This window comes from Vulpes lagopus, chromosome 5, assembly GCF_018345385.1.
Source record: "Vulpes lagopus strain Blue_001 chromosome 5, ASM1834538v1, whole genome shotgun sequence".
Taxonomy (NCBI): domain Eukaryota; kingdom Metazoa; phylum Chordata; class Mammalia; order Carnivora; family Canidae; genus Vulpes; species Vulpes lagopus.
The window spans coordinates 45,906,075-46,194,432 of NC_054828.1; the positions used below are offsets into that span (position 1 = coordinate 45,906,075).

Here is a 288,358-nt window from a genome sequence, read left to right on the forward strand (position 1 = left end):
CATAGCATCTGCAAAAGCACGAACGCAGTAGGATTCCATGCCACTCAATGTTCGTGAATATTCAGTTAACCGCAGGGCCAATTCTATCTCTGGAGCACCACCTCCTGCAATAAGAGCTCTGAAATTCACGAATACATTTTTAGTTTATTTTATCTAACAGGAAGCTATGTCTAATAACTTACTACTTCTACCTTAAAAATAGTCAAAATATAGAAACGTCAATATTCAAAATGGTAATCGGTAACTTTTATTACCTCTTCTTCACTAAACAGCGAATAACACATAGGGCATCATGAATAGAGCGCTCAGCTTCTTCAATCACCAATTTGTTAGATCCACGAACAACAATTGTAACTGTTTTTCCGGGGCTTGTACAGCCTGTAATCTTTAGTAAACAAATTCCAAATTAGGTATTTAAAATGAGGGTTAAAACAAACAAAACCCCCAAGTAAATAAAAGCTTTATTACAAACTTTACCTTAAGCAGTTTGCCAGAACCATTTAAATTGACCTCCTCAGCTAACTCAGCTGATCCCAGCATATCAGCAGTGAATTGGTCAATATGAGCAACTGGCTTGGTTCCAATTGTCTGGGAAAAATATCAAACCCACAGATTAATATAAGAATTGATTATTGGATATTCTCAAACAGGTGCTAGGAATATTTTACCTTACAAATGAATTCAATGTCTTCTCTTTCAATATCCTTAACTACCATAATCTTCATCTTATTCAGGAAATGTAATGCAAGATCACTAAGAGCATCTCTAAAATACAAAAATCGGTGATTAATGTCATTGCTAAATTAAAAAAAACTGCTATTCAACTGCTTTTTAAGCCTTCTGTCATATTACTGTTTAAATGAATAATAACTCAAAGTATTTGTGAAGGAATATGCTTTATATGTTGGTTTACCAAGTTTATATGCTCTAAACTTTGAACGTTTCCAATGGATAATATTCAAATGGACCCCGGCAACACTATTTGTAAAAGACACAAAAATTGTCAGTTTTTTTTTTTTTTTAAGGATTTTATTTATTTATTCATGAGAAACACAGAGAGAGAGACAGAGACAGGCAGAGACAGAAGCAGGCTCCATGTAGGGAGCCCGATGTGGGACTCGATCCCAGGTCTCCAGGATCATGCCCTGGGCTGCAGGTGGTGCTAAATCGCTGAGCCACCCAGGCTGCCCAAATTGTCATAGTTTTTAATACTAAACTAGTATATCTTTAATAGTTAAAACTTTATCCATACTTCATGAATTTAGAAGTATGATTAATTCAAAACACTACAAATTTATGCTTTCTCACAAATTATCTGGAACAAACCTCTGGAAAACCTGTGACATTGGAGGGGGTGAATATTACGATCTCTGTTTTATAGATAAGCTACCTAAAATTTGAGAACAGCTACTTAAGGTCACTACCTATGCTATGACTTGGTAGAACCAGGTAATCTAACCCTTCATCAAGGCGTCCTGTTTGTCAAGGTTTCTTTTTTTTGGTCAAGGTTTCTATATAAAATGATCACCCATAGTACTTTCTGGCATAACACTATTAATAAAGCACAAGGGAGGGATCCCTGGGTGGCGCAGCGGTTTGGCGCCTGCCTTTGGCCCAGGGCGCGATCCTGGAGACCCGGGATCGAATCCCACGTCGGGCTCCCTGTGTATGGAGCCTGCTTCTCCCTCTGCCTGTGTCTCTGCCTCTCTCTCTCTCTCTGTGTGTGACTATCATAAAAAAAATAATAATAATAAAGCACAAGGGAATGTGTCTACTTACTTGAAGAAAACAAAGAAAAAAAAAAGATCAATTCTCAATTCAAACTTCGGGAAATTCAATCTATGAATGATTTACATTCCCTTCAAAGAACTTCTAAATTTCAAGGCAAGCAATTTCATGGGTGTTTAAATAAAAGCCTCTCTCAGGTAGTTAAATTCTAGACCAAACTAACCTTTTAAAAAACAAAGCATTCCATTTGCTCGATATTTAGGATCTTGGTCTAGAAAGAATATACTGTTGACCCTGGAACAACATGTAGGGGGATCACCTCCCTCTCTCCAGTCAAAAATATGCATACATTTTGACTTCCCCAAAACTAATAACCTGTTGACCGAAGTCTTACTGATAACACAGTTAACCAATATTTTGTATGTTGTGTGTATTATATGCTCTATTTTATAATAAAACTAAAGAAAGGAAAACATTAAGAAAACCACGAGGAGAGGCGCCTGCCTGGCTGGCTGAGTTGGAAGAATAAATCGACTCTTGATCTCAGGGTCATGAGTTCCAGCCCAATGTTGGATATAAAGATTACTTAAATAAATAAAACTTAAACCACGAGGAAAATACATTTATAGTACTGTTGAAAATATCCACATAAAGTGGACCCACACAGTTCAAACCTGAGTTGCTCAAAGGTCAACTGTATATCCCACACATTTAAATTATCACAATGGGAAGAGAACTCACTTTAAGAGGATTCATCAGAATACAGAATACAGTCTCAAAATGTAGATTCATTCTATATTTCTAGTGATTTACCCACTCCAAATGTTTCCTAAGAAACTGCTAGAGGATCCAAAATAAATGGTCATTAAAAGGTGAACAAAATAGGGGATCCCTGGGTGGCGCAGCGGTTTGGCGCCTGCCTTTGGCCCAGGGCGTGATCCTGGAGACCCGGGATCGAATCCCACATCAGGCTCCTGGTGCATGGAGCCTGCTTCTCCCTCTGCCTGTGTCTCTGCCTCTCTCTCTGTATGACTATCATAAAAAATTAAAAAAAAAAAAAACCCTTTAAAAGGTGAACAAAATAAATAGCCCCTTACCTCAGGATAGACTTCTGTATGAGGAGGACATTACATCCTGTTTTTTTAATTTGCTTCACTAAATTGAGGATATAGGCTCTCTCCTCCCGAAGCACTCGATCCATCTGGACATAGTCAGAAACTACAATTTGATTATCCATCTGTTGAAAAAAAAAAGATATTAATAAATTGCATTGTAAGAGTTTTTAAGTGAAAAGGACATTTAAAGAAAATATTACGTATCACGTAAATCCAACCAAAATACCTAATAATAAACTATACAGACATACACAGAAAAGATCTAAGAGGATGAACACACACCAACCTTAGCTCGGGTCTTTAACATTCATCTATACACCCTGTTGTCTTGATTATATTTTTTGCAATTACATTTTTGGTAATTGTAAAATGATTATCCTATTTCCTGACTATGTCAATTTTCTTCATACAATTATACGCATCACTGAAGTAATTTCAGTTGCACCCTTTTAACTCTATGGCTTGTTATAAAAACTGGTATGCCGAAAGGAGGTACCAGGGAAAAATTAATCAAAGGTGTATAAAAGAACATTAATTTTTCAAATGGTTGAACTTTTGGGAAACATGAATCAACAGGAAACCTGTTTCCCAAAATGACGTAAGAAAAGAGCAATTCTTAGTGAAGTGACAAGATAAGCCACTCCCTTTTGGAAATAGCATTTATGATTAAAAGATAAGAAAATACCTTTAAAAACATTTCTTTAAAGTATAAATAGTAAGCTGTTTTCAAGTTTCATTTGTGCAAAAGTAAGATTAGAGATCTGCCTGCTGCTATAGGATGGGTGGAGATTTTTCAGAAACCTACAAAGAATCTGGAAATCCACTTACACTCTTACAGAGTTTTTTATTTTTTCATACACAGTACCCCTATTGTTATTTGCCTTCACCTATGATGTCAATGCTCAATTTCAACAATAGCCAATTGAAGGTATACATCCCTCCTGTCTGGTATCCAACAATTTCTATTTTTGCCTCAATCTTACTATTTCCTTTTGAAATCTATGGTTTTTATCACTATTAACAGTATTTTATTTTTATAATAATAAACAAAGGTCTGAGCTATTAGAACATCACACACATTACAAGGAACCAGTTTCATTTGGTTTTACTTACATCTGTTTTGGGAGCAGATAAGCAAAACTGAATAAGCCCAATCTTAGCCTTTTCAACTCTAGTTATGCCAGAATTTGCCACCTTCTGAGTAAGTACCAGCCCTTCTACCAGCTCACAGTCATCAATTGTCCCACTAAGAAAAAAGGAAACAAGCAGTAGACAGTTAAGAGGGTAGAAATCTGAGATTAAGAGATTGCCAACAGATTAAAAATCACCAGTCCGATAAAAATGTGAGCCTCCCATGTATTATTTCCCCAATTCCTGAACTTGTTTGATCATACTTGAAGATGGCCTTGCCATCATAATGAAATAAACAAATTCCTGAGATTTTTACGTTAATACCAGTTCTTAAATTAATTTTTATTAAAATTATAATTAGAAATGCTTACCCAAGTTTCTTAACTATTTTAATGTCTCTAAGATCTACACTAGTAGCCGTGGCTGGGTCAATAACTTTCATCACTGCATTTACACTCATTGGAGAAAGCAGACTTGAATACTGAGACACAACCTAGAATTAAAAATAATAAAATCAGCCTCACAACAGAAAAAGTCCTAGTTCTTTAACGACAAACATCTTCAAGAAGTAATCACTTTTTTTGGGTGGCAGGGGGAGAGTGGGACAACACGAGACAACATTCCCTATGAACTGTCTTTTCCACTCTAAGTCATCAGTCACCAAGGGCACAAAATATGGAGGTTTGTTTTCCTATTTTATTAACATACTAGATGGACCTACCTAGATTACTCATAATTCCATAGTAAATACAAAAATCAAATCATACATAGATGTTTCTTATCTAAAATGAATTTGTGACCAAATGCTATAGATGTCCACCCTTAATACTGAGGGGCTAATAAAAATAACTACTGGCTAATACTTACTAAGCTCTTAGTGTGGTCTTAGCTCTTTACGTTTATATACTCCTTCAATCTTTAAGATTTCATTAATTCATGAGAGACACAGAGAGGCAGAGACACAGGCCGAGGGAGAAGCAGGCTCCTCGCAGGGAGCCTGATGTGGGACCCGATCCCAGGACCCCAGGATCACACCCTAAGCCAAAGGCAGACGCTCAACCTAGGCGTCCCCTCCTTCAATCTTGATGAAGAAATTCAAAGAGTCACAAGTTTAGTCAAGTGATGAACCTAGCACTAAACCCAAGCAGTCTAGGCTCTATGACCAATGCTTGTTAACCTCACTATTCTGTCTATATAAGATCTGGGGAAATTAAAAACATGTATGTCACTAACACTATCTAGCTCTCCACCTAACACTGGAAGAACATGAATGTTCAATACAATACTGATGAGAAAAATGGGAGGGGGGGGGACACAGGACATGATAGAAAACAAAAAACATGAAGTATGCAAGAAATTTAAAAAAAAAATCAATGCTTTAAATTTGAAAACAAAGAAAACAGCATTATTACTTAGGACGGACCGTGGGCAAACCTGTTCTGGGTTCCAATCTTTGCTTATCCCTTACTGACAGATCTTGGATCATTCATTCATTTATTTTTTAAGATTTTATTTATTTATTTATTCATCGAGTCAGAGAGAGAGAGAGGCAGAGACACAGGCAGAGGGAGAAGCAGGCATCATACAGAGAGCCTGATGTGAGACTCGATCCAGGGTCTCCAGGATCACGCCCTGGGCTGCAGGCGGCGCTAAACCACTGCGCCACCGGGGCTGCCCTTGGATTAGTTATTTAATTTCACTAGATCTATTTTCCCATCTATAAAATGATGATAGTTTATTTGAAAGCCTTGAAAGAGCAAATCTGACCTGAACTAATTCAATTATATAAATAACTCCAGTAACGTAGACACTCCAGACCTAACCTTTATAAACTATAGTAAGGCAGCCCCGGTGGTTCAGTGGTTTGGCGCCGCCTTTAGCCCAGGGTGGGATCCTGGAGACCCGGGATTGAGTCCCATGTCGGGCTCCCTGCATGGAGCCTGTTTCTCTGCCTCGCCTGCTTCTCCCTCTGCCTGTGTCTCTGCCCCCCTCTCTCTCATGAATGGATGAATAAAATCTTAAAAAACAAACAAACAAACAAACAAAACTGTATAGTATCAAAAAAATCACAACTGAAGAGTTACAAATCTTAACAAACTTTAAAAAGTAACTATACAATGATCCCTTAAGCACTGGTCTCACCTTTGAGTTCAAGGAAGTGGTAGCACTATTTAATAAAGTTTCTCTGTCACTCAGTTCCACAGGTCGAGACATGTCAGTCAAGATTTCTATACCCTTTTCTAAAGCCTTCTGGAATGACTCAGAAATGATGGTTGGATGAATCCCTGTTGTTAAAAGTTGGTTATTATAACAGATAAACTTCACTTATTATTATATTTCTTAAAATGTGTTGTTCATTATAATTTAAGAGTATTAATTTTTAAATGATCTAAATTAACTTATGCTTCCGTTATAAATATAACAATCTTAACAACCTTCGCTGCATCATGGCTAATATTTTATTTCCATTAATTTGGAATAATCAATTCTTCACTCGTGGTATTAAGGTGAAAACAATTTTTTTTTACTTTTTCAAAACACGACAAATCTAGGTAAGAAATAAAATAAGTGACTAGAGAGTCTCTACTATGATTAAGCATTATTTACCGGAAGAACCCATACTACCTCTTCCAAATCACCCATCTCATCTAGAGCCGAAGATTAGTACCACCACCACAATTTATTTTAGAAAAGCAAAATTCTATTAAGTTCCATTTAAAATGAAGCCTGGTTAAAAAAAAAAAAATCTTACTCCTATGATAAACACAGCAAAATGCAACCTAAAAATTCCTAATAAAATTAGAAAATTAGTTATTCCAAATTAAGTATCAAATCTATTACTTAATAGTTTTTTTTGCCTTTATTTGTAATAAAACATATCATGTCTCCTACCTACCTTTCTGAAGAAGCTTGGTACAAGAATCTAAGAGAGAGCCAGCAATGATGACCACTGATGTGGTGCCATCTCCTGCTTCTATATCTTGTGCCTTAGACAGCTCGACCAGCTAAGTCAACAGAACATGCTAAGTTACTCAATGAGAGATGTGAAGACCCAATAACATCTAACTGAAATATAGAATGACCTTCGTATGAGTGTCAAAAACAATTTGATTATCAACCCTGTATGATTTAATTCTTGATTTCTCAGGTTTATTTCTGAGTTTTATTTTAAAATGATGATTAATATATTTGTGACACACAAAATTCTGCTCATATACTCCCTATAAGAATCTATGATATGATTTCAAGTTCAGACTATGGGTTTTAAATCTTTTCTTCCCAAGTACCAGAAGTTCCTCTCAGAAAGTGTATATGTTATACCATAGGTACCCTGTAGACTTAGAAGCTAAATAATGGGGCATTCTAGGAGACAAGTGTCAGTTTGGAGTCCTTTGGAAGTTTATCGGAATTGACCCTGTATAAGCATAATCTGATTCATTTCAAAAATCATCTTGACATAATCAAACATAACTTTTCAATAGAAATTTCTTTTTGCAGATATGGTGACTTCTCACTTGACCCTAGGGTCATCATTACACTTAGTTGAATTGGTTAATTGTTTTTTTGTTGTTGTTGTTTTTAATAAATCTTACTGTTTATGTTTGACACATGATTTGTTTTTTGCACACAATTAAGACTACATTGCTCTTTTCCAATACCCCTGAACTAATAACTTTTGCCATTTCATGTTTTTTCTCCAACTATATATATATATATCACATTCCTATGGACAAGGAAATTCATGTATTACAACCTCGCTCTGAATAACATAATGTTAGACACACAATGTATCCTATAAACATTCCTGTTTAACATAGAAAAAAAGAATTTACAATGATTAAATTATAGAATGTGATCAAATAAAACAAATTTATTTACAAATATTAAACCAATAATACTTAAAAAAGAAAAAACCTTATCTAAAATTGTACTTACCATTCTGGCTGCTGGATGTAACACTTGCATTTGTTTAAGAATGGTAGCACCATCATTTGTAATGGTCACATCGCCTTTTCCATCTTGAATCTGCAAAATTTCGTTTTTTTAAAAAAAGCTGCATTTCAAAAATTTTATTTTCTTTACCCAGTACTATGACACCCTAAAAGTTCTACTAACTTTAAAGCTTCTTAGTAGAGATGTTAATTTATGTTTGCATAGCTTACAGTTGTGCTTCATTTCCAATTCTCTTCCCTTACATTAGTATAGTGACGTAAGAACACACAGCAACAGTCTAATTTTACAACTGAAAATACTTGGCTTTACTCTATTTTTTTATTGTTTGAAAGTGAAAGAAATCTAGACATATACAACATAGAGCAGAAATAATACTATGAAGAATTACTAGTACTCCTGGGTTCAGATCCATAAGAAATGATTACCATGGATCTCCAAAAAAGAGTGCACCATGAACGTAGTGAATACAAATCTTACAAACACAGTAATCTGTGTCTTAGTATTTTCAACAAAGGCTATACAGCATTACTAGCAAGGATGGATTTTAAAATATCCAGAGGGAATAATGATCTGTATATCATCCAGACAATCTTTCATATTGTTTATCTCTCCTTTTGGATGTTAATTAGCACTGAATTTGAGGGTATATTTATCAAGTGACTGGAATGCTCTGGAATGTTTTATGTTGCCAGTCAACCACACTAGAAGAACAAGTCAAATTCTACAGACCAATGTAGGGTCACAGTTATTTCAATAAGGAACAATTAACTCAAGCGCTTAGAGCTATAGCCTTACTCTATTTTCCATGTAATACAACAGGTAACTACTTTTGTGAATGTAATTCGTATAAAAAGCATTAAACAAAATACAAATTATACTGGAGTCCTGCTCACCCCAAAGCAATCTATTCTTCCAAACTCTCAAAGTACCTTTCTAACACTTTTTAAGCAGCACATCTTAACCCTTATTGAGATTCTGCAGTGTGGACAATAGGATTTTAATACATAATTATAATTCAGCTTTTTACCATTTTATCCATTCCTTTTGGTCCAAGGCTTGTTCTAATAGCATCAGCAACAGCTGTAAACAGAGGGAAAAAAATCAAGATGCTTAAAGCAAAGTGTTTCTCTTCTCAAATGATCATTTGTCCTTAACAGGATATGATATACAAACATTTACTGTGTCCATTAAAAAAAAAATTCATTATTTATTAAGAATATACTGGAAACAATGATTTATTCTTTTTTGATTGTAGGACACTTCACCTTTTGTTGTTAAAGTCACTAAACACTGGCGCCCTGCCTACCGCAGAATCATTTTTGAGGATTTACCTAACCCTCCTCTAGTATCAAAATAAGATGACCTCTGGATGAAGGCTGTATTTTTCTCCATTCCTTAAAAGAACATAAGCAGCAACAGGGGAGGCAAGACTTCCTAATATACTATGTATAATTCCACTTATTTGTCTATTCTGTCTCCCCTAATTATAGATTGAATCTTTGAAGGCAAAGTTTTTTGTCCACCAATGTGAAGCTCGTATAAAGATGGCCCACAGTAAAACATCCTTTGCCATCTTCTACCTTGCCACCAAATAAGCCCAAACAAAAACCCCAAACCAAAATCTAGGTTTTAATAATCATCATTACATTATAAAACACCTCCGGATACACAGTCTACCCTTCCAATGTTACATGTTCTTATTAATGCTTCCTAAGAGTGTTTATTAGTCCACTTAAGGGAAATTAGATTTGATGAACACTCAAGTCAAATCCCCTTTTGAGAAGCCCAGGACAAATAATTAGGCCTTCCCCTTCCTAAGATACCACCTCACTCAATATACACAGGGCTGAGATTGTGCCCTAATCACTGTAGACTCCACAACCAGCATCATACTCCCCCTCCCTTTATTGTGTGAATAATAAAGATCTTAAGAAAATGAAAGTATTTGCTATAATTAAAAATTATTTTCCACTTAATTATTTCATAATTTTGGGCTTCTATTCCTAATTAACCAGGCAATATTATGCTTTCAGGCGATTTTAGTGGACTCACACGGCCCAGGTTCTACAAGCAGACCAACTCACTTTAAGATTGCCCTCACATTTGTCTACATGAAGTTAGGACAACGCACCCTAACCAAAAAATAGAAAAGGATTTTAGACTGATTACATCACCAAAGGTGTCTGATTGTGTATCATTCTGTGTGGCACACAGTAGGGTCTGTTACAGGACCCATGCCGAACAGTACCAGAACTAGCATTTTCTGTGTGTCTATACGGTTTTTACATGATCAACCAATTTGGGGAGATGAGGGGGGGGGGAAGCACCATTTTGAGGTAACATTTAAATAAAAAACTGGCTCCCTGAATTAAACCAAAACTACACCTAAACGAAAGCAACTTTTCTTGACCAAGTTGGCTAGGTTTTGTCTGATTTGGAAAAGATTAGTTGTGCCCCTGAGTTCTCACTGAAAAGGTCATGTTCACAGATCATTCACCCGACCTCCTCTCACCAGGCCCTTCCGAAGCATTTCGCCCCATCCTGCCCTCCCCATCTCACTTCTCGCATCTTCATGCGCTTTATTCTCTAACTGTAATGAAACTGGATTATAAGGCTCAATAAGCATCAGGTAAGATCTCTAGGCCTTTGTTCTCATTTTTCCTTCCAGACTCTTCTGTCTCAAATCAACTATACTTAATTCTCACAACTCTAAAAAAAAAAAAAAAAAAAAAGGTCAGCCCAGGTGGCTCAGCAGTTTAGCACCGCCTTCCGCCCAGGGCGTGACCCCGGGGTCCCGGGATGGAGTCCCACTTCGTGCTCCCTGCATGGGGCCTGCTTCTCCCTCTGCCTGTGTCTCTGCCTCTCTCTCTCGATCCCTCATAAAATAAAAATCTTAAAAAAAAAAAAAAAAGCGAGAGAACACCTTCCCCAGTTTTAGGGGTGAGGAAACGTTAGCCAGAGGTCGAAGGTCACAGAGCCACGAAGCAACGGTCACAGAGAACGGTAGCTCGGGTCTTCATCTCCATCATACTCCGACCTAGTCTGCAGAACAACGAAGCGCCAACGCGCCGCCAACACTTCCAGGCCGGCGGGGGCCCGGCTGCACACGCACCCTGGGCGGAAAAGCACAGGTGGCTTCCCGGGAGCTCCAGCCGGCAGCGAGGCCTCCCCCACAGCCCAGGACAAAGGGCGCCGCCCAACCGAGGCGCCAGCCCCCTTTTCATTAGTCGAGCCGGGAGCTTCTTTACGTGGTATCCTTGTAAGAACACCTGAAACCTAAACTGCATTTTGCAAAAGACGTTCTCGCAGGGGAACTAACGACAGCGCTGCCGCGGCAGGTGCCCAGGCCCGCCGTCTCCGGCAGCCCGAGGAACCGCCGAGGGCGAAAGGCTGCGGGCGTCAGGGCCCGGGCCCGGACCGGGCGGCGCCGGCGACCCCGACAGAGCGCAGCAAAGCTCGCTGCGGACCATCCCGGCAAACAAGAGGCGCGTTGGCAACCCAAGTCCGGGGCCGCAGCGCAGAGCTCGGCCCGCACGGCCTCGGGCCAGACGCCGCGAGCGGTACCTTTGGCCGCGGAGATGTTGCTGAAGCGGATCTGCGCCGGCTTGTCGCGGTCCTGGTAGGCGGTTTTGCTGCGGCCGCCGGCGCCTGCGGCGGGCGCCCCGCTCCGCGGAGCCGCGTTCTCGGGCATGGCCAACTCGGCGGGGTCTGCGCGGGCCTGGGAGGGACGGATGGACCCGGATTCCTGCCGGCCGCCGACGGACGGAACGCGCCCGCCGCCTTCACGAAGCTTCCAGAAAGCGGCGCGGGCGCCGGGAGGAGGCGGAGGCGGGGAGGGGGCCTGCCGGGCGGCGTCGCGCCGACGTGACGTATCGGGCTGCCCGCCGCGCGCCGGGGCACGGGGACGGGGCCGGAGCCGGGGCGGTGGCTTTGTGTCCCGGGAGTGCTGGCCGCGGGCCCGGGGGTGCAGGCGCGATGGGGAAGGGGAGGCGGGGGGCCCCTGCGAGGCAGGCCGGACACCCCGCGATTTTACAGGCGGGCGTTGGGCACCCACCTCGCGCGCTGCCCGGGCCTCCGCGGGCCGCGAGGTCCTTCGGTTAACGCGACGCGCCCGAGCCACGCACGGGGAGCCCAAGCCTTTCGGGCCAGTTACGATCATTTAGTTGTTCTGTGCCAGGGGCATGGCTAAAACCTTGGGACTCTGTATCTCCTTTAACCTTCACGATAAGTCCATGAAGTGGGCGCCCTCTCCCCCCCCCCCCCCAGATCTGATAACGAAACACCAAGCCCCGGGTCAGCCTGGAAGTAGATTGAAACCGTATATTCCATGGAGAGCAACGGCTTCCCAGGTCATGAGTTAAACCGCCGGGCTCCCGTTAACGCTGTTTTTATCAGGGAAGTTCCTAAAGCAGGGATGCCTGGGATATATGGTCAAGGACGGTTGTTGCAAAGCCCTTAACCCTGTGAGCGCTAGGGGCTTTGACACACCTTGAGGAGATTAGCCCTAGAAGGTGAACCTTCCCAAGTGCTCTCTGGTCCACATGCCTTTGATGCTGGCTGTTTTTATTTTTTATGTTTTTGTTTTTACCTGGGTGGCTCATTGGTTGAGCGTCCGCCTTTGGCTCAGGTCCTGATGCTTCGGTCCTGGGATCCAGTCCTGCATTGGGCTCCCCGTGGGGAGCCTGCTTCTCCCTCTGCCTGTGTCTCTGCCTCTCTGTGTCTCTCATGAATAAATAAATACAATAAAATAAATAATAAAAAAAATAAAAAGCTTTATTTATTTTAGAGAGAGGCTGTCTGTGAGAGCGAGCAGAGGGAAGGTCAGAGGGAGAGGGAGAGAATCTCTAGCAGAGGCCCTGCTGAGTGCAGAGCCCGTAGGAGGCTGCGTCTTATGACCTGTGAGCTCATGACCCAAGTGGAAACCAAGCTGATTTCGCTTTTAGAAAGAACCAGACTTCTATGATGTAGCTCATAAGTACCCTATAATTACTTGTTAAGACAACTGATGTGCAACAATGAATATAGCATTTATCTGGGGTGCAAAATCCTGGCTTGAATTCTATTTTGCTACTTGTTAACTATGTGATTTTGGGCAAGTCATTTAAGTTCTCTGGGTCTCCTTTTCCTCACCTATATAATAATATTAAATTTCATGATCTCTAAAGGCTAGACTCTCCTAATTTTTTTTTAAAGATTTATTTATTCATGAGACACACAGAGAGGGAGAGACACAGGCAGAGGGAGAAGCAGGCTCCCTGCAGGGAGCCGGATGTGGGATCATGCCCTGAGCCAAAGGCAAGATGCTCAACTGCTGAGACACCCAGGTGTCCCCTGACTCTCCTAATTTTTAAGGAGTAGATCTATGAGCCGTAAAGGACAGAGCAGAATTTGGAAGATGCCATTACTGGGTTTTTGGGACAGTTCCCATGGGTAAGACAATTGCTTTAATTATCTTAAAGGTTTCAAGTTATATATTGTATTGTTCTGCAACAGATCAGAATTACTTTTTAACCTCCCTGGACTTACCCAATAAATAAGTGCTGAAAATTTGTTTGCTTAACAGTGTTGATATACAGTAATTGCCTACAGAATGGGATTACATTATTAAACTGTGCAGACTTTTGTATGCTATGCAAAGCACTGTTGCTAGTGAAGGATGGAGATATTGAAAAAATCCTGTCAGGGATCTCTGGGTGGCGCAGCGGTTTGGCGCCTGCCTTTGGCCCGGGGCGTGATCTTGGAGACCCAGGATCGAATCCCACGTCGGGCTTTCTGCATGGAGCCTGCTTCTCCCTCTGTCTTTGTCTCTGCCTCTCTCTCTCTGTAACTATCATGAATAAATAAATAAAATTTAAAAAAAAAAAAAAGAAAAGAAAAAATCCTGTCAGAGCCAAGGAGACACAAAGCGTATATGAGAATGTTGGCAATAGCAATAGCCTTATAGAATTTCTTTAATGATTTGTAAAGTAGAGTTTATAAAACTAGTATTTGGCCATCTGTCCAGGTAAGTGTTATCTTCCCTAGGATGGATGCTGAGCCACTTGCTAAACCCCTATGACTGAGCTAGGTCTGGTTGGGATTGGAAAAGGAGAGAGGGATGTATTATTTTCTCACTTAAGTTTTCACACCAAAGACAATAGTTTTTATTGTTATGTATAATCTATTCCTTTGCATTAGTTGATGACATTGAGAACAGGTAGATGCTTAACTGACTGAACCACCCAGGTGCCTCAGTAAACCAGATTTTCTATCTAAAAATAGGAATGAACTAATACTAATTATTGCAAATTTGTAGGCAAGATAAATGATTGTTCTCTTGGGGGTCAAGATGTGAAGCACAACATGGAAAGAGGCAAGCAGATGTTAGATACTTCCCAATGGAAGAAAAAAAGAATTGAACCTGAATCTAATCAAGTTCCTAGATCTAATTTCTTTTTTTTTTTTTCAATTTTTTTTTTTAAAATTTATTTATGATAGTCACAGAGAGAGAGAGAGGCACAGAGACACAGGCAGAGGGAGAAGCAGGCTCCATGCACTGGGAGCCCGACGTGGGATTCGATCCCGGGTCTCCAGGATCACACCCTGGGCCAAAGGCAGGCGCCAAACCGCTGCACCACCCAGGGATCCCCTAGATCTAATTTCTAATTTACAGGTTTACAGGACCTACAAGTATAGAATATGTTTTATTAAAATGGTACCCCACGAGGATACAATCAATAAAATATAGAATGTGAGAAACTCTTTAGGATAAATGACCTGCAACTAAATTGCAAGAAAAGCAAAGCAAAAACAAGATGGAAGGGGAACCTATAGATTGAAAGAGACTTCAGATTAACAAAAAGGCTTTCCTTTTTTTTTTAATTTTTTTTTTTTTTATTTATGATAGTCACAGAGAGAGAGAGAGAGAGGCAGAGACACAGGCAGAGGGAGAAGCAGGCTCCATGCACCGGGAGCCCGATGTGGGATTCGATCCCGGGTCTCCAGGATCGCGCCCTGGGCCAAAGACAGGCGCCAAACCGCTGCGCCACCCAGGGATCCCCAGATTAACAAAAAGGAATGAAGGTGTGTGGCTGGCTTAATAGGGGGAGTGACTATTGATCTCAGGGTTGTGAGTCTGAGCCCCATATTAGGTGTAGAGATTACTTAAGTAAATAAACTTAAAAAATTAAAAGAATGATGCAAGCAATATAGCTTAGTAAAATGGTGCTTAATGGTGGTCTCAGTAACAACTCTGCAAGGGAGAAGAAAACTAATTGTCTCTTGCTAGTAATCAACTACTTAAATATTCAGACTTAAAAAATATGAAGTTTGGGGCACCTGGGTGGCTCAGTGGCTGAGCATCTGCCTTTGGCTCAGGTCATGATCCTGGGGTCCTGGGATCAAGTCCTGCATTGGGCTCCCCATGGGGAGCCTGCTTCTCCTTCTGCCTATGTCTCTGCCTCTCTCTGTGTGTCTTTCATGAATAGATAAAAAATTTTTTAAAATGAAGTTTGAGGGAACTCCTTTGGGTCCCCTCTGTCTTTGGGAGCTTTGTACTGTATCACTCAATAAACCTTGCTTTGCTGCCTCTTCCCACAAAAATGAAGTTTGTGAGACAGAATTTTGAGTATGGATTTATATTTAGTAATTATTAAGAAAGCTATATGTTATGTGGAATAGTTATGTTTTTTTTAAAGTATCTATCTTATAGAGAAACATAATGAAGTATTTACCAATAAAGAGTTCTATCTGGGATTTTTCAAAACAGTAAGGGGGAAGTGACTGGGAATAGAGTTGGAACAAGATAGACAATGTTTCAGTACTTGTTGAAGCTGGTGATGGGAGCATAGAGGCTCATTACACTATTCTTTTTACTTTGTGGTTGAAATTTTCCCTAAGAAAAAGTTGAAAAAAAAAATGCTTTGATAAAAAAAAAAATGCTTTGATACACAGAAAACAAGACTAGACTTCTCCAGATATTTTCCATCGTTCCAAAGTCCACCCCATTTTCTAAATCTTTGAGTCTGAGTTAATATTTTAAAATGCAGAATGAGAGTTTTTTAAAACATATTTTTATTTATTTGACAGAAAGAGAGAAAGCATAAGCAGGGTGAGTGGCAGGCTCCCTGCCGAGCAGAGAATGCTAAATGAGGCTGGATCCCAGGACCACCTGAGCTGAAGGTAGCTGCTTAACCAACCGAACCACCCAGGCGCCCTCAGAATGAGAGTTTATTCCAGCTGCTTGCTGTGAGAGTTATTTTGATTCACACAGCTCATTGAAGGATTCAAGGACACATAAGATAGGTGGAGGGTTAGCACACAAATAAACTGACCTGGGGATCCCTGGGTGGCTCGGCGGTTTAGATCCTGGGGTCCCGGGATTGAGTCCCACGAGGGACTCCCTGCATCGATCCTGCTTCTCCCTCAGCCTGTGTCTCTGCCCCTTTCTCTCTCTGTCTCTCATGAATAAATAAAATCTTAAAAAAAAAAGTAAATTGACTTCCTATATGTCACCTCAACCAGAAATTGGGAATCATCCCTTTCATTTTTTTCCTTTCTTCCCTCATCCAAAGCCTGCAAATCTCCTTGTTTTTAACAAGAACCTGTCTTAGGAATGCCTGGGTGGCTCAGTGGTTGAGTTTCTGCCTTTGGCTAAGGTCATGATCTCAGGGTCCTGGGGTCGAGTCCCGCATTGGGCTACCTGTGGGGAGCCTGCTTCTCCCTCTGCCTGTGTCTCTGCCTCACTCTATGTGTCTCTCATGAATAAATAAAATCTTAAAAAAAAAAAAAAAAAAGAATAAGAACCTGCCTTATATTCTCCATCCTAAGTGCCATTGCGTTAGGTCAGACCCACGTCATCATCTGTTTGCTTACAGTGATCCACTAGCCTTGGCCTGCCCTTCAGTTTATTTGCCACGCCGCCGCCTAGAGGAATCTTTTAAAAATGCAAATCTGATGGGATGCCTGGGTGGGTCAGCCAGTTAAGGTTCTGACTCTTGGTTTCAGCTCAAGTCATGATCTCAGGGTCATGTCTTATATCCTTCCCTCTGCCCCCCCCCCAACTTGTGTGTACCTGTGTGCGAGTGCTCTTTTTCTCTCTCAAATTAATCTTTTTAAAGACCCGAAAATCTGATCTTGTTATTACTCCCCTGCTTACAACTGTTCAGTTACTCCTCAACAGCCAAGTATAAAAGTCAGCATTATGTGTAAACTCTCCATCTCTTTGACACAGAGTCTGTCTCTTTCTAGATTTATTACCCTACTCCTGATATTGTAGGGGAGGAAAAATATCTTTTTCCTTCTGCCCTTCTAGCTTCTTGGCTGGGGTTCTATAATGAAAGACAGATTAACAAGAGAAAAGCATACAAATCTATTTAATGTAAGTTTCATGTGACATGAGAGGCTTGACAAGAACAAGAAGACCTGAAGAAGTGGTTAAACCTGACTATTTTTATGCTAGATTTAATGAAGAGTGGAAGTTGTGGGGGGAAAATGTGATAGGATAAAAAGATAAGAGCTAAGCATTGTAAAACTGGGAAAACTCAGCAAGGTCTGTTTGCTCAGATTCCTCTTGGCATCCGTCCATCCTTGGAGATAACAATGCTCTTGGTACAGGGAGGGCAACTCTCACATGAGAGTCTTCTGACCTACTTCAGAAGAGAAGGGGGAGATTGGAGAGTTCTTCCTATACCTGTTATTTTTCAAGTTTTGTTTCTCAGGTTTCTACAAATATTCACTGTGCCAGGATTCCACTTTTTGGTGTAGTATGTCCTGTGGTTACACTCTGGGGTTCATAATGTACCTCAGCCTACCACTGTATTTCGTGCCTCCATACACAGGAACATGCTGTTTCCCCTGCATCATGTCTGGTTATTTGTTGGTTTGCAACCTTCAGAGCTTCCTGGGTGAAACCTGAAACCAGGCCAGAGAGATTGGAGAAAGAGGCAGACCACTCAAAACTGGCAGGTTTAACAAGCAAGGGGATTTACCTATGAGGCTTGCCTTGGGTGCCTGCAACATGAGTAGATCTCTGCACCTGTCGTCTTAAAGTTTATATAGAGGCCGAAACTGGGCTCGGCCACATATACCATCCAGATGGTCTCAACAGCACCTTACTCTCTGCAGACGATGTTCTTGGAATAGCTCCTACTGTGGGAATTAGGCAGAAGGTACATTCCAAGGATGAGATGGGGTGAGGAGCCTCTGATTGCCCAGATCCAGCCCCTGGGTTAACTAGTGTCCTGTCCCGATTACCCCCTTCAACACGACTCACCGTTAAGCTACTCTGACCTATACAGTTTTTTTCTTCTACCAAATCTGATAGTTACTTCTAGGTATGTAGTAGTAATCTTAAGTTCATGGTATTTTAATAATCTGTTTAAGTAGAGGAGGCAAAAATAATTTGCCTCTGTTTTTGTAAGTTCTTGGCTGGGACCCCTCTAACAAAAGACAGATTAATGAGAAAAACAGAATTTTATTAACGTGTACCTCACATATCATGAGATACCCAGGAAAGAATGAATACTTCAATGGCTTAGAACACGAGTTTATATGCCATCTTCAGCAAAAGACAGAAGAAAGAAAGGTCAGGGAGGCCAGTTATGGGGCGATAACCAGGAAAAGCCTAGTAAAAAAGAGTAAAGTCTGTTACAGTTTAATTCCATGCCTTCTTCATTGGTAAGAGTCTAAAGGTTGTCTCCTGGGATTAACTTTTGTCTTTCTTGGTAGACAGAGGAAGGATGCTTTTGAAAATTTATGTCCTGCTTTCAAGCAAATAGGAGGGCCAAAAGCTTTTCTTATATCTGCTTCTTCTCATTGCCTTTAACTCAAAATAATCCGTATGGCAAAGTGGCATATTTTAAGGTGGCTTATTCTGTTGTCCTTCATTTACGTATCCTTTTCCCTTTCCAGGATGTAAGATTTTAGGACAGAGACTGTTTTGTTTATTTCTGTATTCCCTGGAGCCTAGCAGAATGGCACAAAGCTCTCCACACTAATAGCTGCTGAGTGGCTGGCTGAGTGGAGTCAATGGTAATCAGAATTTGAAAAGGTAAGAGTGGAGACAGGGAGCAGGGACAGTTTATTGCAAAACTTTGGGCTCTTGTGTTTGCACATTATTTCAGTACACATTTCTTATTTTAACATTTTCAGAAATGGAAAATCTTTACAAAAACACCCATTTCTGGCTTAGGATCAAACAGCCTGTGAGCCATAGAAGGTGTGGTTTAAGAGAAGTGACCAATTGCTTAATGGAACTTAGAATGGAGACGGGAAGGCTGTTTGGGTACTTGTACTTTCCATTTGAGCCAAGGCTTCAGGGTCTTTTCTTTGCTCTTGCTTTGCCTTAGGCAGTCCTTCTAATGGGACTGTGCCCTGGTTATCTGCAACACAGGTTGTGTTCTGAAATTTAATAAAATAAAGCTTTGTGGCTTTGATACTTTTGTTTGAAAGGTATTCCAGCAATGCAGCTGTCAATCAACCTGGAACAGGTGCACTGGCAATGGCAAAAGCAGCTCCTGGTGGCACAGGATAATTTTCTTTTATTGATTACATTAGTGTTTTAGAACTTGCTGTAGGCTCAAGCAGGCAGTTGTATGTCCAGGTATTGCATACAATGAGTTAAGAGCTAAACAGTAGTAGTGATGTATAGTAGTTTCCTCTGCCTTTTTTTTTTTTTTTTAAGATTTTATTTATTTATTCATGAGAGACTCAGAGAGAGAGAGAGAGGGGCAGAGACACAGGCAGAGGGAGAAGCAGGCTCCATGCAGAGAGCCTGATGTGGGACTTGATCCCAGGTCTCCAGGATCAGGCCCTGGGCTGAAGGCAGCGCTAAACCACTGAGCCACCTGGGCTGCCCGTTTCCTCTGCTTCTAAAAGAGTTATCTATTTCTTGTGAGTTTTAATTAGACCTGGGAGTACTGAGAGGGAGTTCATAGGGCCAGTAAAAACAGATTTATAGAAAGACTTCAGAGGGATAAATTGACCCCTATATATTGTAGGCTACACTTGGTGTGTAAATATTTGGGGGGGGGGAGTATCTGAGGCTTCTATTGGATTCTGAGAGGATCTTAATATATCAAAACATTCAAGAAACACTATGTAGGGTGCATAGCTTTGTCAGTCATTCAGAACACCTATGTTCTTTAAAGCTTTTTATTAAAAGGATTTTGATTTTAGAACATATTGCTTATTTTATATTTTCATTATCTAACTTTATTGCAACAGTATTGCATGTACACTGTAGACATTTAGAAAAATCAGGTAAGCAGAAAGAAGCAAATAAAAACCATTCTCAGGGTACTGGGTGGCTCAGACGGTTACATGTCTGACTCTTGATTTCAGCTCAGCCATGATCTCAGGGTTGTGAGATCTGCGCTGGGCATGGAGACTTCTTGGGATTCTCTTCCTCTCCCTCTGACTCTTCCCACCTTTTTCCCTCTCTAAAACAAAAACAGGGCAGCCCAGGTGGCTCAGTGGTTTAGTGCTGCCTTCAGCCCAGGGCCTGATCCTGGAGACCCGGGATCGAGTCCCATGTCGGGCTCCCTGCATGGAGCCTGCTTCTCCCTCTGCCTGTGTCTCTGCCTCTCTCTCTCTCTCTCTCTCTCTCTCTCTCTCATGAATAAATAAATAAAATCTTAAAAAAGTAATAATTGTTTAAAAAAATAAAATAAAAACAAAAAATCATTCTCAATTATTCAGAGGTACACTCCATAACATGTTGGTGAATAACCTTCCAGACTTTTTCTATGCAGGTTGGCAGTTCTAACCATCTAAATCTGAGGAAAATATCTCAATATAGGTGGAAAACATTGATATTCCCCTTGGATAAGAGCTCTTAGAAATCACTGAAGCGGCAGAAACTCTATAGAGAATTGCCAGGAAAGTGGGAAGAAATACCAGTAGTCAATAAATATATATAAAAAAGCATTCATTGGGACGCCTGCGTGGCTCAGCGGTTGAGCCTTTGGCTCAGAGCGTGATCCTGGAGACCCAGGATCGAGTCCCACGTCGGGCTCCCTGCATGGAGCCCGCTTCTCCCTCTGCCTGTGTGTCTAGCTCTCTCTCTCTCTGTGCCTTTCATGAATAAATAAATGCAATTTTTAAAAAAAGTTTTCATTCTCAAAATTGAAGAAATACAAATGAAAACAATAATATTTCTCATCTAACATATGGCAAAGATTATATAGAGTAATATCAGTCAGTGTTAGTAAGGTTTCATGGAAATAAATGGTACAGACTTTCTGGTGGGTAATTTGAAAATCATGTGCTTACAAGTGCTGTTTCTACTCAACCACACTTCTTCCCCCTTATGTTGGCCATTCTCTGCAATTCTTATAGGATACTTAACACAGTGTATAATTTATCTCTAAGTTTGGTCTTCTTGGAGCTGTAATAGCATCTCTGAATTTGCCTTTCAGAAAATTAATTCCTTTAGGAAAAGATAAATATCTTTTCTATTATAAAGAATGCCTCTTGACTTCAGGCAAATTCATTAAAACGGTCTAGATCAGTGATTCTCAACACAGCAACAAGGTAGCACTACCTTGAGAGGGGATGTTAGTTGTCACAACAATGGAGGGGTGGGATGGCCCAGGCTGGACAGGGGCCAGGTGTATAAGACATCCTGCCATATAGGGGGACATTCATTTAGGTGAAAAACTTACGTGTTTTTATTGTCTGAGCCCCCAATTGAACTCAGTTATACCATTGTGTTTATGTTCTTGCCATAGCTTTAATATACACAGAACATTCCTGGTTACTGGGTAAAGTGAGGAAAAAAGTTTTTTGTTCTGAACATTACCAACCTTTGTTTACATTTCAGAAGATCAGGTTACCAGTAGCAACTGCTCTCTCTTTTTCTCTCTGGAATCACCAATACAGGACACCTGTGTCAATAATTTGCATTTGTAGAAGTCACAGGAGGTTCAACATAAAGCTGCAGGCATTTGGCTACCCCATGTCTCCTAGTCACCTAGTATAGTTGTGCCCCAACACTTACATATTGAAATACATTTTTATAAATTAATTTCCTTCTATTTTTATTCTAAATTATAATTAGGTCATTATTGATTTTTATTGAAAATTTATTTGATAAATCAATAATCATTGATTTTTAAATTGAAATAACATTCATTTACTATGAAATTCATTTTTTTAAAGATTTTATGTATTTATTCATGAGAGACACAGAGAGGCAGAGACATAGGCAGAGGGAGAAGCAGGCTCCCTGTGAGAAGCCTGATGCAGAACAACCCTAGGACCCCGGGATCATGTCCTGAGCTGAAGGCAGATGCTCAAACACTGAGCCACCCAGGCATCCCTGAAATTCATCTTTTATTTTATTTTTTATTTATTCGTGAGAGAGAGAGAGAGAGGAGAGGCAGGCTCCATGCAGGAGCCTGATGCGGAACTCGATCCCGGGACTCCAGGATTATGCCCTGGGCAGAAGGCAGGGCTAAACCACCGAGCCACCCAGGGATCCCCCTGAACTTCATCTTTTAAAGTGTATAATTTGGTGGGTTTAGTATATTCACAAAGTTGTGTAACCATAACCACTATCTAAAACATTTTTATCACCCCTGAAAGAACTCTGGTACCCACTGATCCATTCCCCCTTCCTCTAGGTCCCTGACAACCATTAAATCTTTCTGTCTCCATGGATTTGTCTATTCTGGACCTCATGCACATAGGATCATACACCATCTCACCTTTTGTGTCTGTCTTCTTTCACTTAGTATGTTTTAAAGATTCATCCATGCTGTAGCATGTATCAGTTAGTACTTCAATTCTTTCCATGGGTGAATAATATATTGATTTTTTTTTGAAAACTATATGGGTAGAAAGTTACATAATCTGTGCATTTCATTTCAGGATTGTAAAGAAAGTGTTAGCCAAATGTTTGTTCTAGAAAGGAGCATTGGATCAAAGCCATTAATCTAGCCAGAAAGACATGACACATAAATATAAAAAAGGCAACTAACAATCCTAGCAAACACATTATATATTATCAGGGGATAGTTAAATTTTCTGGGATAAAAGGTGGGCAGGTAATGATTCGGCAGAGATTAGATATGAGTGATAGACCCTATTCAGTTAGTGGGTTGGCAAGGCCTCGAAGGAGATGCAGCCATCCGAAAGTCAGATTGCCACTTTCATAGGCTAGCTCCCCATCACCAGTGATCTCCGCCAAGTGATTTTTTTTCCTTTCAGTAGGCCCTGGCGTGATGAAGGGAATCCGCATAAATAAAGTGATTCTTCTGGAACTGGATGCCTAGCTCCGCGGTGCAACCTAGACAGGGGTGGGTTTAGCTGCGTCCGCCCGCGCGCCTTCGCCCAAGGCCTTTGGGCCCCTCCCGGCTGCCGTAGCGGGGCCGCGCTGGGCTGTGGGGGGCGGGGCTGCCGGCCAGCATGGCGGCCGATCTCGAGGGCTCCAAGGCGCTGGGCGGGCTGCTGAGCGGCCTGGCCCAGGAAGCTTTCCACGGACACCAGGGCATCACGGAGGAGCTGCTGCGGAGCCAGCTCTATCCGGAGGTGTCCCTCGAGGAGTTCCGCCCCTTTCTGGCGAAGATGAGGGGCATCCTTAAGGTACCGGTCCTCCCTTGCCGCTGCGGCCGCAGAGTCCCCACCCCTTCCCCTCCGCCCTCGGCTTGGTCGCCCCCGAAGCAGAAAAGGCTTTGCTCCCGACACCTGCCCCCGCGGCTGTCCGTCTCGCTCCCTCAGACCCGGGGCGCTCGCCGGGGCGCCTCCGCCCGCTGTCTGCGCCGGCTCGCAGCCCCGCGGCAGGGCTGGCCGACAGGCACCGGAGAGGACTGTCTCTGCCTCTGCCTCTGCCTCTGCGTGTGTGTTTGTGTTTTCCCGCCACCTTTTCTCGCTTTGCGTGGACCGCAATTTCGAGTTGCCTCGGCGAATCTGTGCGTTCCAGCTTAAAATTAAAAACCAAAGAGCCATGAGGTCGTAGAGTTCCCTGGTTGTGCAAACGGGAGCGTGAGAGTGAGCGACTGGCCCGAGGGAAGCCCTGTCCAGGGTGCGGGGCGCGGGCCGGAGGGCACGTCTACCAGCCCCAAGTCAGTGTGAGTCAGCCTGTCCCGTAGAAGTGTAACGAGAGCTAAACGTACAACTTTTTTTCAAAGGTTTTATTTATTTATTCATGAGACACACACACAGAGGCAGAGGGAGAAGCAGGTTCCGTGCAGGGAGCCCGACGTGGGACTAGATCCCGGGTCTCCAGGATCACGCCCAGGGCTTGCAGGCAGGTGTTCAGCCGCTAAACATAGAATTTAAACTTTTCTGAAAGCCACAGTAAAAAAGTAAGAAGCAGGGACGCCTGGGTGGCTCAGCAGTTGAGCGTCTGTCTTCGGCCCAGAGCGTGACCCTGGAGACCCTGGAGACCCAGAGTCCTGCGTCGAGCCCCCTGCATGGAGCCTGCTTCTCCCTCTGCATGTGTCTCTGCCCCCCTCTCTCTCTCTGTGTCTCTCTTGAATAAATAACTACAATCTTTAAAGAAATGATTTTCAATTTTTATGGGCTTTCCTGTGTGTTAGGAACTGTACTAGGTGGACACCCATTTTAAAGAATAGGAAACAGGCTCAGGGAGTCTAAGTCTAGTTTTCTAAAATCACAGGTTGATTAAAGGCAGTGTTGAAATTTCATATGCTATTTGCTTCAAAACCGCAAGACTTTAAAAAGGCAGTTCCTTTTACAGGATTTGAATCCAGAAAAAAAAAAAAAAAAAAGCAAAGCCATCATTTCACGAAAAGTAAATGGACCGTCTCGTGGAAATATTAGAGGTATTATCTCAGGTCTGATCCTAGACATTTTGTGTAATTTTATTTTAAAGATTTTATCTTTACGTAATCTCTACACCCAAGGTGGGGCTTGAACTCACAACCCCAAGATCAAAAATTAAATGTTCTACTGACTAAGCCAGCCAGGTGCCCCTATTCTGTTTTTTTTTTTTTTTTAAGATTTTATTTATTTATTCATGAGAGACACAGAGAGAGGCGCAGAGACACTGGCAGAGGGAGCCTGATGTGGGACTGGATCTCAGGTCTCCAGGATCAGGCCCTGGGCTGAAGGCAGTGCTGAACCCCTGGGCCACCCAGGTGTCCCAGGTGCCCCTATTCTAATTTTAACTGATACCATATACACTACTGAATGCCTTCTGTTTCTATCAAATCTAAATGATTTTCTCCAAGTGGTCAAAAAAAGTTTCCTAGAGAATTTGACTTCTTCCTGACGTGGGACTCGATCCCAAGACCCCAGGATCACGCCCTGGGCAGAAGGCAGGCACCAAACCGCTGAGCCACCCAGGCATCCCCGTCTTACCTCGGTTTTTGAGGTGTTTGCTAAGCCTACAAGGGGGATAAGGATGAGGGACTGCCAGCCAAGAAGTAAGAACAGCACGTGTGTAGGCAGTGTCTTAGGAACTCCATACAATGGGGACTACTGCTCCCCATTTTGTTTGGTTATGAGGTAGAAATTGCAGGACAATATTTTGATGATTTTGTTTGGTTATGAGGTAGAAATTGCAGGCTACCCAAAGGAGACATTGCTTGGAAACTCTGTTACTTACTTTTAAATATATTGCTGAATAATATCCAAGTATTGCTCTCTATCCAAGTATTGCTCTCTCTGCTTTCAGTCCTCTGCCTGAGGATGGAATACTTCAGTTTTCTAAGTAATTTTGGGTTGAAAAGCTGGCATGGCTCACTTGGTGTGAGCCAAGTTGGGAACAGAACAGAAGATTTGCCTGTGCTTCTATATAGCCCATTGAGGTACCAAGGGAAAAAGCCTTTGATTGTTTGATTTAGGGCTGAAACAATGGGTTCTAGATGACATCTAGTTCCAATCTTCATTTACCTTTTAAGCAACACTGAGATATGAACATCTTTCTAATTTTTAAGAAAACACAAACAAGATTTTTATACGGAAGCTTTGAGCATGTCCTCTTTTCTTCTTCTTCTTCTCCTTATCCTCCTCCTCCTCCTTCTCCTTCTTCTTTTTTTAAGATTTTATTTATCTATGAGAGAGAGAGAGAGAGGCAGAGGGAGAAGCAGGCTCCATGCAGGAAGCCCGATGCGGGACTCGATCCGGGACTCCAGGACCACGGCCTGGGCCGAAGGCAGATGCTAAACCACCGAGCCACCTGGGGATCCCTGAGCACGTCCTCCTGCAGTAAAAGAGCACACACACACAAGCAGTCATGGTGCAAGGATGCTGTAGTATTTGGAAATAGAGGTCTGAGTAAGCTACTGCAGACAGAAAGAGACGTTAGCTCTTTTGGGCAGGTTCTTGGAGATGCCATTTTTGCTGCTCTTGAAGAAAGTGGAATGTTTTGTTTTATTTTTTATTTATTTATTTTTTTTTAAAGATTCTTTTTTATTCATTTATGATAGTCACAGAGAAAGAGAGAGAGAGAGGCAGAGACATAGGCAGAGGGAGAAGCAGGCTCCATGCACCGGAAGCCCGACGTGGGATTCGATCCCGGATCTCCGGGATCGCGCCCTGGGCCAAAGGCAGGTGCCAAACCGCTGCGCCACCCAGGGATCCCGAAAGTGGAATGTTTTAGACTAAAATGAGGGGCAGCCATATAAGGCATTCCAGGTTAAGAAAACAGCAGGAGTGAGGCAGGAAAATGTAGAACAGGTTCACAGGAAATGGTAAATAGTCCAATTTGACCATAGCATGGTGGTACCTAATACGTATTGGCAGAGGAGCCAAGAAAAAAATAACACAACATTTTATTTCTGCTTACTATAATTCCTGCTCTTGAGCAGGGCATACTTTTTTTTTTTTTTTTTTTTTAATTGTGGCAAAATACTTAACGTAAAATTTGTCATTGGAGGTGCTTGGGTAACACAGTCTCTTAAGCATCCATCTCTTGGTTTCGGCTAGAGTCTTGATCTCAGGGTTGTGGGATCGAGCCCCGCATTGGGCTCCAGCCCCATTGTGGGCTCCCTGCTCAGTGGGGAGTCTGCTTGGGAGTATCTCTCTCCCCCTCTCTCTCTGTCCCCCCTTCACACATGCTCTTTCTAAAATAAATGAATACATCTTTAAAAAAAAGAAAAAAATTTATTGTCTTAACCATTTTATTATTATTTTAAAATTTATTTTTTGAAGACTTTATTATTTGACAGAGAGCAGAGTCATGGGGAGCTGTAGAGGGAGAGGGAGAAGCAGGTTCCCCACTGAGCAGCAAGCCTGATACAGGGCTCTATCCCCAGAACCCCAGGATCATGACTTGAGCTGAAGGCAGACACTTAACTGACTGAGCCATCCAGGCGCCCCTCATCTTAACCATTTTAAAGTGTACAGTATTAAATACATTTATAATGTTGTACATCCCTTGCCATCATCCATAACTCTTTTCATCTTGTGAAACTGAAATTCTATACCTATTAATAACTCCCCATAATGACCTCACCCCCACTTGGAAGCCTCGGGCAACCACCATTCTACTGTTTCTATGATTTTGACTATGTATCTCATGTAAGTGAACACTATTTGTCTTTTTTTGTGGCTGACTTCCTTTGCTTAGCATAATATCACCAAGGTTCATGTTGCATATGTCAGAATTTCCTTTTAAAGGCTGAATAATCCATTGTATGTATATACGACACTTGCTTTATCCATTCATGTCATTGGACACTTGGGTTGATTCCAGTTATTGTGAATGATGCTGCTGTGAACACAGGGGTGCAGCTAATCTCTTTGAGACCCTGCTTTCAGTTCTTTGGGATATATATCCAGAGATGGAATTGTTGGGTCATATGGTAATTCTATTTTTAATATTTTGAGGAACTGCCAAATTGTTTTCCACAGCGGCTGTTCCATCTTAGTTTCCACCAACAGTATGTAAGAGTTCTGATTTCTTCACACTCTTGCCAACACTTGATTTTTTTTTTTTTTTTTTGGATACTAGCCATCCTAATAAGTATAACATAGTATACATTTTTACATGTATACAGCAGAAGTCCAAACATTTTTTCTTTTGTCTTTATAGGGTCTCAGCTATTTAAATTCAACACGCAGGCTAGAAGAGCAGAGAGGAAAATATTTTAAAAATGCAGGAATCTGAGCAAGGGAAACAAATCGAGGATAAAAGTGGAGTAGTACCCTATCTCATTTGGTGGCCATACTTCCAATCATCTGTAGAGAAGTTCTGTGAAGAAAGTGAGAGCAAGAGGGACAATAGGGATAGGAGGAAAGATGTGTAACTCCTGGCAGGGAACAGGCAATGGATATATATGTTAGGCTCCTTATTGCCAACAGCCAGTGTTCATTCATAGACTGTGGGTTTCAGATATCCCAAGCTGCAGTCTTTCCCTCTAACCTTCACATTGTGTGCCAGCTGTAATGTGCTGATTGTTCTACTAGCCTGTTTCCCACTTGGAGGTTTTCCTACCCTACTTGGCTGAGACATTGATCCTTTCTAGCTTTACCTGTTGCTCACAAAAAGCATACCTTTCATCTGTTTGTAGATACATGAAGTTGCCCATTCCTTTGCTCTATTTTTGGAAGCTCCTGAGAAGCAGTGAAACCAGTAAATTGAGACTGATGGGTTTTGTTAGAGAGATGACATTGTATATAAATATTCTGCCATTTTAACCTATCTTTTTGATTTATATTTATAATTTTAGGTTCTTCTAGGTAAGTATTTGCATCTTCTCTATTTCTTGCCTCAGCTATCAACTTTGCAAGGGACTCTCCTTGTTCTAGTTTACTGGAATTCTAGAGAAAGATCTTACTTGAGCTAGATCATCTTTTGTATACCTATATTCTGTATTCACTACTGCCCTCTGTTGGTGGTGATTTTGTGTTCCCTCACTGAAATTTCATATTAAAATTTTTTAATTAATTTTTTATTTTACTTATTTATTATTTATTTTTTAAAGATTTTATTTATTTATTCATGAGACACACAGAGAGAGGCAGAGACACAGGCAGAGGGAGAAACGGGCTCCCCACAGGGAGCCCGATGTCAGACTCCATCCTTGGACCTTGGGATCACTCCCTTAGCTGAAGGCAGATGTTCAGCCGCTGAGCCACCCAGGCATCCCATAAGTTTTTATTTTAATTCCAGTATAGTTAACATGCAGTGTTGCATATTAGTTTCAGATGTGCAATATAGTGATTAAACAGTTCCTCATATCACCTAGTGCCCATCACAACAAGTGCACTCCTTAATCCCTATTACCTATTTACCCCTCCATCAGTTTGTTCTCCATAGTTAAGGGTCTGTTTCTGTTTTTTTCTTCACTCATCTGTTTTGTTTCTTAAATTTCATATGTGAGTGAAATCATATGGTGTTTGTTTTTCTCTGACTTATTTTGCTTAGCATTATACTCTAGCTCCATCCAAAACAAAAATTTTTAATGAAAATTCTGTTGGATCTTATTTTGTTTATTGTTGATATATTCCTATACTACAGAAGTCAAAATTTACAGCCAAAAATTAATTTACTCATTTCTCTTTTCCTTTATGATTTGAATTTAGGAATATGTTTAGATCCTATTTTTATTTTTATTTTATTTTTATTTATTTATGATAGTCACAGAGAGAGAGAGAGAGAGAGAGAGGCAGAGACAGGCAGAGGGAGAAGCAGGCTCCACGCACTGGGAGCCCGACATGGGATTCGATCCCCGGTCTCCAGGATCGCGCCCTGGGCCAAAGGCAGGCTCTAAACCACTGCGCCACCTAGGGATCCCTAAAAAAGATTTTTATTTTTAAGTAATCTCTGCCCAATGTGGAGCTCAAACCACAACCTGGAGGTCAAGAGTCACATGCTCCACCAACCAAACCAGCCAGGTGCCCCCTGCTGCCATTTTTATAAATAAAGTTTTAATGGAGCATGATCAGATGCTTATTCATTTACTTTTTGCCTGTAGCAGTTTTTATTATTACAATAACAGAGTTGAGTGATTGTGACAAGAGATCTTGTGGCCTTTAAAACCTAAAATATAGATAAGAAATGAGCTTTAATGTTTCTGTGGTACTAAGTGTATGTTCTTCATAAGTCATAGAATTTGAATTTGGATTTTTTTCATATTCAGAGTACGTGAAGTTCATGTGCTTGTTAACATAATTTAAGGTAGGGGTCCCTGGGTGGCGCAGCAGTTTGGCGCCTGCCTTTGGCCCAGGGTGCGATCCTGGAGACCCGGGATCGAATCCCATGTCGGGCTCCCGGTGCATGGAGCCTGCTTCTCCCTCTGCCTGTCTCTGCCTCTCTCTCTCTGTGTGTGTGTGTGTGACTATCATAAATAAATTTAAAAAAATTAAAAAAAACATAATTTAAGGTAATATATAATGTTGTGAGCGTGAAAGTCAAGTAAAAACAGTCAACACAAAAATTGGTTTAAATTTACATAAGAGAATAACTTATCAATAATATAATAAGATTTAGGGGCACCTGGGTGACTCATTCAGTTCAGTGTCTGACTCTTGGTTTCAGCTCACATCTTGATCTCAGGGTCATGGGATTGTGCACCCGGTGAGCTACACACTCAGTGGGAAGTCTGCCTGAGATTGTCTCCCTCTCCTCTGCCCTCCTCCCCCAAATAAATACGTCTTAAAAAGATATAAGGGGTTCCTGTTGGCTGGTTCAGTTGGTAGAGCATGTGACTTGATCCCAGTTTTGTTTTTTGTTTTTCGTTTTTTTTAAAGGATTTTATTTATTTATTCATGAGAATACACAGAGAGGAGAGAGAGGCAGAGACACAGGCAGAGGGAGAAGCAGGCTCCATGCAGGGAGCCTGACGTGGGACTTGATCCCAGGTCTCCATGATCACGCCCTGGGCTGAAGGTGGCGCTAAACTGCTGAGCCACCCGGCCTGCCCTGATCCCAGTTCTGTAAGTTTGAGCCCCATGTTGACTGTAGTGGTTAACTTAAAAAAATAAAAGCTCTGAGGGCTACCTGGCTGGCTCAGTTGGAAGAGGATGATTCCTGGTCTTGGGGTCATGAGTTTGAGCCCCATGTTGGGTGTAGAGAGTACTAAAAATAAATAAGTAAATTTAAGAAAAAATTTATAATAGTAAAAAACTATAAAAATATTTCTATTTTAAAGATTTTATTTGTTTTAGAAAGAGAGAAAGAAAAAGTGCTTTTGCATGAGCAGGGGGGAGGGGCAGAAGGAAAGGGAGAGAGAATCCTAAGTCGACTCTGCTCAGTACGGAGCTCCACACAGGGCTTGATCTCCCAACCCTGAGATCCTGACCTGAACTGAAATCAAGAGGCGGATGCTTAACTGACTGAGCCACCCAGGTGCCCCCAAAGTATTTCTATTTTAAGTACCTGGTTCTATTTCACTTTTTAAAGCCGTGAAAATTTGTAACTTGTTTGAGAATTAGATTGATGAGAAAGAAAGGACCTGTGTTAATATGGTCTTGTAATTCAGTATTCATCTGAAAAATGCAGGATTTAATTTTTTTTCTTTTACAAATATCGAGTGTTATTTATTATAAGCATTATTTAGCCTCATTAAAGAAGGTTTAGAAATGTGAGATGTGGGGATGCTTGGGTGCTCAGCGGTTTGGCGCCTACCTTCGGCCCAGGGCGTGATCCTGGAGACCCGGGATCAAGTCCCACGTCGGGCTCCCTGCATGGAGCCTGCTTCTCTTTCTGCCTCTCTCTGCCTATGTCTCTGTCTCTCTCTGTATCTCTCATGAATAAATAAATAAAAGCTTAAAAAAAAAAGGTGAGATGTGTAAGAACACATAATACCACATGCTGACATAACCGGCATTAATGTTTTTGTGTATTATTTATACCACAAATATTATTAGGTATCTTAATACATGCCATGCCCTGTGCTTGGGATGCAGCAGTAAACATCACGGCGATCGTCCCTGCCTTTGAGGAATATATAGTTCCTGAAGAATATAGATATTAAGTCTGTGGTTACCTTTTTTTTTTTTTTTAATTTTTATTTATTTATGATAGTCACAGAGAGAGAGAGAGAGAGGCAGAGACATAGGCAGAGGGAGAAGTAGACTCCATGCACTAGGAGCCCGACATGGGACTCGATCCCGGGTCTCCAGGATTGTGCCCTGGGCCAAAGGCAGGCGCCAAACCGCTGCGCCACCCAGGGATCCCTGTGGTTACCTTTTGAAAAGGCAGCCAGAGTGTGCCAACTTACGCAGATTATAGGCAGTTGAGAGTGGTTCCTAGCCCACTCTATGACAAAGAAAAGCAATGAGAGGCCTACTTGTTAGGTACAATGAACTGCAAAGAAAGGACAGAGACAGCACAAAAATAATTTGCCTGCCTTTAGTTGTCTCCCTCTAGACCCTGCGTAGGGGTTCCTCAGGAATATGGTTGATTACAGTCACGATGATGTTTTTCCTGGTTGGGGATTTGACTGTTTTGGGACCTTCTTTTATGTTTCTTGACTTGGTCTTTAGGGCCAGAATGGCTGTCAGAGCATCACCTGAACATCCAAGATGTACGCTTAGAGTAGCGCTATCTTCTCACTGGTCTTTGCTTACTCTGAGTCTCTTCTCAGAGCCTGAAGCATGTTTTCAAGTAGCTACTAAGAAAGGGTATGGGAGAGGTCACTTTTTTCTTTTTAAGTCTTGAAAAAGTGTCTTTATTCTAGTTCACACTTAATTGCTAGTTTGGTTGAGAATGTATCTCTAGGTTGTGAAATTGACTCAGTTTTGAAGGCATTGTTTCATCGAATGTGGCTTTTTTCTCTGTGAACTTTTAGTATTTTCTTTTATTTTCTTGAGTATCCTTGGTGTGTAATTTTTATTTCATTATATTTGGGCCACTGTGGACCCTTTGAATCTGGAGACTTATGATCTTTAGTTCTGCGAAAAGTCATATTCCTGCTTTGATGATTTTTTTCCCCTCTAGTCTCTTTCTAGCATTCTGATTTCAAATGTTAGACCTTCTAGACTAAATCCTTAGTTTTTCTTTTCTTTTTCTTTATTTTCCATTTCTTTGTTTTTTTTTTCTTTTTCATAGGTTTCCTCAACTTTATGTTCTAGAATTTATTTTTTAAGATTTTATTTATTTATTCACGAGAGACACAGAGAGAGAAGCAGAAACATAGGTAGAGGGAGAAGCAGGCTCCATGCAGGGGACCGAGGTGCCCCATATCTTCTAGCATTGTAATTGAATTTTTCATTTGGTCATGTTTTTAATTTCCAGGAATTTTCTTTTGACATGGACAATATGCTATGTTTAGTCAGTGTAAGGGAAGAAAAGGTTTTTCCTTGATCCTCTAGGGTTCCTGGCCATGTCTGAAAATTATTTATTTATTTATTTTTTTATTATTTATTTATGATAGTCATACAGAGAGAGAGAGAGAGGCAGAGACACAGGCAGAGGGAGAAGCAGGCTCCATGCACCGGGAACCTGATGTGGGATTCGATCCCGGGTCTCCAGGATCGCGCCCTGGGCCAAAGGCAGGCGCCAAACCGCTGCGCCACCCAGGGATCCCCATGTCTGAAAATTAAACTGACAAAGACAGATTAACAGGAGAAAAGCATACAGATTCATTTCATACAAGTTTTGCATGAGACGGGAGCTTTCATAAAGAAATGAAGACCCAAAGAAACAGACCTGAATATTTTATTTTGAATTTGATGGAGAGTTAATTGTAGTAAACAGAGGAAAACATAGCTAGGCCTGTTTGTAGGGTTCTCCTTGGTGTCTCTGTCTTTGGAGACGAGGATGCTTTTTTCTTTTGGGTGTAGGGAGGGCACCTCTCACTTTTGGGTTTTATGACCTGTTTCATGGAGAAGGGGTGGGAGAGAAGAGCAGAGTGACTGCCTTTTCTCCAAAGATCAGTCTGCCTTTTCTCCAACTACGTTAGTTTTCAAGAAGCTGTATGCGAAGATGCTATATTTTGGGTTAGCATGTTCTGAACCCCATCACCAACTATCTCTCTCTCTCTCTCTCTCTCTTTTTAAGCTTTTTTATTTATTTATTCATAGAGACAGAGAGAGAGAGAGAGGCAGAGACACAGGCAGAGGGAGAAGCAGGCATCATACAGAGAGCCTGACAATGGGACTCGATCCAGGGTCTCCAGGATCACGCCCTGGGCTGCAGGTGGTGCTAAACCACTGCGCCACCGGGGCTTGCCCTCTCTCTCTTTTTTTTAAACACAAAGAGGGACATCTGGGTGGCTCAGTCGGTTAGATATGTGCCTTTGGCTCAGATCATGATCTCAGGGTCTCGGGATTGAGCCTCTTGTCTGCACTCCCTGCTTGGTGTGGGGAGTCTGCTTCTCCCTCTACCTACCCCCCACTTGTGCTCTCTTCCTCTCTCTTTCTTTAAAATAAAATAAAGTTTAAAATTTATTTAAAAAAAAACACGACGAGGGGGCATATAGTACATAATTTCCTGCATTTGGCTTTTAAAAAATTGATCTTGAGTGATTTTTGAGTACTATTTTTCAGTATTAGGAATTTGGTATACTTGTATTTAGCCCTTGTGAAAGCTTTTTTCAGAGGCTTTTAATGAACATTATGTTACTGAGATGTTTTTTGGGTATGATGTAAGTAGACGTTAAATTCTTGCAGAGGAATACCCTACTTAATCTTTTATAGTATTCTAATAGTTTAATGTTTTGGAACTGTGGTGTGTGTTTTTGCTTTTTAATTATTTGTTTGTATTATTTTAAGAGCACAGTTTGGGCACTTGGATGGCTCACTGGTTGAATGTCTGCCTTCAGCTCAGGTCCCTGGGGTCCTGCGATTGAGTCCCACTTCGGGCTCCCTGCATGGAGCCTGCTTCTCTCGCTGCCTATGTCTCTACCTTTCTATGTCTCTCATGAATAAATAAATAAATAAAATCTTAAAAAAAATAAAAGCACAATTTGATCCTAGTTTCTGAATAACCTGGAAAATTTTGTGGAAAGTATTTATAATAAAAGCAGAAGCTTAAAAGTACATTTACTATTAAGTTTATAAAGTGACTTCAGTTGACTGTCCGTTGGTAATAATTTTTTATTGTCAAAGAATGGCATTTCCTGCTTCTGTTTGAAATTTACCTATTGGAGTGTATTCTAGTAACTCATTCTTTTGAAAAAGCCAGAAAACTTTTAAGTTTTATTTATTTTGATTTTTTTCAGAATGCTTTTTAATTTTGAGCTTTCTTGTATATGCAGTAGGGTTTCTGCGTTTATTATGTAACATAGAAAGATCTTGCTCTGTAACATACTTTTTAGTATATTATTGGTCATTCTTTACAATGAAAAATAAAAAGCAGTATCTTTTTGACCAGTGTTAGAGCTTAACTCTTAAACATTTCAGACAGCAAATATTAAATAATAAGAAATTAACCTGAGTATAAAAAAATAATGTGAAAAAATATCTGGTCTTGAAATGTGTAGGTTATGAGATATGAATAGAAGACACTGAAAACATTGATTTATTCCAATGTCCAGGATTCATTTGTCTTTTTTCATTATTGTCCTAACTATAAGCAGTAGTAGTTCTGTTTTACTACACTAGGTGGCAATAGAATATTGGCTTCCTAACACACACTGCTGGAAGCAACTACTGTTTAAAATGTTCTTTTGAAAGTTTTAATTCAGAAAACAAAGTTGGCTACTCAACAATAAGAAATTTCTTATCCAAAAAGAAGTTCTAAATACTTGGTTTGATATTTTGAATTTAGAAACACCATTTTCTGGAAAATTTAAAGCTCTATAGAGAGATTTCCTTTTGCTATAGTTCTCTAGTTTTTGAGTAACTAAATTTTATAAAATTCATTGAAAAATTTTGAGAATTTAGATGATAATTCATGAGATATATTTCTGCTTCTCTGAAGGACTGGCAAGCAACTGTTTGGTAAGATGTTACTTTTTTTATGTCACGGGACATCACATGATAAAGTAGCAATTGAGTTTACCAGCTGGAGTTTATTTAAATGGGCTCAGATGACCTGTATGAGGGGTGCCTGGCTGGCTTAGACAGTAGACCATGAGACTCTTGATCTTGGGTTCGTAAGTTCAGGCCCCACTTTGGGCATTGAGCCTACTTAAAAAAAAGAGAGAAACCAAATGAGCAGTATGAGGTGTTCTAAAAGTTTGGCTGGCTAGGTTGGAAGAACATGCAACTCTTGATCTCAGGGTTGTAAGTTCGAGTCTCACACTGGGTGTAGGGATTTCTTAAATAAATAAATAAAAACTTAAAAAAAACCCATATTAATTGAAGATATATTTTTGGTTCTCTTCTCAATGTGTTCTGGATCTGCAGATTTAGATTGAAAGAGTTCCTGGGTAGAGAGATTTAAAAAAAAGAGTTTACTTATTTATTTGAGAGACAGTAAGAGAGAGAGTATCAACAGGGAGCCCCACACAGGGCTTGATTCCAGGACCCTGAGATTATGACCCAAGTCAAATGTACATATGCTTATGAAATTCAGCATTGTTGTATATAGTTGTAGATCATTCATATTGTTGTGGAGCAGCAGTAGGCAAAGTATGACCCACAGGCTAAATCCGGCCCCTGCCTATTTGTTTGTTTGGAGGGGGGGAAAGAGAGGTGGAGGGAGAGGGAGAGGGAGAGGGAGAGGGAGATATTCTTAAGCAGACAACACACCCAGTGTGGAGCCCGAAGTGGGGCTCAATCTCACAACCCTGAAGTCATGACCTGAGTGGAAATCAAGTCAGTCGCTTAACTGAGTGAGCCACCCAGGTGCCCCATGGCCCCTGGCTATTTGTGTACAGCCAGTGAGCTATGTTTTACATTTTTAAAAAGTTAAAAATAATTTTTTATGACCTGTGAAACTTAAATTCAAATTTCACTGTCTATAATAAAGTATATTATTGCTTCTGCTCTATAAGGGCAGAGTTAAATAGTTGCATCCGAGATTAGTTGGCTGGCAAAACTTAAAATAATTATTATCTGGCCCTTTATAGAAAAAATTTGCCATACCTGTTGAGTATATCAGTATTTGAATATATTACAATATGCTTATCCATTTTACTGTTGATGGAGATTTGAAAGGTTTGCAATTTTTGTTTTATTATGCATAGAGGATACTACTTCTTTAAAATGTAACCACCATTATTTTCTCATTAGGTACCTTGTATTGAGGAGAGAATTATTTTTTTTTAAGATTTTATTTTAATTTTTAAAAAAGATTTTATTTATTTATTCTTGAGAAACACAGAAAGAGAGAGAGGCAGAGACATAGACAGAGGGAGAAGCAGGCTCCCTGCATGGAGCCTGATGTGGGACTTGATTCCTGGACCGGGATCATGCCCTGAGCTGAAGGCAGACACTCAACCATTGAGCCACCCAGGCATCCCTTTTAGATTTTATTTTATTATTTTATTATTTTATTTTTTATTTTTAGATTTTATTTTTAAGTAGTCTTTACACCCAGTGTGGAGCTCAAACTTACGACCCTGAGGTGCTTGTTCCACCAATTGAGCCAGCTAGCCACCCCAAATTTCCTTTTTTTTTTTAAAAGTCTGAGTAAGGGGTACCTGGGTAGCTCAGTCAGTTAAGCATCTAACTTGTGATTTTGCCTCAGGTCATGGTCTCATGGGTATGGGATTAAGCCCCGCATTGGGCTCTGTGCAGAGTGGGGAGTCTGAAATTCTCTGCCCCCCGTCCCTCCCCAAATTTGAGTTCTCTTTCTCTCTCAAATAAATAAATCTTTAAAAAAATAAAGGTTGAATAATACTCCATTGTATGAGAACTGTTTTTAATCTACTCAGAGGTTGATTTGACAAGTTTTTATGTAATTTTTTGGGCTGTTTTGTTCTCACAAATAGACTGGTGGTAGGAACTTTCCCCGGAGTTTTATTTCTTTTGAACTCCTTTATATGTGAGACATATTCTTCTTTGAGCCTGCAAATAATGAAATAATTCTTCTTCTCCGGTAAGTTTTATGCCTTTACTCTCCTGTTATACATTTTATAGCCAGCCCAATAGTTTGTGTTTTTTTTTTTTTTTTTTAAGATGTTATTTGTTTATTCATGAGAGACACACACAGGGAGGCAGAGATACAGGCAGAGGGAGGAGCAGGCTCCCTGCAGGGAACCTGATATGGGACTCTATCCCAGGACCCTGGTCTCATGACAAAAGCCGAAGGCAGATACTTAACCACTGAGCCACCCAGGCATCCCAGCCCAATAGTTCTTCTTTTTTTTTTTTTTTTTTTAAGATTTTATTTATTTATTCATGAGACACAGAGCTAGAGAGAGGCAGAGACACAGGTAGAGGGAGAAGCAGGCTCCAAGCAAGGAGCTTGATGTGGGACTCGCCCCCGGGACTCCAGGATCACGCCCTGGGCGGAAGGCAGGCGCTAAACAGCTGAGCCACTCAGGGATCCCCCCAATAGTTCTTTTAATGGTCTTTATTAACTAGTACAGCTACTGTGGCATTTTTCTTTGTGTTTTCTCTCATTCTTATTTTTCTTTATTATTGTTGTTTAAGTTTCCACAGGATCAGGACTTCTCCTATTGCAGACTTAGGAATTTAAGCTGGTGATGACCTCTAAGTAATTCTGTTTCTCAAATAGTATTTATTTTATTTATTTTAAATGACTGTTAATTTATGGACTTGAGTTGGATGCTACATTAATCATATGCTCTTCCCCAAGATAGTTTTATGGCCTGTCAGTAGGAAAGCAGAGGAAGGGGAATAAGGGATATTTTTTTACTTTGTAATTGCTTCCGGAGACTTTCCCACACTTACATCTTTGAACTGGCCACAAAACGTTCTTTGAGAAAAAGCTAAATTCTTTTTCCATTAAGTTAAAGGCTAATGTGTTGCTTGGAGTGTTCAGTAGAAGTAAACATTCAGTGTGCTGGATTTTTTTTTTTTCTCTTGCTGACTGAGATAGGAGTCCTACCCAAAATTACAAGAACACAGATGATGAGTGAGTTACTGGGTAAAAGTAATTTGATAGAATGAAAACTAGTAACAGTGAGCTTCTACTACTAAAGAGTGTAATTTGGAAATATCTTAAATATCATTGCTCCTCTTGTGGCATAAATAGCTGCTTAACAGATCCAAATCATTTTGATTTTCCAGTGATAGAGGGAATTCTAAGCCTAACTAGAGAAAATCTTAGGTTTACTTAAAAATATATTTTATTTCTTCTGTTATATTCCTGTAAGGTAAAGATTTGTAATTTAAAACGTGTTAAATTCTTGAGTTTAGTCATTTACAGAAATCCTGAAGTGGCATGTAAATACATCCTGTCATTGTTTCTGAGAATTAGTCCAACCAACAAGTATTATTTTGTGGTCGAAAGGGTGATTGATTAATTTGCTTTGCCTTTCTTAACCTATATGTTTTGCATGAATTTTTTCATTTTGGTTTCTAAGAAACAGTCCAAAGTTGGCAGTGCTGTTTATTTCCCTTATAAATTTACTGTTTTCTTAATTACATAGGTACAAACTGAAAATTTAGTTTTTTGAACCCTTATTTATTTATTTTAAAGATTTTATTTATTTTAGATAGAGATAGCATGAGCGGGGGAGGGGACTCTGCTGAGCAAGGAACCAGATGTAGGACCCCAGAACCCTGAGATCATTAATAATCATTAATTTTCTTGTCTGGGTGGGCAAACTGAATTATAACTGATGGAGAGTTATTCATTTTAATCAGGTGATGAAATAAGTATACATTCTTTCATTCATTCCTGTATTCATTAAACTGTGTGCAAACTATTGTGCCCAGTATTCAGGGGAATATAAAATGAGTAAGATGGTATGTATTTCACAAGGAGCCTGTAGTTTACTGGGGTAAGTGAACATTTATGTAAATGATAAGAATTAAAAGCAAAATATAAAGCCTAGTCAATGAGTTGTAATTAATTTTAGTTATTAGGATGTAACAGTATTTCAGTTTGGTCTAGAAAGTAGTATTTCCACAAGCAGAATAAGGGGTTCTATGTAGAGAACAACATTAAGACATGTAAATACTGCAATGTATATGGAGTTTAGAGACTGGCAAGGTCACTCTCAGACACGTGAGATGTAGTATGGTAAAGGGGACCTGATGTCAAGAATGCTCTGCTAGTGCATTTGGATTTTATTCTGTGGGTAATAGCAAGGAGCCAGTGAAAGGTTTTGATTGGGTATGTGACATAAAATCTGATTTATATTTGGAAAGAAAACTAGCTATCTGTCTGTCTGTCTGTTATTTAGAGAGCACGTCTATATGCACCCCCAGTGGGGAGAGGCAGAGGGAGAGAAAGAGAGAATCTTAAGAGAGAATCTTAAGAGAGAAAGAGGCAGAGGGAGAGAAAGAGAGAATCTTAAGAGAGAATCTTAAGAGAAAGAGAGAATCTTAACCCCATGCCCTGCACAGAGCCTGATATGGGGTTCAATTACATGACCCTGATATCGTGACTTGAGTCGAAAATGAGTTGGATGATTAATCAACTGAGCCACCCAGGTACTCCCAGAAAGGAAACTACTTCTTTATTCTTTCTCTAAATGTGAAGCTTTTTTTTTTTTTTTTAAAGGAAACATCTTAAGTAATCTGAAGCATGAACTACTTCAGTGTAGCTGCCAAATGATGTAGCTGTACAGTGTTTCGGGTAGATATACTTACAGGGGAGTAGATCATATCACCCACCTTTCCATATTCATTTTAAGATTAGATTAAATTCCTGATTTACTTAGCCAAGGATACAAAATCTCTTTTTGTAGGAAAGTGGTCATGTAACGCAGGAGAAAAATGCAAACACCTTTCACCTTGGCTTCTTTCGGTCACTACAACTTAATTCTTGGTACAGATCTGCTCTTTTATACTGACTCCCTTCACCATTCCAGATTTAAAAATGTTTAAAACACCTGACTTACCATGCTTGCGTCCATAAGGCTTCATTTTCATTATTCAGGTTGCTTAGGAGGATCAAAATTAATTAGTTTACGTTTTGCCACATCTTCTTGCTACTTACTCAGTTCAGATTTTCAGTAAACAACAAAATGGGCACATGAGTGCAACAGAAGGAAGCAAAGCAACTGATAGGAGATGGGAGATTGATCCTGGATTGTGAAGCTATTGTTTCTTTTCTTTTCTTCCTTTATTTTTTTTTAAAGGTTTTACTTATTCATGAGAGAGAAAGAGAGAGGCAGAGACATAGGCCGAGGGAGAAGCAGGCTCCCTGAGGGGACTCTGATGTGGGACTTGATCCTAGGACCCTGAGATCACAACTTGAACCAAAGGCAGACACCCAATCACTCAGCCAACCAGGTGCCCCTGAAGTTGCTGTTTCTACAGTACAAAAGCCACCCAGGTGCCTCTGAATTTGCTGTTTCTGCAGTACAAAATATTGAAGTTTTTGATTACCTTAGTATATTAACTTTTACTTTTATTTCATGTTGTATTGTGAATTTGTATCCATTGTATAAGAAATTCACTTAAAAAATTAGTATAAATCTGAAAGTCATGGGCCTGAAGAGTCCATCATTTAGACTAGGTTGTAATTGGGACAAGAATTGCTTTTAGTTTCCTTTACATCTTAGTCTCTTTGAGATACCATAACAAAATTCCATAGACTTGGATGCTTAAACAACAGAAATATATTTCTCATGGTTCTGGAGGCTGGGAAGTTTAAGATCAAGGTGCTGGTAAGATAGGTTTTTTTGGCTTGCAGGCATCTGCCATCTGACTGTGCATACATAGCCTCTTCTTTGTGCACACACACACAGAAGAGAGGGCAAACTCTCTGATGTGCCTTTTTTTCCCCTTTTATTTATTTCTTTTTTTAAAAAAATATTTATTTATTTATTTTTATTTATGATAGAAAGAGGAGGAGGGAGAAGCGGGCTCCATGCCGGGAGCCCGAAGTGGGACTCGATCCCGGGACTCCAGGATCGCGCCCTGGGCCAAAGGCAGGTGCCAAACTGCTGAGCCACCCAGGGATCCCCTTTTGTTTCCTTTTAAAGCTTTATTTGTTTATTTGGGAGAGAGAACAAACAGGGGGAGGAGCAGAGGGAGAAGGAGAGAATCTTTTTTTTTTTTTTTTTTTTTTATTTATTTTATTTATTTTTTTTTTATTTATTTTTTTTATTTTTTTTTTTTTTAGAAGGAGAGAATCTTAAGCAGACTCCTCACTGAGCACAGAGCCCAACTTGGGGCTCCATCTCATGACTGCAAGATCGTGACTTGAACCTCAATCAAGAGTTGGATGATTAACTGACTGAGCCACCCAGGTGCCCCATGGTGTCTAATCTTATAAAGGCACTAATACCATAATGAGAGTCCCATTCTTGTGGCCTTGTCTAACCCGATTATCTCACAGAAGCCCTGTCTTCAAATACCATCACATTGGAGCTTAGGGCTTCAACATATGAATTTGGGGGAGGATACACACATTTAGTTCATAATATACTGCAGACATTTTGCTTCTATAATAATAGATTGTTTTGATACCATAGGTTAGAAGAGAAACTATTTATTTATTTATTTTTGTTTTTGTTTTTTTGTTTTGTTTTTGAGAAACTCTTTATGTTGACTTTTTAGTTTGTATATAAGTTTTCTCCCTGGGAAGTTAGTAGCCATCAAAATCTTTTAGCTAATGAGCTTGACATTTTTCAGATTCACATAGTCAAGACCTGTGGGATGCTGTCATTCTGAAATCTACTAAGTTTAAATTGTTTTATAGCACAGAGAGAACAAGCAGTAAACAGAACAAGAACTAGATATGTGTTAAGCTGGCTTGTTCTTGTCTTTTGCTAGAGGTAGGTATTAATATCAGTTCCTGGGAATAAAGTCAATCTCCTGCTCCCTTTAAAAAATAAAACCACAGAAAATTTCCTTTTGACCATATATGTTTTCTGATATGAAAACATGCTTATAATTTTTTCATGGTATCTGAGATCATTGAAACAGATTACTGTTACTTTAAAAAAATGTAACTAAATTTTTATTTTATTTATTTTTTTGATGGGCAGCAAAGCTTATTGAGTGATAGTACAAAGCTCTCCAAGAGGGAGGGACCTGAGAGGGTTGCCCTAGACTTAATTTTTTGAATAGTTTTATGTTCACAACAAAATCAAGTAGAAAGTACAGGGTTCGGGATCCCTGGGTGGCGCAGCGGTTTGGCGCCTGCCTTTGGTCCAGGGCGCGATCCTGGAGACCCAGGATCAAATCCCACGTCGGGCTCCCGCTGCATGGAGCCTGCCTCCCTCTGCCTGTGTCTCTGCCTCTCCCTTGTTCTCTCTCTGTGTGACTATCATAAATAAATAAAAATTAAAAAATAAATAAATTAAAAAAAAAAAAAAGAAAGTACAGGGTTCTCATGTATTCCCTGCTCCCACACATTCCTCCATTCTCAATATCCCATCTCTGAGTGGTACATTAATTTCAATAGATAAACCTATATTGAAACATCATAATCACCCAGAGACCATCGTTTATATTAGAGTTCATTCTTGATATTGTACATTCCATTATGGGTTTTGTTTCTGTTTTTGTTTTTATTTTTTTTTTTTATTTTTTTTTTTTATTTAAAATTTTTTTTTTTTTTATTTATTTATGATAGTCACAGAGAGAGAGAGAGAGGCAGACACACAGGCGGAGGGAGAAGCAGGCTCCATGCACCGGGAGCCCGACGTGGGATCCGATCCCGGGTCTCCAGGATCGCGCCCTGGGCCAAAGGCAGGCGCCAAACCGCTGCGCCACCCAGGGATCCCTGTTTTTGTTTTTAAAGTAAGCTCTGTGCCCAGTATGGGGTTTGAACTCACAACTTCAAGATTAAGAGTCTCATGCTCTACCAGGTGCCCCTTCCTTGCTGTTGATTTATGACAAATGTATAATGATGTGTATCTAACATTATAGTGTCATACAGAATGGATTCACTGCACATTTACCTCTGTTTCATCTATTCATCTTTCCCTCCCCTTTTTCCCTTGGCAACCACTGATCTTTTTATTGCCTCCACAGTTTGGCCTTTTCCAGAAAGTGTATAATTGAAATCTTAGAGTATGTAGCCTTTCTCATTAGCTTCTTTCACTTAGTGATATGCATTTAAGGTTCCTCCGTGTCTTTTTGGGGCTTGATAGCTGGGTTTTTGGTTTTGTTTTGGTTTTATTTATTTATTCTGCCTGTGAGTGGTGGGAGAGACCAAAGGAGAGAGAGATAATCCTAAACCCCAATGTGGGCCTCAATCTCATGACCCTGTGATCTTGACCTGACCTGAAACCAGGAGTTGAATGCTTAACTAACCAAGCCACCCAGGTTCCCCCGTGTTTTTTTTTTTTTTGTAAGAGGAAAAGGACTTTTTTTTTTTTTTAAGTACTGAATAATATTCCATTGTCTGGTTATGCTAGCTTGTTTATTCATTCACCTACTGAAGGATTTCTCCGTTGCTTCCAAGTTTTGGCAGTTATGAATAAAGATACTATTGTTGTATGCCAGTTTTTGTGTGGATGCAAGTTTTCATCTAATTTGGGTTAAATACCAAGGAGTCTAATTGCTGAATCGTATGGGAAGAGTATGTTTAGTTTTAGGAAACCACCTAATTGTCTTCCAAAGAGACTGTACCATTTTATATTCCCACTAGCAATGAATGAGAGTTTGTGTTGTTTTGCCAGCATTTGGATTTTGTCCATTCTGATAGGTGCACTGCTGTTAACTTTTTGATTGGCAACTTACTTCTAAAAGTCCTGGAGACTGCTTGATTGTGTGAAAGTGTTGTTAATAACTTTCATGATATAGACAAGTATATTTACCAGAGTAAAATCTCTAATTGCAATTGCCAAGTAGTCTGGAGTTGTGTCTAAATGTTTATATGCTTTAAAGTATATCTATGCTATGATTATGTTATATTAGACAAGAACTAGAAGGGAACTTAAAAAAGTAAGTTGTTGGCCTACCTTCTGTTTTCATTAGAGTTCTAATGTTTATAAAAGAAAGTAAAGTAAAACTTGAATAGTTTACCTTTTAGGATATGTTTTAAATATTTGGTATTTGAATTGATTTTAGTTATAATCTGGGCCATTTGTGAAGTCTTTGTGACATTTGTTTTTGTTAGTTACACATTTGCAAACTCTTTTGTAAAACTTCGTCATTTTTTACTGAATGTTTGATTATATTCCAGAAATAGAGCAACTTGAAAGAAAATGGAATATGGGCCATGGATTCTAATGACTTTGTACATTTAAAATATTAGCAATGCCTAAAATACCTAAAATACCATACCCATTGGTATAATTCAGGTTGTTAATGATTTCTCACCTTAAAATTCTTAATCCACTTTTACATGTATTTTTAGGTTCCTTTGAAATTTGACAGATGTTCTCCTGGATTGTGTTTTTCTTCAAACAAAGCAAGAATAAGACTTGAAAATGAGTTATGTCAGCAGTGCACTAAGTCTTGTTGCAAGAGAAGACCACAGATTCACAATTTAAAAGATTTTGCTATTATGAGAACTGCATTGCGGGAAGGAAGGAGGAGAGTTAAAGATTACCACCCCAGGGATCCCTGGGTGGCGCAGCGGTTTGGCGCCTGCCTTTGGCCCAGGGCGCAATCCTGGAGACCCGGGATCGAATCCCATGTCGGGCTCCTGGTGCATGGAGCCTGCTTCTCCCTCTGCCTTTATCTCTGCCTTGTCTCTGCCTCTCTCTCTATATATATGGCTATCATAAATAAATAATAAAAAAAAATAAATAAAATAAAGATTACCACCCCATTTCCTTAGTACTCAGATATCCTCATGTGTGTGTGAGGGCATGCAGAGTGAATTGATTTCCTACCTGAACCCTCAGATAGGAAAGAGGAGACTTGAATTTCAGATAGAGGACATGAGATCTTATAATGCTCAGCCTTGGAAAAGGGATAGAGAGTGAGGAGTCTTAGGTTAGCACACTTGAAAAACACTATTTGTTAAGCAGACTGATAACAGACATTTGAAAAAGTACATTGTGTTTGTCCAGTAAAACATTACAGATTTACCTTCTATTTAATTAATTAATTCTTTCTTTCTTTCTTTCTTTCTTTCTTTCTTTCTTTCTTCTTTCTTCCTTTCCTTTCCTTTCCTTTCCTTTCCTTTCCTTTCCTTTCCTTTCCTTTCCTTTCCTTTTCTTTTCTTTCCTTTTCTTTTCTTTTCTTTTCTTTTCTTTTCTTTTCTTTTCTTTTCTTTTCTTTTCTTTTCTTTCTCTAAGATTTTATTTATTTATTTATGAGAGACACAGAGAGAGGGGCAGAGACATAGGCAGAAGGAGAAGCAGGCTCCCCTTAGGGAGCCTGATGTGAAACTTTATCCCAGGTTCCTGGGATCACAATCTGAGCCAAAGGCAGACAGTCAACCACTGAGCCACTCAAGTGTCCCTCCTTTTCTTTCTTTAACCATTGAAATTTTACTGCTTTATAATGGAAGGACTCAATTTTTTTCATGTAATTCTGGCAGTATCAAATTTTTCACAGAATATAGACCTCCAGGTTCCTTTTTTTAAAAGTTATTTTTTTGGAAAATGAAAAAGCATTCAATGATCATCATTAGAATATACTATATTTCCTTCAGGCCCAAATTTGGATTAGAATCCTAGCTATGCCATTTGTAGTTTGTGATATTGAGCAAGTCGCATAATCTGTGTTTCAGTTTTTTAAAGGTAGAAACAAAAATTTTTGAGTTATAAAAATCTGTTTAAATTCAACTGAATAAACTTAAAGATCTAATTAGCTTTATTCAACCAATCATTAATTGGACAGTATTTCATCTAACAAATAGAAAGTGACTCTGAGAAGTTGTGCAAAAATGGAAGGTTTTTATAGGCAGAAGGGGGTGGTAAAGGGAAATTTTTATTTTTAGCAAAGATTGTTTCAGATAAGGTTACTTTCCTATAGGGGATGGAAGGGATCTGTTGAGTGGATTAGCTCACTGGTGTTATCCAGGTAATACCAGATTGACCAGTTAAAAGTCACATTTGTGGGAGAGGCTGAAACTGTAGTTAGGTTAGTATAAAGTCCTGATTTTCTGATGTGGGGCTTAGCACAAGTGACTCCATTTTGTCTGTTTCTTTCTTTCTTTCTTTCTTTTTTTTTTTTTTAACAGTTCAGACATAAGAAAAACAGATAGTATGCCTTTCACCTAATTTAACAACTGTTAACATTTTTTTACATTTTATTTTCCTTTTTTTTACTGGAGTATTTTAAAGTATATATTTCACTTCAACTTTAGTGTATGTCTCTGAAAACTACATAACTGCAATATAACGAACACAATAATTCCTTAATATTCAGCATACCCCTAATTGCCTAAGATATTTGGAAATATCTTTTATTGCTGGTTTATTCAAAACAGTATCCAACCACCCCCTAACAAAAAACCCAATATCTGATCACAGACCACACATTGCATTTGGTTATTATGTCTGGAAAGAAATTTAGAAGTAGAGATGAGGGTGAGGGAGCAATTTTTGGACTTGATTTTATTTTATTTTTATATTTTTATTTATTTATTTTATTATTGTTATTTTAAAAGGTTTTATTTATTTATTCATGAGAGACACAAAGAGAAAGGCAGAGACATAGAGGGAGAAGCAGGCTTCATGCAGGACTCGAGGATCATGCCCTGAGCCGAAGGCAGATGCTCAACTGGTGAGCCACTCAGGCATCCCTATATTTTTATTTAGCCAGCACATGTGTGCACATGGGTTGGGGGGACAGGGAGAGAGAAAATCTTGAGCAGACTTCATGTTGAGTGTGGAACCTGTTTTAGGGCTTGATCTCATGATCTTGAGATCATGGCCTGAGCTGAGACCAAGGGTCAGACATCCAACTAATTGAGCCACCCAGATGCCCCAGCCATTTTGGATTTTAGTGATGAAATAGCACCTGAACTTCCCTGCAGAGATCGAAGAGTAGGAAGGAGGATTTGGAGTCAGGAGAGACTGGAAAAGATTTAGAATATAGTTAGAGATGGAGAAATTGGTAGTAGGTAGCTTTGGTGGACAAGAAAGCCTAGAGACAGAAGCACTGAGAGTCAATAATGGACATGACCTTATTCAGATGATCAAATTCAGCATCCTCAAGTGATATCTCTGCTTCTTTCTGCTCAAAAAAATGTATAAACTGACTCTAATGAGGAAAAATCCTTGCAAAGCAGCCAACGTACACTAAGAGAAGATAGGATCATCGAGAGTAATCTTGGAGGCTGGCTACTGTTAAGGAGGAACAAGTTTTCTAAGTAAAGGAAACCATTTATTTTGGGATATTTCAAGTGAAGATTCTAGTGGGCTTACATATAAGGAATATGGAGTTTAGGAAAGATCAAGATTGGAAGTCATCATTATAACGATGATAGTGATGTGGGAAACAAAGGCAAAAGGAAAAAAAGAAATTTCCTTACTGCCTATAGCCCATTGACAAGTCTTCCAAACAGGCAGAGTGGCATTCCTCTAGGAACTCACCTGCTTCAATGTTAATACTTTGCTGGGGGCAAATGGCAACCTTAGCCCAACCCCCCAGGATCCTATGAGTCTACTTGGACATATAAAAATTCCTTTGGAAACTTCCTTTATCTCTACCCCCCAAAATAGATGTTAGCAATCATCCTCCAAGCATATGGCCCACTGATACATATCTGAAGGGTCTCGTGATTGAGGTTTTACTAGACTGTAATAAAGGATCTTTTCCTAACAATAGCTAGCCCCCTCTAGGTCCTGGAAACCTTGCTTCCAAAATTCCTTAGAGACTTAAACTATCCCTAACCCCCTCCCCCTCTTTTATAGATTATATCTATAAGAGATATAATCAGTTGCTCCTCACAATCCCAGTACAGCTCTTTCTGTCCATGGGTCCTGTCCTTGTGCTTTAATAAGACCACCTTTTGTACTGAAGACTTCGCAAAAATTCTTTCTTGACTGCTCCAAACCCCAACATTTCCATGTCACTTAAACTTAGTGCCAGCCTTGGCAATGTCTGTGGTGAACTAAGAACTGAAAAGAGGGAACAGAGACCATAGAGCCAATAGGTCTTTAATTCACCTGTCTTTTGAGCTCCATGTATGAAATACAGCTGTTTTATTATTAAGGGGGTCTGTAAAACATGATGGTATTTGAATCTCTTAACAATTCAGAAAACTAAAATAACAACAAGCAAATGTCAGGAATGAATGTACAGAAATTTTACAGAAATTCACTTGTGGCTTTCCTGTATGTTTTATCCAAAGAACTTTGCAGACTTAGACATTACTGTCAGGTAAGAATTAAGGATGCCAGCAGAAAAGGAAAAAAAAAAAGAAAAAAGATGTACAGCGAAGGAGACAAGCTCTCTCAAACTGTCAGGGTTTGCAGAGGTGGTGGTTTTCATTCCCATCAATGTTAAATTCCCAAAGTGAAATAGTAAGAGAAAGACACAAGCTTAGTCTCTGCAATGCTAATTGGAGTTTCTATGTATATAATGGATAAAAGGAAATCTTAAATCATAATAAACAAATGGGGAAAGAGAATGCTTTCTGTTAAAAGAATATATTGTCTTATATATAATCTGCTAAATTTTAACTTGAGAATAACTATACAAAGAGGATTGTTCACACTGAAATCTAGGGCCTTATTCCAGGAAAATGGAGAAGCTGGTTTTGGAGACCTGGAGACAAATAGTCTGCCTCTGGAACGACACAAATACATCCCAAGATATTGACATGGAACAAAAACAAATGGAAGACAAAGAGAGGGTTATCTGAACCAATGAAGACCCTGAAGCTATGAGTATTTCATTAACTACTACAAATTAAAATGTTTAAGGGCACCTGGGTAGCTCAGTCAGTTACGCAGCCAACTCTTGATTTTGGCTCAGGTCACGATCTCAGGGTCCTGGGATCGAGCCCCATATTGGGCTCCCTGCTAGGCAGGGAGTCTGCTTCAGAATTCTCTATCCCTCTGCTCCTCCTCTGCTTGAGCACATGCATGTGCTCTCTCTCTCTCTCTTTTTCATACTCTCTCTCAGTAAATAAATTTTTTTTTAAAGATTTTATTTATTTATTTGAGATAGAGCAAGGCTCTATCCCAGAACCCAGAGATCACGACCTGAGCCAAAGGCAGGTGCTTAACCGACTGAGCCACTCAGGTACCCCAGTAAATAAATCTATAAAAGATCAAATAAAATGTTTATTCATTTATCAAATGCTTGAGTACTCCTGTCGTTCAAGGCACTGAGCTTGATAAAGACCATCGATTGCTTCAAGGATCTTAAAAACACACAATCAGGATAGAAATCTTCTAGTACCTAACTTCATTCTCAAATACCAAGTTCGTTTAGCACATATCTTCTCAAGATTTTAATTCCCCAAGCTGCCTTTACTAACTGAGGCTTTTCACTAACTGACACTTTTTATCAAGCCTTCTGGAACTTTATCCAGTTTTCAACCACGTCTCCTAGATCTTCATACTGCAGAACCCCAAAAGCCCACACTGCCTCAACTCCCTCTGTTTTTTTTTTTTTTTTTTTTTATAAATTTATTTTTTTTTATTTTTATTTTTTTATTTTTATTTATTTATGATAGTCACAGAGAGAGAGAGAGAGAGGGAGAAACAGGCTCCATGCACCGGGAGCCCGACGTGGGATTCGATCCCAGGTCTCCAGGATCGCGCCCTGGGTCAAAGGCAGGCGCCAAACCGCTGCGCCACCCAGGGATCCCTTAACTCCCTCTGTTGCAGTGCAAGCAGCCGTCCAATTATTATCTTAACCTTCCATATAACATGTTGCAAGAAAGACGTGTCTCAAATGATGGACACAAGTATTTTAGTTAATGAACAGGGGAGCTCAACCATAAGGTGCCAAAAATGCCTCTGGCTGATCTAGGGGTCTCTTGAAATCTACTTAAATCATCCTCTGAGAAACTGACTCGTTTTGGATGTCAGGACAAATGAGAAAAATTTGTAGAACATTAAGGCTGAATCTTGATGATTCTTCAAGTTCTGCCCTGCAAAGATGACTGTCCTGGAAGTCATCTAGCTTCTGTTTGTTGGGTAATTCCCACTTTTCATGAACTGCGATAATAGTCACTTGGAATTTTAATAACGTGGTCATGATTATATAGGCAAGGTGATACTCCCGAAAAAGCCAATAATACATGACAAATGCCTTCTCCAAAACTGAAAAATTTAGTTAGCTCTTTAGGATATTGAAAAGAGATATTTAAAAGCCCCTGTGTATTAACCTCTAACAGAGCTTTACCATTGTGTCTAAAACTGTATTCCACTGTAGATAGACATGGTTCTCAAAGACAAATAACTAAAATCTAACTATATAATGAGGAAAGTCTTACTTGTACATTTATGCAAATGCTTATGTTTTATTTTAAAAACATTACTTTATAACTGCCCTCTTCTTTTGGCTGTCGAAGAGCCTTGTAATAAGTATTCAGTGGATCTAAATGCAGATCTCTAAAGTAAATGACTTTCCTAAAGGAGTAAAGAGAATTAACACTTTACCATGTTGAATTTTATTTTATTTTATTTTTTTACCACACAATTTAAATACAGTAATAGATGCAGTTATTAAATATAAAGCATATGCCAAGGGTACCTGGGTGGCTTAGTTGGTTAAGCGTCTACCTTCAGCTCAGGTTGTGATCCTGGAGTTCTGGAATGAGCCCCACATCAGGGTCCCTGCTCAGCAGGGAATCTGCTTCTCCCTCTGCCCTCTTCTCCCCCAAATGAAATCGTAAAAAAAAAAAAATAAATCATATGCCAAATACTATTTAGGAAGTGTGTATATATATATATATACATATACCTTAGTTAAGAATATATATGTATTACCCTATATTATATATATAACATACATTATATATATTATATATAAAATTATATATAATACCTTGGTTAAGAATATATATATGTATATTACTAATTGCAGCTGAATCATAAATCATTTTTCTTATTCTGCATTTGAAGAAACTGAAGCTCAGAAAGGTTACACAACTCACCCAACTTTACCCAATTAATAAACTTTTGAGACGCCTGGGTAACTCAGTGGTTGAGCATCTGCCTTCGGCTCAGGGGAGTGATCCTGGGGTCCCGAGATGGAGTCCCATGTCGGGCTTCCTGCTTGGAGCCTGTTTCTCCCTCTGCCTGTGTCTCTGCTTCTCTCTCTGTCTCTCATGAATAAATAAATAAATAAAATCTTTAAAAACAAACAATTAATAAACTATAGTATTGAGATTCTTAATTAAGGTATTTCTGCTTCCTAGATATTATTATTTCCATAGTAATAAACTGCCTCCTAAAATTCACATTCATTAAAAGGAGTTAGGTGGCCTCCAAACCTCTTACCCAGTCACTAATGGAATATATTCTTCTTATAAGTAGGAAGATCGAAGTTTCTGACATTTCTTTTTACTTATTGTTTCCCAAGTATTCCATGATTTTTTTACATCTCAATGCCATGTGGCTCATTCTGCTTCCTCTGGCTGTGATACCCTCTACAACCCCCATTTCTTCTCTGACTTCTTTAGAACACAGCTCAGGAAACTAGTGGTTTCCTTCTCTTTATCTACACAGTACCATTTCCATATCTGTTTTGAATGATTAAAACTACAGATTCAGAGTCAAAATAATCGGTGTTCAATCTAACTCTACTTCCCTAAGATCTTAGGAAAGTTATTTATCTGCTCTAAACCTCAATTTTGTCGTTTCTTATATGGAGATGAGAACATCTCCCTTATTGGATTGTAGTGAGAATTAATTGAGGAACACAGAACAAATCCTATGTATCCTATGTACCCTTTACAACACTCTTTCAAACTATCATATTCTAGTCCAGTTCAATGCCTTTGAGCTGTCTAGCAACTCTACATGGTAGATTACTGCTCTATAAATTATGTCCTGTCAAACAGTAATTTAATTGACATTTCTCCTCCTCCCTAAGGGAGTAGGAAAACATCAGTTTTGTCTGGTCTCAATTATGCATCTCCATTCCTTAATATAAATGTGTGCTGTTTTGATTTTTCCTTTGAATATCTGCCTGGTTGCCTCATATAATATGAGTAAAAGAAATTCTTTAACGTGTTCACTTTTTATCTTGGGAGTCACAATTTGACTTTTTTTTTTTTTTTTGAAAATTACATTTTAACAGTACTAATGATGTAGGAAGGAAATGTTGGAGTTCTGAGCCGATGGCCAAGAAAGAATTCTTGCAAAGTCTTCAGTACAAATGGGTGGTCTTATTAAAGTACAAGGACAGGACCCATGGACAGAAAGAGCTGTATTGGGATTGTGAGGAGCAACTGATTATATACTCTCAAGTTGGGAGGGGGTTAGGGATAGTTTAAGTCCCTAAGGAATTTTGGAATCAAGGTTTCCAGGCCCTTGAGGGGGCTAGCTATTGTTAGGAAAAGATCCTTTTTTTAAAAATTTATTATTATTATTTTTTATTATTTTTAAAAGATTTTACTTATTTATTCATGATAGAGAGAGTGAGAGAGAGAGAGGCAGAGATGCAGGCAGAGGGAGAAGCAGGCTCCATGCAGCATGCAGGGAGCCCAGCGTGGGACTCGATCCCGGGTCTCCAGGATCGCGCCCTGGGCCAAAGTCAGGCGCCAAACCGCTGCGCCACCCAGGGATCCCAAGATCCTTTATTACAGTCTAGTAAAACCTCAATCACGAGACCCTTCAGATATGTATCAGTGGGCCATATGCTTGGAGGATGATTGCTAACATCTATTTTGAGGGGTAGAGATAAAGGAAGTTTCCAAAGGAATTTTTATATGTCCAGGTAGACTCATAGGATCCTGGGGGGTTGGGCTAAGGTTGCCATTTGCCCCTAGCAAAGTATTAACATTGAGGCAGGTGAGTTCCTAGAGGAATGCCACTCTGCCTGTTTGGAAGACTTGTCAATGGGCTATAGGCAGTAAGGAAATTCCTTTTTTTCTTTTGCCTTTGTTTTCCCACCGCAGAAGGAGCAAAGAAAAACAGCTTCTGTTGCTGCTGCTGCTGCTGCTGCTGCTTCTGCTGCTTCTGCTGCTTCTGCTGCTTCTTCTTCTTCTTCTTTTTCTTTTGGTTTAATGCTAAAATACCACAGATCAGCAACTATACATTTAAGAGCAAAATAAATTGGAAGGGTGGTGTTTGTGTGTGTGTGTGTGTGTGTGTGTGTATGTATGTGAGTGCGATGTGGAAGTAGAATGAGAAATAAGTTTTAATTATTAGTAAGCCTATCCCTTAGATGGGACAGTTGGGAAAGCTGCCCTGGAGGGTTATGGGAGTGCTGCTTTGTAAAGAGAACTAGGGCATACCCAACCTACACACATTAAATGAGTTTTGTCTCAGGCTTGTATTCTTTTAGGCTATCAAATGAAGTAATAAGCTCATAAATAAGATTTATTTTTGTTTTTTAAAAGGCTTAACAAGTTATGGATTGAATTTTTCAATTAAGGGAGAAGATCAGGGATATGAAATTGAGAAGTAAACAAGATAGATAAATGACTTGGGTAGTGTAGCATTTACTGGTTTGTCAGTTAGGTTTTTTTAAAAAAATATTTATGAGAGAGAGAGAGAGAGAGAGAGAGAGAGAGAGAGAGAGAGAGAAAGGCAGAGACACAGGCAGAGGGAGAGGCAGGCTCCCTGCAAGGAGCTGCAAGGATGTGGGACTCGATCCCGGATCCTGGGATCATGCCTGAGCCCAAGGCAGACATTCAACTGCTGAGCTACCCAGGCTCATGTCAGTTAGGTTTTATCGATTTGTGAAGGACCCACCAGAGTCAAATATTACTCTCCAGAGTGTTCATAGTCTTCAATGTTAAGATTATTTTTATCTACTAGACTGTATTGAGAATTATCATTCCTATTTCATTGCTTAATGTTGAGAGTAAAACTTAAACTTGGGTCCAGTAGTTGGGGCCTGCAGATTAACTGACAATAGACAGATCAGCAGAACAGAAGACTAAGTTTATGGATCATCTATCTCTATGTGACAGCTTTATTTGCAGTAAACTTGGGGGTGGTGGTGGTGAGAGCAGGATTAATGGCAGCTATGTTTGCAGGAGGCTCTGCTTTAAGTCAGATAAAGACAGTTTAGATATGATTTCTTTTTGCATCTTTAGCTCAAATGTTTTCACTTTCATCTTTATATCAAATTCTGAGGGTCTGAGTGAGTCCCCACATTTCCTCCATCTGAAACTTCATTAGAAGTTTCACCAAAAAAAGAAGCTAGGCTAAAAAAAAAAAAAAAAAAAAAAAAGAAGCTAGGCTGATTACTGTGGAGAGAAGATTTGAGTTAGAAATTGAGAGGTAAAAAAAAAAAAAAAAGAAAGAAAGAAAGAAATTGAGAGGTAAGAGGTGATCAGAAAGAAAAACAGATTAGAATGAGGAAACAAAAAGATCAATGGTGGGAATAGACTGTAATCCAGTTTTTGAGGGATGCCAGAGGGCAGCCATTTGAGAAGATTTCTAGCTGTTGGGCTCAAAATAAATATCATTATTTATTTATTTATTTTTAAGGATTTTATTCATTTGAGGGAGAGAGAGAGAGAAAGCACAAGCAGGGGGAAAGGGTAGAGGGAGAAGGACTCCCCGCTGAGCAGGGAGCCTGACAGGGGACTTAATCCCAGGACCTGGATATCAGGACCTGAGCGGAGGCAGATGCTCAACCAACTGAGCCACTTAGGCACTCTCAAAACACCTTTAGATGGTAATGAAGACATCAGTGTCTGGTCATTTCCCAGAGCAGAGCCTGAAAAGTGTAAGTGTTTGAACTTCCTGAGTGGCCTGAACTGTTGTAAGTAGCAAGCTGTTTGAAGTTAATATTAAGTTGTCCAGCATCAGTGTACAGGGACTTGGGACAAGACAACTTAGAGTCAGAATAAATATCTGAATAAAGATCTAGTTCTTATTGATGTCAAGTTAGGAGTGTAAGAGGAAAATTGTAAACATTAATTAATGACAAAATGTCTAGGATGGCAAAATCCATTATAGCTCAGACAGTGAACAGAATTAGTATCTCATATAACCCAGTGGGTTATAGTTTTCTACTGAAAAATGTTCTCTTTATGATCATAAAATTTCCCTCTATAGTCACCTGCATTTTGATAAATGATATCAAACTAAGATAATCTTTGTTTATAAAATAGATCAAGTCTCATTAAATCTGGACTAATTATATACATAATTGTACCAAGAATGATAACTGACCACTCAGGAAATAAGTCAATCAGAGAAAGCCAGCTATCATATGATCTCATTCATATGTGGAATTTAAGAAGCAAAACAGAGGATCATAGGGGAAGAGAGAAAAAAGAAAGGTGAAATTAGGGAGACAAACCATAAGAAACTCTTAATCATAGGAAACAAACTAAGGGTTACTGGAGGGGAGGGGGGGTAGAGGGATGGGGTAACTGGTGATGGACTTACAAGGAGGGCACGTGATGTAATGAGCACTGGGTGTTACATAAGACTGATGAATCAGTGGGCACCTGAGTGGCTCAGTTGGTTAAGTGCCTGCCTTTGGCTCAGGTCATGATCTCAGGGTCTTGGAATCGAGTCCCATGTTGGGTCTTTGCTCAGTGGGAGTCTGCTTCTCTGTCCCTCCCTTGTGCTCATGTTCTCTCAAATTAAAAAATAAATAAATAAATAAATAATCTGTGGCCTCCACCTCTGAAATCTATAGTACATTATATGTTAATTAATTTAAATAAAAAAAAGAAACAAAATTTGCTTTGCTAGGACTTTTATAAGGATTAGATTTAAAGCTCTAAAGGCGGGCAGCCGGTGGCTCAGCGGTTTAGCACCGCCTTGGGCCCAGGGCATGATCCTGGAGACCCGGGATCCAGTCCTACGTCGGGCTCCCTACAGAGAGTGTCTGTGCCTGTGTCTCTGCCTCTCTCTCTCACTCTCTTGCAAAAATTAAATAAATAAATAAATAAATAAATAAATAAATAAATAAAATGAAAAACAAAAGTAATTTAAAAAATAAAATAAAAAATAAAACTCTAAAGGCTAGGAAGTCAAACTAAGAACTTCCCATCAGACTTCACCTACAGTAATCTATAGATTTGGATGAATTCCTCTTTTTTTGAGATCACCAAAATATCTTAAAGTTTCTGAGTTTTGACTTAGTCACCTGTAAGGCTGGAACCCTACAAGTAATGTACTAGGCTACCTTTTTTTTTTTTTTTTAAATATTTATTAAAGATTTATTTGGTTGAGAGAGTAAGAAAGCATGTGTGGGGAAGAGGGACAGAGTCCGAAGCAGACTCCATGCTGAGTGTGGAGCCTCACAGGGGGCTTGATCTCACAACCCGGAGATCACGAATGATCTGAGCCAAAACCAAGAATCAGATGCTCAATCAATTGAACCTTGCAGGTATTCCTAGGCAGGTTTTCCTAAGAGGGCTTTATAAGCATTGGCTCTATAAAGTCAACTGTAGTTCCTTAAAATTGTATGGTCATTTCTGATTCTATGCACATCATTCTTAAACATGGCATTCCACTCCAGGCCTTGGTAATATAACTAGTGTTTCCAGTTGTGTGGAATAGCACAGTAATTGAACTTATGAAAATAGCTATATTGCCATGAAAATAAGAACATTAAATAAGAGTCCAAGGTCTGGAGGGATCATTCTGGTTTACAAAAGTATAATCTACTAAATTGTTATGAGATATTGATAGCTTAAGAGAAATGGGTTGCTCAGATCCAGAGAATAGAACATTAAATAACCAGCAATGTTCCAAACAAAAAAAGCCATAAAAATTATAATCAGTTTTTGTCAGTTGATTTAGTTCCAGGTAATTATTTCTCATTTTAAAAGCTTAATCTTGGATTATCAGTTTTATGGACCTATCTCCACTAGAGTTCTGGAAATCCTTGCTCAGTCCAGTTAGATATGATCTCAAAATTATTTAAGCAATGCCTTCAAAAGCCTGTATCTCAGATTATTTGTCCTAGTCTTTTCCACAGGTCTGTGAAACACTTGCATTGTTGAAGACAAAGCATTTTGATTTGTAGGTCGTGACTGAAGAAATTTCTTTTAAAAATAGGTTTTATTTATTTATTTGAGAGAGAGGGAGAAAGAGAAGAGTGGGTGCATGTGAGTGGGGAGAAGGGAGGGCGAGAGAGCGCCTCTGGGCTGAGCATGGAGCCTGACAGATGTGGATTTGATCCCATGACCCTCAGATCATGACAATTTTTTGTGAATGACAAAGGACTTAAAACAGCCAAGGTTAAAGATTTGATGAAAGATCACTATAAAAATAATGCAATTGAAAAGAAGTTTGGTTATTTCTGTGATATGACACATTTGAAGATGATAATTGGAATTATAACTAAAACATATTAAGGACATCAAGGGCATTGACATAGGAACTTCATATAATTTCTGAAGTACTTATATTAATTACATTTACTCTTACAGACATAACTTAGGGAAAATTAAACATCACTTTTTTTTTTTTTTAACTTTAGGCTCCACACTGGGCATGGAGTTTGAACTCATGGGGTGGCAGGGAGTGGATAGGGTAAAGTGGGGAGGTAGTGTTTGAACTCACAACCCTGAGATCAAGACCTGAGCCAAGATCAAGAGTCAGATGTTTAACTGACTGAGCCACCCAGGTGCCTCTAATCATCACTCTATTTGACAGTCTTTCTTTCTTTCTTTTATTAAAAAAGATTTTATTTATTTATTCATGAGAGACACAGAGAGAGAGAGAGAGAGAGACAGTGAGAGGGAGGGAGGGAGGGAGGAGGCAGAGGCACAGGCAGAGGGAGAAGCAGGCTCCACGCAGGGAGCCTGACATGGGACCTCATCCCAGGTCTCCAGGATCATGCCCTGGGCGGAAGGCGGCACTAAACCACTGAGCCACCCGGGCTGCCCTTTGACCCTCATGCAGTTTAACATATCAAGTAAGCTGAATTATTTTAAACATCTCTGTTTTTGAAAGGTGAAAGAACAAACCCATTGAGCTTTTCCAGATACTCTCCTGGAAATCTCAAAATCAGTTCAAGATCAAGATTTTATTTATAATGGCTTAATTTGGGGGGAGGCAAAATATCAAAGTTGTCAAAAAGTTTGAACAGTTAATTTAATAGGAACACAGATCGCTTTTTAAAAAAGAAGGCTCCATTCTCCTAAATGATTGGAGACATAAAGTACTGGAAATTATTCTAGTAAGATATAGAATCTTTGTTTCATTGGATGAATTACTGAAAAAGCTCAAGAAAAACTTTTCACGTTCTCTTAAAAGTGGACCAGTAATCCAAGAAGCTTTGTCCTTTTAAAAAAGAAAACAGGGATCCCTGGGTGGCGCAGCGGTTTGGCGCCTGCCTTTGGCCCAGGGCGCGATCCTGGAGACCCGGGATCGAATCCCACATCGGGCTCCCGGTGCATGGAGCCTGCTTCTCCCTCTGCCTGTGTCTCTGCCTCTCTCTCTCTCTCTCTGTGACTACCATAAATAAATTTAAAAAAATTAAAAAATAAAAATAAAAAATAAAAAAGAAAACAAATTCTGGTTTGCATCTGTCTATTATTCCTATCAAAGCTTATTTTAAAATGTTGCAATAAATCCATTCCATCTTAGCCAGCTTGATCATGTGAAATAAATTTCTCTTGCTCTTGCTTTATATTTCTACAGACCCTTTACAACTTTTTATATCAGTTCAAGGTTTTTCTTCCACTTTTCCTCTTTCTCATTTTGGAGCAACCTTTATTGATTGATTGCAAAAAAGTGGTTTTATTAAAGCACAAGGACAGGACCTGTTGGTAGAAAGAGCTGCTGCCAATTCTGGAACAACTTTTAAGCAACCTCTAAACAACTATTTTAGGACAAAATTATTCTTTTTTCCCCCCTTAACGAAATACATCCTAAATTCATTGAATACTTTAAATCCAGATATATTTTCCTTAATCTTTACTGTTTGAAAAATTACATTTACATATAAAATGTATTATATTTTTATTTATTTGTTTTTTGTATTATATTTTTAAACTACTAACAACCTTTATTTTACAGTTGTTGTAGACAACTGAATTGCCTATCATATACCAGCATTTTGTAGCAGATTAGCACATTTTATGAATATATTATTTTACAACTTCTACACATATATTTTTCATAATACAACTTCTCAATGTAGCAAGAACGTGTTTATTAACAGACCTAAATATCTTTAGTCTCTGTAAAAAATTCAAATCCAAAAATATAGAAACTTAGGGGCATCTGGCTGGCTCAGTTGGAAGAGCATGTGGCTTTTGATAATGGGTTGTGAGTTTGAGCCTGACAATGGGCATATGTAAGGTTTACTTAAAAAGAACCCCCAAAACCTTGAACTTCTATTCAGTAATTAATGTTTCAGTGTTTTATCTTATTTAGAAATGATATAGATATTCAGTAAATGTGTATCATTTTTTAAATTTTTTAAAAAATTTATTTATTTATGATAGTCCCAGAGAGAGAGAGAGGCAGAGACACAGGCAGAGGGAGAAGCAGGCTCCATGCACCGGGAGCCCAATGTGGGATTCGATCCTGGGTCTCCAGGATCGCGCCCTGGGCCAAAGGCAGGCGCCAAATCCCTGCGCCACCCAGGGATCCCAGTAAAATGTGTATCATTAAACATGATTTAGGATAACTTTAAGTTTCAAGTTACCAAAAATATCTTGGAAACTACTTCTAAGTAGTCATAAAATAATTGTTGAAATAAAGTTTGTCAGAACAAGGACTCAGTTTGATTAAAATAAAAACTATTACGCTTATTTTTATTTATTTATTTAAAATTATTTGAGAACAGAAACGTAAGCTAGGGGGAGGAGCAGAAGGAGAGGAGAGAAAAATCCTCAAGCAGACTCCCCACTGAGTGTGGTGCCCCACACTGGGCTCTATCTTAAGACCCTGAGATCAGGATCTGAGCAGAGCTGATTTCAGGAGTCAGATGCTTAACCAACTGAGCAATGCAGGTGCCCCAAAACTATTAGTAAAAGAAAATTTTTTTTAAAGATTTTATTAATTCATGAGAGACACACAGAGAGAGGCAGAGACACAGGCCGAGGGAGAAGCAGGCTCCGTGCAGGGAGCCTCATGTGGGACCTCATCCCAGGACTCCAGGATCACTCCCTGAGCCGAAGGCAGACACGTTTAACTGCTGAGTCACCCAGGCATCCCTAGTTTTATAATCTTAAACATCTAGCTTATTTGACTACTAAATTCAAGTAGAATAAAATATATGTATGTATGTATAATGCTGATAACTCTGAGGATATTCCTGTTTTTCTAAACCAACAATATTAAACTCGTGCTATTTGGGCAGCCCCGGTGGCTCAGCGGTTTAGCGCCGCCTGCAGCCTAGGGCGTGATCCTGGAGACCCTGGATCGAGTCCCACATCAGGCTGTCTGCATGGTGCCTGCCTGTGTCTCTGCCTCTCTCTCTCTCTGTGTGTGTCTGTATGAATAAATAAATAAATAATCTTAAAAAAATAAACTAGTGCTATTTATCAAAGCTTTATCCAAATCATATGAAATTGAAAAATACTTGGATTAGTGCCCATATTTCTGGGACTTCTAGAATAGTTTAAGCACTTTTTCTCTAAGCCAATTAGAATAGTCTTTTATTAATTTGGTAATATTGCCTGGAGGTGGGGAAAATATATTTTATATGTATTTTTATATATGTAAATATTGTGGGTATGTATATGCATATAGCATATACATATACATACACACACAGACACAAGTAGAGATTATAAAATTTTAGCCATGAGTTAGGCATAAATACAATAATATAGAGACGCCTGGGTGGCTCAGTGGTTGAGCATCTATCTGCCTTTGGCTCAGGTCATGATCTTGGGGTCCTGGGATCGAGTCCCACATCAGGCTTCTGGCTCCATGAGGATCCTGCTTCTCCTTCAGCCTCTGCCTCTCTCTGTGTCTCATGAATAGATAAATAAAATCTTAAAAAAAAATGGTAATATGGAATTCACTAGTTTATATATCAGAATTGGGTTCTCATCTTTGTCCTGCTTTATATTTTTATCTGAATTGTGTTTGTAGTAGAGGAAATTAAGTTGTTACTTGCTCAATATAAAGGCTAAAACTTTTTATCAGTGTTTGTGGAAGAGATTTTTAAGATTTTCTCTTTTCCTATGATATAATCTTATGGAGGCTGTGGACTAAATTTTGTTCCAAGTTAACCTTTTTACCCAGGTTATTGCTTTTGGTGGGGGTGGGGGTGGGGGGGTGGCGGTGTCCCTGGGTCCCTAGAGGGAGGGGATAAGGCCTGAAGTTCCAGTGATTCTACAGTTTGAGGGGCTGGAGCAGGGAGGGAAAGGTCTTAGAGGAGCCAGCTTAAGTTTTCTCAAAGAAGCCATTTAAGTTCTAAATTATTTTTAGTAAAGTCATGCCAACAAGATGGGAAGCAGACAGTTAATGCTGTGGTGACAGAGAATGTAGTTAGCTGGAGTTTGGGAAGGAGGGTTTCAGTCAACCAAATTCCTATGACAGTAGGAGGATCAAGAAGGGAGAACAGGGAGGCCTTAAAACACAAATCCAAGAAGAACTTGCAGCCTGAGAGAACAGAGAGGCCTTGAAACCAAAGCCGGAAGAACTTTGAGCCCAAGAATTAATTCCAAACGAAGCCTTGGACTGTAACCCAGCTTCAGAGAGTATACTCATTTAAAATGTGACTGCAACCATAAGCCTTTTTATGGCTTAACCATGGATCCAAGAGGCATCCTCAAAAAGAGTGCAGCCACCATGATCTAGTCGTTCTCAAAGATAGCCAAAGAGAGAGAGAAAACAAAGACCCTGGTGCCAAAGACAGTAAGAATGGTATTTGTGAAAACTTGCCTCCATTTTCCCCACAAAAGCGAGACATATCTGATCCTGGATCTTGTAATCTGTGACCCTGGGCAAGTTATACTGAGATGGGACTTCTCAACATGGAGAGAGAGGGAGGTTATAGGTCCTAAATATAGGGATGAGACCCTTTATAGCTCTCCCCTGAGAGCTAGCACAGTTGGTAGGAAAGTGTCTTGGGCCTGAGGCTAGTGGCTGGCTGCTTTTAGACGCATACTCAACAATTGCACCCTGTAAGAAGGGATATCAGTGAGCTTTCTCACTGGGTCCAAGCCATGCTCTTAGGACACTAAACAAAAAGATGGGACACAGTGGCTATCCTTGGGAGGTAAGGGATCTAGAACAAGATCACTCAAACCAAGAGTCACAGTACTAAAGCATTTGTGCAGGTGTTTCTCTTGTAAATCTAAGTTTTAGAAAATTCCTTTTAGAAAAGATAGGAAAAGCTTCTACCTTGCTCACTGGACCCTGAGCAGGGATATAAGAGTTTGAATAGTATAAAAGTTTACCTTACCTGCTTGGTCAGAGGGCTTGAGATCTCTGCTGCAGTCTCCGGAGTGAGCAAGGAGTTCAGTGTTCCCATCCTCATTGCCAGAACTTTTGGGAGGAAACCTTTCCTCTTCAACATCCCAGGTTGGTCCATTGCTTGGAGGCCTGAAAATTAACTGACAATAGGCAGATTAACAGAAAAGACAAGTTTTATTTGCCATTGATAAAGTAGTGCTCAGGTGTAACTCAGTAGCCACAGGTAAGAAGTTTATATACTAAAAGTTGGGGGGAGTTTAGGCTTCAGTGGGAAGATACGGAAGGTTCTGTTGGGCTTTCTTTTTTAAGTTTTAATTTTCAGTTAGTTAACATGCAGTGAAATACTATTTTCAGGTATATAATGTAGTGATTCAACACTTCCATGCAACACATGGTGCTCCTCATAACAAGTGCCCTGTAGGGACGCCTGGATGGCTCAGTGGTTGAGTGTCTGGGCGTGATCCTGGAGTCCAGGGATCAAGTTCAGGGCGTGATCCCGGAGTCCAGGGATCGAGTCCCACATCGGGCTCCTGGTGTGGGGACTGCTTCTCCCTCTGCCTGTGTCTCTGCCTCTCTCTGTCTCTCATGAATAAATAAAATCTTTCAAAACAAAACAAAAACAAGTGCCCTCTTTAATCCCCATCATTTATTTAACCCAACCCCTCATCCCCCTCCCGTCTGGGAACCATTAGTTTGTTCTCTAGTTATGAGTCTGTTTCTTGGTTTGCCTTTCTATTTTTTTACTTTGCTTATTTGTTTTGTTCATTAATTCCACATATGAGTGAAATCATCTGTTATTTGTCTTTCTCTGACTTATTTCATTTAGCAATGATGCTCTTTAGCTCCACCCACATTGTTGCAAATGGCAAGATTTCCTTCTTATTTATGGCTGAATAATATTCCTCTGTGTGTGTGTGTGTGTGTGTGTGTGTGTGTGTGTGTGACATCTTTATCCATTTATCCATTCCTGAGTACTTGGGCTATTTCCACAATGCTGTTGTGGATAATGCTACTATAAACATTGGGGTGCACATATCCCTTTGAATTCATATTTTTGGGAGGATTTATGGTGGGCAGATGGTTAATGGCAGCTGTAGTTTTTAGAGGCTCTACTTTATTCAGATAAGAAAAATTCAAATAAGGTTTCTTTCTGTATTTTCTTAAGCTCAGATGTTTTCAGTTTAATGTAATCTTTATACCAAAGGTCCAAATGGGTCTCCGCGATGTTGGAGTGTTTCTCAAATATATTAAAACTCATTGCGCAGCCCTGGTGGTTCAGCGGTTTAGCGCCACCTTCAGCCCGGGGTGTGATCCTGGAGTCCCGGGATCGAGTCCCACGTCGGGCTCCCTGCATGGAGCCTGCTTCTCCCTCTGCCTGTGTCTCTGCCTCTTTCTCTCTCTCTGTGCCTCTCATGAATAAATAAATAAAAATCTTTAAAATAAATAAATAAATAAAACTCCTAACTGGGCTTATTTTTTTAAAAACAGATTTGCTGCAGTAAAAGGATGTATAATAACTTATACATATTTGGTGGGTTTTTTTTTTTAAAGATTTTTATTTATTCATTCATGAGAGAGAGAGAGAGAGAGAGAGAGAGGCAGAGACACAGGCAGAGAGAGAAGCGGGCTCCATGCCGGGAGCCCGACACGGGACTCCGTCCTAGGACTACAGGATAATGCCCTGGACCAAAGGCAAGTGCTAAACTGCTGAGCCACCCAGGGATCCCCAACTTATACATATTTGAAGCATACAGTTCAATAAAGTGATATGGCTATATACCTATGAAAGTATAAACATGATTAATACAGTAAACTTGTCTATCATTCCTAGAATTTTCCCAAGTGTCCCTTTTTATTTTTTTATTTTATTATTATTATTATTTTTAAAGTTCTCTCTCTCTCTCTCTTTTTTTAAAAATTTTATTTATTTATTCATGAGAGATACAGAGAGAGAAAGGCAGAGGGAAAAGCAGGCTCCAAGTAGGGAGCCCAACGTGGGTCTTGACCCCGGGTCTCCAAGATCACACCCTGGGCTGCAGGTGGCGCTAAACCGCTGAGCCACCTGGGCTGCCCCCAAGTGTCCCTTTTTAATTCTTTCTTCCTACCTTTCCCCACACCTTTCTCCCTAGGAAACCACTGTTTCTTGTTACTATAGTTTAAATTTTCTGGAGTTTTATATAAATAGAAGCATACCATATATACTTTTCTTTAGTCTGGCTACCTTCACTTAACCTAATAAATTATTTTGAGATTCATTTATCCTTCTATCAATAGTTCATTCCTTTATAGTGCTGAGTAATACTCCATTGTGTGATATTGTCAGTGATCCCTCTTTCTTAACCATAGACCCCAATAGTTATTGCACTTTCTTGAGGCATTCACAGTGACTGGAACATTCTAACTGCCAGACCAGAAAAGTTCTGATAGCAAAAGGATGCTTAGAAGACCACATCACATGCATCTCCTTCCCTGCCCATGTTCCCAGGCTGAACGTATACTGACCCCCTACGCATGATCATATGCATGCTGCCTGATGTCTTGCATATGACCCCTCAATCTCTTCTTATAAAACTCTAGGTGTCCATCTTACAGGTGGAGAGGTCAGTTAAGGCTTGAACCTGTCACCTCCCCTGGCTCCTGTCCCCCAAAATAAATTTCTTCTTTTCTTTTTTCCCAAACTTCATCTGTTGAGTTACTGCTTTTTCTTGCTACGAGTTTATCTGAGTTTACTCAGCAGTGGTGTTGGCAAACCCAGTCAGGAGCAATGCTTTTGATTTGTCCAGCCTCTTTGGGATTCCCCTGGACCAAGCAGTCCACCAGCAGCATGCCAGAGATAACCCATTCATTTCCTGAGTTAGTGGCTATGATTAGATAGCTTTTTTTTTTTTTTTTTAACATTTTATTTATTTATTCATGAGAGACAGAGAGAGAGAGAGAGGGGCAGAGACACAGGCAGAGGGAGAAGCAGGTTCCCTGCGGGGAGCCTGATGTGGGACTTGATCTTGGGACTCCAGGATCACGCCCTGAGCCAAAGGGAGATGCCCAACCGCTGAGCCACCCAGGTGTCTGTATTATTAGCTGTTCTTATGTATTTGGGTGCTCTCATGTGGTGTGTAAATATTTGCAATTATTATATATTCTTGTTGGAATGTTCCCTTTACGATTGAATGTCTTCCTTTTCTTTTGTTCCAGTCTTTTTTTTTTTTTTTTTTATAAGATTTTATTTATTAGAGAGAGAGAACAAGTGGTGGAAGGGGAGAAGCAGGCTGCCCATCAAGGAGGGAGCATGATACCCAGCTTGATCCCAGGACCCTGGGATCATGACTTGAGCCAAAGGCAGCTACTTAACCCACTGAGCCACCTAAGCACCTCTCCAGTCTTTGTTTTAAAATCTGTTTTGTACTCTGCAAGTATTGCTACCTTGGCCTTCTTTTCGCTTCCATTTGCATGACAAATGTTTTTCTATCCTTTCACTTTATTTATTTATTTAAAATATTTTATTTATTCATGAGAGACACAGAGAGAGAGGCGGAGAAACAGGCTTCATTCATGTAGGGAGCCTTATGCGAGACTTGATCCCAGGTCTCCAGGATCACGCCCTGGGTGTGAAGGCAGGCGTTAAACCGCTGAGCCACCTAGGGATCCCCAATTTTTATTTTTTTAAAAAGTATTTAATTTATTTATTCATGAGAGACACAGAAAGAGAGAGGCAGAGATGTAGGCAGAGGGAGAAGCAGGTTCCATGCAGGGAGCTCGATGTGGGACTTGATCCCTGGACTCCAGGATCAAGCCCTGGGCTGAAGGCAGATGCTCAACCGCTGAGCCACCCAGGCGTCCCATCATCCCTTCACTTTTAATCTGCACGTCTCTTTAGGTCTGAAAAGAGTCTGATGTAGGCAGGATGTGGATGGGTCGCTTTTTTAACCATTCTGTTATCCTCTTTTTTTTTTTTTTTTTAAGATTTTTTTATTTATATATGAGAGACATAGAGAGAAAGAGGCAGAGACACAGGCAGAGAGAGAAGCAGGCTCCATGCAGGGAGCCCGATATAGGACTTGAACCCAGCTCTCCAGGATCGGGCCCTGGGCTAAATCACCGAGCCACCAGGGCTACCCTTATCCTGTCTTTTGATTGGAGCATTTAGTTTGTTTACATTCAAAGCAGTTATTGAAAGGTATGTACTTATTGCCATTTTTTAACTTTTTTTTGGTTGTTTTTGTAGTTCTTTGTTATCTTTTTTTGCTCTCTTCTCTTGGTTTTCTGGCTTTCTTTAGTGATATATGTGTGGATTCCTTTCTCTTTATTTTTGGCATATGTATTACTGGTTTTTAATTTGTGGTTATCATGACATTTATATGTAACATTTTACACATATAAAAGTCTGTATTAAGCTGATGGTTGCTTAAGTTTGAACTCATTCTTTACTCCTCTTCCCCAACATTTTAGGTTTATGGTGTTACACTTTAAATACTCTTATTTTGTGAATCCCTAGACTGATTTTTTTCAGATATGCTGCTTTTGTGCTTTGTACATTTCTTAATCCTGCTTATGGTCTTTCCTTTGTACTCAGAGTCCCCTTTTTATATATATATATACATATATATATGTGTATATATATATATATATAAACTTTTTATTTTATTTATTTATGATAGGCACACAGTGAGAGAGAGAGAGGCAGAGACACAGGCAGAGGGAGAAGCAGGCTCCATGCACTGGGAGCCCGACGTGGGATTCGATCCTGGGTCTCCAGGATCGCGCCCTGAGCCAAAGGCAGGCGCTAAACCACTGCGCCACCCAGGGATCCATATATATATATATATATATATATATATATATATATATATATATATATGATTTTATTTTAAAGTAATCTCTACACCCAATGTGGGCTGAAACTCACAATCCCAGATCAAAACTTGCATGCTCCACCAACTGAGCCAGCCAGTTGTAAAAGTAGAGGTGTCACCCCTTTACTTTTCTTGTAGGGATGGTTGAGTGGGGATGAATTCCTTTAACTTTTGTTTCTCTGGGAGACTCTCTCCTTCTATTCTGAATGATAGCCTTGCTGGATAGAGTGTTCTTCATTTCAGGTTTTTTTCTTTCAGTACTTTGAATTTGTCATGCCCGCTCTCTACTGGTTTGCAAAGTTTCTGTTGAAAAATGAGGTGATAAATTTAAGGGTGTCCCTTTTATATAACTGTTCTTTTCTCTTGCTGCTTTGAAAATTCTCTGTCACTTTTGTCATTTTAATAACTGTGTTCATGTGGACCTCCTTGGGTTGAATTTATTGGGGACACTCTGTGCCTATTGGATCTAGATTTCTAAATTTCTGTTTCCCTCTCTGCTATTATTTCTTCAAATAAATTTTCTGCCTTTTTTTTTTTTCTTCTTTTCTCCTTCTGGGATCCCTGTCGTGCAAATTGTTACCATACTTGATGATGTTGCTGAGTTCCCTTAGTCTATTTTCATTTTTTATTAGTCCTGTTCAGCTTGAATGCTTTCCATTTCTCTGTGCTTTAGGTCATGGATCCATTCTTCTGCTTCTTCTAGTGTACTATTCATTCCATCAAGTGCATTTTAAATTTCATTTATTGAGTTCTTCATCTCTGATTGGTTCTTTTTGGTCTTTTCTGTTCCTTTGTTGAGGGTCTCACTGAGGCCCTCCACTCTTTTCTCCAGCCCAGTGAGTATCTTTATGACCATTACTTCAAATTCTCTATCATGCACATTACTCATCTCTGTTTCACTTACCTCTCTTGCTGTGATTTTGTTCTGTTCTTTCATTTGGGACATAGTCCTCAAATCCTCAATTTGTCTACCTCTTCGTGTCTGTTTCTGTGTTAGGAAAGTCAGCTATGTCTCCTACTCTTGAAAATTTGGCCTTAGAAAGAATAGGTCCTTCAGTGCCTTGCAGTGCAATGTCTACTGTGCACCACAACCTGGCACTTCAGGGATGTCTCTTTTGTGTGTTGTGTCTTCCTTGCTTTTGTGGCTGAGCCGCATTGCCTTCAGTCTAGGTTCTTTTTGCCTGTTGTGGGCAGAGTTTGTTCCCTGTATTATTAGTGAGCCAGTTTGGGGCTGTTTTGGACTTGAGTCACACTAGGTATTTGACAGAGACATAGTAGCACTGAACTGCAGGGTAGTTTCCCTGTGTTTTTCCCTGAGAAGCTTCCATTGGTGGGTGGGGCCTGCTGCCAGGGCTGCAGTCAGACTAGTGCATGTGGTTTTTTTCCCCCTCTTCCCAGGGAAGGAGTCACTTTGGAGTGGTCCTGGCCCCTGTCTGGGCTGCCTGCACACTGCACAGCTTGTGGCACCACTTCAGATGGGCTCTGGTCAAGGGTGTATTGGAGGGAGCAGATCTGCAGGAGAACTCAGTGTGGGGTGCTTGGTTCCAGCAAATTTCTTGAAGGTCTGCTGTGGGAGGGAGCCTGCAGCTGCCTGAGAAAACTCCTGTAGAGGCTGGGTTAGAGGGGCAGAAGTATGTGGAGTGACATGCACTGTTTGTTAGTAAGCCAGGTGGAGATTGTTGGTGCTCTGCTGTTTCCTGCAGGTGTTTGTGTGTCTAGCCTCGAGGGTGAGTCAGGGAAATGACACCTGTCAGCCCTTTTGTTCTTGGAGAATTCTCCCAAGATCCCTGCCCCTCCAGCACACACTCTGAGATTAGTAAACAAATCTCCCTCTTGTGTAACCCAGGTGTTTTTCACAGTACTGCTTTTAAGCTGTGTCTCAGAAAGGCTGTTTTGTGTGCTGTTTCTTTAATGGTGGAGACTCAGTTTCCTATTGCCCTCTTGGTTCTTGTAGAGCACTGGTTTTTTTTTTTTTTTTTTTTTTTTTGAGCACTGGTTTTTAAAGCTCTAGGTGCTAAGTCCCACTGATTGTAAGAACTTTCAAAGTAGGCCCCGGTTTTTGAAATTACATATTATGGGTAGTCATTGTTCCAGTGCCAGTTCCCTGTGCCTGGGGTGTGTTTCCGCTCCTCTTCCCTATGTGCCTGTCATTCCCCTCCTTCCTGCAGACAGTCCCATGGGTCTGTTTTGCTTCTGAGTATATCTCTGCCCTTCCTACTCTCTTAACTGTGGCCTCTTCTCTACATTTAGCTGTGGAGTGTCCTGCCGGTGTTTTGGTCATTTTCTGGGTTATTTATACTGATGTGGGTGTAATCTAGTTGTATCTGTGGGATGAGGTAAGCTTAGGATCCTTCTACTTGGCTCTCTTTCTAAGAATTGCTTTTGTTCTTCATCTTGCTGTCCATCCCATGTCTGTTTTTCTAAGTGCAGTGAGACCATCTGATACACTGCTCGTGGCTGTGAACCTGTATTTAATACCTCTAATAGCACATAGTGCACCCGGGACAGTATACAGTGATGACTATCAGGAGGATTATACTGAGAGACTGAAGTGTACTCTTCAGTTATGAGCCCCATGAACCAGACTAGTTGACAAGAAATCAAAGAATGTGCCAACTGCACTGTTTGTTGATTTCTTATATTTGTATGACACCAAAGGTGCTAGTCCTGGTATAGCAAGAGTTATTTGCTATGGTACAGACTCCTCTTCGTTCAGCCCAAAGGCAATCTAAAACAGTTCTGTTATCTAATACCACCTCAGCCAGAGAGTCTAGGAATTTTTATTGTGTATCTTGGCCTTAGGGGTAGAGTCAATGATAGTTGTCAGAGTTAAGGAACATTGTCTTCTTGTGCATTAACAGAGTAGAAAAACAAGTAGTGGAACAGTAAATGAAATACAGCTTCATATATTGGTAATAAAGATCTTGATCTGTTTTGTTGGGAGAGCTTTGTGCCTCAAGGTGTTGTTTGCTTCTGGGGAGGGACCTATCTAGTCAGTTTTATTTTTAGATCTCCAGCTGGTGTACGGTTCTAGTAGTTTGGAGGAGCTCTATGTGATTGGAAGATGTGGACCCAATATTCAAAGTCCTGCTGTCTGGTTAGTGACTAGATATGATCCCTTCTAATGAGGTTCGAGGGCAGTCTTTGTTTTTAGTGATTTCAAGTCGGAGGGTGGAAGAAAATTGGAAACATTAATTTGGAGAGTTGTAGCCAGATACACCAGGAAACTGGAAGAATTCATGGTCCAGTCCAGTTAATAGGTAGAAAGCATTGGTAATATAACCAATGTTTCTTTTGTTTTAAATGTTTTTTAAAAAAATACTTATTTGAGATGGGGGGAGAGAGAGAGAGAGACAGAGAGAAACAGAAAGAGACAGAGACAGAGACAGAGAGACGATGCACAAGAGTAGGGGGAGGGAGAAGCAGACTCCCCAATGAACAGGGAGCCAATGTGGGACTCAGTCCCAGGACTCTGGGATCATGACCTGAGCTGAAGGTAGATGCTTAACTGACTGAGCCACTCAGGTGCCCTTATAACCACTCTTTCTAACTGTGTCCTGTTATAAGGAAACTGGATTTTCTTTGCACTTATGCAAATAACAATACTGCCATTAAAGTAAGAGTAAATTTCCAAATACTGGAGGGATCAGGTATAGAGAAAGTGAATGTTTCAATTCTGTTTGCAGAGATAAACTTTACCAAATTGCTTTATGTCATAAATAGCTTAAAAGGAAAGAGAAAAAGGTTACCTTAAAATTGGAAAATCAAGACAGTAAAGAACTGGCAATGTTTCAAACAGAAAGTCATTAAAAATTATAGTCACCTTTATCACTTCATTCACTCTCATGTTATTCTAGTTGAACCCAATTTTTCCATTAGAATTGTGGAAATTCTTACCCAGTTTAGTGGTATGATCTTAAAGTTATCAGAAACCTGTATTCTAGAGTACTTGTCTATTTTTTCCATAAGTTTTTCTGAAGATGAAACTTTTTGGAAATGCGTCAAACTAAAACAGTTAACTGTCTATAAATGACAAAAAGACGTATGAAAATGTCCATTGTTAAAAATCTGATGAGAGTTTATTTGATAAGGAAATTTATTTCTGTGATGTACAATGGTTTAAGATAATTGGATAATAAGGGCATTGACAATGTGTATGAACTTCAAGTAATTTCTGGAATACCTATACATATATCCATGTATGTACAACAGTGCTTCCCAACTAATTTAACATGGCAACTAAACCTAATTAGTTTTACATCTCTCTTTTCCAAGGTGAGAGAGAAATTCTTTGAGATTTTTAGGGACCCTCTGGGAAATCTTAAAATTAGTTTGAGGTCAGAAAGACTATTTAGAATTTGATTTGGGAAGGTGTTGACAGTGTTAAAAGGTTTGAACATTTCATTAAATATGATCATAGATCATTGTAAGATAATAATTATCTGTTTAACCAAAGTGACAATAGATTTTATTTATTTATTTTTATTTTATTTTATTTTATTTTTTGACAATAGATTTTAAAGGCAAAGGTAGAAGGTTACAAAATAGTTCTTTTAATATTGAGAAGACTCCATTTTCCCAAGTAACCAAAGATCTGATAATGACAACATGAAACACAGGAAGTTAACTTGGTAAGACACAAAATCTTTGCTTTCTAGGCAGATTACCCAAAAGGTAACGAAATACTTCTCATGATCTCTTATCAAGAACATACCAGTAGTCCAAGAAAACTGTCCATTTAGAGAAAAAAAACCAAATTCTATTTTTGCACTAATGTACAAAATGTATTAAAACTCATTCTTTAAAAACTCAAACTGAGTTTTAAAAACGAAGTTTAGTTTTAAAAAGTAAGACTGAGAAATTCTTCCCAGTCTTAGTCATCTTGACCATACATAAATTTCTTTCCCAAGATTCCTTCTCCACCAACTTTCTACAACCCTTTTTCCCATTTATCTATCTATCTATCTATCTATCTATCTATCTATCTATTTATTTATTTATTTTTAAAATATTTTTTTATTCATGAGAGAGACACACACACATAGGCAGAAAGAGAAGCAGGCTCTATGCAGGGAGCCCGATGTAGGACTCGATCCCAGGACTCCAGGATCACGCCCTGAGCCAAAGGCAGGTGCTTATACCGCTGGACCACTCAGGTGTCCCTCTACAACCTTTTTTTGTATCCATTTGGATTTTGAGCTATATTTTTTCTTTCTCATTTTGAATGAACATGTAGTCATTCTACCTTAGGACAAAATTACTCTCTTTTCTTTAAAAAAAATTTTTTTTTTAAATTTTATTTATTTATGATAGTCATACAGAGAGAAAGAGAGAGAGGCAGAGACACAGGCAGAGGGAGAAGCAGGCTCCATGCACCGGGAGCCCGATGTGGGATTCGATCCCGGGTCTCCAGGATCGCGCCCTGGGCCAAAGGCAGGCGCCAAACCGCTGCGCCACCCAGGGATCCCCTCTCTTTTCTTTTAACAAAAACATGTCCTTGATAACTTTCTTTATCTTAAAATATTTATTCTACTTTGTTAGCTTTTCATATACAGTTATTTCCTTTCACCCTTATTATTTCCAGTGGCTTTAATTACATGTATTAACTAGAATCTTAACTCTTAGAAACCTTAAATTCTAGTGAAAACTAAGAAGCAAGTAATTGTGGAGTATGTTACACAAAGCAATCTGTGGATTCACAAATTTATAAATATATTTCATAGTTTCTAGAAGTATATCTTCTTCATAGTAAGTTTTTCAATGTAGCACAGGACATATTTACTAATAGACCCAAATACTTTTAGTTCCTCAATAATGAGCCAAAAGTAGATAGGCCTGTGTTCAGTAATTAATGTTTAAGTGTTTTATTTTACTTGGAAAATGATCTAGATAGTCAAAAATATTTATCACTTAATTTGATTTGGTATAACTTTAATGTTTCAAGTTATCAGATTTTGGAAACTATTTTTAAGTGGACATGCTGTAAAACATAATTGTTGAAAATTTTATTTATAAGTTTTTGTCTTACATCTTTTTAATGTATTTGTTCTTAACTTATGTTTAACTTAATCATGAAAGTTTTATCAGACATTAGACTAGCCATCTTGTGTTTCTTCCTTACAAATTCTGTAACAGAGATACATGGACTTATTAAATTTCCTTAAACCCAGGTAGAATAAAATTGTATGTCCACATTATATTTAATGTTGATAAGCCTGAATGGGTATGTCTGTTTTAATTGAGCCAACAAACATAAACTAGCCTTGATTTACCAAAGATTATCCTAGATCACATGAACTTGAAAAACATTTGGGTTAGTTTCTGTATTTCTAAGACAATACTTAATTTATAAGAATTTGTTTTTCTTTAAGCCAATTAAAGAGAACTTCTTTATGAATTACCATCTGGAGGTAGGAAAAACACGTATCTATAACATACATATATTGACATACATAAACATACAGACATATGCAGATGTTTTATAATTTTATTTTAAAATTTTAGCTAGGAGACAGGTTCAATAATACAAAACTCACTTGCTCAAATGGCTTAACTTTTTTACTATTATTCGTGGAGAAGACTTTTAACAGTTTTCAGTCAACTAGTTTCCAAATAGCTTCCTTTTTGTCCTGGTGAGAATAATCTCCCTGAAGTTTTGGTTCCTAGGAAAACTAGGTAGAACATTTACATCTCAAAGACACAGGGAAAATTTGTAGGTCTCCTCTCAAAAGGAGTTTCGTTTACAATGGCCAGATCTTTTACAATGTCTACAAACATTCTGAGATGAATAGGGGAAGTTTAGGATTGAGAAAAAGGATAGTTGGGTTTTGAATTGCTTCTCAAGTTTGATTTCTGCTCTTGCAAGGATATGATTAGTAAGACAAGGACAGTTGTTTTTAATTCTTCAGAGAATTGGGTTGCAACCTGAGTGATGTCCTGGGGCTCACCCACTCACCCAACTACATTATCTTAAATTTGCTTCTTTAAATTTGGGAGATTTCCAAAATAGGCAATTCAGAAGATTCAAAAGATTCTACTGTGCATTTTATCTTATGGGAGAAGGCCTAAAACAAAAGTTTCTATCAGTATCTGCATATCAGTTTCCAGTTTGGCCACTTCTGTCATTAAAAATCTTTTCAGATATCTTATTATCAAGTTTTGGCCAAAATATTCATTGTAGTACTGAACTCTTTAAAAAAATAATTATCCCCCCCCCCCTTTTAAAGATTTTATTTATTATTCTTGGAAGATACAGAGAGAGAGAGAGAGAGAGAGAAGCAGAGACATAGGCAGAGGGAGAAGAAGGCTCCATGTAGGGAGCCTGATGTGGGACTCGATCCTGGGTCTCCAGGATCACATCCTGGGCTGAAGGCAGCGCTAAACCTCTGAGCCACCCAGGCTGCCCTCCCTTTTTCTTTTAAACCACAGGCCTACCTGTCCTGTGACTCAGTTAAGTATTTTAAGGCCTAACCATGGATACAAGAGGTGTCCTCAAAGAGGGTACAGCAGATGCTCTCCTCCCAAGATCCAGAACCATTCCCAAAGATAACCCAAACAAAGATCCTGTGAGAGCCACAGCAGTTGATGGGTTACTAGCTGCAGTTGAGTTGCTTCTGTCTGGTCAGGTTCTTGGAGGCCTCCACCTTTGTGGTTAAGTCCCTGGACATACAAGAATTGCTGGCCTACATGCTCAGACACATGAAAGTTAAGCCAAGTTCACAGGACACAAAACAAGACAAAAAAGCAACTGCTGTTCCTGAGTAGGAAAGGATCAATACATAGTGAGTACCCCCAAACCAAATTCACAAGAGTATGAATTTGGAAAGGAAGGGATAATGTGAAATTTTTTTTTTTAATTTATTTATGATAGTCACAGAGAGAGAGAGAGAGAGAGAGGCAGAGACACAGGCAGAGGGAGAAGTAGAGGGAGAAGCAGGCTCCATGCACCGGGAGCCCGACGTGGGATTCGATCCTGGGTCTCCAGGATCGCGCCCTGGGCCAAAGGCAGGCGCCAAACCGCTGCGCCACCCAGGGATCCCTGTTTTTTTTAAAAAGCTGTCTTTATATATTTTTTTAATTATTTATTTATTTATTTATTTATTTATTTATTTATTTATTTATTTATTTATGATAGTCACAGAGAGAGAGAGAGAGAGAGGCAGAGACACAGGCAGAGGGAGAAGCAGGCTCCATTCACCGGGAGCCCGACGTGGGATTCGATCCCGGGTCTCCAGGATCGCGCCCTGGGCCAAAGGCAGGCGCCAAACCGCTGCGCCACCCAGGGATCCCGATAATGTGAAATTTTACCTTCTTCTCTTGTAACTGGTCCCTAAAGACAGAGATCAGGAGAGCTGACTTTGGTAGGAATTCTCACCCTTTTCTGGCCTAGGCTTATAATTTTTATACCGACAGCTGGAGTCCCAGATGGAAGAAACCTTAAACTCTTTGGACTATGAAGAACCTGGTTTTTTTTTTTTCTCTCTCTCTTTTTTTCCCTTAAAACAAAAATTTATTTTCCTCAGGCCTCATCCTGTACCCAATCTTGTTTATTAGACTCAGTGTGACTCTGGACCCAGTCTGGACAAAGAAATGCTCTAATGAAGTCCAAGAAGTCATAACACAAAAACTATGGAATTCAGATATCCCAGAGGTACTTATTTACCACTTCCAGATTCAAGGAGAAAGCAGTGAGCAGATGGGCTCAGTGGGTACTGCACATGTTTTCATTGCTCATCGCTCACTGGGACTGTCAGTGGGCTTTTTTAGATTCTACCTCTGACACCCAAACTGTTAAAAGATAAACTGAGGCATGTTAAAATTTTTAAGAGTTTGAGCAGAAATTATGTAGAAGGAAGCAGCAATTAATTTTTTTATTAAAATTATGAACACTCATATCGTATTGCAATTGGAAAAATATGACCCTTTAAAACCATTTATGATAATTTTGGTGAAAGATTAACCATCCACAGTTTCTTTATTTTTATTTTTTAAAGATTATTATTTTTATTATTTTTTTAAATTTTATTTATTTATTCATGAGAGAGACACAGAGAGAGAGGTAGAGACACAGGCAGAGGGAGAAGCAGGCTCCCTGTGGAGAGCCCGATGTGGGACTCGATCCCGGGTCTTCAGGATCAGGCCCTGGGCTGAAGGTGGTGCTAAACCACTGAGCCACCAAGGCTGCCCCAAAGATTATTATTTATGAGAGAGAGAGAGAGAGAGAGTGCGCGCGCGCGCGCACATGTGCACAAGTCGGGGGAGGGGCAGAGGGAGAGGGAGAAGCAGACTCATTGCTGAGCAGGGAGCCCAATGTGGGGCTCAATGCTTGGACTCCAGGATCATGACCTAAGCCAAAGGCAAGTCATGGATAGTCAGGATAGTTAGGCACCCCTGTCTATCCACAATTTCATCATTCTACCAAAGCAATTTTTTAAAAAAGATTTCCTTTTATTTATTTTTTTTCTTATTAGAGAGAGAGAGAGTAGGGGGAGGAGCAGAGGGAGAGGGGTAAGCAGACTCTTCACTGAGCTCAGAGCCTAACTTAGGGCTTGATCTCATGACCCGAGATTGTGGCCTGAATGGAAATCAAGAGCTGACCAGCTGAACCACCCAGGCACCCTTCTACCAAAGCAGATTTTATTTTAATAATTATTAAAATAATAAAATACTTATTTCTAGTCTTTGTTTACATGTTAATGTTTATTTTGATATAGTAACAGTCATGATATATACATTGTAATCTGACTTTTTAAAAAGATTTATTGATTTTAGAGAGCAGAGAGTGAGAGCTAGGCTTAGGGGTAGAGGGAGAGAGAGAAATTTAAGCAGATTCCATGCTGAACAGAGCCCAACTCAGGGCTTCATCCCATGACCCCAAGATCAAGATCGTGACCTGAGCTGAAACTGATTTGGACGCTTGATGGACTGTGATTTATTGACTGGGATTTAACTTACGTTAAATACATTTGTGTTTTTCTCTTCTAAATTGTTTGTTTTATTTATTTATTTATTTTTATTTATTTTTTTAATTTTTATTTATTTATGATAGTCACATTGAGAGAGAGAGAGAGAGAGGCAGAGACACAGGCAGAGGGAGAAGCAGGCTCCATGCACCGGGAGCCCGATGTGGGATTCGATTCCGGGTCTCCAGGATTGCGCCCTGGGCCAAAGGCAGGCGCCAAACCGCTGCACCACCCAGGGATCCCTAAATTGTTTGTTTTAGTTTAATTTTCAGATCCTGCAAGGGAACTGAAGAAGGCTGAGAAAAACATTTTCCTCCTCTATTAATACTTTTGTCTTAATACTGTTGAGTATTGTTTCCCCAAGTTTTATTTGTATATTCTCTCGTGTGAATTGTCTTATCATATCCTTTCCCTCTTTATGTATTGAAATCTTAGTCTTACGTGGAAATGATGATATTAATTTTTTTTTTAACTTGTAAAGATTCTCAGGAAAGGAAATGCTGCTAGGACAAGGAAGAGATGACTGAAATATTAGAAATCTTATATATATAGGTTATAGAATATAACTGTGAGTATTCAAAAGAGAAAATTTTTATTTGTAGGAAATAATGCATGATTAAGAGGAATGAGGAGAGGCAATTAATATTTTTTGAAACCTGGTTTGGTTGAACCTTAGGGCTGACACTTTGTAAATGTCATTTTATTTAATTCTTAGCACTGCAAGCTTCTTATTTCCTAATTTTACAGATGAAGAAACTGAGATTTGAGCAGTTTGCTTTAGGTTACACAAAGGTGTTTAGAAAAATACTGTTATTGAATTGATTAATTTCTTCATCACTGGGAAATAGTACCCATAATCTGTATACTTTGAATCTAGAAAACACATGTCCTTTAGTTGTAAGAAAATAATTTCCTTTACACCATTTTCTTTTTCTGATTTTGGAACTTGGGTAGGCCTTCTTGCCAGATTCTTCTTCTCATGTTCTTAATCTTTTTTTCTCCTACCTTTTTTATGTCTTTGCCTTTTTCAGCAACTTTCTTAAAATTATCATAACTGTCCTCTGGAAAAAGTCAATATTTTAAAATATTTTATTTATTTATTTGAGAAAGAGAGAGTAAAAGAGAGAGCATGAGCCGGGGGGAGGGTCAGAGAGAGAGGGAGAAGTAGGCTCCTCATTGAGCTGGTAGCCTGACGTGGGACTCCATTGCAGGACTCCAGTATCATGACCTGAGCCGAAGGCAGATGCCTAACCAATGAGCTACCCAGGCACCCCAAACTGCCCTCTTTTGAGTTTTCTGTTTCTGCTATTTAATTTCCAGGAGTTCCTAGTTGTTCTTTCATGTTCCTTTTTAAAAGGAGTATTTGTTATATGGGCAATTCCTTGTATATTTCTGATAATGTTAATAATAGACCATTTTTTTGAATTTAGAAAAGTTTTGTGAATGTTCTGTTTTTTGAATTTCTGTTTTTTCTGTTTATTCTCTCTTTCATGTGAGATGGTTTCCTCAAATATTTGGTGCCTCTTTGCTGTTATTGTTTGTATTTAAGAGTGATCCATTAAAAGATTGATTGGAAGTCTTGTATGAGTAGGGCTTATGTCTTACTGAACTTAGTTATAAGGTGCTCATGTATGTATCCTGTGGTATCTATAAGTCCATTCTTTTTTTTTTTAATATTTTACTTTATTTTTTTAAGTAATCATCCACCCAGTATGGGGTGTGAACTCACAACCCTGAGATCACGAGTCACATGCTCCACCAACTGAGCCAGTCAGGTACCCCTCTATAAGTCCATTCTTTTGGTCAGATTGACCCCCAGAGAGGAATCTTTCAACGCTCCAGAGGTCTAACTGCCAATTTTCTTGGAGCCTATTGTATAATGAAGTTATTTGGTTGGTCACTGCTCTCAGTTCTTGGGAGAGAGGCTTTAAATCTTGAAATTTCCGAAGTGATAGGAGTGTTTTTCTTTTTAATAGTAGGCATCTCAGACCAGACTTGATAGTTTTTGCTACCAAAGTGACTCATAGTGAGCCCCTAGATATTTATGCTGAGATGACTTGGGACAGGGCTTTTAACTCCAGAAAGACCAGTCACTTGATTAGAGTTAGAGCTTTGAGTCACATGATATCAGCCCTACCTCCAGGGAGGAGAAGGATGTTGGAGATGGAGTTAAATCAAATGGCTAATGATTTAATCAACCATACCTTTGTAATGAAACCCTAATAAAAACTTTGGATTTTTTTTATCCTAGAGTGAGTTTCCCTGTCAAACAAAGCTCTGTGTGGGGGCGCCTGGGTGGCTCACTCCACTAGGGGTCTTGACTTCAGCTCAGATCATGATCTCAGAGTCCTGGAATTGAGCCAGGTATCAAGCACCTCACTCAGCAGGGAGTCTGCTACCCCCTCCCTCTCCCTCTGCTGCTCCCTCTACTCATGTTCATTCTCTGTCAAATAAATAAATAAATGAAATTTAAAAAAACAAAAACCTGTACTCTGTGTCTTGTTATACATTGATATGCCAGGAGGGCATATCTCTCCTGGGAGAAGACATGGAAACTTTGCATTTGGGACTCTCAGACCCTGTCCTATGCATCTCTTATTTTGGCCAGTCTTGATTTATATACTTTCTTTATATACTTTATATACTTTATATACAGTACTTTCTTTATATAGTAAAACTGTAAAATATAGTGCTTTTTTGAGTTCTTTGACTTGTTTGCTGAATTACTGAACTTAAGGGCATAGTGGGAATCCCTAAATGTATAGCCAGTTGGCCTGAAATACAGGTGGCTTAGAAACCTCCAGCTCCGTGGCTGGTGTCTGAAGTGGTATCCTCCTTGTGAAGCATTGTGGCATTGTGAAGTTTGGCCTACTCTGGGTAGTTTGTGTCACAGTTGCATTGCAGAGTCAATGGGGGAAGGAAGCTGGGTACCCCATCATTCAGTATGTGGAATTACACTGCATCTCTTAGTTTTCAGAGTGAGTCCTTTGCCCTGAGTTGTGCCTAGAGTCCTTGAGTCCAGAGCTCTCTGGGTCACTCTGTAGAATGGAAACTCACAGTCTTCCACCAGGGGTTTGTTGATAGGGTGGTAGCTAGGGTAGGTGCCCATTATAAGCTGTTTTCTGCTTTCAGCTAGTTGACTTTAGAGTGTTTGAGATGTAAATAAATGTTCTGTTAATATTTAGAATAGCAAGTGGCTAGGTATATTTACTTTGCTGTAGGTGACTGTAATTAAAAACTTCTGAAATTACAATGATTAGATTTTTATTATTATGGAAACAAACATTGAAATAAATTTCATATAAAAATATTCTGAAATATTTTTTCTTTGATGTCTGTAATTTCAAGATGATGATTATAAGTATCTTATTTAATCTTATTTTCTTGTTTCTGATCTTAGAGAAAAAGCTTTTAGCTTTTCTTTATTTCTTTTCTTCTTCTTCTTCTTCTTCTTCTTCTTCTTCTTCTTCTTCTTCTTTTTTAGATTTTGTTTATTTGAGAAAGAAAGAGAGCATGAGGGAGTGAGCAGGATCAGGAGGAGCTGGAGAGGGAGAAGGAGAAGCTGAGCAGAGAGCCTGAAGTGAGGCTCCATCCCATGACTGAGCTGAAGGCAGTGCTTAACCAACTGAGCCACCCAGGCACCCTAGCTTTTAGGTTTTCACTGTTGAGTATGATGTAAGTTGTTGGCTTGTCACACAACTGAGGTTGTGTGTTGAGGTACTTCTCTCATTATCTACTTTGTTGAAAATTTTTATAAATAGATACTGAATTTTGTCAAATGCTTTTTCTGTATCTTTTGAGATATGATTTTTATTCTTCATTCTGTTAATGTGTTATATCATGTTGATTGATTTGCAAATATTGAACCGTTCTTGCATCCCAGGAATAAATCCCTTTTGATCATGGTGTATGATTTTTTTTTAATGTAGTGTTGAATTTGGTTTACTAATATTTTTTATGGGTTTTTGTATTTGTGACCATCAGGGATATTCATATCAGGATAATTCCAGTAAATGCTTGTAAAATGAGTATTGAAGTGTTCCTCGCTCTTCAGTTTTTGGAAGTGTTTGAGAAGGATATGTATTTAATCTTCTTTGAATGTTTGATAGAATTCACTAGTGAAGTTGTTTGGTCCTAAATTTTTGTTCATTTGGGATATTTTTGGTTACTAATTTGATCTCCTTACTAATCAGTCTTTTTAGTTTTTCTATTCCTTATTCAGGATGATTTCATTGATTGATTTAATTTAAAGATTTATTTATTTATTAGAGAGAGAACTTGCAACAGGGAGGTACAGGAAGGGGCAGAGGGAGAGGGAGAGAGAAACTCAAGCAGACTCCACAATGAGTGTGCAGCCCGATGCAAGGCTCAGTCTCATGATTCTGAGCTGAAACCAAGAGTTGGATGCTCAACTGACTATACCACCCAGGTGTCCCTTTTAGGAATTTACCTGGTGTTTTTTTTTTTTTTTTCTTCAGGTTATCCAATTCGTTCCTATGTAATTGTTCATAGTAGTCTCTTACGATCCTTTATATTTGTGGTATGTGTTGTAACTTTGTTCATTTTCGATTTTATTTGAGCCTTCTCCCTTTTTTTTCTTGGTGAGTCAAGGTAAAGGTTTGGCAATTTTGCTTTTCTTTTCAAAGAACAAGTTCTTAGTGTCATTGATCTTTTCTCTTGCTTTTTGAACCTCTGTTTCATCTCTGATCTTTATTTTTTTCCTTCTACTAACTTTGGAGTTCATTATTCTTTTTCTAGTTCCGTTAGGTGTAAAATTTAGATTGTTTGAGATTTTCTTGTTTCTTGATGTAGGCCTGTATTGCTATGAACTTCTCTCTTAGAACGGCCCTTGCTGCATCCTATAGATTTTAGTATGTTCTATTTCCATTGTTTTTTTGGGCATTTTTATCCCTTTTGGTTTCTTTTTCAATTCAATAGTTGTTTAGTAGGATATTGTTTAATCTACATGTATTTGTGATTTTTCCAATTTTCTTTTTGTGATTGATTTCATGTTTCATACTTTTCTGGTTGGAAAGATGCTTGATATGATTTCAGTCTTCTTAAATCTGCTGTGACTTGTATTATGACCTAACATGTGATCTGTCCTGTAAAATGTTCCATGTGCACTTGAGAAGAATGTGTGTTCTACTGCTTTTATTTTACTTTTTTTAAAGTTATTTATTTATTTAAAGTAGGCTCCATTCCCAATGTGGGGCTTGAACTCATCATGACCTTGAGATCAAAAGTCACATGCTCTACTAACAGAGCCAGCCAGGTGCCCCTGTTCTGCTGCTTTTAGATGGAATATTCTGTATATATCTATTAAGCCTATCTGGTCTAGTGTGTTGTTTAAGACTGATGTTTTCTTATTGATTTTTTTTTTTTTTTTTTTTTTGGTCTGGTTGATCTACCTGTTGATATAAGTGTTAAAGTCCTCTACACTTATACTGTTAGTTTTTCCCTTTAGATCTGTTAATATTTGCAATATATATTTTAGTGCTTCTATGTTGGGTTCACATATATTTACAAACGTTATATCTTCTTATTGAATTGACCACTTTATCATTCTATAATGTTCTTCTTTGTTTTAAAAAACAATCTATTTTGTCTCATATGAGTGTGCCTATACCAGCTTTCTTTTTGCATTGAGTATTTTTTTTTGCATCCCTTCTCTTTCAGTCCATCCTTATATCTGAAGTGACTGTCTTGTACACAGCATATATATATATATATATTTTTTTTAAGATTTTATTTATTTATTCATGAGAGACACAGAGAGAGAGAGAGAGGCAGAGACACAGTCAGAGGGAGAAGTAGGCCCCTCGCAGGGAATCCGATGTGGGACTTGATCCCAGGACTCCAGGATCATGCCCGAGGCCAAAGGCAGGCGCCAAACCACTGAGCCACCCAGGCGTCCCTAAACACATCATATAAAAGTGTTTTTTAATCCATTTAGCCACTCTGTCTTTTGATTGGCAGATTTAGTCCATTTACATTTAAAATAATTATTCATAGTATGTACTTATTGCCAATTTGTTTATTGTTTCCTGGCTCATTTTGTAGTTCCTCTCTGTTCCTTTCCTGTTATTTTGCTTTCTTCCCTTGTGGTTTGATGACTTTTTTAAAAAGATTTATCCTGTTTCAACTCTGTGACTTCTGTTTGGGACTTTCTTATATTTTCTGTTACTTTGTAGAAATTCTCTCTGTGTTAATCCATTCTTCTCCCAAGTTTGGTGAGCATCTTTATAACAATTACTTTGAATTCTTTATCAGGTAAATTGCTTATCTTCATTTAAGACTTATCTTCTTCTTAAGGTTTTTTTCTGAGGTTTTATCTTGTTCTTTCATTTGGAACACATGCTTTCTTTCTTCAGTTTGTTTTACTTTCTGTGTTTCTATGTATTAGAAAAAAATAGCTATCTCCTCCTTTCTTGGAGGAGTGACCTTTTGTAGATGATGAAACTTATTGTTCATCTTGCCCTAGCTCTTGAACCTTTGTGGTTTTCTGAGCAACATGATTTATTCTTGATAGGTCCCCGTTGTTAAGGGTGTTCGAAGGGGCCTGTCAGTATTCCAACAGGAGGGATCTTACTTAGCACCCAATTCCAGGCTGATTAGAAACCAGGCCCTCAGTCCTATGGGGCCACAATTGTAAACTATGCTGGCCTTTAGACCAGAATTTCTGGAGGTGTCCCCTGGGAGACAGTTGAAAAATCAGGCTCCCAGACTTATGTATAATCTCCTTTCTGGAAGGTATTGTTGAGCTGTAGTGAGGCCAAGGGAGTGTGCAAGGATGTGTGTTTCTACTTATAGTCTCTGAGACCACCTCAGTAGCTTCTAGAATGTGTGGCAGACCTGAAGCCTCCTCATACTAAAGCTCTGGACTGGGGACCTTTTTCTCAGGAAGACTGGAGGTATGTTTTAGTCTGCTCTATGTGCAGTGCCCTGAACACTACCAAGAACTATTTTTCTGGTTGCTGCAGTCCTGTGAAGCCCATGAACACAAACCACCTTGGCCACCAAGGCCAGATGATCAAAGAGTGTCCCATGTGGATTACATGTGCCTATTGGCCTTTGTGGAGTAGGTGGAGAACATAGAGAGTAGGGCAAGCTCACTGACTTTAGCAAGGTAGAAGGAAAATACCTTGACTACATGTAGTTCATGACTACATGAACTTCAGTGATGCATTGGAAGAACGCCTTGTATGTGCCCCTGCTAGCTAGCTTTAGGGCTTTAGCAAGGCAGTGGGTGAATGCCATGACTACTTACTTGGACTTGTTGACCCCAGTCGGGGAATAGGGTGGTGCCCCAACCACTTGTACTCACTGACTTTAGCAAGAGTGCAGGAGAATGACATGACCATTTGTGCTTGCTGGGAGCAGGGGAGTGCTGCAGCTGCCCAAGCTCAGTGCCTTTAAACAAGGGAATGGGAGAATGCCATGATGGTTTGGGCCCACTGGCCCCTGCCAGGGATCTGGGAAGTGCAACACCCTTTTGCTGCCACTGGCCTTAGCAGGGCGGTGGGATAGTACCACATCAGCACTAATCTAACACTTGTCCCAGGGGACAGAGGGGGAATGCACAAATGACATCCTCTGGTACTTCTGTCTCTAAAGAGAGTATCAGCTTTACCGTCTCTCTCTCGATGCTTTAAGATTAGCAAATGAATCTTCTTCACATATGTTCTAGGCATTTCTAAAACTGCTACTTTTGCATTGGGTCGTGGGACAAATGAGACTGCATGTGAGCAGTGTAAAAGGAGAGTCTCAATTCCGTATTTACCTTTGGGTCCATTATATATAAACCTCGTTGCCTATCTAAGCCAGATGTTTTAGAAGGTCTTCTTTCCAGTGTAGGTCCTAAGTTCTGGGGTTCCTGACTTGGGCCAGAAACCCCTTGCTCCTTGAGAAACTCCAGTATGTGAGATTCCCCCTATTGGTGGTTGCCGTGGCAGAGGTGGGGTTTTTGGCGGGACTGTGTCTTGGTTGCTCTTACCATTCTCAGTATGGTCCTTTTATCCACTGATGTGGAGTCAGCTAGTTTTTAGTCATTTCTTAAAAGATTTTATTTATTTGTTTATGATAGACACAGAGAGAGGCAGAGACATAGGTCGAGAGAGAAACAGGCTCCCTGTGGGGAACCCAATGTGGGACTTGATCCCAGGACTCCGAGATCATGACCTGAGCTAAAGGCAGACGCTCAACCAACTGGGCCACCCAGGCCCCCCTTCAATCATTTTTCACAGGGAATTGTTCCATACGTAGATACAGATTTGGTATGTCTGTGGGAGGAGCTAAGCTCAGGCAGGACCTTTTCTCACCACCATCTTGGGCTTACCCTTTCCTTCCCATGTACCCCTGCCTGACCAGTCTTAGTGCTTTTTAAATAATGTATGTTGAGGACTAGTTTGGGTGTGCATGTGTGTATGTGTGTATTGTTTTTAAATATTTTTTCAGTTTCTCACCAAAATTACATAAAGTTATAAGCTCTAGTTATTTTATTATTAGATTAATTGACTTAAGATTCATAAAGTTACCATCACATTACCATAAAAGTTTAAATGTTTACTATCAGTTTGTATAATCACATCATAGAGGATTGGTAATGAAGTTTGTGGGCTGGCCCTAGTTAGCCGATTGCACTTTGGACAGCATTGCTCTAGATTTTCCTGCAAGTTGGGAAAGCCAGGGATGCTTTTGGTTAACACAGTAGATTGAACGCTTTTTAAAGGCAGGTTTGTATGTTTTTATTTATCTTTTTTTTAAGATTTTATTTATTTAACAGAGAAAGAGAGCACAAGCATGGGGAGCAGCAGGCTGGGGGAGAAGGAGAAGCAGGCTCCCCATGGAGCAGGTTGCCCAAAGCAGGGCTCTATCCCAGGACCCTAGGATCATAACCTGAGCCTAGGCAGAAGCTTAACTGACCAAGCCACCCAGGCACCCCTGTTTTTATTTATCTTATTTGAGAGCTTAGGTGGTGAAAGCTCAGTGATAGAGATGATACTGCGATAACTAAGTGACATCATAAAACTGAATGGGCTAATACAAATTCTGCAAATATTCAAATCGGAGTTGTGAAATAGTAACTTAGGAGGGTTTCCATATCAGATTATCATCTTTTTCTTCAGGGGTAAAATAGGCCTTAAAAAATTTCTTGGGGCACCAAAGTGGCTCAGTCAGTTAAGCTTCTGCCTTCAGCTCAGGTCATGATCCTAGGGTCCTGGGATGAAGCGTGGATTTGGGCTCCCTGCTCAGTGGAGAGCCTGCTTCTCCCTCTCCCTCTCTGCCCCCTCCTCCACTCATGTTCTCTCTCTCTCTCTCTCTCTTGCTCTCTCCTCAAATAAAGGATTCTCTTTCTCCCTCTCGCTTCACCCTTCCCCTTCTCTAAAAAAAATTCTAATAAAATCCTGAATGGCACCTGGGAGCCAGCTGTCATTACTGACTTTTAAACATTTTGCTCTACTTTAAAAATATAAAAATTGATGTCACAGATAGTGTCTTGGAGGGAATAAAACCTAAGAGATTTAGTAAGTTGAGCCATCTCAAAATTACCACTTCTGTAAGTCAAAAACCATTGAATACTAATAATTTTATATAGCTCAATATATAGATAGAACAGCGTGGAATGTTAATATTTGGGAGGTACAGAGAAATGGTTTGACACTATCTCTTGTATTTAATTATATGGGAACAGAAGTCCAGGGAAATATGTTTGAAGCTACAAAACCATTTTCTAACTAACTTAAGAGCAATAAATCAGATTTTACTAATTTACTGAAGGTAAAGGACAAAACCAGAGTTGCTTTTCTTTTGGACTATTTTTACTTAAGTTTTGGACCAGGTTCTACTTAAAATAATAACATAAGTAATTTCGAGGGGAATACTTAGTTTTTTAGTTTTTTAGTTTTTATTTTTATTTTTTTGAGAGTTGACGATTATTTCTTTATTACAAACTGATAAAGACATGAGCATTTATGGAGCCTTATCACTTCCCTTATATTTTTCTCTTTCATCTCATATAGCATAACACCCAGTGCTCATCCTGCCAGGTGACCCCCTCAGTGCCCATCACCCAGTCACCTTCCCCACCTCCCTTTCCACTACCCCTTGCTCGTTTCCCAGAGTTAAGTGTCTCTCATGTTTTGTCACCCTCACTGATATTTTCACTCATTTTCTCTCCTTTCGAATACTTAGTTTTTTAAAACAAAATTTTCAGAGTGCCTGGGTGACTCAGTTGGTTAAGTTTCTGCCTTTGGCTCAGATCATGGTCCCTGGGTCCTGGGATTGAACCCCACGTTGAGCTCCCTGCTCAGTGGGGAGTCTGCTTTTCCCTCTCCTTCTGTCTCTCTCCCTACCCATGCTCTCTCTCAAATAAATAAATAAAATATTAAACAAACAAACAAAAAACAAGGGACACCTAAGTGGCTCAGTGGTTGAGTGTCTGCCTTTATCTCAGAGTGTGATCCCAGTCCCAGGATCAAGTCCCACATCCGGCTCCTTGGGAGGAGCCTGCTCCTCCCTCTGCCTGTGTCTCTACCTCTCTCTGTGTGTGTCTCATGAATAAATAAAATAAAAAACCGACAAAATTTTCAAGAGCTTTAGAAAAATGCTAATTTTTTAAAAAAAGATTTTACTTATTCATGAGAGAGAGAGCCAGAGAGAAAGAGAGGCAGAGAGAGAGAGAAAGAGAAAGAGAGGGGCAGAGACACAGGCAGAGGGAGAAGCAGACTCAATCCTGGGCCTCCAGGATCAAGCCGTGGGCTGAAGGCAGTACTAAACTGCTGATCCACCTGGGCTGCCCGAAAATGCTAACTTTTAAACTGCTTTTTGGACAGTTTTCACTTGCTTTATCTCAGTATATAATTTTTATTTCAGAAGATTATAGAAATGCAGCTGACTTCTTTTTACCTGATGTTTAGTTCTTAATTGTGTAAATACATATTTCTGACAGAAAAAATTCTGATGGAATCAGGAGGAAAGAAAAACTCCTCTTTAAGACCCTTACTAACAAGCTAATATTAATCGTCTCAAGGCAAATTGCTTTAATTTTTCAAGGTCTTAATTTCTTTGTGCTAACTGGCAGCATTCTGTAGTTTATAGGCTTAACTACATATTTTAACTGCAAATTCTTGGAACCTTGACAGAACTGTTGACAAGTAAAGATTTGTTTTTGGTTACCATGAGTAACCTCTCTGGGGGTTTGAACTATTGTTAGTTCTTGATAGCCCTCTATGCTTGTCAGTCTGTTTTCTTCTGAAGTGATGATGAATTTAAATCTGCATGATGTGTTCCAGTTTACTTACTTAATGGAGATTAGGGGAGTGCATAGCTTTTTGAAACTCTTAATTACTGTTTCTAGTAAGTGGTTGAAGCAAGTATTTATATTTCATATTTTAATTAATAATCATTCTTTCTTTTTAGACCTAATATGGCCAGTGAAGAAAAATAACTATCATTTATTCAAACAACTCCCTTGTCATATTCTAGCAATATTTTTTTCCTTACAATATTAAAAACCTCACATATAATATGACTGGTAGAAGACTTATTTACAGAGTAAGAACAATGTTAAATATACTATTTGTGGATGAGGATTTTCTGCTTTTTTTCTTACATATATATATATGTAAGAGATATATATATATATATATATATATATATATATATATATATGAGTTACTAGTAATAATATGACCATGACAAAGAAAATGGCCTATAATTAAATTTTTTTTTTCATTCTTGGGAAAATAGAATTACCTAAATTCAAAAATAGAATTACCTAAATTCAAGGTCATCTTGAATTTGGGTCAATAAGATATTTATCCTAGAAGATTATTATTTATCTTTGACAATATTTTATCCAGTTCATTAAAAATGGCTGTAAGTTATGAGGTTGCATTTATCACTTATGTTTGGTTGACTTTTATCAATAGTTCTTTGGGTCATGGGATTCATGTTCCTAATATTTATTTTTCTTGGTCATAAGAACCAAGATTTTTCATATTAAATAGATTTATTATATTTTTGATATGAAATAAAACTGGAGAGATTAATAATTCTTAGATTATAATGGCAATAGGCATGGTTAAAGTAAAAGAAATCTTATTGGGCAGCCCGGGTGGCTCAGTGGTATAGCACCTGCCTTCAACCCAGGGCATGATCCTGGAGACCCAAGATCGAGTCCCACATCAGGTTCCCTGCATGGAGCCTGCTTCTCCCTCTGCCTGTGTCTCTGCCTCTCTCTCTCTCTGTCTCTCATGAATAAAAAAAAAAAAAAAAAAAAAAAAAAGAAATCTCTAAGTAGAAGATATTCATTAAAGAACATTTGGAAAGTGCTAAGAAATGAAAAAAAAATTAAAAATTCTAATTTTAACAGTGATAACTACTTTGGCATTTTTCTTTCCCTTTGTGTGTGTATTGGAGAAGAAAGGGAGGCAAGAGGCCTCTTATCATTTTTATATATTTTTTAAAGTGTTTTTTTTTTTTTTAAGATTTTATTTATTTATTAGGACATGCCTAAGAGAGAGATAGAGAATGAGAGCAGGAGCAAAGGCAGAGGGAGAGGGAGATGTAGAATCCTTGCTAAGCAGGAAACGTGGCATGGGTTTCCATCCCAGGACCCTGGGATCATTTGACCTGAGCCAAAGGTAGATGCCTAACCAACTGAGCCATCCAGGCACGCCTTTTCTATGTACTTTAAAACATTATAGGCTCATATAGAAGAATTCCACATGATTTATGTAGGTGCTCTGTCCTTAAGGAAGTGGAGCATAACTTCCTCTTAAGTGTGGGCCTCCCCTAGTGACTTCCTTCCAGAGGAGAGTGTAGAAAGTTGGGAAAATTCCTTTACCATACCAAACATTACCTCAACCAAATGTCATGAACAGTGATAAGCTGTGTTGATAGCAATACCCTTGATATGATATGATGAGAATGGCAGTTTACCTTGGTGTTCTTCTTCCCAAAACCTATAACCCCAGTCTAACATGAGAAAATCATCAGGCAAATTCCAACCGAGAGGCTCTCTACAAAATAACTGACCAATACTCCTCAAAACTGTCAAGTTATCAAAAACAAAGTTTGAGAAGCTGTCACAGCCAATGAAACTTACGGAGGAATGATGACTAAGTGTAATGTAACTTAGATGGGATCCTGGAACATTAAGAGAACAAAACAGAAAGTCTGCAGGGCACCTGGCTGTCTTGTCGGTAAAGCATGAAACTCTTGAACTCAGAGTTGTAAGTTTGAGCTGCATGTTGGGTATAGAGATTACTTGAAAATAAAATCTTTAAAAAGAAAAAAAACCTAAGAAAGTTTGGAGGTGCCTGGCTGGCTTAATCAGAAAAGCATGACTTTTTTTTGCAGAGACTCTTTATCTTGAGGTTGTGAGTTCCAGTTCTGTGTTGGATGTAGAGGTTACTAAAAAAATAATAATAAACTTTAAAAATAACTAAGAAAGTATGAATATAGACTGTAGTTAATAATAATGTATCTGGGCGCCTGGGTGGCTCAGTTGGTTAAACATCTCACTCTTGATCTTAGCTCAGGTCTTGATCTCCAGGTCCTGAGTTCAACCCCATGTTGGGCTCCCTGCTTAAAAAATAAAAAAATTAAAATAATGTATCAATATTGGTTCATTAATTGTCATAAATGTACCGTAGTAATGTAAGATGTTAATAACCTGGGAAATTGAGTATGTGGTATATTGAAACTCTTCCTGTCTTTACAGCTTTTTCTGTCTACTTTTAATCTAAAATTAAATTTTTATTGAAAACATAACAAAGAAAATTATAGATCCTATTAGAGTCCTCCGTAAGTCTCAGATGTCATTCTCCCTGTTCTCTGAAGTAATCAATATCCTGCATTGTTTAACAATCTCATGCATGACTTTATAGTCTTACTACATATTTTTTTAAATTTATAGTATTTGTCATCTAATAATTTCATATAAATAGCATAGTTTATGTTTTTGTGTGCAGGTGCCTTTTTGTTACCGTTCAGCAATTCTGTGTTTGTACTTTATCCATATTGATAAATATAATTCTTTTTTTTTTTAAGATTTTATTTATCCATGTGAGACACAAAAAGAGAAGCAGAGACATAGGCAGAGGGAGAAGCAGGCTTCCTGTTGGGAGCCTGATGTATGAGACTCAAACCCAGGACCCTGGGATCATGACCTAAGCCAAAGGCAGATGCTCAACCACTGAGCCACCTAGGTGCCCCAATAAATATTCTAATTCATTTATGGAACTTCCTAAATGGAATCATGCAGTCTATACTCTTTATGTTTGACTTATTTTAGCATATCTCAAATTTATGTTATATCTGTCAATAATTTTTTAAAAAATAGACTTTATTTTTTATTTTATTTATTTTTAAAGATTTTATTTATTTATTGATGGGAGACACAGAGAGAGAGGCAGAGAGAGAAGCAGGCTCCATGCAGGGGACCCGATGTGGGACTCAATCCCAGGACTCCAGGATCAATCATGTCCTGAGCTGAAGGCAGATGCTTAACTGCTGAACCAACCAGGCTTCCCACATTTAAGGTTCTTTTATTTTTTTTTTTATGACATGATAGCTCTTTTTAAGATTAAAAAAAAAAAAAATTAGTGGTGCCGAATAAGACTGCCCTAAAAACTTCTGTGTTCTGTTTATCCCTTCCTTTCCCCTACCCCCTGGCAATCATTATTTTTTTTTACTATCTTTATAGTTTTTCCTTTTCTAGAATGTTATATACAGTTGATCCTTGAACAACAAGGGTTGAAATTGTGTGGGTCCACTTACATGCAGATTTTGTACAGTACTGTAAATTTATTTACTCTTCCTTAGAATTTTAATAACATTTTCTTTTATCTACCTTATTTTAAGAATATGGTATATAGTACATATAACATACAAAATATGTGTTAACTGATTGTTTATATTATTGGGAAGGTAAGGCTTCCAGTGAACTGAAGGCTATTAGTATTTAAGCTTTTAGGGGATCAGAAGTAATAAGTGGATTTTACATTGTGCTGGGGGTGTCAGTGCCCCTAATCCCTGAATTGCCATGATCTTTTGGAGAAGTCACACAACCCATATTCTAGGGAATGAGATATAGACTCTTAACTTCAGTGGAAGAAGTGTTAAATAATTTTGTAGCCACATTTTAAAATTGCCATGTTTCTATATTGTAAATAAGAAATCCAGATGTAACAAGACTAAAAGGTTTTCCTAAGGTCAAATGAATAGTCAAGACCAGGTTTGGGACATCTGGGTGGCTCAGGGGTTGAGTGTCTGCCTTTGGCTCAGAGCATGATCCTGGAGTGCCAGGATTGAGTTCCATATAGGACTTACTGAATGGAGCCTGCTTCTCCCTCTGCCTGTGTCTCTGTCTCTCTCTGTGTGTCTCTTGTGAATAAAAATAAAAATCTTAAAAACAACAACAACAGGTTTTTTGGAGTCCAGCTCGCTATTCATTCATTTATTCATATTTTTACTAATCACCCACTATGTGGCAGTCACTATGCTAGGACTCAAAGATTAAATATAAATAATTGGGACAAAGTCTCTGCCCTCTAGAAGTGCTTACATGTTAGAGCCAAGTAAGGCCTGTCAGTTCCCCTACGTTGTGATAAATACCACTAGTTTATTATGCAGCTGACAAAGTAACATCTGTGTTAAAGGCCGAAAAAAAAGATAGTGTCAACAAAAGAGGTTGAAGGAACAGCAACTAAGATGTTCTAGGCAGAGGAACAACATAAGCAAAGATCCAGAGGATAGTGAAAGAATAGCAGTTTTATGAGCTAAAATTAATTCAGTGTGAATGGAGGGGGATGGAGTGAGAGGCAGATCAGTGAGGGGAAGATGAAGAGACATGAAGCAAGAGAGGTAGAAGAGGTACCTATTTATGGTTCATCTTGTCAACCATATTGAAGAATTAGAACAAATCTGGAAGCTAGAGAAGTCTTTACTGTTTCTTTTAATTAAACTTTTTATGTAGAAATAGTTATAGGTTCATATGCAGCTGTAAGAAATAGTAGGAAGAGATATCCTTGTACACTTGAGCACTTCCCTCCAGTGGTAGGTAACCTCTTGCAAAACTATAGTACTATATTGGAGATCCTGGATGGGTCAGTTGGTTATGTGTCTGCTTGTGGTTTAGGTCATGACCCCAGGGTCCTGGGATTGAGCAGGACCTCCCTCCTCAGCAGGGAGTCTGCTTCTGCCTCTCCCTTTGACCCTTCCCCTTGTTCGTGCTATTGCTCGCTCTCTTTCTCTCTCAAATGAATAAATAAAAAATCTTAAAAAAAAAAAAAACACAACCCTATAGTACTATATTGACATTGATTCAGTCAGGATACAGACTTTTCCATTATCAATAGGATCTCTCATGTTGAAATTTTATAGCCATACCCATTTTCCTCCTACCTGTCCTTTCCCCTTCCTATATTTTCAAACAACTGATAATCAATTTATTAAAATAGTTGATAGAAGTATCTGCAGTGGTGACTTCAACCTTGACTCTGGATTAAATACTGATGGAAGTAATCTGTTTAACAGTTTTAGAAGGACTGTGTGAGTCAGTGAGTCACTTATGAATCCTCATCTTAAAAAGATTCCAAGTCTTAGAATCTTCATCCCAAGGATTTTTTAAAATATATTTTATTTACTTATTTATTTGACAGAGAGAGAGAAAGAGAGCGCACAAGCAGGGGAAGTGTCAGGCAGAGGGAGAGGGAGAAGTAGATTCCCCACTGAGCAGGGAGCCTGACATGGGACTCCATCTCAGGACCCTGGGACCATGACCTGAGCTGAAGACAGATGCTTAACCAACTGAGCCACCCACGACTCCCAAGGAGTTTTTCTTACACTGATGCTTAGAATACTAGTGGACATCTGAACTGGTCACTTGGAGATTTCTTTCCTTTGAGCATACACCTTATCCAGAGATCTTAAACTGTGCCTGGTTAGGGTGATTTAAAATTGGTGTATCGGGATCCCTGGGTGGCGCAGGGATTTGGCGCCTGCCTTTGGCCCCGGGCACGATCCTGGAGACCCGGGATCGAATCCCACGTTGGGCTCCCGGTGCATGGAGCCTGCTTCTCCCTCTGCCTGTGTCTCTGCCTCTCTCTCTCTCTGTGTGACTATCATAAATAAATTTTAAAAATTTATAAAAAAATAAAATAAAATAAAATTGGTGTATCAACACCTCCAGTTCCACACCTGTCTTTCTAATATCTTTTCAAAACCATGGCTGTGATGTGGCTTCCTGACCAACTTCCTGGACAAGAGTGAACAGTGAGTCAGGAACAGGAGCCCGTGGACCTGAGCTTCACTGTATTTGTGACCATGTCTTCCTCAAAGACCCCTCACTCCTTTCTTAACCCCCGACAACCACTAATCTGTTTTCCATTTCTGTAATTTTGTCCTTTCAAAAATATTATATAAATGGAATAATGCAATGTATATAACCTTTTCTGATTGGTCTTTTTCATTCAGCATAATTCTCTGGGAATTCATGCAGGTTGTAGAATCAGTGGTCTAGTGCCTTTTTATTGCAGAAAAGTATTCCATAATATGGATATATCATAGTTTCTAACCATTCACCTGCTGAAGGACATTTGGTTTATTTCAAATTTTTGGCTATTATAAATAAAGCTCCTGGAAACATGTGTATATAGCTTTTTCTGTGGACCCACGTCTTCCTTTCTATAGGATAAATTCTCAGGAATGCTCTTGCTAGGTCATATGGTGATTCTATATTTGATTTCTTTAGTAAATTGCCAGACTTTTTTTTATTGTGCGTGCATCATTTTACATTTCCACCAGCATTGTGTGAGTGATCTAGTTTCTCTGTATCCCTGGCAGCATTTGGTCTTGTCACTGCTTTAAATTGTAGCCATTCTATGAAGTGTATAATGATAAATCATTGTGGTTTTATTTATTTTATTTAAATATTATTTAAAAAAATATAATCTCTGCAGCCAATTTGGGGCTCGAACTCATGACTTTGAGATCAAGAGTCAAATGATTTACCACCTGAGCCAGCCAGGTGCCCCTCATTGTGGGTTTTTTTTTTTTTTTAAGATTTATTTATTTATTCATGAGAGACCTAGAGAGAGGCAGAGACACAGGTAGAGGGAGAAGCAGGCTCCCTGTGGGGAGCCCAGGACCCAGGGATCAGAATCTGAGCCGAAGGCAAATACTCAATCACTGAGCCACCCAGGCATCCCATCATTGTGGTTTTAATTCACATTTTTCTGATGGCTGATGATGTTGGACATTTTTCATGTACCTATTGCCATTTATATATCCCTTCTGGTGAAATGTCTCTCATCATTTGTCCAGTTTCTAATGGGATTGTTTATTTTTTAACATTGAAATTTGAAAGTTCTTCATATATTCTAAATATTTTGTCAAATATTTGTTTTGAAATTTTTTCTACCAGTTTATAGGCTGTCTTTTCATCCTCTTCACAATGTTTTTTACACAGGGCAAAAGTGAATTTTGGTAAGGCCAAATTTAAGTTTTTCCTTTTATAGATCATGCTTTGGCATCAAATCTAGGACCTCTTTGCCTATTTCTGCATGCCAAAGATTGTCTTATATTTTTATTTATTATTATTATTATTATTTTTTAAAGGTTTTATTTATTTGACAGAGGCAGAGCAGGAGGCAAAGGGAGAAGGGAGAAAGAAGCAGAGCAGGGTGTCTGACATGGGGCTTGATCCCAAGACTCTGGGATCATGACCTGAGCTAAAGGCAGATGCTTAAGTGAATGAGCCACCCAGGTGCCCCTTAAGTTAATTTTTATTTAAGTTAGGAAATTTATGTTTCTTTTTTTTTTTAATCTATCTACTTACTTGACTACCTTTTGTTGAAAAGGCTGCCATTTCTTTTCTTCATTGAATTGCTTTTGCACCTTTGTCAAAAATCAGTGGTTCATGTTTGTGAGTTGATTTTTGTGTTATTTATTCTATTCCATTAGCTTATGCATCCTTTCTTCTGCAAGTACCACAGTCTTGATTATTGTAGCCACATCTTAAGTCTTGAAATGGGGAAGACTGATTTCTCCCACTTTATTGCTTTTCTTTTTTCAAAATTGTTTTATCTATTCTGTTTCTTCTGGCTTTCCATATAAATTTTATTTTAAGATTTTTTCTTTTTATTATTAATTTATTCATAAGAGACAGAGAGAGAGAGAGAGGCAGAGACACAGGCAGAGGGAGAAGCAGGCTCCCTGCAGGGAGCCTGACGTGGGACTCGATCCCGGGTCTCCAGGATCAGGCCCTGGGCCGAAGGAGGCCCTAAACCCTGAGCCACCGGGGCTGCCCCTCCATATAAATTTTAGAATAATTTTGTGTAGATATACAAAAATTCTTGCTAGGATTTTGATAGGAATTGGATATATATCAATCTGTTTCTTTTCTCTGAAGTACCCATGAATAACTTGGCATGCTTTTACTTCTCCTCTCTCTTACTACCCAACTTTTTGTGTTTTTTTGAAATTTCAGTTTCAGACCTGTAATTATTAATTTTTAACGTTTGAAAATTGTTTTTGGATCATCATCTTCCAGTTGAGTATATCTTTAGTATAATGCTGATCTGTGTTGACTAGGAGACCAGCAGTTTCTCTAAGCTGCCTACTATCAGTGACATAATGTGGTGTCACTCAGTGATTATATTCTAGCAGCAGCAGCAGTTTTGCCAGTGATACTAACATGATGGTTTACATTTTTATTTTTTTATTTTTTATTTTTTTTATTTTTTAATTTTTTTACATTTTTATTTTTTTACTCAAATTCTCCCTTTCCTCTGATTTTGTAGCCTAAATTACCCTTGGCTCAGAGCCCCTTGCCCAGCAAGGCTAGATCAGGCAAACAAATCTATACTTGGGGACTATTTTTTATCTTTATCTAGGAATTTATGGTTTATGATATATATGAGAGGATTTTATAAAGTAAGAAGTTCATAAGTTTAATTCTAGACTTTAAGTTGATCTGCAGCATTTTTTTATTTATAGCTATTTATTGGGCTCAGGGTATGATCCCGGGGTTCTGGGATCAAGTCCCGTGTCAGGCTCCCTGCATGGAGCCTGCTTCTCCCTTTGCCTGTGTCTCTGCCTCTCTCTCTGTGTGTCTCTCATGAATAAATAATAAATAAATATTTTAAAAAAGAATTTGTTGATATGGTGTTGAATGCTTTTTGGAACATGAATTCTAGGAGTTGTGTTAGATGCTGTAATTGCAGAGATAATGTAGACCTTGCCCTCACAGATAGTCTTGTAAACAGATAATTTCATCACACTGAGGTTAAGTGTGATGACAGAGATATTTGGACATTTCTGGAATAGAAAGGGGCCTTTACCTCTCTAGGGGAGGAGGAATATTGGAGAAGCCATGCTTGAAATGAGTCTTGAATGGTGAATAGGAGTTAATCTGGTGAAGGACATTTAAGCTGATGGATGTGAATGTTATGGAAGGATATTTAAAGCAGTTAGAATAACAGACAAAGGCACATTGCAAAGAAGTAGCGTGTTAGGATTTCTAGTAGGGGAATTTAAAACAGGTTAGTGCTGTGTGAATGGCAATTGCAGGGAGCAGGAAGTTGCAAGATAGGAGGCAGTGGTTCTCCATCCTGTTAAGTCCAGTGTTTCCTTTCTATAGTAAATATTTTCTTTTTTTTTTTAAGATTTTATTTATTTATTCCATGAAAGACATAGGCAGAGGGAGAAGTAGGCCCCCTGCGGGGAGCCAGATGTGGGACTTGATCCCAGGACCCAGGATCACGCCCTGAGCCCAAGGCAGATGCTCAACCGCTGAGCCACACAGGCATCCCATATAGTTAATATTTTCTAATGTCTCTTTATTTATTCTTTTTTTTAAAAGATTTTATTTATTCATGACAGACACACACAGAGAGAGAGAGAGAGAGGCAGAGACACAGGCAGAGGATGAAGCAGGCACCATACAGGGAGCCCAATGTGGGACTGGATCCTGAGACTCCAGGATCACACCCTGGGCCCAAGACAGGCACTAAACTGCTGAGTCACCCAGGTGTTCCCCCCTTTATTTATTCTTAAATAGAACTTATGTATAATTATAAGTCATATATAATAAAAATAACATGCATAATTTCTAACAAATCAACATGACATAAATCTAATATAAAGTCAATTTGTAAGTAATTTGAAATAATGTATTTTAAAATGTAAATGTTCAGTCATTATTGCATTAGAACATATAATGAATCAGATATTTGTACCTATATGTAGAATTCTTGTGAATGTGCATCAATAAACACAGACTTATATAGATATATTGTATTGATAATTAAGCTATTTTAACTGGCACTGCCATCGGTAATGAGATTTTTTTCCAAAATCTTCAACAACCTGTTTGTAAAATTCTGACCACAGTAAAGTACAAATTATATTGCTTTCATTCTTGTAAAATTTGGTGTTTATTAAAACTGCAAAGCATTTTTAATGAAAAAAGAAGAAAGATTAATTTCTAGCTTCATGTAATTATAAACAGATTTTTCCACATAATGTTAGATGGGACATTACCAAGTCATATGGGACATGAGTCAGTGTGTTTTGTGGGATTCTGATTCTTAAGCAGGGATTGGTAAACTACATCCCAGAGGCCATACTGCCTATTTTTGTATAGCTCATGAGCTTAGCTGACTCTTAGGTTTGTATATTTTTAGAGCTGGACCAAAAAAAGAGAGGAATATATAAAATAGTGATGGTAAAGCCTTTACAAAATTTGCCAACTCATTTTCTTGAGCATTATAGGATGTCTAGCATCCCTAGATCCTGCTCACTAGATGCCAATAGCACTCCAGTCAGTAGGAAACCAAACACAGCTTCCACATTTTTCAAGTGACCTTGGAGAGCAATGCTACCTTGTTGAGGACCACTACCCTACATGACCAGTTTTCAGTATTTTATTTCTCTCTTACACACTTAACAGATAGTAATATGGGGGTGCCTGGGTGGCTCAGTGGTTTACATGTCTACCTTCTGCTCAGGTCATGATCTCAGTGTCCTGGGATCAAGCCCCAAATTGGGCTCTCTGCTCAGCCAGGAGTCTGCTTCACTCTCTCCCTCTGCCCTTCCTCCTGCTCATGCTCTCGCTCGCTCTCATAAATAAATAAAATCTTAAAAAAAAATAGTAATATGCATGATTTATTCTGACATAGGTTTCTTATGTTTGTAATTTTTTCCCTTCCATTCAAGGAAACAATTAAAAGGAGGCAATAATTGTTAATATAAAGTTAACTTTGAAAACCCTCCAATTTTTATTTATAAAAATAAAGCTTTCCAAACTTTAATACTTTACTGCTACTAATATCATTATTTGTAACTTACAACTTACACAAGAATTTTTACAATTGACCATAACCACTATAGCAGGCAATAGACAGCTCTTGGAAACCTTAACACAGGAAAGTCATAGTATCCTATTGACATTTCTTTTTTTTTTCTTTTTTAAAGATTTTATTTAGTTATTTATTTTAGAGAGAAAGAATGAGCATGAGAAAGAGCAGAAGGAGAGGGGCAAGCAGGCTCTGCACTGAGTACCAACTCTGAAGTTGGACTTGTTCTCATGACCCTGAGATCATAACCTGAGCCAAAATCAAGAGTCAGGCTTAGGCAACTGAGCCATACAGGCACCCTGACATTTTTAGATAGATTACTTTGGTGAGGTATAGAAGATAGACTTTAGGAGGTACAAAGTACAAGCCTAGTTTAGGTACAAGATAGTGATTGCTCTCAAGTACTCGATACTAGGTAGTAGGGACAGAGCAGAGGAGGCACATTATTAGAGAATTATTTTGATATAAGAATTAATAGAAGTTGATGAACGAAATGTTGTAGGCTTAGTTCTTAATCTTTGTTGCTCATTAGATCAGAAGTATTTGGAAAGCTTTTAAACAATGCCAATGCCTGGGCCCTGTTACATATTTAGAATTCAGAATTTCTGAGGTAGAGTCTGGGCATTGATATTTTAAAAATGTACCTCATGGAGTGGCTGGGTGGCAGAGTTATTTAAGCATTGGACTCTTGGTTTCCATTCAGGTCATGATCTCAGGGTTGTAGGATTGAGCCTCCCTTTAGGCTCTGTGCTCAGCGTGGAATCTGCTTAAGATTCTTTTTCCTGTTCCATCTGCCCCTCACTCTGCTCACTCGCATGTACTCTCTCTCTCTCAAATAAATAAATGAATCTTTACCAAAAAAAGTGCTTCATGAGTCTAATGTGCAGCCAGTGTTGAGAACCACTAATTCCAGTTGTGGAGGAGAAAGAAGCATCAGGAATAAGTGAGTACCAGGCTGCCAACTGAGGCTACTGGTGGATAGAGGCGACATGCCTTGAGCAGTGTCTGTTCCATGGTGTAGCTATTCAGATATTTCTTGAATAAAGAAAATTGTTGACTTTGAACTCAAACCACATTCAGTTCCTTATTTAATTTCTGATGATTCTAAATTTGGATGAATTGGCCCTAGTTCAAGATATCATTGACTGGGACCCAACCAAAATTAATTCTGTCACAGGTGAGGTTATATCAAAATAGATATCTTCATATAATTTGAGGAGAAAAATGATATGAATCACCTATGTTGTGAAGCAACGTGCTAGTAGAATAATTTGGTTTAATTCTAGTACATTATACAAATTGATGTTTCTGTTGGGTGGCTTAGATAGAGAATTTGGGTCCCCAGACCTGGTAAATTGGCAGGTATTCAGTAAATGTTTAGTGAAATATAAAGTGAAATATCTTTACCTGAAGGTTGTTATATTTATCATACAGTTTTGTTTTTACATTAATGGAAGAATGAAAGGCAATATGTTTGTCTGTCTGCCCCAGTCCTACTTCCTCTACCTATACTCTACCTGTACACTCTTCCTTACACTCCTCTCTTCTCACTGCTACTGCCCAAGTTTAGTCAGGACTATTGGTTCTAAATAATAGGCATATAGCTTAAACTATCTTGAATAGTAAATTGAGTTTTTTTGGTATCTGAAGGTGGAAAGGATGCTGAAATAGCATACAGAATTGAGGAAAGGTTTATAGGAACCAGGGCCTTGGAGATTATAGAGCAAGGAATTCACTCCCTTAGAACCCATTCTCTTGTCTTCATTTTTTATTTATTGCATGTAGGCCTTTGCCAAAAGATCAAAGAGAGCAGTCTGCATCCTAGTCATATATTCTTCTGATACTATGACCCCAAGAGGCAAGACTATTTCTTCTCCTACTCTAAATTGGGAGATTGATTTGGATCAGTTGTTGTGTCCAGAGAGAGGAGGATACTATGCTTTGTCTGGTTTGGAGCTCATGCCAGTCCCAATGGCCAGGAGAGGATAAGGATATACCAAAGAAGAGGCAAGGAAAATCTTGAGACCAAACCATTAATAGTCACTGTCCTCTCTAAGGCTCCATTGTGACAGACATTTGATGATTTTCTGCTTCAGTTTATATAGCAGCTTACTGTTCTCAAAACAGCAATGGCAATTAAATTTTAAAAATTTATGGAGAAACGTAAAATTGTATACCATTTCAGAGAACTATTATTGTGAATGAGCCATTTGACTAAAGATGGACTTAAACAGCTGACATAATACATTCCTTTAACAGAATTTACTTAGTGCTTCTATGGACAAGGCATTATACAATTATAGTATATCAAACCAAGCCTGGCTATAAGCCATTGTGAAATTATGTAAGATTTCATCAGAGGATGAATTAATTTATTTTCTTGTTTTATTATTTAGTTTATAAATTTTTTAAATTATTTTTTCACCATGGAATTTAATATTTCAGAATTAGATTCTAGTTATTGATATAGAATTTGAGTGACATGGAATTTTTAACAGGTAGCTTTTCTGATACTAGATACTTGTAAAAAGAATATTTTTTTTCTTTTAAAGAGCTTATTCTTATTACTGTCATTGATGACCCTTCTTGAAAGCTTATTCAGTGATTAAGAATCATTCAAAATATGACCTGCAGTTAAGAAGCTGGGTTTTTTTTCTAGTTATTTATTACTTTATTACTTTTTCTGTCATTATAGTCGATTGCATCTGCAGACATGGATTTCAACCAGCTGGAGGCATTCTTGACTGCTCAAACCAAAAAGCAAGGTGGGATCACATCTGACCAAGCTGTTGTCATTTCCAAATTTTGGAAGAGCCATAAGACAAAAATTCGAGAGAGCCTCATGAACCAGAGCCGTTGGGACAGTGGGCTTCGGGGCCTGAGTTGGAGAGTTGATGGCAAATCACAGTCCAGGCATTCAGCTCAAATACATACCCCTGTTGCCATAATGGAGCTGGAAATAGGAAAAAGTGGACAGGTAAATCAAATTTCACTTTCCTTTTGTAAACTCTGTTTCCCATTACATGTTAGCAATATGTCCAGATTGATTTTATGTAACAGTCTTTTTTGCAAGATAATAATAGGAAAAACTCTTTTCCTAGAATCCCTTTTCAGAGATAGAATCATCTGAAAATTTGGATATTCCCAGTTGTGGATAGAATCTGGAAACCAACCTCATGGTCCTGGCATCTATCTCAGAAGAATAAAATAGATCATTGAGGTGATTGAACAGAAGTTGGCCACTACTCCGTTTTGGTTAGATCTCAGAATTCTTGGCATTTTGTCAAATCTCCAAAGCAATGATAGAGATACTAAATAAAGACCAAGAATTGAGATTAAACAACACAGAGTAAAACTGTCTCATCCAGTCATCTTTATTATTTGTGCTGCTGAAGCGAGCACACCCAGGTATCTTTATTGGCAGTGTATCTTAATTATAGTAATATATTTGTTCCTAGAGACCTTAAATATGTAATCTCTGTCCTTAAGGCTACAAATAATTTTTAATTTGATCTTAATTATTTACAAAGTAGTTCCTTTTTTTCTTGAAGTTTCCATAGTCATTATAACAGATAATTTTGGCATCTACATTGTTTTTCTTGAAGTCATTCAGTTTGTGCTTCAGATGATTGCCAGATCAGACTCTTAATAACCTGGTGTATGCCTTTTGGGAAAAAGGAAAAAAAAAAAGCAGCAGCCATAATTAGGAAGAGAAAACCCAGATCACTGAATTAGCTAACCAGATTTATTTTCAGATAAATAATCAAATAAGTGCTTCTATTACATCCTATAATAGAAATTAATTTTTCTTCTAGAGATGAGAGCATTTTTTTTAGTTGTCCATTTCCCTCACATATTCCTTAAGTCTTTTAGGAGTTTTCAGTGTTTATAGTTTTATAATGACACTAGTTTTAATTTAAAAGGTAATTCCTTTAAAAAAATAATTTTTTTTCCAAAATACATTTGGAGAATCTTTTATACAGTTATTGTAAAATAGTGCTATTGCCTTTATTGACTTTGGTTTGTCTGACCCTAAAGTCCATTCTCTTAACCATTGTCTTACATGGCCTTCCTTTTACTGTTCCTAGACCAAAAATCTGACAGATTAGAAAGGTGTGATAACATGTAGATAGATATCTAAGTTTCACTAACCATTTGTATAGACTATTCATTTTTTATTTGGCAATAGTGATTATTTCATTTTTTTTTTTTAAGTATAGAACGATTTTGTCGATCTGTAAATCTGAACATCACTACAAATAATTTGTTGACTAGCTTCAGGGACATTTTATGACCAATTAGAACAAGTTAGTAAGAATTTTTAGGTAGCCAGATAGTTTTTGCTTGGCAGCCATATATAGTGTCTCTCATAAGTACTCAACTTTGTTGTAGCTCAAAAGCAGCAACAGACAATATATAAATAAATAGACATTGCTATTGCTAATAAGTTTACCTGTCATAATATAATCAACAAATCTTAGAAGTCAGAGAGTCCTTAAGCACTTAGCCAATGAGGTAGTATATCCCCATTTTCTAGAGAAGGTATCTGAGGTAGATTTATGACTGCCTTTAAACAGAGGTAATATGTGGTAAAATGAAAACAAAAATGGAGATCACTAAACTGATTTTTTCCAAAAACCATTGACACTAACATTTAGGAGCCAAAAAAACGTGTTAGTAATATAATATGGTAGTCAACAGCATTGATACTGAAATTGCTCTTTAACCCACAAAATCCTTTGGGTGCAAATATATTCTTGAATCAAGAGAAGTTGTAAAGAAAGAAGTAAACAGTAATACAACCGAGGCTGGCAATAAAATATACAGCCCAAATCCTACAGGATTTTTTTTTTTTGTGAAAAGAGTATCAAAAAATTGAATATGCCCCAAACTAAGTACCTCATATATTTCCCAAACTTGTTGCTCCTTCATTTTCTTTTTCATCTCAGTTAGTGACACCTCCATTCTTCCAATTTATGTCTTTTCTTTTTCTCACACCCACATCCATTCCATCATCAAATCCTGTTAGGGTTAATTATAAAATACAGCTAAAGTTTTACTGCTTCTCACTACTCCCCCCTATTCTGTTCAGATCTCCAACACTTGTGTCTTAGATCATAACAACATCCTCCCAACTGGTCTGTTTGCATCTGCTCTCTAACTTATTCTCAACACACAGTAGTATATCAACAGAGTGTCTCTCTTAAAGTATAAAGTCAAATCATGTATGTATCCATGGCTCTCATCTCACTAGTGGCTTGCTATCTCAATCAGATTAATAGGTCTTTCTCTCACTCACTCTTCTCCAACTAGACCTAATGGCCTCCTTTGCTGATTTGTAGAACATGCCAAGCATGCTCCTTCTTTACGATCTGTGCATTTGCTTTTCCTTCTCTCTGGATTGATCTTCACTCAGATATCTGTAATAATAGCTTTTCTACTTTCCTTACATCTTTTTTTTTCCCCCAATTCACCTTCTCAGTAATGCTTTCACTGGGCATTTCTCTAAAAGTTCAGTCCTCCGCTTCCTGCTTTATTTTTTAAAACTTCATTGAGCTATAATATCCATACAATAATCTGTATGCATTTGAAATACTCAATTTGACTAATTTCGGCTGGTGTATAAACTTGTGACATTACCACTATAGTCAAGAGACAGAATGTGTCTATCAGCCCCCAGAAGTTTCCTTGTGCTCCTTTATAGTCCATCCCTCTCTCTACCCCAATTCCTAGGCAACCAGTGATGTACTTTTGTTATCATAGATTAGATGTTTTTTTTCTGTATTTTTTCTTCCTGCTACTTATTCTAACTGGTATACTGTATATTTTGTTGTACTTATTAATCTTATCTTGCGTGTGCTCCATATTAGCATATAAGGCGGCAAGAGTTTTTACTATTTTGTTCACTGATGTATCCTCAAGGCCGAGAATGCTGTCTGGGACACCATGTTCAGTAAATATTTGTTGAAGGAATGAATGAATCACATAATCCATTTTTTACTAAGAATCTAGCATGTGTCAGACTCTGTATAGTCTGACAGGTGTTGGGGATATATCAGTGAATAACACAGATGAGTTCTTTATCTTATGGAGCTGACAGAAAAAGAAAAATAGTAGTAATTAGTGTAAAAAAGTATATCAGAAACTGAAGAATCTTACCAAAGCTCAGAAGAGGGAATAGCCCTCTTTACCCAGGAAGTTGAGGAAGGCAGTTCTGAGCAGGTAACATTTGCATTTGATTTCTCTGACAACTTCAGCTCTCCTATTCAGAGCTGAGAGTCATCACTAAGAAAAGTTGGTACAGGCAGTACAGATTCTTTAAAGTTTATGAACATATCTTTTCATTTAACAGATAGGTGCGACCTTTGGTAGGGTTTAGTACAGGTTCCTGATGATTGGCATTTCTTTTTTTACCACTTCCTTACATGTTGGTTTTCCAGTTTCTCAACCCACAGGCAGTAAGAAGGTAGCAAGAAGTAAATTGGCAGAAAAATTATTGCAAGCAAAAGCAAGATTCATTTAGTGCAGTGGTCTCAGCATCACTGAATATCAGACTTACCCAGGGAGCTTTAAAACATTATGAAAGCCCAGATCCACCTCAAAGTAAGGGGCTACTGCTTTAGCTTGAGTGAGGAAAGGCTTTCTAAGGAGGCAGGCTGATCTGGAAACACAAAAGGCAGAGGAAACAGCAAAGGCAAGAAATTGGCTTTGGTAAGAAATTTGGATTTTTATTCTAATAGGAAACCATTGGAAGGAAACAAATGATGCAATGTGATCTATGTTCTTATAGGATCACTTTGACTCATGTCTGAAGGATGGATTATTGTACAGTCCAGAGTGAAACCATGATACCAGTATACCAAGAAAAAAGTCACTGAGGTCAAACTTGGTTTTTTGCACATTAAAAGTAATTTTCTTTTTTGCTTCCAAATCTCCATGTCCTAGTATGTGGGTAAAAATGGTATCTCAAGGTGAAAACAAGCAAAAACCAAAATGTTCCATCCTTCATTCTGTTAACAAGGCTAAATATCCAGAATGAAGAGAAACAAAGTTAATACTCCACTTCCAAATGGGGTTATGTAGACTTTTGACAATCTTCATTCTACATTTCTACCTTTGTTCCACAATTTTGACAGTTCTCTTTTTAAAATCTATTGTAACATCTTTCAAAATTTGTCAAGCCAGAGATAACTAATAAAAATCAGTATTGTGCCCCTTCCTCCTGCCGCCCCCTCCAAAAAAATTGAAGCCAGGAGAACACTTAGAGGGAGCTCTTGTAATGGTCTAGGTGAGGTGATATTAGCAGAGCAGATGGAGATAATTTTAGCAGTCAAGGTAGAAAGAAGTGAGCAGACGGAAGAAATGTTGAATGTAGATGAGTTACCTTCGAGACGAGTTGGAAGGCATGTGGAAAAGGAAAGAAAGTGAGGAATTAGAGATAACTCTGGGGTTTTTGCATGAATATGTTAGTGTAAATTGATGATCCTAGTGTTTAATACTCTTATTGCTAAGTTGACCATCCAGTACACAACTTGCTTTTTTTTTTTTTTTTTTTTTGATAGCTATAATTAGCCCTTCCACTTGGGAAAAAATAAATTAAAAGAAATTATTTAATATTTGGCAGTTAAGAAAATGCTGTTTCTGCTGAAGTAGTTTTATTTTTAAACTCCGAATTTATAAAGAGATGCATTTGAGGTTACTGAGCATAATTCTTTTTTTTCCTGAGCATAATTCATAATAGGCTTTGAAAGAAATCATTGTTTCTTATGATGTATCCTTTTCTGTATGTATGTCATACTTCAATAAAACAATTTAAAGGGGGGAGAGAGAGATTTGAGTGTTTGTCTTTGTAAATTCGTTGACCCTGTGAGAATGGGGCTTTGGCACTGCTAAAATGCTCAGCTTCTGACTAGTAGCCTGCCAACAGACAGCCCCTGGTGTTGGACTTATTTCAGCTTGTTGCTGTTTAGACTCTTTGGTTCTATTCTTGTGGACAGATGGGGCTCTTGAAAGGAAGCCAGGAAACCAAGCCTTAATAGGACTTGGAAATAATTTTTAGATGTAAGTTCTTTGTACTGAACTCAGGGTGACAGTATATCCTCCTCAGCAATGTTGAAACTGCTTGTGTTTGTCTAGTATTTGTATATTGGCTAGTTGGCTGTGGGCTTCATTCCATGTGTGCCACTGCTCTACTGCCAAGATGAGTGTAGAAGGCCTCTGGCCCAACCTCGCTCTTACTTCTTGTTTTTTATTGTGTAAAATATACATAACATAAAATTTATCATTTAGCCATTTTTAAGTGTTGAGTTCAGTGGTATTAAATGCATTCACAATCTTGTGTGACCATCACTACTGCCTATTTTCAGAACTTTTTCATCATCCCAGACAGGAATTCTATATCCATTAAACAGTAATTCCCCATTCCTACCTCTCTCTGGCCCTTAGTAACCGCTCTACTGTTTTACCCATAAACTTACCTATTCTAGGTACCTCTCATATTAGTGGAATCATACAATATTTGCCATTAGTCTGGCTTATTTTGCTTAGAATAATACCTTAAGATTCATCCATGTCACAGCACGTGTCAGAATTTCATTCCTTTTTAAGGCTAAATAATATTCCATTATATGTATGTACTAGATTTTATTTATCCATTAATATGTTGATGGACATTTGAGTTGTTTCCACGTTTTGGCTATTGTGAATAATGTTCCTGTGACATGGATGTGCAAATATCTGTTTGAATCACTGCTTTTAATTCTTTTGGGTATATACCTAAGAGTGGAATTTCTGAATCATATGATAATTCTATGTTTATGTTTTTGAGGAACTTCCAAACTTTTCCATGGTGACTGCACCGTTTTAAATTCTTTCTAGCCATGCATGAACATTCCAAAGTTTGCACATCCTTCCTCCCTCCCTTCATTTCTTCTTTCCTTCTTTCCTCTTTCCTTCTTACCTTCCTTCTGTCTTTTAATAAATTGCCATCCGTGCCTGGGTAGCTCACTTATAAGTATCTGGCTCTTGATTTTTGCTCAGGTCATGATTGCAGGGTCACAAGATTGGGCTCTGAGCTGGGCATGGAGTCTACTTAAGATTCTCTCTCCCCCTTTCCCTCTGTCCCTTGCACCCCACCTGCTTGCATGCTCTCTTTCTCTTAAGAAAAAAAAAAAAATATATATATGTATACACATACACACACACACTTATTTCACCAGAGTGCCACTAAGTTGCTGACTAACAATTAATTGCCATCCAAATGGGTATGAAGTGATATTGTGGTTTTGATTCCTTAATGATTAGTGATGTTGAGTATCTTTTCATATGCTTATGGCCCATCTGTAAATCTTCTCTGGAGAAATAGCTATTCAAGACCTTTGCCCATTTTTTAACCTGTTTTGTTGTTGTTGGTGGTGGTGTTATTGAGTTGTAGGAGTTCCTTATATATTCTGGATATCAATCCCTTACAGATATGTGACTTGCAAATATTCTCTCATATCTAGTTGGTTTCCTTTTCACTTTTTAGATAATATCCTTTAATACACAAAAATTTTTAATGTAGTCTAATTTATCTATCTTTTTTTCTTTTGTTTCCTGAGCTTTTGGTGTCATAGGTAAGAAAGCATTGCCAATTCCAGTATCATGAGACTTTCCCCCTGTGTTTTCTTCTAAGAGTTTTATAGTTTTAGCTCTTACATTTAGGTCTTTAATCCATTTTAACTTAATTTTTATATATGGTATAAAGCCATTCTTAGCACTTTTGTATGGATTTTAAGAAATGATTTCTCAATTGGAGAAGGAGAGAGCGAGACTTTTGAACTTGGAAGTTAAGTTTCAGGTTTCTCATTTTTCTGAGATAGCTCTATGTGTAGTTAATTAAAGGGAGCTTAGTAGTACCCTCAAGATGCAAGTAGCATTAAATATGAGTGGTAGTCAATAGGAACCAGCTCAGATTAACTGCTGAATAAATTCAACTTCCTGTTTATTGCTAGGGTTATTAATGTAAGTCGATTAGAGGAAGTCAAAAACAAAGGAAGTATAGCTGGGTTTTAATAAGTCATTTGATATTATTATGGTTACAGTAGAGAAGCATGAACTGAATTATGATGATAAAGCTAGTGAGTACATAGCTAAATGAGTGGTCACATCCAAACAATATATATATGTGTGTGTGTGTGTATATATATATATTTGAAGATTTTATTTATTTATTCATGAGAGACACACACAAAGAGAGAGAGAGAGAAAGAGAGAGAGAGAGAGGCAGAAACAGAGGCAGAGGGCAAAGCAGGCTCCATGCCGGGACCCCGAGGTGGGACTTGATCCCAGGTCTCTAGGATCACACCCTGGGCTGTAGGCGTCACTAAACCGCAGAGCCACCCGGGCTGCCCCACATCAAACAATATTGATTACAAAATGAGTTTGATCTGTCATCCTGTTGATACTTCCTCCCTCTTACATTCTCTTAGTTTAAAGAAAACAGTCTAGTCATCTAAGGATATAATTTTAAGCTTCCATGCCCAGTTACCTATTTATATTGTACAGTGCCAACCATGCAGAACTGTATTTTCCATACATGTGTATCCTTTCCTGTTGCTGCTTGGAATGCTCTTTATCTACTCCCCATTTTCACTTGGTAAAAATCTCTCTTCTTCATAGTCCATAATACTGAATACCTCTGTTTTGAATTCCTCTCCAGTTATGTCAGCTGGCTCTGATAATCTGAATTCTCAGGATATTTTGAACTTTTCTTTAGCATTTGATATAACTTAGATTTAAAAGATAAAACAGGGCAGACCGGGTGGCTCAGTGGTTTAGTGCCACCTTCAGCCCAGGATGTGATCCTAGAGACCTGGGATCGAGTCCCACATCAGGCTCCCTGCATGGAATGGAGCCTGCTTCTCCCTCTGCCTGTGTCTCTGCCTCTCTCTCTCTGTGTGTCTTTCAGGAATAAATAAATAAAATCTTAAAAAAATAAATAAAAGATAAAACAGAGCACCTATATTAGTTCTAACTTAAGCAAAAAAGGAGGTTAGTGGGTTACATACTTCAAAAGCCCAAACCTGGTTCTTGGCTTTAGATATCTCTTGGCTATGTTCATGTCATTCTGTAAACAAGCTTACTTCCCATGGAGGTAAGGTGATGGTTATCAGGCCCAGACTCATCTTTTCAGCTTAGAAATACCAGGGGAAAGAGATGCTTCTCTCTTCCCAGTATATGTGTGTTGAGTAAAGACTGATCCTTATTTTTCTTGCTTAGGTCACATGGCTTCCCATGGAGAAGTCACTATTTAAAGGAATTAGGGTAATTTAAGCTTACAGTATATCTAGCTCTTTGACCAAGGGCAAGGTAAAGTGTAGATTGACAGCTGATACTACGTGGAAGAGGTGAGGAGTAGTTTCCCAAAGAAATTAGAGATACTGGACAAGCAAAATCAATATATGTCCGCTACACTATCTTGTTAGTTTATACCTTCAGTATATTTTTAAATGAATTAAGAGAGAGAATCCATATATTAGTTATCTACTGCTAATAACCAATTACCCCTAAAATTAGGGTCATAAAAACAACAAGCATTTATTATCTCACATAGGAGTTGGGGTAGGAATTTGGGAGGAGTTTAGCTAAGTGATTGTGTTCTAGCTCAGGGTTTCTATTATTGAGTTGCACTGGATATTGCCCAGAGCTCTAAGGATTGGAGCTAAAAGATCTGCCTCCAGGTTCACTGGTGTGGCTCTTCAGAGAGACCTCAGATCCCTTCTGCTTCTTGCCCATAGAGTGACATAACTACTGGTTTCTTCCATAGTGAGTAATCCAAGAAAGCAAAAGCAATCAGGAAGCCACAGTGCTTATGACTTAGTCACTGACTTGTACTCCATTACTTTTGCTAAAAAAAAAAGCATGTCACTGTTTTTTTTTGTTTTTGTTTTTGCTGGGAAATAATGAGGAATAGAGCAGTATAATAAGTACAGAATTAATGAAGTTAGCTCTTGTTGCATTTTAATTTTCATCCATTTAGCAATATACTAGGTGTTTAATATAAGAATAGTAATAGCTGTTATTTGTTATATCCTCATCGTGCTCCAAGCACTGTTCTGTGCATCGATTCATTCAGTCCTATTTACCAGGCCTCTGAAATAGGTACGATTTTGGGGGCAAGGGAAGGGAAGGCTGTAGATTAACTGTATTTTTTAATAATTTTAGATTTACACAGAAGTTGCAGAGATAGTACAATGAATTCCCTTATTCCCCTCATCCAGTTTTCTCTGTTAACATTTTGTGTTACCACAATACATTTATTTGTAAAAATAAAAAACTAATACTTGTACATTGTTATTAGTTAAACTATAGACTTTATTTTTATTTCACTAGTTTTTTTCCATTAATGTTCTCTTTCTGTTCCAGGATCCAATTCAGGATGCCACTAAGTTGCTGACTTAACTACTTAAATTGCATTAGTTGTTATATGTCCCTAGTTTCCTCTGATATGTGTCAGTCTCTCATCTTTCCTTATTTTTTATGATGTACAGTCTTGAAGCATGCTGGCTGGATATCCTGTAGAATGTCCCCCAGTCTGGGCTTGTCTGTTGTTTTTCTCATGCTTAGACTGGACTTAAGGGTCTTAGGAAAGATTACAACAGGGATGAAGCGCCTTCCTTATCACACCATACTCTAATAGGATACATGCAATCCACATGACCTGACTGTTGATGTAACTCTCATCACACATTAAGGTAATGTTTACCAAGTCTCACCATTGTAAAGTTAACCATTTTTCCCTTTCCCTACTCTGTTCTTTGGAAATTACTTTTTAGTATTGTAGGAACTGAGTCACTAAGTCCAGCCCAACTCAGGGGGAAAGGAACTAGACTCCACCTTTTGAAGGAAGTGCAAAAGAATTTGTGAACATATTTTAAATCACTACAGTACATTTGTGGCCAAAATTATTGACGTTCCTCTCACATCTATAATATACTTGCCCCCTCCCAATATCCTGCAAAAGGATAATATTTATAATATCTTATGATCCAGGAAATCATTATCTAAATTAAGTCTAGGTTTGGATAAAGCATAGGTATAGGCTTCAAGGTGTGTTTCCTTGATTTCAGCTCCTTGAGTACATTACCTCTCTATCTGAAGATCTGTGAAACCAAAGAGGCAAATTATCTGCTCTCTACACACCCAGAATACAGTGATCAGGCTGGACAGACTAAGTTAACCACTGCAGACTGTCTTGTTCAAAAAGAGTGAAAATGTCACAAAGGTGCCATTACTTCATACCACTTCTGAAATATAGCTAGACACAGGTTGGTAGTTCTTGGATTAGAATTCAAAATCTGGGAATTTCTCCATGGCTCTTAGCTTCTCCTCCTGGGCTTTTGGTTCTACACTTTGAGTTATCTTTCCTTTTTTGTGAAAGGTACCTGTATTTGCAGTTGTGTAGTTTTCTCTACCCATTTCCTGCTTGCAGATGTTAGACACTAAAGGACTCTTCATTTTGTACTGTTTGTGTTTCTTTCAGTCCAAATGGGCACTGTTTCTCCCCATATAATTCTCCTGAAAACTTTATGGATCTTCTATAAATTATTTGAGCATTACTCCATTAGATAGAAGCCACACTTAGAAATCTCTGCAATAAGCCATTTTTTACCTTGGGACTCTGCTAAGGGGCATTGGCTTTTCAGCTTGTTGGAAGCTCTAGTGTTTGATTAAAAGAATCTGTGAGTTGTACTTTAAAAATCTTTAAAAGGTCTTTTGTCTAAGTGCATAGTACTCAGAAGCACCACCTCAGAGCTTTCTGAAATTATGACAAAGAATTTTATAGCTAAATTCTCAACCTCATCTCTTAGACCATGTTTTTTGGCAATGCTTTGAATTTGAACTTGGCCGGGAAGCCATTTCTTATTTTAATATTGTTTGCATCTGGAGAGACTGAGAATCTTCAAGCCAACAAGTTCTGGCTATTTTTTTGCTGAACTGTTCTTGAGATGTTTATTAGGAATTTGGAAATCTTTGGTCTGGGTTTCATTGGTGTGTAGGCTTGGCAAAAAGAGAGGTCTGGGAATTAAGAGTTTTTGTTTAGTGGTCATTGAATTCAAGAAAGTATTGAGGAGCAGAAGGTAGGCCAAGAGCAGAACTTTGAGAAATAGGGACCTTTAATGGGCAAGTGAATAAAGGCTGTGAGGGAGGTGAAGTTGGAATGGGTCATTGATAGATTAGAGAAATGAAGATTATGAATGAAGAAATGAAGATTACAGGATTGGAGAAGAAGAAGACAGTGGCGTGGCCTCAGTTATTTTATATGCTGAATTTGATGAAAATTTTTCAGTTTCCTCTTCATATAAACTCTTTGAGTCAAGGAGATTAATGCCTTTTATTTTATTTTATTTTTTTAATTTTTATTTATTTATGATAGTCACAGAGAGAGAGAGAGGCAGAGACACAGACAGAGGGAGAAGCAGGCTCCATGCACCGGGAGCCTGATGTGGGATTCGATCCCGGGTCTCCAGGATCGTGCCCTGGGCCAAAGGCAGGCACCAAACCGCTGCGCCACCCAGGGATCCCGATTAATGCCTTTCATATCATAAAGTTTATAACATTAGCCTTTCAATAAAGATGGAAACACAGAAACACCACTTTGCTTCTTTCCAGTTTATCTAGTTTTTCTTTTTAATTCATGCATTTGATGTCACATCTAAGAATCCATTGCCAAATTTGTGTCACTCCTGTGTAGCTCTTATAGTTAGGTCTTTGATCCATTTGAGTTAATTTAGTATAGGAATTGAGGTAGGAGTTGAGTGAATTTTTCTTTTTGACATATATTTTAGGTAAAAGAACCCCAACCTATGAATGTGTAAGTTTACTCTTATATGGAGGACAGGCAGTGTCTAATTCAGGGTGTAGGTTATTTATTAATTTTTTTCTATAATGTAGTTTTTAATTCTTCTGTAGGTCCCTAAGAAAGTTATTAAACCACAGTTCTTGAATTTTGTTTTTTCTTTTCTTTTTTTTTTAACGTTTTGAATTTTGATTGTGAAGGAGGATAGTTCTAGAAGTGTAAGTCAGATGTTCTAGGATCAGTTTTCTACTGTTATTTACCAGTGCTTCCTCTCCCTTCCCATGAAATGGGGACTAATGCACTTGATGGACAAATCATGAGGGTAAAGTATTTCTAGTGGTATATTCAGTTCTTTTCTTTGGAATGTGCTTTAATTCTAGTCTCAGGTTTTTATTTGTTTTTAACAACTGGGTGGGGGGTACTTCTGAATAACATAATTCTTGTAAATTCATACTTTGAACCTCCATGCTCCAGTAGAAGTGACAAAATAAACAATAGAAACTCAAAAGACATAGTCACATTAAAAAGAGACAGACTTGTCTGTGAACTTGAAATGGAAGCAGAGCGAAATGATGCATGGGGTTAAATCCATGGGTCTTTCCATCTCCATTGTGAGTGTTGATAGCTGAGGGTTTGGTTTCTGTGCAGTCAAGGGAAGTAGCTGCACTTCGTGGACACCATTTATATTAAGTTTTTAAAAATATCCAGATCACTTAAAAATATGTGCATAAAATTCAGAATATTAGGTACCTGACAAGTAAGAGAGGAAAATGGAACAAGGGATTTAAAAAAAAAAAAAAACATAGTGGCTTTAACAGTGTAAACTTTTATTACTTAAAAAACATGGAAAACAAAAACTGAGTTGTGCATGTGTTGTGGGAGTACTCATAGGAATTTAGCCTAAGGAAACAATCTGAGATTCAACAAATATTTATTTATGCAAATATTTATTATGAAATTTCTGTGGTAGAAAATTAGAAACGGGCGCCTGGGTGGCTCAGTGGTTGAGCATCTACCTTTGGCTCAGGTCGTGATCCTGGGGTCCTGGGACTGAGTTCCACATAAGGTTCCCTGTAGGGAGCCTGCTTCTCCCTCTGCCGATGTGTCTGCCTTTCTCTCTGTGTCTCTCATGAGTAAATAAATAAAATTTTGAAAAAAAAAAAAAAGAAAATTAGAAACAACTGAATGCCCACTAGTAGAGGAATGAATGGACAATGAGGGAAAATAAGGGAATAACCATATAAATGGTTATGTCTACTTTATGAATAAATACTCTATAGGCATTAAAAAATTAATGTTTTTATAAATCATTTAATGAACAATTATTTACAATCTTTAACTGGAAAATATCCATTTAATAATGTTCAGTATGGGTGAAAAAGCAAAATACTAAACTGTATACATAGTATAATCAAAATTTTTTTAAAAATTTATTCTGGTAAAATATGTATAACAAAATTTACCACTAATGACATTTTAGTACATTCACAGTGTTATGCAACCATCATAATCCAGATTTTATAAAGTTGTGTGTTGCACAAATGTGTTTGCACAGGAAAAAAATAATACACGAAACATGTTTTATGAGATTATTTTTGGATGAGCAGATATCTGTATTTTTTATTCTATATCTTTTTTAGTATTTTCCATCTTTTTTTGTGGTGAAAATGCTTTGTTCTATTCCTAGAAAGTCATTCTAAGATTAAATAGTAATGCTTATTTCTTTTGTTTTTAATCACTTTAATAAAATGTTTGTTTCTTTTTTTTTTCATTTTGTTTACTTAAAATGTAGAAAAGGCTAGTGGGCTTGAATAATTTGCTTAGGTTAATAATAAGGAAAAAGGTTAATCGAGATGTTCAGTGAGGTTTGGGATTAAACTTCGATAATAACATTTCGGATTTTTTTCTTGGATGTTGGATAGCATTCTCAGAAGTTAAGATTACTATTTCATTGAGGTTTTCAAATTTATTAATAAATATATCTATATAAAATATATGTAATATTAATAAGTATTTTCTGGTTATAAAGTGCTCTTCCTATATGTTTTATGCTATAATTATATTTAGGTGATGAGGTTAGAAGAAATCTTTGCACTGTGTTTGAATTTAAGTCTGCTGAAGACAGTTATTTTGTTTTACTTGTAGTCTGCCCAAAGAAAAGCTAGACTTGTGATTTTTTTCAACTAAGGAGATGCCTACAAATTTTTAAATTACAAGCCTAGTGAATTTCCTTACAGTATATGTGATTGTACTCTATCCATAAGTAAATTATATATAGATCCTTTGCTGTTGATGGTTACTATCGAGAGCTTAAGTAGGAATTTTGTATTGAATGTTTTAGGAAGAACTTTGAAGTTATTCTATTCATATGTCAGAGTATCTTCTTCAGGGCCCGTCAGTCCTATATCAACACAGTATTTTGAAAATTTAGAATATTTACTTTAATATTCTTTTCTATCCAAACTTACATAATACCACTCAGACACGTAGTTTCTTTTCCTGTCAACTAAGACTTTTTTCTCCCAGTTTTATTCAGATATTGTTTTTAATTTAAGGTGTACAACATGATGATTGATACTGTATGTATATTATGAAATAATTATCACAATAAGGTAAGTAAATACCTCTATTCCCCATAGTTACCTTTTTGGGTGTATGTGATGATAATACTCAAGATTTACTCTCTTAACAACTTTTGAGTCTATAATACAATATTGTGGGATCCTTGGGTGGCTCAGCGGTTTAGCGCCACCTTCGGCCCAGGCCGTGATCCTGGAGTCCTAGTGCTTCTCCCTCTGCCTGTGTCTCTGCCCACCCCTCCTCCTCTGTGTCTCTCATGAATAAATACATAAAATCTTAAAAAAAAATACATTATTGTCTATATAATGTATTCTCCATGCTATACTTTAGATCTCTAGAATTTATTTATCTTATAGCTGGGATTTTGTATCTTTTGACTAACATCTCTCCATTTCCTCTACCTTCCAACTATTGGCAACCAACATTCTATTCTACTACTCTCTACTTCTGTGAGTTTGGCTTTTTTGCTCATTTAAGTGAGAACATGCAATATTTGTTTTTCTCATTCTGACTTGTTTTACTTGGCATAAGGCCCTCTGAGTCCATCCATGTTGTTGCAAAAGGCAGGATTTCCTTCTTTTTTTGTGGCTGAATAATATTCCACTGTGTGTATGTGGAACATATACATATATATACACCATATTTTCTTTATCTATTCATCCCTTGATGACACTTAGGTTGTTTCTATGGCTTGGCTATTGTGTATAATGCTGCAATGAACATGAGGGTGTAGATAATCTCTTCAAGATAGTGGTTGCATTTTCTTCAGATACATACCCACACTGTGAGATTGCTGAATCATATGGTAGTCCTATTTTAATTTTTTGAGGAACCTCTGTACCATTTTCTGTACCGTAGTAGCTGTACCAATTTGTATTTCCACCAAGAGTGCATGAGAGTTCCCTTTTCTCCAAGCCTCTCCAACATTAGTCTCTTATTTTTGGTTTGTTTTGTTTAATTTAAAAAATCTTTTTTTTTAAATGATAGCCATTCTAACAGGTATGAGATGATATTTCATTGTGGTTTAATTTGTACTTCCCTGATGATTGGTGATATTGAGCATCTTTTTATGCACTTATTAGCCATCTATATGTCTTTTGGGAAAATATCTATTTAGATCTTCTGCCTATTTTTTTTTTCTGCCTATTTTCAAACAGATTGGGGTGTTTTTGCTGTTGACTTGTATGAGTTCCTCATATATTTTGGATACTAACCTCTTATCAGATAAATTGTTTGTAAATATTTTCTCCCATTCTGTAGGTTGCCATTTCATTTTGTTGCTTGTTTCTTTTGCTATGTAGAAGCTTTTTAGTTTGATACAGTCCCACTTATTTGTTCATTCAGTCAAGGTTTAAAAATCCAAAATAATTGTCACACATGGGCATTCAACAAGAAGCACTCATTAATGTTGTCATAAAGTCTGTTAGTTCTCTCTCTCTCTGAGCAACCTAGAATTTTCCTGTTTCCTGTGTAATCTTGATGCTTTCTTAAAAATTAAACCATAGAGAAGAAAGTAGAGGAGGGTGCTAAGCCAGTATTTATTGTTAGAATATCATTTGCTACTTGACAGATAACCAAAAGCCCAGTAGGGATGTACTGTTCTTATCTCTACTTTGCACATGGGGAGGTTTGGGCATGAAGAGGTGAAGTAATTTGCCCAGGATCATACAACTAATAGAATAGGGAGCCAGAATTCAGACACAGGCCTGTTTGAGTCCAGTCAGACCTTATGTTGTAACTCAGCAACCCATTTAGCTACCTTTGCTTTGTGATCAGTGATTTTTCTCACTTGTAGTCATGCAGGACTATCTTCTTTTGGAGATATATCTTACCCTTTGATACTAAGGACACTGTGTTCTCTAGGGAGAGGATACTGTGAAAGATAGAGGGAAAAGGTTGCAGATTCTGGATTCTGACATTATTGGATTTAAAATCTAGGGACACCTGGGTGGCTCAGCAGTTAAAGCGTCTGCCTTCAGTTCAGGACATGATCCTAAAGTCCCAGGATCAAGTCCCAAATTGGGCTCCCTGCATGGAATCTGCTTCTCCCTCTGCCTGTGTCTCTGCCTCTCTCTCTGTGTCTCTCATGAATAAATAAATAAAATCTTTAAATAAAACAAAACAAAACAAAACAAAACAAATAAAATAAAATAAATAAAATCTACCTCTGATGGGCCACCTGGGTAGCTCAGTCAGTTATGTATCTGACTGTTGATTTCAGCTCCGGTCATGATCCAGGATTGTGAGATGAGCCCCGTGTCTGGCTCTGCACTGGGCGTGGAACCTGCTTTAAATTCTCTCTCTCTCTCTCTCTCTCTCTCTCTCTCAGAATAAATAAATAAATAAATTCATTCATTCGTTCATATTCATTCATTCTACCTCTGATACTTACTAGCCAAGTCACTAAACCTTTTAGACATATCTCTACAGTAATTTTTTTACAGTAATTTTTTTTTAATGAGTTGACTGTGATATTACTAATCTGTAGAAGAACATAAGTAATTATTCTACTAAGAATGATTATTGTTTGGGGCATCTGGCTGGCTCAGTCAGTAGACCATGCAACTCTTGATCTTATGAGATCAAGCCCCATGTTGGGCATAGAACTTACTTAAAGAAATTTAGGGGTGCCTAGGTGGTTCAGTTGGTTAAGCGTCCGACTCTTGATTTTGGCCCAGGTCATGATCTCGGGGTTGTGAGATTGAGCCTTGTCAGGCTCTGCGCTCAGTGCAGAGTCTGCTTGAGATTCTCTCTCTCCTTCTCCCACTGCCTCTCCCCCTTCTCACGCTTTCTCTCTCAAATAAATAAAATCTTTTTAAAAATTAGTTTATAAAAAGAGTGATCATTGGTTGTTTTTTGTTGTTTTGTTTTGTTTTTAGTAACATACCCTATATAGGGTTGTTTTCATTCATGATTTTTGTAACATATATCAGGTAAAACTTATTGGCAACATGGAAATACCTCCTTTAGAACCATGTGGAGGGCAACCCGGGTGGCTCAGTGGTTTAGTGCCGCCTTCAGCCTAGGGTGTGATCCTGGAGTCCTGGGATCAAGTCCCACGTCAGGCTCCCGGTGCATGGAGCCTGCTTCTCCCTCTGCCTATGTCTCTGCCTCTCTCTCTCTCTCTCTGTGTGACTATCATAAATAAATAAAAAATTAAAAAAAAATAAAATAAAATTAGCATAATTTTGTGACAGAAAAGAACATCAGTGTTTTCATGTCCTTTGCCTTAATCTAAAAATGGGTAGCAATAGTAACTAAGTTGATTTCCTGATTTTGATAGTACGGGTTAGCCTGTTTGGGGCATTAAAGGAAACAGCAGAGTGGAAAATCTTCTTCACTTTAGGGGTGCCTGGGTGCCTCATTCAGTTAAGCGTGTGCCTTGGACTCCTTGATCAGTAGGTAGCCTACTTCTCCATTTTCCTCTGCCTTCTACTCCCCCTGCTTGTGTTCTCTCTCTCTGTCAAATAAATAAATAAAATCTAAAAAAAAAAAAAAAAAGAAAGAAAGAAAATCTTCACTTTAGAATAGTTTACCTTAGAGACAAAATGACCATACCAGAGTACTCGGGAAGAACAGAGTAGGAACTAATAGTCACTAGGGAGAATTCTACTGATCAGATGACTTCCCTGATTGTGGTTTTCTGGAAGAATCTTTGCAGGGGGAGGTTTCCAGCATGATCACTCTGTCTTTAAGTTTCTGCACAGGTGTGCAGTAAGGTTTTATTTTTCCAATGGGAGAGGAAGGGAAATCATTTTTTTCTCCTTTTCTTTTCTTTTCTTTTCTTTTCTTTTCTTTTCTTTTCTTTTCTTTTCTTTTCTTTTCTTTTCTTTTCTTTTCTTTTCTTTTCTTTCTTTTCTTTTCTTTTTTTTTTTTCTTTCTTTTCTTTTCTTTTCTTTTCTTTTCTTTTCTTTTCTTTTCTTTTCTTTTCTTTCTTTTCTTTTCTTCTTTCTTGATTCTATTTATTTGAGAGAGAGAGAGCAAGCACAAACAGGGGAGGGGCAGAGGGAGAGAAAGAGAAGCAGGCTCCACACTACGCAGGGAGCCTGACACAGGGCTTCATCCAGGACTCCGAGATTATGACCTGAGCCAAAGGCAGATACTTAACTGAGGAGCCACCCAGACAACCTGGAAGTCATTTTCTGAGAGAAGAGAGGTGATGACTTTCTCTGAACTTTTATTAAGACCTGATCTTCAGTTTTGACACACTTTAAGGTATGCTAATAATGTAACAAAATATTACTTTTTTAAAAATTGGCTTTTAATGCTTTACTAAGCTATAAATGTTTATCTTTTATAATTCAAGAATCCAATGGTTTTATTAGCACCATTATTTTGATAGTTTTTTTTTAATTGACTGATAAAGCTATTCGATTTTCATCAAAATCTTCAGGTGGGTTATTTTGAAGCAAATTCCATAAATCATTTATTCGTAAAAATCATGTGTCTTTATATGTACAACCATTATCTTATCAGTTGTCTGGCCATTGTTAAAGTTTCCCAATTGTATAACCTTTTTAAAGAGTTGTTTTGTTCTAGTCTACACATTACCTCTGGTTGATACAATTTAAAAAAAAAATATTTATTTCTTTGAGAGAGAGTGTGGGAGAGGAAGCAAGAAGGAGGGGCAGAAGGAGAGGGAGTCCCAAGCAGACTGTGCCTTACGCACAGAGCCAGATCTGGGGACCCTGAGATCTCATGACCCTGAGATCATGGTCTAAGCTGAAACCAAGAGTTGGTTGCTTAACCAACTGTCCCACCCAGGCATCCCAGTTGATATGATTTTTGAGTCTCTTTTATTCTGTAGATCCCCCTGTCCTGTTTTTCTCTCTTGTAATTTATTTGTTAAGAAATTGGGTCATTTGTCCTGTGAAGTTTCCCAAGCCAGATTTTGCTGATTGCAGCCCCACGAAGTTATTTTTTCTGTTTGTTTGTTTTTTAAGATTGTATTTATTCATGAGAGACAACCAGAGAGAGGCAGAGACATAGGCAGAGGTAGAAGCAGGCTTCTTGCAGGGAGCCAGATGCAGGACCCACACCCTGAGCCAAAGGCAGATGCTCTCAACTACTAAGCCACCCAGGCGTCCTCATCCCCATAAAGTTCTTAATTTAGCATGTTTCTCTGACTCCTGTATTTCCTGTTAGATCTAGAGAAGGGTTCCTCAATCTCTACTCTTGCTTTTTTTTTTTTTCTGAATAATTTTTTTGTTGTGAGGAACTGTCCTGTGCATTGTAGGGTGTTTAATACCAAGCTACTAGATACCAAGAACACCTTCCGCACCTCCCCAGTTGTGACCACCAAAAATGTCTACAGACATTGCAGATGTCCCCCAGGGGCAAAAACTATGGAGAACTACTAATCTGAGAGGCTTGATCAGATTTGGGTACAGTGTTTTGGGAAGAATTTTTCATCTGTGATGATGGTGTTTCTTCTTTTCTCTGAGCACCATTTTTTGTCTTTTTTTTTTTTTTTTGGTCCATATACATAGTCTTTCAACGGAGCATGTACTGAAATTACTCACTGATGCTGTAGAGACCTTAATTTTAACATTTGACATTTTCTTGAGCATATTATATAGTAATATCCAAAATATATTATTTTACCATTTATTTTGAGCTTTAGAAAGAACCAATGTGTTTTACAAGCCTCCAGGATTTCAATGTAGGTTTATAGTTTATGTATGCAGATGATTCTTTTTATTTTAGTATTATCTTAACAAAGGACCAGTTTTTCAAAAAATCTTGATACCTAGTATCATTAGTTAGGATTCCAAATAATTAATGAAAGGGAGTATACAGGCTAAGTGTATCTTTGAGGTGTTGTGAAATGTTTTCTCAGTTTTTCATCTCCTGACCATGTTGGTCATTGCCTTACTACTCTTTCAGCTTTCTTAGCAATTGATCTTAGTTTCTTGACCTCTTAACTGACTATCCTTTTCATATTTTATAGCACTGAGAATTTGCTTGCTCTAGTTTGGAAATAAAAAAAGAAGCATCACATTCATCCCCCTTATCTACCTGTTATCTTTCCTCTTAGGAACCGTACTCAGTCTGGCCCCACACCTGCCAATCCCAGCTCTGGTTGGGTTGCCTTTGCTTTTAGACTTATTTTTTTACTTCCCTCTGTAAATCCGTATAGTAGTTTGACACAATCAACCCAGATTTTAGTGAACCAGTTCTCATAAGATGAAATATGATTAAGTCCTAAATAAATGCTATGTTAATGAGTACTTTTTCTTTTTTAATCAAGTTTGCCTGGAAATTCCAATGCATTCAGTAGATACTGTTTCATATTTAATCCTTTAAAGGATTAAGCTCTTATTAAAGATCATAGATATTTTTTCATCCCAATTATTGGCTTGACTGAAACATTTTAAGAAGCATGATACTCATTGGTAGGATACAAACAAATAACATAACTTGTCTGTAAATGTGCTTCACCACTGAAAGTTGTTGGTAATTAAAAATTTATTAACTTGTATATGGTTTTTCATTTTTACATTAAACTGAAGAGCCAGGGTATCATCTTTCATTGAGTTTATCTTTTCTCTGGAAGCCTGTTGCTATTTATGTTAAATTTTATTTGGTTGTTTATTTTAATGATGCCACATTCATACTAATTTCTGTTTTTGAAGACCTTTATTTTATGATGTTTGGTGGGTTTTAAATTAAAAATGGTTTTGCATTCTGAGAAACAGTTAAGAATTTAATATCTAGTGAATAATGAAGAAAAGGCTTGGATGGTGAGACTCCAGTGATCCTTCCTTTGATCATTTGTCTGATGTAGGTAGAAGCTGTGTTGTTTTAGTTTCTTTTAAATTTGCTTTTATTTTAAGAACATCTGCTATCACATTGATAATAGTTGATTATTGCTGCTGTGGAGTGGTCATTTTTACTACATGGTTCATTTTGTTCTTTACAGTCTTCAGTGCCTATACAGGCACTTTGGTTTGTATGACACAATCTAATACTTAATTACATGTCCCTTTATAATTTGTAAGATTTTCTACCATATGGTTTCTTATCTTTCTAGGTAAATTTAAAATTTTTTGAGTACAGGAATTGTCTGATACATATCTTACACTGGAGAGATAGAAAATACTTAGAATATGCTGTTGATTAATTGGCAGATAATTAAAAACTGCCCATAATGCACAGATTTTGTGAAATTGGTTTTAGGAAGAATTACTTCAAATTTCTCTGTTTTAGAAACCACTGACTCATTTGCTATGTCTGCTTTTCAAAACCCTAAGTGTGTTCTTTGAAATTGAAAATGTTTACTTTAGTGGAAGCACTAGGCTCATATAGACTTCCCCTTGCTGCTCTTTTTATATTGGTTTAGCCTCTTTAAAACAGGGCAGAAATAAAAGTATATTACCTTAAGTCTTCTTTTTAGATTCCTGGGCCATTTATGACTTCTCTGTAGTCAGTTTTTTTGTTTTACTAATAACTTCAAAAGAAGACCTCAGTCTAACAGGACCTCATTTACTTCCCTACTTATTGGAAATAATATCTGGTATAAGGGCTAATTTACCAGAGGTGATGAGGAAACCATCTTAATGGTTAAATGATTTCTGCTGAGAGGATATGCTATAGTTACACTTCTACTCAGTTTTCTCCTTGATTGGTGAACAAAGGCAAATGTGGTATATTTTTCGGGGGAGTGAAAACGTTGAATTAGGAGAGGGAAGAACAGAAAAATCTCTTCTTTAAAAGTTACTTCTTAAAAAGAAGTGCCTTGCATAGTAAGAATTCAATATTTGATTGTTTAAATTGCCCTGCTCTCAAGTTGCTACATTTAGTTGTTAAATTTGAGTCTCAGTAGTTGGCTAGCAGATATAGTAGAGATCACATTATAGGAGGGACACCCATAAAAGGGTGCGAACACCCACCTCTAAATTTTGATAAAAACTGGTTAGAGGGGTGCTGGGTGGCTCAGGTCATGATCTCACGATTGTGTGTCAGGCTCTGGGCTCATGGGGGAGTTTGCTTGAGATTCTTCCTCAGCCTTCTGCCCCCCTCACTCTCTTTATCTCTCTCTCTCTCTCTCTCTCTCAAATAAATTAATTAATCTTTAAAAAAAATAACCCTTCTCTCTGCACATTCAATCCATTCTCCTTTCCCTTTGGACTGGCTGCTTTTGCTTGCTCCACATCGTTTCTGTATGTATAATTCTCTTGTCTTTTCCAGCCATTCTCCCCTTTACAAGCTTTGATTTAACTTTCCACTAGTAACTAATAAACTCTCCTTCAATATCTCCCACGTGTTTCCATGCTCAGCTCATCATTTTATAATTGAGCCATATCTGCCTCGACAAGGAAGTTGTTTGACTATAAAATACATAGCAGTTGCAGTATAATAGGCAGTCCCCAAAGTTATGTTTCATGGATCACTGGTAAACTTTTCTCAATGTACCTAATACCGAAGTGTCTTTGCACTTTGACTTATAATGAGAACTCACTTAAAAAAAAAACTCTCATTCTATGATTGTGAATGCTAGACTGTTAGAGCTCCAATTTAGTCATATACTAAAGAATCAGGTCATACTCTAGGCAGTTAGCACATGAAACCAGTTCACATGCTTTATCATCATCCTTTTTGTTCTCAAAACAGCCAAAAACAGTTCTGTATAAGACATTTTACATGTTTAATTCTTTCAGTTCTTCTAGCAAGCAGGAAGCTTAGAACAAGATTTTAGTATTTGGTTTAGATAACAATTGCAAATAGGAGCACCTGGCTGGCTTAGTCAGTGGAGCATGCGACTCTTGACTTCTTCATGGTTTTGAGTTCAAGTCTCATGTTGGGTGTGGAGTCGACTTTAAAAAAATTTGTGTGTGTTAAACTGCTTGCAGTTTCAGGTCACTACAGCACAGACCTCTGCAGCACAGGGCCTTTGGATAGAGTGGAGTAGGAATTCACTGTTACATGTTTGAATGGATTATATGCTGATACATATTCTTTCAAATGATAATACCTCTCATGTAATGCTTTCTCTGAAAGTTTTTGTAATATATCTCCCCACTCTTTTTTTTTTTTTTTTTAAAGATTTTATTTATTTATTAATGAGAGAAAGAGAGAGAAACACAGGCAGAGGGAGAAGCAGGCTTCATGCAGGGAGCCAGATGTCAGACTCAATCCTGGGTCTCCAGGATCACACCCTGGGCCAAAGGTGGCGCTAAACCGCTGAGCCACCGGGGCTGCCCCCCACTCTTATTTTAATACATAATTTGTTATGTTCGAATTGAAAGCTCAACTGAATAGTTGCTCAGGCAATTGAAATAAGTTATTTTGACATTGATCTCTGATCCGTGAAGATTTTCAGTTCTATTATGTGTAATGTTGAAAGAGAGCCAGAGATTGTGTATAAAATTGGGTATCAGGATAGGATGGTTTCTCAGCATAAAAATACAGGGATTTTTCTTCTTGAGTTAATAATGGTAAGTTAAAATGGAATCTTTTCAAGTTTAGTTAACAAAGATAAACTTTCTTTTTGCAATGACAGGTTGGTAAAAACGGGTATCTTTCAACTGTACATTGTTTTACAAGTTACAGGATATTTAGTACTTTAAATCATGCTTTGATGTATATTATCATGAGGTTAGTGGTATAGCTGTTAGAATCCCTTAATTAACAAATGAAAAGGCTGAGAGACAGAAAAAAAAAATTTGCCTTAGCTCCCATGGGTAATTTGTAGCACAGGCAAGAAGAAAACAGTTACATTCCAGTTTGCTATCTTTTTTGGAAGACCACAACCACAGTCTTTAAAGTGTTGGCTATTACAACTTTAGGAATATTAAATGTTACAACTTTAATGAATATTTTTGGGAAAACAGTTTATTGGGCATAATGTATTTGGTAGTAAGAAGGGAATGGAGCTGATAATGGCTTTTCTGGAACTGATGCAAGAGCTAGCCTATAGGGTTTTTTCTCTGACCTTGTTTGATTTAAACTTTGACATCATCAGCTCTTCTCTGATGCTCTTTGTATATGTTGTTCTCATTGTTTGGTGGCTTTGTATATACATTATTAATCATCTCTGTCCTTGTTCTGTTCTTAATTTTAAGGTTTATTTTCAAAGGTAAATTAAGTTTGAGGTTTGCTTTCTGTTTGGCACTTGGGATTAGTAAACTTGACCTGCTGGTTGATTACTGCTTGAATCCTGGATAGTTTGTACTGATATTTTAAAATATAGTACTTCTTTGTTTTATGAGCCTTGTTTGTGCCTCTGGCAGTAGTCCTTTTGCAAAAGCTCACGAAGTAGTGATATTATAATGGTTTACTCAAGTGGGTGTGGACAAGTTTATACTCAAAGCTCTGCTTTGCCCTCAAGTACATTTATTTATGCCTATTGTTGAGGAAGAAAAGTTTTCCTTTACTCTTCAAGGTTCCTTTGGGTGGTCTAAGAATTAAACTGATGTGAGATAGGTTAATAGGAGAAAAATTAAATTTAATTACTTCCATAACAGGCTTCATAAAAAAATGAGGCCCACAGGAAGTCAGGCCATTGAAGTTAATATAGCACCCAGAGCTAAGGAGAAAGGGGTAGGGGTCTGGAACTTCAAAGGGAAGAAGACCATTCACAGAAAGATGAAAACAATTACATGTTTGGTAAACATTTGCTGGACCATACAGAAACCATGGGACACAGAGGAATTTTAACAAGAAGACTGCTAAATTATTCTCTGTCTACCACCACATTCAGTCCATATTATGCTGTAGTTAATCTGTGGTGATAGCTCCCTTCCTGGAAGAGGTCCTCTGTCTAAATTGTTTCAGGCAGTTAGGGGGGAATGTTTAATTCTTTCCAAGACTTTTGTTTCTTAAAAATAATCAGCCTAAATAGTTCACATGCCAAAGAGACATATTTTGGAGTGGTAAATTTTGCTACCCTACACTGTAAGTGTTGTTGCCTTTGCTTCAGATGTGAGTCCATCAATAGTGTATGCTGTTCACCATTTACATTTCAGGAACTGTTCAAAAACCTTGAAATAATCCTTTATTTATATCAGCTCTTCCTCTATTTTAGTGTTCCTAGAGCCTACAGCTACTTTAAAAAGGATTATTAGCTGACTCTTGACATGCTCCATGCTTTGCCCCATTTAACTGGAATAGCTTATAAGATGCCTTCAATATAAGATTTTATTTAAATTTTATTTGAAGAAAGGTATGTGCATTGTACTTTGCAAGTAAATAACTTAGCTAGTGTTTTCATGTCACAATCGTAAATGAAGTGATAGTATTGCTGAAGAAATGAAATATTCCTTTCTTCCTATCATATCACACAGTGTGTGGGAGTAGTTCAGTAATTACTAAACCTTATATGCCCATGATCTTTGGATGGTACAAATGGGATGTGACTTTTACTTCCATCAATATATATTTCTGACTTTAAAAATCTTAGATATGATAGCTGTGACAGGTGTTATTTTATCAGTGATTAGTCTTATTCGTGTTTGGATTTGAATTTAACTTTGTGGATTTCCCATAGGAAATGAGTCTGGAGATGACTCTTGATGGTGGTATTTTTACATTATGGTCTTTGGAGTTATGGTAATCCCAGATGTACCTATCGTGGATGAGGAAAGGTAGAGCTTAGGTGTACAGGGCTCTGGCCCCAATATCCACTTCATTTGGAGCAGCTGCAGTTGTATCTGTTGAATTAGTGGGGTTCAACAAAAGATTTAGTTTGAAAGAGGATTCTGGGGCTAAAATTTGAAACCATCATATTTGTAGTTAAGACCTAAGAGTTAGGAAACTTAAGATCTATTTCTGGCTAGCCCATTAACTAGTTTCATAGTATAGGCAAATCATTTGACATATTTTTCTGAGGTTTTTTTCTGAGTTTTTCATATATAAAATAAAAATAGTTCTATCTCCCTCATAGAACTGTTTTCAGATAGTAGTTTTAAAAATTGAATAGGAGAAAGAATAGGAGTTGTACTAGCTAGGGACAGTTGTGTTCAACCCTCTAATCCCCTTGAGTTGAACAACCTTGAGTACATTATTTTAACGTCTCTGAACCTTAATTCCTCAGTTAATATACCTTAAAATATTATTTTAAGAATTGGCACATGGAGGTACTCAGCAAATGGCCATTGTTGAAATTATTATGGAATTGCTAAATTTCTCCCAGGAGGACTTTGATCAATAAAACTACACATCACTGTGCCAGAAAATAACTGACCAGTTAAGTTTCTTAACTATTGAATTCCTGGTTCTAAGGATTTTTTTTTTTTTTTTTGGTTTGGTAGAAAGAGTTTTAGATATAGAAAAATAATATTTCATTTTAGATATTTAATTTTGTTAACTTCCAGAAGATAGGAAATACTACTCTTCTGACGTATCTTACATTTAACATTGAATAAGCAGGTAGATCTATTCCTCTGTCAGATAGAACTTTACTTTCCTTTATGTCCATAATTACCTACCAGAAACTGGTTGACAGTCTCTCATTGGCTGGGCTGTTGCTAAGTAAAGAGAAAATTTTCTTCCTGTTGGGGTAGGAAATTATAGGCATCTTCGTGTTGGGGTCTATAATTGAGGCTGGGTGGTAGGGTGTGAAAGCTCCCCCTTCTGGTCTTCTGACTCCATTTGAAATGAGATTTCCTTTGTTCAGTTGCTCTTGGCATTACTACATTTTATGGTTTGGACAACACATGCAGGAATAAGAGAAACCATTGTCCATCAGTAGGAGGTTCACGAACTCCCTGAAATTATATGGTAATGTTTGTATAGGAGTGCATTTTCCTAGGAAGAGAGTTCATCAGATTTTTTTTCTTTTTTTTTCCTCCAATTGATGCATAATAGCCATTTATTTCATCAGATTTTGAAAGTGAGTCTATGGTGCCAAAAAACTACTTGTCTAGATTATTTGGAGAACACTGTGAAGCCTCTTAAGATGAGATGTGAACAAAAAACCAAGCAAAGAGAAAGCATCTGTACAAAAAGGTTGACAAAGCTTAAAATTTCTTCTTTCTTTAAATCTTTTTTTTAAAGACTTTCTTTATTTGAGGGGGGGGAGGGAGAGTGAGTGTGCATGCATGAGTGGGAGGAGGGGCAGAGGGAGAAGGAGAGGGAGAAACAGACTCCCTGCTGAGCAGGGAGCCTGACTCCCTGCTCAAACCCAGGACCTGAGACCATGAATAGAGCTGAAGGTAGCCACTTAGCCAGATTGTACTACCCAGGCAACCCAAACTTCTTTCTTCTTTAAATAGTAGTTCCCTGAGCTCCTAGATCTTCAGCACAGATTCCTCTTGGGGCTTACTTTCTTTCTTATGATAATTTTCCATGGCATTATTCTTGTTTCCCTTTGTTCTCCTGTTCTAAGAGTCATAATTGGTTTGGATATAGTGGTTACATTATAGTTTTTAATAATTAATTTTTAGAAGTGACTTAACTAGTATAATTTTTTGTCATTAAAGTGAGTGAAACACATTTAAGAAATGACAACACACATAGTAGAAAATATGATAGTTTAACCTGAAAATTTAATAGTAATTGCCCAATACTGAGAGTATAGTATCTACATGTTTAGTTCATTTTACAAACATTGTCAAACACTATCACAGGCCAGAAACTGGTGCGAACACAATAGCCAGAAAAAAACAGACTTATTAGCCCTTTCTCTCATGGAGCTTTCAAAACAAAGCTCACAAATTTGTCTATAATTTATAAACTCAGTTATAATCTTTACCGAGTCTTTTTGGGAAAATCTCAAGTAAGATCATTGACCTATATTAACAAGACCCCTTTCTGATGATTGTTCTTTTCCTAGATCATTGTTTCTCATTGGGGGGTTGCAGCAGAGGGATTGCCCCCAGAGGATATTTGGCAGTGTAGGAAACATTTTTGGTTGTACCAGCTGGGGAGATACTACTGACATCTAGTAGGCAGAGCCAGGAATGATGTTAAACCTCCTAAGATACACAGGACAACCTCCACAACAAAGAATTATCCAGCCCGAACTGACAATAATGCTGAGATTGAGAAAGCCTGCCCAAAATGGATATTTCAAAGTAAATGAACAGTCAAAATTGCTGAAATGCCTTAATAAGATAGAGGCAGGGCTTACTCAGGCATTCTAGAACTGCAATATTATGCTAACCTAAACACCCTCTAGTGTTTCCTCATTAGTGGGGTTTAACCTTTATTAAAAGATTCTCTGATATATTCATATTGTGCTTTTGATTCGTCTCAGTGGATGTGGTTAATGTAATAGGGAATGATGGCTTGGGTTTGAAATTTGGACCTATGCTTTCCTTTAAAACATTACCCAAAATGTGATGGTGTGATTAATATATTCCTATTTTCATTTTCTCCTGTTGTCAATACTATTGTCAGTATTTACTGAATTACATGAATAAATCTAACAGGTAACTCCAAAAATATCATAATTGTAGACTAACATATAGGAAGGACTTAGAAAGGAATCAACACAGGTGTTTATTAGATGGATACTCTGTAACAGTGCTTCACTAGCTTAATGTGCATATGAACACTTAGAAATCCTATTAAAATGTAGGTTCTGTACATTTGAGCTGAGGCCTGAGATTCTATGAGGATTTTGGACGGCAAGCCTCTAGATGAAGCATTCGATCATAGCACAAAATAAGTATTCTTGATATGTCACTATTCTCCCAACAAGAAGATTAATTTTTTAAAAACTTTTCCTGCTTTTAGGATGCCTAGGTGGCTCAGTGGTTAAGTGTCTGCCTTTTGGCTCAGAGCATGATCCCAGGGTCCTGGGATAGAGTCCGACATCTGGCTCCCTGCAGGGAGCCTGCTTCTCCTTCTGCCTGTGCCTCTGCCTCTCTCTGTATCTCTCATGAATAAATAAATAAATAAAAATCTTTAAAAAAAAACAAAAAACCTTTTCCTGCTTTTAAGTTACTTGTAATTTCACTGTTCAGTTATAAAAGTGATAAAACTAATGTGGGAGAAAATTTGAAATACAGAAAAAAGAGAAATCTCTAGTACTGATTTCCACCACCCCAATGAAGTTGCTAGTATATTATATATTTACTTCCAGTTATTTTATCCTAAGAGCTTCAGAAAATATACTTAGGGGCACCTGGGTGGCTCAGTCAGTTAGGCATCTGCCTTCAAGGTCAGGTCATCACCCCAGGGTCCTGGTATTGAGCCCTGTGTCAGGGTCCCTGCTCAGTGGGGAGTCTGCTTTGTCTCCCTCAAAGAGAGGGAAGTCTTTCCTCTCAAATAAATAAAATCTTAAAAAAAACAAAATCTTAAAAATTAAAAATATACTTAAACATAATGTGCACATTTTACAATTTTGTATCCGCTTTTTTGAAAGAAAGGAAGGGGAAAACATTCCCCATTATTTTTTTTTCCAACTTTCCTTGTCTTCTCTCCTATTGCATTTTATTGTTTAGCTTTGAATAATTCAGTTCAGGAAAGAATTTATCACTTAGAAAGAGGCCTACTGAGAGGGATAAAGGATTGTGTGTCTTCCTATAAAGACTTCATTTTGTAAGATGACTAACGTCATATAATGGTTAAAAATGTATTTATCATTGGAGAAGACAAAGCTGAGAAAAAAGTCTGCCCCTTTACATTTGATTTTCTCTGTGGAGATGTATAACTGATAACTCTGGAACCTGACCTAGTTAAGGAACATGCCATTGCTATTTGAAATTGGACATATTTTTTTTCCCTTAAGGAACTGACTTTTCTTCCTTGTAATTGGAAGATCAGTAACAAATGTGAAATTAAAGTACAAGTGTACCTTGATATATGCAATTTCTGAAAAATCTGTGGGTTGAATATTTGTGATTGTGATTCTTATTTCCCGTTTACTTATGTTATTGGTTCAGAAACACTCTAATGAGAAGATAATAAAGAAATTTACAGATTATTAGAGAAAATACCTTTTGCTCTATGCTTTTGATGCAGCTTATTTATCTTATTACCTACTCATTTCAGAAAGGCTCAATATATCTGATAGGCTTCTAGATTGACAATTAGTTTATACTTTGGAGTTTTTTATTTTTTTTTTAAAGATTTTATTTATTTGAGAGTGAGAGAGACTAAGCACGAGTGAAGGGAGAGGCAGAGGGAAAAGCAGATTCCCCGCTGAGCAGGGAGCCTGACATGGGGTTCCATCCCAGGACCCTGGGATTATAACATGAGCTGAAGGCAGATGCTTAACTGAGCCACTCAGGTGCCCTAAGTTTTTGATTATTTTATTTTATTTTTTTAAAGATTTTATTTATTTATTCATGAGAGACACGGGGGTGGGGGGCTGGGGAGAAGAGAGGCAGAGACATAGGCACAGGGAGAAGCAGGCCCCATGTAGGGAGCCGGACGTGGGACTCGATCCTGGGACTCCAGGATCATGCCCTGGGCCGAAGGCAGGTGCTTAACCACTGAGCCACCCAGGGATCCCCCAGTTTTTGATTATTTTGAAAGTCCTTAACTTCTAAGCCATTTGAGGCCTCTGAAGTTTCAGTGATTCACATAGACTTCTCCAATCCCAATTCATAATTTTTAGAAAACATCATTTTTTTAAATTGTAGAGTCATTCTGTACAGTTGTAAGAAATTTTATTGCTCCTGAAAAGTTTACCGTTTTTTCATATTGTATCTTGTAGTCTAAGTCAATGATTTATATAAAAAAAAAACGTTCTTCCACTTCAGTCTTTGTCTCCTATGACATTTAAGTCTTTCAAGCCACTTGATACTTTTTTAAACTGACAAATTTCTGACAGTGATTATATAATATATCCCATTGATTATTTAGCCCTGTTATGCTAAGAGTGATTTTTTTTTTTTACAGATTTTCTTTGTGACTCTTTCAGAAATTGATTTTTATGTCTCCTATGCTTATATCATAATTGGTTCCATTTGGGCCTCCTGGAATTGATTGAAAGCAACACTGTAAATAGTCCAAAGGGTTTTAAAGTCATATATTTGGTAAAGCCTGTTAATGGTTCAGTAAGCTCATGTACTCTGTCAAATATTCAACATAAGCTTCATAGCAACTATCAGCATTCTGTGAATATGCCAAAGATTTAGCTCATTCACTTAGCTGAGTTCCCTTTATAAAAACTCTTATTTATGCTACACAATTATTTGGATCTGCCTGATTATATTGGAGGAATAGTAATTAAAATCTCATCTCCTTTCTTAGAGAATAGAGCATCTTCTCATTCTGTTTTAGTGGGATGACTCTACAACTCAATCAAAAGGAATCTCTTGGGGCACCTGTGTGGCTCAGTCGGTTAAGCATCCAACTCTTGATTTTGGCTCAGGTCATGATCTCAGGGTTTGAGATCGAGCCCCACGTCAGGCTCTGTGCTGGGTGTGGAGCCTGCTTAAGATTATCTCTCTCCCTCTCACCCTTCCCCCCAAAAAAAAGAAAGAAAGAAAAGGAATTTCTTTACTATTCTATTTTTCTTTACTTATTGTATTAGTTGGTATTAAGTTCGGCTGTCTGTCACAGAGATCCAAATTAACAAAAGCTTAAAAAAGATAAAAGGTTATTTCCCTCTTATGTGAAAGTCCCAAGATAGGCTTTGTTCTACACAGACCTCAGAGTCCCAGATTTTTCCATTTGTCATTCCATTGTCCCTTGGGTATATCCTTATCCTCATGCCCAAGAAGCCATTATATTCACATCTCAAACAACAGAATGCAGGAAATGGGCAAAAAAGAAAGGGGCAAAAAGTATATATTTACTATCCTTTAAGGAAGATTCTTTGAAGCTGCCACAACAGTTCTTCCACTTATATCGTGTTGGTTAGAACTTAGTCACATGCCATATTTAGCTGCAAGGAAGGGAAAGACAAGTGTTTTTTATCCTGGGTAGCTACTTGTCCGATTTATTACTATGGAAGGGAGAATGGATATTGAGGAACAGATAGCAGTTTGTCACACTAACCATGATTTCTGTTTCATCCACCGTCATTGAGCTTTAGAAGTGTTTTCACACAGCTCTTGTCTTTTCTAATTTTTACATATCCATTTGAGAAAATTTGTTTTCTCACTAATCAGCGTAATTTCTTAATCAGTTAGTCCCAAGAGACAGCTGACCAGAAGTTATGTTAATGGACGATCCTTCTAGTCTTCAGACTCTTGGGCATGAAACCGAGACTGATCATTCTCAATGCCTTTTTTAATTCTGATGCCCACCTCACTTCCTTAGAAAGGTGTGTGCTCCTGAATACATCAAAGTATTAAAATATGAGTCACAAAATAATGAGAGGAAGATAAATGTGAGAACAGTTACAGGAAAAAAAAATGACACAAATGATTTTAATAGAAACATTTTCCTAGTAATGCAGGACATGTAAGTCAGAATACTGTCCACAGAAACAGAAAATGGAATTGGGAGAAATTAGGATCCCTGGGAAAAAAAAATGAATACCAAGGGCAGCTAATGGGAAATAATCTGTCCCTATATTTTGAGAAGTACTTATCTTGCTTTCTTTTGAAATGTCAAATTTTTATTAATAGGATTTTGTACAATGAAAAGAAATGGGGTGATGCTTCCCCCTTGCTTTTCCAGTGGATGAGAGAAACAATATTCTTGACTCCTAATGATCTGAGATAATTTTTGAGACTAACAAGCTGACTCTAAGGTTGGGACTCAGAAAAAAGAATAGAGAGGGCCATTTCCATCTTTTCAGTTGTCTGAATTAGCTTAATGAGACCCAATGGGATTGCTTCAGCAGTTAAATTTCGGGGATGACTAAAGGTTGATTTGGCCATAATACAGTCCAGCAAGATCAAACACATTTGATCAAGTTTCAAGGAGCAGCAGGCATGTCTGTGGATATGATGTGGCTATTATATCCTTGACCACTGAGGAAAGAGCTCAATGTGAAGGAGGTATTATGATTATCATATTTTTTATGTTCAGAGATTAGTTATATATCACAGAATGTTTCATTTTAATTTTTGTTCATTTAAAATGAGGCCTGGAGGGGTGCCTGGTTGGCTTAGTCAGTGAAGCATGTGGCTCTAGATCTCAGGGTTGTGAGTTTGAGCCCCATGTTGGGTGTGGAGATTACTTAAATATAAAATCTTCATGGGCAGCCCCGGTGGTGCAGTGGTTTAGCGCCGCCTGCAGCCTAGGGCATGACCCTGGAGACCCTGGATCGAGTCCCACGTCGGGCTCCCTGCATGGTGCCTGCTCCTCCCTCTGCCTGTGTCTCTGCCTCTCTCTCTCTCTCTGTCTCTCTGTCTCTATGAATAAATAAATAAATAATCGTTTTAAACAAATCTTCAAAATAAATAAAGTGAGGCCTGGAAAACCAAGAGTTTTAAAGTCCTTTATTAAATTGCAGATCTTTTAGAAATAATTCTAAGGCAAGCTGAAAGGCACATTTCTTATTCATGGAGCACTTTTCATGTATCTCTGAGTGTTTTAAAAATAATTTTTGTGTACAGAAATTTAAATGAATTTGAGTAACTTTCCCAAGACAATGTAGAATTATTATAGTAAGAAAAAACAAAGAAAACACATAAATATAAAATCAAGGAACTAGTGGACATGTTAATTAAATTCTAAGAAACATCATTCTGTGTATCATAAACAAGTAGTAGAATGCACACCTGTTTTTAGGTCTGTATAGGTCTACATACCATAGATGGCTGCTCATCTTCTTTGATTTTTTTTTAAATAATTTCCCCATGATTTTTGTTATGAAAAATTTTAAACATACAGAAAACTTGAAAAAATTATGCTTGGCAACACCTGTATACCCACTATGGATATTTTACAATTATAAACATTTTGCTGAAAAAAATATTTTTGCTGTTTTTGCTTTATTACTATCTCTCCACCCATTTACCTTTTTAAAACACTTTAAAAATTTTTTTAAAGATTTTATCTATTTATTTATTTGAAAGAGAGTGAGTGAGCAAGAAAGATCATCTGAAGCAGACTCCATGTTGAGCACAGAGCCTGATTCTGGGCTAAATCCTATGACCTTGATTGAGATCATGACTTGAGGTGAAACCAAGAGTTGGAGGCTCAACTGACTGAGCCACCCAGGTACCCTTCAATCTTTTTTTTTTTTTTTTAATTCTATCTATCTATCTATCTATCTATGAGAGAGAGAAACAGAGAGAGTCCATGTATAAGCAGGGTAGGGCCAGGGGGAGAGGGAGAGAGAGAATCTCAAGCAGACTCCTCACTGAGTGCAGAGCCTGATGAGAGGCTGGATCTCATAACCTAGAGATATGACCTGAGCCAAAATCAGGAGTTTGATGATTAACTGATTGGACCACCCAGGCATTTCCACCTAATTTAAAAATATTTTTAAAAAGTAAGTTGTAGGGGATCCCTGGGTGGCTCAGTGGTTGAGCGCCTGCTTTTAGCCCAGGGTGTGATCCTGGAGTCCAGAATTGAGTCCCACAGTGGACTCCCTGCATGGAGCCTGCTTCTCCCTCTGCCTGTGTCTCTGCCTCTCTCTCTCTCTCTCTCTCTCTCTGTGTCTCTCACAAATAAATAAATAAAATCTTAAAAAAATAAAGTAAGTTGTAGGCATCAGTATGCTTCTTCTCTAAATTCTTCTGTATACATTCTATTAGCTAGTTTTGCTTGTGTTTTTTTTTAGGTAGAATTTGCATACACAGAAGTGCTTAAATCTTAAACATCGCATTTCATGAATTTTGAAAATGCATACAATTGTGTAACCAGTTCCCTATCAAAATATAGATTTCCATCATCTTAGAAAGTTCTTTCTTGAGATGCCTGGGTGGCTCAGCAGTTGAGTATCTGCCTTTAGCTTAGGTCGTGAACCCAGGGTCCTGGGATAGAGCCCCATATCTGGCTCCCTGCTCAGCAGGGAGTCTGCTTCTCCCTTCCTCCCTGTTTATGCTCTCTGTTGCTATCTCTCTCTCTCTCTCTTTCTCTCAAATAAATAAAATCTTATCTAGATGGCCATCAACAGTATGGATGAATATGCTATGGTGTATTCATACAATGTAGTGCTACTCAGCAATGAAAAGGAATGAACTGATACATGATACAGTCAATGATATGATGAATTTAAAAAACATGCTGAGAAAAGCCTTTCACAAAAAACATATAGTGATTCCATTTAAATGAAGTTTTTTCCTAGGCAAACTAATTTATGATTTTTTTAAAAAAATCAGAGTAGCAATTGTTTCTAGGAGCTGGGATTAGCTAGGAAGAGGCAAGAAAGAACTTTTTTTTTTTTTTTTTAAGATTTTATTTATTTATTCATGAGAGACACAGAGAGAAAGAGGCAGAGACACAGGCAGAGGCAGAAGCAGGCTCCCTGCAAGGAGCCCAATGCGAGACTCGATCCCAGACCCCATGCCCTGAGCCAAAGGCAGATGCTCAACCGTTGAGCCACCGAGGCACCCCGAGATGGCAGGTTAAATAAAGGAACTCCAACATTAGTGAAAGTAAGACATTTTTGTTTCATTTGAAGAAAAAAAAAAAAAAAGGAGTTTGGCTACCTAAAGCTCCTTTTTGAGAAGAGCATGGAGAAAAAGGCCTCCAAGCAATGACTTAGGTTTCTTCTCCTTGGATGTTGTAGACACCAGGGACATAGTCTTATTGATAGTCTATACTCATTATTAAAAATTACAAATAAGAAGGCAGTGTGATATAGAGGAAAAACCAGTGTGTGAATAGGGATGGCAAGGCACCTAAACTATCATCCAGCTCTTATATTGACCAAGTGTTTTTTTATGATTCTAAGGTTAATTTTTCATTTCCTTAGAAAACTTAACAAACAGATGCCCCTGTTCATTTATATTTTAAGTTTTATCAGTATCTTCATATGGCTTTGTCTAGACCTTTTAGTATTACCAGATGTGTTCTTAAAACATTTTATGCAAGTAATGTTAGTATTTGAAACATCCTTTTGAATCCATAGAATTTGAGTTGTGAGAATACAAAAAAAATATCATAGCTCAATGAAAAACAAAAAGTAGTACTCAATGGAAAATCGAGACTACTCCTTGAACAAGGAAGAAACCAGAACAGTGTGCTAGGTACTTATAGTCTCACTTTTCCAAACACACATTTGGATGCTATTAATATCAGTAAAATTAATCTCTATAATTAACTCAATTTTTAGACTTAAATTATTTCAGTTTTATCAGAGGTCAACAGAAAAAACATTGCAGTTTGGATTTTTACTTTTTTCTCATCCTATGGAGCCTATGAATTTATGAGACTTGTTAAAGCCTTCAAACATTGTCCTGGTACTGCTAACAACATGTCTGCTACTAGTAGTATTTGTAATGATGATTACCTAGTAATAAGATTGCCCACCAACTATACTTTGTTTACAATACAAAACAACGAGCAACAGAGGCATACCTGTGTGATCAGCTGTTGTTGAGTAAACGTGAATCTCTTAAATATATCACACCTGAACCACCTCTGGATCATCAACTCTAGTTGAGATCTGCACTTTGACTTGTTTTTCTAATAGCAAGTATTTACTTGTATACATCTCTACAGTTTTTTAAAGTTGGCTCCACGCCCAGTGTGGGGCTTGAACTCATAACCCTGAGATCAGGAGTTACATGGTCCACTCACTGAGCCAGCCAGGCACCCTTCCTCTACATTTTCTTGCATCTGGTCGCATATGTTTATGAGGAAAAAATCTCCAGCTAATAAGGCTTTAGAACCTAACAGATTCACTTTTATATGGTTCTTTACACTTTGCTTTTCATTGTGCTGTTTTTTTCTATTTGGACAACTCAAGTTCTCTGGACTTAAAAAATTGTTTCAAATACTAACATTAGGGCAGCCTGGGTGGCTCAGCAGTTGAGCACCTGCCTTCAGCCCAGGGCGTGATCCTGGAGTCCGGGGATCGGGTCCCACATCGGGCTCCCTGCATGGAGCCTGCTTCTCCCTCTGCCTGTGTCTCTGCCTCTCTCTCTCTCTCTCTCTGTCTCTCTCTCTCTCTGTCTCTCGTGAATAAATAAAATCTTAAAAAAAAGTGCTAACATTAGTCGTATTCAATATTATGAAACATTTTCTTCAAAAGAATAAAGGAAAGCCAGAGGTAAGGAATTTAATTCCTAAATATTGATATTCATGATGAAATATTGTATGGAGTTGGCCCAATTGAAGAGCTCTGATAGGTCTAGTAATAGTTAGAAGGTCACTGAAAACCATCTTGAAGCAGAATACAAACATTTGCATAAATTGTGGACTGTGACAAATTTGGGTTATTACAGAGTCAGTGAACACAAAACAGCGTGACCCAGTGTACTTGAGTGTTGTATTGACTGAAGAATAAAGAAAAATTACTGTGGCTCTTGCCTCTCAAGAATGTGAAGAGTCTGAGATTTTACCCTATTTGCAAACTAACAAGTTAATCTGTTACAGTTTAATGGATGCTAGCAGGTTCCTGGGTAAAGACAAATGATTTATTTACTCATGGTACTAGAGATTGTAGTGAGAGTATCAGCATTTGCACCATTTGCCCAAGCCCCTATTCCACCAGAGTGATGCTAAGAGGGTCAGGCGACACTTGTACATGCAGTTAATAACATTATAGCAGAGGAACTCCGAGCCCTAGGTGTGTATAATAAAGATAATACTAGACAGTAAATGAACCTGCTGTCACCCCAAGATGGTAGGTTAAATAAAGGAACTCCAACATTAGTGAAAGTAGGACATTTTTGTTTCATTTGAAGAAAAAAAGGGAGGGGGGATGGCTACCTAAAGCTCCTTTTTGAGAAGAGCATGGGGAAAGAGGCCTCCAAGCAATGACTTAGGCTTCCTCTCCTAAGAAGGAGTCTTTCCCTAAGAAGTCACCCTTCTCTGTTCCAAAGGGTGACTATCTTCCAAAGCTGTTTGCTGTACTATCATTTAAAAAAAAAAAAAAAAAGTCTGGAACAGAGGAAGTCAGGGCTTTGGCTCATAAAATATCTAGAAATGTGAGAGACCTATGGAGAATTGTCTCCCAGTGGTGTCCTTTAAGATTTTCTCTTAAAACATTTTAGATGGATCAACCAATATAGAACAAATCACATGATAAGTGCTTTATTATTTTCCTTTTAAAATGTTATTTGACCAGTTACTTCTATCCATATGGCACATTTAAAACTTATTTACATCTATTTTTGTGTTACCCTAACAGTCTCTTTATGAAGTTAGTAGAGTGAGCAAAGTATTTAGATGAGAATTGAGAGACAGTATATTAGCTGCAAAAGTATTGATTGTCAATTTTGCATTCTTAACTAAACTTAATAATGAAAGTCTCCTCAGTCTTGGCATGCTTCTTCATTATTTAGTCTACTTGAGCCTTAACATAAAAATCAAATTCTTTTACAATCATAAGCTAAGTATTTCCTCATATTTTCATACTGAGAGATGTTAAAAACTTAATTTTATCTATCTGCCCAGCACATAGGAGATGCTCAATAAGTACTTCTTAAGTGATTAGATGAGTGAACAAGATAGCTTTTTTTTTTTTTTTTTAACAGTAAAATCAAATTATCAAGTTCTAGAGCTTGGGACTATATTCCTTAAAGCAATATTGCTGCATTAATAACTCCAAATATTTTTGGATAAAGAATCGTCTGGTATGCTTGCCAGAAAATTTTTTAAATGATTTACCTTTCTTTTTTTTTTTTTTTTTAAATTTTATTTATTTTCTTGAGACGGGGAGAGAGAGAGAGAGAGAGAGAGAGAGAACAAGTGGGGAGGAAGATCAGAGGGAAAGGGAGAAGCAGACTCCACGCTGAGCAGGGAGCTGGATGTGGGGCTGATCCTAGGACCCCGAGAGCATGACCTGAGCTGAAGGCAGACACTCAACCAACTGAGTCACCCAGGCACCCTGCTAGAAATCTTTATGCACAAATTAACTAAAAAATCTGTTTTATAGGGACGCTTGGGTGGCTCAGTGGTGGGTGTCTGCCTTGGGCCCATGGCGTGATCCCAGAGTCTCAGGATGGAGTCCCACATGGGGCTCCCTGCATGGAGACTTCTCCTTCTGCCTGTGTCTCTGCCTCTCTCTCTGGGTCTCTCATGAATAAATAAATAAAATATTTTTTTAAATCTCTTTTATATAAATTCAGACATCAATGTGGGCATTTTTAACATTTTCCTTTGAAATTAGAGCAGCCACTTGAATTTAGTGTTATATTTCATTCCTAGAAATTCTAGTTGACTCATTTCCAAGTTTGTCTGGTCTTTTAAAATAATATATTGGGGCAGCCTGGGTGGCTCAGCGGTTTAGTGCTGCCTTCAGCCCGGGGCGTGACCCTGGGGACCCGGGATCGAGGCCCACATCCAGCTCCCTGCATGGAGCCTGCTCCTCCCTCTGCCTGTGTCTCTGCCTCTCTCTCTCTCTCTGTGTCTATCATGAATAAATCAAATCTTAAAAAAAAAATAAAATGATATATTGTTCTTCATTCTGTATCTTAGCCCACTTTGTGAAATTCTTCAGGGCCTAAATTCTATAGCTTGTTTCTATGTACTCTCACTCATGGTTACCATATTAGTCAGTGTTCTTTAGAGAAATGGAACCAATAAGATAATATACAGATGTATTGATAGGAGGTTTATTATAGGAATCGGTTCATATAGTTATGAAGACCTAGAAGTCCCATGATCTGCCATCTGCAAGCTGGAGAACCAGGAAAACTCATGGTATAATTCAGGCTGAGTCCAAAGATCCAAGAACCAGAGGAACCAGTGGTATAATTCCCAGTCTGAGGCTGAAGCCTTAAAAACCAGGAGCTCTCATGTCTGAAAGCAAGAAAAGATAGATGTCGCAAACCAAGAGAGATAGAGAATTCATCCTTCTTTCTTCTTTTTGTACTACTGGACTTTCATTGAACAGGACAGTGTCTATCCACATTGTTGAAGGCATATCTTCTTTACTCAGACTATTGACTCAAATGCTAATTTCTTCCAGAAGCACCCACATAGACACACCCAGAAATAATGTTTTACCAGCTATCTGGGTATCCCTTAGCCCAGTCAAGTTGACATGAAAATTAACCATCATGGTGGCTTTTTTCTTCCTGTATTTTATAATTTGGGATTGACATCTCATGTCATTTCATTGTTGTCTCCTCTTAGGTAGAACAGAGTTTTGGCTCGTTAATCCTTTTGCTGAGGAGGAAAAGCTCTGAAAGTTGCAGTTTTATCCAGGAGTCTCAGTTCCTCCCTACCTTTTGGATGGACCTTAGGTTTTGTCATCTTCTTCTTCATATATTTAAAATATTTTATTTTACTTATTTGAGAGAGAGAGCATGAGCAAGGAAAGGGGCATAGGGGAAAGGACAGAACATCAAGCAGACTCCATGCTAAGCATGGAGCTCAACTCAGGGCTTGATCTCATGGCCCTGAAATCATGACCTGAGGCAAAACCAAGAGTCAGATGCTCAACTGACTGAGCCACCCAGGCACTCCAGGTTTTGTCTTCTGCACTATTAAAATAACACTGCTTTTAAGCTCCCTCTGATTTTTACCCTTCTGCTTTTTTGTGAGCTTAGCTATTTATTTAAAGGGATATATATTATATTTTTCTATGCCCAGCATAGAGCCCAGTGCAGGGCTTGATCCCAGAATCCTGAGATCAAGACCTGAGTGGAGATCATGAGTTGGACACTTAACTGAGCCAGCCATGTGCCCAGATTTTATGTCTTTTTTTTTTTTCTTTATGTCTTTTAAGGGAGATTGTCTACTATGTTCTCAGAAACTCAAGTCCCCAGTTACTTTAGTCTGTTGAAGTTACTCTGCAGTGGATGGATACAAATATGTAATTCAAAGGAACACAGTCAGCCTTATTATTATATCAGTATTTGTCATTGTAAAAATATATGGTATTTTCATATGGCCAGTGGGTTATGAAGCTTGAAATATTATCAGTAGGATGCAGGGAATCAAAATATATGAATCCAAACTAATTATAACTCAAGGCTACCATGACCTAGAAAATTAAATAGTGACATTTTATATGCATTGACTTTAAAGGGAATGTAGAATTTAACTGTTATTTCAAATGCTTTTTCAAGAATAATATTCAGATAATAACTATATGATATTCATTATAATTGTTAATTTGTTAATAAGAGTCTGCTGAACTTTAAAACTTTTTTGTTTTGTTCTTAACTTTATTTTACTTAAATTCAGTTAACATATAATGTATTACTGGTTTCAGTGAGTAAAAGTTTTGATAGATTGTAATTTAAGGCAAAAATTAACCTAGATGTTTCTGTATAATTCAGAAGAAGAGAAACCATTTAACTGGAAAACTCTTTGTGAAGATTTGATTCTGTTATGTAGTTTATTAAATTAGAATTTTAAAATGCTGTAAACAAATAAGAGAAAAAGAAAGATATAAGAATGAGAAACTGTTAGTCACCAAGGGAAGAGTGTATGTGAAAATCCAGTGGGTTGTTGCAGTGGTTGGGTTTTTCCATTTACCAATCTAAAAGTACAACAGAATTAATAGCACTATTTCCTGGTCAGTTTGACTGACTTATTGGCAGTTAAACTGACATCACTCAGACTTAATTTGAATTGATTTTTTTTTTTTTTTTTGAGAGATAAAGTTGGAAAGAGGACACTGGATTCTTGAATCACTTATCATTTCTAATGTCAGTTATTTCCTGAAATTATCAATAGAAAAGAAACTCCCCATCCTGCCTCCCCCCCTCCCCCATTTTTTTTACTAATGTTCTCTAACTCTTAAGATGATCTTTGTTTAGCATTTCAATACTTTGTATTCTAGATTGAGGGAGAAGAAGATGGCAAAATCTGCATGGAAGTTATTATGAAAATGCCTAAATTCCCAGGGAATATTGAGGGAAAATTTTGACTATAGATGCTTCACTCCTATAATGACTGATAAGGGATGCAAATCAAGACCAAGGCTCTTTGCTTAAAGTCCTAGGTTCAAGTTTCAATATTCAGATGTGGAGAAAAGAATAGAAATTGGTATTTACAAGTACTTAAAATTAAACTCCTAAATGAAAAATTGGAAAAGTATTTTAGGGTTTTGTGTAGCCCATTCAAGGAATTTTTCTGTTTTCTCACTTGACTTTCAACAATCCCATGTGGTTGTAGGTATCCTTACCTCCAGGACACATAGGGATAGTGATTTCAGCTCATGGATGATGGGACTTGTACTCAAATTAATTTCTGTTGATTCTTTGTCCTATGTTCTATTTATAGGATGCTGATTACTGTCTCAAATCCCAGCTAATGAAGAAACACATTGATCACAATATAGCCACCAAATCAAAATCATTTGATTTCTGGTCCCAGTTAATTGAAAAAGGATAAACACATAGGTCAATGCAAGAATCCAGAATCCAGAAATAGAATCACATGTACATGGTCAATTGATTTCAAAAGATGCAAAGGTGATTCAACGGAGAAATAATAGTCTTTTCAGAAGATGAGAGCAAAGGAATGTTTGGTATTAAAAGTGACTCTGAGAAGTTACTGCAAGAATAGTGGCTACCTCTAAGGGGAAGATTAGATAATGCGTTTGGGAAGTGATGTAGTTTTTTAATGTTGGTGAGGTCTGGAGCTGACAGCTAAGAAAGAGTTCTTGAGATGACTTTGATGCAAAAGGTGATTTTATTACAGCACAAGGACGGGACCCATGCGCAGAAAGAGCTGCTGCACTGTGGTCTTGAAGAATGTGTGATTATATACTTGGAAGTTGGGGGGAGGTAAGAAAAAGGGAGGCGTCCAAAAGGATTTTTCATATGCTAAGGAAGACCCTCAGGATACTTGTCAAATTAAGGTTGTTTTTCCTTCTAATAAGGCATTAACATTAAGACAGTTGGGAACTTCCTGGAGGATTGTTCTACTCTGCCCATTTTAGGTTCTTGTCCATGAACTGCAGGTCATAGAGAAATTTAATTTTGTTTAGTTTCCCTTTCACTTTGGTTTCCCACCATCACTCATGAAAGGGAGGGTGATGTTAGGGCTCCAGGGTTATGGGTCCCTGGAAGTTAGACTATTGACAAGAATGCTTTTTTTTCCTTGTAAATCAGTAAGACATTGATAAACCGATAGAGACTCATGTCTTGTAGGTCTTTGCTCTCTATTATCTATTAGTTAACCATTTGTTTTTTCCTTCTGTTAGTTTTAGGGCAGGCAAGACCTGAGGAATGTCACACATTTCCCACCTGGGAGTGGAGTGAGGCAGTTAGTAGGGTGTCAGCTTGTGCTTTGTCCTCTGCTTGTCTTCTGCTCCCTCATCGGAAGAGGGATGCAGGAGCTTCATTGATGTTGGTATTAAAAAAAAAAAGAAGGGATCCCTGGGTGGCGCAGCGGTTTGGCGCCTGCCTTTGGCCCAGGGCGCGATCCTGGAGACCCGGGATCAAATCCCACGTCGGGCTCCCGGTGCATGGAGCCTGCTTCTCCCTCTGCCTGTGTCTCTGCCTGTCTCTCTCTCTCTCTTTGTGTGACTATCATAAATAAAAAAATTAAAAAATAAAAAAATAAAAAAAAAAAGAAGAAGAAAAAATGTTGGTATTGTATGAATTCTTCAGCTACATGATAGGACTCTTCTCAAGTCCTACATATGTGTTATATATATTTCCAAAATACATGACTAAATTTCACTTAAAAATACAAATAAAAGTTAATTGATTTTGTAAGAATACCAAAGACTTTTGGGAAATGAGAGTGCCACTGTGATAATCAGTCAGTCCAACTTTATTAAATAGTTTTTGTCTAAAGCTGTAAGATTTAAGATCTAGGAAAACTTGATTTTGCTATAACAGAGGGCAGATATTCTATATTCTGGCTTTCCTTTTAATTTTTCTGGTGTTGACATCAAGTTTTAACATGATATTAGCTATGTGTTTTAGGACTCTGTAGAACAAGGACAGAGGTAGATATGGTTGATTTGGAGGTTTTCAGAAAGACAGCTAAAATAACTTAATGATCTGATAGTAAATGAAAGGAGAGCCCTCATTGATTAAGGCCAGGCAGTATGACTTGAGGAAATAATTTGAGCTCAGGTGGTGGTAGGACAAAAACTCAGACAAGAGGCCTACCAAAGGAAGAAGGAGGGGGCTGGTGGTGCTGACAGGGCAGAGTAGTTGAATGAAAATAAGTAATATGTATATTGCTGGAGCATGATGGACAAACCCTTCTGGTTGTCTTTATTTCTGTGACAAAGTTTCGGTGGAGGGTGAAGGGACGTAAATGTTAATTTTCCGTTTTGCTTTGCTTTTTTTTGTTTTTGTTTTTTTGTTTTGTTTTGTTTTGTTTTGTTTTGTTTTTTTTTAAATTTTTATTTATTTATGATAGTCACAGAGAGATAGAGAGAGAGGCAGAGACACAGGCAGAGGGAGAAGCAGGCTCCATGCACCGGGAGCCCGACGTGGGATTCGATCCTGGGTCTCCAGGATCGCGCCCTGGGCCAAAGGCAGGCGCCAAACCGCTGCGCCACCCAGGGATCCCCTTGTTTTGTTTTTTTATTCATGAGAGACACACAGAGAGAGGCAGAGACATAAGCAGAGAGAAAAGCAGGCTCCATGCAGGGAGCCCCATGCAGGACTCGATCCCAGGACTCCCAAGATCACACCCTGGGCCAGAGGCAGATGCTCAACCACCGAGCTACCCAGGCTTCCCTCCATTTTGCTTTAAAAAGCAATTTGACTCTGTCTTCTCATTGTAACATTTGACATCTGCTTTACTAACATCATCACTTACGGCTGATATATATAAACTGTTGAATTTAGAATATAAGTGAATGGTTGGTTCCTGATTACTCCTGAGATTTGAATTTTCTCCAGCACCAAGAATGTAGCTCTGACAAAATATATTTATAGTGTTAAATCTTATACCTAAAGGATACTCTTTTGCAATACCACAATATTGAGTTCTGATGCAAGTGATGAAACCAATGGCATTACCTCCTACTCTCACCAAGGCTTTGAGGCTTCTAGCAAGAAACTATATTTGCAACTTCTGCCTTCCCTCTGAGCTGTTAAGGCACAGATTGTAAATTGGCGACTTGCAGGTTTTAGCAGATGTTTTATTTGGTGCACACTTAAAAAAAAATTTTTTTTGAATTACATGCCATTGTTTTAAGAAACTGGAGAATTCACATTAAAGTGAACTTTCTGACTTGTCTTTAACTCACAAAGACATCATAGGGCCTATGTTCCTGTTTAGCAGTATTTGGCTGAAGTAGAATAGTGGCCATCCCTTTTAGAAGCCCGTTTAGAAATCTCTACAGTTTATCACAGTTCTTACCCACCTGCTTCACACTAAACTTACCCTACAACTTGATATCTCTCTCTCTCTCTTTAAAGATTTTATTTATTTGTTCATGAGAGACACACATAGAGAGAGGCAGAGACATAGGCAGGGGGAGAGCAGGCTCTATGCAGGGAGCCTGATGTGTTGACTTGATCCCAGGACCCTGGGATCATGCCCTGATCTGAAGGCAGACACTTAACCACTGAGCCACCCAGGTGCCCCAGAATTTCATCTTTAAAGAGTCTGAGTTAAAAAGAAAAAAAAAAAAAAAGCTCCTGTATAATATATCAGCCTCTGCCTACAGCCCTTTGTTTATGTCATATCTGTTAATTCTGGATATAGTCATGTGAGGCAAGCATTGTAACTCCCATTTTATAGTTGAACTAAATGAATTTCTGAAATAAATTTCCTAAGGCTTCATAATAGATTGAAGAACTAGAATTCGTATCTCACTGTTCCTTGGTTATATTATACCAGTTCCTTGGTTATATATACCAGGACCCTGGGATCACATCCTGAGCCAAAAGCAGACGCTCAACCACTGAGCCATGTAGGTGCACTTCTCAGCCCATTCTTAAAGGCAAGTTCTAAACCTTACTCTTCTTTATATCCCCATACACATTAGCACAATGCCTACAAATGTAGCGGGTTTTCCATAAATGAGTATTGTTTTCAAAGGTAGTGACACTCTTTGGAGAAATAGAAAAAAAGAGTGAAGAGCAAATTTGAGAGACAAAATGGCTAATGTATTTTGAATGATTTCTGTGTGTCAGGCACTGTGCACATGTTTTTATGGCATAACCTTATTTAGACATAATAAGTTTTTGCTAAAGGAGCTATTCTTTTCTGTATTTTATAGGGAAGAAAATAGACTCAGAGATTTTAAGTAATTTACGCATTGTCTCATTGCTAGTAAAGTGGCAGAACTAGGATTTCAAACTAGGATTATGTAGCATTAGAGTTCATTTTGGGGAACATATTTATTAGGATTAAGACACTAACAGGATGGCTTTATGGCAATGTCTAGCATATAGTTGAAAATACAGGAACTGTTCTCTAGAGATATGTTAGGCCAGAAAGTATTCATCTGAAAGTAATCTGCAGAGAGTTGATTGTTCACATTTATCCAGGGAAGGAGTAGGAAGTTAAAAGATCCAAAGCCAGGAAATTGAATATCTGTTTACTGAGTAAGGAGTGAAGATACTTTTTACCTTTGGAGAATAAAAATAATTTTGCATGTATTATTTGTTAAGAATAGTCTTGTAAACAAAACAGAGGATCATAGGGGAAGAAGGGAAAAAACAAAACAAGACAAAATCAGAGAGGGAGACAAACCATGAGACTCTTAATCATAGGAAACAAACTGAAGGTCACTGAAGGGGAGGAGGATGGGGGATGGGATAACTGGGTGATGGACATTAAGGAGGGCATGTGATATAATAAGCACTGGGTATTATATAAGACTGATGAATCACTAACCTCTACTTCTGAAGCCAATAATACATTATATGTTAATTGGATTTAAGTTTTTAAAAACTAAAAAAAAGAATAATGCTTATGAGGCAAGGTCATTTTCATATTGTTTAAACACTAGCGGTACATATTTAATTTGGTTTAAGATAGAGGAAGATAGGGGCACGTGGGTGGCTCTGCTCAGGTCGTGATCCCAGGGTCCTGGGATGGAGTCCTGCATCAGGCTCCCTGTACGGAGCCTGCTTCTCCCTCTGCCTATGTCTCTGCCTCTCTCTGTGTGTCTCTCATGAATAAATAAATAAAATCTTTAAAAAAAAAAGATAGAGGAAGATATTTTCATTGTTCCAATTCTGTAATAAAGTTACAAAATTTTTTTAAGTATACTTGTTAGAGTTAATATTATAAAAGAAATAGGGAATTTTTAAAATTGAAATATATTTGATGTATAACATGTAAATTTAAGGTATATAACATCTTGGTTTGATTTATATATTGTTTATATATTGATTTATATATTGTGCTTTCCATTACTCTGTTCTTTAAGTTACTGATCTGTTCTTCTGCTTCCTCTGGTCTATTATTCATTCCTTTTAGTGTTTTGTTTTGTTTTTTAGGTAGGCTCCATGCCTCAACTAATGATTTTTTTTTTCAACTAATGATTTTTTCAACTGAGTTCTTCATCTCTGATTGTTTTTTTTTTTATGTTTTTTTGTCCCTTTTTTTATGTTTTCTGTCACTTTGTTGAAAGTCTCACCGAGATCCTCCATTCTTTTCTCCAGTCTAGTATCTTTATAAACAATATTTTAAATTCTCTATCAAGGCATATTACTTGTCTCTGTTTCTTTTAGTTCTCTTGCTGTGATTTTGTACTTTTTTTTCATTTAGAACATATTCTTCTGTCTCCTCAATTTGTCTGCCTCTCTGTTTCTCTGTGTTAGGAAAGTCTGCTATGTCTCCTGCTCTTGAAAGTAGTGGCCTTATGAAGAGCTGATCCAGTAGTAATCTATAGTGCTATGTCCCCTGTTCACTAGAACCTGTTGCTTCAGGATTATTTTCTCTGAGTGTTGTGTGTGCCCTTCTGTTGTGGGCAGATGCTGAGCTCCATTTGCCTTCAGTCTAGTCATCTGCAATGGCTCTTTATGCCTGTTGTGGGTAAGGTTTGGTCCCTGTAATATTAGTAGGCCAGTCTGGGGCTGCTTTGGGCTTGAGTCGAGTCAGACCAGGCAATTGCTGGAGCTGCAGTAGCATCAAACTGCAAGGCACTTTCCCTGTATTGTCCCCTTAGAAGCTTTCATTGGTGGGCAGGGCCTGAAGTAAGACCAGGTGTCTGCCCCCAGCCCACTGCTAAGGCTGCAGTTGAACTGGTGTGTGTGGTTATCTTGCCCTCTCCCCAGGGCAGGAGGGACTTTGGAGTGGTGCTGGTCCCTGTCAATACTGCCTGCCCACTTCCAGCCATATGACGCCACTTTGAATGGACTCCTGCAACAGGCATGTTGGAGGGCAAGGGTCCTTAGGAGAATGTGGAGGAGTGGGGTGTGGCACAGTGCCAGCAAGTTTCCTGCCAGTCTGCTGTGAGAATGGGACCTGCAGCTGCTTGGGGAAACTCCTGCTGAGGCCAGCTGGGCTGGAGAGTCAGATCTCCAGAAGCCTGAGAGGGCAGGGTGCACTGTTGACAAGCTAGGTAGAGTGTTGGCTCTGTGCTGGTTTCTGCAGGTGTCTGTGTATCTAGGCTGAGGGATGAGGGAGGTCTATGACACCCCTCAGCTCCTTTGCTCTTGGATAAGTCTTCCAAATATCCCTGCTCCGCTAGCACACACCCTGAGATTAGTAAATAAATCTCCTTCCTGTATACCCCTGGCATTTTTCAAACTGCCTCTTCTATGCTATATCTCAGTGGGGCTGTTTGTAGTGCTGTCTCGTTAAGTGTAGGGATGCAGTTTCATATTGCCCTCTGCCTCTCCCAGAACAGAGTCCTCTGATTTATGAAGTTCCAGATGCCAAGCCCCACTGATTATAGGAACTTGCAAAGGCAGGCCCCTCTGGTTTTCATAGGCAAATGTTATAGGGATTCATTTTCCCAGTATAGGTCCCCTGTGCCTGGGATGCCTGGGTCAGGGTGTGTTTTTCTCTCCTCTCTGTGCCCCTAGCATTCCTTCCTCTGCTGGACAGTCCTGGGTCTGTTTGGCTCCCTACAGCATCTCCATTTTTCCCATCCTCCTGACTGTGGCCTTTTGTCCACATTTAACTGTGGAAAGTCTGTTCTGCTAGTCTTCAGGTCGTTTTCTGGATTATTACACTGATGCAGGTGTTACCTAGTTATTTCCATTGAGCAAGGTGAACCCAGGATCTCTCTATTCCACCATCTTCCCTGGAAGTCCTGTATTTTAACTCTTAACAGTTATTGCTGAATCACTTTTCAGAAAATTTTAATAATTCACACTTTTCCCACCAACATATAAGATTGCTCCATTCCTACATCTTTACCATCCCTGAAATGTTATCACTCTTTAATTTTTCTTATCCTGGAATTTAATACGTGGTACTCCTTTGTGGCTTTATTTTGCATTTTCTTTTTCTTCTTCTTCTGAACACAAAATTTGCTTTAAATATTTTTGGGAGGGGAAAGGACACCACACTTCTACTCAATTAAGAGAAACATTTTTATAATCTTGAGGTCTTTTATTTTCTTTACATTTTTCATGCCATGAATTCATAGGGAATGGGTTCCAGCAGTTCAGGCTCCTTTCCATTGGTTCTCACAAAGTGTGCTTCTCTGGGTGGGGCAGGCTGGTGCTTCAGTTGAACCCAAGTACATTTCTTTTTGGCTTCCTTCTTTTTCTGATCATTTTTCTTCACATGCTTCAGGAAGCTATATCGGCTCTTTGAGTGTTTAATATGCTCAGTGCATAAATTCTTTTGGCAAGAATCTTGCCCTTGTTTGTTTACAACAATGCCAGCTTCATGCTGAGTAACATTGTAGACTCTCCCAGTTTTGCCATGGTAACATTTGTTAGGCATTCCTTTTTGAACAGTACCCATTTCCCTTGATGTTTAGCACACATGTGGCCAAAGGAACAACTCCACGTTTTCTAAAAGGCCTAGAGAACATATAGTGGGTACCTCTCCTCTTTACTTTTGTGTCGATCATTTTGGCGAATTACTGGAAGATGGCAGTTCTGGCCAAAAGGCTATTCTGCATTTTCTTGTTCACTGGTATAGTTGAGTCATATTGTCATTTATCTATTAGGCATATGGATTTCCTCTTATTAGCTGCCTATGTGCATTCTGTGCCTGTTTTTTTTCTTTTTCTTTTTCTTTTTCTTTTTCTTTTCTTAAATTTTATTTTTAAGTAATCTTTATCCACCATGGGGCTCAAACTCATGACCTCAAGATCAAGACTCTCATGCTCTTCTGACCGAGCCAGCTAGGCACTCCTCCTGTTCTTCCTATTGGTTTGCTTATGATTTCTCTATCAACTTGGAGAAGCTTTTGTATTAGGGATTTTAAATCAATTCTGTGTTTACAGTTCGCTGTTCTTTTTTGTTAATGTGATTTTTTTTCTTTAGAAATATTTTAAATTTCTGTATATTCAGATATGTCAATCCTTTTTTCTTTATGCTTTTAGGTTTCTAAATTTTGTTGGATCTCTAAAAATTCTATCTTTGTTTTCATTTTTGTTTATCTCTTAACATTAACATTAAATTTGTAACCTATTAGGAATTTATATATTGTAAGTCAAGGGTCTAATTTCCCTTTCCTGATAGCTTGAAAAATGTCATTTGAACACACACACACATACACACACACACACGGTCTCAAAATTACACTTATACCCATTAATTTTATATAATTTATCACTAGATCAAATATTAAGAATTGGATATATAACCCCTTCAATAAAAAGACCAAATTCCAAAAGTCTGTATGGATTTGTGATGCTGAATTTTTTATTACTCTGTGATGTTGAAAAACAGAAAACTTTTTTTCCAGTTCCGAACGTGTATATAATATACCACTACTTGATATTCATTACTTGAATCAGAATCAAATAAATTTTCTCATATTGTATTGTTTTGTGTCCTTTCCATCTCTATTCACATAGAGCAGGGGTTGAAATTTTTTTTTCTGTAAAGACCTGGATAATAAATATTTTAGGCCATTTAGTCTCTGTCACAACTACTCAACTATGCCATTATAGTGCAAATGCAGCCATAGATAGCATGAAAAGGAATCGACCTGTCTTCCAATAAAATTTTAATAAAAAGAAAAGAAAAAACAGGCAAACCACATTTGGCTCATGGGCTGAAGTTTGCCAATTTTTGACTTAGAACATTTCTACCGTTCTTTCTTTCTTTCTTTCTCTCTTTTTCTTTCTCTCTTTTTTCTTGCTTTTTTTCTTTTCTTTTCTTTTCTTTTTTCCAAGAGCCTAAGCCAATGTTCTTAAAGAATGTCACTTTCTGGATATTTTACTATTCCTTGTATGTCATTTAACTTCTCTTTTTGTTCCTGTGTTTCCTGTAAAAGGAAAATTAAGAAATTTGATTTGTTTCAGATTAAACATTTTTAAAAATTCATATGTGAAGTTCTTAGCAGAAGTTTTACTCAAGGGGAGAAAAGAAAAATTATTTTAGGTTATAGAATTTTATAGGTTGATAACCCACACTCTTAAGGGACCCAGCATGAGAAAGTTTGGCCAGAACACTGGGAATAATAGAAAATATTATTGGGTACTGCAAACAAAGAGGTTTTTAGTTTACATGAAGTCATTCTTATTGATCATTCATGAATGGACACATTATACTCAAAGTATTCAGTCTGATTGGCTACTGAAATTTGGGCATTTAAAAGCTTAATTTAAAAAAAACTTAATTAAATATCTCATTATTCTCTCCTAAATAAAGCACATTTTGACTTATAATGGTTTCTGGATTGGTTTTGTTTTGTTTTTCTTTATAGAATCAGCTTTAAACACAACTTCTGTTGTCATAAGTCAGGGGAGCTTACGCAGTGACTTCCAAATTCATTATTAAAATGTTTAGTTTTATGACATATCAAAAAGGCTAATTTGATCTCTTTTGTAATTAGGTAAAATATGCCACCATCAGTTTTTTTCTACATGGTCTTCTGTTCTTTAGATGGCAACCATTATTTCTGTATATGTCTTATCTGAGTAGTATTCTTTTAAATGCTATGCATAGGCTCTATAATAGTTTTAACTGGCCTACACCTAGATTAGACAAGTAAAAACTTACATCTAAATTTGGTGGTGGTTGTTGTTGTTTTTTAATTTTGTAGCCTCTTCCAGTCACAGACTTTAGGTAAAATTGAGGTAGGAAAAATGACATCAGAAGAATTCCACTGATCACTGATAATTAAGGCCTTTTATCTGTGCAGTAGATACCTACAAGAACATTGTCTCATAATTCTCAAATGACTCTCTGAAGTAGGCAGGCAGATACTGTTACCCTAACTTACAGATGTAAGTTGTGGTCTTTAAAAGGTTAGAGAAGTGTTTTACGTAGAATTAAAAGCAAAAGTAGGGATGAATTTAAAAACTGCTTCTTTGGATCCCTGGGTGGCGCAGCGGTTTGGCGCCTGCCTTTGGCCCAGGGCGCGATCCTGGAGACCCGGGATCGAATCCCACGTCGGGCTCCCGGTGCATGGAGCCTGCTTCTCCCTCTGCCTGTGTCTCTGCCTCTCTCTCTCTCTCTCTCTGTATGACTATCAAAAATAAATAATTAAAAAAAAAAAAACTGCTTCTTCATCTTTTCTAGACAACTCTTAAGTCCGCAATTGCTATTTTCAGAATTATAAGAATTACTATAATGTGTTTGAAATTTTTCTAGTCAAAAGATAACATAAAATGAAAATTTCAGTCTGTTCTGGTTAGTGCATTTCATGTTCAACTAAACATTTCTAGTGGGTGCTTACTAAATAGTTGATGATGATGTTCTCTCATTAAAAGTACATTAAAAAACTTAAAAAAAAACAGTACTTAAAAAACTTAAGACTTTGTAGAGAACAGTGAACACACTGTCATTTATTATGTATTATCTAAATGTTTTCACTGTTAATAACATTTTATTCTTTAATGTTCGCTAGACCTAGACAGTATGCTTAGCTAGCATCCAAAACCAGTTTGGGGGGCAGCCCTGGTGGCTCAGCGGTGTAGAGCCACCTTCAGCCCAGGACTTGATCCTGGAGACCCCGGATGAGTCCCACATCAGGCTCTCTGCATGGGGCCTGCTTCTCCCTCTGCCTGTGTCTCTGCGTGTCTCTCGCCTTTCTCTGTCTCTCATGAATAAGTAAATAAAACCTTTTAAAAAAAACAGTTTGGGGTGCAGATTATTAATATTGTTAACTTTTGAATAGAGACATTTCTACCTATGAATGTGTTACTATTATTTCAGACATATTTCTTTCTCTCATTTCCTGTTTGAGTCAGTGCCACTGCTGAAATACTTTTTTAGCCAGGCTGAAATTATCAGTGATCTTCATTACTTTTCTCTTCCTCACCTCCAGTCCATTGGGTTACCTGGTCCTATATGTCTGTAGTATTTTGCATACCCATCTATCATTCATTCCCACGGCCACTGTCCTAGATCAGGTCCTCTTCCCCTGATCTCTAACCTTTTGCTTTTCTAGTCTTTCATACTGCTTCTTGAAATATGCATCTGACCATTTAACTCTTCTTGAATGGCTTCTATCACCTTAAGTCCTAATGCCTTATTATATAGGAAGTCTTATTGACTGTATTCCATCCTGACTTCTTTCCATCAGATCAGATTTTGAATTTTATATAAGCACTCTTGTACTATTTTTGTACTTTTACTGTTCTACTCAGAAATATCCCTTCCGCTATTTCTTTCTGTAAAAATCCTAGTTCAGATGACATTTCCTTCATGAACCTCTTTAATTTCCAGTGAGGCTTAATATCCCTTTTTTATATACATTTATAATACCTGTACTAAATCTTTTCTGTTATATCTATGACCTTTTATTCTGAATTGCAGTTCATTGTGTATATACTTCTATTCTACCAAGACCTTATTGTAGGTGGAAGCAGTGTATGGAACACAGTCACACTTTAATAACTTTGTATATAGTAGTCTTTGCTTTCAACTTTTAATTGAATTCTATAATCCATTGAGCAGATCAATTGAACAGTTTTAAGAATTGGTTCATCTTTATACTACCTAAAAAATTACTAGAGGGATCCCTGGGTGGCGCAGCGGTTTGGCGCCTGCCTTTGGCCCGGGGCACGGTCATGGAGACCCGGGATCGAGTCCCACGTCGGGCTCCTGGTGCATGGAGCCTGCTTCTCCCTCTACTGTGTCTCTGCCTCTCTCTCTCTCTCTCTCTCTCTCTCTCTCTCTGTGACTATCATAAGAAAAAAAAAAAAAAAAAGAAAAAAAGAAAAAAAAAATTCAAAAATTACTAGAAAGAGTAATTTTGTTTCACAGGTGATACAAGCTCAGGAAAGATTTGCTCTCTTTATCTATGTTTCCTGAAATCAGCAGTGTAGTTAGAAATGGAATCTTCTATTACCTGTAAGCATTCTAAACAATTAAAATTTTACAGTTATATGTTTTCTACCTGTCTTCTTTTTTATGAAATTATTGTAGGACATTAATAACACACTGACTGAATTCAAAATATCGCTTAGTTTTTTCCATTCTTACATTCTTGCGACCAGCCACTCATTTGTCATTTAGAATTGCCTACTATGTTCCAGGCATAATTCTAGATGCTAGAATACCACTATAAACAAACACAGTCTAGGTTTAGAAAACAGTCCTGCAGGGATCCCTGGGTGGCTCAGCGGTTTGGCACCTGCCTTCGGCCCAGGGCCTGATCCTGGAGACCCGGATTGAGTCCCACATCGAGCTCCCTGTATGGAGCCTACTTCTCCCTCTGCCTGTGTCTATGCCTCTCTCTCTCTCTGTGTCTCTCATGGATAAATAGATAAAATCTTAAAAAAAAAAAAAAAAAGAGAAACAGTCATGCAAAGAAAACAAATATATGATTCTGTATGATTGTCAGAATCTAGGCTAAACAGCTTGCTTTGAGTTTAAATTTATATTTAAATCTTTGCTTGTATATCACTTTCCTTGCCTGTGCTAAATGTGGTTAGGGTTTGTATTTTGGGTTCTAGATTACATGATGTTACGTAAAAATATTAAATCTAAATAGAATTTATTAAATTTATTAATACAACTTTTTGAAATCAGTGTGTGATTCATGCTAAATAATATGTGAGTTCCTAGAAAAATCATATGAACATCAAATTTTTTTAATTTGAAATTTTTTCAGCATTAGAGGATAATTTTTAAAAGGCTGATGAAAAGAGTGGTGCAGTCATTTAGGTGTCTGACTCTTGGTTTTGGCTCAGGTCCTGATCGCTGGGTCAGGGGATCAAGTCTGGCATCCAACTCTGCATTCAGTGAGGAATCTGCTTGGGATTTCTTTCTCTTCTCTCTCAGCCCCCAACCAAATAAGTAAATAAATCTTAAAAAAAAAAAAAAAAGAAAAGAAAAAGATTGGTGGAAAACTTTAGAAGGTAAACAAGCATTTTTCACTTGTGTGACAGTAAGTCTTTATATATGGTAGTTTGCTTGAATCTAGGGGCACACGTATACATACATACATACACACACACATCATAGTCAGATGAACAGTTTATTTCCATTGGATACCAGTTAATTTTATGTGTTTGCTAATCTCTTTTTTTTTTTTTTAGGAGTTTGTTTTTTTTTTTTTTTTCCAGTTCTATTGAGAAGTAACATGTTTGCTAATCTTAAAACAGCCATCACATCTATTTGGCATTGAAAGTTCTTTGTGCTCTACCTAGCATAGCTTATTTTTTGCTATAGCAAAATATGTCTGTCATTGCCAGGCCTACCCTGCCAATTGACCTAAGATAAGCTACTTTCCCAACAGTCCTTGCTGTATGAGTCGTAAATCATTGCCAGCTTCTCAACCTTACCCACTGGCCCAGCTAATTAGATCAGAGGGAATGCTGAACAAGAGTAGTCTACCATTTGTAGGCTAAACAGGTATTTGTGACATGATTTGGTGTGATAGCCTCTGCTCTGGCAGAGATCATAATTTTGGGGTGAAATAGATTCTCCTTAGGATTTTCAAGTTATTGATGTAGGGAAGCTGCTTAATGATGATAAGCTCTGTAACTGAGAGGTCACATAGAGCTTGCATTAGGGTAGCACTTATTGGCCATCTGTATACTGCAGGAGTTTTCCGGGAAGGAGAAGAGAAGAGAACTAATGAGCATAGGCAGACACTGTATATGGAATATACACATGTGTACATATGAGAATTTGTGTGTGTGAAAGAGAAAGGCACATAACCTGATAGAGTAACAGCAGTTCTTGATGGTTTCCTAGGCCCTGAGAAACCCAGAATGTCCTCTTCACCCTCCTACAGACCTGCCGTGCTCATTCCCAACTCTGTGCATTTGCTTAAGTTAGTCTGCCTACTTTTTGTCTTTCTCCCCACTTCAGTCCATCCTGAATGTTGCTGCCAGGTTAGCATTCCTTTAAAATCTTCTCTGATCATGATATCTATCTGGCCAAAAACCATTAATGTTTCCCATATTACCTTCATAATAAGGTTTAAGTTCCTTGTCAATGTGTATATAGCCTTCCTCAACTGTGCCTTATAGAATATTTTGTCTGAAAGAACAAAGTACCTTTAATACACTTGGTATTTTAAAGATTTATTTATTTTAGTGGTTGCAGCAGAGGGAGAGAATCTCAAGCAGACTATCTGCTGAGTGCAGAGCCAGATGCCCGACTTGATCCCATGACCCTGAGACCAGGACCTAAGCTGAAATCAAGAGTCAGATACTTAACTGACTAAGCCACCCAGGTACTCCAGTACTTTTGGTATTTTAGTGTTCTAGCTCTTGATGAGAGTCAGTAGCTCTGTTCCCCTGGCCATTTGCTCCAGGAATTTTACTGAGTATCAACTAAACTAAAAGTCCCAGAATCATTTGTTGCAGAAGAAAACAGAAGGGGCTGTGCGATTGAAGTACTAGCTACCAGAGGCATGTCTCTACATTTTGAATATAGTCAGTGCATTCTGAGGCTTCTGCCTGGTGGAGGACTTTTATGAGACTAGCCTTGTCCATCAAGCTTCTTGCCGGCTGATAGGCAGTCTGGTGAAAGCTCTATCTGATGATTAACCTGACATTGTGCCAGACTGTCCAGTAACCTTTTCTTTGAGTTTTAAATTCTAAATGTTTATATTGATCATAAAGAAATAGCCCTTTAGAGACCATTTAATTTTTTATTTGAAAGCTTTGACCATCACAGTGCCAAGGGAGTTGACTTAAAACTGTGGTAGGTTAAATCGGCATTCATTTGGGAATTTTTCAGAACTCCTAAATTTCATGGGTCAACATCCAGCCTCATCCTCTGTTTTGAAAAAGTTGGGAAGAACAGCAACATAAAACTCTCGGCAAGATAAGAAATGCAATGATCCTCCACCTCATAATGGCTCTTCTTTATCTGTAGACTTTCTCTTTAAAAAATTATCCATAAAAATTTTAGCTCTTTAAAGTTCAGTGTCTTTGACAGTTTTTTCCCATCTGTGCCCTATTCCTTCTCTAAAGGAATTAGTCAGACTAGCCTATACATTCTCCTTCCTCCATCCAACATACCAGGCATATTTCTACCTCAGTGTCTTTGCACATAATGTTTGCCCAGCCTGAAATATCTATCCTCTTCCCTGTCTCTAGTTTGCAAGGCCCAGTTTAATGTTTACTTCCTCAAATCAAAATAATGGTAAGTTCTATATCAGCACTAATAACTACTTCTTAAATGATCTATCTCTTCACTGGCAGAAGAAATCTACACTATGAATCTATAGTAAGCTCTAGGTGACTGAGCATTTTGCAAATAAAAGTTCAAGGGTATCACACAAAAATGTAGTTTGGGGGAATCTTTTGAAATAACAAAGATCCATCAACACTAGGCCCACTTTTCTACAAACAACAGGCTGGAGCTGAGAAATGAGTATCCCTTTAAATGGTATTTGTAATTGCCACTTTGGTCCCACCACTCCTCACTCTGTCCCCATTTTGCCTCAGCCTACCTTGTTTCTTTTTTTGACTCTTCTGCCCCATGGGCAATTGAATTTAAGCTGGTGGCTATTGAGATACCCAAGGAAAATGAAAGACTAGTTTCCCAAGGAAAAAGGAGGTGATCAAGATCCTTGATGGTCTGTGTTTTAACAGCTAAGAGAGATAACTTCATATTTATTTCCTATCTTGTAATTGATAATAATCAGTGAGAATAACTCATAAAGTCAGGATATTTAATCATGGGTTAGGATACCAGGAAATTAAATACCTTTAAGAAAATAATTTTGGAAAAAAAAATAATTTTGGGGGCAGCCTGGGTGGCTCAGTGGTTTAAGTGCCTACCTCCCCCCCCAGGGCGTGATTCCGGAGTCCCGGGATAGAGTCCCACATTAGGCTCCCTGCATGGAGCCTGCTCCTCCCTCTGCCTGTGTCTCTGCCTCTCTCTCTCTCAGTCTCTCTCTCTCTCTCTCTCTCTCTCTCTGTCTGTCTATCATGAATAAATAAATAAAATCTTTAAAAAAAGAAAGAAAGAAAGAAATATGTAGGGTCCACTTAACCGTGGATTCTTTTTAAAAAAGAAAATAATAATTTTTGTTATCTTGGCTCAGAGGAGGGAGTAATCACTAAGAAGGGGGCTGTCTGAGCCCTGACATCACTTTTTAGGATCCATTTCCTCCACAGGGTAAATTATGAAATAATAGAATGGGAGCAAAGATTTCAAAACAGCTAATATATTCCTGCTCCTAAGCAGGAATTCGTTGTATTCTCAAATGTAGTTATTTCTGTGTCTTTTTATCTGAGTCTTCCTATAAACATTTTAATTGGGCAGTTGGTAATTGTCCAATGTTTTAAATATCTTCGAGGGTTTTTTTTGTTTTTTTAAGATTTTATTTTTTTATTCATGAGAGACAGAGAGAGAGGCAGAGACACAGGCAGAGGGAGAAGCAGGCTCCATACAGGGAGCCCGGAGTTCTTTTTTTTATAGTATTCCATTTAAACTTCTAAAAACCCTACAAAGAGAGATAGAATAGGTGAAGAAAGCCAGACTCTAGGAGTTTGAGTTACCCAAGTTCATGTGAATATTAAGTGGTAGAATTGGAAGTAGATCCCACATCTTCAGAGTTCTTACCTGAGTTTGTAATTTTATACTATTTTGGTCTTCATTATCTTCCTATGAATGATCTCATCCTGCTTTTGTATGTGCTATCAAATGACAGAGGCAATGACGCTAAGCCCAAAGCAAGGAGACAATAATGTAAGAATTGAATTTTGGAACTAGGTCAACCTCTATCTGTAGTTTATTCAGTCTTCTTTAACTCTCTGAATAAATTACCTGCAGGGTGACTAAAGTTTCTTCATTATGCCAAAAGTTTTGTTCTACATCTTTACTGCAGATTAAAAATACTGATATTTATGATGTACTGAAATTGCCTCTTAAAGATTTTATTTACTTATTTATTTGAGAGCAAGCAGAAGCAAAGAGGGAGAGGGAGAAGCAGGCTCCCTGCTGAGCAACCCCCAACCCCCACAACCTGGGACTAGAACCCAGGACCCTGGAATCATGACCGAAGCTGGAGGCAGATGCTTAACCGATTAAGCCACCCAGGCACCCCTAAAATTGTCTTTTAAATTGTTTTAATTTATTGTCTTTTTTCCATTTGGAATGTGAGCTTGTTACGTGTAAAAACTCTTAGATTGTTTACCACTGAACCCTCAGTATTTAGAATTATATATCTGGCCAGTGTAACACAATTAAATTAAGTGTTTGATATGTAATTTGCTGACTTAGGTTTTATGATCCTCCATTGAGGACCTTCTGTCCCAAATCAAATCTTGGTTGCTTTCTGACATCCACTTTCTCCCTTAGATCCAGTAAGGGTGGTCAGCCCTGTGAAGGGAATATGAACATTGACCTAGAGTTGCTTAGAGGTGAAACAATTTCATTTATGTGGTAAAAGTTTCTGAGTCAGGTGGCAAATAGGTTTAATTTCTGTATATCTTTTTCCCTCAATACTGCTTGTACTTTATTTAGTCCTTTGTAGTCTTCAATATTTTCAAGTCCCTTTAGTTCAGAGGTGTCATGTATCAAGGTCATTCTGTGTCATGAAGTGGGAGAAGTTGGGTAGTATTGCTTTTCAGATTGTAGTCAGAGTTTAAGATTCTAGACTTCAGTAAGTTTTCTGCATGGTAAGAGTTCTGTGATAATGTAGTTGAGGGAAATACACAGATACATTTGAACCAGTGCATCTGCAAATCTGCTATATCCAAGAACAGAAAGCACACAAAAGTCCAGATTCTAAAAGGTTAAGAAGGGCTTACTGTTTAGTTCTAAGACTTTGCCAGTTTCTTCATGGTTGAACCTGACCTTTTCTGATTCCTAATATTTGAATCCATTGGGTGGTCTTGTTGAATAAAGACCTCTATTAAGAAGGGAAAAGAGGGCAAATAGCATGCCTGATCCTTGCAGGGAGAAAAAGACTTTTGAAAGAACACAAAGCTCTCAGGATGTTAAGTAACACTGTAAAAACATGCAGGAGTTGATTTACTGTTTGGAGCTTGTCATAGCCTGAAGCAGTTGGTGCTATTCCCCAATATAAGAACTTTTTTGTTTCTCTAGGACAATGTCAGGCCCCAGGAGTCTTTCACATGACTGTTTGTCACTATTAAGAGCCAAGTGCCTGTTTTGAAGAAAACAGAGCTGGTAGTTCAAGTGTTCCACAGAACTCCTTATTTATTAAGTGTCAGGGGACAGGATGTATATAACAGGACAGAGAAACTAATATTTATTGAGAGTCTGTTTCACACTTAAACAGGTGGTGGGTGCTTGCATATGTGCTGTCTTATTTAGTCTCTGTTTAACAGTCCTATGAGATAGGTATTATTTTTCCATTTTCTAGATTTGGAAACCAAGAATTCAAAAAACTTGAATGACTTTCCTAAGGTCACACAGCTTCTAATTGAGCTAGATCTAAAGCCAAATTGTCTAACTCTCAAACTAATGATTCCCCCCTCCCCAATACTTCTTTGGGTTCCATGGGTATTAATTAATATAGAGGGCTTACTTCCTGATTTTCCTATACAGGGAGAGGGAAACAATATAAAATGGCAGAATTTACATGTATTTACATACTCCTTTCTAACCCTAACATTCAAAATGTTTTAAATATAATGAATTTTTTTTTAAGATTTTATTTATTTAGCAGGCTCCATGCGGGGAACCGATGTGGGACTCGATCCTGGACTCCAGGATCACGCCCTGGGCAGAAGGCAGGCGCTCAACCACTGAGCCACCCACGTGTCCCTAAATATAGTGAACTTTTAAACATAATACTGAGATCTCACAAGTGATATAGTGGATGAGGTGAGAAGTGTTTTTCTCCCCAAATTAAAGATGATTGCAAAAGTATATGTGATTTCTTTGAAATTTCCAGTAGAGTCATTGTGTCCTAAGGAACAGAGGCAAGTAGTGACTTTCAAGTATATAACATCTTCACTGTCCTATATTTAGATTTAAGCTCTAGTTGAGAATTCCCATTATTTTTAAGCAGTTTTATTTCTTGGAGGCTGACTCAGACTTAGGGTCTCTGTTCAATAATAATGACAGAATTATTAGAAATTTTGTCTTAATGTTTATAGAATTTTTACCTTTCATTAATGAAGGTAAAGGCTTTGCATTAGAATTTTCTTTTCTCTTTTTCAGAGTATAGATGTAAACTCTCACTCAGCGCAGTGATGAAAGCATAATTTTCTATTTGCTTTGCTGGAGGTCCCTTCTCACAGTTTGAAATGTAGGACATGGGTATTTTCTTGTTTGTTTCATTTTATTTTCTTTACCCTTAGGGGTCATTTGACTTTCATTTGAAGTTCTAATAGACGGAAGGGGGAAAAACAGAAAAATGATGGAACATTGGAGTTAATAACATAGAAAAACCCAAATTAAATTAGATTCCAAATCTCAAAGGTGAGTTTGTACTTCCGTACTTAGAAGAATTGGTGCAGTTGTTATAATCCTTTTTTGTTTTGTTTTAACCTCTATCATAGAGGAGTGATTTAGCATAAACAGAATAATTTTATTGGTGTTTTCTAAGAGAAGATGGGGAGATGTTAATCAGCATACTAAAACAGTAGGTTGGAAATTCTGTGCATACCAGCTCCTTTGCCCTCTTGCATGGGCAAGGGATTTATGGAAATAAAGTATGAATGGCATCTTAACTGTGGACTTCCTGATTTTTTCAATGTTATTGTAGAATATTAAAATAAACTCTCAATTTGACTTTAAGAAAATCACTTGATTTGGCTATTCTCCTCTTCTTTCTTGAGATTGACAGTGAGGGATTAACAGGAAGGAGAGAGTTTGCACCTGAGCTCCTGCCCCAGCTTTTAGTTGTAGTACTCATTAGCAGTCCCCTAAACAAGTTCATGTTCTTGGCAGCTCTAGCCTGGAGTCTTTGTGTTCAGTGCCTTTGTCCTACTCTTCCACTCCATTTCACTGGCCCGTGTCATGGCGGGAGCTCAGTGGGAAGGAACATGTTCTCTGTAGTACTTCTGGTATTCTTCCAGTAACCAGTGTTTGTGTACTCCCTGGGCTAGTACAGGCAGCAGCACGGTATCTGGAGGCAGCCATTAGGAGCATCCAGACAGGGAGATGCTGCTGCCAATTTCAGGCTGGCACTGCAGTAGCTTGGCCAGACTAGATTGCTAAAGGCAGCATGTACGTCAGAGTAAAGTACTTTTTCTCTTTGGGAAAGTAAATAGAGATGCTGCTTAATCAACCAACTTTGTTTCAGGTTGCTGGGTATAAGATAATGTGGTAAAATCAGGAGTGGAGTAAGATAGTTTTACACCCACCCCAAAACTGTTTAATTGCTTTAGATGCATTATCTCGTTAAATCTTCTCAACAGTCTTACCAGTTAAATCTGTTAAAATCACTATTTTACACAGTAAAATTTTACACAGTAGAAAGCTTAAACCTAGCCAGCCACACAGCTATAAAGTGATATTTTGATTTACATTTGAATTTGTTTGTATGATTTCAAAGCCCATATCCACTAATATTGGAGGTAGATACTTAGTAAATAGGTAGCATTTCCTCACCCATAGAATCTTATCATGAGGAAACATCAGACAAACCCAGACTGACATTCTATAAAATAACTAGCTTTTACTCTTCAAAAATGTCATGATCAAGAAACATGAAAAACTATTCCAGATTAAAGGAGACTAAAAATACGTGACCTCTAAATGCAATGTGTGATTGTGAATTTGATTTGGGAGCAGAAAAAGAACTTTATAAAGGGCACTATTGGGGTATTTGCTAAAACTTGAATATAGACTGGGTTAGATAGTAGCATTTACCATGGTTATGTAAGAAAATGCCCTTGTCTCTTTTTTTTTTTTTTTTGATTTATTTTATTTATTTTAGAGAGAAAGCCAGCATGAGCTGGGGGTGGGGCAGACAGGGAGGGAGAGAGAGAGAATATCAAGCTGACTCCACACTGAGTGTGGAGTCCCATGCGGGGCTTGATCTCATGACCCTGAGCCGGAACCAGTGAGACGCTCAACTGACTGAGCTGCCCAGGTGCCCCCAAAATGCCCTTGTCTTTAGGAAATATGCACTAAAGTTTTAGGAATAAAAGGACATGACATCTCCTACTTACTCTCAAGTAGTTGTGAGAGAGACAAAGAGAATGACAAAGTGAATGTGGCAAAATGTAAGCAGTTGAACAAATGGTGAATCTGGTATAACAAAATCATATTTCTGTCAAATTTTTTGTGTACTTGAAATGCCTTATAATACAGGAAACAAAGGCAAGAGAAAAAATTAAATTTCCTTACTGCCGATAGCCCATTGACAAGTCCTTGAACCAGGTAGAGGACCTTCCTCTGGGAGCTCAGCTGTCTTGTTGTTGACACTTTGCTTGCTAAGGGCAAAAGGCAATCTTAACATTATCCCAACCTTCAGGATCCTATAAGTCTTTTTAACATATGAAAATTCCTTAGGAAACTTGCTTTATCTCTACCTCCCAAGATACATGTTAGCAATCATCCTCCAAGCATATGGCCCACTGATATACTTTTGAGGGGTCTCATGATTGAGGGTTTTCAGACAGTAATAAATGACCTTTTTCCTAACAATAGCTAGCCCCCTCAAGGTCCTGGAAACCTTGCCTCCAAAATTCCCTAAGGACTTACGCTATCTCTAACCGCCTCCCAACTTGAAAGTATATAGTCAGTCACCCATCACAACCCCAGTGCAGCTCTTTCTGTCCATAGGTCCTGTCCCTGTGCTTTTTTGCCCTGAAGATGTCTCAAGAATTCTTTGCTCCTAACCACATTTCTACATCATCTTACATTTTACAAATGTGGCTAAAAGGCTTCAGAAACCTGGAATCCCAATGAAGGCATCACAGCCAGCAATTAGGTACCATATTCTTCTGTTCATGCTTCCTCTGTTGGCAAAGAACTTAACAAATCTAGATGAGGAAATAAACACAGACTGTTATTTCACAGAGGAATTATATGTCATACTGTCAAATGTTTTCCTTATACTTCCATTGGGGACATACCTCACTTTTCTTCAGAATAGTTACATGCTTTTAACTAGTATTTTTGTCCCATTTCTTTTGACCCCTTTTTGACCATTCATATTTCTGGTTTGCCTAGACATAATCTTGGATTGAGTGGCAAATGTATTCTTTTTAATGAAAGGATAGACTGCAAAGTAGAGTAAGTTTTATTTACTTTTAATAGTCATTTATGGGTTTGTTTGTTTTTAAGATTTTTTTTTTTCAAGAAAGGCAGAGATATTAGGCAGAGAGAGAGGGCTTGATCCCCAGACCCTGGGATCACGACCTGAGCAAAAGGCAGACAACCACTGGGCTACCCAGGTGTCCCTATGTTTGTTTATGTTTATTTATAATAGCATATAGGCTGTCTACACCGTCTTTCTGTTTTAGGTGATTATCATGAAGCCTTGGTTATGTATGAATGAACTATGCTATTTTGGGCATCTCTTTCCCTTCACTCCACCCAGTCTTGTATATTCTTGGCTTGGCCAGAGAATAGCTATAAGTGAAATACGAAGGATATTAAAAGTTTGAATTCATAATTTAATATATTTATCTTTTTTCAATACTTTTTCACTCTTTTTTTTCTTTTTTAAAATATGAGATAAAATTGACATAACATTATATTTCAGGTGTACAACATAAAATGATCATATTTATCTTTTTGCATTCCGTAAGTACTTACATATGTTGATGTGATTTTTTTCAAGATGAATAATGTGGTGTTCTTGGGTTAGCAAGGCAGAACTGAGAATTCCTTCTGATTATAGATGGAAAGAACCATAGGTTTAAGCAGGTATTTTGGTTCCACTAACTGTGATTTGGGAGAAGTCTTAAGAAGTGTTCCACACAAGGAGGGGCATCTGGGTGGCTCGGTTGGTTAAGCAATAGACTCTTGATCCCAGCTCAGTTTTGATCTCAAGGTCATGAGTTCAAGCCCCAGAATGGGCTCAATGCTGGACATGGAGCCTACTTAAAAAAAGGGGTGGGGGGGGGCAGCCCAGGTGGCTCAGCGGTTTAGCGCCACCTTCAGCCAGGGCCTGATCCTGGATACTGGGATCAAATCCCATGTCTGGCTCCCTGCATGGAGCCTGCTTCTCTCTTTGCCTGTGTCTCTGCCTCTGTGTGTGTGTGTGTCTCTCATGAATAAATAATTAAAATCTTTAAAAATAAAAAAGGTTCCACGTGTTAGTCAATTGACTAAGGTAAACATTGCATCTGCCTTTCCCGGTGATAGAGGCAAGTAGCTATATATAAAACTCAACACCCTTTGGTGCTACCCCCAACCCTGACCAGCTGCTTTCTCCTCACTGAAAGAGAGAGGGAATAAAAAGCCATCTTGCCTCAGTATAAGAACTTAGTCTCTTTAAAAACTTTTTAAAAAATGATTCTCTGCTTGAATTTCCTGCACATATTAATTCAACAACAGTGCCATCCCCATTACACTTAAAAAATGCTAGAAGTTGGGCAGTCCAGGTGGTTCAGTGGTTTAGTGCCGCCTTCAGCCCAGGATGTCATCCTGGAGACCCAGGATCGAGTCCCACGTCTGGCTCCCTGCATGGAGCCTGCTTCTCCCTCTGCCTGTGTCTCTGCCTCTGTGTGTGTGTGTGTCTCTCATGAATAAATAAATAAAATCTTAAAAAAAAATGCTAGAAGTCTTCCATGGCAGCTAGGATGTACTCATTGTCTATCCAGATGTTTTTACAGACCACTTTAGATTGACTTTGGATTATCATACTTTTAACACTCAGGTTTCCTTTGAGTCTTTGTTAAAGTTAACCGAATCATAGAATAACTTTTCAATAGTCACATGAGTGACTATTAATGATGGTGATTATCTTATATATGAATGTGAGTCAGGATTGCAAAATGTTAAGTGCTCAGACTCTGAAGGCAGACAAATCTGGGTTTAAAACTGGCTATGCCAAAAAAAAAAAAAAAAAAAAAAACTGGCTATGCCACTTACTGCTTGTGTGGCCTTAATAAACAAGTTGCTTTTCTTTCCTTGCTTTTCTCATCTGTAAAATGGGATAAAATTATCCTCACCAACATGAAATAAGGCATGAAAAGCACTTAGCATGTAATATGTGACATTTTGTATGTGTTCAATAAATGTTAGCCATTGATAGTTATTGCTATTAATATTACTATCATTAGTGTTCCTTCTGTATCCCCTGAATTGGCTAATGTTTTCTTTCTTTCTTTCTTTTTTTTTTTTTAGATTTTTTTTTTTTTTAATTCATAGAGACACACAGAGAGAGAGAGAGGCAGAGACACAGGCAGAGGGAGAAGCAGGCACCATGCAGAGAGCCTGATGTGGGACTCCATCCAGGGTCTCCAGGATCACGCCCTGGGCTGCAGGCGGCGCTAAACTGCTGCGCCACGGGGGCTGCCCTGCTAATGTTTTCAAACTTGTACTTTTCTTGCAATTTCTCCTACTCCTGTCTACCAGGCTAATTTCTTTCTAATTGTGGCATTTCACTTTTTAGGCATTTCATATTTCCTCAGAGTCCAGAGGTGATCCTCTCAATCTCCTCAAAGTTTTCTATTTTCTCTACTGCTTTCAGAGTCTACTGAAAGAATGGTGACCAAGTAAGAAACTGTTTGCCAGTTAGGACCTGATGACCTTCTGTCTTTTGCAAAGGACTGAACTCTAATCTCTAGTTTCTAGAACTCTGGGCAATTTTAAGAAAATGAGGCCTTTCTTTTTCTCAACAAACTGGACCAGAAGTATATCAAAGCCCATGAAATTCATTGCATTATCTGATGAAGTCTTCGTGCTGGTTATAGCTGAAAAGATCTGGATCAGATGGATAAGATCTGTATGTCATTTCCATAGCTCTTCAAAGTACCTTAAGTCTGGCTTGGTTTCTTCCTAGTTAATAGGGATGTTCTAAGGATCAGATGAGGTCATTCATGCAAAAGGGCTCTCGAAACTGTAAAGCACTGTGTTAATGTGAGGGATGATTGTTATATATGAACAAAGGCCCCAGCAACCTAAGTGATGTCAGAATCCAACCCCAGGTAATAAAGATGCGATCTCCTCTCTTCCTGCCACTTCAGAAGTTTGCAGTAACTTATTTGAGCTAAAAAGGCTAGTGATTAACTTCCTGCAGTGACTACAAATCATTTCTTCCCCTCTCTTCCCCATATTCTCTCACCAAGTGGTGTGCCAGATTTTGAGTCAATCTTCAGGCCTGAACTTTGGGACACAGCACAGCAGGCAAAGTAATTCGTAAGATCTGGGAATGAGGATCAGCAAAGATTTCTTTTGTACCATTTTCCAATCCCTTTCCTGGCAGCTTTTATCCTGGCAGCCCCCATAGATTAAATGACATTTCAAAACTGAGTTCAGTGAGGATGAGGCCAGATGAGGCTTCTGCCAAACTGGGCTGGCAGACCTGAATAATCAGCAGTTAGTGTGTGTGTGTGTGTGTGTGTGTGTGTGTGTGCGCGTGCATGTGTATATACGTGTGTGTTTCTGGACTATTAGAAATTCTTTTCTGTACAATAAGAACAACAAGCCTAGAATTATGTGTGAGATCATCATCATTATTGTCAACCACAAACACAGAACACTTGATAAACACAGGACCCTCCAAGTTTTGGTGATTATTATGGACTGAATCATGTCCCCTGCCAATTCATATTAAAGTCTCAACCCCCAATGTCTTAGAATATAACTGTATTTGGAGTTTGTTGGAAACCCAAAAAATTCATCTCCCCCACCACCACCATAACCTTGACCAAAAAAAAAAAAAAAAAAAATTATCCAAACCCTTTTCCCCAAAATCAGCATTTTCTGAATTTGAAAGGCCTCCTATCCTTAGTCATTTCATCCTTTGCTTTCTTTATATAGCTTTCTTTGCTTTCTTAAGAGAAGGACAAAGGGAAGTGCTTATTTTTTAACTATGCCTATTTCTGCTTAATTGTGCTGTCATGAGTGACTTAAAAGAAACCACATTGAGACAGCTGGGGCATAGATAGATAGATAGATAGATAGATAGATAGATAGATAGATAGATAGATAGATGGTGCTGTTGCCAGAGCAAGTTGATGATCCCTCTAGTTAGAGAAAATCTGCAGTCCTAGAATGGGTTTGATTAGTTTCACTTCTGTCTTCTCCTGCCAAGGAGTTTGTCATTCATTGCTGTACTCTGGTCTTTTTAGTGGATGTATGAAGATGTTTCCCCCATCTTAATCTGTAGATTATCAAGAGCCCCTTAGTTTCTGCCTGCCTAATGGTATTACCTAAACAAGCAACTCTGGTTGAGTTTTGTTTTGTTTTGCTTTTAATCTTCTCTATTCCTTTCACGTAAATATATTTTAGTTTATTTGCCAAAGTTGTTTGCAGATGAGTTTGCTCTGAAATGTATCTCATCAGGAATGATGAAGGGGGGGGCAGTTTGAACGTCAAACTAATATTAGCAATGCTTTCTTTCTCATGTGTTAAAGAGTTTTGTCAATTTGTTTTCTCTTAAGATTTAAGTGAAATTTCTTCCTCCTTCAGTATGATTTGCATTTTCAATTGTTTAGCAGTTGTTCCTCTGGTTCTTTGTCCTTGTCACTTGGGAACTAGTTCTATTTAGCCAAAACCCAGTATGATTTCTTGCAAATCAAACCAGAGCACCTAAAAATAGTTTTTTACCCTAATATTTTTTCACCCAATGTTTTTCAAAATACAGAAAATCTTAACAGCTAACATTAAATCCTGCCAAAAATAAAAATGTTATAACATGAACTGGAGCACAGTATTTTTTAGAAATAAGCCCACGATCTCATTATATTGAGCTTTTGGTGTTTATATAACTCAGCTTCGTTTTATTTTCTTTCGTTGTGTGTTTTTAAAATAGTCTTTGTAAGTCCTGGTGCTTATATAAATCAGTACAGAATCTCTAGATATCTCGAATTAGTTTCCATTCTACTCTGCTAAATGTACAGTATTCTGGCTTGAAAGTGTCTGAATTCAGAGTCAGATGTGGGTATTAGAGAGCAGTGGATTGAATCAGAGCTGGGAATTCTGGCCTTCACATAACTGGGGCTAGCCTCCAGGTTTCTTGTTTTTTTAGTGGTAAAATGGAGATCCATGGTATTTCTGCCTTTCATTATTTCTACTGACCTGTAATGGGGAGCAGAATATGTCAGGCTGCTTTGAAATCTCTGGAGGAAAAAGAATAGTGATAGTCCTGGTTTAGCAGTGCATAATTCAGCCAACGAAAGAACCACTCATTCTTGCAAGGTCAGACTATTTTCTCCCTTTCAGAAACAAGTCAGAGTTGCCTGGGCCAAAATACACGTTCCTTTTAACCACATATTGGCAGGACACGCATGTCTAGTTTTCTTCTAAATCGTGGCTCTAGATTTTTTTCCAGCTAGGAAATTGTAAACCAAAACAATTGCAAGGTCCTGTTCCTGACACTTTGTCTATTTAGAAATTCAAATAACTTTGAATGGAATCTTGTTGCCTTGTTGGTTCACAGGCCCTGAGCCTGCAGAAAAATGAAAGCTCAACAGTAGAAGGTTATATATATATATAACCTTATATTTTATTTATTTCTGTGTGTGGCTTAATCAACCTTTGGCTCATTGAAGATTATGCCTGCTTTATAAAATTCCATAGGTTTTTCTGGTACCTAGCAACCTGGGATCCAGTCTGACATCAGGCTCCTTGGTCAGCAGGAAGGCTGCTTCTCTCTCTCCCTCTGCCTTCACTCTCCCTGCTTGTGTTCTCTTTCTCTCTCTCTCAAATAGATAAATAAAATCTTAAAAATAAATTAAAGACATTATCTAAGCTGAGAACAGTAGTCCTCATTACTAAAGGAAGGGAAATATTTGAAAATAAGATTTTTCAGACACACACAGATAGACATTTTTTCAAAGAAGACATACAGTTGGCCAATAGACATATGAAAAGATACTCAGCATGACTAATCATCAGGAAAATGCAAATCAAAACCACAATGAGCTACCACTTCACACCTTTCCAAATGACTAAAATAAGAAAGACAAGGGGTGGGGAGCACCCAGCTGGCTCAGTCAGTAGAGTTTAGGACTCAATCTCAGAGTCATGAGTTTGGGCCTACATTGGGCATGGAACCTACTTTAAAATTAAATAAGTAGATAAGTAGATAAGTAAATAAATTTAAAAGACAAGAAACAACAAGTGTTGGCAAGAATATGGAGCAAAAAGAACCATGTATGCTATTGGTGGAAATGCAAATTGGTACAACCACAATGGAAAACAGTATGGAGCCTCCTGAAAAAAATTAAAAATAGAAATACCATATGACCCAGTAATTCCACTTCTGGGTATTTACCCAAAGAAAACAAAAACACTAATTCAAAAAGATCTTTGCACTCCTACATTCATTGCAGCATTATTTGCAATGAGCCAAGATTTGAAAGCAACCTAGATGAATGGATAAAGATGTGTATACATCAGGTAAACACACACACACACCTGATATATACACAGTGGAGTATTACTCAGCCATAAAAAAGAATGAAATCTTGCCATTTGTGGTAATGTTGATCAACCTAGAGAGTATTATGCTAAGTGAATTAAGTCAGAGAAAGACAAATACTGTATGATTTCAATTATATGTAGAATCTGAAAAACAAAACAAAGCAAAAATAAACTCATAAATATAGAGAACAAATTGATGTTTGCTGGGGTGGTGGGGTTAAACAAAATAAGTGAGAGGGATTAAGAAATACAGACTTCTAACTATAAGTAAGTCATGGGATGTAAAGTACAGTATAGGGAATATAGTCAATAATGTCATAATAACATTGTATGGTGTTTGATGGTGAGCATTTCATAATGTATGTAAATGTCAAATTACAATGTTATACATCTGAAATGTATATAATATTGTATGTCAACCATATGTCAAAAATAAATACATAAATTGGGATAAAACATCTTTCTGGCTTAAATTGTACTATATGGCTATGATATTCAAAAGCTGTCATATGAAGGTACAATTAAAGTTCCTCCCAATAGCTCTAATCTCCTTGTCTATAAAAGTTTTTATGGAGCTGCTTGTTTTAGACAGCTTATTAACCAGTTTAAATTTCACTTCATTTTTCCATTTTGTGGAAATTGTTAAAAGATGGACCAAAACAAGGAGGAAGAAGTGAAACAGCAGAGACCCAGATAATAGGTCTCTGAATGATTAAGATCTGAAATTATTATATATATTTTTAAAGATTTATTTATTTATTTTAGAGAGAAGGAGCACAGCAGAGTGGGGCAAAGAGAGAGAGTCTGAAGCAGACTCTCTGTGGAGTCAGACACATAGCCAACTGTGCCACGCAGGCACCCCTGAAATTATTATATTTTTAAATATTGTCACTCTACATAAAGCCTGTGTATAGAAAGTTGAAGTTAGGTGCCCTAGATTTGTTTACTAGTAACTTCAGTCTGTGGTAAATCTGCAACTTCATATATACTCAATGTCTCTTTTCTCCCTTGAGTTGCTAGTTAGCTAATGAAAAGTTCATATTTTCTTAATATAAGAGTCAGTGAGAATTGTCAGGTTGTCCTCACAAAAGTCCTTTGAAATGCCTGAATGTGACAATTCCAGAAAACTCAGTAATTCTTGTCCAGTGGTGGTTAATGCTTTTTTTTTTTTTTAAAGATTTTATTTATTTATTCATGAGAGACACAGAGAATGAAAGAGAGAGAGAGAGGCAGAGACACAGGCAGAGGGAGAAGCAGGCTCCATGCAGGGAGCCCAACATGGGACTTGATCCCAGGTCTCTGGGATCACACCCTGGGCCGAAGGTGGCGCTTAACTGCTGAGCCAACTGGGCTGCCCAGTTAAGCTTTTATAATACTCTGGTAATACTCTGTCTTCTTCTAGGAGATTGTGGGAATATGGAGAAGCACTTCCTCTAGAAGCTGCTCTGGCTCTGAAAGCACCTGGGATGTGCTGAGGCACTTCTATACTTCGTTTATTAAAGTGAATTCTTTTAGTTCTTGAAGACCCTGTCTTAGTTCCACATAGCTCTTAGCATATTACGAACACCTATTGAGTTTTGGGATCAATCATTTAATTTAGTTACTCTGTCATTAAATTGCAGTCTTAGCCTCCCAGAGAGTCTAATTTTCATCTTTTTTCTTCCTCAGTAGGATGATTTGCTTTGTGATTTTTTTTCCTTTTTGAAAATTGCATTAGCACACCCTTTACACAGTAGCTGTAGAACTGTCAGCTATTGTATTTGAAATGAGGATTTCCTCAGGATAAAAATGGCCTAAGTAGGACCATTGTTTGTAATACGTATTCCTAACAGTTTTTGTTTTTTAAAAAAAGATCATGGGGGCGCCTGAGTGGCTCAGTCAGTTAATTGTCTGACTCCTGATTTCACCTCAGGCGGTGATCTCAGGGTCCTGGGATCAAGCCTTATGTTGGCCTCTGTGCTCAGCACAGAGTCCGCTTTGGCCCTCTCCCTCTGCTCCTCCCACCACATTTGTGCCCTCCCTCCCCCATCTCTATTGCTAAGATAAACAATAAAAATTTTTAATCTTTTTTAAATAAAAGATTGTTAAGTTTTTAAAAGAGATTATAAATCACAAGTTTTCTTTTCTGAAGTATTGTTTTAAACTGCAACATAAGCTATTATTTCAGATATAGGGTATAAGAGCAGATTGTAGAGATGAGCCCACATTTCTGAAATCCAGATCCTTGATGGAAATTCTTAGTGGAATCTGAGCTTCCATGATTGTTGTTGCTGGCTCTTGTTGCTGTTGTTGTTCTTTAATATCAAAGTGCTGCTCTACAAGATTCAGTACAACAATAGAAAAAAATTAGGTATTGGTTTTAGATAATAACCACTTGGAGGGCAGTCTTCCTGTCAGTTTAGGCATGATGAAAATCCTTACTCTGCTAATCTTTGGAGATTGTGTTTGATGATACATACTTTGGCAGTCTGTAGAGACTCATCTTTATATTTATACTGAAAACAGTGATTGAAGCCAGAATGTAAAGTAGAAATGAAGAAACAATACCCACACATAGAAAATATTGGAAATACCAGAGGAGAGGGAATTGGGGTTTGGAGAGTAAATACCCTGACCTTTTTCCTCTTGCTAGAACCCAGCATATTATTATTCCATAAGAATAAAGGAGTGACACAGTCTTAGAGAACAGCACCATAGGACATGAAACAAAGCAGAGAAGGGTGGAGAATGAATAAGAAAGGACAAGTGGAGAATAGTCATAGTTTTCAGGGAACTATAAAATTTTAATTTTGGACAAATGGTTCCTTAAGAAGGAATATGGAAGATCCTTTGCTACAAAAAAGGTCTGTCAAGGTGTCCTAAAAGAATTGGAAGAAGTATCAATATAATTCTGAAAAAAAACACTCAAAGTATGGGTATCTTATTATATAATTGCTCTTCAGGAAGCCATTACCAGTTTTGACCTCGCTGCATGTTGTTAAACATGGAAGACACGGAGTGACAGAGCTGCAGATCAAGTTAAATTTCAGTTTATGAAAGGACAGCCTAAATGGATAGTCTTCGTGGCTGAAGTTTATGCTTCGCCAAGATTCCCCTTGTGTTAATAAATGTAACCAAAAGAAAAATTGAGGGAGTAATCCATATAACATCTGGCCAGCTGTATATGGTTTCCTGAATCAGTTTGGTTAGCAGATCCTTGGTCACCTTTTCCCACTCTCACCCTCTATCCCCTAACTTTAGCACTTTTTTAAAGAAACTGCAACATGTAGAACTTGTGAAAGTCATGTTATAATGCTAAATACGACCAGTTCTTTGGGGAATAAAGCTTTGTGGCAGTTTTGCATGGGAAATAATAGTAAAATAGAAAATAGATTATTAAAAAAAAAAAAGAAAATAGATTATAGACTTCTTTTTTTTAATTTTTATTATTTTTAAAGTTTTTTTCTTAATATTTATTTATTTATTTTAAGTGGGCTCCACAGTCCATGTGGGGCTTAAAACTCACAACCCCGAGATTAAGAGTCACATGGTCTACTGACTGTTCCAACCAGGCACCCTGCTATTTTGTTTTATGCTGAATTTATTCTAAATAGTTCCACTTAAGTACTTAATAAGTCATTGTTCTTTTTATTTTTTATTTTAGTATTTTGTCAGTGTAGTATTGTTTTGCCAAAGAATTTCTTGGTATGCTTCTGGGCCTAGATAGCAAAATCATCTAAATAGACATTATAAACAAAGAAGTTTTAGTATATGGATAGAGACAACCAAACACTTGCTTAAAGGCAGCCTTCAATTACTATATAAACTAATAATTAGTTATATTCTCTGACCTTGCAAGGAAATGAGTTTAAGCTAAAGCACTAAAGTTCTAGATTGGCAAGTAAGAGTTTCCTGAACAATATTAGAGTGGTTACCTAGGAAAAGAGTTTCTTAGGAACCTGTGAGATATCTTTCTCTGAAGTCATTATAGGTAGCTTGGGTTTTTCTGTTGGTTTGGAGTTGGAGGCCTCTTAGATCTCTTAGGATTAGCTTTTGCAGTTGGAGAGAGTATTGGAGTATTTTGCCTTTGCTTTGTTCTGTTATTTGGGATAGTTTTTTAAATCCTGAGTTTAGGGATGCCTGGGTGGCTCAGCGGTTGAGCATCTGCCTTTAGCTCAGGGAGTGATCCTGGGGTCCCAGGATCAAGTCCCATGTTGGGCTCCCTGCATGGGGCTGCTTCTCCCCCTGCCTGTGTCTCTGCCTCTCTCTCTGTGTCGCTCGTGAATAAATGAATAAAATCTTTTTTAAAAAGATAAATAAATAAATAAATAAATAAATAATAAATAAACCCTGAGTTTAATACACTGCTATACTCCCAAGTGATCACAGACTACATTATTAAGAAATAATGATGTGCTTGCTTTTTTTTTTTTTTTAAGATTTATTTATTTATGATAGACACAGAGAGAGACAGAGGCGGAGGCAGAGACACAGGCAGAGGGAGAAGCAGCTCTATGTAGGGAGCCCGACGCGGGACTCCATCCCAGGACCCCAGGATCGCGCCCTGGGCCAAAGGCAGGCGCCAAACCGCTGAACCACCCAGGGATCCCATGATGTGCTTGCTTATTCATCTGCTAGCAATGTCTGATTCTACCACATGCTTTATCTACACTCTACTAAAAAGCAGCAAGTTCTAACTCCTGACTCAGATACTTAAATCCAGGAATTTAATCTTACTATTTCTTGTTATTATGACCAGTTAGGCCCAGACCCGAGTGGATGAGTTTGGGGGAAAAAAAAAATCAAATGTGCCTGGCTGGCTCAGTTGGAAGAGCTTGAGACTCTGGATCTGGGGGTCATGAGTTCAAGTTCATGGGATGTATAAATTACTTAAAAATAAAACCTTTGGGCGCCTGGGTGGCTCAATGGTTGAGCGTCTGCCTTCGGCTCAGGGTGTGTTCCCAGAGACCTGGGATAGAGTCCCACATTGGGCTCCCTGCATGGAGCCTGCTTCTGCCTCTGCCCGTGTCTCTGCCTCTCTCTCTCTGCCTCTCTCTCTCTCTCTCTCTCATAAATAGATAAAATATTTTAAAAATTAAATAAAACCTTTTAAAAAATCAGATGTTTCAAATTGTTCTTATACTTTGCCTCTGGCTTGATAAGCATCAAGTGCATTAGATGTATTTTCTGTAGTGTACCTCAGCCAAATTTGAACAAAGCCTCATGTGTAAAGCCCCAGTTTAAAGGCTCTTGAATACCTGATAAAAATATTTTGATAGCATATCTAGGTAAAGCTAAACCTAGCTTCACCTAGATAGTTTCAAATAAAATAGTTTCAAATAAACTGTTTCTTCAGGGGTCATAAATGGTTACATGTGTCTTTCTAACACTTTTTTTTCCCCAAGATTTTATTGATTTTTTTTTTTGAGAGATTTTATTTGAGAGAGTGAGTGAGAGAGACAGCAGGAGGAGGGGGAAGGAAGGAGAGGGAAAGGCAGACTCCCTGATGAGGAGGGAGACTGATGTGGGGCTTGATGACTTATTAAATACTTAAGTGGAACCTTTTAGAATAAATTCAACATAAAATAGCCAGGCACAGTCAGTAGAGCATGTGACTCTTAATCTCCAGGTTGTGAGTTTGAGCCCCACATTGAGTGTGGAGCCTACTTAAAGGTCCTGGGATCATGACTTGAGCTGAAAGGCAGATGCTTAACCAACTGAGCCACCCACGTGCCCCTGTCTTTCGAACCATGTTAATGTGCATTGTGTCCAGGGGGGAGGGGTAAAGGTTGGGAATAGATAGAAAATTTAACTTTGGGGACGCCTGGGTGGCTCAGCGGTTAAGTGTCTGCCTTCAGCCAGGGCATGATCCTGGAGTCCTAGGATTGAGTCCCATGTCGGGCTCCCTGCATGGAGCCTGCTTCTCCCTCTGCCTGTGTCTCACGAATAAATAAATAAAATCTTTAAAAAAAAATTATCTTTGGACTCTTGTTTTTCTAGCCTGCTAGTCTCTCTAGTAGTTGATTTCCCTTAAAAATAAATAGCTTCAGGGGTAACCTGAGTGGCGCAGTTGGTTAATAAGCATTCAACTCTTAGTTTTCAGCTCAGGTCATGAACTCAGGGTCGAGATTGAGCCCCACGTCCAGCCCCACACTCCCCACACAGAGTCTGCTTAAGACTCTCTCCCTCCGCCCCTCCTCCCCTGCACTCTCTTTCTGTCTCAAATAAATAAATATTTAAGAATAAGAAATAAACAGCTTCACTGATACTTAGAGGTCTGAGCAAAGATAATCTTTTAAAAGATTTATTTATTCATGATAGACACAGAGAGAGAGAGAGAGGCAGAGACACAGGCAGAGGGAGAAGCAGGCTCCATGCCAGGAGCCCGATGTGGGACTTGATCCCAGGACTCCAGGATCATGCCCTGGGCCAAAGGCAGGTGCTAAACCACTGCGCCACCCAGGGATCCCAAGCAAAGATAATTTGAATACTAAAATCTATAACAAAGTAATGGCCCCCTAGTCAGAAAAGATCCCAGCTTTTATTAATAAACTCTGCTCAGGTATTCCTATCTCTGTGATCAAAGTCCTTGATAGCCTTTCCCAAATAAAATGGAAAACCAGGTGATTTATTACTATTACTGACTTTCACTGAAGTAGAACATGGGTTACATCATCTTCTGCCAGTTTCCCAAATATATGTGTTAGACTGGTAATTACTGTTTTCTCTAGACCATTGTTTCAAAGGCCAAATATTCAAAAAATGTTTTAAAGTTAGGCTAAAGATCTCAGTAAAACGGAATGAAGAATAAAAGGCTTTCAAATCTGAGACCTTAATTTAGCTAACTGAATTATCTAATTTGCCATAAATTTGCTCTTCTTTCTTAAAGGAAGTGATCCCTCCTGCTGCTCCTCAACAAAAGGAGCATCTTTCTTTTCTTTAAATTGGTTTTTGTTTTCAACTAAGTGAAAACCTGGCAGTTTCTTTCTTCCTTTAAAAAAAAAAAGAAAAAAAAAACTTGGCAAGTTTCTACATTCACATAGTATACCCCTTTCCTATCCAAATGCATATTTGAGGAAAGGGTTCCCTGTAGTCAGGGAAAGCCTCTCCTCCCTTTGGAAGGTTTTCATCTGAGAGGCCCTTCCTTTCCCTCTGCACTTGTTTCTCCTGGGGTACGTTCGGTGCCAGCAGTAAACACTCAGCGCAGCAGCTTAGCAACAGCAAAGAGACTTTGCCGGAATCTCCTGAAAGTTCTTCTAGCTAATGACAGAGTAACTTGCTGGCTTGTTGGTCTTCCTCTTACCTGCCACTTTGGGAATAGTGATGGGAAATACCTTGCATTTAGAGAGGAAAAGTAGAAAAAAGGGCACTGATCTGGTGGTGACTCTGCCATCAACAGAGGGACAATAGGCATGTCATCTACTGTGCCTGGGGCCTCAGTGTCATATCTAAAAAACAAGGTAGTTGAATCATATGATCTCTGAGAATTCTTACTGCTTTAAAATACATGATTATTGTTAAGAATCTTGAAAATAATCACTCTTGGATACATGTAATTTGCCCTCGTCCCTTGACACAGTGTGGACCACGGATCCGTTCATTGTACAAGAAATTTCTGTCACTACACTTCAAAGGCCTTTTTCTTTTATTTCTCCCTGGTCTAGGATTGACTGACTGATCCTAACAATATTTGAAGAGAATGTGTTTGATGGAAATCTAGGAGAGTTGCCTTATAGCAAGTGGAAGGGCCTCAGAAATGTTTAAGGCTATTTCAAGATCTGGTTGGTTATCTTTCAGTGATCTGGTTGATATTTCCCAAGCAACTTGGTCACAACCGGTCACAATTTCTAATATAACTGCTAAATCCAAGGGAGCTCAATTACCAGCTAACACAGACCCAGTCCTCCTTCCATTGCTATACTATGTGGAGTGCTACGGAGACAGTAGGGACTTTGGAGTCAGCCAGAACTGGGAGTTTACAGTCTGACTCTGCCTTTTTCTGATTTTGTGATATAGGTTAACCTGTCTGTACCTCCGTGTCATCATCTATATAACAGCAATACTTACGTACTTAGCTTAAAAATTGTTATAGGGGGACACCTGGATGGTTCAGTAGTGGAGCATCTGCCTTTGGCTTAAGTCATGATGCTGGAGTCCCAGGATTGAGTCCCACATCGGGCTCCCTTCACGGAGCCTGCTTCTTCCTCTGCCTGTGTCTCTGCCTCTCTGTGTGTCTCTCATGAATAAATACATAAAATCTTTTTAAAAATTGTTTTGGGATCAAATGTGGAGACAGACAAAAACGGCTTCTCACGTGCCTCATCATGAGAACACCCAACATTTGTGTACCTCTTTACCATTTATGAAACACCTCATTGAAGTAGTTTTATTTAGGGAACTAAATGTGTGGATTTGCTTTGTTGGCTAATACATCATTTAGGTATTGAGACCTGAGTCAGGCTTGCTAGGTAAGGGGCCCTGGATCTTCGGAACTGGGTCAGGCCAGGTCCAGAACCTTGGCTATCTTGAAGGTCTCTTATAAAAACACCCTTTTATGTTTTCCAGGAATCAGAATTTCTGTGTTTGGAATTTGATGAAGTCAAGGTCAGTCAACTCCTAAAGAAGCTCTCAGAGGTAGAAGAAAGTATCAGCACACTGATGCAGCCAGCCTAGCTGAAGATGGAGTTGTTGAAGCAAAGGTGTTCATGATCCCTCCCCAGTGACCTGCGATTTTTTTTTAATCTTATTCCCCCATTTTATTAAATCCTCAAATTCAAATCTGTCTCACTTGCTGAGATTTCTTTTGTCTTTCTCTTTCATTCATTCTTACAGTTGTACTACTTGCAGAGGTTCTAAAACTTTAGCATGGCAGAGTGCTCATAAAAGCACCTTGAGATCAAGAGTCACCTGCTTCACTGACTAAGCCAGCCCGGTTCCCCATTATAAAAGCATTTTAAAAAGGCTTCCAGGACCATATCCCTAGAGACTTGAATTCAGTAGGACTAGGTGGAGTCAACTTCAGGAACCCTTACTATGATGGTCGGTTCCTGGAGCAGGATTCCATAAATCATGGAAGAATTACAAAAGGGGGAACAAAACATTTTATCCATGCAAATACAAGGCTGACCAAAAGCCATGTGACTTGAGCTGAGGCTTAGAAAGCCTGCCTAACCTACAAAAAGTTTACTGATCCTGGTAAAACCTGTGATGCTCCTGGAACTGATTCAGACATTTGGATTCATTCTCACTAAATCTGGGGGGTCTGGTTTGATCTGAACTACTGAGAAAGTTGGGCTTTTCTGGAACCTAGAACTAAACGGTCCTTGTCACAAAGGGACTCCCTTTATACTTACTTCAAGTCAGAGTTGTATGAAAGGAAAAATGTCTGCTGAGCTGATGTGAGGTCTTTTACATCAGAAAATTTTACTTGGGTCATCAAATAAAACCTTTTGAAGAAAACTAATAAAGGGGTACCTGGCTGGGTCAGTTGGTATAACATGTAACTCTTGATCTTGGGATTGAGGGCATAGAGATTACTTAATAAATAAATACAAATTAAAAGAAAGAAAGAAAGCTAGTGTAAAAGCTAGGTCCTCATGGAGAAGTTATACCAAACACCAAGAATACTTTAAAAGGAGGAAGCTGTCAACCAGTATATTGAGGCTATGGCCTTTGCTTAACTGGTTTTATCATGTGGTACTGATAACATTTAGAAACCCCAGGTGCCTTTCAGATGTAATGTGTTAAAAAATGTAGCTCCCTTGGTCAGTGGTTATACCATATGTCAGTTTTAATGAGTTTATTCTAGGGCAGGAATAAGTTCTCTTCTGTTAAACATTTCCTCTTAAATCAGTTCGCAGACATTTTAGGAACTTTTCCAACACCGAAGCTGAAAATACTGGCTTCCTCTCTGATTAAAACCATCCCAGCAGTTAGCAAACAGTGACCAGAAGGTCTTAAATGTAGCCCCTGTGGACCCTTGAGAAAACATCTTGAAACAGTATGGTAACTAGATTCAGAGAAGGCATGAGGTTTGGCTAAAGAACTATTAAAACTTGCTTTCTGTTTCCAGGGCTACTGTCATGTGATCTAGGAGAATTTAGATAATGTCTTCTGCTATAAAATGGAGGAAAAGAGTATCCCATCATATAATGGGATTGCAGATGTCATTGGAAGGAAGAACTGTAGCTACCACATTATTATTGACTCACATATCCAGTGAAATCTGTGAAAGCCTAAAAGAACAATCCATAGGCCCACAGGAAGAGGAAATCATTGTTGTGGTTTAAAGCTCCGTTTAGGTCCTCCTATAAAATCAATAGCCACAAATGTGGACATGGGCTTTTTATTATACCCCCAAACCCTCGGTCATTGGAAAGTCTGTTAATGTATACTGAGTTTTTAATAGTAGTAGTAGGAGGAGGAGGAGGAGGAGGAGGAGGAGTAAAAGAAACTAGTTGCTGAAGGTGGTCCCACATTTAACATTAAACACTTTGGGATACAAGTGTTTTCATTAGGCAGGGTGTGTTTGTGTATGTGTTATATTTAGTGGTGATTTTTAAGTATCTGATTGCCAAAGGAATATACGTTTATTATAGTCTATTGTGAGACTACAGACCACACTAAAGACCATGAAATGACTTACCAGCCTAACCTTCAGAGATAATGGAAAGAAGGATGGAATTAGGTGAAGAGTTGCATTTCCTTGAATAATTATCTGGAAATGAAACACATGGTTTTTAAGACTTTGATAAACATTACCAAATTGTTCTCCAGAAACATTATATCAGTTTGTATTACATCTAAGAAAGTATGAAAATAAATCACTCCTTTTCTTGCCTAAGTGGATATTATCTGTTTGTTTGTTTTTAATCTTGGGGGACTAACTTGTTTTTGTAAATTTTTATGAGGGACACTTAACTTAAACCAGGAATTCTCCCTGGGAATAGTGCAAGCATGGCGAAAAGACCAGGGAAAGTGAAAACTGGCATAAGGGTCCCAGCAGGTGCCACTAGATTTCCTACCTTCGTAATCCTAGGTTAAAATACCTTTATTTAAAGTTCAAGAAATGTGGGGCAAAATTAAAATAGGCTTTATCCTGAATTAGGCCTTGTAGAAATTGTCCTTACTTGAGCAATGAGCACTTTAACTTCAGTCTGTTTAGGAACAGTCCAGGCAAGCCAAAAGTTGCTTTTAGAATAGAGTGAGAAAGAAGCTTCAGCCTTCAGTAGTTTCATGTTGATAGAAGCACAAGATTTGGCCTTAATCTCAGGCCTGGATTTTCTTGGAAGCTCTGGTTTCTATTGGCTTATCAGCAAAGGCTTAAATTTTACCATTATAGCCTCCCCTTTCCTTTACTTAACCTCTCTTCCTCTAGTGTTATTTTTTTTATCCCCTTTATTTATTTCACTCACCTGTCCACCCACGTCCCCTCTGGCAACACCAGTTTGTTCTCTATCTTCAAGAGTATGTCTGTCTTTTTTCCTTGTTCATTGGTTTCTTAAATTCCACATATGAGTAAAATCATATGGTATTTGTTTCTCTCTGTCTGACTTATTTCACTGCATTATAATCACTAGATCTGTCCATGTTCCTGCAAATGTCAAAATTTCATTCTCTTTTATGGTTGAATAATATTCCTGTTTGTGTGTGTGTGTGTGTGTGTGTGTGTGTGTGTGATTTTATTTATTTATTCATGAGAGATACACAGAAAGGGGCAGAGACACAGGCAGAGGGAGAAGCAGGCTCCTCGCAGGGTGCCCGATGTGGGACTCGATCCCGAGACCAGGATCACACCCTGAGCCAAAGGCAGATGCTCAACCACTGAGCCACCCAGGTGTCCAACATTGTGGTTTTGATTTATATTTCCTGATGATCAATGATTCTGAGCATCTTCTCATTTATCTTTTGGCCATTTGTATATCTTTTATGGAAAAATATCTGTTTAGTTCTCTGCCCATTTTAATCAGATTATTGGTTGTTTTTTGTTTTTTTTTTTTTTTTTTTTTTTTTTTTTTTGTCTTTTTAAGTAATGATTCAAAAAGAACTATGGCACTTAAAAATTTCATTTAACTTAGTCTCTCCCAAGTGTAAAAAGGCAGTGAAAGCAAAAGATGACACTGAGTTATCTGAAATCTTAAATAGCTGACATGGTATCAAGCTACTAGTTACTGAAATTCTTTTTTTAGACCTTAGTGAAAATTTGGAAAACAGAATATAAATAGAAATTTGAGGAAATTAAATGTTAAGCAGATGTTAGAAAATAATGTTTTCTGAAGTACACAATAAATAATCTAGACCAGTAAAGGGAAAAGGATATAGAAGGAAGCCTTCTAGAGGCAGCTCAAAAATGAATGGATATTTTCCTAAAAGAACAGGATACTGGAAGGGATGGGTCTTAGTAGGACAATAGCCACCTTATAATTTTAGGTGTCACAAGTTTCCAGCCAAATTTTTCAGTATTTTAGATGGTGATTTAGTTAGCAAAAGGGAAAACTCCAATAGAACATAAGTAGTTTGCTCTTACCTCTAGCTGCAAGGTATACAGTTTTTTACCTCAAAATTTGAGAAATAGCAATTTTTATCTTGAGTATAGTCAGTTCTCAATTCTCCCTTATTTGGGGATGGCCATGGTTGTCATAGCATCATGACTGAATGTAACACTGAAGTAACCTTTGTTATACAGGAACCTGTCTAGGCCTGCTTGCTGTCATGTCAGATAAATGGTGCCAACTGGCATATCTTATAAGTTTAGTACATTTAGGGATGCCTGGCTGGCTCAGCGGTTGGGTGTCTGCCTTTGGCTCAGGACATGATCCTGGAGTTCCAGGATTGAGTCCCACATTGGGCTCCCCATGCATGGAGCCTGCTTCTCCCTCTGTCTATGTCTCTGCCTCTCTTTTTGTGTCTCTCATGAATAAATAATTAAAATCTTTATTTTTTTTTAAGATTTATTTATTTATTTATTTATTTATTTATTTATTTATTTATGATAGACACAGAAAGAGAGAGAGAGAGGCAGAGACACAGGAGGAGGGAGAAGCAGGCTCCATGCCGGGAGCCCAACGCGGGACTCCAGGATCGCACCCTGGGCCAAAGGCAGGCACTAAACCTCTGAGCCACCCAGGGATCCCCAATTAAAATCTTAAAAAAAAAAAAAGTTCAGTACATTTATTGCCAGAATAAAATACTAAACCTATATGTGAGCACATACCAAAGTATAAGTATTTATATCATTTACTCACTAAGGACTGTAATTAGTCTTTTTATTTCTCTTTTACGCACCTACTCTTGGCTAGTTTTCTTTTTTTTTTTTAAGTAGGCTCCATGCCCAATGTGGGGTTTGAACTCATGACCTGAGATCAAGAGTTGCATGCTTTACTGGCTGAGCCAGCCAGGTACCCCTTGGCTAGTTCTCTGTTTCAGGGTTTGTTTATTCACAGGAGGCAGACAGGGAGAAATGGAAAGGGGGGAAATATGGATTGCACAAGTGCAATAAGAGATTAAACTGTTAAGTTAAAAAAAATTTAGGCTGAAAAATGAAAATACTTAAAATCCTTAATACTGTTACTATACTGTTTTTACATTAAATAAATAAAAATATATTTGGGCATTTTATCATTCATAAATTATGACTGTTTTTAGAATCATGGCTAAGATTTGGCACTGGTCTCAAAATGACTAGGTAACTTCTGGTAGAAGCTATTTTGCCATCTTTTTTTTCTTTTTTTTTTTCTTTTTTTTTTTTCCTTTATGATAGTCACAGAGAGAGAGAGAGAGGCAGAGACACAGGCAGAGGGAGAAGCAGGCTCCATGCACCGGGAGCCCGATGTGGGATTCGATCCCGGGTCTCCAGGATCGCACCCCGGGCCAAAGGCAGGTGCCAAACCGCTGCGCCACCCAGGGATCCCCTATTTTGCCATCTTTAAAAGGGGGGAAATATCTGGACAGATGGACAGAGGACTTACACAAGGCCATGGTCAGGAAGAGACCTCAGGGTGGTATCTTTCATTTCCCTATTCTGTAAAACCCCCCAGAAGAATAATATGTGCTTGAAAAAAATAGCTATGTCCTTGCTCATTAAGATAATGACAGTTCCTACAGTGATGGCTTTTGTATGCAGATATGACATAGGGGGTGTGAGATCCTATGTCATTTGCAAGCTGCATCCATGTTAGACTTGTCCGTGTGCTGAGGCTGCCGAGGCTCTTTGTAGAGCCTAATGATGTTTCTGATGACCTTGGTCTTACTGTCCACTCAATGCTATTCATTTTTGGATGCAATGTGCAAGATGAGTCTTGATGTGCACCTGGGTTTCTTGGCTGTCCTCAGTACCTAGGTAGGCAGCAGACTATCTTTATCCTACCCGTATAACCATGATCCAAGCTTGCTAAATATAACACAACTCTTGGCCATTTCTTCATTGTAACAATGTCTATAGTGAATTCTGTAGCAGCTACTTGCTCATTATTAAGGTTTTCTCATCATAATCTATCATGGTCCATAAAACAGAGATTAAGAAAAAAGTTTTTATCATTTTAATATAAAAGTAAACAGGCTCATTAGGGGCACGTGGGTAGCTCAGTCAGTTAAGTATCTGACTCTCAGGGTTGTAAGATCAAGCCCTGTGTCAGGTTCCTTGCTGGGCATGGAGTCTGCTTAGGGTTCTCTCTCCCTCTCCCTCTGCCCCTTCCCTGCTCCCCCCCCCCACCAAAATGCATAAGACATACTCATTAAAAAATTACTTACAATTTTTATTTTTATTTATTTTTTCATAATTTAATTTTTAAATGAGTACAAAATTGTATGGAGCAAAACATTATTCTCCCTTGTTTTCTACTTTTTAATAAGACTCTCCTGGGGTTCCTGGTTGGCTCAGTCAGTAGAGCATGCAACTCTTGGTCTCAGGGTTGTAAGTTTGAGCCCCACGTTGGGTGTAGAGATTACTTAAAAATAAAAATCTTTAATTTTAAAAAAATATTTTATTTATTCATGAGAGACACAGAGAGAGAGAGAGGGGGAGGCAGAGACACAGGCAGAGGGAGCAGCAGGCTTCATGAAGGGAGCCTGACATGGGACTTGATCCCAGGTCTCCAGGATCACGCTGTGGGCCAAAGGCGGCGCTAAACCGCTGAGCCACCCAGGGTGCCCCAAAAATAAAAATTTTTAAAAAAATAAAAATAAAAAAATCTCTATCCCTAGAAGTAGTTGTTCCTAACAATTTTGTGTTTCCTTACAGATACTTTGTATGCACACAAAAATATTAATTATAGTTTCAAAGCATCATTTTAGAAGGCATTGATCACAGCTGAAAGAGTAGAAGCAAAAAATACACTACAGGCAATAAGCAGGAGATTAGATGATATAGAAGAATGGATCAGTGATCTGGAAGACTGGGTAATGGAAATCCCCCAAACTGAATGATAAAAAGAAACAAGAATTTTTAAAAATGAGGATAAGTTTAAGGGAATTCTGGAATAACATCAAGCATACTAACATTTGAATTATAGGGGTCTCAGAAGAGAAGCAGGCAGAAAACTTACTTGGAGGAGAAATAATAGCTGAAAACCTTTCTGACCTGGCAAAGGAAACACATCCAGGTTCAAGAGACAGAGAGTTGCAAACAACATGAACCCAAAGAGATCCACACCAAAATACATCATAATTAAAATTAAAAAGTAAAAAGGAATCTTCCCTTAAAAACAGTAATGGAAAAAGCAATTAGTTACATATAAGGGAATGTCCATAAGACTAGAAGCTGATTTTTTAGCAGAAACTTTGCAACCAGAGGGAATGGCACAATACATTCAAAGTACTGAGAAGAAAAAAACTTAGAACCAAGAATACTCTATCTGGCAAGGTTATCATTCCTATTGAAGAAAAGATACACCCATATTTATCTGAGATAAGCAAAAGCTAAAACAGTTTGTTACTACTAACCACCACAGTATGTAACCAACTATATCTAATAATTAGTTAAGGGATACACAAAATGAAAAGTCTTAAAGTATGATGTCAAAAACATAAAATGAGATAAAATGTAGTACTTTTACAATGGATTTGAATTTAGGTGACCACCAACTTAAAATAGACTGTGATATATACAAATTTTTTTTTGTGAACTTCATGGTAGTCAAAAGCAAAAACCTACAATAGCTACACAAAAAATAAAGAGAAAGGAATCCAAACATAGTATTCAAAATAAAGTGATTAAATAACAAGGGAAGTGTGCAAGAGAAGATGAAAGGAACAGAGAGGAACTACAAAAAAGAAAACAACTAACAAAATGACAATAAATACATACCTATCAATAATTAGTTTAAGTGGAAATGGACTAAATGCTTAAGTTGAAAAATAAAGGGTGGCTGAATAGAAAAAATAAAAGATCCATCTATATGGTGCCTATAAGAGACGCGCTTAAGATCTAAAGACACACAAAGGGGGATCCCTGGATGGCTTAGCAGTTTAGTGCCTGCCTTTGGCCCAGGGTGTGATCCTGGAGTCCTGGGGTTGAGTCCCACATCAGGCTCCCTGCATGGAGCCTGCTTCTCCCTCTGCCTGTGTCTCTGCCTCTCTCTCTCTCTCTGTGTCTATCATGAATAAATAAAACCTTAAAAAAAAGATAAAGACACACAAAGGGTAAAAGTGAAGGGATAAAAAGGATATTCCATGCAAATGGAAATGAAAGCTGAGGTAGCAATACTTCTATCAGACAAATAGACTTAAAGATTATAACAAGATAAGGAAGGGCATTACATAATGTAAAGGGCTCAATCCATCAAGAAGATAAAATTCTTGTAAATATTTCTGCACCCAATGTAAGAGCACGTAAACATACAAAGCAAATATTAACAGACAAAAGGGGAGAAATTGACAGTAATGCAATGATAGTAGGGGACTTTAACTCTCCGCATATGTCAGTGGATAAATCATCCATACAGAATTGTGAAGGAAAGGGAGTATGTCTCTCTGGATCTGGAGGTGGAAAGGAAACACCAGAAATGTGTGAGGTCACACCCCTTCATAGAAAGGGTCTTTCTTTTTTCTTGGTGGATGTTTACAAGCCTGGATCATACCTGGCTTATCATCTAGGGCTCGGGTTCTTGGTGATTAGCTGTTATAAATGGAGAGCTGAGAAAAGGGAGATGAATGCAGTTGTGTTCCCATGGAAAACAAACAAAGCTAAACATAGCCAGAGTAAGAGAACCTACGACTGCCAACAGACATGGGAACTGTGCAAGTGAACAAATCCCAAAGCTTACTCCCTCCTTGGGGAGTTGAGGCCAGAAGCAATTTCTGTAGCATCCCTAGCAGAGCTGTGGACCCGTTCTGACATGACTGGGGAGGTGAGGTCTGTTGTTCTTTCAAGGGTTGCTTACTTTCTTTATGAAGAGAACCCCTGGGGCCTACAGTCTTAAAAAGGAAGGGAAATTGAGGAGACTTGCTGGGGAGGAAAAATTTTCCTCCACTATTGAAGATTCTTTTGGTTAGGCTAAAAATTAAATTTGACATGAGATATTAACAGGAGAAAAATCAAATTTAATTACGTATGTATGTATGGGGGTATGAGGCCCACAGGTAGTCAGATATGAGGCTTGTATTTTTCTTTCTGAACTAAGAAGAATGGGATAGGGGTCTGGGACACTAAGGGGAAGGAAGACAATTCACAGGACGATGAAAAAGAGTAAACATCTTTGGTAAACAAATGTTTGCTGGGCCGTACAGAATTTCTTGTGGGACACAAGAATTTTAACAGACTTTACCAAGTTCTTCCCTGTCCACCACCCATATTTATATGGGTCCACAGTTTATATTATGCTGTGGTTTTTCCCTTACGGAGGAGGTCCTCTATCCAAATTGTTTTAGGCAGTTAGAGGAAGGTCAAAGGTTCTTCCTAAGCTTTCTGTTTCTTAAAAATAGTCAGCCTAAATCCACATGCCAAAGAGACATTTTCCTTCCCTACAGTACTGCCTTTGAAACTTCTCCAGGAAGTTCACATCCGCAAGTTAAGTTTGGTAGATTGTTTCGTTGTAACTGAGTTGGTCTTTTAGTCCTGAGAATCGGTTAGTTCAGTTAAACTCGTTTCGGCAGGCTGTGATGCAGGTACACTTCCAAGGTAAGCCTGTCGTTCAAGTAATCAGGTATTAAACAAGGGGCATTTCTAAGGAAGTAAAAGAAAAACAATGGGTAACGATTGAACAAATTATAAACCAATTTCTGAGTTCTGATAGCGGCCGATTTAAAAGATGTTTAAATGTCCAGTTTAGGTTATCTTTAGGTAGAGTGAAGGCAGGCAGTGGCAATCTGATAGATTTTGCTGGATTACAGTTTGAATGTCCCTGATGATCATTCTGAGTGGCCACACAGCAATTGGCACAAGTGTTATGCATACATGAGCTGTTGTAGTGATTTCTCCAAGTTTATCAGGGCATTCATACTCAGTTTATAGGGCTTCAGGGAAAAAAAGGACACTGAGTTTTCAATGATTCCAAGTCAAAAGGGCAGGAGAAAAATTGTAAGTTATTTTGGAGGTTTGAGACATTAGAAGAAACAAAGAATTTGGGATTTAATCCACTTTATCACTTTATATGAATCTAATATCCACAACGATGTGCCATTGAAACAGTTTTTTCTCTTTTTTTTTTTTTTTTTACAGTTTTTTCTCTTAACAGTCACCCTCATTTCTACCAAAGATAGCCAAATTAAGACTAATTTGTTTGCAAACTAAGCCTTGTTTCAATAACTTGGCCTGATTATTTCTGCATAAGTGCAATTGATAGTGTAGGTTCTTTTAAATCTACTTTGCTGGAACCTTTCATAAGGAATCTCCAGATTAAACTTTTAGCTGCCAAATACTTGTCATTAGACTTGGCCTGCAATAGCTTGAGGTTACTTTACCTATACTTAAGGTCCCCAAAATATCCTGAGTTCCTGCACCTGCCAGGAAGTAACCTTTTTTACTCACCTAGTAAGGCTGCTGGGAACACAGTAAGCAAGGCATCAGGCTGATATTTCCAAGGGGTTTTATTGACTCCATAAAGTAACCTTAGTTTCTTAAAGCCATCTGGTCATATATGAATCTATGTATATTTCTCAAATATGACATTCCAGTCAAAGCCTTAGTAATATAACGAATGTTTCCAGTTGTGTCTTTACAAGGAGAACAGATTCTTTTTTTTTTTTCCTTAAGATTCTATTTATTTATTAATGGGGGCCGGGGGTGGGGGGAGGCAGAGGGAGAAGCAGGTTCCATGCAGGGAGCCTGACATGGGACTCCATCCCCAGGTCTCCAGGATCAGGCCCTGGGCTGAAGGTGGCACTAAGCTGCTGAGCCACCTGGGCTGCCCAGAACATTCTTATTGAACTTATGCAAATAAATTTGTTGCCATAGGAGTAAGAATATTCATTAAGAGTTTTTGAATTCTAGAGGGATACAATAGGGAGAAACAGATAAATGTTTCAATTCTACTTTGCAAAGGTATAGTTTAATAAGTTGCTATAAGATATAGTTAGATTAAGAGGATATGCTTCCTTTTATGTGGAAAACTAAAAATGAAAGAACCAGTACTATTACAAATGGAAATTGATAAAAATTCATTTTCCTCAGTTTATTCAGTCCCATGTAATTCATTTTGTTCTCAACAAGTTCTTGTTTCTCTACTATTTCTGGAAATTTTTATCAAGTTCAGATTTATGATCCTAAAGTTATCAGAAATCTAATAGAAGCATTTTTGCAGGAATACTTTTGTAAAAGCATTGGAGCAAAAGAATAACTCTGTAAATGACAAGACTTTAAAATGGCCTGTGTGAAGCACCTGGGTGGCTCAGTAGTTAAGGTCATGATCCTGGGGTCCTGGGATTGAGTCCCACATCAAGCTCCCTTGCAGGGAACCTGCTTTTCCCTCTGCCAATGTCTCTCATGAATAAATAAAATCTTTAAAAATAAATATATAAATAAATAAAATGGCCTAGTTAAAGGTCTGATTAGAGTTCAGTACAATGAAATTGACAAAGAAATTTGGTTATTTCTTGTGACGTACAACATTTTAAAATAATAACTGGGATTAATGGGCAGCCCGGGTCGCTCAGCGGTTTAGCGCCGCCTTCAGCCCAGGGCCTGATCCTGGAGACCCAGGATCGAGTCCCACGTCGGGCTCCCTGCATGGAGCCTGCTTCTCCCTCTGCCCGTGTCTCGTGTCTCTGCCCCTCTCTCTCTCTCTCTCTCTCTGTGTGTGTCTCTCATGAATGGATAAATAAAATCTTTTAAAAAAATTTTTTTAAATAAAAAAATAAAAAAAAAAATAACTGGGATTTAGACTGATGACATGCCAGGATTTATCAGAATTTTTTGGAATTTTATATAATTTGTAGAACACTTAAATTAATAATATTTACCCATATAATCTGAAAAGATTTATCACCATTTATTTGACAATGTTTCTCATGTACTTTAATATATCAGATAAGCCTAGTTTAGTATATTTTACAAGGGAGAGAAAAATCTTGCAATTTTTCAGGAACGCTCTGAAAAATTCTAAAGTTATTTTGATGTTAAAACCCTTTCATTGGGACACTTGGGTGGCTCAGTGGTTGAGCATCTGCTTTGTCTCTGGTAGTGGTCCTAGGGTCCTGGGATGGAGCCTGGCATCAGGCTCCCTACAGGGAGCCTGCTTCTCCTTCTGCCTATGTCTCTGTGTTTCTCATGAATAAATAAATAAAATCTTAAAAAAAAAAAAAAACTTCATTTTGGGTTTAAATTTTGGATAGTTTGTCAAAATGTCAAAAAGACTTTAAAACAACTTGGTCAAATAGGATCAGAGATCACTGTGAAACATTACCTAATTATCCACTTAACCAATAGTGACAGAGGCTTTGAGAACAAAGTTAAATGGTCATAAAAAGGAAAAACTTAGCTCTTTTCATATTGAGAAGATTGAATTTTCTTTAGTAATCAAAGGCCTGATTAAGACAACATGAAGCAGGCACCTGGGTGACTCAGTTGGTTAAGCATCTGTCTTGGCCTCAGGGTCATGACCCCAGGGTCCCTGGATCAAGCCCCACATTGGGCTCCCTGCTCAGTGGCCCCCTGCTCTGCTTCCCTCTCTGCCCCTCACCCTGTTCATGTGCTCTCTCTCTCTCGCTCTCTAATAAATCTTAAAAAAAAAAAAAAAAAAAAGACAACATGAAGCATAGGACATTATTTTGATAAAACACAAATACTGTTTTCCAGGCCGATTACACTGAGAGCAAAGAAAAACCCTTCATAATCTCTTATTATCAAGAGCAGACCAATTGTCTAAGAAGACTGTCCTTTGAACAGATAGACCAAATTTTAATTTTGCGCCAGCTTACTTTTGATATTAAAACTCATTTACTTAATTAAATTTATCCCAATGTTAGGCAGTCTCTACCATATGTAAAATTGTTTCTGAAGAGTCCTTTTCCATAAACTTTCTATGACATTTTTCTACATTCAGATTTGTGTCCCTTTTTCTTTTTTGTAACCAGATTTGCTTTAGGACAAATTTACTTTCTTTCCCTTCACAAGAACATCTCCATACTCCATAACTTTTCTTACTCAAAACACATGCAATTTTCCTTGTAGACAGAGTTTCCCTTATTATTTCTAGTAGTTTCAATCACATGTATTAGAATTCTTAACTTTGAGAAACTTGAATTTCTAGTGAAAATGAAGTAGTAAGCAATTGTGAATTCTCTATTATACCAGCATTCTTTAGATTGGCAAGTTTATTAATACACTTTATAATTTCTAGAAACATAGTCTTCTTTATAAGTACAGTCTTTCATCATAACACGTGTTTACCAACAAACACAAATATCATTAGTTCCTCTGTATCAGTGTTTTAAAAATTCAACTAAGTAAATTTGAAGATCCAGTTGGCAAGATTCATGAACTGAGTAGCATTCTTTTAACCAAGTGGAAAGGAGCTCCAAGGATCTGTGTAAAATAGAAGGCTTTTATAGTCAGAAAGGGGAGTAATTAGCGTTCAGTGTTTTATCTTATTTGGAAATAATTTAGATACTTAATGAATTTAACTTATTGTTTAACTTAGCAAAACTTTAAAGTTTCAGGATCCCCCCCAGAACTTTGGAAACTATTTTTAGCTGCACATACCATAAAACAAAAATTTTTTAACTTTTTTTTTTTTTTTAAACTAAGCTCTAACCCATAATGGGGCTTGAACTCAACACCCTGAGAACAAAAGTTGCATGCTGTCCTGACAGCCAGTCAGGCGCCCCATAAAACATAATTTTTGCTAAAAAGTTCACTGAAGAACTCTTATTTCATTTACATCAATCTAAATCATTTGCTCTCAACAATTATGTTTAGAATACCTATGAAGATTTCATGAGACGTTAGACAAAATCAGCCACCATTGTAAGTTAGAGATAACACGAACTTACTCGATTTAAAAACACAGAACAAAAAGTTGTGTGTCTGCATTAATTCAATCTTGATAAGTCTACGACATGTCTATTTTAATCCAACCAGCAACTTTAAATTAGTTTTAATACTGAATATTTTCCCATATCATGTGAACATAAAATTCATTTGCATTAAGTTTCTATTTTATTTTTGAGAATTTTTATGAATCCTAAAGTTATATAAGTCCTTTTCTTTAAACTAATTAAATGAACTCTTTTTCAAATTATTTTGGCAATACCATTGGAGGTAGGAAATACCATATCTACAACATAGAGAAATAGCATACATATCGACAAATAAAGAGATCTTATAGCTTCTTTTTTAAAACAATAAAAAACTCACTATGTTATAAGTAACAGTTAGAATAATTTAAGTTTACCTCCCAGGTGTCCTAAGGTTTCTTACTATATCTGGAGAAGACTTAAGATTTGCATTTGTCCTGAAAGTAATCGTGAAGAGGCTGTGGTCTAGAGTTTTAGCTCTTTTTGCAGTTTGTGTTTTTAAAAAGCCTCATTTTGTTTTCTTTTTTCTTTAGTCTTAGGCAAGCGTGGGTGTTGTTTTAAATACCTCCTGGGGTGTTTATATTTCAAAGACATGGTAAGATTTATATCTTCAAGGGACAGAGAAAGAATGCAAGTTTCTCCAAGAAGGACTTTGGTTTTCTAAGGCCAATTTGAGAGTTATTTGAGATAAATAGGGGAGGTTTCAAGATTGGTTAAAAAAAAAAAAAAAAGGAATAGATGGACTTTTGATTGCCTCTAAGGTTGCATTTTTTTAGTTTTGCAAGAGATTTGTAAGATAAGGACGGTTGCTCCTTTTTTTTTTTTCCTTTTCTTCTTACATGCCGGACAATTATATTTCCAATGTCCTAATTTGTTGTGGTTGTTTTTTTGTTTTTGTTTTTGTTTTACTATATCTGCAAATGCCTGAAGGCAAATAGGAAGGGGTCTGAGTAGACTTTGATTTTTGTTCTAAGTCTAATTTCTGTTCCTTGATCTCCCCAAGGCTAGCTGTTTTACCATTAAGACACGAGAACTCTCTAAAAAGAAATTTTTTCTTTTATATATAGCCAGTTTAAAGGATTCATCATCTGGCCATTGACAAGTAGGATCTTTTTTAAAAAATATTTTATTTATTTATTTATTTGTTCATGAGAGATACAGAGAGAGAGAGGCAGAGACATAGGCAAAGGGAGAAGCAGGCTCCTCACAGGGAGCCCGATATGGGACTTGATCACAGGACCAGGGATCACACCCTGAGCCAAAGGCAGATGCTCAACTGCTGAACCATCCAGGCGTCCCAACAAGTAGGATCTTATATTAGGCTCAATAGTGATGTAAACTGATATGCCTTTTTATGGCTTAACCATGGACCAAAGAGGCATCCCCAAAGGAGAGTGCAAAAATCCAACCTTCACAAGATTCAGAAAGTTCACTCCCAAACTTAGCCTAAGAAAGATCTAGCCACAAATGGGGTGCAACCCACATTTTTTTCTGGCCAAATTAGTGACAAGGAAGGTTGAGAGGACAAAGGTCCCTTAGGGACCAAAATCCCTTATGACAAATTCCTCTAAGAACTGGTACAGTTGGACAAAAAGAATGCTGACTGTTGGAGCCACAGCCTATTGGGCTGCTTGCCAGATGCATGCTGGTATGTGCATCCTCCAGATGGCAGAGTCCAGAAAGAATAGCCTCATTGGTTATAAACCCAAGCTTTCAAGACTTAGGACAAGGTGAGAGGAAAGCCTACTCAGACCTCTGGTTTTCCATACCTTGTGACAAATGACACAAAAGACAGAGGCAAAAAACAACCACCATCTCTGGGAGAGAAAGGAACGGTTGAAAACAAGAGTACTCATAACATATTTTTACCAAAGTTGCTATACCGAATGAATTAGTTTCACACATATTTTTTCCTGCCAATCTAAATTTAGGTGAAGAAAATGTCTTCCACCACTCTCACTTTCATTAGACCCTGCAGGCAGAGACCCGGGCACCTGAGGTAGTGAGAATTCTTATATTTGCCAGCTTTTTGTCAGAAACCCCAGGATCTTCCAGATACAGCTATCCTACGGTGAGCAATATCCAGGCAGTTAAAGTTTATCCTGTGAACTACTCCAAATTCTTGGAAGGAAAATTTTTCCTTTACCCTTCAAGATTCTTTTGGCTGGTCTAAAAATTAAATAGACTTGAGACAGATTAACAGGAGAAAAGAAAATTTAATTCCTTATATACAGGGGCTCCACAGGAATATGGTGCTCACTGGCAGTCAGGCAATTGGAGTGTATATGGCACCTAGAGTGAAGGAGAAAGGCATAGGGGCTGGGACCTCAAAGAGAAGGAAGATAATTCGTAAAAAATGAAAAAGAGGGGATCCCTGGGTGGCGCAGCGGTTTGGCGCCTGCCTTTGGCCCAGGGCAGGATCCTGGAGACCCGGGATCGAATCCCACATCGGGCTCCCGGTGCATGGAGCCTGCTTCTCCCTCTGCCTATGTCTCTGCCTCTCTCTCTCTGTGTGTGTGTGACTATCATAAATAAAATTAAAAAAAAAAAAAAAGAAAAAGAAAAAGAATAAATACGTTTGGTAAACAAATGCTTGCAGCAGCACTGCACAGAAACAGGACACAGGAATTTTAACAAACAGACTGCCAAGTTCCTCCCCGACCACCACCCCTAGTTCATTTTATGCTGTGGGTATAGAGGGGGATAACTCTTCCTAGAGGAAGGTCCTCAATCTAAATTGTTTTAGACAGAGGGAAGGTCAGAGGTTCTTCCTGAGTCTTCTGTTTCTTAAAAATAATCAGCCTAAAATAATCCACGGGCCAGAGAGACATGTTTTGGAGGTTGCAAATTTTGCTCCCCTACAACATAAAAGAACCTTTGTCTGTTAGCCCACATGTTCATGTCCCCCAATCAGTTTACAGGAAGGAATGAGAGTTCTTGAAAAAATCCCCATATGGTCTGTCCCTCAAAGTAGAGTTCAGTTGTAGAAGACTTAAAGGGAGTGAAGGTTGTCAATACAAAAGTGAACTTTGCCAAAAGGGGTTTATATTTGCTGTTAGCCAGCATCAGCCAAAGAATGGCACAAGGAGGCAGAGGGGCCACATAATATTTTGTTCTTCCCTGGAGCCCCAGCCTGACTTGGATTGGTTGGCCAGGCCAGAGGATAGATAAGGTAAGGTGCCAAACCCTCTGGGCACAGAGGACCACCTGGCTTTGGACCTCATACACCCAGAAGGAGCCTGTCTTCAGATCCCCTCAGAGCTGAAAGAAAGCAAATCACTTCACATGTTACTGTATGATCCATTGAACTATAGAAATAGCCACTTGCCAGTTAGTGTACCACCACTTTGAATAGGGCCTATAGAGAATTTAGAGAAAAATCTCTTCCCCCAGTATCAGGAGGTAAATAAATCCATAAAGTAAATAGTAAACAATAAGTAGGTAAATAATAACCAACTAACCAGATAATCTGGATCCAGGAGCATCTCAGTGTGAAAGCTATCAGACCCACCCAGTTCCATCCAATTGCTCAGACAGGTGGAAAAGCTGATCGTTCTCTTCATCAGGGCTTATGCCTGTAATTTTAGTAAATGGAGAAGAATAATGTGAAACTTTAACAAATAGTCCCCTTGCCTCTCCCTGTACACACAGGGAACAGTTGAATAAAAGTGAAGGGAATTTGATTCTGAAGGTCCCTGAAGAACTGGAGAAATCTCTTTGCTAGGGATCTGATCCCTGGAGAATCAACTTGCAGCCCCTATGGGCAAGCAGCTGGGAACTGATGCTGGAGGGGCAAGACCCAGCAAGTCCCTGTTGCCTTGTGGGAGCCCCAGGACGGACGTGGTTGTAGTGCATCACTGCATCACAGCAGGCACATTCTTGGTAGATCAAATATCACACCTAGTTTTGCACCTGGAAGTCTCACCAATCAAACTGCACGCATGGTTTGTTAAGGAGCTGGTTTCTGGAGACACATAGTGATTAAACATGTGTCCTTCCTTTCCTTCTTTTTTTTTTTTTTTTTTTTTGAATCTTATCTTAGAGAAGGACCGAAGATTGCTGGTGATTTATTCCATTTCTCACCCTTTTATTGCAAGCAAGAATTAAACACATGCTCCCAGGTAAGCCAAAGTTTTTTGAGAGATTCAAAATTTTTCAACTAGCTAAAGCATCACCGTAGTCATAGGAAAAATCAGTACTCTATAGGATTTCTTTATTTTCATAGTATTTTTATTTTGAATTATAAATGCGGAAAGGAGAATCACAATCTTCTCAGTGCTTTTCAGAGGCCATTAGGGGTCTTAATCAGACCTGACATCCCACAATGTAATCAGAATGCCCTGAGGGGAGAAGTGTAGGGCTGCCCAAGAGGCCTGAGCCACTAAGGAGAAATTGAATTCCCGGAGTAAGAGCATGCCTCCCATTCTAGGAGCTCAGAACCCTATCTTGGACTTGGTTGGCAGCTTATGGACTGTTGTTTTGTTTTAGTTTTAACTTTATGCAAACAACACATGGATACATTGACCTTGAAAAGCATTTAATCCTTTTTTTTTTTTTTAAGATTTTATTTATTTATTCATGAGAGACAGAGAGAGAGAGAGAGAGAGGCAGAGACACAGGCAGAGGGAGAAGCAGTCTCCATGCAGGGAGTCTGATGTGGGACTCCAGGATCATGCTCTGCTGAAGGCAAGTGCTAAACCTCTGAGCCAACCGGGGATCCTCCAAAAGCATTTAATCCGTATAAATTAAGGCTAAAGTCCCCTAAGACCAGTACCATCTCTCTTGGTTTCCTACCCTTCCCCAGCAGTAACCTCTGTGGTCACTTTGAGTGTAAATCCTTCCAGTTTTTTAATGATTTTTACCTACTTATGTTATATGCCCATATTTACAGTACTGTTTTTATACATTTATGTGACAAAGTGCAATCATACTGTATTTATTCATGTCCTGCAAATTGCTTTTACCCTCAACAATACGTCTTGAGGCTTACAATGAGTACTGCAGAGACCACCAACCTACAAAACTGGTATAGAGAATACTTCAGAGTGGAAACATCTTCGCTATTGAAGATGCTGAAAGAAGTCTCATCTGAATTTCCCTTATCTGATCAGAATAGAGCTTTACTAGAGTCAGCCACCAGCACTCTCCCCTACCAACCCCTTGAGACTAAGTCAAGGAGGCATTGACTTTGGGCACTGGGACATTCCAAAAAAAATTGTGTTAAGTCTCACCAGAACCTTCCAGTCTTTGAAGCCCAAGTGCTATGGTGAAAGCTTTGCACATACCTTTCTGTATACATGTGTAAAGATAACTTACAAAACAGGAATTACTGGGGCACTGGTATGTCTCAATTGGTTAAGTGACCAACTCTTGATTTCAGCTCAGGTCTTGATCTCAGGGTCATGAGTTCAAATCCTATATTGGGCTCCATATGGAGCCCACTTAAAACCCACCAGGGGGCAGCCCGGGTGGCTCAGCGGTTTAGTGCCTGCCTTCAGCCCAGGGCCTGATCCTGGAGACCCAGTATCTAGTCCCACATCGGGCTCCCTGCATGGAGCCTGCTTCTCCCTTTGCCTGTGTCTCTGCCTCTCTCTCTCTCTCTCTCTGTCTCTCTCTCTCTTTCTCTCTCTCTGTCCCTCATGGATAAATAAACAAAATCTTAAAAAAAACCCACCAAGAATTGCGGTATCATAGGTTACATGCTTTTTTAGTTTATAGACACTGGTAAATAGACATACTGCAGAATGTGATAAATGTTTAGCAACTAGTCTTCTAAAAAGTAAGATAAGGGCTGAGTTGTAGCATTTGTCCACTTCCATTGTGTAAGTTCTCCCTGCCATGGCTGATTTCAAACTATTATGTGACATTAGTAAACATGAAATTGTAAGAGAGATGTACAATCAGTTCCTGCAAGCTGGTATGAACTGAGTCTAGCACAGTTCCAGTCCCTCAAACTCAGGATGCAAAGAGATATTGGCAAATAGCCCTCTACAGTAGCCCAACCAACTTATACTTTCACAAGTGGTATATGAAAGTATCACAATATTAACACACCTTTTGCCAGTATAATGAGTCCAAAACAATATTTTATTTTGCCTTGCATTTTCTCGGTCGTCAGCGAGGTTGAGCATCTTTTCTTTGCTGCTTTTATTTCTTCTTCTGGGAAATGGTCCATATCCTTTGCCTGTTTTTCTTTTGAGTTATCTTTATCTTATTGGTTTATAGCAACCCTTCATATCATCTGGAAACATATTATCCATCAAGGAGTTTTCAATCTATTCTAGAGCATGAAATTGGAGGACTATTTCTAAATTTTATTGGGCACCTGCTATATGAACATGCCCATCAAAGACTGGAACTGCGAGAGAAGAGTACATATTGTGTAAATCAAACTCTGTGTGTACCTGCTTAACATTGTGGTCGGGTCAATTGAACACACACATGCATGCCAGTAATACTAATACAAAGTAATCACTGTGAAAACAAAATTGTATTTTGGTTCCATCATCCTACTTGTTTTTTTTTTCTTCCACAAGCATCTGATCAATCCTCTTTTCTTGGGGTCATGTAGGTCACAGGAGTTCTTTCTTGGGGGAACACACACACTCGCGCTTCATATTCTCACTGAAGTCTCTTGTGAGCTTCCTGTGAGGCCTCATCCCTCATCTACTTTTCACTGTTGACCCTGAACTGAAAAGGTGGAGTGCTTGAGTCTCCCAGGCTGTTTCTCCCCGCTGGCTGTGCCATCAGCTGGCTGTGCTCTAGGATAAATTAAGGACTCACAGCTTTTCTCTGGGGCAGACAGTTCCCAGAATCCTTCAAACGCAGGATGCGGGAGATTGTCTGTTCTTACAAAGGCAGGGCTGTGTAAGTAGGAGGACACCAAATGGAGGTGTTACCTTAGATGGGAATGGTTATCTGCAAAATGCAGTTTTGACTGCTTCTACTTTGCTGCTCAGTGTGTTTTCATACTTGAACCAGACATCAAAAGTTTTAGGTTGAAAGCATATTGAAATAATATTAGGTGATAATGCAGTTGTTAGGGAGGGCAACTCTTGAATTTCTCAGTTCCCTAGCATTCTCGCCCATCCCTTTTCCCCACCACCATGCCCAGTACTAGTTTTAATGAATTCTGAAAGAGGATCTTGATTCTTTGAATTTGTACCAAGCTGTCAACAGTAGCTTTGGCAACATATCAGAATAGCAGTGGTTCTTAGCTGGGGATGGACATCAAAATCCCCCGGGAAGTATCTATTAAACATGTCAAACCTGCTGAATCAGAGTCTGGGTGGCACATGTATTTGGCAAAAGTTCAGGAATGATTCTGATGTGCCCTCATGACTAGGACTACTACTCTATACTAGTGCCGTTCGTGATGAGATCCCGGGTTTCCAGGATCACACCCTGGACCGAAGGCAGGCTCCAAACCACTGAGCCACCCAGGGATCCCTCTTTTCTCATATTTTAAAAGGTTATGTATCTTCCCAAATTATTAAGCTATGATAGATTGAAATTTAAAAATTGGGCCTTTGGGATGCCTGAATGGCTCAGCAGTTGGGCATTTGCCTCCAGCTTACTACGGGTGATCCTGGGGTCCTGGGATCGAGGCCCACATCGGGCTCCCTGCATGGAACCTGCTTCTCCCTCTGCCTGTGTCTCTGACTCTGTGTGTGTGTGTGTGTGTGTGTCATGAATAAATAAATAAAATCTTTTAAAAATAAAAATAAATAAAAAATGGGTCCTTCCCAGATAGTTTGAGATCACTATCCTAGGCTAGTTTAGCTGCATCCAGGTCAGAGAGGCACAACTAAAAATTTTCTGGCCTGGTAGTTTTATGACCTTAGGTGAGTAGCTAAGTCTCAGTGACCTCTTCCTGTGGGCTGTTCGGAGGGTTAGAGATAATGAATATATCTAAAGCACTTAGCACAGTGCCTGACAATACTAGAAGATATTGGAAGCCTATCACGGAACAGTTCTTAACAAAATTATCTTCCAGTTGGCTGTTGAAGAATACACAGAATCATGGAACGTGGTGAGAGCATCTTTTTGTTCAGGCTCATGTATCATATTCTAACCAAACTAGAGTGCATGGAGTGACAGAGATTTGAGTAACTTCCATAAGCTGTACAACATGAGTAAGGGAACTTATTGTCTGTGGCACCTACAGAGCCAAACTCTGGTTAGCAGACTTCCTCTCAACATCCTCTTCTTCTTGCCTCCTCTCTCATATTCCCCTTCCCCATAGTCCTTTTCTCTATTCCTTCCCCCAACAGATGCCAAGTGCTTTTTATTTCTTAAAAGCATAGTCCTTTTTTGTTCCTGATGGAGGGTAAGGAGGGGAGAGGGTGGAAATTTCTGGCCACTTTGGTCTTGCCTCCTATTCAAGCATCTAAAAATAACCAGATCATTCATACTGGGCCAATTAATCACCTGCAAGCATCACTCCCATGTCCTTGTGCTAAAAGCGTATCTCTCTGTCCCTTTTTGAGTTACTTTACAAAAAACCCCTTTCCTTATCTTCACCTTGGTGGGTACAATTATCATTATTCCTAGGGGCATTGTTATGTGATGGTCAAATACAGGTGCTTTGAAGCCAGCAATTTTGAGTTCTGACTCTGCTACTTGTTAGTTGTGTGGCTTAAGGAAAAAAGTTACTTTAAAAAAAAATCATAATTACTATTAGAAGTGACACAAATGTGAGCCCTAATCTTGCCAAAAGTGTTTAACCTGAATCTAATCAAGCCACCAGCACTAACTTCTAGTTTATAGGAAATAAAGAGAAGAAAATTTGGCAACACTGATAGGAAATAAAGAGAAGAAAATTTGGCAACACTGTGAGGAAGCAGTCAGACAAAGAAAAGAAAAAGACGGGAAGATTATTTTTGATTAAGAGTAAGGGATTGAAGAGACATAACATCCAAAAGTATTATATGATCCTTGATTGGATCCTGGTTAGAAAAAGGCAATTGCCAAAGATATTTTGATTCAACTGGAGAAGCTGGAATATCGACTGTGTGTTAGATGATAATTTGGAATTATTACTTTTCTTACATACCTTATGTAGAAAAATATTGTTATTCTTAAAAGATGTATGATTAAATTTTTAGGGATGAAGTGTCATGATATCTGCAACTTATTTTTAAAGGATTCAGCAAAAATGCAATACATATATAGATAAAGCAAATATGGTCAAATATTAACAACCACTGAATCTGGGTGGAAGGTATACAGATGGCCACTGTATGATAGTTTTTTTTTGTTTTGTTTTATTTATGGTTTATGAATGGGAGGCAGATTTATTGAGGTATGACTTATGTAGAGTAAACTCGAACATTTTAAAATGTATATACTATAAAGTTTTATGAATTTTGACAAATACGTGCAATCATGTAACTACCATCACATTCCAGATCTAGAATATTTCTATCACCCTCAAAATTCTCTCTTACTTGTTTATGCTCATCCCGTCATCCTAGCCCCGACCCTCGGCACCCCTGATCCAGTCTACATCTTTGTAGTTTTGCGTTTTCTAGAATGTCATATGAATACCTTCGAGTCTGCTTCTTTAACTTAGAGCAATAGTTTCCTGGTTTTGCTGTCATAAAGTACCACAAAGTAGGTGGCTTAAAACAATGGACATTTATTATCTCCCAGTCCTGGATGCCAGAAGTCCAAATTCAAGGTGTCAGAAGGGCCATGCTCTCTGGATACCTTTGAAGAAGAATCTGCATACCTTTCTCTTAGCTTCTGGCATCATCAGCTATTCTCAGCATTGCACATCTTGCAGCTGCATGACTCCAGTTTCACCTTTGTCATCCCATGGTGTTCTCTCTGGGTGTTGCCTCTGTCATTGCATGGTTTCTCCCTGTGTTTCTCTTATAAGGACACCAGTCAGTTGGAGCAAGGATTCACTCTATTCTAGTCTCTCTTTTTTTTTTTAAGATTTTATTTATTTATTCACAAGAGACACAGAGAGAGAGAGAGAGAGACACAGGCAGAGGGAGGAGAAGTAGACTCCATGCAGGGAGCCCTATGTGGGACTCGATCCCAGGACCCTGTGATCATGCCTTGAGCCAAAGGCAGATGCTCAACTGCTGAGCCACCCAGGCGGCCCACACTCTATTCTAGTCTTAATTAATTATTTGTAATGACCCTGTTTCTAAATAAGTTCACGGGGGGATCCCTGGGTGGCTCAGCGGTTTGACGCCTGCCTTTGGCCCAGGGCGCCATCCTGGGCTCCTGGGATCGAGTCTCGCGTCGGGCTCCCTGCATGGAGCCTGCTTCTCCCTCTGCCTGTGTCTCTGCCTCTCGCTCTCTCTCTCATAAATAAATAAATAAATCTTAAAAAAAAAAAAAAAGTTCACGGTTTGAAGTGTTTAGGGGTTAGGACTTAATATTTTTTGGTAGGGAGACATGATGGAGCCCATGACCTAGCATAATATGTTTGAGATCCATCCATGTTTCCCCATGCCTTCCCATGTTTTTAGTGATTTGTACCATTTTATTGCTATGTAGTATCCCATTGTATGGATGTACAACAATGCTTATCTCTTTATCCACTGAAGGACATTTGGTTGTTTAAAGTTTTAGACAATTATGAATAAAGCCACTATAAATATTTGCATGTGGATTTTTGTGGGAACACAAATTTTCACTTCTCTTGGGTAAATATAGAGGAGCGGCATGTTGGGATGTTTAATTCTTCTGTAAGAGACTGCCAAACTTTTCCAAAATGTGGGTACTATTTTCCATTCCCATCAGCAACCTATGAGAGTTTCTGTTCTCCACATTTTCAGCAACACTTGGTGTTGTTAGTTTTTCTGATTTCTGATCAGAAATTTCGATGCATGTAACATGGTATCTCATATTGTGTTTTAATTTGCATTTCCCTAATGACTTAAGATGTTCAGCATCTTTTCACATGCTCATTTGCCATTTGTATACATTCTTTGGAAAAGCGTCTGTTCAAATCTTTTGCCCATTTTTATTAGGGTATTTATCGTCTTACTGAGATGTGTGAGTTCTTTATATATTCTGGGTGCAAGTCCTCTATCAGATGAAAGTATTTTCTCTCAGTTGGTGGCTTTTGTCTTTTTCTTAGCAGTGTCTTTTAAGGAGTAGAAGTTTTTAATTTTGATGAAGTCCAGTTTATTTTTATGGATTCTTTTCATTGTCATTGTACATGTTTTTCAACTCTTCTGTGGGTTTAGAATTTTTCTTTCCCTTTTTTTTTTTTTTTTGGCTGCTGAAGAAATGAAACTTTTTATAATAAAAAGTTGGAAGAAAAGGGAAGGCAGAGGCAGCTTTTTTAAAAAGCAAATAGTTATTAAAAGGCAAACAGTAACAAAAAGATAAAGTTCTTTTTTTACTTTCAAAGTTTGCTCCTTTTCACCCTTCAGTCCTCCATAGATGCATCCCTCCCTTTCAAATCCTCTGTTTCTTCTTCAACTTCTTTTTTTTTTTTTTAAGGTTTATTTGAGAGAGAGAGAGAGAGAGCAGGAGTGTGGTGGGGAGGGACAGAGGGAGAGGGAGTCTTAAGCAGACTCCTTGCTGAGCATGGAGCCCTAAAGGGCTCAATCTCATGACCCTGAGATCATGACCTGAGGTGAAACCAAGAGTCCAATGCTTGACTGACTGTACCACCCAGGTGCCCCTCTTCTTCAGTTTCTTATTTCATCAATTCTGAGAGTTAGAAAGAGAGGGTAGAATGCTTCTAGAACATATTAGAGTTCATGACAGGGAGCTCTGGACCTGTCCCTGGAAATATCCCTGAGGCTAGAGTGGTAATGACCCGGACTAGTCAGCCTCAGCAACTAAGGTTCATTTGGGCTGTAAAATAATTACTCAGTTCTCATTAAAAGTAAACTCTGAGGGACGCTTGAGCGGCTGCCTTGGGCTCAGGGCCTGATTCTGGGATCCGGGATTGAGTCCTGTGTTGGGCTCCCTCCGAGGAGCCTGCTTCTCCCTCTGCCTCTGTCTCTGCCTCTCTCTTTCTGTGTCTCTCATGAATAAGTAAATAAAAAAAAAAATTTTTTTTTAAAGTAAACTTTGAGATTGCCAAGGGATGGTCAACTCTGTTGGTCTCTGGGGTCTGACTGGTGCTCCCTCAGCCATTATCCAACCTCAGGCAATTGCTAGGCCTCTCTGCCTCAGCCAGACCTGGTGAGAAACTTGTTGAAGCTGCAGAATCTGTGACCTGAGAAGTAGCCCTCAATAGCAACTAGTAACTATTCATCTTGTTGTATGCAGAAGTCCTCCAAAAAAGAGGATGAGCAATGGGAATTCCAACCTCTGAGCCAGCTTTCTCTACACCTGCTTCCCGCTTATCTTCCTGCTGTACATATCTGCTGTACACATCTCTTCTAGAGAGAAATCTATCATGTCCTATTCACAGTCTGTTGGCCTCTTCCTCAGGTCACCACCTCTATAATCCTTTGGAGTTGGTTCCACAGGATAATAAAAATCTAGGACAGAGTCCCTGTCAGGTGTTTCCAATGTAGTAACCCAGGTAGAGAAAGACCTAAGACATTTTTTGGACTCTATGTCATGATCCTCTGATTTCTCTTGTTTTCCCTGCTGCTACACTTATTCTGTCAAAAAGAAAAATGGAAATAGATGGAAGGTTAACTTAGTCTGGGTCCTAATTTTCTGATTTCTGGCCTGAGCCTACATCAGAAGTCCTGGGTTGGCCCTGTAATAAATTCGATTCTTGATGGTCTTTGGAAGACATCAACCTACCTAAAACTATTTTGAGTTAACCCCAACACTGTCTCTAAAGTAGTCCAAAGGTAGGCCTCTTCCCAGGAGAAGGTGCCTCTCTTTATCAAGGCCACAGCTCACCTTGAAGCCTGCTGGCTGCCTTCAGTACATGGGTGATAAACAGATGGAAAGGTTCTCCGATCACCTCCTAGTGGTTTTGTGTGTCACTGGCTTCCCAAAGTTTTTGCTTCGCAAATTAGTCACGTTCTATCTCATGCCTACTTTAGCCATATTGGAGTTTCCCTGTGGCTCGTGTTCTCTCTTCTTTAGTCAGCTTCAGGTACTTCCCCAGCAATGCCAATTCCTGATCCCACAGCACCTCTGAGTACAGCCAATCTCTACCTCACTATTGGTACATGGATACTGCTCCCATTTGAACAGCTGCCATTGGTAAAGCACTTTTAGGAAGCACCATTAGACACATGCTTAATGCTCCCCCTAACCTTGTGAAATAGATACCATTATTCTCATTTTTCAGGCAAAGAATCTGAGGCTCAAAGAGGTAAGGTGACTTATCCCTGATTACACAGCCAGTTTTGAGAGGGACAAAATTAGGATTCTGACCCCCCCCCCCCAAAAGAAAAGGATTCAGACCTAAGACCTTCTGGGACACCTGGGTGGCTCAGTGACTGAGTATCTACCTTTGGCTCAGGACATGATCCTCAGGTCCTGGGTTCGAGTCCCACATTGGGCTCCCAGGGGGGAGCCTGCTTCTCCCTCTGCCTGTGTCTCTGCCTCTCTCTCTGTGTCTCTTATGAATAAATAAAATCTTTTAAACAAACAAACAAACAAACAAACAAACCCAAGCCCTTCTAAGGAAAGTAAGATTTATGTCTGTCATTGTTTTTATGAAATGTCCACCTATTTGGAGCAGAAAACTGAGTGGTAGAGGGACAGGAATGGCAGAGGGGCTTCTACTATATACAAGTCTGTGAACCATGTTATTGTATTATCCATTTAAACAAACAGAAAAGCTTGTCCCTGCCTTACTTCTTTATCCTGTCAGTGCCCAGCCTAATAAGGTGCTCAGCTGAGTTCATCAAGCCAATAGGCTTCTGGAATTGGTAGTATTTTTGGTTTAAAATTCAAGTACTGGTTTCAGTCTTCTATCATGAATCCACTTTATATCACCTAACACATCCAATCTCTTTTAGGAAAATAAAAAGATCTGTTTTCCTGGTCAAGGCAGACCAACCCCCAGTGGTCTGGACAGTGCACCTCAGCCAGCCTACCAGGTTGCAGAGACAGTAGGGAGACAATAGCACTTCCAGTGTTGGTCTTGGCCACGGCCACTGGGGATGGGATGATCTATTGTTGGAGAAGCTGAGAATTCTTTGGCAAGCTGGGGGATTTTCCCCTCTATCAGATTCTTGATCATATCAAGAATCAAGCTTGAGGGGTTGGGACTTCCAGGATGGAAAGAGTAAGAATGAGTAAGGAGCTCAGCAGACCTCTCCCCAGCAAACAACTTGGTAAAAATTAAAGTCTCTGGAAATTGTCCTAAGGGCATACTATAAATGAAGAAACATTCATCCAAGAAAATCTACTAATTCTCAGTAAGAACAGAAAAAGGCTATGGCACTTGAGACATGGACAAGCTCCTTTACTCCTTCTCCTAGCTTTGGGTTCTAGAAGTTCTACTTCAGGCATTATGCTGCATACAAGTACAGCCAAGAAGGCAGAGGCTTCTCCCCAGAATCTCTCAGTCTGGGATCACAGTTTAATCCCAGGAGGGTCAGGCTGCCAGTTTTCTCACCCCTCCTACATCTCCTTGTTGCAAAAGCTCCACAGCAGGCAAGCACAGATAAGAGGACCGGGCCTCCCTTCCCCCACTTGGTCTTCACTCATAGAAACTGGATCATTCATACATTGCTGGAAGGAATGTAAAATGATACAGACAATCTGGGAATCGGTTTGGCAGTTTCTTAAAAACCTAAACATACAACTACCAAACAACCCAGCAATTGCAATCCTGGGCATTTATCCCAGAGAAATGAAGACATATGTTCAAACCAAAACCTGTACACATATGTTTATAGCAGCTTCATTTGTAATAGCTCAAAACTGGAAACAACCCAAATGTCCTTCAACAGGTGAATGGTTAAGCAAACTGGTACATCCATACAAGGGAATATTCCTTAGCAATAAAATGAAACAAACTATTGATTATGCAACAATCTGGATGAATCTCCAGAGAATTATACTGAGTGGAGAAAAAAAAAAAAAACAATCCCAAAAGGTTATATACTGTATTGTTTCATTTATATAACGTTCTTGACCAAATTACAGAAGTGAAGGACAGATTAGTGGTTGCCAGGGGTATGGAGGGGTAGGGGCAGGAGGGTGTGGCTATGAAAGGGGACATGAAGGTTCATAGAAGTAATGGAAATGTTCTGTATCTTGACTGTGTCAATGTCAATATCCTCATTGTGACAATATAGTACAGTTTTGCAAGATGTTACATGGGGAAAACTGAGTAAAGGATATATAGGATCTCTCTAATTCTTCAGCTATATGCAAATCTACAATTACTTCAAAACAAAAAGCTTAATTTCTTAAAAATTAGAAAAGATTTGAATAGACATTTGTCCAAAGAAGATAAACAGATAGCCAGTAAGTACATGAAAAGATGCTCAAAATCATGAGTCATTAAGGAAATGCAAATCAAAACCACAGTGAGATAGGATAGCCATAACCAAAGCCAGACAATAACAAATGTTGGGGAGGACACAGAGAAACTGGAACTTTATACATTGGTGGGAATGTAAAATGGTACAGTCACTTTTGAAAACAGCTCAGCAGTTTTTCAAAATCATAAACTTAGAGTTATCATGTGGCCCAGTAACTCTATTCCTAGGACTATAGACAAGAGAAATTAAAAATATACATTCACCAAAAACTATTTTTCAACAATAAAAAGGAGTGATTGATACGTGCCACAGCATGAATGAACCTTGAAAAAATACAAAGTACAAGGAGCCAGTCATAAAGGACCACCTCATACATTTAAATTTATTACATTTACAATTATATTTATATGAAATGTCCAAACAGGCAAATTTATAGACAAAGTAGATTAGTGGTTGCTTATGGGCAGTCTGTTGTGACTGCTAGTGGGGGGAGGATTTCTTGGGGAGAAAATGGAAATGTCTAAAATTAACTATGGTGATGGTTGCACAAACCTGTGAATGAACGTTCACTTTTACACTTCAAATGGGTCAATAGTATAGTAGGTGAATTATATCTCAATATATCTTTGTAAAAAGCAGAAGCAAGCTTGAGCCCAAGCTATCTCTTTTGCACTATTAAAAAAAAAAAAAAAGTTTTATTTGAAAAAAAATTTAAAGTTACAGAAAAGTTGCAAGATTCACTGATTACTGAAATTTTGCCTATTTTTAAGATCAAATTTCATCATTAGCTCTGGATTGGTGTATTCACTCTTTTTTTGTAGCATTTGATATCAGATTGAGTTGCTTATTCTTTAAGAGTAGTTCTCATTTGGGGCATTTGGCAATGTTTGGAGACATTGCCACCAAGTCATCTAGTGAGTACAGGCCCAGGATAGACATCCTACAGTGCACAGAGCAGCACTCCCAACAAAAACATATCTGGGGACGTCTGGCTGGCTCAGTCTGTAGAGTGTGCAACTCTTGATCTTGGGGTTGTGAACTCAAGCCTCATGTTAGGTGTATAGATTACTTAAAAATAAAACCTTAAAAAACACAACTTTATCTTGACTAAAATGCTAACAGTACCAAGATTGGGAAACTTGCTGTACTCTTAGTGTATTTATCAAAAAGAGAAATAATATTATAGTCTAGTCAAAATAGTCTGGGAATTTTACTCTCCAATTAGGGTTTTGGAGCATAGAGTTTGTGTATCTCATATGGTTTATTTATTAGTCTTTCAGTTGGTTCTCCCACCATAAACATTTGCCTGTTGCCTAAGAGGGCAGGAGCCAGACATAAAGTGCTACAGCATCTAAGCAGCACTATAAACTAATGGGCACTTAAGTATTAGGAAAAAATGATAAGGCTGCAGCTGGGAAGTCAGGTGGCAGCATTAACATGGCCCGGAGGGTGGGGGGTGGAGGCGGCGGCAGTAAAGTCAGTAGCTTGGGAGATCTGGTCCCAGTTTGAGGTACCCCTGTCATGGCACTGGGATCAGCCACAACCACAAGCTTAAAGAATCCAAGAGGTCATTTCAAACATATCATCTTGCTGCTGTGTTTCCCTCATGAGATGGGGGCCTGGTGGCCATTCCCAGAGGCTGAGTGGTTGAGCAGGTGACTGCATGCTAGACTATCCCTATGTGCAACTAGCCAAGGCTTTTCAGGGGATGTGGCTCTCCCAGTTTCACATGATGGGTCTGTGCAGGGGTGCTATTATCTCCAGAGAAGATGGGAACCACAAAGGGAATCAGATCTTCTGAAAGGCCTTTGCTGAGAAAGTTAAAGCTTTTACCCACCATTAAATAGATATATGTGCCGTGATAGGACCTTGGTGTGTATGTGAAGGGGGCTGGTCATGAACTCTGGAATCTATTATTTCTGGATATACCTAGAATGTCTAAGAAGAGTCTCCTGTGCAAATAGGGCACTCAGTAATTTTTAGTAAATATTTGAACCTGTATTATGTTCCAGGCATTGTATGAGGCACATTCGTGGACAAAAGAGACAGGTCCCTAAGCTCAGGTAGCATACATTAACAGGAGTATCTCAATGTATAATTATTTATCAGTTGATTTTTCTCTCTGAGAAGCTGGTTTCATCACATCTTTGCAAGTTATCATCAGAAAGTTTTTGAAAAAAAAAAAAAGAAAAAAAAAAAGAAAGTTTTTGAGATGAATAATGCTTGTCTGTAGGAGCAACAAAGGGACCATCTGTTCAGTGTTCTAGAAGGATTAAGAGCCATCATCAGCTGGAGTCATAGACTACTGGAAAATCTTTCTTAAGATGTTTATTTAAGTGGATAAGCCACTAAAAGCTCAGTAATTGAAGAAAGAAGTAGTGAAATGGAAAATATGGGCATATAAACCGAACCTAAAAATTTGAAGACATCATATGGGAAATTCAAATGACGGCTTTCTAAGAGTATCATTGCATCTGAGCATTAGAGGCTAAGAGCATTCTTGAAAGCAAAATATAATTGTTGTGGATGATAAATACGAATTTGGCCATATCTATTGTTTCTGCTCCTTTGTAACTAGTTTTGGTTCTGTTGGTCCTTTTTGTTGTTCTATGTAGGAAAATATTTTAATTTTTAAATTTCTTAAAAGCTTTTTTGGAATAGGGTGGGGTATAAATAAATATTTTTTAGCAAAATCAGAGCAGAGTATAGACAATAGATGTCCCCTGTGGTGAAGGTCAGGAAGGGCAAGGGTGGAGAAAGGTATGCCAGGAAGGACAGAATGTCCCGATAGCATTATGCCTCTATGAGATCCTGAGCATAGGGTTCTGCGTCATTTCAGACAAAATTGACCTTTATCTAAAGCATTTTTTTTTTTTTTTTAGAGAAATGGAAACAGAGAGAGGGAAGAGGGGCAGAGAGAGGGAGAGAATCTTAACTAGGCTCCATGCCCAGCATGGAACCCCATGTGGGGCTCCATCTCACACCTGGGCTGAAATCAAGAGTCACAGGCTTAACTGACTGAGCCACACAGGTGCCCCCAAGGAATTACTTTTTTTTAAAGCTAAATATTTTGGGGGTGCCTGGGTGGCTCAGTTGACTGGGTGTCTTTGGCTCAGGTCATGATCTCTGGAATGGAGGCCTGCATCTGGCTCCCTGCTCAGTGGTAGGAGTCTGCTTCTCCCTCTCTGTCTGCCCCCCACCCCTGCTTGTGCTTGCTCTCTCTAAAATAAACAAATAAAATCTTTTTTAAAAAGCTAAATATGGGGGGATCCCTGGGTGGCGTAGCAGTTTGGCGCCTGCCTTTGGCCCAGGGCGCGATCCTGGAGACCCGGGATCGAGTCCCACGTCGGGCTCCCGGTGCATGGAGCCTGCTTCTCCCTCTGCCTTTGTCTCTGCCTCTCTCTCTCTCTGTGTGTGACTATCATAAATAAATAAAAATTAAAAAAAAAATTTAAAAAAAGCTAAATATGGGGCAGCCTGGGTGGCTCAGCGGTTTAGCGCTTGCCTTCAGCCCAGGGCGTGATCCTAGAGACTGGGATCAAGTCCCACGTCGGGCTCCCTGCATGGAGCCTGCTCCTCCCTCTGCCTGTGTCTCTGCCTCTCTCTCTCTCTCTCTCTGTCTCTCATGAATAAATAAATAAATAATCTTTAAAAAAAAATAAAAAGCCAAATATTTTTGATATATCAAGGCCCTCTACTCCTTAGATAACAGATTCAATCACCGTACAGTTACTGAACTGAACATGATTTAATGCATATTTACAACTCTCAGTAAATGGAACTTAATGCCCTAGGCTTAATACAATAGACAGAAGCTGAGGAAAATGAGAACTTGGATGATAATCTAGGACTCTTCTTTTACAGAATCTACTAGAAAAAGATAGGAAACTCTCTCAGGTTGAAAATCAGTTTCATTTTGCAACAGGTGGGCCTTTGTTAGCTTTGTCCTATTTCTTTGCAAAACACAAGCAGAATCTGAACCTCTTTTTGGAGACCCAGGGAGTAAATGCCATTCCTTTTACCTGGAGTTTCAAACAGCCGACATTTAGCCTCTGCTGGATCCAGACTAGATCCAGTAATTTCCTTCCCTTACCCTTCCACAGAATTGTTGGGGTTTTATCTGTTTGTTTGTTTTTGTTTTTGTTTGTTTTTTTTTCCCTTCTGAACTCCATAGAGATTTGCCTGACACAGGTTCCTGTTAGGGATTCAGGGTTTATCATCCAACACACATCATTACTGGTGAGCTCATAGGGCTTGTCGGAATGACTGGGAAGAAACCGGCATCATCTCATGCTCTAGTCTAGCTTCTCCGGTCCCTTGCACGTAAACTAGGTTTCCTCCACACTCAAAGAGCCTAACTTGGAGCCGGGCACACAGGAAACATTAGCCTGTAGGTACTGGCTCAATTGTTTTAAGATATTTATGGCTTTCCAAAAGAAAGTATGTACACATCTATCAGAATGGCTGACACAAAATTAGTGATAACACCAAATGCTGGCAAGGATGTGGGAAAACTAAATCACTTATACATCACTGGTGAGAATGTAAAATGGCACAGCCATTTTGGAAACCAGTTTGGCAGTTTCTTATAAACCTAAACTTGCACTTACCATATGACCCAGCCATTGCACTCCTTCAATATTTATCCTAGAGTAATAAAAACCTATCCTTACACAAAAACTTATTAATGAATACTAATAGCAGTTTTATTCATAATAGCCAAAAAGCAAAAATAACCCAAATGTCCTTCAACCAGGTGAGTGGTTAAATAAACTACATCATTAAATCTACATCATGGAATACTATGGAACAATTGAAAAGGAACAGACTAATGAGACACAGAACAACTTGATGGGTTTCTTTTTTTTTTTTTTTAAGATTTTATTTATTTATTCATGAGCGACACAGAGAGAGAGAGAGGCAGAGACACAGGCAGAATGAGAAGCAGGCTCCCCGCAAGGAACCCTATGTGGGACTTGATCCCGAACTCTAGGATCAAGCCCTGAGTCGAAGCCAGGTGCTCAAGCGCTGAACCACTCAGGCATCTCTCAAGGAAATTATACTAAGTCCAAATAAAAGCCCATCCAAAAAGATACATACTGAATGATTAAACTTATATAACATTCTTAAAATAACTAGTTTTAGAAATGGAGAACAGATTAGTATTCGCCAGTGATTAAGAATGTAGGGAAGAGGTGCTGGATGCAAATGGATATGACTATAAAAGGAAACAAAGGAGATCTTTGTGTTTTGTTTTTTTTTTTTTTAACTCTTTTGTATCTTGACTGTGGTAGTGGATATATAAACCTATTCATGAGATTAAACTGTACAAACACATACACAAACCAATGAGTAAAAGTTTAAAAAAATCTGAGTAAGAGTTCTGGATGTATTAATGTCAATATTCTGGTTGTAATATTGTTTTGCAAGCTGTTAGCACTGGGGTAGACTGGCTAAACAATACATGGATCTCTCTGTATCCCTTAAAACTGCATGTGAATCTATAATAAAATTTAGTCATTTATGATAAAAACTCGGAAACTAGGAATAGAGGGAGATTTCCCCAATCTGGCAAAGAGCACCTGCAAAAGACCTATATCTGATATCATACTTAATAGTGAGAAACTGGATAATTTCCTCCTATGACTGGGGACAAGGCAAGGATGTCCTCTCTCACCCCTCCTATTCAACACTGTACTGAAATTCATTGCTGGTGCTTTAAGACAAGAGAAGGAAATAAAAGGTATATAGATTAGACGGGAAGAAATAAAACTATTCACAGATGACAAGAAAATCCCAAAGAACCAACCAAAACCCCTCTGAAACTAATGAGTATACAAAGTCACAGGACACAAGATTAATATCAAAAAGTCAGTTGCTTTTCTATATACCAGCAATGAACTAAATCATACTGGAATTTAAAATTTCAAAGAATGATTCTGTTTATAATAGCACCAAATAAATGAAATACTTAGGTATCTATGTGTCTATTCTTTGAGCAATACCATGTTGTCTTGATTACTGAAGGTTTATAGTAAGTCTTAAAATCGGGCAGTGTGAGTCTTCCAATTTTTTTTTCAGTATTGTGTTGGCTATTCTAGGTCCTTTGCCTTTACATATAAACTTTAGAAACAGTTTGTCATATCTACAAAATAATTTGCTGAGATTTTTATTTTGTATATACATATTTTTAAAGATTTTATTTATTTATTTGAGAGAGAGAGTGTGTGTGTGAGCATGAGCAGTGGTGAGGAGCAGAGGGAGAGGGAGAAGCAGATTCTCCCCTGCCTGTGCCTCTCTCTCTCTCAAAATAAAGAAATAATCTTAAAAACAAAACAACCCAAAACCAGGAAGTCTGAGTAATAGAGCCAAAAGGAGCCTAAGGAGACATAACTGGAAAACATCATATAGAGTATCCTAGATAGCATCCAGATATAGAAAAATGACATAGAGGAAAACTGAGGCAATCTAAAGTATGAACTTTAGTTAATAAGAATGTATCAAGATTGGCCCATTAATCATGACAAATGTACCATACTAATGAGAGATGCTAATGGCAGGAGAAACTGAGTGTGGAGTGTATAAGAACACTCTGTACTATCTAAATAATAAGTCTGTAAATCTAAGACTGTTCTAAAAATAAAAATGCATTTTTTAAGATTTTATTTATTTATTTGACAGAGAGAGAGAGAGAAAGAGCACACACAGAGAGAACAGTAGGCAGAGAGAGAGGGAGAAGCAGGCTCCCTGCCAAGCAGGAGAGAGATGTGGGCCTCCATCCCAGGACGCTGGGGTCATGACCTGAGCCGAAGGCAGAAGCTTGACTGACTGAGCCACCCATACACCCCTAAAAATTCATTTTAGAATAAAAGGAATAGATGTGTTCCCTCTCCCACTCCCAGAGAGAGTTCTGGTACACCTGTGTCTGGGCTAGCGACACCCACACTCCTTGGCTTTTCAGTTTTCCCCCTTTACCTCCACCCTCTGCAGTGCTTAAACAGAGGGCTTAGTGCTGAGACTGTCTGATTATCTAAACCCACCAGGAAAATGGTGGAAAATTCACTATCACCATTGCCAGAAAGAGTGATTTATAGCTTTGCTCTTGAGCTCCCAGTTTGGCTCTATACTGTATCTTGTATGGGCGCTTTTTTTTTTTTTTTTTTAAGGTTTTATTGATTTACTTGAAATGGAAAGAGCGAACGGGAAAGCATGAGCAGGGAGGCGAAGGAGAGGGAGAACAGACTTCCCGCTGAGCAGGGGGACCAATGCAGGCCTCCATCCCAGGACCTGGAGATCATGGCCTGAGCCGAAGGCAGATGCTCAACTGACTGAGCCTCCCAGGTGCCCCCTGTGTGGGCTTTTATTCCTGAATCTTGACTAGACTCCTTAGGCTTAACCTTTTGGCCTCAGAAATATTGGGCATTTGCATTGCCCGCTTACGTTCTCCAGTAATCAGCTGTGTACTTTTATTTACGTGATGAGTACCTCTCCACTCGACTCCCTTTGTACGGGCACAGATAATTGTGCAGAAAAGCAACAGCAGAAGCAATACCAAGAGGCCATCCCAGCGTTAAGAGAGATTGCTATTAGTGACATATACCAAATACTCCTTTTTGCAGCCAAAGAACTTTATAACAAAAACTGAATTGTATGGAGACGTACTAACACCAAGCATTTATTTGTGATCTGTGATATAATAATTTTGACTATAATTATTTTGACTATCTTTTATTCATACCCAGTATCAAGATGTTTAAAAAAAAGTAAGTTGAATTTCTCCTAGAGTAAGTTCTATTGTAAATGTTCTTAAATATTAGTTATTAAAGGAAAGAATAAACAAAATGCTGCATTACTAAAGAAAAATTAAAATAAATAAAGAGAATGAACTATTGATACATGTAACAACTTGGGTAGACCCTAATGGAATTATGCTGGGTTAAAAAAGCCAACTCAAAAGGCTATATTTATGTATTATGTAGCAACTTAAATTAGGAATAACAAAATTATTGAGATAGAGAACAGATTAGTGGTTGGCAGGGGCTAGGGATGGGGGAGAAGCAGGGAATGAGTAAAACAGGTAGCAGGAAGGACACTTGTGATAATGAAACAGTTTTTTATCTTGATTGTGGTGATATTTATGTGAATCTACACATGAGATAAAATTGCAGAGAACTGCATGCACACACATGCACAAGGGCATGTACAACTGGTGAATTCTAGATAAGCTTTGTGCATCATACTAATGTCATTTTCCTGGTTGTGACACAGTATGTAGTCATATAGGATGTTACCACTGGGGGAATCTGAGTAAACTGTAAATGGAATCTCTCATTACATATTTAAAGGCATGAGCTGCTGCTTTTATTAGTTCTTTTTTTATTGCCATATAATTCATATCCCATATAATTCACCCCTTTGAGGTGTACGATTCAATGGACTTCAGGATATGCACAGTCCCATTGAGTATATTGGTCATATATATGTAACCATTACCACTAATTCTAGAACACTTCCATCACCACAAAAGAAACCCTATCCTCAGGAGTAGTCAGTCCCCATTTTCCCCTCCTTTATCCTTTAGAAACTACTAATCTATTTTCTGTCCCTGTGGGTTTGCCTATTCTTGATATTTCACTTACACGGAGTCAATACAAGATGTATTCTTTTGTGTCTGGCCTCTTTCACCTAACACGTTCTCAAGATTCAACAAAATTGTAGTAGGGATGAGTTTTACATTCCTTTCTGTGATTGAATAATACTCCTTCATAGAGATACACCACATTTGGTTAATCCATTTATTATTTAGTGGACATCTAACTTGTTTCTGCTTTTTTACTATGATGAGTAATGTTGCTATAAACATTTTTGTACAGGCTTTTCTGAACATATGTTTTAAATTTTCTTGAGCATAGGCACCCATGAGTGGAATTTGGGGGTCATATGATAACTCTTTAACTTTTTGAAAAACTGACACAGTTTTCCAAGATGCCGCACCATTTTGCATTCCCACCATCAGTGTATGAGATCTCACTTTCTCCACATCCTCACTAACATGTTATTGCGTGTCTTTTTTTAAATCTTTTTTATTATATCTATCCAAGTGAGTATGAAGTGGTATCTCATTGTGATTTTGTTTTATAAACTATTTACTTATTTAAGAGAGAGAGAGATTAAGCATAAGCAGGGGAAGGGGCAGAGAGAGAGAATCCCAACTAGACTACCCACTGAGCACAGAGCCCTACGTGGGGCTCAATCCCACCACCCAGAGATCATGACCTGAGCTGAAACCAAGAGGAGGATGCCCAACTGACTGAGCCACCTACGTGCCCCTGATTTTCTATTTCTTAGTGACTCAATTTCGGGAGCTTTTGTCTTTCTAGGAATTTATCTATAGCATCTATGTTATCTCTTGTTGGTATACAATTGTTCTTAGTTTTTACTTATAGTCCCTTTTATTTTTGTAAAGTTGATAGTAACCTCTCTTTATTGATTTTAGTAATTTGAGTCTTCTTTCCTTTTATCTTCATCAGTCTAGTTAAAGATTCATCAATTTTATTGAATTTTTCAAAGAACCAACTTTTGGGTTTGTTGATTTTCTCTATTGTTTTTCCATTCTCTTTCATTTGTTTCCTCTCTAATCTTTTTTTTTTCTTTCCTTCCTCTTGCCTTGGATTTAGTTTGTTCTTCTTTCTTTAGTTATTTTAGGTGGGAAGTTAGGTTGTTGATGTAAGATACTTTTCTTCTTTTTAAACACAGGCATTTATGGCTCTGTATATTTTTTTTGTGATTTCATGTAAACCCATTATAACTTCAAAATAAAAAATTTAAGAAAAATGTGCTTATACTATGCCAAGGGAGCTGTGTATGGTGATGACTTGGCCATTGCACCTGTCCTCAAGGAGGTTAGTCTAGTGGAGCAAGGTAAGACAGAATGATCTGGAAGAATGAGGGGATGGCTGCTTGCTGCAGAGATAAGAGAAAACACTGAAGCATATCCAGGAAAGCCCCACAAAGGTGCATTTGAGGGCTTGTATGTATCGAGGAGCCATGTTTCTATCATGGGAGTTCCATTCTCAGGCCAGTCCCTGATGAGGTTGTCACTTATTTCTTCTCAGATCCTCAGGGACCACAGGTAAGCCATTTGGGGCAGGGATGGAAGTACACTCTGATTAAGGCTAATACTCCCAGGGGAGTGCTTTTCTCTGCAGCTCAGAACTCTTAAAGATACCCCTACCTCCTACCAAGTCATTCGAAATATTAAAAATGTGCCTATTGACTTCCTTTATAAAAGATAGCAAGAATGGTGTTTAAACAGGAAGGGAAAGCTAGAAAATTTGTTGGGGTTACTACTAATAAAAACATCTTTTTAAAGATTTTATTTATTTATTCATGAGAGACAGAGAGACAGAGAGAGGCAGAGGGAGAAGCAGGCTCCATGCAGGGAGCCTGATGTGGGACTTGATCCTGGGTCTCCAGGATCAGGCCCTGGGCCGAAAGCAGGTGCTAAACCGCTGAGCCACCCAGGGATCCCCCTAATAAAAACATTTCAAAGAATTCCCATATACCCTCAACGAACTTCCTCAACTCTACCAAATATTAACACTTTGCTTTGGGTTTCTAACACTTCTTTAAATGTTTATTTTAAAATCTTTCTGGGATCCCTGGGTGGCGCAGCGGTTTGGCGCCTGCCTTTGGCCCAGGGCGCGATCCTGGAGACCCGGGATCGAATCCCACGTCAGGCTCCCGGTGCATGGAGCCTGCTTCTCCCTCTGCCTGTGTCTCTGCCTCTCTCTCTCTCTCTCTCTGTATGACTATCATAAATAAATTTAAAAAAAAATTTTAAAAATAAAATCTTTTTGATTGGACAACACACGCTCTTTTAGTTTTTAAAGCGAAATAGTATAAAGGGGTACACACAGGTAAAAAGTCTTGTTCTTGCTTCTGTCCTTTCTTTTTTCTTTCTTCCTGTCTTTTTGGGAGATCTAATTGACTTTATTGATTCATGAATTGGGCAGCATCCCATCTAGCAAGTGGAAGGAGCCCATCGCCTCTGCCCTTTCTACCTCATTCCTCTCATGCCTCACAAACACTTACAAAAGATCATCTGTATTTTTCATTATGCAAACATAAACAAAATATTTTCATACCTCCTCCTTTTCTCCCCCTTCCTGCCCCCAAAAGCTAACATCCTATGCACACTGTTCTGGACTTTGCATTTATCATTTAACACCGTAGCCTAGAAAGATTTCCAAATCAGAGCATAGTAATGCTTTAAAAAAAAAAAGAAGAAGAAGAAGAACTTCGGTATTTGTTGTATCTCAGCCCACTGCCCTCCAGCATCACCTCACACGTTGCTCGTGCTCCCTCTCTTTCCTGTCTAACCTCAATTGTTTGAATCCCAAATTCCCCACGCGTAGTTCTTTCTCTGTGCTAACAAGCTCAGGGCTTATCCAGACCCCAGGCCGTGTGACTGGAGCAAAGCCACAAACCCCCTGTGCCATCAAGGCCACAGGGACACATTCAGGAGCGACGGCAACAGGGTGATGATTGCCTTAGCATGAGCGACACCCCAAAGAGATCACTCTGGGCCAAGGAGAAGAGATGATCTGGAACTAGGCCTTGTTGCCAAGCAACCCCAGAGGGGATGAAATTAACTCAGTCTGTTTTTCATGTAACTGCATCTCAAACGAAAGCTGAGGCCAGAGTTGATCCCATGCAAAATTAATAATTACCACATGATTCTTTCTTTCAGATGGCTGTTGCCAAAAGATGGGGGAGGGGGACTAAGGCAACCAGTATACCCCTTTTTTAAAGGGGTAAGGGAGGGGTAAAAAAGAACAAATAAGTGCAGATCCCGTGTTTTTCCATTTGAGTCCTAGGTAGGAAATCAGTCCTTTCTGTCTTAGACAGCTGTTGAATCTCCCTGGTAGGAAACCTGCTTGAAAAGCAGATCCCAGGTAGACAAGATAATATGCACCAAAGAACTGAGGGAAGATATTTTTTCTAGAGGTGAGAAAAAGCTTTGGATCATATGAGATCCTTTTGGTCTCCTTTTTAGAAAAATTTAAATGTACTTTTCCCATTAGTATGTTCAGAGAGGATAAATTGCCATAAAAATAAAAATAGCCCTTCTGCTTCCACCTACTTAACCCAGCACCAAAGGCTGAAAGAGGAGCACAGCTTGATATGCTCAATAATCCTTGCTTTTTAAGGGCTTTTCAAATTTAAAAGGCAAAAATGACATGGAAAAGTAGATCTCTCCCGTTTCTGCTGCATTAATTTGGGTAAATTAACGAGCAATGGCCTTCTCGCCAACAAGGCCTTTGATGATTGTTTTGTAGTTGTGCAATAAAATGTAATTCAAAACAAAGCTTGTTTAGCCAAAGAGTTTATCTGAGAAGGAAAGTTTTTTGCCTCCGACCCGGGGAGGGCAGCTACCAGCCGTCTTCCTCCCTGAGCATCTATGCGGTGCATTCGCCAGCGTGGGGACAGGACACTCCTCGGCTGCGGTGGCCTCTCACCATCTCCACCTGACGTCAAGACCACTTGAGCAAACCTCCTCCTGCCCAGCGTGCCCGTGAAGCCATGAGTACTTGCTGATAGAGAGGAGCAGAATGTACTGGTCCAGAGAGAAAACCAGATAGCAAAATACACTTGATTTCTGGAAACTGTCCGTCAGGGTCTCAGCAGGGAACAGACGCTCAGAGGCCACGTTCAAGATTGGAGGCTTTGAGGAGCTTTTCATAAAGGGGTTATTTAGCAAGGTTGGGGGGAAACCACAAAGGGTTGGTATTACCTGGGGCTGCTCACACCGGACTGGGAGCCAAGCCTGGAGAGTGAGAAAATTGGCAGGCAAAGGGGTGGGGTAGAGAGGGCCCCCCCATGGGGGGAGGGAAGCCTATATCACTTGCCACCTTCCCTCTGATTTCTGGCAATGGTTCTCCACTTGGCGGAACCCCACTGGAAGCCAGGGAACTGAGAAACCCTGGAGCATAGCAACTACAGGTCAGCGTCGGGGGCAGCGGGCAGGCCTAGCGGGTGGCCTGGCGTCGTGCGCTCTTCCAGCCCTTGCTGCTGCCAGCTCTGCGGGCACCGGGCACTGGCGGGAGGCCCAGCAGGGAGCAAGGCAGCCCCTGGGCGCCACGGTCCCTCCGGCCTGGCAGGCCTACGCAAGCCAGCGATGGCCTCGGCCCTCAGTGCTGAAGACCACGAGCCGGCAGCCTGCACCGTGGGCATTGCCTCCTCCTGCGCTCTCCCCTCTCGGTCGGGGATCCAGGTGCTCTTCCTCCATCCGCTCTCTTTTAAATCAGTGCAGAGGGGCACCTGGCTTGCTCAGTTGGTGGGGCAGGCGATTCTTGAGCTCAGAGTTGTGAGTTTGAGTCCTACATTGGGTGTAGAGGTTACTCCAAAATGAAATCTTTCATAAATAAATACATTTTCAGACAAGCAAGGAAAGTAAGAAAAGATTCTCTTGTTACCATAACCCCTGGCAGAGTGTATGAGTAGGTGTGCGTTAAGGCCTGGGTATTAGAAGGGGGAACCCAGAAAAAAAGCAGATAACTGGGCCTAAGGAAAGGTAGGGACAGAGGCAAAGCCAGGTCCCAGGAGCTTCTCTGCGGGGGATGGCCTTTAAGGACCAGCTCCTATCCATGCGTCTGCCCTGCCTCTCCTCTAGGTGCACCCGGACTCTAGCTCGTATTCCTATAGGTTTGGCCCAGCTCATCTTTCTCTGCTGGCCCACTGAGGCCACTGCATAGTCTATGGGGGGTGGCCTTTGGGCTGACCCACTGGGCCCAGCCTAATAGCGGCCATTCCTGGACATGGAACAGCTTGGTGCTACCTCTCTGAGCAGAGCACTCCAGGTGGGGTGGTCTCCCCTTACGGGAGACACTGGGTATGGTGGAGGCCCCTACAAACTCCTAGAGGTCAGGGATCTGGGTCTTGCATTGGTTTTCCATAGCACATGGCACTGTTTCTTTTATTTTTTTTTATTTTTATTTTTAAAGATTGTATTTATTTATTCATGAGAGACACACAGAGAGAGGCAGAGACACAGGGAGAGGGAGAAGTGAGCTCCATGAAGGGAGCCGGATGTGGGACTCCATCCCAGGACCCTGAGATCATGCTCTGAGCCAAAGGCAGATGCTCAACCGCTGAGCCACCCAGTCATCCCGGCATTGTTTCTTTTAAGTCAGCCAGTCAGTATTTACTGTGTAGACTGCGCCAAATAACTCCAAAGTGGCAGCTAGCCACCTCCACTACATCTGTTCTTGGGAATCTTAAAGCACAAAGACATTTGACATTTGTCAAGAAGGACTTTGTTGACACTCAGGCAGAGAAGCCAACCTGTGCCGGGCCGATGAATAGACACGCTGGCGAAGTGCGCATCCTGTTGGGGACAAAGGCTCTCTTTCTCCCGAAATGCCTCCCAGTGGTACATGGGCCAAGCCAGGGTTAGGCTCAGTTCCTCGTATGAAGAAATGTCTGAGCGCAGCCTGAGAGCAGGTGAGGCACTGCCTTCCTGCTCTGGTCACCCTCCTATTCCATTCCAGCCATATGGGCTTATTGACGTTGTACAGAGACTGACATCATCGATTCTTCCCAGAACAGAGCTGGCCCTCCTGATGGTGAGCGTGGTACGCAGTGCTTGCATCACAGGGGTCCCCTTCCTGAGTGTTTCAGGAATAGAATTCCTTCGGTTGATCATTGGCGATAGGAGCTTGAGTAAAAGCAGCTGGCAGAGATGTTTTTGAGTTCTCCTACACTTCCGGCCCGGACACTTCGAGGCAGACAACAACTGCTTCCCTTGCGGGGACAGCTGGCACTTTCCACATGGCATAGCTTCCTAAGCTGCATTTACCAGTTCTTGGGACATTTGCTTACCCGGAGGCTCAGCTGGATAACAACTTGAAACAGCAGGGTTTGACCCTCAGGACAGAAGAAGGTTTTAATTAACTTCATCTGAGAACTTTCCAGGGCCTTTTCAGCTGTTTTAGAATGTTGTGTTCCAAGCTGTAGAGGTTAAAACTTTTTTGTGGCATCTAAAAGTGACCTTTAGAAGCGAAATAAGAACAGCTTCTGACCCCTGATACCGCAGCACGTCAGCCAGGCCTGAACCTGCCAGTAATGGGGAGAAACCGTGTCTGGGGTCTTCTTAGGGCCAGAATGGCACATCTGACCTTAGACATGAGGATCCGGGAGTCTCGGAGCAGACTGCTCGATGAGCCATCAGTGCTGGGGTAGGTCGGGGCTCTTCACAATGTCTGGGACTTTGGCGGACAGCCAATTAATGTCAGAGCCAGCTGGGCAGTGTTGAGTATCTGGAGGGAAGAGATGGGGACTCTTCAGTACCAGGAGGCCTGGTCTTCTTGACATCGTGGAGCAGAAATTACCTGTTGGGACTAATGAATCTAAAAAAGTCAAGGAAAGGGGTATGGGAACTTCTTTTCCACCTGAAAGGATGTGCTGCTCCTTTTCGAGGATGGATGTCTCATTCTTTCATTCAGGGAAGGTTGACTGAGTCCTTTCTGCCCATCAGGCACCACGCTGGGTATTAGAGGATACGGTAGCGGAGAGTCACACGTTCTAAGAGCAAGGACCATGTTGTATCCTCCTTAGTCTTGCTTCTTACAGGAACTCAGGTAACATTCCATCGAAGTGGTTCTCCCTAAGTCACATGACTTCACCCGGTCTCCAGTGTCCATTTTCTCTCTGGTTGCCCCCGTTAGCTGACCTCCCACCTCACCAAGTCACGCTCTTTTCTATGCCAGTTGCTGCCCTGCACAGGAGTCACTTACAAGCCACCAAAAGCGAACAGGAAGGGAAGGGAAAGTAGAACTGGTTTTCCTTGAGCCCTGCCTGGCTTTCACCTGGCCTGACCTGATTCTAAGTCACACTGGCAAAAAGTCATTCCACCTCAACTCTTCCTTCCCAACTGCCCATTCTCATTTATAAATAAATAAACAAATAAATATACATATATATTTAAGAAAATTAATGAATGTTTTCTTTTTTTTTTAATGAATGTTTTCTGATTATAAAAATAATAAATCCCATTTGGAAAAGAGAATAATACACTCTTTCCCACCCTCATCCATTTAAAAAATTATTTTCCAGGGTGAGTCTCTGAAGCCATGCTTGGTTCTCCCTTTCCAGGGATTTCCAGAGGAGGCAAGTGAGTAAACCCCTCTATCTCTCTGATCCTCAAGTCCATGATTCCATCGTGGTGCCTGTGGCCCACTGAAAATTCTTCAGGTCTGTGATCTCATGCAGCTGCCCAGATGTTCACTTTAACTACATTTTACTGATAAAAGTCTAGAAAGACAGTCAGGAAATGGGGAGAGGGGCCCAGGACTGAGATTCTATGTTTCTGTCGAATAGCACACTGGACTGGACCCTGAGCCCTCGGTTTGACTCCAGGTTTTGTCAGTAACTAGCTGTTCCCTTAAAAGAATCTCTCGGACTCACTGTTTGTTATATCATTAGTGAAATATTGTTGATTTGATTATTTCTAAGTTTCTATAAATTGCCCTGACCCATCATTTGAGAATAAATATTTATTTGGTTAATCTATTTTTTCTCTCTACCATGGTTCTTACTCCTTCCACTTCAAAGACCCACCTATTCTACTGTGTCTTATTACCCAGCCCTCTTCCCTGTAGAAAGGAGCGGAACGTTGTCTTTTCCAGCTGTTCCTGTCATCGAGCAAACTCATCCATCTCTCTCCCACTTCTTAGTCATCTCTTGTGCTCTTTCTCTCTCTGCTCTTTCTCTTGCCTTCCCAGGCTTTCGTCCTAAATGAGGCCTCACAAAAGCAGGTTGGCCTCTCTGCACTATGGCTTTTACTGACATAATCAGTTAACTAACAAGTCTTTACTGGGCACCTACAATGAACAAAGCACAGCTCAGTGCTGTTAAAAAGAGAATATAGGTTTAAGACATGTTCTCAGCCTTCTGGAAGACAAGCTCTCTGAGGCTGCAAACCTCTTAGCTGCCTCTGGTCCACTGCTGACCTCCGCAGCCAGCACTGATAACCACCTCGCCACGCTGACACCTTCTCTTCTCTGGGCTGCTGCATCTCTACACCTCGTTCCCCTCCTCCTGCCCATCTCACTTCTTCCGGACTTCCTTTTGCTGGATCATCCCTCGAGCCCGTTCACTAAATTCGGTTCCCGGGGGGCTCTGTCCTAGGCCCTCTTCTCTTCTCGGTGTCTTCATTCCCTGGACCGTCTCATCCATTCTCATGACTTCCATTTCCATCTATATGTTGATAATTCCCCAAAATATGTATCATCATTCATATTAATGTGTCTGCAGCAGGACATATGATCAAACACATTAACCTATGAGCAGTGAAACACAGGATAAATAAAAATTAGAAGCACCCTCTCAGAAGTTCTAGGCAGATTTTGCTGGCAAGTTAGTTTTGGTGCCACCTCGTTTTCCAGAGCTGTATGGATCTCGGGTTTGCACAGAAGGTGATGGACCTATATGAGGAGGGGTGGCCTTTGTCACTCTAAAGAGGGTAAAATGATAAGAAAACTGTTTTGTATTTCCTCTTCCACAGAACAATGAGTATCCACAAGAGGTCTCTACTGCTAGAATGAGGAGTAACTAGAAACTTGCTTTTCTTTGTTAAAATAATAATAATAAAATAATAAAGTTCTATGACATCGTGGCTCTCCACGACAACAGTGGCGGTATCAGGTTGAGGCACCTCACTTTACCTAGAATTTCTCACTTAGTTGAAGCGCTTGGGGTTTCTGAAACACATAGTCTCTGTTCTTCCTGAGTTTATATACAACACTCAAACATACGGCTCTAATTCTCAGGGATTTAATTAGGTACATAACAATGAACAAAGTAAATCTCCCGGCTCCTTTCAATGATGACTATTTTCATACTCTAGGATGACATTTCCTATGAGTTGGCCCTACAGCCAGATTAGTAACAGAGTTACAGAATGTTCAAGAAGCTAGGGGTGGAGGATGGTGAGATAGAGCCGCATAGAGAGGCTGGATAATATGTTTAGTATTTTCTGTGAGACAGAGAAAAAAATTCATGCAAATCTCTCTACCCCCCACCTTTTTTTTTTTTTTGTTTTGTTTTGTTTTGTTTTGTTTTGTTTTGTTTTGCAAAGCCTTTCTTCATCCAAATCTCAATTCTGGATTAGACCCTTGTTGACTATGTCTGTTTAAGTCCTAGATAAAAGCTTATTTGTTTGACCTGTCGTATCCATAATTACTCTAACTGCTCGTTTTGATTTTTTTATTGTGTAGACTGTGCTCGGAAGCTTGGCAGGAAGCACACTATGGAAATGTGGAACTGAACAGCTTAATGTGTATAATTTGGGAAGTTCAGCAGATGCCAGGGCTTAGCAGGCTTTCGGCTTGTTCAAGACTAATCCTGTGGATTTTCATTCTTGCGGGCATCATGCCCCTTAAGTCTGAGGGCTTAGGTCCCACCCAAAATCAGTCCACATGGCCACCTCCCAGCTATCCTACTCTTAAAAAGTAGGCTGGTAGCTGACAAAGGCTTACCTGCCACCTCTTCCTAAGGAACTGGAATGGAAGGGTAGTGAGATCATTGGGTTCTAGAGATGGTCCTGGTAAAGGCTGATATACAATGTTTTCTCTGGACAGGAATGTGGACCCCTAGCTGGTTTCTAGGAGACATGTAGGACTACAAAAGCAACATTTATCCCCCCTATAGTGGACGCCATGTTGTGCCACCCTTTATTACCCCCTCCAAGACTGAAGTACCTGTTGCCCCGTCACCCGGGGGCGGGTGGGGGATTGACAGCAGCATCTATCAGCTGAGTCCCCCACCTGAAACTTCTCCTTGGCTGAAAAGAGCCACCTTGCCCATTGTCATGTCCCCTTTCCTAAGGGCAGCTCACATCTAACATCTGGTTGATGCAGAAGTAAAAAGGCCCAGCTGTCACCCCAATTTGGGATGACTCTCAGATATCCCAGCACCAGAGCTCCCTGAAAGATCACATAGGCTTTTAATGTGATTGCATTCCCTTCCCTCCAGGTGTTGATGCTGAGCGCGCTCCCTAGGAAACTTCCTATGTGCAAACTTGTCTCAGGGCTGGGGACACCCTACCTACAACACTCACTTTTTCTTGGTTAGGAGAGCACTGACTGTGTTTGGGGATCCCCACCTTCTTCAGGTGACAGCTTAGGAGTAAACCATAATTGGTCTAAGCCAGTCAGGGTGGTCTTGATCCCTTAGCCAGTGATTGGCTTAGGAAGGGTCATATGATTCCATTCCAGCCAAGGAGAAGGGAAAGGAAGTCTGGTAGGGAACTGTGGGAATGTTTTCTGGATCATGACAAGAAACAAGGGACAAAGAGTGTCTTTTTTTGGTTGGATGTTGGCTTCTGAACGAGACACCTAAAATATCTATAGAAAGGAACAGAGGTGGGAAGAAGACAAGCCGAGAGAAGAGCAGAGAAATCAAACTGAAGCAGAGCCCACTCCACCTGTGATCTTTTTGTCATCTGCAATATATCCCCTCTGACAACAGAAGGGATTTGTCACACAAGTGCTTAATGATGGAGTTGGGTCTATAATCTGTGATTTTTGTTCCTGTTTCAACTGCTATTCCATTTTCCCATCCTTTGGGGCCTGTACTTTTTCTTTTTGAAATGTTCTTTTCTTTTCTTTTCTTTTCTTTTCTTTTCTTTTCTTTTCTTTTCTTTTCTTTTCTTTTCTTTTCTTTTCTTTTTCCTTTTCCTTTTTTTTTTTATTACCTTTTTCTTTTTTAAAGTAGGCTCCATGCCCAACACAGAGCCCAAACTCATGACCCCTAGATCTACAGTCATACATTCCACACCGACTGAGCCAGGCAGGCACCCCTTTTCTGAAGTGTTTGATTATCAAGATTCTTCCAGAAAGTTTCCTAGTGACCCAGACTATTTTTACTGACTACTCGTGATCATTAATTTCATTTGGGCTGATTAATTAAACTTGGCTTCCCTTTTCTATAGCTCCATGGGCACAGAGTTTCCAGAGTTAATGAAATCCAATAATGTCTCTGTGCAGCTGTGGGTGGAAGGAAGGTGGCTCGTAAAGGGTGCTACCTTGGGAAAACCATGTCCTGGAATGGTTTTTTTAAAGATTTTATTCATTTTTTCATGAGAGACAGAGAGAAAGGCAGAAACATAGGCAGAGGGAGAAGCAGGCTCCCTGCGGGGAACCTGCTGGGGGACTCGATCCCAGGACCCTGGGATCATGCCCTGAGCCAAAGGCAGACGCTCAATTACTGAACCACCCAGGTGCTCCCTGGAATGGCTTTAGATGAGAAGTGAGGGAAATGTGATGAAAAGGATTTTAATTTGTAGAGGGAAGACAGCTTAAATCTAATGTTCAGGCCCAGAAGAGGATACTAAGTTTTACAAAAATACATCCTGTCCTATCTGTAGTTTATTTTGGAATAGCCGTCCCAGCGCGGTGCTGAAGAAACTGCCCGGCATGGTAGTGGGAGGGAGCCCCTTCTTTCTCCCACTTGCCTGTACTTGCCTCCACCTAAAGACTGTTTCCTTTTTTTTTTCTTTCTTTTGGCAAGTTGAGGTCTAACTTATAAACAGTAAAATGCACAAATTCAAAGCGTACAGTGTGGTAAATTTTGACAATGGTGTGCTCCCATGTGGCCATCATTCCAATCAACAGATGAAACCTTTCTCTCATCTCAGAAAGTTCCCTTCTACCTCCTTTCATTTAATTCTCTTCTTCTCCCTGAGGCAACTGAGGTTCTGATTTCTATCACCAGAGGTTAGTTTTTACCTGTTCTTGTACTTCTTGTATATTCTTTTGTGTATGGCTTCTTTTCAACATGTTTTCAGATTTATCCACCTTGTTACATGTATCCTGCTTCCCTTTTAAGACTGTCCTTGGGCATGCTGGTTTTTTGCCATGAGCATCTTTGCCACAAGCATTTCCTCCATATAAGTTATTGGCTGCAAGACAATTTTGACATAAAACATAAAATGGCAAAAAATAAAAGAGGGACATTCATTAGAAAGAACATAGTGCGGGCAGCACGGGTGGCTCAGCGGTTTAGCGCCGCCTTCAGCCCAGGGCATGATCCTGGGGTCCCAGGATCGAGTCCCACGTCGGGCTCCCTGCATGGAGCCTGCTTCTCCCTCTGCCTATGTCTCTCTCTCTTTCTGTGTCTCTAATAAATAAATAAAGTCTTAAAAAAAAAAAAAAGAACATAGTGGAACTTGGAAAATGAATAGATTTAAAAGACTTTACTGAAAAATACAAAATACTTGAATACGTTCAAAATGTATAATGTTGATTCATGGCAATACTGCACAAATAACTGATTTTATTTTGTAGATTGTATTTAAGCAGTTGTCTTCAAAATCTTTCATTCACAGTATTATATATATATTTTTAATTTGTTTCCCTGTTTGGCATCACTTTTTTTGTTGTTGTTTGTTTCTTTGATTTTCCTAAAATTTCTTCCGAAGAAATTTAGCTTCTTAGGTTCCTAATTTGGAACCTGATGCCTCTTTTAGGATGGCATATCTGTAACTGGGCCTTGTGTTGTGAAAGCCTTCTACACTGCTGTTTGTTCTTGATATATTGTCACTTGTCCATTGATAGATAGATGTTTCAGAGTTTTAGGGAAATGTGGGTTCAAAACTCTACACCACCATATAGAAGACCATTTTGAGAGCTAAGATTTACATCATATAAAAATGTGAGGACTGCCTTGAGAAATGAAACCAAACTGTCAACCAATTGATGAAACCGAACTGTCAAATCATACTGTCAACCGATTACTTCTTAATCTTTTTTTAGAAGATTTTCAAAAAGATTTTATTTACTTATTTTAGAGAGAGAGATAGAGAGGGAAGAGGGGCAGAGAGGGAGGGAAAGGGACAGCTGACTTCATGCTGAGCACCGAGTCCCATGTGGGGCTCCACCCCACAACCCCAAGATCATGACCTGAGCCGAAATCAAGAGTTGACTACTTAACCAACTGAGCCACCTGGGTGCCCCTAAGATTTTATTTTTTTTAAATAATTAATAAGGGCACCTGGGTGGCTCAGTCAGTTAAACGTCTGCCGGTGGCTCATGTCATGATCCCCGGGTCCTGGGATCGAGCCCCACATCAGGCTTCCTGCTCAGTGGGGAGTCTGTTTCTCCCTCTCCCACTCCCCCTGCTGTGCTCTCTCTCTCTCTCTCTCTCTCTCTCTCACACACACACACACACACACACACACACACACACACACACTGTGTCAAAAAAATAAATAAAATCTTAAAGAAAAAAGATTTATATACCCAATGTGGGGCTCCAACTATAACCCTGAGATCAAGAGTCACATGCTCTACCGACTGAGCCAGCCCAGGCACCCATACTTTTTAATATTTAATGGCAAAATTACCTTATTGCTACTTAGTTATTTGAGAAAAATGCTCACAGCAAAGATGTCTAGTTACAGTGAAAGTAACTAGAAGCATCCAGGGGGTCCATTGTTTTCAGATTTCTGTTGTGCTTAAGGAAAAGGCCCTGTCGCTCCTGGTGATGATTTTGCTATGACACATCTTGCCAAGTGAGTTTCATAAGTCACTGGGTCCTAAAAGACCAAGCGGGTGGCTCCTCCCAGGTGTAGCCAATTGATCTTCCTATGGTGATGATGGTTAATGATAGCCGAACACTTTGGAATAAAGACAGAGCAGCAATTCCTCCTGTGGGCTCCCAGGACAAATGTTGATAATCCCTAGGATTCTATGCCAAGATATTGCCCATACTTCATCCCGATGAAGACTTGGTTCCACTGTCAAGGCCACGGGTGAAACAAACTTATTAAGTACCAGGTATCTGAAGGCACTTGGTGGTAAGTGACCTTATTTCCCCTTTTTGGAAACTCTTGGAGATAGATTTAACTATACTCATAAGGACACACAAGAGTGGGATTTGATTTTGGGTTTGAAGATTTCCATTCCATGATTTTTCACCACCAGCAGCTAAGACTTAGGCTCCTGTATCCATCTAAGGTGGGCACATGCCTATCTGAAGGTGACAGACCTCACAGTTAGACCCATATCTGGGTGGCTGCAGGACTGGAGAGGACTTGGAGCTTAGCATACTTCCTTTCTCAGTAAGAGCCAGCTGGAGTTGGCAGATGAGTCTTCATTTTTCAGAAATGTTCTTTGTTCTCCTTGGCCAGGAAGCTCTGACCTTTGGTAAAGGCCAGCAGATCTTTGTTATGCCCTTTGCAAATCAGTGTTTTGTAACAGTTGTGTTTACAACTGAGATGGTTTCCAGACCTGGGGTAGCCGGCAGGATGATGCCAGCAATGAGGCATTAGGTTCTCTAATAGGCTTATGCCCTGATAATCATATTAATGGCATTGTCTCATGCTTGATGCTGCAATTATGGGCCTCTCCTCTCGAATGTAATTTTGCAGTTTGATAATATAAGTATGATTTTGCATTTCCTTTAATGAGAATTCCATTCCCCAAACAATGTTATGACCCTAACAGAGAAGGCTGTTTGTGCTCCTTCAAATTACTGACCTTATACCCCATCACGATGTCATACATGGGCCGGACTTTACTTACCTGGGAATTCTGAATTCTTCCAGCCTCAGGATTCTGTGGGAGATGGAGCAAATCCCCTGGGAATCATAACATTGGTTTCTGGTATCTGCATCTGATAATGAGGTTTTATGTTTTTCTGCTACTGCAAAGTCAAAGTAATCTTGGGATAAAGGACCTGCTTTAGGAGCCAAGTGATTCTTTTTTTTTCTTTTTTAAATATTTTCTTGGGATCCCTGGGTGGCGCAGCGGTTTAGCGCCTGCCTTTGGCCCAGGGCGCGATCCTAGAGACCCGGGATCGAATCCCACGTTGGGCTCCCGGTGCATGGAGCCTGCTTCTCCCTCTGCCTATGTCTCTGCCTCTCTCTCTCACTGTGTGCCTATCATAAATAAATAAAAAATTAAAAAAATATATTTTCTTTATTTATTCATGAAAGACACACACACACACACACAGAGGCAGAGACACAGGCAGAGGGAGAAGCAGGCTCCATGCAGGGAGCTCGACATGAGACTCGATCCCAAGACTCCAGGATCACACCCTGAGCCGAAGGCAGACGCTAAACCACTGAGCCACCCAGGGATCCCCAGGAGCCAAGTGATTCTTTTTTTTTTTTTAGCCAAGTGATTCTTAACCTGTGACTTAACTGACCAACATTCAATAGATTAGCTTTAGTATCAGGTGTTTGGCCTCCTGAAATCTACTTTTTGGAACTTCTTTTTCTCATTTGTAAGTTCCAAGGGATTTGGACTGGAGTTCCAACAATTCCGGTGCCAAGATTGCACACTTCCCATCAGTAATTGATATTTTAGTCATTGACAGAGGTGGCTGTTGTTTTTATGGCCATCTGCAAGTCTTGGACCCCAGGGTGGCAGCCCCACGGGGTCTGTATCTGAATGGCGGGTGGATGGGTGCTCCTGGACAATGAAGCGGAGGCAGTAAAGAATGAAGGGAGCAGGTGTGGGAGCTGGTGCAGGGCTTTGGTCTTGGTGGGACGCACGTACCCCAGGCTGGCTGCCGACAGTGAGGCAAACGGCAGCAAGAAGCACATCCGGGATTGCTTGTTCAAAAGCCTGCAGGCTGGCTGGGCAAAAATACTAGGTGTGTGCCGGCACCAAAGACCAAATATAGGAAACTTGCTGAAGATCAACCTCTGTTTCTTCGCCCCGAAAACAGGTGGTCATGGAGACCCAAACCTGAGAGGCCCAGGGCAAAGCATGGAAGATTCTCCGTGCCCAGCGCCGCCCAACCAGCTGGGGGGAGCCCAGGACTATGACTGAGAAGGCGCACTGCTATAGGGGTGACAACAGGTGGGCCGCAGGGGTGCCAAAAGAGCACCTCTGACCTAGAAACTTTTTGTAGACTCGTGTCAGACTGTCAGACTGGCCAGTCTTGGCCGCCACAAAGGAATGGGCCTTTGCAAATCTTCTTCTCAGCTTAATTGAGCAGTTGGGGGGCCTCTCTCCCCACCTTCTCCAGGAAGCCTCCCAGACTTTCCCAACTCTGGTTAATTGTTCTCTTTTCTGATCTCAGAGCTCCTACTGTCTGCACCTTACAATTTAGCACTTCATCAGACACAGCTGTGCATTCCTCTCTAATTGTTTTGGGTGTGTTTGTCCTATCTCTGGGCAAGATTACAGCTTCCTCTAGAGCAGAGACTATCATTTTGGGAGGGCTCGCTCCTAGGAGAGATATGGGGGTATGTGAGGAGGTTCTGGACTTGGGAAGTCACTCACAACCCTACAGTGATTTACAGTTTAGAAAGTGCTTTTTAGGGCAGCCCCAGTGGCGCAGCAGTTTAGCGCCGCCTGCAGCCCAGGGCATGATCCTGGAGACCCTGGATCGAGTCCCATGTCAGGTATGGAGCCTGCTTCTCCCTCTGTCTGTGTCTCTGCCTCTCTCTCTCTCTCTCTCTCTCAATGTCTCTATGAATAAATAAATAAAATCTTAAAAAAAAAGTGCTTTTTAAAAACAAAAACAAAACAAAAAAACCCCCCTAATCTCTACACCCAACATGGGGCTCAAGCTCACGACCCCAAGATCAACGGTCACAGCTATACCAACAGAGCTGCCAGGTGCCCCCTAGAAAGTGCTTTTACTTAAATTATCTTCTCTACTCTCTGATTGTCCTGAGAGGTGTGTGTGTTTTAGCATCTACAGATAATGCAACTGAGACAGGAGGGGTCAACGACCGGCCTGAGGAAGAGACAAGGTGAGTAGCAGAGATGAGATGAGCCTGGGATTCCTAATTTGTGGCCAGAGTCCCATAGGACCTCACGTGGTGACAACAAAGTCCCTAGTGGAGAAGAGGGAGAAAGAGAAGAGAGGCCTCCACATGCCTTCCTTGATGGAAATCTCAGGGTTAAACAAATGAGGGGGACATGGCCCTGGGTTACAGAGCTACTGGGTCAGGCTTCATGGAGCCCACTCATTTCTCTTTCCATTATCATCCTCTCGTGGATCCTCTATCCATTGTCAGGCACGATCTTCTGCTCTTCCTGGAATCTGACCTCCCACCTCTACTCACTCCAACCCTCCAGATATTTCCATGTAGTCCTCTGGGACTTCTGACTCCAAGAAGCAAACAGAATTAAAGGTTGCTCCATCCATCCATCCATCCATGTATCCTTAAGCTCTCCTCAGAATGAAATCCCTACCTTCTTTGCTTTCCCCGAAGCTCTAGGAGATGAAGGTGCTCACTCTTTCACCTCTGTGTCTCCCAGGGTGAGGTTAGTCCTTCCTCTCTGATCATTTCTCCTCCACCTCTTGCAAACACTCTTGTTCCTCCACTCTTGAGGACACTGCTGCCTTGCCACATTCCCTCTCCCTTTCTGGTGGTTCCCATCTTCTGACCTCCTGGTCACTCCCTCTTCTTCACTTTCTTAACAATTCCGCTCCCAGCTCCATGACCTTCACACTGTGATGTTGACTTCAGTTCCTAACCATATGTTCCTGGGTGGCTTCACTGTCCGCAGAGACGACCTACCCGATACCTGCCTCTCAATCCCTTGGCCTCATATTCTTGTGACTTTCTCCTCTACTCTCTCCTATCATATCCTGGTTTTGTCATGACCTTGAACCTCTCCACCTCCTGAACTACTAACTTAAGCATCCAGATTGCTGACCTGACCCCCTCTTCTTCCAGCGTGACTAAACATTGACTCCTTTGACACCTCCAGCCCATTGATTTCTGTCCTTTCTCTCTCATCATTATCATGTCAACCCCACTTTTGCCACGGTTCTCAATTCCTTGGCAAAAGGAAGTCGCCCCTCTGCCCTCGGAAGTCGCTCACCTGCACCTGCACCAGAGCAGACGCTAGAGCTCTGCTGGAGGAGGTCGCACAGGAGGACCAAAGGGTAGCTTACAAGTTCACGCCACCAACCTCAGGTGGGTTGCGAAGCTGCCTTGTCACTTGGCCATTTCTCAGCCTTCCCACCTTCTGCCATGACGGTGTCACACCTTCTCCTCTCTCTTTAAATCTGTCGGCTCACCTTGCCCCGCCCGCTGCCTCCTGTATGTCACAGGGGAAGAGAAGGCATCCTGTGGAAGGATATCCCATGCCAAACTGCCCTCTCCAACTTCCTCCCCATGGTTCTAACAGAGGAGGTGGCCCCCTGCCCGGGGTGAGCCTCCCCGTCCACCCCTGGTTCCATCCTCTCCCGTGGTCGCAGGAACCAGTGTTGTCCATTGTCCTTTCATGCTATACCTTCAGCTCCTCTTCTCTGTAGGATCCTCCCCACCTGCATTTAAACACTCAGGCTACCCTCTCCTGAACCCACTGCCGACCTAACATCGCTCTCCAGCCGTCTCTCCGACCCTCCAAACCTTTCTCCCTGCATGAGGTGCCTTCCTTCATTTCTTCCCCCCTCACTCCTCAGTCCACTCGGGTCTATCTCCTGGGCCTTCACTGTTCCAGCCACTGCTCCACGACGTTCCCAGGGACACCAGGTCAGTCAATCCAGGGGATGTTACTTTGTCCTCACCTCCCTTGGGTGTCTCAGCCCTTTGGAGTGCGGCTGACACGGCCTCCTCACGACATGCTCTCACCCTGGGAGACCCCTGCCTCCCCAAGCTCCTAGTTTTCCCCCTGCCTCTCTGGCAGCTCCTCCACTTTGTCTGCAGGACACTCCGCCTCCGTCCAGCCTTGATAAGAGATCCTGGAGGCTCAGTCCCAGGCCGTCCTCCAGGCGAGCTCTGTCCTCTCCCAGGAGACCACCTCGTCCTCCCGGCTTTACTGCCCCTTCTACTCGCTACTCACTGCTTCGGCTCCAGCCTCTCCTCAGCACCGGACCCTGCAACCAATGACCTGCTCAACACCTCCACTCGGACATGTCACAGGCACCGCAGGCCCACCTTGGCCAAATGTGAACCTTGGGAAGGATTTCTCCTTTCTCTTCCCTAAGGGACCCCATCTATCTGCTTGAAGAAGCAGAGAACTGGGAGTTCTCCTTGATTTCTCTCGAGTTAAGCAACCACCAAAATTTTTAAAAATTTTATTTATTCATCAGAGATACAGAGAGAAAGGCAGAGACACAGGCAGAGGGAGAAGCAGGCTCTCTGCGGGGAACCTGATGTGGGACTCGATCCCACGACCTGAGCCGAAGGCAGACGCCCAGGGAGCCACCCGGGTCCCCGCAAGCATCAAGTCTCGGTTGGTATTCTTCTCTCCATTTGCTTTACCACTTAAACAAAGAGCCCTTTCATTTATATTTTGGCAACAGCCTCCTAACTGTCCCTCAACCCCTGTCTGCCTCTTCCCTATTCCTTCTTCACCTGGTGGCCAGAGTGATCTTACTAAAAACGGTGTTCTAGGCCCTGCCAAATGCAGCCCCTGCCTACCCCTCCAACTTCTCCCTCAACCACATCACCTTTGTAGTATGAGCCAGCCAGGAACTCTGTTCCACTCTCCTTTTTGCCTGAGTAAACTCCTGCTCACCCTTCAGAGCTCCCCTAAAATGTCATCTCCTCTTGGACTCCCCCAGATGTTCCCACCACCCTGTACTGCCACAATCCTAATTATGTAATCGACAGTGCATTTAATTAAGCTCGCTCGCTCTCCAACTGTGAGCTCCGAGAGGGAAGAGTGTGTCATGTTCACCACTCCAGGGTCAACACAGGTTTGTTAAATAAATAAATAATACATCTTTACCTACCGATGATGATGGACCCAGGCCCCAACCCAAGGGGAAAGACTACAGCCAAGTGGGTGTGGGACTCAGTGTTGAGTAATTCCCCCAAAGGAACAGTGTTAGCTGTTAGAGATACATTCCCAGCTGCATTCATTAAGGGCAGGGTGGAGAGAATGCCCTTATTTTTAAATTTCAGGGCCTGGGCAGCTACAAGCTTAATTTCCTTGTTGGATCCCAACTTAAACTCTAGCAGTTCCTTTACTAAAAACTCCTTGGCAGGCAGTCCCTCAAAGTATGTCTGTGGCTCCTGGCTGCCCATTTACAGGGAAGACACTGTGCATAGAAACCATCTATCATCTGATGGCACAGAAAAATCTTCAGATGCAGTCTGGTCCCACCACAGCATTTAATCAGAATAGCAGCCTAGAGGCATCTTTATTTAAACCAAGGAACACGGACTCAGGACTAATTCTTTTCATGCAGAATGAAAGCACAGGCTTTGTTGGTTCATTAATTTATACTTTCTGCAGAGTCCTTGAAGAATTCCCAATTTCTCTATTTCTTTCAAAATGTTTTATTAGCTTTCTAAAATAGGACAGTTACCGCAAATGGAAAAGTACAAAATTCAAAGTCGGTGAGGGGATAAAATCCAGCTCCCCCCCTCGAGATAACCCCGGTTGGCAGGCAGCGCGCATCCTTCTCGTTTTTCTAGGAAGACACAGAATCCAACTTGTTTCTTGGACTTTTCTTGTTTCGGTCTTGGGAGAAGCGTGTGCGCAACATAAAAGCCAAAAAAAAAAAAAAAGGTCCGAAGGCTGCGAAATCCAAACTTTCCCAGGTCGGACTGCGAATTCCTGTGTCTCGAAGAGTTGCACCCACGAGGCTCGGCGCGTCCCGCAGCAACGTGCTCCTCGCTGAGATAAGAGCTAAGGACCCACCGTGCAGGGCGCCGGGCTCCCGGGTGCCGGACATTCCTACGTTGGCAGCTCCCGCCCCTTCGGCCGATCCCGCCTCCGAAAGCCTTCGGGGAAAAAAATGCAAATATTTGAGGGTAGAGAGTCCTTAATCGCCGCCTTACTAGTATAAAGGGGAATCTCCCTGCTCCCGAAGAGATAAGGACCAAGAGAGGGAGGTGCTTTCTGCCCCACCCCCCACCCCCCGGCGCCCCTCCGAGCTGCGCCGCCTCCCGGACCCCAGCGCCCGCCGGACCGCGCGCCCCACGCGCCCCACGCGCGGCGGGAGGCGGAGCTCCCCTCGGCGTGCAGTGCCCGGGCGAGCCAGCGGGGGCGCCGGCCGGGAGGTGCGTCGGTGCGCCCAGGTGCGTCGGCCGGAGGTGCCGTCCACGCCCAGGCGCCACCCAGGAGGGGGAGCGCAGGTGTGTCAGAGGCCAGCCCCGTGGGCTCCAGGGTGTCCGCCCTGCCCTGCGGGCGGCGCGGCGCCGGGACACCCCGCGTTTCTGCACCGCGAGGAAACCCCCGTTGGAGAAGGACCCCCCCGCCCCGTTCCCGGGCGGAGGCAGTGGCGTCCCTGGGCCGGCGAGGCCGGTTCTGCCGGAGAAGGTCGCGGGGGTCCTACCCCGCCTTTGCGCTTCGTCCCCCAGCATCAGGCGCCCCGCGCCGGGGGCGACCTGCCGTTGCTCTAGGTCAGACGGGGCGGGAACCCGGCCGGCAGCCCTGTCTGGGGTCCGAGGGGCTCCACTGTCTGGGGTCCCCCCTCCCCTGCTTTAACCCTCTGCCTTCCCCGTGTGGACCTGGGGGCCCCGAGGGGGGTCCCTGGAAGCCAGGAGGAGCACGAGCCGGGGCAGGCGGGCGGGTCGTGGGCGCAGCGCGGCCTCCCCCAAACTTGGGGCGCGGGGCTGCGGGCCCCGCGGGGCGGTGACGCGGGGGGCGGGGCCGGGCCCGATTGGCGCGCGGGGCGGGGCGGGGCGGGCCCGGGGGCGGGGCGGGGGCGGGGCCGGGCGCCCGGAGGCGGCGGCGGCGGCGGCGGCGGCGCCGGGAGCCGGAGCCGGGAGTGAGAGGCGCAGCAGCCGAGCGGCAACAAGTGCCGGGGCCGGGCCGCGCCGGGGACTCCCTCGCCGCCGACGCCACCGGGCCGCCGCTCGCGGTGCGACGGATGGAGCGGGAGCGGCGGCGGTCGCCGGGCTGAGCCGCGCCGAGCGGCCGGAACGTGGATGCGGCCGGGATCTCCCGCCCCCGCCCCGCTGAGCAGGAGCCGCTCCCGGACAAGGTAGGGCCGAGGCTGCGAGCCGCCCCCCCGCGCCCCCGCCCCCGCCGGCCGGGCCCTGCCCGCCTCCCTCCCGGCGCCGCCCGGCGCCGACTCGGGCTTCGCCGCGGCGCGCCCCGGGAGGAGGGCGGCCCTGTGGCTCCCGCCGCATCCCGGCGGCCCCTTCCCCCGCCTCCCCGCCCCGGGGCCGGGGGTAGGGGAGCCCGCGGCTGCGCGTCCCTTTGGCCGCCCGCCCTCCCCCCACGCCCCGCGGGGCCCCGGGACGCCCCCTCCTCGCTGCACCCCAGCTTCCGGGGGGCCCGCGCGGGGGCTGCGGGCGCGGGCAGGGGCGCCTGGGGCGGAGCGCGGCTCCGGGCTCGCACCCCTCGCCCCGCCCGCGCACTGCGCCGGCCTCGGTTGCCGCAGGGGGAGATCAGGTGTTCGGTGAGCCTCGGAGCCGCGGGCCGCGCTCCCCGCCCCCGCCGCCGGGCCCCCGGAGGCTGCTTGCTCCGAAACTTAGGGAGAACCTTCCGCCCTGACCTCTAAAAAATTGTTCCACGCCGCCCGCGTTGAATGATTAACCAGGCTGCTCGCCCGCGAGCGGGGGAGGGGGGAGGGGGGAGGGGGAGGGGGGAGGGGGTGCTGCCGCGGGGCCTCCAGGCCGGCGTTTGCAGAGCACCTCGCTGGGGGGCGGCGCGGGGGCGCTCGGAGGGACCCGCCGGCTGGGGCTGGGGCCGGGGCTGGGGCCGGGGCGGCGCCCGGACGTCCTGGAGGGACCCCCCCCCCCCCGCTCCGCCACGGCGGGCGGACCCTCCTGCGGGTAGTGAAACCGAGTCTCCTTAGTATCCGGGCCACGGGCTTGGGCTTAGGGCCGTGGAGCCCCCAACCCATTCTCTGCCCACAGGTGTCCGGGCGTGAGAGCCCGTCTGGGACGTGAGTGCCCTGGAGCTCGGTGGGCTTGGGGGCTCGACGCCGTCCGTCGTCCCCGCTCCCGCGGCCTCCCGAACCTTCCCAATTTCGTGGAAAGATGGTTCAGGACCATGGGACGGCGTCCTCCCGCCCCTCCCCGGCCGGAGCCGCGCTGGGGAGCCCGGATTGCTGCACCCCTGGGTGCGCTCGGGCGCCTGCTGGGTGTAGCAGATTCTTCCGGCGAGGGGTGGCCCGCGGGGTGAGGATTGGGGCCGGGAAGGGGCGGGGGTGGCCGAGCCCGGCCCAGTCCGAGCGCCCGGGAGCCCCGCGGTGTCCGGGTCGCGCCCGTGCGGGACGGGCTGGGGCTCACTTGTTCCCGCTGCCCTAGCTCACACTTCCTTTTCTTTTGGGTAGAGATTATTAAGGCGGGTGGGATTAGGGAGAGCGTTACACAGAGCCCCTGTGCCTTTTTTTTTTTTTTTTTTTTAAAGATTTTTATTTATCAGTGAGAGACAGAGGCAGAGGGAGAAGCAAGCTCCATGCAGGGAGCCTGATGCGGGACTCGATCCTGGGACTCCAGGGTCACGCCCTGGGCCAAAGGCAGGCGCCGAACCGCTGAGCCCCCCAGGGGTCCCCAGCCCCTGTGCTCTTAAATTCAATGGGCTTTTAAGACCAAAGAAGCGCAGAACCCTACAGAATTCTCTATGTAAGTAGAGGAGGCTCTTCCCTGCCCGGCTTCCCGAATGTCTTTATCTTTGGATCTCACGTTTGACATTACTTTCTCGGTTTGAAATACTGCTTTTCCCCCTTGGCCATCTCCCAAGAGCAGGGGCTCAGGGCTCTTCGTTTAGTTTTTGTGCAGATGGCATGTGTGTTGATGGAAGGTCTAGTTCTCCATAAAAGTTCAAGTTCCCCGTCTCCCCCCTCCCCCCACCCCCCACGTTTACTGGTCCTGAATCTGCCACATACTGCTCAGTCCTCAGGCAGGTTGTTGATCATCCCAGCCTTATTTTCGTAACAGGGTTGGGGGATGGCAGGGCCTACTCTGCAAGATTGGTTTTGAGGACAAATGGGATCGTGTTTGTCAAAACTCCTGGCTCTGCCTCATGGGAGTTAAGAGGCACTTAATGAGTGGTGGTCACTGCGTAGTAACGGGCATAGAAGTCCCTCTAGGCACCAACTTCCCCTTACCAGAAACAGTAACTGGAAACCATTTAGATTGGTCTGACTGAGGCTGAAATCAGCCACATTTGGCAGATGCAGATAAAGTTTTTAAAATCCAAGAAATGAAGTAATCCTTTGATGAAAATAAACATAATATGCTTGTAAAAATTATGATTTTTTCCCCCCCTGGGTTTCTGAAGGATAACTATAATGGCTTGTAGTTTTGAAGAGTTCCTTGTTGAAAAAAACACAATTTAGATTTCTCCAATTCTAAGATACTACGGTTTTACTAAACGAGGAAAGTGGAACTAATAATTCATGGTTGATTTTTCACTATTCAACTTGTTAAAATATGTGCCCTTTTTTAGAGGTACATTGGGAAAAAAGGAGTTATATTAGGAAATGAAGAATCTAAAAAAAGTGGATCATTCTGCTTAACATGATGCATTGTTGGTACAAAGCTAGGATGTTCTGGATCAAAATGCATGGGGCTTTTTCAGCTGATGCCGGATGAAAAGATGAATCCGTTGTTTCTTAAAGAAACTTTGAATCTGTAAGTTTTAATGTGTTCTAGTAATGCTATTTTTTGTTTTGTTTCTTTTTAAACCATAATTTAGGGATCCTGACCCCGTGCTGTGAATGTGCCTGACGCATACTCTGTTCTTTTTTTTTTTAATTATTTCTTAACTTGCTTAGTAGCCACAATATTTAACTTTACTTAGTTTTCTTTGGACAGTTTTATTGGACAGTTTGTTAAAGACTTTAACAATTAATAGATACCAGTGGTTACTTTCATAAACATTAAGATTCTTGCACCTGGGATAACGTTTGGTTGTATAATCTATCGCAACATGCCCAATTGTGGTGTGTAAGTTACAGATACTGGAAAATTCTCGTAAAGGCAAATTTATGGTCTTATGTGCAAATGCTCAGGAGGAACTAAAATCATTTCAGTCAGTTGCCTGGCAATTTTAGTGTATACAGAACCTTGAAACATGAATTAAACTGGGCTCTGACAATTTGAAAGTTGGGTTTCTTGGCTGACCTGATTGAAAGCCCCAGTAAGGGACCACAGTACATACAGCCAACAGGTGTGTAGATACAGCTGCCTCCTCCCTCACAACCCCCCCCCCCCCAGGGTGGGATGACTGTTAACTAGGTGCTTCCCAAAGATGTCCCCAAATTGTGGGATGAATAAATTCCACTCTCTGGAGAGGCAATTACCATTCGAATAAGAGGTACATGTGTGTGGTATAAGACTTTTAGAGAATTGATGTAATGATTTCATCATCATCTGGTGGTGAGGCTTTGCTAGTCTGAACACAACGTTGGTGGGAAGAACTTGTACTTGATGGAGAATTTGTGATTAGGGCAAATGTGGTACAATCACTGCTGGAGAAAGTTAATTGTACTGGTTTTCTCTATGCTAGAACTCTGGAGCTGAGATTTGGACTTCCTGTGTGAACTGTTATGTTCTTTGTCCCTCAGCTTTGTCCCCTTGCCTTTCTTAATTTTTGTAACAATATCCAAATTTCCTTTTTTTTTTTTTTTTTTTTCCATAGCCTCCATGCCCAGCATGGATCTTGAACTCCCGACCTTGAGATTGAAAGTCTCATGCTCTACCAACTGAGCCAGCCAGGTGCCCCCCAAATTCACGTTTCTTTTGAGAGTCAGCATTGTTGATAAAGTTATAACATGTCTTGAAATAGTTTGTGTAATTTTAGTTTAGGTATTTCCAGGGTTAACTTTGTTACAGATTATTTTCTGTACATCTGTGAACATTCCCTTAGAGCCGGGTTTGAAATTATATTCTGATGTGGCTACAGGGGGGAAATTCCCAGTAGCCAGGAAATTGATACTTTCTACTTTTCATTCTGTGGCATTTAAAAACAGGTTTATTGTTCCAGTGCCTTCACTCTGATGCGATTAGGATGTACGGTGTTTACCAGAATACTTTTTAAAAATGATTGTCCAAGGGAATCAATTCTAGTGTGTGGCCAGGTTCTGTCAGAGGGGCCGTGTGGTGGTTTAGTGGTTAAGAGTAGGAACTTGGAGTCAATCAGATGAAGAATTTTTTTTTTTTTTTAACTCGAGGTCTAGTATGAAGTGGGAAATGCTGTAATGCTGTGGGCAGCTCCTGAATCCACCACCCTGCTCAAGAAGCAAACATTTTTTAGTACCCCAGAAGGTGCCTGGGCCCCTTTCCAGTCACTATCCACTCTCTAGAGGGGAACTGTTACTCTGACTTTCAGACATCAGATGGGACCCCTTTCATATGGATTGTTCTTGCCTGTTCTTGAACCTGATATAAGTGGAACTACAGAATCATACTGTGTGTGGTCTTGTGAAACAGACCTGGTTTTGAGTTGGTTTTTGCCACTGTGTGACTGTGGTTACTGTGACTAAGTTACTTAACCACTCTGAGCCTCAGTTTCTTCATTTGTGAAGTGGGTGAGATGAAGCTCTATCTCAGATTTAATAAGAAGATTAACGTGATTATATACCTAAAATATCTAGCACTGTGCTTGCCATGCCATTTCCTTGTTCTTTCTTTCTTTCTTTCTTTCTTTCTTTCTTTCTTTCTTTCTTTCTTTCTTTCTTTCTTTCTTTCTTTCTTTCCTTCCTTCCTTCCTTCCTTCCTTCCTTCCTTCCTTCCTTTCTCTTTCTTTTTAAAGATTTTATTTATGTGACAGAGAAAGCACAAGTAAGGGGAACAGCAGCAGGCAGAGGGAGAGGGAGAGGGAGAAGCAGACTCCCTGTTGAGCAAAGAGCCCAAGGTGGGACTTGATCCCAGGACCTTGGGATCATGACCTGAGCTGAAGGCAGGTGCCCAACTGACTGAGCCCTATTTCTTTAAAAAGGTGATAACTAACGGAGTTAGTTAGACCCTAAGAATTTAGTGTCTGACTCTTGGTTTCGGCTCAGGTCATGATCTCATGGGCTGTGGGATTGAGCACACTCAGTGCTGAGTCTGCTTGAGATTCTCTCCCTCTGCTTCCTCCCCCAACTCACCTGTGTGTTGCCCCTCTCTCTCTCTCTCTCTCTCTCTCAGAATAAATGAATAAATCTTGGGATGCCTGGGTGGCTCAGTCAGTTAAGTGTCTGCCAGTGGCTCAGGTCATAATCCCAGGGCCCTGGGGAACCTGCTTCTCCATCTTGCTCTTGCCCTCCTGGCTTGTGTGTGTGTACGTGCTCTCTCTGTTGAATAAGTGAATAAAATATTTGAAAAAATATATAAAAAAAGAAAAAGATAACTAAAGCAATTCTATCTTCCTTGCTTTAATATGCTATTTAATATGCTATACAAGTTATGTTGGTCTTTTACTGAAAGTTAGAAGCCAAGTCTTTGTTGATTCACCACTTTGTTGATGTAGCTTTCAGCTTAAATAAGACATCTCTTTTTAAAAAAGATTTTATTTATTTATTCATGAGAGAGAGAGAGAGATAGAGAGGCAGAGACACCAGGCAGAGGGAGAAGCAGACTCCATGCAGGGAGCCCGATATGGGACTTGATTCCAGGAATCCAGGATCACGTTCTGGGCTGAAGGCAGGTGCTAAACCACTGAGCCACCCAGGGATCTCCAGCATATTATATCTTGATAACTGATCTCTTATTATTGTTTTAAAGATTATTTTGGAGAGCAAGAGAGAGACCACAGTGGGGAGTGGCAGAGGGAGAAGGAGAAAGAGTCTCAAAGACTCCACATGCCCTGAGCCCAAATCAAGAGTCAGACACTTAATGGACTGGGCCACCCAGACGCTCCTCCTGTTATTTTACTTGACATTTCCTGTATAAGTCATTAAATGACAGTCATTGAAACTTCCCATTTAGAGTTAGTTGATCAGTCACTGGAGGTCACCTGCATGGTATAGGCTGTGGTGCAGTAGTGACAGCTTACCCTGGATTATGAGGTCTGGGAGAGTGGAGATAGGAGGCGACGGTAAGTGCTTGGGGTACCCAGGAACAAGGTTTACTGCCTTAAGTTTTGTGAAATAATTATTTCAGCAGTGAAAGCACAGGGCCAGTTGTTAGGCTCAGACCTGCCTTTTAAAACATTTGCAGCTTCTGTAATCTTCCTCTGCAAGTGATACGATATATTCAGTGGTCTCATGTTCCCAGTGTTTTTGGTGGGCTTTTTGGATACTCTCTATTTTTGGAGCCATGCTTTGAATATAACTCGGGTGGTACTGTGGCATTCTTTCTAAAAGACTTTTTTTCCTTACAATGTTTATTTAGGGGGAAAGCTCAAGGTAAGGTAAAGGAAAATAAAATTAATTTCACCATCTCTTAGCACTGTAACTGCCCTTAACTTGGCTTGGATCCTTCCAGGTTCTTTTCTTTGCATGTGTACACTTCTAGAATAGGCTTAGAAGAAAATGCATTGCTGATACTTTAGGTAAATTTAAAATGGATTATATGGGCCTGCCTAGAGATACCTGGCTGAGAGGGCAGGAGGCTTTGAAGGCTTGGGTTCAAATCCACCCCCATTCTGGCCCCTACTTGTGGCTGTACCATTATCAGCAGTGCTGGGCATGGAAGTCCCCCAGTACTCCCACCAGGACCCTGGTCTTCCAGATTACAGTAGCTGAGAGAGAAAACCTGTCCTTGGGACCCTTTCCCCCCAAGACCTCAAGATGGTATATAATCAGAGGAGCATTTTGTTCACTTGGCCAGTGTGCATCAGTTGAGCACTTACTGTATGCCTAGCACTGTGCTCGGCCCCATGTATATTCCTAGATGGGTCAGGCACAGTTCTGCCCTCGAGTTAGCAGTCTGTGGGAAACTCTAACCCAGAAATGATGAAAGAGTGCTCCCGTTGAGGTGCAGGCCATGTGCAGTTTTGGGGGGCAGCCAAGAAAGGTTTCCTGAGGAAGTGGTGTTTGGGCTTAGCCTTAACGGATGAGTTAATAACTTTTTGGAGGGCAGAGACTTAGAGGCTTGGGGCAGTGTGTCAGGGAAATGGCAGGTGATCCCACGGGTTTGGAGGTCAGGGTGTCTACGAAGGGGTAATGGACACGGTCCACGCCAGTGACCATGCGAAGACGTGGTACTTGATACTTACGGAGGTCATGGGAGCCATGGAAAGTTCTGGCAGAGAGGATGTCGTGACGTGTCAAGGTCAGGCTTGCCTTTAGGAGGATGCAGGGCAGCTTGTGATCATGGGCCTGGCTCATTTTACAGCCTCCGGATGGGGCACTGCTTCTCATTTGCCCCAGAATAGTCTATTCTCAGAAAGAAGGTGGAGGAATATGTAAAAACTGAAATTACTTGATGCCCTTCTCTACTCAGAAACCTCCAGTAGCTGCGATTGTCCTCAGGCTGAAGGCGCGGTCCCGCCCCTGCCATCCGGGGTGGCCGGTCCCCCTTCCTAGAATTGTCTGGCCCGCTCCTGCCACTTTCTTTCTGAGAAGAAGGATTTGTCTGACTCTTCTTATCCTCATCATCTCTACCGTCCTGGGTATTTTGTCTCAGTTCTCATCAGCCTGACGATCATCGGCCTCCTGCCTCTTTATTCTCGGTTGTCGGCTTCAAACCCTGCTCCGTGGAAGGGGGTGCTCGCATTTGCTCACTTCCTCGGTCTTCGGGGGCCCGAGTGCCCACACCGAGCGGGCCGCGCGGGGTTAGAGTGTATCTGTGCGCTCTGTTCCAGAGGCTGAGAAGTGAACAGCGTCCTGTGGGCCCGGGACTTGGAAACCAGTACAGGGGGGTGTGGAGGGGGATCTACGCGCACGGGACACGGGGCCTTTTTGTTTGACATTTTGAACATGGGAGGCTGCAGTGGCGTCTCGGGGGGTCCAGGGGCTGCTACGCGCAAGGGCCACCCAGCAATAGGCCTGAGCCCGGGACTGGGGGGCCAGGAGCAAAGCTTCAAAGATGTAGGAGAATGAGGAAGAGAATCTGGGTTCCGCGGTCTTGAATTTGGGGTGGGGGCCGTGATAGGGGCCCTGGGGAGTCGGAGGGGCCAAGCACTGCGGAGATCCTAGAGGATGAAGGGACTTGGGAAGGTGGGGCAGGAGCAGAACCTTTTCAGGGGGGAAGGAGGGGCTTGTGCCTGGAGCTGTGTCAAGGCCAGGGCTGGGGTGTGACTTAGTGTGAACTGAGTGGTCCACGTAGAGAATTTGAAGTAAATTTTGGTTCCAGGGCTGACTTCAAAAAACGCAGAAAAACAGGGAAGCCTGGGTGGCTCAGCGGTTGAGCATCTGCCTTTGGCTCAGGACATTATCCTGGGGGCCCGGGATCGAGTCCCACCTCGGGCTCCCTGCATGGAGCCTGCTTCTCCCTCTGCCTGTGTCTCTGCCTCTCTGTCTCTCTCTCTCTCTCTGTGTCTCTCATGAATAAATAAATAAAAATCTTAAAAAAAAAAAAAGAAAAAGAAAAACAAAACAACCTTTGTAACCATGGCAACCTACTTAGCTTCTGTTGCTTCCTCCACCCCCGAAGAAATAGGAAAAAGCCGTGCACGGCCGGCCTCACAGGTGGAGGGTTTAAATCCAGCGCAGTCATGAGTCTGAAAGCATGAACACTCCAGTAAGGTACTTCGACGGGCCATGGACTTGCTAAGGTCTTTAATCTGTGCTTCAGCATTATGTTGTTTTTTATTTTCTTTGAAAAGCACTTAACATCCAAATGCTTCTCTGGAGTGCTGCTTTTTTGAGTCCCGATCAGAGAGTAACACAATTAGGTTTAAAATACAAACAAAACAAAATAAAACCTTCAAGTCTGGCTCTAGAGTATTCATTGGGAAGCCTAGTGATGTTTTCAGAATCAAGTATCTTTGTTCAGCATTGAAAGGTCTGGTTGGGTCTGTTCCAGTTACCATCTTTTCTAAATAGTTAACATTTGGAACTAAAGGAATATATTTTACATTTATTGTTTTATGGCTGAATCTGACGCTTGTTTATAAGGAACTTATGTAGCTTTTATTCTCACAGTAAATGCGATGCAGCCATTTTATTTTTCTTCTCTTCACCACATAAGGAATTATTTTCTTCAAATGAACTTAAAATATCTCTCATGGATACTCCTATTTTTAACTGAATGTTTCTCTCTTTTGAATTTTTTTCCTTAAGGGTCTGATGGATCCTTAAAAAAAAAACAAAAAACAACAAAACACCCCTTTATAATGGAAAATTTCAAACGAGTAGAGTACAGATACGGAGAGTGATCTAAGGAAGCCTCAGGTGGCTGTCACTGGTTTCTGCATGACAGGCCTCGCCCTTAACCCCTGCCTGAGTAGGAGGCTGGGTGGGAGCGCAAGTCCTGCAGGACCTCCAGGTCACCGGTTGGAGAAGTAGAAACTGTGGGAGTGTTTGGACCCCCGGGGAGGGAGAAGTGAGCAGAGGATGTGCACCGGGTGACACACGGATTTGTACGGCCCCTGACGTCTCCAAGTAGGGGAGAGCCTAGGACATGTGAAGGTGACATTCACAGACACACTTAAAATCAGATGATTTAAGCTGCTTGGTACAAGAGGCCCAGTTTCTAAGCTGCTCTGTCCTGTGCCTGTGTATTGAGCAAACATAATCTCTTTTATTTTGGCAACATAAATTTTTCTTGGCAGGTGGCCAGAGAAGGAAGCGTTACCATTTCATCCCTTTAAATATGTGGACATAAGTCTTGGTTGAACAGGCCCCTTTTAATAGGACATTTGGATAGAAGACTTGAAAGTATTTTAAATCTGTGTGATTTATTTTGATATTTGAAAAGAAAGCAACTTAAAAACCGGGCCTGAAGCTTCTTTTAGTAACTTCTTGAGATTTAACATTTGAGAAACGGAAGAGAGGCAGGGAAGGGAAAGGAATCTAGGAGGAGGGAACTGAGGGTTTGCTTGTTGGTACCCCACTCTGAGGTTGCCACCCTAGGGTCACTTGTCACTGCAAAGGGATTCTTCTGGGATGAGGATGGTCCCTGACTCTGGAGAAGACGTGGCTTCCCAGGGGGAGGCGCAGTTTAATTGGATCCTCAGTATGTGTGAGGAGCAGTGGTTGGGGTGCTTTCACCTTGGGGTTACAGCACGTGTGTGTGTTGGGAGGGGGCTCGGTCCTGCCTCCCTCCGGGTTGGGGAGAGGGGATCTTGCCTCACCTGCAGCCGTTTGGGCCGGGAAGCAGTGCTGGGGGTGAGGGGTAGGTTCTAGGTAATCAGCTCTGGTCACCTGTTCTTCCTGAGAGGTTCCAGTTTGGGGGGAATCCCCAGTGCAGGACGGGAGATGAAGCACATGAAGGGCGACCTCAGGAAGAGGCGGTGGGATTTGAACCTGGGTCTGTGGGAGGAGGGCGGACAGTGTTTCGGGCTGGGGGAGCTAGCCGGAGCGCAGGGGTGGGTGCGGAGGGCAGGAGTCGCCCCTCGGGGGTGCAGGGCCTCGGCCTCCTCTGGGAGGGGTGCGGAGGGCCGCCCGCTTGGCTCTAGGTCAGGTGGCGGTGCGAGTGCCTGATGGGGGGTCGCCTCCGACCCGCGCCTGAGCAGCCAAGCCCCCGGCCCCACGCTGGCCTTCGGCGTAGTGGCAGCGGGACGGGGCGGGCTGGGGGCCCACCTGGCTCCCCGGTTCCTGGCGCTCGCCGTCCCCTCTGGGTCTGGGGGCCCTCAGGCCAGCTTTGGCGGCCGCGGGGGAACCTCTGCTGCGACCCTCAGGGCTGGGTCCCTGGAGAGCCCCCCGCGCTCCCCCGCTCTGCGGCCTGCGCTTGGTCGCCTTGCCCCCCACGTGTTGGCTCTGCCCTGTCCTGTCTTAATACGACAGTATCTAAATCTGCACGTGCCAGCTCCGCACAACTTCCTGTGACGTTCACGTTGTCACGACAGTGAGCCGGGCGCTCCTCCAGGCCTGGTGGGTCTCCCTGGGCCCGGCTGAGGCGGGCCTCGCGCTCCGCGGGTCACTTACTGTCACTTACTGTACGGAAGGGCAGGCGCTCTCCTGAGCGTGTGTCACTGGGCATCCGGGAACGGCGTCCTAACAGCCAAGAAATTGAGACTTCCCCAGGCGATTTATTGAATCACTTAAAATAAACACAATCAATGTCATTGGTGTTGATCTAAATATTCAAGTCACAGAAGAAGTCGAACGTGCTGTGTGCACTCTCGGTTTCTGCAGCATGTTCAGACAATGTTCTCTCCATTCGGGGAGGTTGTATTTTTATTTTTAGAAGGAAGACAAATGTAAACTTTTGTGCAGGAGATTGATGGACAGGCTCTCAAGCTCTACATTTTGTAGGGTCAAGAATTGCCACATGTAATTTAATAAGATTGGGGAGGGCAGCGGTTGACTTGAAAGTTTGTCTGTAGAGCTTGCTGGAAGTGACATAGATACAAATCTCTATGCCAGAGAAAATGGAAGATTGGATTGGGTGTCCAGTGCTTAACGTTAAAGTGATTGTTTTATTTTTTTGAAGTCTTTTTTTTTTTTTTTTTTAAAGATTCATTCATTTATTCATGAGAGACACAGAGAGAGGGAGAGAGGCAGAGACACAGGCAGAGGGAGAAGCAGGCTCCATGCAGGGAGCCCGACTTTGGGACTTGATCTCGGGTCTCCAGGATCAGGCCCTGGGCTGAAGGCTACGCTAAACCACTGAGCCACCCAGGGATCCCCAAAATGATTGTTTTAAAATAAAAAATGTTTGTGGTCAGTTATCACAACCCATGGAATTACGTAGTGGGGAATGATACAATTTTGAAAGTCAGTTTTCAAACTTTGATGAGACAACTTTTCCTTGTGTAAATAAGCTAGTCTTTAGGTGAAATTTTCATATATTTAAAAATGACAGTAATCTCTTTTCCAGTACTTATATGAAAGTACTCTCTTACTGATTTTTTTTTTTTTTTTAAGATTTTGTCTGTTTATTCATGAGAGACACAGAGGCAGAGGCAGAGGGAGAACAGACTCCCTGCGGGGAGCCCAATGGGGACTCGATCTCAAGACCCCAGGGATCATACCCTGAGCCGAAGGCAGGCGCTCAACCCCTGAGCCATCGGGTGCCCCTCTCTTATTGATTTCATCAGCTTTTCTTTATAAGTGTCTGTAGACAAAAGGAGTCCACAATGCTGGCGCCAAATTACCTCCTCCCCTCCCTATCTCTATACCAAGATTGCCAAGCCATGCTGATGGCCTACTTTTTTCTAGCAGCATTTATACAAGGTCAGTTTGATAACTTGGTTTATATAATGGGATTCTTTTCTAGTCCAGTACTGTAATTTATGCTTATGCATTTTTATTAATTTGTAATTGCCTTCCAACCCTTGGGCTTGTGTTTGTTTATGGATTTATTTAATTGTAGTAGACTGTTTCCTGAGATGTTTTTAGGTTACGTACAGCATCCAGATGATACCAGCTAATGCTTCTGTGAGGGGTAAGGCATTGAGGGGGAAAGCACTGGAATTGGAAAAGGCTTGGCCCCCTTAGGAAGAGGAGTGGCCTGGACTGACAGCCAGCGGCCAGGTACACGACTCTGCGGGGCTGGAGATGTAGGGCCTGTGTGTGAAATTATACTCAACAAGCAGCGTTGACTCTTGATGAAAAAGATAAAAACGAAAATAAAAACTTTATTTTTTGTTTCTTTACTGCTCCTCCCCTTTTACGCCCTCCTTTCCCTCAGATTCATTGACTCGGTATCCAGGTGCTGTCTGAGTGGCAGACACCCGAGATGCAAAAAACGAAAACGAATGTGGCCCGAAAACGAATGTGGCCCAGCCCATCCCTGAGGCCCCCCACATCCTGTGGGTGTGTCAGGCTTGTTAACAACAAGTGTGGATAAGTCAGATAAACGCGTGTTAGGTGTTCCAAGAGCAAAGGGGAAGTAATACAAACACACCCAGGGGAGGGGATCGGGGATGGAGCCGCTCAAAGCAGTACTGGAAACAACTGGCCTTTTTGCCCTTTTGTTGTTTATGTGGAAGGCCTAGAGTCTGAAGCTGCAAACTGAGGAAGAGACGTGGTCACTGACAGTCCTTCTCACCGCTGGCCTCACGGTCCTGATTCTCCCTGTGGGGGCGTCGGCTGAGGTCTGGGCCTCCTGGTACCTGGGTTTCCTCTTCTGTAAATGAGGTGAATTAAGTAGATGAGCGACCAGGCCCCAGAGAGGAAATTCTTACGTCTTCTTTCTAGTAAGGAAAGTGGTCTGTGATCTGTGTGTGCTTGTGATGGAGAGAACCAGTGAAAAGGTGAGATGGAGCAGTTTGTGGCCAGCACTTAGCCTTCGATCATCTTCTCTGACACAGGCGGGGCCCTTTCCTCTGCTGTCCAGGGGACCTGACCTCTCACCTGCAGCAGCGTCCAGGGGTCCCTCGCTGGGGTCCCTCCTTCAGGCTGTGCTGCTGGAGGCGAGGGGAGTGGAGAGGCCGCATTTTCTCTGAACAGCTCCCACGAAAGGGTTAAGTCCAACTTTATTTGGGGGATTCTTGAAATCTTCTTGAGCAGTGGCCCTGTGCGGTAGAAAGAGTAAGAGCTTAGTCTTGGGGTCGGGGTCCAGGCTCTAAGTGCTGCCTCCACCCGGATTAGCTCCATAGCCTCAGACGAATGGCTTCACAGTTTTGAGCTTGTGAAGATGAAATGAGAGGAGAGCCACCGACATGGGAAAATGGGAAAGGGCATGAGGAAGGAAAATCTGGAAGGAAGCATATGGAAAGAACAACATCTATCAAGACGGGGAGATGTCCATTCTTTGTAGAGCTTAAAAAGAAGGACCGCATCCTGGGTCAAGGCGGGTAGCGCCCTGTGTGGGCCTGCCCTCGGGTGTGCGGTGCAGATAAACCGGCCTGGCCTTTCTGCTGCGGGACGGAGGAGGAGGAGAGAACAGTCTTCTTTCTCTCTGTAGTTTTTCCAAAGGAAGTAATAAGACAAAAAAGATGCATTTATGAGGTGGTTCTTTTTTTTTTTTTTTGATGATGCAGAAAATCCTAAACCACTCGCTGGTAGTTGACTGGTGAGCCAGCACAAAGCCCTGAGTCCGCAGGTGCGCCAGAGCTCTGCTGATAGGAGACAGACTCCTCAGAGCGTGCTCTTGCCCCCGGGAGCCCAGCCTGCTTTACAGGAGTTAAATCTCAGTGGGGCTTCTGGGTGGCCCCCACTCTGGCTCCCAGCTCTTGGCTCAAGTCATGATCTCAGGGGTGGGAGATCGAGCCCTGCGTCGGGCTCTGCACTGGGTGTCGAGCCTGCTTAAGGTGCGCGCTCGCTCGCTCTCTCTCTGACCCCCCCTCCCCCACTTCCCCAATAAAAGTCTCCGGGACCGCAGAAGCCAACTCTGCTGTCAGCATGGACATGGATGCGGAGTTCTTCATTTTCCCTTAATTCCCACTCCTGTGCGATTTAGCCCATTTTCTTTTCTTCTTTGTTTCTCTAAGTAGAGGGCCCGTGAAGGAGGAGAGCACATTCCCGCAGGCTGTCGGGGCAGCTTGCTCAGGTGGGCGCGGGTGCGGCCTCCTGCTCTGTGGAGAGGCCCCGGGCCCGCCAGCACTTACTCCCCCCGCCCCGGGCCCACGGGAGCCACGGCTGCGTGACCTCTGCTGGCTGCGTGACCTCTGCTGGCTGCGTGACCTCTGCTGGCTGCGTGACCTCTGCTGGCAGACACCCCGGGCCCACTCGGGTCCTGCCTTGACCTCTGCTGGCAGCTCATGAACGCCTACCTATTTGTCGTCTATAGGATCTTCGGTCTGTTTTGTGTTCTAAAGGCCTTAATTATTAGAGGGAGAGGGAGAAGCAGGCTCCCCGCTGAGCAGCGGCCCGGCTCCAGGCTCCAGGCTCCAGGCTCCAGGCTCCAGGCTCCAGGCTCCAGGCTCCAGGCTCCAGGCTCCAGGCTCCATCCCTGGCCCCATCCATCCGGGGACCGATCACCAGCGGAGCCGAAGGCAGACGTTTCACGGATGGAGCCACCCAGGCGGCCCAGGCCCCACATTTTATAAGAAACCTTTTCTCCTAACTTCGGACTTACTAAAAGTCTGGGTGAAGATGAACTTGGGTTGGTGATTTAGAGATAGAGGACTTGGGTCAGTTCTTGACCGTTGCCTCTCAGCCCCAGACTCCGCCCGTGTCGCCTGACAGGTGAAATGGGTCGGGCCTCCAGGAGGCCTTTGCCTTCTGTGAGCTGAGGCTCTGGGACGGTGCTGCGGGGGACGGATTTTCCTTCCTGGCTCTCGTGGCTGGAAGCAGGCTCCTGGAAAGCTGCTGTTTTCCTGCGCTCCTAGGGCCTGCAGGGCATGGCTTATCCGGCTCTGGCGGTGGCAGGATGGGGAGCCGGGGCTCAGGCCACTGCTTCTGGTGGCCCCACGTATATTCATACTGGTGCCCCGTGATCCCGGGCACCTCATCTTTGTCCCGGGCTGTGGCCACATCTGGTCCCGGCAGCACCTTGACTCCCCGGGTGTGGGGACTCTGCGTGCCCACCCAGCCGTCTCCAAGGTTTGTTTTCTCTCGTTCTCCTGGTGGAGACTGTGTGTCCCAGGCTTTGTGGCTGCATCCCAGGGGGCTGTTCCTGCTTTCCTGCTCCCTGGACCCTCTCTGGCCTGGGACCCCGGGAACTTCTCTGCCATCCATTCCTTGTCAGACAAGCTCGGAAGCTCTCTTCCACGTTTGTCCTTTTCCCGGTACTCTTCATCTGCCAAAGCCTACTCTTTAGAATTCTATTCCATCTTTATAGTTATTACTTAATTATCAGATTCTTAAACTTGAGCTTAAATTACTGTGGTTCCTGCCTCCTGGTTGGACCCAGGCTGAAATGCATCCCATGTAACCCAACTATGCAAACAGAAGGATGGAGCAGAGAGAAATCCAGGGCTTTCTCTGAGGGCCTGTCGAGAGCCTGCCAGACTGTACTGCTTGTATCTAGGTCCTGGAGCTCAGAGTGGAAACATTTACCAAGGCATAGCCACGTACAGCTCTTAACAAGGGCTTCCAGAACACATTAAGCTCTGAGGAACGGGGTGCCTGGGTGGCTCAGTCAGTTAAACCTCCAACTCTTGATTTAGGCTTAGGTCATGATCTCAGAGTCATGAGATCAAGCCCTGCCTAGGGCTCTGTGCTGGGCATAGAGCCCGCTTAAGAGTTTCTTTCTCTCTCAAAAAAAAAAAAAAAAAAAAAAAATGCTCCGCAGGAAGCAAATGCCTGCCTTTCAGCATTTCTTTTCTAAGATGATTTCCCACCTTAGGGAAGTGGATGTCCCTCAAATTTTAAGTCTGTACCAAGGACCTTCCTTCCTGAGGCCTATTTGCCCTGGGCCTCTACTACTATCATTGCCTTGATGGGGTAACAATTGCTCAAGGTCCTCTCCTCACCCGGAAGGAGGTGTGGAGGCTCCCCTATTTGGGGATAGGGTGGAGGAGGAATGGAGCCCTCCCTTGGAAGCACTACTGAATCCCGTGCATGTACATTCCCACCCCCCACCCCTTCCCACACACACAGGCAGGGCAAGCCCAGTCAGAGCACACCCAAGTATGTTGTCTTTGGTGGGTCTGGGGCTGACTGCGGGAAATGAGGGGCTGGGCCATAGTGTCCACCCCATTTACCTCTTCAGATCTTGTCCCCGAACTCCCAGATTTAATACAAGCTCACTACTGAAATTCGTCTCTCTCTTAACTCTAGAAAAAATCCTTTAAATTTTTGTTTTTATTGTACTTTATTACTTTGATAAGAGAGATTTATAAAATACGTGTGTGTCATTTACCAGTACATAAAGTGATTTTCCAGTGTCCTCTCTTTGGAGAAAAGATGTATATGTTTAATCCAGTTTCTACTGAGCATCTCACGGTATTTAAGAACTTGACCAGATGACCACAGTATCGGCTCATTTAGCAAATGCGGAATGATTCCCAGGTGCCACGTGCTGGGATATGATGTGAAGACCTTGGTTATGGGATATGCCCAGGCGTTGGCCAGCATGATCCGGAGAGGGTGCCCCAGCTCCTGGGAGGCGGGTGTACTCCAGCCAGGAGGTGACACTTGAACTAATTTATTTGGAAGGAGTAGGAGCTGTCCAGGAAGGCATGGCAAAAGGCAGGCACTCTGCAGATGGCAGAGCGAAGCTGAGATTTTCTGGAAGAGAAATGTGTTTGCTGTGCTTGAATGTTAAGGCGTGGATGGCGTGGAGACGGGGGATGTCGGCTGGACGGTGTGAAGGGAAGCACCGATCCCTACGGAGTGCCGCTGGGCCGAGGGCGTGTGGGTGAGCGGGCCCAGGTCTCCCAGGGCGCGAGATCTTGGAGAAGCCCAGAGGCCCTGAGCTCTAGCCCTGGGAGTGGGGAAGAGAGGGGTGTCAGAGGACCCCCTGGTCCTCTGGGGGGTAGTTCTGCTTTGAGGGAGCAGCAGAGCAGGGACAGTGTATGTGCGGGGACTAAAGCCTGAGCAGGTGGGGAGGAGGGAGCAAGGCGGGGGGGGGGGGGGGGGGGGGGGGGGGGGGCAGGCTGGCCCGGTAGCCGGGGCCAAGCCTGAAGACGGAGAGGAGGCGGGGAGGTGACCCGGAGGTGCAGGTCGCATTGTGGGCACAGGAGACTTGGCTCCTGGTTGGACGGGGAGAGCGTGAAGAAGCAGCAATCCAAGTAATTCTGGGGTGTACGTCCGGGGTCGGCGGAACCCATCCGTTACAAATAGGGGACCTGGGGAGAGGGGCCCTGCGAAGCACTTAGAAGCTAACAGCTGCAGTTAACTGGGTCAAGCTGTGATCTTCCTTTTGGAGGTGGTGTTTAGGGTAGGGGACAGATGGATTTCTAGCGAGGGAGAATTTATAAAAGGGACAACGAATGACAAAACTTGAGAAACGTGCTTAGTGTTGGAGGAATCCGAACCCTCGGAGGAAAACTTGAATGCCCGTTGAGTGGTAGGCGACAGACTGGAATGGTGGGTTTGATCTTCACCATTTTACAGATGAGGAAACAGACTCAGAGAGGTTGAGCAGCTTGCCCAGGGTCACACAGCTAGCAGGGAGCGTAACCAGATTTTAATTCTGGGCTGACTCCAGATGCCAGGCTGACCTTCCAAGTGAAAATGGATCTGGAACATTTTCCTCCTCAAACAGCTGCCAGCCTCGGTTTAGAACTCCGTGGACGTTCACACCGCCCATCTGAAAGTGTTGTCACTTTTACTAAAGGCAGGGTCAAGATAGCCTCCGGGAGGATTCATTCCCTGTCATCATTTCCTAAGTTTTCTTCTCCCTTTTCTGAAAGTTCTGTACATGTTTATTTGAAGAATGGACTTAGTGATAATTTTATCTTGAGTGATAAATACCACTTGAGAACATCAGCCTACTGGGCTTTGGGGAGCTGTGATCAGATGGGGACGAGAACACGTCCCGCCAGACACTTTCCCATGTATGATGTTGCTGGTGGGGATGTGTGGGTGAGTAGATTCATTATATGTTCTTTTCCCTTTGAATTTCGAACGTGAAGTGCTAATACTCATACTAGTGACGAGGAACCAGATTCCCGGGGTTTAGCTGGTGGTCCGTTGTTCCACGACTTAGAGATTAAAAAGCAAAGTCCGAGACACACACGATCTCTCCGTGCCAGCCGCTAGGTGAGGTTGTGAGCGAAGTCCCGGGCTGCCCTCCCCAGCCCTGCAAGAACCCAGGCCCGGCTCCTTGTTCCCATCAAGGAACAGGGTCTCCGAATGGCCCAGCCCTTCTGGTCCCACTGAGCTGCTTTGCTCACACCCTTGTCACCCCATGTCTGCACGGGTGCTTGGAGCTGTTGTCTCCCCCAGAACCACTTAGCTGCAAACTGTCCCTGTTTATCTGAGCAGAGTCTGGAAAGGGCTGGCAAGGACCAGGCAGCAGATGGGAGCAGCCTGGGAGATAAGGATTTAGGAAAGCCACTCTGGCCGGGCCCCTGGAGGGTGGGGGGCCCGGCGGGCCTGCAGGGTGCTGCGCAACTTCTCCCAGGCATGCGGGCGCCCCCGGCCTGGTGACACGGCAGGGCTCGGGCTCCCTCCCCTTGGGGCCGTGAGTGTGTGCTGGAGGGTGAGCAGGAGCAGGGCCTCCCGGGCGCCAAGGCTGCCTGCCCGGGCCGGGGTTGAGTCAGAGCTCGGATTTCCAGCCTCCCTGCCTCACTCGGCCCGACTGGATGGACCGGTGGCTGCTCATTTTATTTAATGGTAACAGGAAGATCCTGCCTGTCTTATCCTTAACCTTGGAAATAGCGCAGGGCAGCCTCAAGGAGTTGGGTGGGGCCTGAGTGTGCGGACTAGCGCTGGTGGCCCCCTCCCTAACCTGCCGAGCTCCTTCACTGTGTGTGTGTGTGTGTGAGAGAGAGAGAGAGAGAGAGAGAGAGAGAGAATCCCTGAGTCGGAGTTGATGAGCAGCCCTCCTGGCTGTCGATGGCCACATTAAAATGTTTTCTGGCGGGCACCTTGTTCCAGTGTTTCCAGGGCTTTCAGAACTGGAGGAAACCTTTGAGGATCATCCGCTTCAGTGGTTCCCACTCTAGTGTCCGTGAGTGAGACGCTGGGATTGCGTGGACTGCACACTGGGAAGCAAAATGCGGTGTGTGGTGTTTTGCCCAGAATTTGGCTCATGCAGTAATCATTAATCAAGTTTCCTCCTTTACACCCCCCCCACACACACCCCATATTTGACTTTGACTCCTGGTAGTTTTGTAGGTTGAAATGTATAAATGTAAGGCTGTAAATATTTAATAATTTTTAAGGAGATTGGCCTTGGAAAAGAAGACTAGCGTCCCGTCAGTCGTGACCCTGTGCTGCGGCAGCATCCGCTTGCATCATGGTTTAAAACTCCGCCTTTGGGGCTCAGCTGCTTGGGTTTGACTGCCGCCTCGGCCACTTACCAGCGCTGTGACCTTGGGCCAGTGAAGTCACCTCTCTGAGAGCATCCGCCCCATGGGATGGCTGGTGCCTGGCAGTATTTATTAGATAAAGCATATGGGTTCATAGTCCCTTCTCCTGGCTGGCCTCGGATTCCTGGCACGGGCCCGAGGCAAGCCGGGGGCTCGTCCCGGAGCCCTGCTGGAGCCTGCGGGGCCCGTGCAGTGAGGCGGCCAGGACGCAGGCTGGCGGCGCGGGCTCCAGGTAGTCGGGGGCCCGCACCCCATGCCGCGGTAGACGCCGTTCAGGGATGGGCATCACGTGGCGGCCTGAAAGAATGTTCAGATAACCGGCAGCCCTACAACCCCACAACCCCGATTAAACCAGTTTTGGTTTTGTGTGGTTGTTTGATCTGGACTTTCACATATTTGAGCATAGCGTCTGTGCTATTTTGTAATCCATTGTCGGCTCACAAGTATATTTTTCCTGTTCCTACCTTGCTTTTCTAAATATTTTAATTGTAAAATAAAGAAGGAAGTCATTTTCCATTAAACAGAACCAACTGAAGTGTTTCGGAAATTTCAAAACGGTTCAGTCCTTACTGGGGGAGCCTTTACTCTCCCAGGCACAAGGTGAAACGCTAAGGTTATTCTTTGTTTGCTTATGGGATTTTCTCTTTTTTCTGTTATGATAAAAATTCTGTGTTTCACAGTGAGGGTTGTATAACATCTTCCCCAGCTTTGGGGTAAGTTTTCTTACTCAAATTCTTTTTAAGCAATGTAACTTCCTGCTCAGAAAAGGACACGTATTGGTTTTATGTGTGCAATGGGAATATTTAGTCAGATAATTCAGAGAGCTTTTTCCCACAGATATTTTTATGGGGGTCACTGTTTTATCCTCCTTTCCATGAACTTTGGTCTGTTGTAGGAGTCTGCCAAAAGCCGAGTTCTCATGCGAGGGACTGTACCCAGGTCACAAATAAAAGATGACATTTAAACTCGATGGAAATGTATAATCGAGAATCTTGGTTTTCCCATCCTTCCTTCTCAGGTTGGAAGAAATGCCCTTTAGCAAGTAGTGGTAAGTTAGCCTGACCTGCATGTTTGGGAATTTGGACAGGGAGGGCTGGCCCCTTCTCAGAAGGGGGACTGGGAGCTTCTAGGCACTCCCATTTCCCGCTCTTTGGAGAGTCTTGGTAATGATCAAATGTACCTTGTGTACATTCGAGCTGACAAATAGAGTTTCTCTGTGCTTTGGGTTTTTCTAGTCTTGCCTTTGAGACTTTGCTGTTGACCTACCTGGGTCAGGTTACAAGAATGTGGCTGTGCCTTGTAGAAAAAGGAGATCCAAAGAGCCCTGGATTACAAACCAGAAAACTGCATCATGTCACCCTTGTCGTGTAACTCTTATGTAATATGTAGGCAGCTCAGTTAACCGTCTCTGAGCCTCCATTTTTCTCACTATTAAGGGGTTATCCTTTCAGCTTCCCTTCGGGGGTGCAAATGAGAAATGTGCAAGAAGATGCTCCTCAGACTGGAATCCTTGAGCACATATACGGTGGGGATGATGTCCCTTTGAGGGCCACAAAACCCTGTCTTGGCCGAGGTGATAGGAAGTCCTGGCTGGGTCTTGATCATGGAAATAAAGGCCTGAATTGCAGTGGATGAAGTTGGAAGTCGGGCCAGGGTTGGCAAGCCTAATGCTTTCCTCACAGTATTCCCAAGAGAAGGAATAGTGCTTTCTGTGACAGAAACTTCAGACCATCACTTCAGACAGTTATGGCTGGATTCCAAGTCGCCATAGCCCTGCCCCATAACCTGGATGTATAACCAGCTCATTTATCTGGAATCATCTCACATATTATTCACCCCGTATCTTTCCCTGGGAAAATTAACTTAGAGGTTCACAACCTGCTATGTAGAGTTCTGTGCTTCCCTTTTTTCTTTCTTGAGCTGACCTCTTGCACTCTAGAAATTTCAGAAATAATTGTCTACTGATACCCATATTCCTTTCCTGAGTTGAAAACTTCAGGTGTTAGCTGTTTATAGCATGTGCTGTTTTTTTCCTGAGTAACTTTCAGATTTTCTTCCTCATTGTAGTCTTTCTCGTTCACCCTCATATTTTTCCTTATTGCCCTTCCTTCAAGCTGTTTAAATGAACTGCCCAAGATGTAGAGATCAGAGATCCTGGGTCAAGTGCTACTGTAGCTTTAGGAATGTTATCCCAATTTAGAGACAGTCGGTTGTTTTTGAAAACCATCTTGTCTCATCTGGAAGCTAAAACAAAACAAACCAAAACCAAAACCAAAACAAAACAAAAAACCCCAAAGCCTTAAAATTAGGATTTATTTTATAAAAAGGTGGCTATTTCTTTACCTGTATGAAGTGCCCATGCAAGTACATTCTGAGTGTCCCATTTGAGTTCTCTTCTCCTTTGCGAGTAAGGCCCAGAGCAAAGAGGTTTAAGTTGCCAAAGGTGTATTGGACTGAGACTTTCAGTTTGCTCTTTAGGTTTGCCCAAAAGCTCATTCGAAAGGAGCTGACCTAAAACGGTGTGACCCCTAGACTTGGGTATGGGTGTTTGAGTTATTCAGGTTGTGTGTGCCTTGGGGCCCTTTCAAATTGGAATTAAGGAGTAAGAAATGTCTTGTTTGTGGTTTTTAAACTGCCTTCTGTGGAGGCCCTTTCTTGGAGTGCCTGGGTGGCTCAGTTGGTTAAGCACCCATCTCTTGATTTCACTCCCATCATGGTCTCAGAGTTGAGAGATCGAGCCCTGCATGCAGTGGGAGTCTTCTTGGGATTCTCTCTCTCTCCCTCCCCCCTCAACCCCATTCCCCTGTTCATCCACCCTCTCAATCAATCAATCAATCAATCAAAAAAAATTTTTAAAGACCCTTTCTTGGTGGCCCAATGGTGGGATTCTTGAGGGGTGGAGGTAGGTAGTGGTTGAGAAGTGAGGGGAGAAATGAGGTGGTGATGGGGGGGGGGGGCTGGTTATTGGGTGAACTGAGGGCACCCACATAACTGTTATTTTCCGTGTTTTCCGATACGCAGAAGCTTTAGGGGTGTGGGGGTATGGGATAGGGGCTCGTGTTGTTGTTGTTTTTATTTAACCTTTTACTGCTGTGTCTATAACCAAAGCTTTTTAGCAGTGGTAAACGCAAGCAACTAGATGAGGATCTACTAGACAGATTTTTAGAGATGCTAAAGAATTTGTGAATTCCCATCCATCTAATCTGGGCTCTCCAGCATGTGTTAACTTCACAGCATTCTCATCATGACAAATAATTCTACTTTGGGACTGTTCGTTAGAACCCAGTAAGCTGGGGCACCTGGGTGGCTCAGTTGGCTAAACTTCTGCTTAGGCTCAGGTCATGATCCCAAAGTCCTGGGATTGAGCCTCACATTGGGCTCCTTGCCCATCAGGGAGTCTGCTTCTCCATCTGCTGCAGCTCCTCCTGCTTGTGCTTTCTCATGCTCTCTCCCTCTCTCTCTCTCAAAAAAAAAAAGGGGGGGGGGAACCCAGTAAACTTAAAACTCCTCTTATATTAAAAAAAATAATAAACACTACCCTTAATTAAAGTGGGCACCTAGCCTTGTTTCTAGAGGTTCTAGGAATGTGGCTACCACTTGGCTTGGTGGCCTGGGAACCTCATTGCCTTGGCTGGAATTCCAGCTCTGCCCTTAACGATGACTTCTTTAAATCTGTTTCCTCGGGTATAAAATGGGAATAAAAGTAACAACACCTACTTCATAGATTCACTGAATCCTCCTGACACTACACCATGCCTGGGATGCAATAGTTCTTAGGAATTCTAAGTGTAGAGTCTCTGTTGTAGAATTAACCTGATGAGAAAATTCCTTAGAGTATGTATTGCCATTCCACTTTTGTGTGTTGTCTTTTATTTTTATTTTATTTTTAAAAGATTTTATTTATTCATGAGAGACACAGAGAGAGAGAGGCAGAGACACAGGCAGAGGAAGAAGCAGGCTCCATGCAGGGAGCCTGATGTGGGACTCGATCTCAGTCAGGACTCCAGGATCATGCCCTGGGTCGAAGGCTGGCGCTAAACCGCGGAGCCATCCAGGGATCCCCCAGTGGGTTGTCTTTTAATATCAAACTTATCTAAATGGTTGTTCTTCTTGGGTCATGTATCCTCAGTAGTGCTAGAACTTGGGAATTATATCTCCAGCAAGCTATTTTTTTGCTTTTTCTTTTCTTCTTTTGCCCACAGCCTGAAGTCTATTCTTGGCCTTTGATATTTCACGAAAATGTCATTTTCGTTTCCCTCTTTCATTTTGCTATAAACAGCTGAGATCTTAAGTATGCAGTTTGAGTTTTGATAAATGTATACAGCCATGAGACCTTCACTCAGGCCAAGAAACATACAGTACATTTCTATGCCCTAAAAGTTCTTTCCTGCCCCTTTCCAATCAAAATGTCAATCCCTATGATTTTTAGATTTCTAGGTCCTAGATTATTAATCTTGCCTTCTTGAACCTAACATAAATGGAATTTGAGGTCTTCTTTACTCTTTAAGCACTTTGTTTGTTTGAAGCAATCCCTACACCCAACATGGGGCTTAAAACTCAGGACCCCAAGACCAAGAGTCACGCATGCTCTTCTGACTGACCCAGCCAGGTGCCCCTGAGGTCTGTCTTTCACGCACAATGTAAATTTCCATTTATGAATGTACCACAGTTTGATAATTCATTCTTCTGTTGATGGTTTTCAGGTCATTCTTAGTTTGGGGCCCGTAGGATAAAGCTGGTATGAGTCTTCATTTTCTTTCTCTGAATACTCAGGGTGGCTAGTGTCTCCTCCACCTCCCTTTGTTTCTTCTGTAAAATGGTAGATTGAGAAGCAATTTGGGGTTGGGACCACCATTTTCTAAAAAATGAAACAGACAAAATAGAAAATTTTGCGAATTACATGGCGACTCACACATTGTAACGTGTACAAGTACAGCTAATGTGTGTCCTGGGTCACAATATAAAATGTACTTGTTATGGATTGTGAGCAAATCAGTTTGCAACACACTGATTTGTGTGTCTTTATGAGCAAGGAAGTTGAGCACCTACCTGTGAGGTTATTTATTAGTAAATGCAGGTCTTTGCCCTCAGGTGTCTGAAACAGCCACACTATTAACAGTCACGAACTGCTTGTTATGGACCAGCCACTGTTTCAAAAGCTTGCAGTCATCCTGTGAAGCAGGTTATTGTCCCCATTCTGTAGAAGGAGAAACTGAGACATCAGTTATACAACTTGTCAACAGTCATAGAGCGGAAATGGGAGGGCCACGGTTTGAACCTAGGCGGTCCAAGTCCAGAGTCTGTTCCAAACCACTATCCCAGAGATGATAGAGAGGCAAGTGACCTATGTCAGCAAATGCAAATTCGTAAATATCTAATTAATACAATGCTCCTCCTCCTTTTTATTCCAGATATGAGAAATGAGTGTTGGACGTCGAAGAATAAAATTGTTGGGTATCCTGATGATGGTTAATGTCTTCATTTATTTGATTGTGGAAGTCTCCAAAAGTGGCAGCCAAGAAAAAAATGGAAAGGGGGAAGTAATAATACCCAAAGAAAAGTTCTGGAAGATATCTGCCCCCCCTGTGGCCTACTGGAACAGAGAGCAAGAAAAGCTGAACAGGCGGTACAATCCCATTTTGAACATGTTGGCCAACCAGACGGGAGAAGCATACGGGTTTTCCAACATAAGCCATCTAAATTTTTGTGAACCTGACCTGAGGGTCATGTCCGTAGTTTCCGATTTCAGCAATTTGCCAGACAGATTTAAAGACTTTCTGCTGTATTTGAGATGTCGAAATTATTCGCTGCTTATAGATCAACCAGATAAATGTGCGAAGAAACCCTTCCTATTACTGGCCATCAAGTCCCTCATTCCACACTTTGCCAGAAGGCAAGCAATTCGGGAGTCTTGGGGCAGAGAAACCAACGTGGGGAACCAAACGGTAGTGAGAGTCTTCCTACTGGGTCAGACCCCGCCAGAGGACAACCACCCGGACCTGTCAGATATGCTGAAATTTGAGAGCGAGAAGCACCAAGACATTCTCATGTGGAACTACAGAGACACTTTCTTCAACTTGTCCCTGAAAGAAGTGCTCTTTCTCCGGTGGGTGAGCGCTTCCTGCCCAAATGCCGAGTTCGTTTTCAAGGGCGATGACGATGTTTTTGTGAACACCCATCACATCCTGAATTACTTGAATAGCTTATCCAAGAACAAAGCCAAAGATCTGTTTATAGGTGATGTGATCCACAATGCTGGACCTCATCGGGATAAGAAACTGAAGTACTACATCCCGGAAGTTGTTTACACTGGTGTCTATCCGCCTTATGCAGGGGGAGGTGGATTCCTCTACTCTGGCCACCTGGCCCTGAGGCTGTACAATATAACTGACCAGGTCCTCCTCTACCCCATCGATGACGTTTATACTGGAATGTGCCTTCAGAAGCTCGGCCTCGTTCCAGAGAAGCATAAAGGCTTCAAGACGTTTGATATAGAAGAGAAAAACAAGAATAACATTTGTTCCTATGTAGATTTGATGTTAGTACATAGTAGAAAACCTCAAGAGATGATTGATATTTGGTCTCGGTTGCAAAGTGCTCATTTAAATTGCTGAAATATATACAGACTAAGTTTTGCATAGAAAGACCTATCTTGAATAGTTCCCATGTTGTGTTCTTTCACATTAGGGGTAACTTCTATGTTAAACCATCAAAATTGCCTTTATTAGTAGTATCCATTCGAGGGCCGCTAAGCCCTCCTATGTGGTACTTTCTGAAGAGGGAAAGCAGAAGATTGTAATTTTTTTTATGGAGGATGTGGCGGGACAACTGGTTCTGATCCTCCCTGTGGCTGATGGTCATTATTTTCTAATTTGCCTTCCTTCTCATCTGAAATCATACATTTCTAGAATTTGACCGTTTTTGGTTATTTCTGTTTTGCCCTCATATGATAATACTTCTACTTTCCATTATAATTCAGAGTGAATTATCTGCAATTTAGGTGTTCATAAATGTATTGGCTACAAAGACTTTGTAATCTGTGATTCAGTGGTTTTTGTTAAATGGAATTCCATTTATTTTCATGAAATTTGGATGAATTTTTAAAATTGTCTAGAAAAATTAACTTCTGTCAAAATTTCCTGTCACCCCAACAGTATTTTCTTGTGTTAATCAGGTTAATTTTGCAAAATGAGAATCACTGTGTGGCATATATCTGGTTTGCCTTGTTTGGTCTTATGGGCCATAATGAGGAGAAAATTCAACTGTTCTTGTGTTTGGTTTGGTAGGCGATACCATGATAATTTTCAATTTTTAGTGATTGAGGATACTGAGTTTGATTCTGTAACGGTCAACTGAAGATTGAATTGACCCTGGCAGCCATATTGTGCTTATTATTTTTCAATGTGGACCAGGAAAGCATATGTCATTTCTGAACTTTAAGTGAAAAAATTGAAATTGCAGACCTTCTCATGAGTGGATTGTCAGTTTAAAACTCCAGGATTCTGTTCTTGCCATATTTCCACATGTCGCTTATACAAAATTATTCTGAGTAGACTGCTTCCCTGTCTCAGTGTAGGAAGTGCCTGTGTTTTTATTTATTGTTCAGATCAAAGACCAAAACATTTTCTTAAATATATTTTGTGTAATATTTTATTTGTATACAGTGTTGTTGGTGAAATATTTAACTAGAGCATGGTATTTTAAGTGTTAAGGTGTAACATATGTTAAATAAAGCTAACTGTTATTTTTGAATTTTAAAACTTGGCTTTTTTGTGGGGGAGGGGGACTCTGAACTACTAGAGTTGATAAAATTCTGCCAAACTGTTACTTACATATACTATCTTGTAACATGCTTTCTTGAAATATTTTTGTGTTTATAGAGATGATGCTTCTTACCACATGTGATACTGGGGACTGTGAGAAGATGGAAATAAAGTCACTGTATTTTTAATTGTCGTGTGTAATGTGTAATGGTCTATGATCCCTTTTTGTTTCCTATATTTGATTACATTTTCCCAAAAGAGACTGTTCCCCCCCCCCCAGAAACTATTATAGTAATATCGACTTTTAACTTTTGCTCTGTCTCAGTGGGTTCTCTGTCTTTGCATTTAAAGTTCTTAAAAGTGCTTTCCCATTAGAGTCCTGAAAGAAGAATAGAAATATATATATGCTTCCATATGTGGCGAGTAGAAAATTTAATTAGGAAATAAAGCAGCACCTTTTTAATTTCTTTATGTATAGTTGATACACAATGTTACACAAGTTTCAGTTGCACAACGTAGTGATTAGACTTCTCCGTACATTAGGCGGTGCTCACCGAAGTGCAGTTCCATCTATCAACCGTACAACACTGTTGTAATATCGTTGACTATTCCCTGTGCTATACGTTTTCTGTGAATTTTATTCATTCCATAATTGGAAACCTGTATCTCCCACTCCCCTTCCCCATCCTGCTCATCCTCCCACCTTCTTCCCTCTGGCAACCATCAATTTGTTCTCTGTGTTTATGGGTTTTGTTTATTCACTCATTTTTTAGATTCTACATGTAAGTGAAATCGTATGGTATTGGTCTTTGTCTGACTTATTTCACTTACCATAATACTCTCTAGGTCCATCCATATTGTCACAAATGGCAAGATCGCATTCTGTCCTATGGTTGGGTTGATATTCCATTGAGTATGTATATACCCACGGCTCCTTTATCCATTCATCTAGGCACGGACACTTGAGTTACTTCCATATTTTGACTGTTTCTAATAATAACGCAGTAAACATAGAGGTACATAGATTTTTTGAATTAGTGTTTTTGTTTTCTGTGGGTAAATATCAGTAGTGGAATTACTGGATCGTACGGTTCTGTAATTGTAATTTTTGAGGAAACTCCATACTGTTTTCCACGTGGCTGTACCAGTTTGCGTTCCCATCGGTGCAAGAAGATTCCTTTTTCTCTACGTCATCACCAACACTTGTTATTTCTTGTCATTTTGATTCTAGCCACTCTGGTAGGTGTGAGGTGATCTCTTATTGTAGTTTTGATTTGCATTTCCCTGATGATTCGTTAATGTTGACCATCTTTTCATATGTCTGTTGGCCATCTGTAGGTCTTCTTTGGAGAAAGGTCTATTCGTGTCCTCTGCCCATTTTTTAATTGGGCTGTCTTTGTGTGTGTGTTGTAGAAGTTCTTTATATATTTTGGATACTAACCCCTTAATGGATATATCGAGTGCAAATATTTTCTTCTATTCAATAAGTTGCCTTTTTTGTTTTGTTGATGGTTACCTTTGCTGTACAGAGCTTCTTATTTTGGTGTCGCCCTTATAATTTGTTTTTGCTTTTCTTCCCCTTGCCTCAGGAAATCTATTAGAAAAATGCTGCTACGGCAGATGTCAGAGAACTTACTGTGGATGTTTTCTTGCAGGTTTTTTATGGTTTCAGGTCTTTAATCCATTTTGAGTTTATTTTTGTGTATGGTGTAAGAATGTGGTCCGGTTTCATTCTGTTGCATGTAGCTATCTAGTTTTTCCAGCACCATTTGTTGAAGAGACTGTCTTTTTCCCATTGTATGTTCCTGCCTTAAAGGAGCATCTTAAAGACTGTATTATGCTAATCCATGTCCATTTTGGGGTTTGTGTCCTCTTTAGCAACGGAATATACTGGGTTTTAGAGCTTCACATGTGCATTGGGCTCCATTATGTTTACCGATTGATCTCTGAAGTCCATGAAGCCCTCTCTGGGTGCCTACGAGATGGATTCTCCCCTCAGCCTCCACCTGATGGATGTAAGCATCACCATCTAATTCATTCTTAGAGACCTGCTCATTTGAGGCCTCAGCAGAAACATGTTTGAGTCTTTTCTTGGCTATTCCAAGTCATGTTGATTTTAAGTATGAAGGTCAGGGCTGAATAAGCATTGCCTGGGTTTATGAAGGTATAAACCCAGGCAGGTGTTAAGAGGAAATGGATGAAGAAGACAGCCTTGACCCTGGTTTCCTTTCTTGATTTGTTCAAGGGAGAATGGAAAAGGAGGTCAAGAGTTTGAGGGAATGAATACTTTGTATCCCTTGGAATTTAAATCCAGAGTTAAAGGCCTCCCCAAGTGTGACCATCTCCTACTTACCCCTGATTGACAATGGTCTAGAATGTTTGGTGTTCTGAGTTGTCTTGGCCCCCTCAGATGCAGAAAGGGAAAATGTTTATTAAGGCAAAGGATATCTTCTTCTCACTTCCAGGAAAACTGAAATGAATGAGCCTTTACTTGAGCCAAACGTTAATTCAGTGTGATTTGCCTTCTTATGAAAAATGCCAGATGAAGTAAAAATTCTTGTTTAGAACAGTTGAAAACATTGTTCATGCTCTGGGCTGTGATTATTGGATAAATTCAATTTTTCCTTAAAGTTAACTGTATATTGGTTATCTTTTTTAAATGCTAGGGACATGTGTCAAAGAACCTTGAAGCTGAACCTCACCTTGTTCGGGTTAACAGTAAATCTGAAAAATTGAAGTATTTGACCTGCTTCATTCAAGTCTTAATGCTTTGAAAAGGTAGAGGCCAAGAATGAGGCATTTTTTATATTTAAGGAGCCAAAACAACCCTGTCACATTGTATATGAATTATTAAGATATAATATTTTATTTACCACTAAAAGTCAATTCCGTATGATTTGCTTCAATTGCAGAGAGGTTAAAATATGGAATATTACATCTTAGAATAATTGAAATACAGCATTAGTGTGTCTATTACATGTACATATATAAAATTTAGAGGCACCTGGGTGGTTCATTGGGTTAAGCCTCTGCTTTCGGCTCAGGTCATGATCCCAGGGTCCTGGGCTCGAGCTGCTGGCTCCCTGCTCAGCAGGGAGCCTGCTTCTTCTCCCTCTGCACTCCCCTTGCTTGTGCTCTCGCACTCTGTCAAATAAATAAAATCTTAGAAATCCATAAATTTTAAAACTCTTCAATTGAAATAATGGAGTCCTGTTTCTGTCACTTTTGTGTGTGACTTTTCCTGTTTAGCAATTTCCACCCAAGAAACCATGGTGGCTCTTGACCTTTGGCAATTGCTTTCTTCCTGCCTCGTGTGCATTGTGACAGGGGAGGTATGATTGCATCGAAGCAGCAAAAATGGAGTTTTTAATTTGATTGTAATCCCAGGGCTTATTTCTAAGTCAGAGGCCTGCTGGTTGGACAAAGGTGCTTGCGGCTTCCCAACAGCTGCCCTGCATCAGGGGAATGCTCTGGTCCTATCAAGCAGTGAGCCACAGGAAGAAATTGCATCCCGAGTGTTAGCAAGGGCTTCTCATTGCCCAGGTGACCTGCCGTCCTGTGACAAGCCTTTTCCTGGCCTGTCTTCGACTAACATTCTCCTCTTGCTCATCACCAAGCCCTTCCCCAGGTTGGCTTTTCCTAACCATTCTATTGAAATGTCAACAGTAACCCTGGTCCTGGCACCAACTTTATCATCTTTTCTTTAACTTTCAGGAAAATGAAAAAATGCTCTTCGTTTGGATTCCTCCAGAAATAGTCCGTGGGAGAAAGATTCTAGCACAAGTAGTTTTTTTGGGTACGTGGTTCAGTGAGGAGGGGATGTTGGGAAGGAAGGCAACCAGTAAGGAGGATGTGTTAAGCCAGCTGCCACTGCGGAACTGGAGCTCAGTCCATGGGACATCTCTGGAGAACAGTGTGGAAAACGTGCCCCAGAATGATCCCTTCTCAGGCTGAGGGCCTGGGCTATTGAGGAATAAGTGTCCCACCATGATGTGACCCCTTCTGAGTCTACAATGATCTTTAGTCAGGGTGTGCGGTCACTTACCCCGCGATCCAATACAAAAATAATTTGGTTTCCAGCAGTGGGCCCCGAGGTCTCGACTCTGTCTCTTGGGTCAGCAGCGTGTGGACCGAACAGCCCCGGGGCTCCCCTTCTCCAGGCCGAACAGCCCCGGGGCTCCCCTTCTCCAGGCCGCCAACCGCCTTCCGACCGACCTTTTCTCCAGGGCAACCTTCGGAGCCAACAGCCACCCTCTGCCTCCTGGTCCAGCCAAAATTCTATTTGGAGCTTAGCTCTTTGTTACTGATGAACCCTGAGCTCCCAGGAGCCTCGGAGCCAGTCCTCCGAGGCGGAGGCCGCCGTCCAAGCACCTGCGGGCACCAAGCACCTCCCTCGAGGGAGGCCCCTCCACAGGCCGACTCCCCCCGCGGGGGGGCGAGGGTCCCTGGGGAAGGGGAGCCTCGGAAGCCCAGGGGCCTCTGGGGGGCCCCCTACCCCCACCAGGTGCCGGGGCCTCTCCCTGCGGCCAGGAGGCAGCCCTCTCCCAAGCTACGGACCAAATGGACGCAATAAAGCTTTTTGCAGCAAAACAAAAAAAAAATTAACTTCCAGTCGTAACCATTCTTTTGCTTGGGCCTCTGTAGAAATCTTTTATTTTGACCATCTTTTTTCTTTTTTAATTCCCCAAACAGTATCTTGTTTTATTACTCTTCTTTCCATAGCAGCCCGTTCTTTGTGGTTGCAGTGACTCACTTAGAGGAGTCAGCTCGGTTTTATTTTGATAATTCTTAATGAGCTACCTCAGGCCTCAGTTATGCTTTTTTTCACCTTAATTTTTTTTTAAACATTTATATATCAGAGAGAGAGAAAGAGCATGAGCAGGGGTGCCCGATGGGGAACCCCATCCCAGGACCCGAGGGTCATGACCTGAGTACAAGCAGCTGCTTAAGCAGCTGAGCCACCCAGGCGCCCCTGTTTTTCATCTTAATTTTCATGGGAGAGAAAACTAAGTGGCCGTTTCGGTGAATGAATGTACTGAACGGACTTGTGCAAGTCCCTGGAAAGGGTTTCTTTTCAAGGCTGTTCACCGCCAACTCTACTTCCCTGCCCTGGGAGGCCGGGTGCGGGTCCGTAGGGGCAGGGTCCTGGTATGGGCCAGGAGCCTTTCAGGGACAGGTGGGCACAGGTCGCTGGACCCCAGATGTTGGGCTGGCTTCTCTTCGCTTCGGGTGTGTGTCAGGGTGTTCTACTCGGCCTCTCCGCCAACCGGAGCACTATCTCTGCTCAGGTTAGGAAACCTTCCTTGGCATCTAAGCATCTGAGCTCATGATCACCCATCTGTGTATGTGTGTGTGTGTGTGTGTTTGGAGGGGTTGGTCCAGCTGTTGTGCAGCCAGGCCCCAACTAAGTCACCTCCACTGCCTCTTTTAAGCGAGGAGGCTCCCCTGGGAAGGCCAACCCCATATCCCTGCTGCTTTCTCTCTTTCAGCTTCTGGACTGTCCTTCCATTACCCAATTTGTCCAAGAATACAACTGCATGTATTTCCCATCTTTCCATTGATGGTACCATCTTTGTCACCAGTGCTGCCTTGGGTTTCTTCATTTTCTTATCCCTTTGTTGTCGTTTCCAGGTGATTTGAGCAGGGGGAGGAGGCCAGCGCTGGACTGTCCCCTTTCCTGAGCCCAGGCAGGAGGCCCCAGCCCTGTTTCTCGTCATTCCCGACCTCTGTAGATTTTGCCACATTGACCTCCCTGTCCTCCTGGTTGTTGGTCTGCTGTTGGTGACAACTGGAACCAGCCTGAAGGGCCTGGGACGGAGCGGTTTCCCTCCGCCTTATGCTCCCGCCGTGCGGCCCTCTGTGCAAAGCTCAGCAGCTGGGGAGGTGGCCTTGGAGGGGGCTCTGGGCTCCATTCACAGACGCTGCCCACGCAGCACCCCTCCAGCGGCCAAAACTTCCTGGACGGGCGGGAAGTGATCCAGTCCTGCCGGCCTCGCCTGGCCCCACCCCAGATGTCCGTGGACACTAGAGAAAGGCCCAGCCTTCGCCTCCTTTGAAGCAATAGCCCCCTGGGCTCTTCTTCCTCTTGTCCAAGGGTTCAAGGCACCGGGGTCAGAATTCATTTTTCCACTTGCCCCACCTCCTTGCAAAATGTGGCACAACGATGAGGTATTAACTAATCATTGGGTGATTTACTTCCAGTCTGTGGGGATGGACAGAAGGGAACGAGAACAGAACTTTGCTGGCTCGGCACAAAGACAGTCAAGTCGAGGGCCAGGCTTGCAGGGGCCTAGCAGGACACCTAACTGGGCGACGCCACAGGAGCCAGATGACAGGTGCCGAAGTCTAGCACAGCGACGGGGTGCAAGTCCCGTTTGTTCTGCTCCCTGGAAACTTGAGGACCCCTGGGCCTGCTCCTGGGACTGCAGTCAGCCAGGAGGCGGGGGCTACGGATTCTCAGCAGCAGCCTCTGATCTGTGGGTGAGATGGGAGGAACCCGGAGAAGCACAAAGGTAAAGAAGACAATCCCACGTAGGCACACCACAGCCACTTAGCAATAATGTCACACTGATTTTCCCTCTGTGGGGTGTGAGAAAGGAGTGGTGGACGTGGAGGGATGAAGTAGTTGAGCTTTAAAAAGTGGACGGGAAATGCCTTTATTTATTTGATTGTGAAAGCCTCCAAAAGTGAGTCACCATGGAAGGAATGAAGAGGGGGTGGGGTGCAATGCAGTCGAGAAAGCAAAGAACAAGATGGAAGGTGCAGAACGACCTCATTGTGAGCCACTGGCCCACGACACTGGGAGGGGAGAGAGCATTTCATGGTCGGAGGTGGCCTGTCTCGCGGTCACACCCCCCAGAAACTGCAGAAACGCCTGTTGAAATGGGTGCCAGTCCAGCACCCACAGCTGAGGACCTCCTTGGCCGGTAGGGGCTATTGGAGCAGTGAAAACCCAGCTGGGGTGAACTGCTAACAAGATGGCAGACAGAATATTCTCTGCCTTAGCCAGAGTCTGGGCATTTTTCGTTCCTGTAGACCAATCCACTAAGTTGCTCTTCTGAGATGGATTGATTTGTTTGGAGAAATCTTGCACTTAGGGGCATCTGGATGGCTCAGTGGTTGAGCATCTGCCTTCGGCCCAGGCCATGACCCCGGGGTCCTGAGATCGAGTCCCACATGGGGCTCCCCGCATGGAGCCTGCTTCTCCCTCTGCCTGTGTCTCTGCCTCTCTCTGTGTCTCTCTCATGAATCAATAAATAAAATCTTAATTAAAAAAAAAAAAGAAATCTTGCACTTAGAAAACTTTAAATGCAAAAATAGTTAAACACCTCAAATTTTGAATTAATTTGGGACATACAGAACAGCTGTAGTACAGGAGTACCCCCCGCCCCCGACTTTCCCTGATGTTCACATCGTACATAACCGAGCTGCAGTGGTCGCGATCAGTGCTGGACAAACCGACAACGGGAAACCAACCTTCTCTTGCCTACACGACAGGTCTTGAACTCTACCGTTTGTTCCCACTAATGCCCATTTTCTGTTCCAGGATCCTGTTCAAGGCCCCACATGGCAAGAAGTTATTTTTCCTTGCACTCCTCTAATCTGTTGCAGTTTCTTCACATCTCCTTGCCTTTTACGACTTTAACACTTCCGAAGAGTGCTCTTGAAGAGCCGACTCCTTCAGTTTGGGTCTGTCTGATGTTTTCTCACAATTAGAATGAGATTGTGGATTTGGGGCAAGAATATCACAGAAAAGGTGGTCGGTCCTCAGTGCATCGCATCGGGGGTTTATGGTGCCAATAGTGGACGGTATTATCCAATTCCTGGTAATTTTTAACACGTTTGTTGGGTTTCTACCTCAGGAAGGTACCATCTTTCTCTTTGCAGTTAAAAAATACCTTTGGGGGACACTCCACGTTTAAGATGTACAAGTCATTAAATGAGTGAATGCCTGTGAAGCGGTGGAGCCTGGCGTGCAGGAGGAGCTCAGGGAATGGCGCCTGTTGCTTTCTTCGTCGTCATCGTTGCTCCCTCTGTGCCTCTTCTTGCTCTGCTTTTCCTCCTCTGGTGTTGGCTACTGTTACTGCTCCTTCGTTTATCCTCTTCATCCCATGTGACCCACCACCTCCCACCAGTCACTTCCTCGCACACGGTTGGCGCTCTCATTCAAAATATCTGAAGCTTTGGGGCGCCTGGCTGGCTCAGTCTGTTAAGCATCTGACTCTTGGTTTTGGCTCAGGTCATGATCTCAGGGTCGTGAGATCAAGTGCCGCTTTGGGCTCTGCACTCAGCACAGACTCTGCTTGAGATTCTCTCCCTCTGTCCCTCCCACTCCTGGTCTCTCTCTCAAACAAACAAATATTAAAAAAAAAAAAACCACAACAATCCTAAAAACAAAATATCTGAAGCTTCAGGAAGGGTACAGAGAGCTGAATGCTCCCCAGCATGTGGGGATCAGGGTGGGGCAAGAGCCTACTGTTCCTCAGGGTAGGGGCAAAGCCCCTGTGCTAACAATAGGAAGTGTTCATTTGTCTTTAAAGAATGCATTTACTTCTTTTTTTTTTTTTTTTTTAAGATTTATTTATTTATTTGAGTGAGAGGGAACAGAAGCAGGAGGGGTAGAGGGAGAAGGGGAGAGAATTTCAAGCAGACCCCACGCTGAGCACAGAGCTCACCACAGGGCTGGTTCTCATGACCTTGAGATCGTGACCTGAGTCAAAACCAAGAGTTGCCTTCAACCGACTGTGCCACCCAGGTGCCCCAAGAATGTGTTTATTTCCGCGGTGACTATGGTTGTGGGGGAAGCTGTCCCATACCCCTTGTGGTTGGGGTCTGGATCAGAACCTGAGGACCCACAGTCCCTCTCCTCGTGGACCTGGAGTGGACAAAGGTGGACCTCCTCCTCTAGCAGGCGGTGGGGTTTTCACCAATGAGGGGGTGCATTGCAGCACTGGGCAGCCTTTAGGGGTCATGCCGGAGGAGGAGAGTCAGGTTGGGGGTGGAGAGAGCACCGAAGTCGGATGTGGGAGATGCCTGCCTTTTCTTCCCACGCAGGGCAAGGATGCCCAAGCTAAAGTAACCGTGTTCCCTCTAGGTGAGCACAGGGGCTCCTCGGGCAGGGTCAGGGGATGTCACTGTGCTCACGGGTGGCCCACTGTGAACTGCTTTCCAGGAGGCTCCTTGTCCTACTCTAGCACACAGCGCTTTATTTACAGAATGGCTGTTTTCGGCAGCATTCTTGGCCTTCCAGACTCTTCCTCTACTTTAGAGCATTTGGGCTCTATTTTTACTCAGAGAGGAGAAGTTTCTCATGTTTGAAAACAGCTGCCATGTAGAGGATTGTCGTAGCTACTATTTTTGCCTGCCCAGAATGCTCTCCTCCATCCTCCTCCTCCTGGAGATGGTCGGCCTGTTGGAGTCTCTGGGGCTAGGGGAGGGGAGCGGTTCTTTCTTGGGGCTGCTAAATGGGGCCGTTGGAGTTACCCCGCCAGCTCCCTGCTGTCTGTGCAAAGCTTTCCATTAGCAAAGGAATAAGGACAACATGTGTGGAAGCAGAAAGGGGGGAGTGGAGAGAGCAAAGGTGACCTGGAAGTGCTCCCCCTGCCCTGGCTGGCCGCGGGGGCCGATACATTCCCTTTGTGGCCCAGGTTGGCTGGAGTTGCGTTCCTTGGTCCTGGCTGATACCAGGAAAGCCTCACTCCTTCCCCGAGTTTCAAGTTTCGGGCTGAGGCCTGCTCCGAGAGCCTCCCGACTCCTACCCTGAGACACGGGTAGGCAGCTGGAGATGGGACTGGATGTATTTGTCTTAGGGCAAAGAATTTGGGTAGAAAAACTCAGGAAGCGGGGTAGTCCCTTCCTTCCTCCCAGGGTGTATTCTGGGCAGGTCTGGAATCCCTGGGCAAGGCAGTTTACAGCTTCTCTTTCAGGGTCAGGTTAATAGGCTCTGAGTGTTTGCTCTGGTGACACATAAAGAGCCAACAACAGGGAAAGGGGGTGTCTGTGTGTGTGTGTTTGCACGTGTAAAATCCAGTTCTTCGGGAGAAGATGCTGGTGATGTGGGAAAAGAGCAGGCAGGGCGGGGTGCTTGGCTGCCCATGCAGCCTGAGTGTGGGGTGCGGGTCCAATGGTCAAGGGAAGGAGAGCCTGAGTCCAGACCCTGGCTCCTCCCTCGAGGAGGAGGCACTCCAGAGCCTGGCACAGCGGTGACGGGGAAGGTGGACGGATGCTCATTAGAAAGTTCTGTGCCCCCAGCTGCCAGGGTGGTCCGGGGCCTGCGGAGGCTGGGGCCCAGCTGCAGAGCTGCAGAGGTTGGAGCAGCCACAGGACCGTACCCCACTCTCACAATCACGTGATCATTCTTTTAAAGCTGCACTTGGCATTGGCGGGGGTGGAGAGGCAGGACCTCCGGGCCCCACTGGGGGAAGCCTTGGGGGTCCCGCCGTGTGTCACTGCGCCGCAGAGGGGGGTGTCCCGGAGCCCGCGCTGCCATCCCCCCGCCCTTGGGGTTCCCGACCAGGAGAGTGAGGCTTACCAGGGAATGTGCCCCCAAGCCCACACAGCTGGCAAGTGGGGGACTCTCTCCTTGCGTAGCCCCCCAGCTTTATCCCACTGTGGGGCGGTCTCCCTGGGCCTCCAGGAAGCTCGTTGGGAGGCTGCCAAGGGGCAGCCCAGGGCCGCCGGTGCGGTGGCATCTCGCCAGTCCCCAGCCATGACTCGCACCTGCTTTTTGGCCTTTGACCCTGCTGTCCCGGGGTGCCCACCTCTGTCAGCTGCTTCCCTCGGGCTTTGTCATCCGGAGTCTGACTCACGCTCTGTCCTCGTGACTCACCGTGGGGCCTGGTGTTCTTCTCACACGCTTACCTGTTTGTCGAAGGTTTGTGGCCACTGCGAAGTGTTGGTAAGTGACACAACTGTGACTCACAGAGCATGTGACCTAATAATTTCAGGAGGGCAGTGAAAGGTAAAGCAGGACAGTGATTGCCTAGGGCCTGGAGGTGCTGGGGGCAGGGGACATGACTACTGAGGAGTTTGGGGTTGCTTTTGGGGGTGACGAGAAAGATCTGAAATTCACCGTGATAACCGTCGCACAACTGTGGATGTACTGAGAACCCCTGACCTCGTACACTTGCAGGGGGTGAATTGTATGGTGAGTGGCTTTTAGCTCAAGCAACTTGTTACGGAATAAAATTTCACTGAATCTAAGGAGAAGAAAAGGTAAGGCAGGGACTCAGTTCCAATTCTTGGGCAAAACCAGACCAAATCCATCAATTCCCAGCTCCCCCAACACCGGTAAAAGACAGGACCTTCACATTAGGCTCCACTGGGTTTACAGGCCGCGGGAAGGGTCCTTTCAATGCTTTCCGCCTGCAGGCTGGGCTGTCCCCTGGTCGTCGTTTACTCCCTCCCAGTGCTGGAGATAAAGTAAAGGCCTAGGGCCTCTGCTGATGCTGAAATTCCGTAATTCTGATCCCGTGATGCCCTGAGACCCCTGCCTGCCTGTGAGCCAGTTGCATGGCGTCTGGGGTGCATTCTGAGCAAAGGGCTGTAGTTGCCTGGGGGAGCCACTTTGCTGTGCTGCCGTGTGTCCCCCCCATTAGCCTCGGTGTTCCTCTGGGCCAGAGGCCCCTCGTGCCTGCTGTCCTGTTACCTCCTTTGTCTTCAAAGCTCTGGTGTCTTTGCTTGCATATGGTCTCCTGCCAACTGAAATGAAAGTTCTCCAGGGCAGAGGCATGTCGGTCCTAGTCACCTCTGTACCCTGCCCAGGAGAGGAGCTCCAGAGGTAGTTGTCCATTTACTGAGTAAATGCCTAGAATAGTAGGCATTTCCTGGAAGGAGGAAGTATGTGAGTAAATAGGCAATAGTTTCAGATTTCCAAAGTGTTTCCTAAGGTTTTGTACTAACCCGATTGGCTGATTTAATTTGAAAAAATTTCTTTTAAAATTTTTCTTTAAAGATTTTATTCATTTATTCATGATAGACACACACACACAGAGAGAGAGAGAGAGAGAGAGAGAGAAGCAGAGACACAGGCAGGGGGAGAAGCAGGCCCCATGCCGGGAGCCCGGTGTGGGACTCGATCCCGGGACCCTAGGATTGCGCCCTGGGCCAAAGGCAGGCACCAAACCACTGAGCCACCCAGGGATCCCCTGAAAAAAAATTTTAAAGATTTTATTTATTTATTCATGAAAGACAGAGAGAGAGAGGCAGAGACACAGAAAGAGGGAGAAGCAGGCTCCATGCAGGGAGCCTGACATGGGACTTGATCCCAGGTCTCCAGGGTCATACCCTGGGCGGAAGGCAGGCGCTAAACCACTGAGCCACCCCGATTTAATTTGAATTTAATCTTTGTTTTCTCCACCCAGTTTTTATGGGAAGGTAGATGGAAAGTTCTGTAAGGGCAGGTATCTGTTGTGTTCACCTCTATACATTTCCGTAATTGGAGCTCGATACACAGCTGTTGGCTGAATAGATGAACAAGGTAATATTCGTTGAAAGAAGAAGAGTTCGAGTGGCGCTCAGAAGGTCTCCAGATGGGGGATCCCCGGGTGGCTCAGCAGTTGAGCCCCTGCCTTCAGCCCAGGGCGTGATCCTGGAGACCCGGGATCGAGTCCCACATCGGGCTCCCTGTGTGGGGCCTGCCTCTCCCTCTGCCTGTGTCCCTGCCTCTCTCTGTGTGTCTCTCATGAATAAGTAAATAAAATCTTAAAAAAAAAAAAGGTCTCCAGAGAGGGGAGGAAGAAAAAGCAGGGAACTGTTTGTTCCACATACTTACTAACTCTTTATTATGTCCTTTCTGTCTGTCTGTCACATCCCAGCCTCTTAATGGACCAACTGCCCATGCAAAGATAAGCTGAGGATGGGTAGACAGCGTGCCGCGGTGCTGGCCACTTCCCTGAAGGACTACCTGAATTACTTCTTGTCCAGCTCTCATGTTCCTCTGTTCTTGGCTTTGATTTCTGTCCCAGTCCTGCATTTAATGACTCATTTTGAGAACTGGGTCTCAGCATGAGCCATTTGGACTGGAGTCTGGCATTCCATCTCCACCACTTCCTGTGTCCACAGCCTGTAAGAGATACTCCAACTTCCTGCCGCACCCTGTGGGCCGCCCAGCCAGCTGTGTCCTGCCTCGTGTCCCTGCCAGTGGAGGGAGACTGAGAATCATTCTAGAGATCAGCTTGCTTCTTGGAGCCGCCACATGTCTAAACTTAGTGACTTGCCTGTAACCAATAGACTACAGCAAAGATAACGAGATGTCCCTTCCATGTCTCTCAATGATTGTGACTCCTGTCTTGTGAGCAAATTCTCTCTTTTGGGGGTTTTCATGAAGCAAGCTGCCATGTTGGAAAGGCCTATGTGGCAAGGAACGGAGGGTGGTCTCTGGCCCTCTGCCAACTAGGAAGTGAGGCAGTTAGTCTGAGTCCTCAAAGAAGTGAATCCTGCCAACAACCACATGAAGGGGCTTTGAAGCCACTCTTCCCCTAGTTGAGTCTTCAGAGGAGATTGCAGAGCCTCGGCCAACACCCTGACTGCAGCCTTGTGAGAGACCATGAGGCAGGGGACCCAGCTGACTGTGCCTGGGTTCCCAACCCTATATCCTGAGATCATAAAAGTATGTGATTTGAAAGCACGAAGTTTTGGTATGATTTGTTACTCAACAGGAGATAATTAAAATAGTGTGTATGTGGTTTTTGTTTTCTGCTCTCACCCAAGAGCTGAATGTACTAGGAAACTAGAGAAACTTAAGTTTCTGGGCTCCTCACTTACTTTGGCCCCTTGCATAGCCCTGGGAGAGTCCCTAGCAATGTGTTCATGTGGTCATATGTTTTTGTAAAATTTACAGAAAATGTTTTACCTGCAGTCAGTTGGGGTTGGTTTCTCTTACTACTTCAGCTTCCCTTCTCTCATACTTCCTGGAGTCTGGTTGGTGGGAATGGCTGGGGTATTTTCAGGACTTGGCTAAGGGAAGTTGACTTGGAGGTTCTTGTAGCAGGATTTAGGAACATCCATTCACGTGGCTTGCAGTCGTTTCTGTGTAAAGTCGTGTTGCTGCTGCAGAGTTTCACAGACTGGTACTTGGCAGCGTTAGGATTCATTCCAAGGTTCATCTCATGGACTTAACACTAGATTGGCTTTCTTATTCTCAGTGATCCATCAGAAGCTTTGATTCTTATGCTTGAAGGCATGAGAGTCTGTCGTTACACGTTGGCTTTGTTTGACACGATTTTCCACTTCCCCACCTGGTCTAATATCCTAATCTTATCACCCATTGCCACCATCCACATACCCTTGGCTTCATCCATGGAACTCTTGTCTTTTCCAGGCTTGTTTGTGCTCAGACTGCTCTTCAGCCTGAAATGGCATCTCCCAAGCACAGCAATATAGATTCTTACCAAGTTTTTGCTATTGATATAAAACATTGACATAACATAAAAGCATATGTAACTCACAATAAGCCACTACAAAAATATTGGTGGCAAACTGGATAGTGAGTGTAGTCAATTCAAAGAATAAGATGAGTCACCACACAAGAAAACTTGAAAGTCCCTGAAATTATATATAGCTCTGATATGGAATGAACTTGACAGTTTTCCCCAAATTTGGGAAAAATCCAACAATATACATGACATTACAAATAATGAATTGTGAAGCTGAGCTGGAGAGGTGAAAGAGACTTTTCTAAACTGTCAATGAAAAGCAAGTTTTGATCAAACATGGTAGAGGAAAGACTAAATTATCCTTCTGGTTTTTTTCTATAAAAAATTATTTCAGGGCAGCCCGGGTGGCTCAGTGGTTTAGCACCTGCCTTCAGTCCAGGGAGTGATCCTGGAGACCCAGAATCGAGTACCATGTCGGGCTCCCTGCATGGAGCCTGCTTCTCCCTCTGCCTGTGTCTCTGCCTCTCTCTCTGTGTCTCTCAAGAATAAATAAATAAAATATTTTTAAAAATTATTTCACAAGTTTATTGTTATATGAAGGAGCAACCAGAGAGTGTGTGGACTGAAAAAAGGTAGGGAAAAAGTATTAAAGAGATATATATGTCTGACAGTTTATGAAAATAAGTAATTTTTCTGGGTTTTATGATTCTGTTTCTAGAGTTTATATAGTTTTTCATTTGTTGTGATTTCCTTTCTTATTTCAAGAAAAAAATTGTGTGTATTTGCAGTTTTGTATTATTTTTTTAAGGATTTTATTTATTTATTCATGAGAGACACAGAAAGAGAGAGAGAGAGAGAGAGAGGCAGAGACACAGGCAGAGGGAGAAGCAGGGAGTCCAATGTCCTGGAACCCCAGGATCACTCCTTGAGCTGAAGGCAGACGCTCAACTGCTGAGCCACCCAGGCGTCCCTCTTTTGTGTGTGTGTGTGTGTGTGTTTTTGTTTTTTCTTTCTTTTTTTTTAATTCTTAAGAGGGCCACAAAATTGCATAAGTTTCAGAGTCCTCTGAGCCGGGCTCTACTCCACTTCCCATCAAGTAGGAAAATAATTCCTTACTGCAGAGATCAGAATTCCTTCTTCCTACTTTTCCATCTCTGGGTCTAGCTATATCTTACATATCCTTAGTAGGGCTCAATAATTTGTTTTTAAGTTTAATTCAACTAAAAATGTTTTGGTTTTGAGGAGAGAAGGCAAAAGGAACACGTGATCAAAGATGTCTTCCATCTGAAGGGTGGTTGGGTAGAGGGGAAAGTAGGGAAGTCCTGTTTAAATTGACAAGATCTCAGAATAGAACCTCGGGTGGAAGTTATATTCGGAGACACCTTACTTAATTGAGAGAAACACTAGTAGTTGACCACGCATGGAGGACCCTGCCCAGGTAGGCAGGTGGATTTCATGACATTCGAAGTCTCCTTTTTCAATACGTGGGTGGTGATGGCAGCAGTTCAGGCCCGACTAGACAATCTGGTACCTGGAGATTGGCCTGCCATTGGGCAGGGTGGAGACTGGGGGGTGATCCTAATGTAAATCTAGTCCAGCAGGCAGGCCCCTAGCCCTTGAATAGTGTCGAGAGATCTTGTAATGAGTAGCAGAGGGGAATCTGGTGTGGGAAATGTGGAGAAGGCCACCGGTGTAACTTGGTCACTATGATAGACATGAAGCCCCAGAAAACCAGAAGGCTGGCCTGGAGGAGGGGATTGTGCTGAAAGGAGCAAAGTCAAATGCCAGACTCTGGGGCAACCAGATGGAATCCTGTGGTTCAAGACCAGCTTACAGGCCTGACTTGCGGTCTTGTTGCCAAAAAAGTCCTGCTGGCACTTAGGAGGCTTCCAGCTATTGGCCTCCTGCCAGCTATATGACTGGGTAACCACAGCCAAATATTTCATAAAATCTCATTTAAACAGTTCAGCATTCTGAAATTTCAGTTATTTACTGGTTGCTCTAAGTGCAGTTCTTTCTTCCTTAACAGAGGGCAGCTACTTGAGGCCATCAGAAACAGTAGGCCTAAGAGGAAGGCAGTGTCCTTAATCTGATCTTTGTCATTATGCTGGTTCTCATGCTTCCTATGCTGGCTGAGAAATACTAATAGGAAGCTCTTGAGAAAGGCTTGGGGCCCCAGGCACTTTCTGGCTCTCAGTCCCAGGGTAGATTGCAGCTCACAGGCTGAGAAAGCCTCTCTGACAGCACCGCTATATTCCTTAACATCTCAAAAGATAATTGACTGCTTAAACAAAAATAACAATGTATTATGGGGTTTACCACATAATTTAAAAGTAAAATACATGAAAACAATAGCATAAAGGCTGGGAGGGGGAAAATGGAAGCATACCACTGTAAGGTTCTTATACGGTATGAGAAATGGTATAATATCACTTGAAGGTAGATTGTGATAAGTTAAAGACGTGCGCAATAAATCCTAAAGCAACCATTAAAATAAAGAAACAGAATTATAGCTAATAAGCCAGTAAAGGAGAGAAAATAGAATCATAAAATGTGCTAGTTAATCTACAAATAGGCAGAAAAAGGAAACAAAGGACATATAGGACCAATAGAAACAAATGGCAAGATGATAGACTTAAAACCTAATTATGGGGGCACCTGGATGGCTCAGTGGTTGAACGTCTGCCTTTGGCTCAGGTTGTGATCCCAGGGTGCTGGGATCGAGTCCTGCATCGGGCTCCCTGTGGGGAGCCTGCTTCTCCCTCTGCCTATGTCTCTGCCTCTCTCTCTCTGTCTCTCATGAATAAATAAAATAAAATTTTAAAACAAAAACCTAATTATTTTGGGGTGCCTGGGTGGCTCAGTTAGTTAAGTATCTGACTCTTGATTTTGGCTCAGGTCATGATCTTAGGGTCCTGAGATCGAGCCCTGAGTCGAGTTCCCCACTGTGCTTGCAGCCTGCTTAGGATTCTTTCTCTCCCTCTCTCTCTCTGCACCCGCCCCCATGCACATGTGTGCATGTTCTCTCTCTCTCTCTCTCTCTCTCTCTCTCTCAAAAAAAAAAAAAAAAAAAGATAAGGATTGTCAGGTTAGTTATCAAAACAAGACCAAATGATATGCTGCCTACATG

General features: G+C 40.7%; 4 protein-coding genes and 1 pseudogene across 6 annotated transcripts in view; 4 read left to right on the forward strand and 1 right to left on the reverse strand.

Annotated features, from left to right (window-relative positions):
• Positions 1–11,769, reverse strand: part of CCT4 (chaperonin containing TCP1 subunit 4) — a 14,990-nt gene extending 3,221 nt beyond the window's left edge. Inside the window, exons 1-12 of the mRNA XM_041756978.1 lie at positions 11,493–11,769; positions 8,956–9,008; positions 7,911–8,000; positions 6,871–6,979; positions 6,117–6,259; positions 4,346–4,467; positions 3,957–4,089; positions 2,826–2,965; positions 669–765; positions 478–588; positions 255–385; positions 1–118 (exon numbers count right to left, since the gene is read on the reverse strand). The exon at positions 1–118 is cut by the window's left edge and continues 117 nt beyond it. Coding sequence (XP_041612912.1) covers positions 1–118; positions 255–385; positions 478–588; positions 669–765; positions 2,826–2,965; positions 3,957–4,089; positions 4,346–4,467; positions 6,117–6,259; positions 6,871–6,979; positions 7,911–8,000; positions 8,956–9,008; positions 11,493–11,619 — 1,374 coding nt within the window. The 5' untranslated portion in view covers positions 11,620–11,769. The remainder of the gene's footprint in view (positions 119–254; positions 386–477; positions 589–668; positions 766–2,825; positions 2,966–3,956; positions 4,090–4,345; positions 4,468–6,116; positions 6,260–6,870; positions 6,980–7,910; positions 8,001–8,955; positions 9,009–11,492) is intronic.
• Positions 11,770–23,279: 11,510 nt separating this feature from the next.
• COMMD1 (copper metabolism domain containing 1) lies at positions 23,280–185,366 on the forward strand. Its single transcript, XM_041756331.1, has 3 exons — positions 23,280–23,492; positions 103,011–103,292; positions 183,089–185,366. The coding sequence occupies exons 1-3, from the start codon at positions 23,316–23,318 to the stop codon at positions 183,194–183,196; spliced, it is 567 nt and encodes a 188-aa protein (XP_041612265.1). The 5' UTR covers positions 23,280–23,315; the 3' UTR covers positions 183,197–185,366.
• A 34,042-nt stretch (positions 185,367–219,408) lies between these two features.
• LOC121490523 lies at positions 219,409–220,314 on the forward strand (annotated as a pseudogene).
• A 20,130-nt stretch (positions 220,315–240,444) lies between these two features.
• B3GNT2 (UDP-GlcNAc:betaGal beta-1,3-N-acetylglucosaminyltransferase 2) lies at positions 240,445–271,041 on the forward strand. Of its 3 annotated transcripts, none has more exons than XM_041754261.1 (2): positions 240,445–240,575; positions 268,502–271,041. In XM_041754261.1, exon 2 carries the CDS (start codon positions 268,511–268,513, stop codon positions 269,702–269,704), a length of 1,194 nt encoding a protein of 397 aa, XP_041610195.1. In that variant the 5' UTR covers positions 240,445–240,575; positions 268,502–268,510; the 3' UTR covers positions 269,705–271,041. The 3 variants fall into 3 exon arrangements, with proteins under 3 accessions (XP_041610195.1, XP_041610196.1, XP_041610194.1); XM_041754262.1 differs by lacking the exon at positions 240,445–240,575 and adding an exon at positions 242,591–242,695; XM_041754260.1 differs by lacking the exon at positions 240,445–240,575 and adding an exon at positions 243,148–243,279.
• Positions 271,042–281,075: 10,034 nt separating this feature from the next.
• Positions 281,076–288,358, forward strand: part of LOC121491764 — a 123,349-nt gene continuing 116,066 nt past the window's right edge. Inside the window, exon 1 of the mRNA XM_041756943.1 lies at positions 281,076–281,750. Coding sequence (XP_041612877.1) covers positions 281,076–281,750 — 675 coding nt within the window. The remainder of the gene's footprint in view (positions 281,751–288,358) is intronic.

Coding starts and splice junctions, on each gene's coding strand:
- COMMD1 (XM_041756331.1), top strand. CDS start 23,316: ATGGCGGCCGATCTCGAGGGCTCCAAGGCGCTGGGCGGGCTGCTGAGC. Junction 23,493..103,010: donor AGATGAGGGGCATCCTTAAG/GTACCGGTCCTC, acceptor CTGTCATTATAG/TCGATTGCATCTGCAGACAT. Junction 103,293..183,088: donor AAATAGGAAAAAGTGGACAG/GTAAATCAAATT, acceptor TATGTTTTCCAG/GAATCAGAATTTCTGTGTTT.
- B3GNT2 (XM_041754261.1), top strand. CDS start 268,511: ATGAGTGTTGGACGTCGAAGAATAAAATTGTTGGGTATCCTGATGATG.